The sequence below is a fragment of the Rhopilema esculentum genome, chromosome 7 (genome assembly GCF_057945365.1).
Source record: "Rhopilema esculentum isolate cy_ngs chromosome 7, ASM5794536v1, whole genome shotgun sequence".
Classification (NCBI taxonomy): domain Eukaryota; kingdom Metazoa; phylum Cnidaria; class Scyphozoa; order Rhizostomeae; family Rhizostomatidae; genus Rhopilema; species Rhopilema esculentum.
Genome location: NC_142821.1, coordinates 9,370,782 through 9,574,104, shown reverse-complemented (window position 1 = coordinate 9,574,104; position 203,323 = coordinate 9,370,782). Strand labels below are relative to the sequence as shown.

The following is a 203,323-nucleotide window of genomic DNA, read 5'->3' as shown; positions in this document are numbered from 1 at the left end:
TTGGCCCCATTGATTTTGTCATATATCAGCAAAACGACATCATCTCACTGAAGCTTATTCGACAATCATCCCACAAAGATTCGTTGCTATCCTCAGAGGCGTAGGAGCGTACCACAAGGGGGGGGGGGGGGCACTACAATAAAAGGGGCAATTTAGAAGCATGCCCACTGAGAAATTAAAACTCATTAGCCATTGAGCGATCAAGCTTGGCATGTCTGCTACTAATGTTTATTTTGGACTAGGTGATAGCACTTCTTAAGGCAGGTAAAGCAGATAAAACAAGCCTTGAGTATGCTCTTTTTGAATAGAGAAGTCTCATTGTTAACTAGTTTTTCTAAGACAGCATTGGATAAGGCCTGAATAAAGAAACTTCTTACTTAAAATTTACGAAAATATTGTTTGCGACTATCGTTGCGCTGTACAAAGTCTTTTGCAACCTTTTTCAATACTTTATCAGCTTTTTTCTGATGAGAACAAAGCATCATCAAATATCTACTTTCTATCATACTACTTGGCAGGTACCGTAATGCCTCGAATAAGCGCCCGGGCGCTTATTTAATTTTTGAGGCTCCAGGGTGGGCGCTTATTCGAGGGGGCGCTTATTTGAAAAATAGATTTGGAAGTGATTAAAAGAATGAATGTGTTTTCAATTGAAGCATGCTATTATGATGGAAAGGCAAAAAAATGAGAATGAAAACTATAACAAATTGTGTTGGTCATTCAATCTTTCTTGGTGAATTGCCTTCCAATTATGTTGTCGTCGAAAATTCGAATAAGCACCCGTTTCTGAAGGTTGAAAGATGGGCGCTTATTCGAGGAATAGGCGCTTATTCGAGGGGGCACTTATTCAATAATTTCACCTCTAGGGTGGGCGATTCGAGGGGGCGCATATTCGAGGAGGGCGCTTTTTGAGGGGGCGCTTGTTCGAGACATTACGGTAACTTTTAATTCTCCGTCGAGCTGAGAATGATCTTTCTGCGGAAGCAGAAGATAATGAAGCAAAAGATGGGTTATAGGCACAATGAAAACTTCCGAGAGACATCGTTGTTGCTTTTTGTTATAACACACAATTTCTAAAATCTTGTCCAATGATGTTACATCTTTTTCTTCACCAGCAAAGTATTCTAATAATTCTGGAAGAAGTTTCAACTGTGATGTCAGCTGAAAAGGAAAAAAATCCCAAAAATCCTCCACATTATGTCTGTTTTGTATCCATCCCTCACTTGCTTGTTAATTTTAAACTCTCGAAAATTTGGAGCATGCAGAAAAACTTTTCTACTTTTGCTAAAGGTGCATACGCTATATCATCAAATATTCTACCCATTTCTACAAGGCCTACATCAACCTGCATTCGACATCCACGAATGAAAAGATGAAAATAAAATGAGTGTCATAATTTTAGTAAGAAAATGATTATTCAGGATATATAAAGAGGCTATTAAATAAAAATTGAGCAATGATGTTTCTGATGCTTCAAGCTTAGCAGAAAAGTGGGGGACTCTTGCCCCCTAGGCCTTCCGGTTCTTACGCCACTGGCTACCCCCAGTCACTATTACACCAAAGATTAAATTCATAGCCACAAACAAACAAAAAAAGAAACTAAATCAAGGTAAGTTAATGGCCAAAAGTAAGACGGCAGCCAAAAAATGAGTATTTGAAATAATACATTGTTTTCGAGGGACCCATTAAACCTCAAAGATACAATACGCTTTTTGTAGTAAAACGATATTGCCTACAGTGTATTATGCATATTCCCAAAATATTCTTGTTCTTGAATCCCGGAATCGGATTTCATGTCCTGTTAATCATAATCAGAACTCAACTATGAATAAAGATTGTTTTGGCAAACGAAAGGCGTGCCACTTTATTTTGTGTCATGCAGTTGTCGTTAAACCAAAGCCTGATACCGTGAAGTTTGCAAACAGATAGCCATCAAAGAGAATATTGTTTGTTTAAAAGTTGATTTATCTGTGCTTGAAAGACACACCTGTTGGTTGTCTAAAAAGGCCTAGCTATGTGGTTAGATCTTTCATGAACGTTTCATCCACTGTGGATTTCGCTAAGCTAACTTTCTCTATTGAAGCTGAGATAAAGCTAACATCCTCTGTCGCATCGATGATTAATCCTAGCATTGTTTGAGAAAGATCCAAATTAAAAATAGCTCATTGCATCCAAGAGCCCTGGTCATGATCTGCTTATGCTTGGTTGCTGATCCTGGCAATAAGCTAGAGCTCTTCTGTGTATCTTATGCGGAAAGAGTAGACAGATCATCCATGTAAATGAACAATGGTTTCTATTACATGGTTCTATCGCCTCTTGTGCAGCAAATCTGCTCTGAGTTTTAGCGCTTTCAAATTGCCAGCATGAAACATGAAGCCTCCTGCTCGTCTTCGTAATGGTTTTCTTTCAAAGCCCTTTCTTCTATATTTGATTTCGTCGAGAAGGATGTTTCTATGCAAACTCTTTTCAGAAATTGCCTTCTTTATGGCTACTGTTTTTTTCTGATAAGCTACCACAACATGTTTAGCAAGATGCAGCCGAATACAGTCGACTCCCCGTATATTCACTCCGCTTATAGTCACTCCACTGAAAGTCACACTACCCGCTACAGAAACGTAAAATATAGACCCAAATATGCAGAACTAACTAATTTAGCTCCACTTACAGTCACACTCCGTTTACATTCGCAAATTTTAAAGCAACATTTGATGTGACAACAACCGGAGTCAACCTTATATTTATTGCAGCTTACTTGTGATGCCGACGGCAGTGGCGGATTTAAGGGGGGGGGGGCATCTAGGGGCAGTTGCCCCTCCCTCACTGAATTGAAGGAAGTCTGGCGACCCTTTTTTGGAAATTGTTGTATACAGCGTATACTAATTGTTGCATATCACCAATTTCTGAAATTTTTCAGCGCCCTCATTACCAACTGCCCCTACTTCAAATTTGCTCTGGATCCGCCCCTGGCCGAGGGGAATTTGCACTAATTTGTTATAAGAATAGGCACTCAGTTTTCAACTTTCTGTGACTGCAGTGCCTAAAGTTTTTCAAAAATTTCTTGAAACGTATCACGAAATAGATCTCTAAATATGTCACAATGAGCGAACACATACACACTTTTGTCGAAAGATGGTCTACATATTTCGTGCAAAAACGTATTAAAAGCACCAGGTACAAGTAGATCATAATTCCTAAGGAATTTAAAACTGAAACAAAGCACTGAAACGAGGCAAAGGGAGCGTGGTCTCACTGGCCAGGCCCTACCTGCTTGAGGCTCGGTTTCTTATAGAGGATATTTTATAAAAATGAACGTCCTCCCATCAAAACTATCCAGGATTCATAATTTTTTACGTGATTACGTATTTTCAATTTTCCTCAACATTGTATTGAAATGTTGATCCTTTTTATTAGTCTTAAGCTTTTATCGTGTTTTGATTATTATTGTCAGTTTGTGAATGCCTTTATTATTTTATGATTGATTTTCTATTATTTTCTGAAAATTTTTCATCGTTTTAAAAGTGTTTGTAATTGCATCGGTAGATGCTTTCTCGGATGGCAGCAGTTTGTTTCAGTTTGGCCTGAGACGCGCAATGCAAAGACCAACGCTGTTGTCGAACGTTCGAAATGTTTAGCATGATTTTGAGTCTAATCTATGCTCTTTGCATGTATAGATACTTCATCGGAATATTAGATTATCTATATATATCTTGGTCACCTTTATTGCATACTGCCTTCTGTTACCTTAAATTTTGTATTTATGAACAAAATTAGAAGCAAAGAATCCGGCTTTATGAAAGAACAATACTTCTTTTAAAGATGGTGATGGTTGCCCATTTAAAGAATGAAACCCGCCTTTTTCCTCGCATCATGCCAATTGCAACCATTCAAGAAAAAACCCGTCTTGTTTCCCAGCACGCGACTATAAAGCCCGTTCATCTCTAATCGTTTAGAATTCCCACCATAGAAATATGAAGACTACAATGCCAAAAGAGTGCTTGTTTTCACGATCAAGGGGTTTGATTCAAAGTACAAAGATACTCGAACTACATCCCAAACTTAATCTTGCTCTAATAGGATTATTACTAGATTTGGTGATCTGAAAAATGAATCGATTTATTCATTAACTACTGTTTGATTTAGCTAGGATATGGGTCAGAAGGTTCTGTGTCAAATAAATTTTTAAGTAATTGCTCCCTCGTGCCATAGATTAAAACGAGTAAAATGTCAACGAAGTATTGTCTGATAGAAAAATGAATAAAGATTTATCTCAGAATAGTGATTTAGGGTGCAAGATAGCGACTTTGTTCAACCATTTAGGCCCTCCATAACTTAACATTGCTACAGTGTTAACTACTTGTGTCATTATTTATCTTAATTTTTTAACTTAAGTTATTAATGATTTGATTTTATCAATGAATAGTTATCTTGGTTATCTTGATTGGTTACCTGGTTATCTTGATTGAAAAGAAAAACATAGCCAAGTTACAGAGACTGCGGGGTCGAGTCTGCACAATATGTTTTGGCGATGTGGTGTTTAGTTGAAGTCAGTGATGTGCCTAGACAATTTTGTTTGGGGGGGGGGGGCGTTCAGAAAAAAAGTGACCAACTTTTCTTGTTTGACCGACTATTTCTCCGAGGGGCAAATGACTCTAAGAAAATCTTGTACACCTTTTGTGAAAATTCTATTGTTTTATCTGAATATCCCCATAAATTCTTCTGTTTTAGGCAAAATCTCGTACGCTATTTGCAAGAGTGAATCGCCCCTTATATTTCTCCATAGAAAATTCATTAACAGTGAAATAGATGATCATTTACACACTTAATGATAACAAGTAAGAGCAAATGATGTCATGAAAGTATAAGGAAATCCAGTCTGCGAAAACTAATATTCCTGGAGTTTGCGTTTTTGGGTGAATCCATGAGCATCTTTTTGCGAAAAGCAAATTTTAGGATGCAAAAATGAACTACAGCTTCTTTTGGGCTCCTCATAACAATAGTTTCAGCTTATAAGTTTTCTCTAATCTATAGAATTTTATAAGAATTGAAGGGCAAATATGGCTGGAAACTTTTTGCGACAACACCCTTCAGATTAGCTTAAATTACATCTCAGAAAACTTTTTGCAGTTATTTCTTGCAGTCATCTCTTATAGTCGCTAGCTTGCTCCTTAAAGCAAGTTATTTGCAATACACTTTTTTTGTACAAACCAGTGTATTCGAGTTCAGGCTGACTGTTTTTTCGAAATCTGAGGGTGGGTTGTTCTTAATTTGTTCTTAAATTGTTCTTAAATGAGGCCCCCCACGCCCCCCCCCCATCGGCATATCCCTGGTTGAAGTAAATTCACATCTACAAACCAAAAATGTAAACGAATATCCTTCCTAATCGTGTTTGTTTCTCCAAAGTTTGACGTAAGCGTGGGACTCACCCTTGGTGTTATCTTTCCAAATTTTAGAAGGGTGCTAGAAAAGAACTTGAGTCATTTGATAGCATAACACATTTCTGACGCAGTTTTTATAAAAGTTGAATGAATCAAGAAGAAAAACCTATTTTGCTGTAGTATTGAGGAAATGAATTCATGTTTCTTTACTTTGAATTCAAGATTTTTAATGTGTGGTTTATCTTATATCTATTCATTCTCACAAATCTGTTTAAATTTGATATTTATTCACTCTCCTCATTCATTACAAATGGCTTGATTCTTTGAGTCTATACCTATCAATTTCTGACATGATCTCTTTCCATTAATCCCTTATTAATCAAACCAGTAAGTCAATTCTGCTGATAGTCTGGATCCGTATTCTCGAACAAACTCCGTCAGAAAAATTATTGTCATTAACATCAATGCGATACTGTTCGTATTTCCCACCACATGCATTGTTGTCAACAATTTCAAAGATAAGATGATAAGATAAATACTGAACCCCTTCGGATGACTATAATGTCTTTTTTTGGGAAGTCGCCAATGAAGGAAAATTCTAGAAAACGACGTTCAGAATTGTGATTTATGATACTCTCGATGCATTCTTAAGATATGTTTATTATCGGAGATAATAGCACCGAAGTAAATAAAATTATACTCTTTTTTTATAGGACAACACTTTATAACAACACCAAGACTCTAGTCCATTGAACTAGTTTAGACCACGTGCTTTAAACTAAGCTATATCCCCCTCGAAACATACTCTTTACGGACTGCACTTAGTTGGGCCCCTGAAGACAGTTTTCCTCGTACCTTTAAAACTTTGTCTATGGTATACTAGGAGTGCCGTCCTAAGAAGTTAGGATGAGGAGCTGTGCTGTAGGCAAATTAAAGAGTCCACAAACATGGCTACACCTTATACCTGCATTTGTGTTAAAGACTCTCCGTTGTGTTTGGAATTTATTCAAAATATTCGATACACAAACAGACTGGTAAGAATTTGCTCATTCATGAGAAATCGATAGTAAAAAAAGGGTTGCCAACACAATCTAACTGATTCGTCTAATTCATATTCACATTCATATCAATATTTAAATTCGTCCAACCGAGATAACTAAATATGGATGCAATTGTTAAGGGGACTGAGCCCCCTAAATCTCTCTGAATTTTAGCAAGGGGTGCTGGGCCCCCTGAGCCCCTCTCCATGGCACCGCTTTGAAATACCATTACTATCCTTATATTGGACAGCCAGGTACCCCTGCCCTTTTAACTTTTTGCATTGTGTAAACGTACCTTCATAAGTTTATAGAAACATCAAGATTTTAAAGACCATTAGTGAGAAGTTGAATGAATTTTATTTCCTATCGCAATTGTTTCAAAATCCTTGTCCTAAAAACGAGATTTCTTCATTTTAGGAACAATGCGCTATTATTCATACATGATACACATTAAAACATTGTTTCTTTTAATTATCGCCTTATAAAATTTTCAAACTGTCCAATTTGTCTGCATTTTGTGGAGGCGAACAGAAGCAAAGTGTTGTTTCTCGCCTGCATGTTTCCTTTGAAGGAGACGATCGAATCAATAGCCTTTCACATCAAACCTGCAAACACTCGTTTTTTAATGACATTTGATATTATAAATCACTTCGGGTGCTTTCAAAGGCGCCAGAGTTGTTGTTTTTGAACAAGGTACAAAAGATCTCTGTATTGCATGGTTCCTCTGTTTCGTCGAAAGAGCCAAGGAACACACCTTTCCGCTTGAAAGTGGAGGAACTCTCTATGGTCAACTTAACAGGAAATAAGAACACAAATCTAGTATTTGATTGAAACAAAGTAGTAAAATGGGACTGTTTTTTTTCAAGTCAAACCAAACCCTGGTGTTTTGATTTTACGATGGGATGCCAATATGAATGCCCACCTCTTGAATCCGACTTTGAAGAGGTAGAAACGATTCCTTTACAAAAAATCGGATACAAATAACTTTCAGCAATTGCGAATCTAACTGGAACAAAACTTAAAACACTTGCCCACATAAGCCATAAAATTCCAAAAGATTCTGGTGTTTTGATTATTGCGGCGTCTGTACATTGCCGCCTATTTATTTAATTGTTATATTTTCTAAATTAAATCCAAGATTTTCCCATAGTTTTCTCACGCCGTTGTCTTCGGCTGTTTGCGATTTTCGTAAATGGATCTCCTGCATTATATGTTTATCGAGAAAAATTCTTTCAAATCATGCCAGACTGTCTGGCGGCCTAATTGAACTTTCCCATTTTTCCGTTCATGGTCTCTTTAAAACAGCCTTAGTTTTCTAGAAAATATAAAGATCTTTTTGCTTTATTTCAACAACTTCCGATCATATACCAACGACCTAAAACCAGCCAGGGGCAATTGCTCCGCAATAATTTTGTATAGGAGATAAACGATAAAGTTTGGTTCAACCTCCTTCTTTCGTGTCAGAGTACGCTTATTGGTCTCCAGTCTGTTGCATATGAATTTTGAAATGAAAAAGGCCTACGACATTGAACTGCACAAGATTTAAAACTTTAGAAAGCGAAAATATGCTAGTTTAGGAGTTTTACCTTTAGGGGTGTAAAGGGTATGGCAAGAACATTTTGGAAGACCTCTGGAAATAAAAATATCGGCTAAGAATTCATTTCAATTCAATTTTATTTGTATTCTACAGAAAAAGATTACTACAATATTACTGTAATATACACGACCCAAGGAAAGATTTTAAGTTTCCTAGCAGATTACTTTTATCATGGCTTTGATAATAAAGCCTATTTTAAAATTATGTTGAATTAAAGACACATTTTCAGAAAATGCATTGGGATGATAGTTAATGTAAAACGAATATTGTTAAGAGCCCTCTCGCAGTTTATTGAGTCTTCCACGTCATCTTGGCTCCAATCCTAGCTTAGCTGTATGCAAAATCATCAAAACTTCATTTATTAACCCTTCGTTTTTATAAGAAAACAAAGAAGTTTCCCATTTTTGATATTATCAAGAAACTTTTTTTGGGCATGAATATTTATTGAATATATTCCTATTTCATCAAATCAGAATATAAAGTTCCTTCTCCAAAATTTGATGTTATTTTACGCTTTGCGAAATAAAGTTGGATGATGACGTCAAGAAGGGCTATTGGGGAACATAGCAAAAACAAATTTCATGTCATTACGAGGAAATTGCTAAAAGAAAAAATTGAGCAATTACAGCCATAAGCATGATCCTGAACAAAATGTCTTAAATTTACGAAGAAATATCCTTATGATTATCTTATGTTAGAGATTATCTTATGTTATCGTGCTGCAGGTTATACACTCTTTTTTTATAAGAACAATTTTATAAGAACACGAGCCTCAAAATTGGTCTAAAGTTAAGAACAAATTAAGAACAAGCTGAGGCTGAACTTCTGCAAATTGCAATTTTGAACAACGTTTTTTCTCAAAATCGAGGATTTTTAGCGATGTCTTGGTGATTTTTCGGTGAGTATTCAAATTTGGCAGCAAATTAAGGCTGTCTCCCTGACTTTGTTGGCAAATGAGGCCTGAACACCTTCTTAGAGCGAAAAAGCTAGCAATAGCACTGCTTACACCCTCTTACTTTAAGAACAAATTAAGAGCAATCCAGCCTTAGATCTTCGAAAAAATTAAGAACAGTCAGCCTGAACTTAAATTTACTGGTTCTTATAAAAAAAGAGTGTACCCTGGTGCTAAATGTACAGGCAAACTGTACCTATAACAATCTGAATTCATTTCTCTGCGAAAGGTTCAGTACCTCCCGGATTTGTGATAACAAAATGATGTGGTAAGGGTTTTGTTGTTTCATGGGTTTCATTTTTGACCCCAACCAGTTTCTCTGTAGATACAACAAGCACCAACCAAATTCTTTGACCATGAGTGAAAATTCTTTTACAGAAATTCAACATTTTTTATCAATGAAAAAAACTCAATTTCTTAGTGCGCACAACAAGGGCTATCTCCAGGGTCCAGTTTCTCGTTTTATTTGACTAATTACTCAAAAGAAGGTGCACTCCGTGATCTCACTGCTTGATTCTCACACATTAGGCCCGAGTCTTACGTTAACCAATAAACGTCAATAAACCTATTGATTCCCTTGATTATTTCATAGATGATTCCCTTTGTCATTCATGATCACATCATCTTCAACTTGGATAGGAATTACCCCCGTGTAGGAAATGAGCTGCGTGATTTGTAATTGGCGATTCCCTTTGAAAAACAATTGGAATTTGATACAAGAACTACGTACAAAGTCGCTCGATAAAATTTTCGTGTAGCACGGAAATTGAGCACGGAAATAGTGAATAATAATTGTAGCCGCTTCGAATCAACATTCATTAGCACAAGTAATGTCTTTTGTTGTGGCACACTCATAAGATCTTGCCCAGAGCTCTAATGAAACAGCCGGGGGGAACAACTTGTTAAGAAGATAAGTCATTGCAAATTGAAAGTTCAGTAGCCGGCAGATGCTCTTGAAAGCAGGACAAGCATTTATCGCTGCCACAAATAACTCTTAATGCTAGGCGGCTGGTGAGACTTTGTAACATCAAGGGTGAATTAACTAAACAAAATTGGTATTTATCAGAAAATCTTTTAGTCGCTAGGATTTAGGAAGGATCGACCTGGCGTCGGATTTTCGATCGACATCAAGTTACAAGCTGTATTAGCCACAAGACACAAGGGGATTTCTCAAAATTGAAGTTGGAAGAAAATGGAGATGCAAAATATTTTATATTTGGTTGCTTTTCTCTGTATAAAGACTGTTTTAGTGTCTTGTCAATGCGACCAAAGGCCCTTTGGTGGTTCGATGATGTGCTGCGCCGGAAGAAATGGCCAATGTTTTGTGAAAATTCGTAATGCAACGAAAAACTACACAAGAAAGGTTTGCTATTGCGACGAATATTGCAAACTTACTAAAGACTGCTGTTCTGATTTTGACAAAATTAAAGAATCGTGCAGAGGTTTGTTTCAAATTGTTGATTTTTAATGTTCATATTTGTTTTAGAAATGAATACATTTTTTCTGTTATAGCTCTCTTGAATGGCTGACCGACAAGGTCAGCAGTTTTAATGATCTTTTGTTCAACAACCATTCTGCACCAATTCACATGGTCACTTTTTTTTAAGAAAAAACCACATATCTCGCTAAGAAACTTAACACCAAATGTTTTTACGTTGGCGCAGAAAATGCGAAAATCTTTTTATAAGTGATTTTTTTGCCTGCCCGTGATAGAACTTTACCTGCTTGGGTTTTTTCTTACATTAAAGTTTCTACACGTGTACTCGCTCGAGTAACCCGAAAGTTAAACATATTTCAAAACATATTTGGGTGGGGTTCTTTTCATCAACTGAATTTCGGTAGGAGAACTAAGCAAGGCAACGAGATTTGGTTCTGCACTTTTTCATACAATTATACACCTACGTACGATACCAAAATTTTTAAATCATCTGTAATGTCAATAAACTTAAAAACAGTTTGACATTTATTAAAGACGAAATTAAATGATTTTATTAAAAAATTAGGCATACTTTTCTTGTTAATTGACATAGCAAAATGAAGAGAAGAACCCCTTGCAGCAAGTATTTGGCATTTAGAAAACCTCAAACTTTTAAATCTAAAATCAATAAAAATTAAGAAACTGAGCGGAAATTCCGAGCTTACGTTTTGTGAAAAATACTCATATTGTATGGCAAAGGAGAGAGAAAATTTTTTGTGTTGAGGAATTAGGGTATTGAAACGATTTATACGGAAACAGATATGCTGTCTAGGTATTTTTTTCTGCTCAAGGGCAGGTTTCTTTAGTCTATAATATATTTAGTTTATATCCATGCCGTTGCCAGTGGAGACAAGCGAGTCTTGACAGCGAACCATACCCCCCCCCCCCACTTTCGGGTCGAGCTACATTTATAAGCGGGTCTTGCATTATCTTTAGAAAATTAAAAACAAGTCACCTTTTGCGTAGAGAGAAAGTGAATCCTGAAGCAAAATTTCTCAGGACTGTATTTTTATGTTTTAAGACCAAAATTGTAGGCACTTGCCGAGGAACGATGACAATAGTATGTAACCCCCGGGTATTTATTGGTTATTTTTTACTTGTTTTCCACCACACATAAATTCAAGCGGAAAGAAGGCCTATGAAAAATCATTTCGCAAAAATACAGCTGACAGTATAGGTAGAAGTTAAAGGGCGAAATACGCCTCAGAGGTTTAGCGCATCTTTTGTTCCCATAACTCAAATTCGACTCTATCAGATTAAATAGGGTGTATGTGTCTTAACAATGGAGGGTGTAGTGTTGCGGTTTCACGGGAGCCCCAGGGCTTCAAGAAACTGGGAAGGAGCACTACAGTATGCGATTCTCACCCGCCTATGACCCTATATATACGAACTGCAAATAATTCGATTTCGAGATGGTTCTGTACTTAAAATAGTTCCATAATAGTTAAGTGGTTTGCCTTAATTGTAACCGCGTGTTTTAATTGTCACTAAAAATTCCTCATGGTTTTATTAGTTTCTTCAGGATTTACCTAAAATGTTGTTAATTTTAAAGCATTTCTCAGCTGTAGGTTGCTTATAATCGTATAATGAATTTTCGAAACGATATAATGGGTTTCTTAAAAAATTCTCATTGGTGGGTCTGAACGATCCCTGTCTAGCTAAATCCACACTTCTTTCATACGAATATGAAAAAATGTACAACAATCGGAGTGAAAAAGCCCTAGAACCTAGAAGTGGTTAATTTGGATGAATATTGTCAAAATTTCCTCCTCGTAATTAACGTTATAGTCAATTCTTTTATTAAGTCCTTTTTGCGTGACTAAAATTACTATCCTGACCATCATCTTGATGGGGCTGTCACGAGAAACTTGTATGTTTTCATAAACGTTGTAAGCCAAAATCGGCTCTTCAACAAGCTTAATACTTTCATCGGTATAACTTCAAATTTGGCGATGAATTAGTGTTGATCAAGGAGATGGCGGCCAGCCAAGAGCTCTGTATTCACTGGCAAAGGTGTTACCGCATCCCCCTGCTGGTCTACCCCCATTCATAAATTTAAAACATGAGTAAACTTGTATCGTGGTGTTGACTTTTGATCGATTTTTTTAGAAAGAATGAATTTTTGAACTCGTGCCAGTTTTTAACATGCACCGAAAGGATCAACACAAAATGATATGAATCATTCACCTTCGAAGTTTGGCATCAGACTTCCGATTTACCGGAATTAATCTTCTTTTTCTTATGATATGATTAGGCGCATGACATCGTCGATAAATCATAGACCAACGCGGTCTGTTCATTGTATATATCGGGTCAGACGGCAAATATATTGAATATGTTCAGAAAATAAAAAGGAGGGAATTAAAGGCAACTTTTAGTCCAAGGTGTTTAATTAGATCTAAGAAAATCATCTTTCTTTTGCCATTAATAAGTTCTCTCTGAAGGTTGAAAGAGCGGGGGAGGGAAATTGCGAAGGAGAACGGTAAAGGAAAAGAATCTAGATAGTCAAAAATTTCAAAAACTGGGAAATAAAAATGCGAAGCAGAACGATAAGGGAGTGGAGAAACGAATATGGTTCCCCGCGTGCCACACCTCTACGTCCCAGGGCAGCCTACCCCTCTACAATGGCTGCCCTTCTCCTCCATTGCTGGCTATGATAAAGAATCTAGATAGTCAACAATTTCAAAAGCTGGGAAATAAAAATGCGAAGCAGAACGATAAGGGAGTGGAGAAACGAATCTGGTTCCCCGCGTGCCACACCTTTAGGTCCCAGGGCAGCCTACCCCTCTACAATCGCTGCCCTTCTCCTCCATTGCTGGCTATGATAAAGAATCTAGATAGTCAACAATTTCAAAAGCTGGGAAAAAAAATGCGAAGCAGAACGATAAGGGAGTGGAGAAACGAATCTGGTTCCCCGCGTGCCACACCTCTACGTCCCAGGGCAGCCTACCCCTCTACAATCGCTGCCCTTCTCCTCCATTGCTGGCTATGATAAAGAATCTAGATAGTCAACAATTTCAAAAGCTGGGAAATAAAAATGCGAAGCAGAACGATAAGGGACTGGAGAAACGAATCTGGTTCCTCGCGTGCCACACCTTTAGGTCCCAGGGCAGCCTACCCCTCTACAATCGCTGCCCTTCTCCTCCATTGCTGGCTATGATAAAGAATCTAGATAGTCAACAATTTCAAAAGCTGGGAAATAAAAATGCGAAGCAGAACGATAAGGGACTGGAGAAACGAATCTGGTTCCTCGCGTGCCACACCTTTAGGTCCCAGGGCAGCCTACCCCTCTACAATCGCTGCCCTTCTCCTCCATTGCTGGCTATGATAAAGAATCTAGATAGTCAACAATTTCAAAAGCTGGGAAATAAAAATGCGAAGCAGAATGATAAGGGAGTGGAGAAACGAATCTGATTCCCCGCGTGCCACACCTCTATGTCCCAGGGCAGCCTACCCCTCTATAATCGCTGCCTTTCTCCTCCATTGCTGGCCATTAACTTTTGTTGTAGCCAAGGCCATTGCAATCAAGTCATCTTGAATTAGTGCTTAGTGACATTTCGAAATGATTTCAATTTTTGCAGAGAAATCTTTAGGACAACATGTTTCAACTTGACTTCTCAATGCTATGATAGTCTTGCGGTAACGTCGCCATACTGGGAGGGGGTGGGGGGTGGGGGGGTTGGAGAGGCTCCCATCTCCTTATCAAAAACAGATTTTATCTAGAAAAAAACAGAAATTAGTTGGGAGTGTGTAAGGAGATCTACTTGATTTTGGCGCAATTTAAGGATTGATATTTAAAAAAAGGGTTTGGTTCCAATACATCCCCAAGGATATTCCCCATTTTCGGGTGTATAAAGATCATAGCTGCACTCATTTTGGGCCAACATACCCATGCATATCAGCTGGTTGTTAAAGAGATTGCACATCAGATAATCAGAAGAATCTGCCTGCTGACTTTGCCAAGACTGTTATGAAATGATTATTATGTTGATTTCATCCTTTTCCCATACAGCCCGCACATGAAACGAATCAAAAGTATACATTCAATCTGTTGTTTTTCTCAATTTCCATTACATGTTTACCAAGTTGAACCAATAAAACTTCCAAAAATAAGCTTTATCATAATCTGAATTCCATAACCTTGGTTGGCACGGCGACGATTATTGTCTAAGCGTATTTGTGGCATGACCTCCAACTTATTTACGAAACTCGCTTTTGTTCTAAACAGGACCACTTCTGAGTTGAAAATTGGATACAATTGGGGCGTGTCATTGATTTCTAAAACATATAGGTTCAGTGGGAGTCCGTTACACAAAACAGAGAGATTTCCTTAGAAATCGTATCAAAGGAGTTACATAAAATTTTAAACATGCCAGCTCCAGTGTTCTTCGTGATGATCAAACTATTATGTATTGTAAAACGATATGATAAAAATCGTGCTGATTTTCCTGGTGACCGTTTTGATTATCACGACTGTTAATTACTATATTCAAAGGAACTTTAGTTTACTTCGAAAGACTGTAACCGAATGTGGATGATGGGCTCAAACAAAACATAAATACACTACTGAGTCACGTGACTACTGAAGGACAGGAATACAGCAGAGGGTTACCTACACGACGAAAATCGTTAAAAAGTTTATGTTTATGATTGTGATGTTTTTGAGGATGCTTATGGTCAGAGTGCACTCTTTTTTCTATAGGCTTTACTAGGCCCTGGGTATCCATAGATTTTTCTTTCACATTACAGCATTTGCAAAACAGTAGAGGATGCGTTTCTCTAAACTTTTTGCTGGGAAATTAGCTATTTATCTCCTCTTCGAGCCTCTTAATTGCCATGCTTTCCATCTTTTTTTCAAAAAACTTCAGTACCAAACCTTTTTCGCGAGTCGGTAACTTGAAAATGGGCTTGTCAAAACCCTAATTTTTAAATTTGCATTATAACATACTAAAGACCGTTTAACGTTTCATTTTAGGAGCTCTAGACTGCAGGGTAAGCCAGTGGACAAGCTGGACTGCTTGTTCCAATGACTGCGGTCTTGGAGTCATGAAAAGAAAGAGATTCAGAATACAGGCACCGCGAAATGGAGGGAAAGCCTGTCCACCTTTATGGCAAAAGAGAGGGTGTGCCTTGTATCAGTGTAAACGAAGAGCACGTAAGTTTTCAAATAATGATTCTACTTCTATGTTTTATAGTTTCAAAATAGCGTTTGAACACTTGTAACAAAATATGGCTCACGCATTATCCTTTGCCTTGCTGTTATCTATCGAAAGTCTTCCCGAATAAGACTTGGATATATCAATAAAGACCGTTGTATATATAAGGCAAGATTCAGGATGATATGAAACAAAAGCAAGCGATTACGTTGGCTAAGTTTGGCACCAGTCCGGTGAAGTAAGAAGAGTACCAAATAGAAAGGTATTAGCAAGGGTTCTTGGTACTTAGTGGAAGCTCCGCGGCGTTGCCTGATATTTTGTTAACGTAACCCCGTCGAAAGATCAAATTGTAAGTTGCTTGCTGTGTTTGCAAGTCCCGGGATTCGTCTCTGTTTTGAATCCGCAAATTACGTGTGGTAAACAGAAACAAAGAGAAACATTCGGTGGAGGAAGATAAAAAACGTCAAAATGACCATTTGTTATCTCCGTTTATAATGCATAGAAGTCTGTTTTGTCAAAGTCTAGACGATATCTTTATTTAATTCCCCTTGAGCATTCCTTCTCTGTCTATGCCAACTGCAAACATTGACAAAAATATTGTCGTCTTATCGATTAAGTGACCTTATTCTCTGATACAATTTTCTGTTATCTGTTTGTCCTTTTAGAACAGTAGCTCTCTTAAATTCTAAAATAGGGGCCTAAGAAAGTAAAGCATTGACCCCTGAGAGAGGGGCGCAATTTCTCATAACTCTATTTGACGTACAAGAAGTCGGTTTCTTTTCAACCCCCTAGTTTCTCTACAGCTGATTCCTCGAGATTAACTGCTCTTTTAGATAACATCTATTTGTATATGTCTCAAGGGCATGCAGTTTCACTCCATGGTTTTGTTCTTTCAGTTAAAGAAATTCTCTGAGATTTTAGTAACAATGTTTTCCTTGTGGGAAGAGTTTTTTCTTTTCAAAAGCTTTTCTCCAGAGTGGTTTAATTCACAATGTGCCAAAGCTTTAAAAACAAATGTCACAACTTCAATGGAGGGCAGAAACCCAAACACTTGAATCTAGAGCTTCTTCGTGTAAATCTAGAGTTTGTGAACTTTTCTAGTCCTTAGCACCTAAAAATCGAAAGACCTTGATAGTATACAAACAATCGTTCTCAAAACTTACAAAGTATTGCAGAGCTCCTACTCCCTTTGCATACACTCATTTTTTTTACAAGAAACTGGCTATAAGAAATGAGTACTGGACAGTCAGAAAAAAGAGAGAAACTTCAGTACTCCGAGCAAAAAATTAAAAAAATTTTAAATCGTGATAAAACTGAGAACAATGAAAATTTGTAAAATCCAAGAACATGATTGCCCTGTTGGCTTAGAACTTGAGACACAAGCGATAAAATACACTTCCCACATCTAAATACAGCATCAGAACGGAAGCGATCTCTTGACGTGATAAAAAAAGGTCACGAAAATTTCATAAGATCATTCATGACATCATAATTAAGAAACTCTTAAGAAACAATGAGTATTGAAATTTCCAGAACATTAAGAAAATTGAGTACTCAACATCGACCTTTGTTTCTTATAAAAAAATGAGTGCATTTCTTTTGTCGTAGAATCTCGCTCGCAGTTACCCTATTCCTTATAAAGTCTGTTGAGCAAACCGATATTTTTCAAAATCTCCAAAGCATTTTATCATGTCCGGTACAAAAATCTTCTCTTCAAGCTTCTAGCGTATTGTCTGCACAACCTCTTTATCAATACAAGTACATCAGCACTTTTGCCTCAGATCAGGTCCATTGTGAACGGAGCTAACGGCTACCATGCCTGCCAAAAGTACTTGGAATACCCGGCTATTTACGCTGCATATGATGTCTTTCATTCCTTTGATGAAAAAAATGTACTACTTCCGCTCCCTTCCCTCTAAAACAATGTTGATCATTTAGAGAAGTATCAAACAAGAAGCGCAAAAAGTGCTAACCCGTTTGATATTAAACCAACATTGTTCTGTAGGGTAGAGGGGGATGATTGATTTTGACCTTGGAAATTGACGTCAGTGTCCCAAGACTTTTGGCAGGCAGTGTACCTCGCAAGTCCTCACTCATTAAATGTTAGCGTTCCATAAGGCCCTGTCATTCCTCCTGTTTTATTAGCCCGAATTATTCCTCGATTTCACCTGTAAACATTGACTTTACAGAATTTTGGGACCGTGACAGAAAGACCTTTAAAATCACATAATGCTTTGGCGTTGTATTTTTAGAAACTGCATTCGTTCTTCCTGCTGATCCTTATCGACGTGTCCCACTTGGGTCTTATGGCTTTGAGGATATTCTCCCTGCTCCAAAAAAGAATCAGCAAGTGAAAGTCAAAGTAGACAAGTAAGTTCTATTATCTGCATATTTGTTCCTTGCTCTTTTATTAGTTCGCTAGAAATCTGACATTAGAATTAAAAGTCAGTTTCAGCATTCTTAGCGTTTCTTTTATATTATACCGTATTGTATTTTATTTTATTTATTTTATTTTATTATTTATATTATATTTTATTGTATTGTATTATGTCATATCATATCATATCATATCATATCATATCATACCATATCATATCATATCATATCATATCATATCATATCATATCATATCATATCATATCATATCATATCATATCAAAATTATATCAAATCATATTATATCATATTATGTTGTATCATATCATATTATATCTTATTATATTTCACGGTACTTTATATGATGATATATTGTAGGTGAAGACTTTTACTTAAAGCTACAATAAATTTTGGACTTCGAAAATATGACATAAATAACTATTGACCTAGATTTTTTCAAGCCCAGGTTTTAAGAGGTACCTTTATTTTGGCACATTTTCTAGATGAATATTGTCATTTTAGCTACTGTATCAATTACAAGTTGATGGTAAAAAGATCACAGTGCCGCTTTACATGGGCCGATAAGCTGGTGACCAAAATACCAATCTGTGTGGAATGTCAGCCACGTGTCATGGGTTCTACTGGACATTGCCGCGGTGAAGGAGCCCCTGGCGTGCGCAGTCACTGGAAAGCTTTCATGATACCAAGATGCCACGGAGAATGGATAAGATTAGGACCAGCTATCCCCCACTGTACGTGCACGAAGAAATATTTTACTAATTTCGTTTTTGTTTAATCCTGAAGACTCGTTCGCAATTGTAAAATTAGGCTATTCTTTGACTTCTGTGTATATGGAACGATGAGGAAATTGTTTGTTGCATTGAAAAAAATGAACAACGAAGACAAAATACTCTTGATGTAAGAGTTGAGATATTTGTAATTAAGGATTTGTGTCCTAGAGCCATTTGTCTGTATTGAGTTTTTTAATGATTTGCCAGCCATAGATATAACAATTTTTGCACCAAGCCAGCCTGGCTTTCTCAAAAACCATTTATTGCTCTTAAATTCACATTGATGTATACTGCAGCGTTGACCTGGCAAGCCAACATCTTTAAGGTGTAGTCGAGGCATCCTTTTTAGTATAAGTCCCCTCATGCACCTGATATTCTAGATACAAGTGTGTGTCTTCGACCCAGATGTGTCAGGGACTTTTTACGAAAGCAAATTTTTACACCATTTTCCTTTTGTCTATTCGCATTAATAAATTTCATAGAATGCTCTCCTTTCTTTTTTCATCCCTTAGTCAAAAAGTAGACACTTAAGCATTGAGCTTCATTGTGGAACACCGTAGACAAACCTGTGATCGCAATGTGGAATTTTTGTCATAAATTGAGTCATGAATTACAAGCACAACCCATAACTAATCCTCCCCGAGTGTAGCACTTCCTACTAAGCGGCAAAATAGAGCTTTAAAAGCAAAAGCTAAATTCTCTTGAGTTTACTATCATTACTCAATTTCTCTGTAAAGGCTAGGACATAACATACTCCCGTGGTAAAGCCCGATTTCAAAACATAGAATGTAGTCTACTGTGAAAAACCAAACAAAACCTTGCCGGGACGAAAAATCGGGTCCGGTGTTGGCTCTCATAAAGAACCTAACAACCGAATGATATTCAAACTAGGACACCGCTAAAATGAAACTTTTATCTTTGGTAGATGGCAGGTAATTTGAATTCTTAAGTTTACTCTTTATCAATGGTATTGCATTTGGCTGTACCATTGCATTGTAACCGTCTTATCTTTACTGTTATAAATAATCTTTGTATGTTCAGCTTTTAATGTTACATATAGGATGTTTTACGATATTTAGGGTAGTGCATTGTTAACCATTTTCTATTTTACAGAGATATATTCTTGGCATAGATTTGAGTTTGTATAAACATCAACATTTTTATTATTATTCAATAAAAATACTTTGCACAAAACTGGGTTTTACGCTTTTAAATAGGAAATGATAATTTTCCTTTCTTGTTTTATTTAAGTTGTATTTTTCTGTCTCGCTCATGTTTTTAGTTCCTATTAATATGATCCAGTGACAGATCTGTAAACTTTTTAAACCTACCAATTTTCAGTAGGTGTATTTTGTGGGTGAATTATGGCACAACACAAAGTTGTTCGTTGTCTGAGTTAAATTTTTCTTGTTATCTTTAATATGGTAATTAAAGATGAACAGATGAACTGAATATCACTAACTTGACATTCTGTTGAAATTCGAATTCAGGATCGGGCTAAAAATTACAAAAATAAATTCCGTACTTTTCCCTCCTGGGTAAATTGTGAGCACTGACTGTCAAATAAAATCATTTGATATGACGAATTTTTTACTTATATCAAATTTTGAAAAAACCTATTTTGAAAGCTATCATACAAGCAGACTGAAGGTTATTTAAGGAAGACCTATTAAGCGGAATTTGAGCAAAGAGACAACTTAGGTGGTTAAAGGTGAACTGACACGCAAAACTATTTTTTGATATAATGCAGAAAACGATGCATGGAATCTTAATTTCAAGTTTTCGGTTAATTATTATTGTCCGTTTTGACGCATTTCCGCTCTAAATGTCATGAAATTATCGTCGAGTGCTCGACCATTGTCGGCATTTCATGTGACCCAGTGCGTGTGACGTCACAAACACCATGTTTTGATTCCTTGAATGGAAATCACGCATGGACTGGACAGTTCAGTTCATCTTGTTCAGTTACTATTCGAGGAGATATACGTAGCCTTTGATCCAAGATTCATGAAAATTCGAGGCAAATGAAATGTACGAAGGATATGTGCTGGCTGGTACTGCGTTATATTAGGAGGGAATTTATCTTTGGAAGGAATAGGCACTTTTAGCTGCTCGAAGAAATTCTCAATTCTGAAGTCAATCATGCGGACGAATGTAAGAATCTTTTCATTTTATCATGAATCTAGCTTCTTTTTCGAATAAATTCAATATATTATTACTTCGATATACATCCATATAAATCATGAACGTTATTTTATTTTGGGTTTGCAAACTCATCGGTTCACTCGAGTGACAGGAGGGCAGCGGCCTGGAAGATGAAAATTTTACTAAGTTGTTATCCTGCAAATAGCGAAGCGATCGTACCAGGTGCTTAACCCCTGAAAATCTTTCATGTGATTGAATAAAAAATATGCCGAAAATGAGTGACGTTAATTCGAAACCTTTACTGCGTATATTGAAGTTAACCAGGATCAAAGACCGAGATTAACTTTTGGGGGGAGGAGGGAAGCCCTGATAAATAAGTCAAACAGCAGCCGTATTTAACAAAATATAAGTATTTTACTTAGGTTTCCAGAAAATAAAAAATCCTGCCAATATTTTCATCGCTACCATTATTCGATATGTTGGCCCGCCACACACTGGGTCCTGCAAGATGGAGGAAGGGCCTCAAAGGCGTTGAATAATACGATATTCTTGCAAATCTTATTATGAACGGTTTGTAAAGGAGTCATGATCTGTTTTCCTATCAGATTGTCGAAATGGAGCCAAAACATACTGAATTAATGTATCGATGCTCATCCGCAAAGTCATGAAAGTACCACCCTCCAGACTGCCGTGTTGTTCAAGTGATGTGAACATGGTGTTTGTGACGTCACGATTATGCGGAAGGCTCGGGCAAACTCGTCCGTGCTCGGGAAATGTTCGGTGGCTAACTTTGACGCTCAATAACTCGAAAACTGTGTTGAATATTAAAAAAATAATAATTTACCAGGTATTTTTGCTCGATATGCTTTCATTTGAGGTCAAGTTAATTTTGCGTGTCAGTTCACCTTTAAAGAAAATATTCTTAAAGAATTATCATTATGTTATAAACAGTTGGATACAGAACAATTTTGTCTGCGCAAGTGTCAATCACGTTCAGGATTAGAAATAACCACAGGTATTAAAAAACAGAGTACTAAAGACGTAGCCTTGTTGAACTCATATTGTTGCTGTATTTCCAGGTAAGCAGAATAATTAAACTTTAATAATGGGATGAATGTTATCATTTAGCATTCTAGATATGCACCTTTGGGAAGTGCAGTTCCAAGTAATAGCATGGCGTGGTATTGCCTGCTAAGCTGTATCGAATAAAAATATCAATAATGTAAATGCAATGTTTTAGTTTGTATGGTTGCTGCCAGCTAGCTCTTTACTTGAGACAACCTTCGGAGGTCTCTAAACCTATCTGACAGTTACAAAACAATATATGGCACAAATGTTAGCTATTTAGGCAGGTGCACAAGGAAAAGTTTCCAGATGATTCAAAATTAATGATGATGCAAAATTAACCAAGTACATGAGAAAAGGGAGAGGAATTGAGAGCAATAGATTCATAATATTTTTTCAGCAGGTATGATAAGAAATGTTCCCGTGAACTTTATTTACTTTTATAGAGCTGTTTCCGTGTTTCCGTTATTACCTTATATGGCATAATGACCTAGTCCTATGACCTATCACGTGTATGTATTGTTTCCTATACGTGGCCGGCCTGTGACATTTGCACTTAAACATGAGCCTTGGGGAATCACACACTCTATTTTTATAATACCAGATACTTGACCATCAATGGGAAAGTACTGGCTTCTATTAGTTGAATAGGACCTACACCATTTTTTCTCATTACCTTTTATTCGAATTTTCAAATTTACTCATCAGTATCTCATCATCTACGGTACCGAATGACTTTTTCAGGTCGAGAAAAGGAGCAAAGCTACCTTTTATTGCACTCAACATTCGAGTTACAATGATATTTAGCGTCAAAGCATCAAGGATAATTAGCATCTGAAAATCTATGCTTAAGATATTTTACACATTCTACATAAAATGAGTAAAATCTATACGATATTTTGATCTGATTCACGCTCTGTATTATAAGACTGATCAAAGAAATGACACAAATGTTTGTTAATTAAGGGTCTTACTATTTAGCTAAAATAATTTACACATCCTTGGCATCAGGTGAGTACAGCGTAACTTGCATTTTTTACTAACACGTTTTGGACTATTGATCATATTATGGAGACCAACGTACTCCAACAGGAGATTCCAAGGCCTTCCGGTCCTGGCCTAGCACCATCCTCTGATTAAGTGCCCCTTCTGGACGAATAACAAAATAAATCCCAAAATTGTAGCGACAAGTTTCCCTTTCCTGTCAAGGGGACCTAATACAACAGGAGCAGGTAAAAAAGCGAGTCACAAAATAAAATCGTGTTGCGAATTCTCATACTCCCTCTAAAAACTGAGAAACAGTGGTAAGTGGCCCCAAAGGACTACATGTGACTGTGGAAAGAATTGCGATAGAATTACTCTTCAACAGCAATAGTTTAGCCTGCTTGTGGCATAGGCTACAAACGTTTCAATGGCCTATTTGGCAGTAAAAGACGTGCTGTCGCATCAAGTGGTTTGGCTGACCGTTCAGAATCTAGAATCAATCAAATTGCTTGAAAGATATCGCACCACGTCGAAACGCCCAACTGCGAACGAAACGGCTTCAGATATCGAAATGGCTTCAGTTATCGAAGCGGCTTCATAGGCAACTACAGTAAGTGCAGTCTCGTCAACTTTTTTGGTAATAAAAAGTAGAATATGTCAATGCAAAGTAAAGGTTAAACATGTCAATGCAAAGTTATTGTTTTTCCATAAACAAATCTACGCGGACAAGAAAACTTGAGTCCAGAAAACACCTGGGTCACACAGCCAATGAAAACATGATAAACTAAAATGCCTTGTTTTTCGCTATTCTTTTTTCTAAGTTCCAATAGTTGTCAAAGATTCTGGCTTTTGAGAAATGTCCCAAGTCACGTGTCTAATACTCCACAAGATAGTTTTCAAAAATATTTGTATGTCAAAGCAGGATATCTTTTACCATACAAACTGGTGGAGAAATTTGCCCCATTTTTCCTTAATTTTTCCTAGTAAGCTATAAACATTTTATAAAAATCAATTTCGTGACAAACATAACACTGTTCTTGTCCAAACTGTTCATATATAATAAATATATTTTTAACGAGTGCTTCACCCTTAGATATAGAATAAAGGTTCATCGCAACTGGAACCGGAAGATCTTGTTGGTTAACGAGAGCGAAGACACCTGAAATTTTGTGTACAACAACTTCTACAAAGCTTGAACATGGACCGAATTCTCAGGTATTTCATTTACTTTTGTACTTCAATCTGGGTCCTTAAACACACTTATCTGGGAAAAAAGCTTAACCGATTCAAAACAAAAGAAGTTCTAACACTTTGAGCCTCTTTCTATGTACTTTTTTATGGATGGGCAAGTAGAAGAAACTTTTTGATGATATTCTGCACATGTCTTTAATATGTGACTTATAATCTAAACTATTAGCTAGAACTGACCTTAAGTGTGACAATTCAACAGAGCAATTCAAGTTGGGGGTTTCACGCCCCCTTAAATCCTCCCGCTCCTGAATTTTGATTTAAGTGTGATAAGTTTGAATATTTTTTATAGAAAAACTGCGTTTAAATGAACAAAACAGATTTCTTTTTTGGTCATAGGCAAGGATGGTTTAAGAAATAAATGTCATGGTCGTGATGTTTCAAGTAGATATGTGTCTAGACTTCTAGCTCTCTTATCTTGTAAGTTACAATACAAGAACTTGCTAATGGTATTTTTCATAAAGGCATCTCTTTCACGTAATTGCCTAATCACATACAAGATGCTACCCTTACTTGAATTGCGAGAAATGCACTCTTTTTTGTTTTAGGCAGATAATTTCTAATGGTTATATTTCTTAGATGATATAAGGCTTAGGTGTTTTCAATTTTTTTCTTTTTTCAAGATTTAGTTTTTTACATTTACAAGCAATTATTTTCAAAAGCACCCATTTACATGAAATAATTGCACAAAACATTAATTTCTATCTAATTCTCCTAAGGCTGGAGGCGTTCTTACATCGTTCTTATTATTTTGACAAATCGAGACTTGCTGTTCTTATAATGTACGTTCTCACCAAAAAATGTTGTAAAAAGTATATGATTTATCATTTGCATTACCTCCTGTTAAGTTCTTTTATGTTATTTTGCTTGCATTAATGTAATTGTATGAAAAAAAGAAAACATCATTACAAAAATAGAAAGTGTGAAATTCACCAAGTACCGGTGTGCAGGCTTTGCAATCACAAGACTCTAATCGCCGTACGTAATGCTATGTTATTGGGTAATTTAAATTTGAAAAGAAAGATGAATCGATCATTGGAAAATGGATAGATAATACTGAGCGTTTAAGGCGCATAAACGAAAGCAGAGTTCTCTTTTAAAAGATACAAACATTCTTTTTGCTTGAATTTTATTTCATATTACTTCATTTGATTTTTAATTGATCATTAATTTCTCTTTTTCATTTCTTCATGATCTTTTGTAGTACTGGTTCCTGAAAGTAAAATTAGATATTTAGAAATAATTCTTTCCCCAACCTGAAATGCATTAATGAATTAGACATTCAAGAACAAAGCCATATGCTGCCATTCATAACCTGCAATGCATCTATTGGTTAGGAATTGTGCAGTCCAAGAAGAAAGCCATATCCCATCATTGATATTTGTCATGGCAGTGGTGGCGATTTAGCTAATTGTAAGATGGAGCAAATGCAATGGAAGTTTCGACCTTTTTATCTGGGTGGACTCTTTTTACAATTTCCTATACTAAAATGTTTCATATCAAGGTAAACTGAACTCAGTTGCTAGCTATGTTGATCTGAGGGGGGGGGGGGGGGGCAAGCTCCCATCATATCATCACTTCACATGTCATTAGAAGATCGCAACAGAGTGGTGGAGTGACGTTATCAAGATGATGTCATCAAAAATCTATTTTATAATTTTAAAATTCTGACCCCATAACCCGAAAGAAGACAAAATAATATGAGAAATCTATTCAATCTGTTGCAAATCGACTGAGATATTGCCCCTTAGGCACTGTCTCATCCCTTCAAATCACTGTAATTTGGTCCTGATTCAAAGAACCAGGCCAAACAAGTAATCCGTTAGCAAATCTCGTGTCTTTAACTGACTATATCTCAATCAATTTTGAACAGATTCAACTGATTTTGTATTTTTAGAGGTATTTCGTGATGTTCTTTTAGGATATGGAGTGATAATTCGAAAATTCTAGAAATATATTTTTGATGACGAACAACCCTGTATTTTTCTACAAGGAAAATGGTATCTATTCGCAGAGAGAGTCTAAAATAATTAAATTAAACAAATTTGTGTTACGATTGTGAATACTAACAGAAGGGCTGTTATTATTTCTTTATTTGCATCTGAATTCTAATGGAAATGTATACGTGGCATTACGTTCTATTTAGATGTGTAGCCTAACTTACTTTCTGGCCTTCTTTTTCTTCATAACTGGTCTACAGCAATTGTGTCTAATGTCGTTCAATGCTGTATCATCGCCACCAGGGCTTTCAACTCTTGTGCTAATTCCACAAATAAACTCTCCTCGTGGACACTCCTCAAACCTACTCCATCTTCCCCACTCCTCAGCTGGAGTCTTGATTGTCTCTGTCTCCTCCCAGGTGTCCTTGTCTCTGCATTTGTATTCTACATTATCTAAGGCACTGTCATCTTTCAGCAAGCCCCATCCGCGTGGATCCTCGACATTTTGTCTCCAACCGCTAATGAAGCTTCCATCTGGACACTTTCTAAGTTCCGACCAGTCACCCCACGGGCCTTTGGTTGAACAGACTTCATCATCCCCACAATGTAAACAAACAGCATTGGCTCCAGTGTCATCTCCAGAATTTTGATTTTTTTCAGCCTTTAATAAAAATCCACTTGCAAATCTCCCATCTTTACAATAGTCCATTGCTCCCCATGTTCCATAAGGACCTTTGTTTTCCTGCTGCTCAATTTGTTCGGTTGGGGTCCATTTGAGTCCTGTGTGAATCATTTAAAATTGCTAGAGTGTAAACTCAGTTACTTAACCTTATCAAAAATATATGAGAATGACTGTTTTACCGATTTATCATAAAATGCTCGGATAGGTAGAGCTATACACGCTATGGTGTAAAGAACAGAACGGTTCAAAATTGCGACTTCGAGTCTCATGCTTGATGCAACTGTAATTAAACATCATCAGTAAATAATAATTGAAAATCCATGTAAAATTGAAGCAAATCTCTGCCAGAGGGGAGAGGGGCCTAAAGATTTTGACTAACTCAACGTCTGATAGATATCGAAATTCATCATTTAAAGTAAATTTGTTACTAAAATCGACAAGGAAAAACTTTAAGGAGCATGGTGTGAAAAAGAAATGAGAGTCATTATAACAAAGGTGACATGAGCAGAAGCTTCTGTTCCTCAATAAAGCCCAAAAGGTACTTTTAATTGATTACGGAATATTTTTCTCCTGAGTACATCGAAAAATACAAATTCTTCCTCAAAACGTTTTTGATCCCTGCTTGACAGCCATTTTGAGTCTCTGTTTAGAGTTGGCACTGCGACGCTACCTTTTAAACTTGGGACAGCTTTAAAGTGCAAAATGATAATGAAAAAAGAATATACGAAAACAACGCCAGGGAAAAGCAAAGCCAGATTGTTTTTTAATGTTATTTGCCCTTCAATCACTTTTGCCACTGAAAGTAAATTCTAGTAAGCTATTGACCATACTTCTCTCGCAGATCTTGCCATCTCCCTGATATCCTGCCTTACATTTGCAGTTATACAAATGGTCTTCATCTCCACTGTTTTCATTATCTGTACAGACTGAATTGACACTGCATTGGGTGCCTCCGCTGCATCCTTTCGAGGGACCTTCACACTCAACGCCGGGAAGGCGTGATGACTTTAATTTCTTACAATATCCCTAGAGGATAAGAATTGCAGTTCTATTCAATCAAATGTTTCCTTTTGTAAAGCAATGTTTCTTTGGCTAGAGTTACACTATACCGGATTGCTATCGGAGCGGAGCAGAGCGGAGCAGAGCGGAGTAACTTTTACTCCCGAGTTATATTTAGGGTAGCAGTTACACTACGACGCTCCGCTAGCTCTTAAGATTGTATTCCTTGGCATTTCTGGTGCACAAAATCCCCTAGATTAAATTTTTTGATGATATTTTCGAATCTATGTGCTGTTGTGAATTCGTTTTCAATAGCTATGCATAGAATGACGAAAACAACCATGAAACTGAGAGATAAATGATGGGGTTCGTAGGACGGATAGCGAAACACTCTCCTGAAATATTTACCAAACACCATCTCTGGTCAGACTTTTCCTGTTGCACATGTCTAAACTATTCTCTTGACATTGCTAGTTTTGTTTTGTCCTCAACATACTGACAAATTTCCTACGTATCGGAACTCTCAGCTAACCTTATAGATAGATAGTTAGATCTGGAGTCTTGAACTAGTAGCAATTTTGCAAAGATAACCCGTTAAGTTTTGTTTTTCGAGTAAAAGAATATGCAAGTCGTTCTTGGATCCATTCATTCGCTAGGCTTTTCATTTCTTTGGCTCCTTATCTCTACCGATGTGATTAGATAAAACAAAGATTACTTCGAAGTTATTTTAGGTTTATTGGTAGAATGCTGAAAGCATTATCAGTGTAACAGATAAATTTTGTAGATTGTGCAATTTTTTAGAAATCCATTTTGAAAGAAGTGGTAATGATATTGATGCAAATAAGTACAAAATATAAAACATAGTAACCTGCAAATACTGAGAAAGCTCCGTTCTTATCTTTCTGAAGTCAACAGAATCGTCTTTGAAGAAGGCTGGTCGAAAAATGTCGACGATGCTTTTCAGCCGGTAGAAGATTGGAAGTGGCTTTTGCACTGATTGTTGTATCCATGCTTGAGGATCTCCTAGAAAAAGGTATCTCCTGTTAAAGGCAATCGACATCTACCACAATGGCTTGAACGATCTGCCATTCAACGATCAGCCAATCAATGAAAGTCTGGATGTTATTGTAGTATTATTACGTTTTTTCGTTGGCCAATTGTCGATTGACAGATGGCTTAATGGATATCTAATGTTTTGCAAGAAATCAGTCGCTTCATGCCATAATTAACTGTCTTCTCTTGTCTCAAGGAACTGTTGTTGCTGGCATAAAATTTAGCTTTTTCCGAAATTTTAGACGTGCCTTTAAAACTGGACGTGCCCAAAAGTTTACTTTTTTGCAACTTTTATCCAACCAAGGGTAAAAATGTGAAAAAATCCAGTGCTTGAGTGAACAATTTATACAATCACAAACGCAACATAACATATATATAATAACAAAAAAAACAGAAATTGTTTGCGGTTATGCCCCTTAAATTAGCTTGAAACACATCTCAGAATTTTTTCCACCGTCGTTTATCATGTTTAACAATATTTTAGGCCTACTTTGTTGCGTTTCGCTAAAAGTCAGTTCTCGAGGCCCTGGGGCAGTTTGCCCCTTCCTTGTCCCCCTCTCGGCGGCCCTGTTCATATTTCACGCATCCCTTTAACAGGGGCCTGTTTGTATATGCTGACCTCCTCGAATTCCGAACCGTAATCGTACGTCTACATGTAAATAAGGCGTTTTCTCGACACGGATTTTGTTAATATCAAATATTTTCCTGGGTATTACAAACTCACTTGAAAGGGGCCAACGTGAAATTTCCTGGTGTCCCGCCTAGCCACAACACTCCTGATCTACCGTAATACTACTCCAACCCCCTTTTAAGAGGAAACCAAACGTTGACACTGTTTTCAGAATAATGAACTTTACATATATTCAGAATTTCGGCTTTCCAAGAAAAGTTAATGAATGAATTACCATTTGCTGGAGGCTTTGATCCAATAGAAACAAGCTTTGTCATTTCTACTGATTGCTCGAATTTCTGTTTGTCTTCCATGCTCATTTTAAATTGCCGATCAGTTTTCAATGAACCGATTCCCACAGCAGACGCTTCTGCAGCAAATCTGACATCAATGCCATTCTTTTTTAGCTTTTCTTGTTTATCTTTAGAGATTGTTTGCAATTTTGCAAATCTAAAGAAAAATTACTCTTTTAAAGACTTTTTACTAATAGATTTTTAGATGTTTCAAAATAGAGAATTGCTAGGTAAAATCAAGAAGAAAACTTGAATGCAGGAATGTTAAAAATTTAGGTCTGTTGTCTTGAATGCACCTTATAATCTATTGCAACAACGGGAACCACTATTTACCTGAAACATAAGCCATTATAACCATGTAAGTAAAAAGCAAGGTACAGGTTACATCCTTTATGTAAATCGCCACAAAAAAGACATTTGAAAAAACAATTTTAGCCACCGAGGCCATACGAGGCTTACGTTGCTTTTTGAGAACTGCACAATGACGTTAGAGAACCTCATGTGGTCTATAGCACATTTATACTGGACATCAGAAAATACTTGCTGGGCAGAAATTTCAATTGAAAATAGACTGTTTGCAAATTATCCTATCAAAAGCTTGCTTGAATGAAAACTAATTGGCAGCTTTTTTATTTATGTTTGCAAAGCATAATTCTGTGCAAGGGCATTATCAAGCTGGAAAAAACAAACATGATAGTTGAATCCATCTTGATTGAAATTTCATGTTAGGTCTGTGCTTAATGTTTGTTAAGAATTAAAAAAAGGAAAGCATTAAGCTTAAGGTTAAAGATGTCATTATCTCAGGCTTTCCATTCTTATATGAGCAGAAAAAGGACACAGCATTACCTTGCACCCATGTCGACCGACTCGATGAAATGTGTTCCGAATGAGTCCAGAAACCTGCCATAATCTTCTGGGTCGCGTCCCAAACGTTTAACAGTCTCAAGGAAGTTTGCAGTGAAAGCAGGTGGTGTTCCAGTTTGGATCCTTGCCTCGTATACACCGCATGTTGCCTCTGTTTTTATCACAGACTTTGTGTTCGATTTCAACAATTGTGATGTTCTCGTGTATTCAGCACTTGCGGAAAATGAAGCCTTGACCACCTTTATCTGTCCGGATCCAGACACTGAAGCTTTGGCGGACAAACTTCTCTGGTAATCCGACTCAGTCATAACCGTCTCAGCGCTGTACGTAGAACTGCATGCCTCTTTCTCATCAAGATCAATATTGTCCGGGATCTTGTATCTTTGATCGTCCGTGCGTCTGTTCTTCTCGTATGTAGCCTGGAAAATTTTCAATTTGAATCCGGGATCGAATCTTTCAGGATCCATGGGGTTTCCTTCTAAAATACTGTACCCTTTGAATAGGTATCCAATATTTGCCATTGTCTGGTCACCTAAAAAACACGTTAAGCCAAAATTCTCATCATGGCATCATTTGGAGGCGATGGAATCTATAGGCTAGGAAAAGATTTCTCAAAAAGTTCCCTGAAGAAAATTGGCTGCTGTAAAAACAAAATAGAAATAGATTGCCTCAGACCCAAGTTCGTTGGATAATTGGTCAATTTTGTATGAATTCATTTTTGCAAAGGTAAGCAAGGTGACTGCATTCTAATAATGACTGAGTTCATTTAAAATATGTTTATTCAGTATTTTGATACAGCAGTTGAATCCCGTTAGGTCGTACCCAGATTAACCACGACGATTGCTTAGACTGATTTTCAGTTCCAATTGAATTTTTCTACCTTTTTCTAGTCAAAAGTCGTACACGGGATAAGTTTGATATTCGCTCAGACTTAACGGGCAGTGGCAGAAATTCAGGCTTTCATTTGGGGGGGCCAGGCCTACAAAATTTGGCAATTACACCCCTTAGATTAGCTTAAAATTCCTTTTCTGAAAGATTTCTTGGAGCAATTTCGACACATTAAACGGTTGTCAATTATCCGGATATTCCGACGACATCGCTGATTGGGGGGGCCCGAGCCACTGTTAACGGGACTCAACTGAACACTTTTAAACCATGTTTTTCTCAATGATGAGTAAATATAAAGTTCAACTGAAAAGTTTTTATGAATTGCATAAGCTCTAAATGAATTATAAAACTTAAGATAAAACTTTCGATATTCCTATAATAAAGGTATTGATTGCTGTACTTAGATGACTTCTTAAAAGGAATTCAGCGAAAAACGTTTTCATTCACGACGCGATTCTTTAAATCGGTCACACATTCTTAATGTAGCTGTAATTATATTATGGCGTGAAAAATGTTTATGGTTGAAATCGTATTTTTTTCATTCATAGAAAGATTGGTTTAGCGGAGATATAAAATTTAGAAGAATTAATTTGACAGTGGGCAACTTATCCAGTGGAACATACCTCTCTTATCCAGGACATCACCAGATGCCTCGCTCTCTTCTTCAGCAACTGCGTTAGTCTCGTTATTCTGTACATCATTAGCTGCTGTAAAAAATGAAATCGCTTCAGTCTAATAACATTATCAGCAAAATTTTTAAGAGCCCTGTGCAATTGAAAGTTATAGGTTAGAAATCTTTGTCGAAAAAAAGTTCCAGGCTAATAAAAAATATTCGAATACTGTGAGATGATCTGTATGAACTGTCAAATGTTCTGAAATGCTTTACACAACAATACTGTGAAGAAAGAATTAGTTTATGATAGCACATAATAAAAATACCTTGTCCGTTGACAAATATCACTACTGACAGGCAGAGGAGTAATGGTATGAAACGTGTCATCTTGATTGATTGATGTAGCTCCGATGCCTATGAACCAATATGGTTCTATGAAAATGCTCTTGGTTTAAGCAACCTATAAGTAGTGATTACATGTGCCATGTAATCAGAGTAAATTTTTTGGATTTTTGACCTAAAGGATGTGCTCAGCAGTTACCCGGATAAGCAAAATTATGGTAAACCTGTAATGTTTGTTGGTGTGAGTTACAAATTTTATTGTGCTAGTTGAAATTGACCTGTAAATGTTTGGAAGAAAGCAACTGCCATTGAAAATCGAGTATATGCTTGACAGGAAAAAGGGTAAGCATGTTTGTCGCTTTTCATAGTAACTTCAAAAGCTCAACAAATAACACGAAAAGGTTGGGACCAGTTCAAGGGTGGAAATACGGTCACCTGCCAAAATGGGTAATTTCATGGCAAGCTAATGAAGATCAAAATAAGGTATTTTTTATCAATTTTCCAGTACGGCATTACTTTGGAAACGAATTTCTAAAAAACTTCTTCAGCCTTTGAGAACAACCCACGCCATTGCTTATCTAAAAGAAATTAGCAATCACTGAGAGTCGATATAAATGCAATGAAAAAGTCAACAAAATCCTTTTACATTCCTTAATATTTGTTCCAGGTTACCAAACCAAAACCGTTAGCAAATAAGGGTAAGATGGTCCTCAGAATACTTTACCAATTATCAATCATAAAACTGAAGGTGGCGTTCTCTCATCATTTGGAACATTTTTTGGGCTGTCGGTGCGCCAATCGCACAGACGGCCATATGTAAAAACCCAACCGTTTTTAGGGGGTTGAGAAGAAGAACAATGGCCTTCTTCCGCCGACTAGCAGCACCTTGTTCATGCAAAAATTGCAAACCATACGGCCATTAACTAATGCACGAAGAAAAGAAAGATAAATTTAATATTCCTGCAAACACCTGAAAATACATATAGGTAGGGTGGGCAGGGTCGCAAAGGCCTTTCCTCTCTACGTCTAACTTCAGGTTATCTTGTAGTGTGTGAGAATAAAACTATACCAAGACAAAGTTTATATACCCAAGGCCAATACCCACTTGCACGCTTGTTGCTTTAGCCGTATAAAAGACACAATGCAATGCTTACTCGAGCACTGTTTCAATAAACACAAACTCCCCAAACCAAAGGGCCCCTAAACGGCGTACCCTGTCACATATTAAACGTAACTAAATTTCATTTAATCTAGCTAAAAACCTTGTTTATGATTTTGTGTAGCTTAATTTGGATTAACAAGTATTCCATCTTACGACGTTCTTAGTCCTCATTTTTTCCCTCAAGACAGTGAACATCTAGCAGCATTTTTTACAAGAAACCTTTTAAGATACCGAGACATTGTTCAAAGAAAGCTTAAACACGGCATTCGATTTCTACTAGGTTGCTTCTTAGTCAAACTGCAAGGTTATGCTTTGGACTTATCAATCAATTTAGTGCCTTTCTGAAACAGAAAATAACTGTTTGGTTGATGAGTCAAGAAGATAATGATTTGATTCAAATTCTTGCGTCAACAGTAAGGCGGGCATTCCAAAAGCATGAAATTTATCTGAGCTTTTGAAAAGTTGTGATGATCATTTTGCTGTTGTATATTTAAGATTTTATAATTTTTGTAGCCATTTGTATTAATATTTTAGATGTAGCAATTTTAATTTACCATTTACATTTACGATGTCTTGTTTTGCTGTAGTAGATTAAAGACCATTTCGGCCTATACGTCTATTATTAATAAAGGTCGAAAACGGTGAAAATGGTGTTTCTGCATTGAATATACATCCATCCAAGGCATTTTTCCATTTTAAATAGCATAAAGGAAATGGCTACTGCCTCTCGTGACGGTTTTGTTTTTTTGATAAAAATCTTGACGTGATGAATTTCAAAATGATAAGCAGCAACCCAGCAACAAAAATCGAATACATAAGGCTGAAGAGAAAGAAGATACAAATACTGGTTGAAGAGTTGTAGCTTACATTAAATGGTTGGTTTGAAAAGGTGTGTGATTAAATTGGAAATTATTTTTGAATCAGAGTTTGAAAACAATATATCAACATCTGGTTTGGATTCCATTTTTTGAAAGCTATTTCAGCAACAGCAGATCAAATAAGGCAAATCTGTTTGGTTTTTTAACAAAATTACAGTTTTCATGGTAAATCATATCACAAAAAGAAAGCTTCTAGCGCAAGCAAATTTGTGCATATCCTTGAAAGGGTCACCTGAAAACATAATTGATGCTACAATAACTTGCAGGGCAACGTGAAAGACACGTCACCAAGAAACATTTCATGACGTGAATGTGTTGACGTCAATAATTGTTTGCGTATTGCTTTCTGACCTGCAGGTTTATGGCAACAACAATCATGGTGTCGATTAAACTTTCATGCATGCACTTGCATCATTTTGGGATGATCTTAAAATAGAAGCTTTTTGGTTGCTTTATTATTGATATTTGTAATTTCTACCAATAAACAACGCAGGTCTTTCTCAATTAGCAATTTTGGGGAAGCTTTTGAGATTATATCTCAGGTTAGAAATTGCACAAAAGGACACAAGTTAGAAGTTTGCAAACAGCAATTAAGGATCTCGAGAAAGTTATTTCACCGTCTCCTAAAAAATCATCGATAATAAGCTTCAAGGTTGAATTTACGAAAACGTGAAGTTCCTAGGTTTTTAACAGAGGATTAATCTACTGTATGAACATAATATATGACAGTTAATTCAATGACTTTAATTTTTGATGATTAACAGCCCCAATCAATTTCTTATAAGAAATAAATTGCCCAAAGAAAGACCAAAGGAGTAACAGAGGTAGACAGTTGTGCATATTTTTCCCTTCCTTGACATTAGCCATTCAATTTGACAGTCAGGGCCTGTTCTAACATACTTACTAGAAGGCAATTGCCCCTCCAGCCTCAGTGACTATCATTGTTTTAAACAATCATTGTTTTAAACAATAGGTTATCTCCCTTGTCTTTATATAAACAAAGACTTGCCCCCGCAGCTAAGTATCTATTGGTTTTCAGAAAGTGGTTGAATTGGTAGCTTGATTACCCCAGCAATGATTCAGGCGTTTCTTTATTTGCTCAGATTTTCTTATTTTCATATACCCGATTAAAATTGTTAGCTTTTATTTTAGTTTAGATTTTTTCTATGCTTTTTATTACACTTTTATTGCAAATGAAGCATATAAAAAGTATCTATGCCCAAGTGAATAAATATGCGTGCTTATATGGCTCTTGACGAAGGCTTAGAAAGCCGAATAAAAGAAACAACTGCCTTGGCTACGATGAGATCTCAAGGGATGGCCTACATATATATATATATATATATATATATATATATATATATATATATAATAATAAAATAGAATATATACTAGAAATGAGACATGTTCTCCGTTACTCCGAGTTTCGTGCTTGCGCACTCATCAGACAGACTATAATGAAGAATATTCCTGTTACCGCGGTATAAATATACAAAAGGTGTGATAAAGTTAGACAAAAGAAATTTTATTTTATACAGGTTAATTAGTTAGGTGGAGTTCTATTGTTCATGAGATAAAACTTGTTTTCGTGTCGGCATTTGGAGATTAATTCGGATCGTTTGTTTAGAAGGGTGTTGTTATTTGCTCAGAATAGACAACGCAATCTGGAATATATATATATATATATATATATATATATATATATATATATATATATATATATATCATAGATTGAAGAAAGTAAAACTACATGGTTTATCTCTACAAGCCTGTTTCGTGAGTAACTCACTCTTCAGGAGATATGATATATCACGCTCTACGTGCTAACGTATTGAGCACTGTGCTACAGAAGTATCAAAAGACAAATTTCTATATACATATAGAAATTTGTCTTTTGATACTTCCGTAGCACAGTGCTCAATACGTTAGCACGTAGAGCGTGAGATCTCCTGAAGAGTGAGTTACTCACGAAACAGGCTTCTAGAGATAAACCATGTAGTTTTACTTTCTTCAATCTATGATATAAATATATATATATATATACATATATAAAATAAGTAGTGAAACTCTAAACTCTAACACGAAAGTTGGCGAAGGAAAAGTGGCTGGAAACAAAAATTTTTGTGTAGTTTGCCAATAGATAGTAACATTATTTTAGCGATGGTAGCGTTGTAGCAAGACCTGGATCACATCTCAATGATTTCAATGAAGGTTGCGGCAAAAGGGTCAAAACTCGATATATTCTTTTATCATTGATTGAAAAATCTAACCTAATGTGCATGAGCTAAATGTATTGGAGAAGCTCTTAAGCCAAACAACGAAATCTTTGGTTTCAAATTCCCTTCTTAAGTTGAGTCTTTATGTTAGTCGATAGAAAGTTCTAGATAAATTTTTTTAAGCAAACCAGAGTTATAGGAGGTCAACGACAAAAATTAACACGTGCTTGCATCATTTTTCGTATCCTAAGCAAAATCAGGTCTAGGATAGAAGGCAATGGTAGGATCCCTCAGGGTTCCTTATTTTGCCCCTTTCTGATCCTTGGCATGGTTCTGTACTTTTATCATAAAATGTCATAGTTATACAACAGCTACAAGATTTAATACTTGGAAAATACAGTCAATTTATCCAAGGAAAATAACTGCACAACAAAGTTACAAAAAAATGATTCTCTGGTAGTTCTAGGTAAAAACTTAGTCGAAAGAAGAATTTCAAAATATCGTCTAGCGTGGAGTTCAACACTGATGTATAGACTTGCAGTTTGACTTGAAAATCGTTAAATAGAAATTAAATTTCATCATCTAGGCTTTTTCAAAAAGTCCGTGTTTTTAAAGGTAGAACAGTAAATGTCACACAGTTATGGTGGGAAAAATAGAAGTAATGATATCGAAATTGTAAGGCCACGAGAGAGTTGTAATGATTGTAGTGTATCTTCACAAATTAAGACGCAGCAGTTAAATTCTTCGTCAAAATTCAACTATAAAAAATTATGACGTTAGAGGCAAGGGGTTATAACAAGCTTAAAGGATTTTGTTGACTTCTTTTATTGCATTTCTATCGTCCCTCGGAGGCTGTTAATTAGCTCTAGATAAACAAAACTTTCAATTTCTAATAAAGCTCAAGAAATTTTCTTTTATTTAAAAGACGTTTTCTTTTAAATTATGGTATACCAGGAAATTGATCAAGGCTATCTCTAATTGGTCCTAATTGTCATGAAGCAAGTTACCCTTTTTGGCAGGTGACCTTATTTCAACCCTTGAACTGGTCCCAACCTTTCGTGATATTTGTTGAGCTTTTGAAGTTACTATGAAAAGCGACAAACATGCTTACCCTTTTTCCTGTCAAGCATTAACTCAAATTTCAATGGCTGTTGCGTTCTTTCAAGCGCTTACAGGTCAATTTCAACTAGCACAATAAAATTTGTAACTCACACCAACAAACAATACAGGTTTACTCTGATCACGTAGTACGTGTAATCCCTAATCAAGGTTACTTAAACCAAAAGCACTTTTATAGAGCCTTATTTGCTCACAGGCGTTGGAACTAGAGATAAGAGAAGATGGCAAAGTTTATTCCTTTGATTTTCTGCTTGTCAGCAATGATATTTGCCAATGGGCATGGTATGTTGATTTCTGATTTAGATTAAATTTTGTTGATCATGTAGTCCTTTTTCTTTGTAAGATTAATTTTTGTCAAAAAGCTTATTCAATTTTTTTACTGACTAATACAGCGGGCTTTAAACCATTTGCAAGCATTGCTATTAGACCAAAACAACCTTATTTTTATCAACAGTGTATAAAGGAGAGAAAACATATGACAATAATGAAGTTGACGAAGAAGAGAATGAGGCATCTGGTGATGCAATGGCAAAAAGAGGTAGCTTGCTTTATGCCAAAGATTTGCAATCCTTTATCTTTATGAAAAGCAAAAGCACATCTTGCTTTGAACTATCGTTCTGATTTTTCATTATTTAAAGTTATATGTCGAAATAGAATCGCAGTGTTTTTGGAAGGTGTGAATGATTTTGCAAACTGCGACATGAAAATATTTCTTTGACATAAAAGCACACAGGCGCTCTCAAATAACTCAATGATTTAGTAACAGAAATTTCAAAGGTAACTTCGATTGAGCTGCTGTTGTGGTCAAATTGCAAGATAAATTCATAATTATGATTACTAGCCATGATAATTGATTTGACCCACAAAATGTAAAATGAAATAAAAAAGGCACTGCCCGTAGTTTTGGCTAAAGCATTGACCAAGAAACAGATTAGAAAAACTGCAAGGTAATAGCAAAAAGAACCAATTACGCTGTCGGTAATTTTGCCTGACACAGAAATATCGCCTTTATTTAGGTTTTTATCAAAACGAAAATATTTTGTCTTTGCAGCGCAACTCCTTTTTTAAAATTGACTTCAACTTCTTCAATTAAGCACAACAAGGCCATTTTTCTGCCTAAAAAGCTGTTCAAAATTAGCATAAACTTGCCAGCGTCCAAATTAAGTTTATTTCACAACATCAATTTGACAACACTAGAATCAGTAGGTAAGAAACTAGATTATTTATAAGGGTTATTCACGATCTGTTTGGCTTTATCATGTTGTCAGATAATTGAAGAACATCTTGCCATTTATACGTCATTCAGAATATCAATAGAAGATTTAGATGTGAAGCTATGACGTCAGCAAAAACTGAAAAATTTACATTCTAATAATGTGCTAAAGCTCTGCTTCGACTTAAGAAAAGAATTGAAGCATAAAGAAACTTAATATCACAATCTATCAACTCTCATTTGATTTTTAAAATAACAGCACTCAAATGGACTGTAACTCAAGAAATCCAGCATGAAGACATGAAAGGTCCTTGGGGAGTATGGGGAGAAATGGATTATTGCAATGATGGGAAATTTGCAACTGGGTTCTTCTTGAAGGCGGAAAAGGATCAAAAGGCCGGGGACGATACTGGAGCTAACGCAGTTTGTCTGCAGTGTGGGGATAAGAAAGTGTGCTCCAAAAAAGCCAAATGGGGTGAATGGTCAGAAGGAATTAGTTGTCCAACAGGAAGTTTCATTAGTGGTTGGAGACAAAATGTCGAGGATAAACAAGGATGGGGATTGATAAAGGATGACACTGCGCTAAACAATGTAGAATACAGATGCAGAGACAAGAACACCTGGGAGAAGACAGATGACATAAAGACCAAAGCAGAAGAGTGGGGAAAATGGAGTTTGTTTGTAGAATGTCCAAGAGGCCAGTTTATTTGTGGAATTAAAACAAGAGTTGAAAAACCAGGCGGCGATGATACAGCACTTAATGATATCAAACACAATTGCTGTAAACCACTGCTGAAGAAAAAAAAGGCCTAAATGTGAGTAGGATTACTTATATACTGCCAAGCAGTTAATTTCTCGTTTAAATTACCAGGGATAGTTTGACTGTGTATTACATTGACTAGAGGAGCAAAGTTGCTGCGGACCCAGTGTTAATGCCACACTTCAATTACCCGTTTTTGTGATGCATTTTTAAAGGTTGCTTCTATGCTGGAATATTTTAAAAATTGTATTATTTCACCAAAAATCTAACGTTTTCCATGGAACTAATTTGTTGGCACTAACCATTATTCTTACATCATCCAGGCTCTCTAAGGACAATCGAACTTGAAGTGATGAAAAGTTTATAAAAACCATTTTTCTATAACCATTCATAATTACATATCTTTTTTCATGATTATTTATATATTTTAGTCTCTTGATGGGGGCATTTTAAGTTTACTCCAAGCCTTTTAGCAGTTTAGGGGCTTTGCCAATTTTAGGGAACAAAGTTTAGGGGTTTGCCTTCACTTTAATTTTTCACAAGTTGCAGTTTACACACATGCATTTTCGAGCTGTAAATTCTACCTTTGAAAATATTTTATTTTCATTTTAGAAACCAATGAAGACACGATAAAGAAAACTATTGATTAATTTTAAATGAAATGAAATGAAATAAAATCAAGCAAAATGTCAATTGTTTCTTTTTAGAAAAATCCTTTGGCTTAATTTAGTAGAGTAGTGATTGACATTTTTTAAGGCAATGCAACTTTTGAGACTTTCTCATTCACACAAATTCACAACTTTAAGATAGTATAATATCATGAAGAAAGTTGAAACAGTAAAAAATTCCACAAAGAGGAATTTATAAGCCAATTTTTTTAATGAGGTTGAATTTTTTCGCGATGCATCAGTTTAATTTGCAATTATCATAAAGGCACAATGTGATGGCTGAGCTTTGTGTTCTTCCCCCTAAAATTCTGTCTAAAGCTCCATTTATCGGCAAGTAAATATCTCCAATTGACATTTTCTTTAGGATACTGGCCAATGCAGAGAGAGGATACTGCATATAGAATTTTAAAAACGATTGTTTGACCATAGAAACATGTAACTAGGGGCCAAAATGCTGAAAAAAACAAAGAGAGGATGGCAAATTGTTCCCAGTTATCTTGTTATCGTAAGTTACTACAGAAAGCCACACCGTGTAACAAAGAGGGTTTTTTTAATTATCAAATATGACGCAACACGAAGCGTAACGCAATACATAACGCAATACAGTTAGCATTTCCTTAAATGAATTCAGTAAATAGCAGGTTTTTATCAATTGCATAAAATTTGAAAAAGGCGTAAATTTACAATAAAAATCAAACTTAGTAACCTAAAGTCATTATTAACCTATGCATAAACAATTTTTAAACCGAACAATTTTACAAAAACTACAGTTGAAGGTAAAATTTCGAACTTCATCTTGATATTTTTAATTTAAACGACAATTTTCAACAGAGTTTTGGCCGAAATTAATTTGAATCTTCTTGCACATTATGATTGAAATGAAAATTTTTCTAACACTTAAATTAAAACATATTTCTCTCTTACAATGAAGATTTCTCTCATAGGCCAATGCTTTAGATATATCTTTATTCAGTGTACTTCAATGCCTAGCAGCTGCAGGCTTTTTGATGAATAAAGACGGATTAATCTCTGATTAAAATCACATCAAAACCCAAAATGCTTTCTGGATATGCTATTTCGTGAATATGATTATCTAAACTATCATGCATTATCCTGACTGTCACGAAATCCATATGAATGGGCAACAACAATAACACAAGGTGTACGAGTTGTCAAAAAAACATAGCTCACCTTGATTTAAGATTTTTCAGGAAATGATTTCATTTGAATTAATTTGACGCATACACGGACAGATTTACCAGGGCCTGTGGAGGGTCTTTCGGTAAACTTTGCTTCGATCCAGTAATAAGCCTGTTTTGGTGGTTGGTAGGAAAATAAAATGCAAAAAGATTCTTTTTTCAACATTAAGTCTGACTAAACTTTCGGATTTTTATACATTTTTGTTTATCTTTGGACTATGGAAAGGATTTTAGAGGATTTTGTGGATTCTTCGTAGAGTGTACGAGGATTTTGGAATGACACACCCTATTTTATGTCGCATCATCTGCACAATAACATATTTTAGTAAATCCGCATAGTGACATATTTCATTCGATAAAAGTGAAATGCCATAAATAAGTACTTCAAACAGGATAGGGCCTAGGACTGACCCCTGGGGTACACCTATTTTCGTTTCTTTCTATAAACTGAATGTGCCGCTCAATTTAGCAAGTTAAACATTATAATCGAGAAAAATATTGATAGACCCATCGAGACTGCTTGGACAAAATCTTACCATCTAAGGTCTTCTTTCAGGTCTCTACAACTTTTCGAAAAGAATGTTGTGTAGGTAAGATAAACTTGTTTACAAAGGGTAGTAATTAGCTGATTTCTAAAAAATCTTTCAATGGCTTTTGTGTCACGTAGTAATATGATTATTTGTCTTAAGATGTCCTTCAGAAACGAGTCACCACTTGCACTAACAACATCACCGTCTTTTAGTTCATGTGGAAACTATTATCTCCTTTATCTTCATAGAATAATTAGAATAATCAACCGCTCAGAGTTCAAGAATTTGATAACATTTTGCATAATAACCGATTAATGACAAGCAAATTTTCAATTTCTTTCATCATATAAAGAATATCGTTGATCTAAATATAAAATAAGAAGGGACCTAATATGGAATCTTGTAGAACGCTCAGATGGAGCCTTTTTCTGAGATCTGAATAAAGTATTTACTTCAGCTCTTTGTCGTCTTTTCTTGCAAAGAGATGTTTATTAAGTTAGGGAACCTAGGCTGAGATCAAATGCTTAGAGCTTGGTCCTATAAAAATTCATGATTGAGGCAGTCAAAGGCTTTGGAAAACCCAAAAAATGATTCACTGATCAGTTCTAAGCGAAAACTCAGCCAATGGAAGTATCTTCAAATACAATCTACACTGGAGTAGAAGCACTGATTCAAAAAATAGGGCACTGAAATGATTGATAGCAAACCCTTGTAGTTTGACTTGACAACAGTTGAGTGGAAACCGATTGCAGTATTCAAGCTTTTTTAAAAATCTTCCTGTATCTTAAAAAGTGTTCTGTGAAAAAGGGAAATTGTTAAATGTTCACATTCTTAAGTCCATCAGAGGGTTATATCTGTGTTTGGTTTATCTTCACAAACTTAGACCTAGCATTAAAAGTAATGCTTTTTCACCAAAATGCAACTAACTATACTAGAAGGCAAGGCAATTAGAAGCTCAAAGGAATTCATCGACCCCTAGAGATTGTTAATGGCTTTCAGATAAGGATATCATTGTGGCAGTGAAAAGCTCAAGAAATGTTGGCAGTTCTTTTTCAAATTATTGCATACCGTGGAATTGATCGATATCATCTCTAATTGATCCTAATTCGCTTGTCAGGAGGTAAGGTACCCTTTTTGGCAGGTGACCTTATTTCCACCCCTGAACTAGTTCCAATCTTTCGTGTTATTTGTTGAACTTTTGAAGTTAATATGAAAAAGCGACAAACATGCTTACCCTTTTTCCTGTCAAGCATTAACTCAAATTTCAATGGCTGTTGCTTTTATTCAAGCGTTTACAGGTCAATTTAAACTAGCACAATAAAATTTGTAACTCACACCAACAAACAATACAGGTTTACTCTGATCACGTAGTACGTGTAATCCCTAATCAAGGTTACTTAAACCAAAGGCACTTTTATAGAACCATATTTGTTCACAGGCGTTGAAACTAGATATCAGGAAAGATGGCAAAGTTTATTCCTTTGATTTTCTGCTTGTCAGCAATGATATTTGCCAATGGGCATGGTATGTTGATTTCTGATTTAGATTAAATTTTGTTGATCATGTAGCCCTTTTTTCTTTGTAAGATTAATTTTTGACAAAAAGCTCATTCAATTTTTTTACTGACTTATACAGCGGGCTTCAAACCATTTGCAAGCATTGCTATTAGACCTAAACAACCTTATTTTTATCAACAGTGTATAAAGGAGAGAAAATAGATGACAATAATGAAGTTGACGAAGAAGAAAATGAGGCATCTGGTGATGCAATGGCAAAAAGAGGTATTTTCAGTAGCTTGCTTCATGCTAAAGTTTTGCAAACGCTCATCTCTAAGCAAAGCACACCTTTCTTCAAACTATCGATGTAATCGTATATCATTTAAATTTGCATGTCGAAATATCGTCGCACTGTTTTTTGAAGATCAGAATCAATGGCGGACTGGCTACCATTCAACAAACCGTGAAAAGCAACCAAAAGGGTGCCAATTGGTGCTAAAGTTGCTGAAATTGCAAAACCGGTCCTGTAAAACTATGTGTAGCGGAGAATCAGTTTACTACAGATTGTCACTTAGGGTTTACCCAATCCATTTTATCATGACTCTATGCCTTTAATTGAGCTGTTGTTGTGGTCAAAATGCGAGCTAATACATGCTTATAATAATGACCTTTTCATTGCTAGCTATGCTAAGTTTTTTTAACCAGAAAATGTAAATGAAAACGAGAAAGCACTGCCCATCGGTTTGGCTAAAGTATTGACCAAGTTAGAATATCTACATTACCGCAAAAAGCGCCAATAAGGCCATAGGTTATTTTGTCTGACACAGAAATATCGTCCCTTATCTCTTTTGGTTATTTATTAAGGCCAAAATATTTTGTCTTTGCAGCTCCATCTATCTCCTTAAAAACGACTTCGGTTTTTATAATTGAGCTCAACAATGTTGTTCTTCTGCCTTCAAAGTCTAATCAAAATTATCTTAACCTTGCCTGCGTTCAAACTTTGTTTATTTCACAACATATATTCAGCTATATCAGTTATCGTGAACTCGATTCTAAAGCTATCAGTAGTTACAAAAGTAGAATATTTATAAGGGTTTTGTAAGATCTGTTTGGCTTTATCATCTAATCAGATATTTGAAGAATATCTAGCCATTTCAGGCCCATAGACAGCTAGAAAATAATGGACAGAAAATAAGCTTTTTCTATACCTGCCTTACGAAATACTGTCAGATCAAGCTGCACCTATAAGATCCTCAAACACAATTTTCGTAAATTTTTTTAGGGGGGGCATTGCCCCCTGCCCCCAATATCTACGGGCCTGAGCTATTTAGACGTCATTTAGAATAGAATTGATGTATAAAGAAACTTAATACTCGATGGATCAACTCATGATTTTCAAATAACAGCACTCAGATGGACTGTAACTGAAGAAATCCAGCATGAAGACATGAAAGGTCCTTGGGGAGTATGGGGACCAATGGACTTTTGCAATGATGGGAAATTTGCAACTGGATTTTTTCTGAGGGCGGAAAAAGAGCAAGGGGCTGGGGACGATACTGGAGCTAACGCAGTTTGTCTGCAGTGTGGGGATAAGGAAGTTTGCTCTAAAGAAGGAAAATGGGGTGAATGGTCAGACGAAATTAGTTGTCCAACAGGAAGCTTCATTAGCGGTTGGAGACAAAATGTCGAGGATAAACAAGGACGGGGAGTCCAAAAGGATGACACTGCGCTAAACAATGTAGAATACAGATGCAGAGACAAGAACACCTGGGAGGGGACAGGAAATATAAAGACCAATGCAAAAGAGTGGGGAAGATGGAGTAGGTTTGAGGAGTGTCCACGGGGAGAGTTTATTTGTGGAATTAGCACAAGAGTTGAAAATCCAGGCGGCGACGATACTGCACTAAACGACATCAAACACAATTGCTGTAAACCACTGCTGAAGAAGAAAAAAGCAAAAATGTGAATATATATGTATATATTGTTGAATCGTGCTATCATGAACTTGATTATCTCGAAAAACTCTATCTCGAACAGATTCCCATTTTCCCTTGTTTTCCTAAAGGCCTTATAGAGCATAGAATTATTTTCTCGAACCCGCGTATCTCGAACTATTCGCTATCTCAAACGAAGTTGTTTACCTTTGAAAGAGAAAATCCGGGTATTTCGAACAAAATGTGACAAAAAATTTTAAGCCGGGACTCAACTGTACTTCATTGAAGAAATTTCTCATTTAAATTACCACGGATGGTTTAACTGGATATTTCATTTTCTGGAAGGGCATAGTTGCTGCGGCCCCGATGTTAGTGTCACACTTCAATTACCCACTTTTGTGATGCATTTTTGAATGTTGTTTCTATGCTGGGATATTTTAAAAAGCTGTATATTAACTCTCTTTTTTAAACTTTCATCATTACGACATATTTGATTATGATTACTCTATTTGAATATTTAAGTTTCTTGACAAAGCAATTACCATTTCTTTGCAGAAAGTTAAAGGCTAAGGGACATCTAAGTTATATTAACAATAACAGAAATTCAGGGGGTTGCCTTCACCCTGACTTTTCATAACTTGCAATTCACACATGCATTTTCGAACAGGAAATTTTAGTTTTAATAATATCTATTTTAATTTTAGAAACAACTAGTTCCAAAGAGCGCGAAGACACTACAAAGAAGACTATTGGTCAATTTTAAATAAAATGAAATAAAATCAAGAAAAAATGTCAATTGTGGCTTTCTGACAGAAACTTTTGGCTTGATTCAGTACAGCAACGACCAACTTTTTTTGAAGCAATGCAGCCTTTCTCATTCACCCGAATTCATGAATTCAAAATAGTATATAATCATACAAAATGTTCAAATTGTAAAAAATCTCGTAATACCGTCCAAATTTATAGCTCTTTATGTGATTCAATGCTGATATTATTGGAGTTTGGCCTTTTTTAGATTTGGTATTTGATTTATCAAACATTACTTAGTCTGCCTGAACTTTCGAATTTCTATACAATTTTGTGGACCTCTGGATTTTTGAAAGGATTTTTATATACACCCTTTGGCCGCATTATCCACATAATAAGATAATCTAGTCTCATCCAACAAAAAAGAATTGTCATAAATAATAATTTCAAACAGGATAGGGCCTAGGAATGACCCCTGGAGGACACCTATTACCATTTCTTTCTAGAAACTGAATGTGCCATTCATTTGCACTATTTGTCTTCCTCCTGAAAGAGAGTCGTGCTATATTTTTATAGCGTGTGAACTTGACTAGCATATATTGAATTTAGCAAGTAAAAAATTATGATCGAGACAAATATTGATAGGCCTATCAAGACTGCTTGAAAAAATCCTTACTATCTAAGGTCTTTTTAAGGTCTCTTCCACCCTTTACAAAGAATTGGAGTGTATTTTAGTGAAAGAAGTGTATTTTACATGTATCAGCATGAGAGAGTTTAGAGGAGAGGAATGCGTTTACAAACGGTAGTTATGAGCTGATTTCTTAAAAATCTCTCAAAAGCTTTTTTATCAGATAGTAAAACGATTGTCGGTCTTAAGTTGTGGTTCAGAAACAAGTCACCATTTGCACTAACATCACCGTCTTTTATTTCACATGGAAAATATCTGCGTCTTTATTTTTGTAGTATACATTTGTTTCAAATCATTGATTGGCTTATTAAGGACAGAATTAAATCTCACCTTTCTTTATTGACTGCCCAAAGTCCAAGGATTTGGTGACTGTTTGCCTAATGACCGATGATCCACTCGAATAGAATTTCAATCACTCTACTATTCGCATTACCAGTGAATCTTCTGATATCAGTTTTTGACCGAGCCCTATCCTTTAAATCTGGGAGGGTTTAAAGATTGTTCCCTAGATTTAGGCTTTAGTACAAAAAATTCTTCCATTCTTGCTGCATTGACCGTTTTGTATATTTTAATCAATGGTAGCATTAAACAGAGCGACCAAAGGAACACTGCTGAATGAATAATTGATAAAGTTGGATGCTGCAGTATTAACACATGATTCAAAAGGCCTGTTCGTGGATCTTGCTTAAGCCAGTTGGGTTGCATCAATGTTGACATGCGATTCAAAACATGAAATTTTTGACTGGCTTTTTTCCAGAAGTGATCAACATGGGATTGAGAACTTGATTTTTTGTCTATTCTTAAAGAAGTGCCACTTTGGTTGCAATTTTGACAAACAGGAACGTTCACGTTAAACTATTGAGACATTATGTTCAAGATTATCGTTAATTTAAATATCAAATAGCAAGGAACCTAGTACGGCATCATGTGAAACGCCGAACGGGAGCCTTTTTCCTAGTAATGAATAAGGCATTTACTTCAGCTCTTTGTTGCACTTTTCTCAAAGAGATGTGTACTAAGTTACGGGCACCTAGGCTGAGTTCGAATGCTTAGAAAAAGTTTATGATAGTCATGGTAAAAAGCTTTTGAAAAATTGAAATTGTACCAGCATACTTCTTTTTATCAAGCCTCGTTTGGGAGACGGGTCTAAATTCCTATTGGCCATTATTCTATTTGTCTGTTGTAATAGGAAAGTGCATCATATGGGAATGCGCATTCGAGCGAAGGCGGAATTTACCTCTAATGGCACTTTACGTTATTTAATCAAAACTTATCACGGTTGCATAAATAAAAGAGAGTTTCTTTCTCACATGACACAATTTTATCTGTCATCGCAACAAAGAGAACACTTTGGTGATTGGCTAATGCCAATTAACACTAATTATAAGTCGCGACATATAATCGAATAAATACGGTATCATCCTCTGTGGTGTTTTGTCTTGTGTTGCGTTCGTCGGTTGGGTTGTGCTGTGTCGTGCTTTGTTGTATTGTATTTTGCTGTTCTGTGTTGTGTTCCGTTGTGTTGCGATACGTGTTGTGATGCGTGATGTGATATGTTGTTTTCTGTTGTGTTGTGTTGTGTTATGTTGTGTTGTGTTGTGTTGTGTTGTGCTTTGTTTTGTTTTATCTTGTTTTGTTTTGTTTTGTGCTTTGTGGTGCGTTGAGTTGCGTTGAGTTGCGTTGAGTTGCGTTGTGTTATGTTGTGTTGCGTTGCGCTGCGTTGTGCTGAGTTGTATTCGGTTGTAATATGTTGTCTCCTTTAAGCTATTACCAAACACAGGCTATAACCACTGTCATTAATTCAAGAAAAGCTGACATGCTCCACACCAAATGCCAACAATTCGACCTCCTAACTAAATCAGTCAGAGGCCTAACCGAACTGACGAGTGAGGATGGCTTACGTAAATATACTTGGTCGATTGTAAAGATTTTTACCCTTGGCAAATTGAACTAGTCGCGTTCCTCGCTTGTTTCTTGTTCCTAATCCATATTTTCCAACCGTTTTCTCTTCATTTTGCTCTTGCTCTCCTACTTTTGCATTGAAGTCTCCCATCACTATTTTGTATAGCGTCCTACTTCGCTCTATTATATTTGACAATGCTTCGTAGAATTCTTCAACTTCTTCGTCGTCGTGGTCTGTTGTTGGTGCATATACCTATGTGACTTGCACTCGATACCTTTCATTGATTCTCACTGTCATTGTTGCAATTCTTTCACATTTTCATTTGTACTCTTGAACTCTGTCGGCTTATGTTCTCGTTCACCAGAAATCCTACTCCTCCCACAAGTTTTTGAGTGACATTGTTACATACAATTTGCTAAACGGGCAGTTTTTATTCAGTTGTTTTGAAATGTCACAACATGTCTGGGCCTTTTTCGTGAGTTCTCGAACAAGAAAAAACGCTTTCTTTTTATTTATTCTTGATTTTTCAAACGTTTACCGCACTACAGCAACTCCAACTGAAACAAAAAGGGACCCTTTAGGCTATTCAGAAAAAACCAATCTCCCATATGATCTATTATTGAAAACCTTCCTCCTTGCAACTCAATCACATCACGCCAGATTCCTCTCTTCTGTACATAATTGTCGCTTTTTGCCTTCTGATTGATTCTATCAACATAATATCTATTGCATTTTTGCGATACTCCAACCGAAAATTTCTAAAGACTTTTACAGGAAACTTTTTCCAGGAGATAGCGATAATGAAAAGTCTTTGTAAAAATAACTCTATGTTAAAAGATCGCTGTTTTAGAAAAGCATTGGTGTAGATCAAACATGTCATCCCCAGCTTTGTCTCCCTGCAATGCCATTCTTATCCTATAACTGTTACTTGTATAAGCGTTCCCTCATCTTTTCAAGTTTGTCTTCACTTACTGGTTTCTGCTTCAATACTCTTCAGAAAGGAATAAAATTTAAACGTTTTGCCCTTTTTTGATAACTTGAAATAGATTTGCCCCTTTGCAAATGTATCTTTTAACCATTCACTTCTTTCGAGAAAGCCTTAACTTTGTTATTCCCTTTTCACTGAGAAATTTTTTGATTCTTGGAAATTATACGTAATTTATTCCTCAATCTATTTTTAATAAAATTTCAGCAACTCGAATCGTTAAACCTCATGTTAAGATTATCTAATCGCTTAGATTAGATATAAAGACGCGCATTTCGTGTTCTCTGATAATGCTTTACTGAGATTTTCAGCGTAAAAATGCTTCTAAAAACTCTTTCTTGTCTTCTGTTGGATTGAGATAAAACTTTTTTTAGAATTGTATTTTACATTGTATTTTCATTGGCAATTCAGGGGCTATCATTTATAAAGCAACCATTTTTACATGAAGTTTCAATTTAAAGGCACAAGCCAAAGACTTTTTGATTAAAGACTTTAAGTACTAGCTTTACATTAAACTCCAAGTAACAATTCCTTTGCGATAAACTATTTTTGATTGTAGAACCGCTCTAGTCAACAGTTGATTCCAAGTTCCAATGTTTTGAATAAAAGAAGGAAAAAATGGTTAATTTAGCAGCAGTTTGAAAGATACATTCACCAAAATATGTCTACATATAGATCTAGTTGTATTTCACATCTAGTAGGTTGATGTTCTGGTGAAAAGTTTCATTGCGTCTTGATTTATCGGGCCCGGGGGTCGGAAGTTGTCACATTGATCCATTATTGCTTTTTTCTACTAGGATAAAACATACATTTAGCCAAATTTTTCCGTTTTTGCAATTTCCGTTATTATTCAAGCACTTGGAGCCAAATTTTATTTTCGTTATTGATCAAGCAACCTACCCTGGATACCAGAGAGACATAAATTCGAGTGCGGAAATATAGGATAGGAACGGAAAGCGGAGGAGGGTCAATGTTTTTGCAGGTAGCTCGAGAAAAGTTACTGAAGAAGATTGAGAAGCACAGATGCAAATAAATTGCTAAAGCTCATTATTCTCAAAGCCATATCAACATTATTCAAATTAATCTTCTTGGCTTCCCTTTCTTGCATTCTTCTGCTTTGCTGGAAACTAGAATAAAGGCATCGCATTTTAGAATTATTAAGCTTTCCTTTCTTTTCATCTTTGATTTGCAGTTAGCACTATTATACAATTCGACAATTTACGTCAATGCCATGGTGTCTATAAAATATAGAAACACACTTTATTTCAGTGCTTCTGCTGAAAGAAGAAAATTGTTTTTTTTTCAGATTTTTAGCGTTCAAGATATAATTTTTATCTCAGATCATCAAACTGATTAGCAAAGAGTTACGTAATTTAATACCCCCTCTTCCTGTCTAGAATTGGTCTACAGCATTGGTGTATAATGTCATTAAGAGCAGCGTATTTTGATAAAGAGAAAGTTAGCTTTAATTATTATGAAAAATAGTAATAAAATAATTAGACCATTAAGGTAATCTCATATTTATGCTTGTTTTGCAAGGAAAGTTGGTAAGAATCTTTGTGTGTCATTATTTTACATATCAGAACCATTATTGCCATCTCTGACGACAGTAGTGTAAGAGACTAAAACGATATTATAAACCCTATTCAATATTATAGTACTATTTAACCTTGTTTCCGTCTTGTTGGTCACAAGAAGCCGCCTTGTGCTTTGTGTTGAGTGTATTGAAAATGGAAGTTGTTTAATTCTGTTTCCTCGTTATCGACAAAGTAGCCGAAAAATGTCTTTGTAGTCTAATAATAGTGTTTAGGAAAATCAGCACTTTTTTTAACATGAAATTTACTACTAATTGCTTGTTGTAAAAGGCTCTTATGCGACCGGCACGCTTTGCAACTATAATTAAAAAAACCGGCATAATATCGTACTGCGTGAAAACACAAAACACAGTCAATTTCTTCAAGGCAATTGCCGCTTAGCATGCTGGTTGCGCAAGAGTCGTTAATAGAAAGAAATTAATTTTAGATTTTTAGAATTTAATAAAATAAAGCTTGTTCTAAGAAAAATTCAAAAATGAAAAAATCTACCCAACGGTTAACCAAAATTTCTGTTTTGGATTGCTGAACAACCTTTTAATAATTTCAATTGCAACTTTAGGTTACTTATCAATTATTGAATTTTCTTCTTAATAATCTCAAATCTGAAAACAAATCGGTGCAAAAATGGTACTACATCTGAGATGCACATCAACTATTGTTGGCTGAGTCATTCAATCGAACCAACATATTACCAAAGATTCATTTAACACCCAACACGTTTGACCTAGAGCAAACTTCACGGAAATCCCAATGTTTGGTGACACAACAAGGTGCTCAAACAACCGAACAATTCGCCCAAAATTTATGTTGGCTAGGTGTTGGGTGAAGTTATGGATCGTCTTAGAAACGTAAAAGAAACAATGCGAAATAGCCCATAATTACCTTCAAGAAACAAGATAGTATGCAAATCATACTTCTCTCGCAAAGCTTTCCATCTCCTTCATACCCAGCCTTACATTTGCAATTGTATAAATGATTTTCGTCTCCACTATTTGTATTATCTGTACAAATTGCATTGACGCTGCATTGGGTGCCGCCCGCACATCCTTTTGGGGGGCATTCGCACGTAACATATGGGGATCGTGTTTTCTTCAATCTTTTACAATAACACTTTTGAGAAATATATTGGTTAAAGATCCTTTGCTCTTGAAGGAATAAGAAAGCATTTGTGACAACAAGAAGTGAAAAATGGTACAAAATAAGTCAAAAAGATACGGCTAATCTTAATAGTAATAAAAATCAACCTAGTGGTTCATACATGCGCGGTTTCAGGTCACTAGTGGTTACTCGCTGACAGGGAAGGACTTAAGAGACAAGGATTTAAGTTGCGAGACAATGACTTGATTTTGTGCCACACCTTTCAGGTGACTGGAAACTGATGGAAACGCCCAATTTTAAAATTCAGTTTTCAACTTGATAAAAAATAAGAAAATAAAGAAAGCAACTTTGATGCACTAATTTGTTACTACTAATAATCAAAAGATCTTTTTACCAGAAAGCAAACTTTACCGAAGAACACAAAAATATTGGTGGGTGTTGAAACCAACAACCCCTTCTGTTAAATCTGTCCCTTCACACTAATCTGACCTGTCAATATTCCTCGTATAATTTTCGAAAATTTTGGAATTTAGCCCGCAGTTGCATTTCTTTAAGAATGCTTAATGAGCTTGGTCAGGCATTACAGCAAACCATAGTTGAAAACATTGCGAAAAAAAACGGTGTGGTTTGATGAAGATTTTTTCTATACCTAAAGCAAAACGACGTGGAAATTATACGAGCGACACGCAGCATTCGACCTGATTCAAAGACATACCAGTGGAGCCTGCCAGTCCTGAAAATAAATACCAGAAAAAAGGGGAAAATACATGATTACTGTGTTTGGGTGGGGGTATAGGTCATCTATTTTAGGTATTGAAAATAATGTACATGAAAGTACCCCAAGGTTTGCTTAATTTTTCAAATATTTTCCATAGCTAGAACAAAACTTCCTTACGAAACTTCAAAAGGACTAGTAATGTTTTGGTCAAGAAACAATGAAACAAGAAATGATCGACAGTACGTTTCAGGTTTTAAATTAAAACAACCTATTTTTCGGTATCATTCATGCTGGGCGAATCAGATTGCCCTATGAATGATTTGCTGTGGCATCTAAGTTATTTTAAATAACTTGAACCCAAAATCCTTTCAGTAGTTTTACGAGCAACGTGCAGCGCTCAACCTTCAACCTGTTGGTGTTTGAATCTGAGTAGTGGAGCCATGTGTTTGAAAAATTCGGTATTTTACTTTTATTCTTCTGTATTTATCGTATTTCACTTTTATTTTAAGTTTTAACTAATGAAAGGATTTACACTAGTATCTTGAAACCTTTTAGTTATGAATAACAAGAATAATTTATTCGAAATGTGCTCTATTGCTATCAGTGACTTTCGATCTTTGACCTAACATGTGCAAGGTTCAGGAGTTGAAGTCGATGCTGGGTCTTCTATTGAAACCCAACCAGGTTTCCTTCATTTGCATACGTCGTTAGATTTATTTAACCTTATAATGAGATTTAAATGATATGATTTGATTTGTAATGATCCATTGCCATTGTCCTATTTGTATGTGTCAACATCCCATATCATCAACATCATTACATGCTACATTAACCAGCGATATTTCAGTAAGGATTAGAGTACTGGAAATCAGTTCACGATTAGAATCATTGTTACAAAGTACAAGTGTCTTGATCATTCTACGTCTCTCTCTGCTCGGATCCACAAACGTAACATTGGTGACAGAGGTACAGAGCTGAGCAATCAATATAACTGATCATGACCTCGTCAGTTGTACCTGAGAAGTTCGATTCCGGTGATATCGTCTCCTGGCTTCGCCAATTTGAATGTTGTGCCTCGGCAAACTCTTGGAATGATACAAAGAAATTTGCTGTCCTTCCGGCATTTCTACCGGGCCCGGCTGCAACATACTACCATTCCTTGGCTGCTGATCAGAAGAACTCGTGTGCCAACCTTACGAACCATCTACGAGAAGCTTTATGTCCCGCCGTGGATCGTGAGCGCTATTTTGCTGATTTGGAGCAGCGTGTTTTACGCCCTCAGGGGGACCCTTCACCTTTTCTCTGGGAGCTGAAGGACATTCTCTCAAAAGCAAATCCAGAGTTACAAGATGAAGCTAGAGAGGCCCTTCTCTCTCGACAGTTTATGCGCGGTTTTCCTTCACATATCCGTCTTAAACTCCTGGAAAACAACCCCACCGCAACCTTTGACAGCGTTGGTTCAACGCTTTCGTGCTGTTCATCTCCATGACGACGATTCTTCATTGGTGCAGGCCATGCAAACCTGAACGCCGGTCAGCCTGTCCGCCTGTCCGCCCGTCTGCCGAGGACCCCTTGGCCACAACCATTGCCCTACTGACGCAATCAACTAGAGTATTTCAATGTTCGCCGAGGAGGATGAAGACGATCAAGAAATCAGAGTCACCAGCGTTGTTTTAACTGCAACATGGTTGGTCACTTTGGAAGAGACTGTCCTTGGGACTCTCAATGGAGGTGGGCCATTGTTCATAAAAATGGCGCAAGTCAGTCAGGCACGCGTCCTTTAAACTTCAAAGGGGTGGCTCAATAGGTAGCTGGGTTGAAGGTCACCCCCGTGTTTTTTTCTGTTTATCCAGCCTCGTTGCCATATTTACCCAGCCAGCCTCTCATTTGTTGTTCCCTGGGTGGGGTCAAAGTCCAAGCGTTAGTCGATACAGGTTCTATGAAGTCTTTCATTACTTGCCAAATTTTTGACCAGCTTAGCTTAGGCAAAAACAAGTTTTACAAGCCACTCAGCAGCGATGTTATGGTGTCATTGGTCAGCCCCTTTCTGTCCAAGGGACAGTGCAAGCTCCTCTTTCTTTTCCTGAGAATGATTCGTTTTCGTACCCAGGTAACTTTCTAGTGTCTGACCATCTTCTACAACCTTTGCCATGCACTTTAATGATGATTTAATAAAATTTAATCAGATTTAATTTCACGAGGGGCTTTTGCATTGGCTGTTACTCTTTAGTTGATTATTGACTGTTATTCATATTTTTGGTCTCATGTGCCACGCCTTCTCGTTGTTCTCTTGCATTTGCGTTACTCGTTTATTGGTATTGCGAAGTAGTCTTGGCCTCCGGGGGATATGTTTAGTAATGCTAGGGTAAGATTTATGGCTTATGGCGATTCATATTCCCTAGGTTATTCTTGGGGTATTTAAGGCTTTTTGGCATAGTGTTGCTTTAACTTTGCTTGCTGAAAGGCGACAAATTGAGTGTGCCTCCCTTTCTTTGCTTTTTGTTTTCTTTTGATGACTTCAATAAAACTTCTCGTACCTTTAGGCATTCTTTTAGGTTTTTAGCATTTACTTGGATGGTTTTAGGTAGGACTGGTGCATCGGCTGTTAGTGAAGAAAAGAGACTTTTCTTGTCCATTCCCTCCCCTTTATCAATTAAATTTGGGGGTCATTATGGAAAATCCCTAAGTAACCACTTCCTCTTTAGATTAGTGGTAGGTTTAGCGATTTGCGCCGTTGCACCAACGGCCCAACTCGCTCTCGATGATGTGGGAACGTAGCCTCACGACTGATTTTCTGATGTCGAGGGCATGATTTCTGAGGGAGCTTTTTGCCCGTCACTTTGTTGGTAATTTATTCACGAGTTAGAAAATTAAGGTTCGGTTTTTTTAACTTGTAATAGCCTAAATCTTTCCTATAAAGGTCCGGGGGGCTACTTTCTTGTTGGTGCTCATGGGGACACTCCCCTTCACCCCAATAGCCCTGATATACTTGTTTGTTCTCATGAAGGCCAGCCTTTAGATGACCATACTTGCGATAAACATAGTTCTTGCCTGTTAATGCAGTCTTGTTCCAGAGGGCCTATCCCTATTACCTTAAGCACAAGTATTTGTATCCCAGGACGTACTGAAGTCATAGTAGACGCACAGATACCTAAGAGTTGCTCAAATCAGTTAGGCATGTTCATACCAGTCTCGGATATTGAAGCCTTTCCTAGTAAGATTTTTCTAGCTTATTCAGTCAGTCAGGCCAATAGTAGACATATTCCAGTGAGGAATACTGCCAGCTTTGATATAGAGTTACAGTAAGGCCAGAAAGTGGGTGAATTCTGCCCACTTGTTGCATCTCCAGGTTCCACAGAGGATATTATATGATGCACAGTTACTAGTAATTCTACTTCTTCTACTAGTAGTACAATTCAGCATGAGTTGGAAAAGTCTCTCAGTCCCTCTCTACTCCCTTATGAACGTAAAGCTTTATTGCAAACTTTGTTACAATATTCTCATGTTTTTGATAACACCTTAGGTCATACCGATGTCATTACCCGAAAGATTGAAACAGGTAATGCTGCCCCTATCAGGCAATATACTAAGCTAAAACTGAGATACTCTTAAGGTCCTTTAAAACTTGAGCTACTGCCTTTCTGCTAGGGTTTTTCCTCGATTTTTAAGGCCAGCTTATCAGAGACCAGACCATTGCTTTACTTACCTAAATCTCCCACAGACAGTTCATTTTCAACAAGTCCAAGACTTCTTCCTCTGTATTTCGATGTGGAACAGATCTCTCCGAATTTACTATAGGAGGCACGTGAAGCAACGAGTTAATATCAACTCGATTTGAATGTTTAGATGAGAAAACATCGTTATTTGCAACGGATGAAAAATTTTCCGATGAAAAATATACCGAAATATAAGTTGCTTTGATTTAGAACCTAAAATGACGGCTTATTGGAAAGTTTAGCTCTTAGAGTTCTTATATGCAAAAAATGTAAAAAGACCACCTGTAGGTATTGCGAAAGCTCTATTCTTATCTTTCTGTCGTCTACAGAATCATCCTTGAAGAACGCAGGTCGGAAAACGTTCAGAATGCTTTTCAGTCGATAGTATGTAGGCATTGGATTTTCCACTGATGCCTGCATCCATGATTCGTGGTCACCTGCAAATATGTTACGCTCATGTATATCAGTTATTTTTTATCCCTGCTTTATTGGTGAAATACCGCATGGTTACCTGGAAATAATTATATCTCATACAAATCGAATGCAAAATTTGTTCACATTTTCGCCATTAATTTAATCAAAAACTCACTGGCTTTTGGATGGTGACACATTTTTTTCCAAAGGAGATAGCTAAATCAAATCTTGGTTGCAAAAATTTCAAGGTGACTAAAAGACAGCATCTAGAAATGCAGAGGCTGGACGTCTATTTGATTAAACATTGAGGGCCTGCTTATGCCTCTAAGCAACTTTTACTGCCAAGTTTTTAAGGAAATTTGAGCATTCTTAGAAAGTCTCAAACATTTGCTGATAATTCTATAGACACTTAATAACAAAACATTTCACAATTACTTCAGCCAGCCAAACTTTTAGAAAGCTAACCATTTTAGAGACATACTCTTCCTTTTCTAACAATTCAAACTAAAATTAAGAAATGTTACCATTTGCTGGCGGCCTTGATCCAATCGTCACGGTCTTGGTCGTCTCTACTGACTTCTCAAATTTCTTCTTTTGCTCCTCATTAGCCTTTATTTGGTTTTCTGACCTTGCAGACCCGATACCCGGAGCAGAGGCTTCAGCTGCGAATTTCACGTCAATGCCATTTTTCCTCAGCTTCTCTTGATTTCTTTTCGAGATTATTTGTAACCTTGAAGAGCTGATATAAATTTGCACAAATAATCATGCAAAAACTGCATTTGAAATTTTTCGCAAAAAATGGAAGAAAGTGTTCACGAAACCCTTGGGAATCATAATGATACATCAAGAGTTTTTTTGCAGTGTTCTTAACTATAAAAGATTTGATCAATTGTACACATATTTAGACCACTTGTACACGTATAAAAATGGAAATATGCCTACAAAGTTTCCCCCTCCTTTGTAGTCAGGCATTTCTTTTTGTGTTAACAAATATGATAATATTAATGACAGCAATTTCTTGACAATGTGAAGAAAAATTTTCTCTTGTAAACAGTGAGTAAGAAGAAGAAGGTATTTTACCTTGCTCCCATGTCAACTGTTTCCGCAAAATGTGTTCCAATATGTCCAGAAAACGTCCATAATCCACTGGGTCCTGACCAAGACGTTTTACTGTCGCGAGAAAGTTGGCAGTGAATTTTGGTGGTGTTCCTGTCTGCACCCTGGCTTCATAGACGATACAAGTTGCTTCAGTTTTTATCACAGACTTCTTATTGGACTTCAATGATTTTGACATTTGGGTATACTCAGTACTTGCTGAGAACGAGGCTTTTACCACGCCTAACTGCCCTGAGCCAGATACTGCTGCCTTTGCCATCAAGCTATTTTGGTAATCCGATTCAGTCATTACTGACTCAGCAGAAAATGATGAACTACATGCCTCTTTTTCATCCAGGTCCACATTGTCCGGGATTTTGAATTGTCTATCGTCAGTAAATCTGTCCTGCTGGTACGTGGCCTGGAAAACTTTTGCTCTGAAACCGGGATCAAACCTTTCTGGATCCATAGGGCTTCCTTCTAAAATATTGTATCCTCTGAATAGATATCCAATATTTGGCATTGTTTTGTCATCTAAAAAAGTTTAATATATTAGTATACGTATTTTTAATGTGTCAACAGACAAAATTAGCTATAAGAAATCATTAAAATGGTTTAAGTAAATCAAATTATTTCCAATAGACTTTCACTCTGATTTGCAATCCCATATCTGATGAAGATTCTGATACAGATAGCTCATAATGCAAAATGCAGAATCTTCAACATAAAGTACTTAGAATAAGGAATCTTCTGTCTCATCAGAAAATTTAAGCTTTCTAATAACAGTTTTCTACCTTTATTAACGTACAAATCCTAAAAATAGCCTTTACAGTTTTCCTTAAAAATTCCGCAAATAGTGCAAGAGATTAGTGCTGAAAAACAGCAGAATTGTGCAAATTGTGATACAAGCACCACAATTTCAGAAAACAGGAAGTTTGACACGCTGAAAAGGCTGTGATATAGACCCAAATCATGCCTTGCCTCTGAGTTTTATTTACTTGTCTTGGGTCACTTTTTTAACAAGCTCAAAATGTACCATTAGCCATAAACAGAGAACGCCAGGTCAAAGAAAGTTAAAATTTACAATATAAAGGCATTTTGACACGCTGTAAAAGATGTGATATAGACCAAAATAATGCCTTGCCCCAAAGTTCAGACCATAATTTTTAGTCTAGGGTTTAATTTTAACCTATTCACCTGCATGAAATTCATGTGCGGTAAGGTGCTCATTGAAGATTGCTAATCTGCCATGCACTGAAATGTGTACCTTCAATCGATAATGTCTGAACGTAGTCAACTGACCCCTATAAAACGGAGGTAAAGGTACTTCTTCCATAAACCTAAAACTTTATTATCATACAATTTGTTGAGTTAAGGAACAACATGTTTTGTTTTCAAACTATGCTGTGTGTTTTTTACAACCTTTACGAGAAAAGCTGTTAATTTATTCTTTGTCTTTAGTAATCGTGGCAAGATATGAATTGGAACTATCTAACATCTTTGTCAGCGTATCAATCTGCCTTCATATTGTAAATTTTTATCGTTCAGGGTATCAAGTTGGCTTTATACTCTGATTTTCAACTTTCAATGACCTGGCATTTTCATTAATGGCCAATGGTGCATTTAAGGCTTTTTTAAAAGAGTACCCTGTCTAAAAATAGAACTAAGGGAAAAGATATGATTTGGGTCAATATCACAAGATGTTCAGCGGATCAAACTGTCTTCATCAGGGACGCCGGAATGATCAAGGGGCAAGGAGGGCGGGCGTGAGAAAAAAGGACATTTGAAAAATAATTTCTAGCTACCAACAGTTCTTTCGTAACTGTCATTTTGTTTCGATCTTCTGTCGGTATCTTAATAATCGGCTTAATTTAATTACAAGTAATTTAATCATAAGAAATTTATTTACAACGTTTGAGAAATTTCGTCATAAATAAGGCACTACAGTCAAGGTTTCATATGAATCTCTTTGATTTCCAACAAAAGGCCGGCGTCAAAGGCACTTCTATGAAAACTGCACTTTAGCCCCCCTTGCCCCTTCTATCACAAGTCAACAGGGGCAGTTGACCCCCCGCGCTCCCCCTCTCCGGCGTCCCTGGTTTTTATACTGTAAATTTCATCTTTCTATTATCTGGCTTTCTCTGTTTATGGCCAATGGTACATTTAGGGGTCTGTTCCAGAGCACCCTAGTCTTAAAATAGAACTTAGGGGCAAGATATGACTTGGATCTATGTCATATCTTTGTCAGTGTGTCAAACTGACTTTATATTGTGAATTTCAACTTTCTATAACCTAGTTTTCTCTGTTTATGGCCAATGGTACATTTCGAGGTCTGTACCAGAGTACCCCAGTCTAAAAATATAACTTAAGGGCAAGATATGATTTGGGTCTATATCACATGTTGTTTAGCATATCAAACTTGGTGTTTTCTGAAATTTTGGTGCTTGTATCACAATTTGCACAATTCTTCTACTTTTCTCTCTCTCCAGAAGCTTTGAATCCTGATCTTTTTAAAGATATTCTGATGCTAAAAATATTGATTTATCATGTAACATGCAATACCTTGACAACTTTAAAATGTCGAAATTGTCAATGCATATAATTCAAAATAAACCATTGGACTTTCAAAGTTTATACGAGAGTCTGAAATCTCTCCTAAGAATCTCTGAAATCTCTGAAATCTCTGAAATCTCTGAAATCTTTGAAATCTCTGAAATCTCTGCGAAACTTCCATTCCAAATAATTTCTGCTGATTTGACTTAAACCTCCAACAAGTGAGATGATTGTAAAAAAAATTTAGGAAGCAATCCTGGAGTTTGATCTCTCTTTGAAAAATAATATATCGAAAGACATTAATTATTTGATAACAGAACTGAAATTTCTCTATTGACTAGTTCATCCTTACAGAAAATTATACCTTTATATTATTTTTTTTGTCATTAATCTTTCTATAAAGCAATATCTAGAAGCGTTATTTTATAAGCATATCTCGCTTTTCTAGCTGGTCGCCAGATCCTTCAGAGTTCTCTTCAGGAACTTTGTTGCTATCTTTTAGCATTTTTACTTCATTTTCTATTGTAGAAGAGTATGAAATTAATTTGAAGATTTATTCATAAAAATTATTTTAAAGATAGTGGCTGGAAGTCGTTGAAAGAAAAAATACCCTTCTTAGAGTATAGAATAGTGGCTGTTTCTCCTGGTAGATAAATGCAAGATTAAACCAAATAAGATGGAGAATAGAAGATCCGTTTAGAAAACGATTCATTAATATTAAAAGAACTCTTTAAGGAGGGTTTGAAAGGACTTCGAAAAATGATCTGTCATTTTGAAAACATTATATGCAATGTTTGGATTTTTTTAGCATTTCTAATATTTACTCTACACCTACCTCCTTTAATAGAACAGCTACAAGGCAGAGAATCAGAGGCAAAGATGGCATAGTGAGAGTCCTGGTCCAGTGCATGAAAACCAATAAGGTATTTATGGCATTCGAGGCCTTTTAGTCACAGATGCAGGTATAATAAAATTGGCAGTACGGGGATTAACGTAATGACTATTAGAAAAAGGTGCCCAAAAGCAAAAATACCTTTTAGACATAACCTTCAAACCTGCATTGTCTCTTTGTACAAAATGCAGGTTTTCTGATGCAAGGGTTAACTTATACAAAGAAATTACAAATCAGAAGCGTAAGCTATTGAAGTGCTTGTTCTTGCTTGACAGGACGAGCAGTAACCAAAATGTTTGTCTTCAGACAGTGCAGGTATCGCAAAATGAATAAACACTCGTGCGATCTTGTTACAGGTCTGTATGGGGCAACAATGATGCCTGAGTACCTCTCTACAATTTATCAGGTATATTTGCCAGGTATGAGTTCTAGATATGACTACAAGGTATGTTTAACAGCGTTGCTGTTTTACAAACTGCTTTGATGTAGATCAAACATGAAATTTGTAGCATAATTCCCTTGCAGTGTCATTCTAATCCTTTTTAGGTACAAATTTGCTCGACCAACAAAGAAAATATCAATACATTCTCGCAATTTTTCTCGAAAGGTGCATTCATATTTTTAAAACATTTTTGAGAGTAATTCTTTGTACGCTCTGAGTCTGTACTAACTTCTTAACATCAGCCATCACGTAGCACTTCATTTTATGATGTAATTACTCATAATCCAGTTATCGATATATTAAGAGACGATGAACAAATCCATTCTCAACTAGTCTGCACATTGGTCACGGCACCAAAAGACATGGGAGCATCGTCAGATTTATAAGGAAAATAACACTTTCTGCCAGAATGGATAAACAGGGCAGTTATTCCATATGCTAGTTTAATCCGGATAAACAAGATATGATGAACAAGCTCTTTTATGATTCAGTATTGAATCCATCAATCAATAGTCCAGATTCAAACAAACGATTACATAAAATTCATTAAATCGGCCTCAGATCTCGGATTCAAAAGAACCATATCCATTCAAAACTAAATACGGTTGATCGCGATGAAACCAGTACCCCACCAAGACAATACTTACCAAAGCAAATACGGATTAATAATACAGAATCCTCCGCATAGTGCTAAAGTTTTCTACTACCGGGATCTTACAGTAAGGACCCGCAAGAAACTGCTTTTTTAAACTAGGGCCACAGGAAGTTTCTTTTCAATTGAAGCCTTTCATTATGTTTCTTTTCAAAAGGTAATATCAAATCAAGTTTCTATGCCAGTACTCTCCATGGATGTGTATTCAGTATTACTGGTGGGTGTGTATTATGCACAATCTAAAGTATAATCTTTCATATCAATAGAATAAAAATATGGCGACCATCCTAGAGCATAAACAGAAAATGTAAATGACGATGGTTCATATTTGAAAAAAAGAAACATTCTAATTTCAGGCCCAGAATTCTTTCTTATAAAAGAGCCTCTTTGTGAAATGTGAGGCATGTTTCTCATACAAAGGGTTTCTTTTATGCGTGCATTTACTGTATCGGCAATTATCGACAAATTAATTAATACCTCTGTTAAAAATCCTGCTTATCAAAAACTTTCATCCATTTCGAACTGAAAAGCTGAAAAATTTTCAAACTTTTCTTCACAAAAAACTTTGGAAATGTGCCCCTTTTGCTGTTAAACAGTGGCCTCCCTACCCGTGCCCTTCTAACTTGAAAATGCTTTCCACGTCCCTACAGAGTGTAAGCCTCAAGGGGGCGTTTTTGTCTTTGGAAGATTGTAAGCATGTATTTGTGGCCTCTTTATGATTTGCTTTATTCTTTTCTTACTTTTATATGCAGATGAGAAAACATTTGCAAGAGCCCTAGCTAACAACGTGAAGTTTTCAATTTAACGGGAAGATGACGAATTAATTCTGTCGTGGAAATATTTACTGCGCGATTTTAAGATACATTTCTTCCAATTCCTCTTGTATTTATCATTTTACCCAAACCTGGTAAAGTTGAAAGTATGTCAGTTTTTTTAAATGTATTTGGGATCTCGTCGTGTGGAACAGAATTACCTTGTCCCTAGTGTAAAGTAAAATGATTCTTTTAATCAGTTTTGTAATGCTGCAGAAAATTTAAATGTTGACTCTAGTTGACAAACCATTTTTTGAATTCATTCATTTCAAAAGGCGCATATTGAATATTTTTGCAATAAAATTCTTTTGAGTTTTGCTCGCCATAAAACTAAACAAAAATTCTTTTCATTTTTCAATTGGATTCAGATATACTTTTAGGGGACCTTGAATTTTGTGTTTGTTTTTGTCGACAATTCGAGGCTTCCAGCACTGAGGTTTTTTTGACATGAGGTTTTGAAAATATAAAAGGCACCATCCAAATGAAAGTAATGCCTTAAATAACTTAAGATTAATTTCCAATTAACATTCCTTATGCGATAAATATATTTTTATTATACAAACGCCTGGCGCTCAACCAGGTGGCGTTCAAACGTGGCGGGAGCTCAACCTTGCTCTTGTAAACCCTCTTTCATTTTAGATTCTTGAGCTATCTTACAAAACATTGTTTTTGCAAGATAGCTTCAAAAAAGTTGTTTAAGCAGAACAAGAAGCACAGATGCAAATAGATTGATAAGCTATTCATTCTCAAACCCATCTTTATTATCAATTCTCAAATTAATCTTCTTGGCTTGCTTCTCTATTTACGATCTTCTCCCATACTTGAATCTAAAATGAAAATAATTTTTGTTGAAACATAAGTTTTTTCCTTTTATCTTTGACTCTTGGTAAACCTTCTTCTAAAATTTGACAATTTAAGTGAATTCCATTTCATTGACATCTATTATAACTGGAAACCCTCTAGAGAGTAGGGTTTTCAAGTGTGACGTCACAAAAAACTGTTCTTGGAATTTTCGAATTTGGACCACATAACACGAAAGAACATTATACTTCCAAATACCAAAATCAGTTAAAATTTTCAAAAGTTGGGCGAGTTATGATCAATAGAAAGTTTGAAGTTTGCTAACGGATTACCGTAGTAGCTCTATTAAGCCCACAGGGGGCCTATTTATTTTTTCAAGTCCTTGAAGGGGGCTTAAAAGAGAGGGGGCTAATTAGAGAGAAGGGGCCTATTAAAAATTTGAAGTAGAAAATATTATAAAAATATCCTTGTATATTGTTTTGTTAAAGAGATGTCTTACATATGTTCTCAGAAAACTTCGCTGGCAGCTTTGACAGTCTAATAAATCAATTTTAAGGTCCTCATCTTTATCAAAATTACTAGGATCAATTGATCACCCTGGGACAACTTCTAAACAAATTTCGACTGATTATTTAGGCGCACTAGTAAGTCTTTACATGGGCCGCATTTAATGCACACAATTTTATTATCATCACACCCAGTAAATGATCATGTTTTTCATGTTTGACAACAAAGTCTAAACAGGGGGGGGGCTTAATAGAAAGTGGGGGCTTATTTTAAGGTTTGGCTTGATAAGAAGTGACTTAATAGAGAGGAGGGCTTTATAGAGAGGGGGCTTTATAGAGAGGGGGCTTAATAGAGCTTTTACGGTACTGTTATTTTGGCTCAGTTCATAAAGTTATGAACTGAGACCAAATTACAGAGGTTGATGGGGCTTTATAGAGAGGGGGCTTAATAGAGCTTTTACGGTACTGTTATTTTGGCTCAGTTCATAAAGTTATGAACTGAGACCAAATTACAGAGGTTTGATGGGGCGAGAGCTTGTGCTCATCTGGATATATCTCAGCCAATTCGTAATACCTTTAACTGACTTTGCAGATTTAAAGGTATTTTATGATGCTTTTTCAGGTTATGGGAAAAAATTTCAAAAATTCTCAAAATTGATTTTTGTGACGTCATAACTTGACAACTCTATAATGTCAAACTGAAAAGCAAAAAGTTTCTTACTTCATGTTCCTCTTCTTGTTAAGAACTGGTTTACAGCATTGGTGTATAATGTCATTAAGAGCAGTGTCATCACCACCAGGACTCTCTACTCTGGTTTTGATTCCACATATAAATTCTCCCTTTCTACATTCTTGAAACCTGCTCCATCTTCCCCATTCTGCTGCTTTCGTTTTTATCTGCTTCGTTTGCTTCCAGGTCTCTATATCTCTGCAGCGATACTCCACATTGTCTAAGGCAGTATCATCTCCATTCCCAATATAGTCCTCTACGTTTTGCCTCCAGCCAGTTAAATAGCTTCCTTCTGGACAACTGATTGTGTCTGACCAATCACCCCATGGCCCCTTATTCGAACACTTTTGCCTGTTACCGCATTGTAAACAAACAGCGTTGGCCCCAGTGTCGTCTCCAGAACCTTGATCTTTCTCCGCCCTCAACAAAAATCCATTGGCAAGAACACCACTTTCACAATAGTCCATGGTTCCCCAAGTTCCCCATCCACCTCTATTTTCTTCTTGCTTTATCTCATCCGTCAGCTTCCATTCCAGTTCTGCATAATAATAACAATGCAAATATTTCGCTGTCAGATTTGAATTTGCTGTGAGAGTTTGAATTTGCTGTGAGAGTTTGAATTTTAAGATTGCAAGCTTTGTTATTCAAAGTATCCTTCCATGTTAAAGTTTAAAAGCCTGATGACCAAAATCAATAGCAAAAAATTCTAGATTAACATTTCAAAATTCATAAGGGAGACATTTAGATCTTTTTTTCTCTAAAAACACGACACTGCCTCTATGATCATTTAGCTTGTTGTTGTAAATAAAAGTTCGATAATGTCACATTTATGAAGTTCAGCTCAGCAAGATATTTAATCTTGATCTTTTGACTTCATTACTCGACTGGGGGATTATTTAATGATGATGTCAATTTGATGATGATTATGACGAAATAAAGAGGAAGGCAGGCTGAAAAATACAAAAAACCTTGGAGAGATCATAGTTGTTTTAAAGGCAGGGTTTGTTTTGAAGGTTGATGGCCAAATACCGTAAACCCTCGAATTGGCCCCCTGGGGGCTCATTTATTTTTGATGTTTTTGGACGAGGGCTTGTTCGGGGGGGGTTTATACGAGGGGGGGCTTATTAAATTATTGTAGACAATATGAAGACGTTATTATAAGACCTTCTTTATTTTAGTAGGAATTTCTTTATGAGCATTTAATTAATTACTACCAAAAGTATGAATTTGTCGTGGTAATTCAATAAAACGCCATAGGCAACCTCAGATGGCAAAAACTGGCAAAATGAGGGGTCCAATTCGAAAATATACGGTAGCAGTGGGGGCTTATTCGAGGTGTGGCTTTTCGAGGGTGGGGGCAATTCGAGGATTTACGGTAATCTATTTCCATGAGGAGTGGTAGAAGTTCTGCTTCATGGTCTTTGTTGTTCATTTAAAAATTAAAATGCCTGACCTGGTATTTAAATAATTCGTCTTTAGTGACGGAAGGAACAGACTCATGATTAACGCAAAGCTTGGGTTGGAAATGCTTTCAACGAGTGGGAAACTTTTTGATTCCCAAGCTAGAACATTTACCCACACTTACAGTCATATGAGCCCATTGAAACCAGCTAATGAAACAGTTTCTCGAATAGTTGAATACCATGATTACATCATTAACGCAAAAGATGTTTGATAGAACTGAAGTGCAATTCATACTTCTCTCGCAAAGCTTTCCATCTCCTTCATACCCAACCTTACATTTGCAATTGTATAAATGATTTTCGTCTCCACTATTTGTATTATCTGTACAAATTGCATTGACGCTGCATTGGGTGCCGCCTGCACATCCTTTTGAGGGGCCTTCGCAAGCAACATTTGGGAATTGTGTTTTCTTCAACCTTTTGCAATAACCCTTTTGAGAGAAGATATTGGTTAAAGATTCTTTGCTTCTAAGCAAAAAAGAAAGCATTTGTAATAATTAGAGTGGGAATATGTTACAAAATAAAATAAAGTTAATTAATATGCCTAAGCTTTGAAAGGAGATTCAAAATCAACTTCCTTTGAAATAATCCAAGCTTTCAGTGATAGTTGATTAGGGTCACATTTTTGAAATAAATTGTATTTTCCCACGTCATCTTGAACGAGTAGTGAATGAGTAATCTTTACTTCTAACCCAATAAATCTTTGGAAGTGAGTCTCGGCAAGTTTATGCGAACAAGATGCTAACTTCCCTTTTGGTGTTTTGAAGTCATTGCGCATGCGTAGTATCAATAAGGAAAAAATGCAAAAAAATTCAACCACCTGGAAAGGAAAAAATGGGACTTGCGCTAGGAAAAAGACATCCAAAATGCGCTAAAAAGTCACTGTGTGACAACCATTTTCTCTCTAAGAGATTCCTTCGTAAAATTGTTATTTTGTTCTACACGAAATATCGAGAAAAATTATTGATGATATTGGCTAGGTCACTAAGCGATTACTATTTTTTCCATTAGATGATCATTTGTAACTTAATGTCCTCACATCATACACGAATAATCGAGTATAGTTATTGATGATTTTGATTAGATCACTATACTATTACCATTTTCTCCATGAGAGAATCCATTGTTATTTCATGTTATGTTATCCTACACGTATAATTGAGATTTTTGTCTCTAACAATAGGAAGGATTTTATCTCTCCAAAACATACAAGACTTCATCGGATATTGAACATAAAAATGACAACCTGGAGGTATTGTGAAAGCTCTGTTCTTATCTTTCTGTAGTCTACGGAATTATCCTCGAAGAAGGCCGGTCGGAATACTTCTAGAATGCTTTTCAGTCGATAGTATGTAGGCATTGGATTTTCCACTGATGCCTGCATCCATGCTTCATGGTCACCTGCAAATATTTATGTTCTCATGTATACCAGTAATGTTAATATTACACATCCTGAGCAAGTACAGTAACCACTGTCTAAGTCGAACAAAGCTTTCAGGTCCCTTGAAATTCCCTTCGCAACCCTTAATAAAAGCTCCGTATTTCGATTAGATTCCCCTGAGGACAACCACCTTTTTGGTTCGAGCTTTCTGCAAATATTAAGAATTAAACTGGTGACGTAGGAACTTCATGTTATTGTAAATTTTGGCTGTTATTTTGATCATTTTCTTAAATATTTGTTGGGGAAATGAGATGACCAAGTTCGAAGGATCTTGGACTTCCCTCGTGCCGCATGGCCAATTGGATGTATACAAGCCACGTAATTTACAACTGCTGCGCAGGTGGCGATTATATTGGTAAAGGGTGTATTTAGGGATGATTGAGGCAACTTCGAGAATCTTTTTAGAAAAACTTGTAGAAATCGAAAATTTTGTAATTCAAACAGATTTGAGTGTTTCTTGTATGGCTGCTGTAACAGTGAAATAATGAGAAAGTAATTAAATGTAAAGCAATTATTTGAATTATTTTGATAGGCGCTTTTTATCCGAAATGACCTGTGTGCTAGATGATATCCATAGCCTACATATCACTTTTTACCCTTGCTTCACAGGAATATGTACCTTCAAAGGAAGATAATAACAACCATTCGGGTAATATCTTCTTTATTACGATAGTAATAAGCCAATCAATGCCAAATACATTCCAAAAATACTAGCTAATGCAATCAGAAACCTAAATTTACATAAAACTTTTAGCTGCAATCCCACATTGATTGTTTAAGTATATATTTTGAAAACAATGCCAAATAGATTGAAAAGGGTACTAACTAGTGTTTCTTAAAGTCTTAAAAGATATTCGAAAACTTTCCCTGCTTTTCGCTTTCTGTCAGTTTCCACGACATGAGAATGAGGCCTTCATTGTTGCTCCTTCGCATAATACTTGAAAAAGTTTGTTTTTGTTTTGTTCATGTTCTTGAGCGTGAAATTGCAGATTTTCGAACGTGCTCATAAAATATTTGAAAGCGAAATTCACATTACCTCATTTTCTATAATATAGCTGATTAAAGTGGTCAAAGATTCAAAAATTTGAGATTAATGGAACGGCTGACAAAATTCATTTAGTTTGAATTTTTTAGGCAAGCTTTTAAAATTATGTGATTGACAAGACTTCTCTGGAAATGTCTTGAAAGTATACCTTCCCTAAATATGAACATGAGTTTCATAATTACTTCATAATTATTTCTAAAAATAAACCCTCCCTTTTTCCAAGAGTACATACGAAAAGCATAAAATGTTACCATTTGCTGGTGGCTTTGATCCAATCGTCACGGTCTTGGTCGTCTCTACTGACTTCTCAAATTTCTTCTTTTGCTCTTCATCAACTTTGAATTGGAATTCTGCCTTTGCAGACCCGACGCCGGCAGCAGAGGCTTCAGCTGCAAATTTCACGTCAATGCCACTTTTGCTCAACTTCTCTTGATTACTTTTTGAGATTACTTGCAACCTTGCGTATCTAACAAAAGAGAAACAAAAATCTTTATGCTGCTGAAATATTCTAAATGTTTCTTCAAAAGCTGTGGAAACTTTTTCAAGAATTCAGATCATTCAGCAAGCTGAGCTGGTTTAAGATCGGCATTTTTGATGATGATAAAAAGGTAAGCGAGTACGTGACAGCATTTACCTTGCTCCCATGTCAACTGTTTCCACAAAATGTGTTCCAAATGTGTCCAGAAAACGTCCATAGCCCTCTGGGTCCTGACCAAGACGTTTGACTGTCTCAAGAAAGTTGGCAGTGAATTCTGGTGGTGTCCCTGTCTGCACCCTGGCTTCATAGACGATACAAGTTGCTTCAGTTTTTATCACAGATTTCTTATTCGACTTCAATGATTTTGACATTTCGGTGTACTCAGTACTTGCCGAGAACGAGGCTTCTACCACGCCTACCTGCCCGGACCCAGATACTGCTGCCTTTGCCATCAAGCTTTTCTGGTAATCCGATTCAGTCATTACTGACTCGGCAGAAAATGATGAACTACATGCCTCCTTTTCATCCAGATCCACATTGTCCGGGATTTTGAATTGTCTATCGTCAGTTAATCTGTCCTGCTGGTACGAGGCCTGGAAAATTTTTGCTCTGAAACCGGGATCAAACTTTTCTGGATCCATAGGATTTCCTTCTAAAACATTATATCCTTTGAATAGGTATCCAATGTTTGGCATCGTTTTGTCACCTAGAAAAGTTTTATCTATCACAAAAAAAACAATACTGCTTTTCTAGGTTGCTAAAAGATAGAAGTATTTTTATGAATTAAGCGTTTACACGTCAGTATAGTACATGTAATATGCTTCAACTCTTAATAGTTAACACCCTTTTTAATGCCTGATGTTTTGATTGCAGGTAGATAGTTGTGGATCCAAAGGAAATTGGAAGGAGGAGCAGTTGGTAGTGGGGGCACTGAAAAATTTTAAGGAATTGATGACGAAAGTACGCTGTATAGAACAATTTCTGGCAATAACTACTGATAGAAGGCTCTCTGTTCACGTTCAAAAGGAAATTTTCACCATAATGATGTTTTGAGAAAGGAATAAGAACTACTGGGGTTGGAATTTTTAAAAATATTTATTAGTAGAGGAAAACTTATTGCTTTGCTATTTGCTTGAATTTTTTATTCAAGCAGTCATTTTTCCTAAGTTCCTTTAATGTGACTTATCTATCCTAGAAACTTACCTCTCTTTTCAAGCTCATTACCAATTGCTCCAGAGCTCTCTTCACCAACATCACTGTTGTCTTTTTTCCTTTCTACTTCATTTTCTGGTTGCAATATAGACAAAGTTAACTCGAGATCAATATCAATTCATAATCAATCAGTGCTTAAATTGCATCTTACTATAAAATGATGTGATTGCAAGGAAAACATTCTAGCTAGAAAAAAACGGTATCTGCCAGATACAATGTATTATGAAGACATAATGAAATAAATATGAAAGAGAAATCTATCTAAGAACATTATTTGCAATACCTTGATTTTATTTTTCTTATTGATATTCATTTCATACTAACCTCCTTCAACAGCAAATGCAACAGCCAAGAGACCGAGAATGAGAAACAGAAGTCGTATCATGACTGTCCTGGTTCAATGGATGAAGACCAATGGTGTGTGTGTGGCATTTTATGCTTGTTACTCAAAGCTGCAGGTATGATGAGCTCGTGGTACTCGAAAACAACCCGGTATGAATTTAGGTAAGCTTGCAGTATTTGTTGGTACAAGTTATAAATTTTATGGTGCTAGAATAGCAAACAAGAACGTGACGGGAATTTTGAGATCATTTAGCAAGCAAGGTCGTCTTTTCACTGCACCCAACGTTGGCTACGTGTTTTCACTGCATGCTTCCTTGCCCATGTTTGTGTCACCTGTGTCTGGCTTCTTTTATCTTGTCTGATATACTTATGATGTGGAGTACAGAAATATTCAGGCTTTATCAAAGTCCAATTAAATTCTAATCAAAGCAATTTAAAGGGCTTAATAAAACAAGCTTTGTTTTAGAAGCAATGCTGCGCATAACGAACCAGTTGGTACGGGATGACGCAACGCTAAAAACACGAATTTCGGTTTCGGCACGGCAGACAGAGTTGAACTGAACTTATATGGGTCAAGTGGTGCGACCAATGGTCATGCCGCACTGTGCCCATTCATTTTAACCCCACTGTTGGAGAAAAACTATTCTATAAAGGGCCATGCATTAGAACACAACATGAGCTAAACTAAGGAAAATAATTGCAATGTAACACAGTATGATTAGTATAGATAAGATTAATAGAAACTGCATGCGAAAAAAATCTGCGACCAATGCAATACAACATTTTATCAGCCCTTCTTTAAATCTCTAGAGTTAGTTGAATTTTGTGTCATCACTCAACCCGTTGCAGAGACTTATCCCTCTGAATGAGAAACATCTTCAACCAACCGATTAAAATGGAAACTTTTCATTTCAATTCAGTTAAACTGCAATTACAAATCTTCCTATTACATAGGTAGTTTGCAACTGACTAGCCTGGGTTTACAAGATAAGACTATATAAATCGTAAGGTAAAAGGGAAAACTGAGAAAAAACAACCAAAGTTAAAAAATAATAAAGTTCCGAGTTTCTCCATGATTTCTTTTTGCAAAAAGTATGTAGTATATAGCTACAAGGTTCTGTAACGTTTGAACCTTAAGCAGACTCGATATAATGAGCTTAAAGGGATTTTTAAAGCTATAGGCAGTGATAATTCTAGCATTTTTAATGTTTTGCCATCTCAGGGTTTCATTGTGGCAGTTTTTTCAGAACACTCTTGTTTTGACTTGAATTTTGTCAACATGTCAGTAATGTTTTAAACCTTGTTTAATAGCGAAATTCCTCATGGTTACCTGCAAATTAGTACATTGCATACAGACCGCGAGATTTGTTCGCATTTTCGCCATTAAGTTAATTGGAATATCCATGTTTTAGGATGGTGTTCCCCTTTTAAAAAAGCTTTTCTGCAAAATCAAATCTCGGTTCCAAAAACTTCTAGGCAACTGCCAGACTGCAACTAGGTTTTCAGAGGCTCAACGTCTATTAGATTGAAAATCGTAAGTAACTCAGCGTCACTCCTAGTGCCTCTAAACAACTATTTATGTCTATAAATTATTTATGAAGTTTGAAATTCTTATTAAGCCTTAGACATTGTTTTATACTCCTATAGATACTCAAGAACAGAAATTTTGACAATTACTTCAATTGGTCACATTGTTAGAAAGATTGCCTTTTTAGAAGTAAATTCGCTCCATTTTGAATCAAAATTAAAAAATCTAGAAAAATAGCCTACAACTGCCAAATACTTCAATAATTCCTGCTGATTAAACCTGAGCCTCAAAGAAGTGATAATTGTAAAAAGAAATTCATGAAATTTAGAGAGCAAAACTGGATTTTGACTGCAGTTAAACTATTAAGCAGAAAAACATTTATTTCTTTGCTAACACAACTAAAATTTCTCTTTGAATAATCTATCCATCTAGATACTTCAGAGTTCTCTTCAGAAACTTCGTTGCTATCTTTTAGCCTCTCTACTTCATTTTCTGTTGGTAAAGAGTTTAAAATCAATTCAAAGACTTATTCATAAAAATTGATTAACCCTTGAACTTAAGCCTAGAATTAATTTTGGAGGAAACCTATTTGTATTCAATTTCTCACTTTAATGGCGGTTTGAAAATGAAAAGATTTCGAAAAATTGTCTGTCATTATGAAAACATCATCTGCATTGCTTGTAGTTTATTGTGTTACAGAAATCACCCTCGTTTTACAGAAAGCATCACAATCAAAAGGCCAAGAGTTAGAGGCAGAAATTCATTCAAGAATTAGAGGCTGATTACGAATGTCCTAGTCCAATGCTTGAAGATTAATTGTGGCATTTCGCTTATAAAAAGTGTGCCTTTATCTAAACTTGTAAAATTTCATTTCATAGGCAGTTTAAGTCAGGGATAAAAGTATAATAAAATTGGCAGTGCGTGGATTAAGTAAATGACTACAGAGATAAGGTTCCTAAATGATGCCTCGAACCTGCATTTTTGTTATTACAAAATACAGGTTTTCTGATGCAAGGGTTAATCTATACAAAGAAATTACAAATCAAGAGCGTAAGCTATGGAAATGTTCGTTCTTGCTTGACAGAATGTGAAGAAATTAGAAATTTTGTTTTCAGAATATGTGCAGGTATTGAAAATGTGTCGTATTAAACAGTCACGCGATCTGGGCAACAGTCCTGCATGAGTACCTATTCTATTTACCAGATATGCTGACATGACTACAAGAAATGTTCAACAGCGTGGCTGTTTTCAAACTGCTTTGATGTACATCAAACATGAAATTTGTAGCATGATCCCTTTGCAGTGCCATTCTAATTCTTTTCGGGTACGAGTTTACTCGATAAACAAAGAAAATATCAATACATTTTCGCATTTTTTTCGAAAGGAGGATTCATACTCTTAAAAACTTTTTTCAGAGTAACTTTTTGTCTGTTAAGAGTCTGTACAAACTTCCTAAAATCAGCCATCACGAAGTAATTCAATTTATAATATACTTATTATTATTATATACATACGAAGGGCTCCAGCAGCTGATTTTTTCAGGCAAGATTGGGTATATGGGACCCTATTGCAGAAAGTGGGACAATGAGAAATAGACTGGGTGTTGCTCAAGGTCTCTACAATTCATTGAGACCAGCCCAAAAAGAAATAGAATTTCCGAGAAGAAAATTGAACATGATTCGTCATAGGTAAAAGAAACAAAGCGCAAGGCGTTGGGCTTGCCGATGGAAGTCAATAAAGGCACTAGACAGGACATTAATTTTTCTTTGCAAAGATAAAGACCCCAAAACCCATCGAGAAAAGCATGTATGCATAAGTATGTATGTATGTTTGTATGTATGTATGTATGTTTGTATGTATGTATGTATGTAGCTAGCATATCTCATCTGAGCCGAGTGGTGCGTCCAATAGTCGTGCCGCACGGCGTCCATCCATTGTAGCCTCTTGTGTATAATGTGTTGAATGAAATGAAAAATAATGAAATATTCATGAGCTGCTTTTCCATAATGAATTTCAACATCAACTGCAAAAACACATCAGTGTCTAATTTGTCATTTTCATCCAAATCGACGAGAACATGTTTGGGGGATGAGAAGTGTTGGTTTTACTTCGCTTCTGATAATCAATAATCACCTCCGAGCCTCGACGTCTGAAAAAAGACTAAACATTTTTGCAAAATTTGTACACAACGGGATATGGCGAAGAGAGCTTGATAGTTTTATAAATAAATCTAAAAGTACCGGCTATCGACAGAGTTTATTTGAAATGCCTTTCATCAATACAAATATTCAAAATTTTCGGGTGTTGTTTTTGGATGATTTTATGCCCGACCAATTTAGCTTGATAACTGTAGTGTGCGACTTTTTCATCTGTGAAATTGTCGAATTACGCCACCTCTCACCCAAACTTTCTGATAGGTGCTGAAATGTTTTTAGAGAGATTTAAAAAGTAAAGTTATTGTCGCTGTTATGTTCTCTTTATCCATTTTGAATGATCTTATAGAAACTTTTTGTGTCTACAGGTAGTTGTTGCAATCTTTAATTTTCAATAACAAATCTCTCAATTGCAGCTTAATCACTGCACAAAATTTGAGTTTATCAGTGCACAGTTATAATTTATCACTGCGCAAATTGCTCATCACTGTACGTTTATGTAAACATTGATAGTATCATAGATAAGTCTGAAAGTTCTGGTTGTCCCTACCTGTTAAGCATAGAAAGAACATGTCTGGTTGGTATGCTCTATATATTTTTAATAATCTTTTATTACCTAATCCCTTTCCAATTATTTCAAAAATGGGCGTTCCAATTATCAAGATGGGTGGCCACCTAAAAAATTTTTTGGAGAACCCCTGGATTTTTTTAAAGCCGAATGCACACGAGCAAGTTTTCCTTGACAATTTTTCTTTGAGAAGTTATTTTGCTCGTATAGATTGGGGTGTATTGAGGAAAAATGACAATCTTTTACTTGACAAGTATAAAAAGCTGGCGTGCCCGTTTTCAGCAAGTTTACTTGTCAAGTAGAAAAATGCCATTTGCAAAACTTGTCCGTGTAGATGACTTGACAAGTGAACTTGACAAATTTGACTCAATTCCAGATCTTTTCTTTTCTCGCAATTGTTTGTTCTTGGCCGATCAAGGAACGTCAATGCTTTTAATACTCTGCAAAGCCGTGAAAGCCTTCGGAATACAAAGGCACAAAGTTGTAAAATTAGAACACAAAGAAGAACGAGTATGTGTAGTATGAGTATGGGTATACAGATATTAAAGGAAGAAATTCCAGGGATTTCCCATTCACGAATAAAAGTATCTTCTTCGTTAAAGGAGTTATTTTTTGCAAGAAAATTTGACCCGTAAAATGTGCCCCGTCACAAAAACCGAGGCTAACCTATAAACTTCGCTGGCCAAAAAGATTGTCAGAGCGAAAAGATATTGTGAACGAGACTTGTTGTCTTTCTACACGAGCAATTAAAAATTGTCACATAAAAAATGTCAAACAAAACTTGTTGTTAATCTACAAGGGCAAGGAAACTTGTCAAGGAAAATTACCAAGAAAAAATTGGATTTGTAGATGCAGCTTAAAAGCTGCATTGTTTTGGATAAAGTTGCCATTTGTTCAAAGGGAGTATGAATTAAAACTGAACTTGGCTGCACAAATGATCGATATTCCAAACAATGAACGCCTATTCTTATTTTGAAACGGGCAAGTAGCCAGTTAGAAGCATCAATACATTAGCAACTTTGCAAAAATGTTCAAAATACAGAAAGAAAGTACTTCAAATGCAGACGGCGGCAATAAGAGTTTTAGAGAAAAAAGGGATTTTTGAGAAGGAACAAGCCGAGAATGAGAAACAGACGTCGTATTATGACTGTCTTGGTGCAATGCATGAACAAACCGATAGCATTCAATGGCATTCAATGCTTTTAATTCAAAAATGTAGGTATGATACAATTGGTAGTTTTATGTCAACAACCACCCGGTATGAATTTAGGTGATGCATTATTTGTTGGCACAAGTAACAAATTTTATGGTGGTGCAAAAGCAAATTAGAATGTGACGGGAACTTTAAAATCATTGAGTAAGCAAGGTCGTCTGTTCGCTGCATCCAACGTTGGCTGTGTCTTTTCGCTTCATGATTCCTAGACCATGTTTGTGTCACCGGTGTGATGGTTCTTTGATCTTGTCTAATATACCTGTCTTATGTCTGATAATAATTACAACAAAATACAATATGATTAGTATAAAAAAGGTCAGGGTTTATTCTAATTTACATTTTATTTGAGGTGCTATATTGCACGCCTGGGAAAGTGAGTATTGAACAAAATGAAATTCTTGAGTTGCTGAACAACATAAAGGTAAAAAACTTGAATATCAAGGTAAAGCAACCTAAATTACGACCATCAGTTTTTGAATTCCACGTGCTTGAAAACTGCAGAACTGCCATTTTGATGACGCCATGCAAACTTTAAATAGCAATAACTCGTTATCTGCAAGTCTGATAGAGTTTATTCTTTAAAACTTTTTGCTCCTATTACAATGCCAAACAAGATGATTGGAACGATTTTTCAAGAAAGAGAAGTAAGAATTTTAATGACCGGGGAATGACATCATCGATCACGTGATTTTTATTGTGTTACAAAAATGCATCCAAGGCTTGAAAAATTCAGCAAGGCTTAAAGTGACATGATTTTTTTATTCTCTTAATTGAAGCGTTGCACTGCTCTTATAGTAGATCTGAACTTTTTTTGAAATAAAAGCGTTTTGATATTGAAATTAACCAAAATAGTGCGGCCTAGACAAGTCGCTTTATCATCATTCGCCGTTCTCTTGTGACGTCATGGGAGGAACTCGTTATTGTAACAATGTAAGCGCTACTTTAAAAAATCTCATCCTCGCTGCCACTACTTTCTCTGGAAATATCGCTCATCTTGGACCTGTTAGATTTCCCTCATTGACTACGATACAAGAACTCGAAGAAGGAGGCGATCGGGTCCCTCCCGTGACGTCACTGTCTACACATTCTGAAAACCAAGATGGTGAATTTTGGCGTAGAAGATCGCCAATTATTCCTTCATTAATCACGAAACGTAAAAACTAACCTCAGAAATGAAAATAACAGGCCTTTTCACATAAGAATAGATATATAAACACAAAAGTACGAAAATCATGTCTAGGTATACAAATCAAGAGATAAAACTAATGTTATGCACTTTGCTCGATTGTTGTAGGAAATTCCCTGTCTAAAAAGAGAGCGTCTTTTTATGGCGCTCCTTACTAGCCAACACATGAATTGGGTAGCTGCGCTTCATGATAATTTGTTAATCTTGTTTGAATTTTTTATCAGATTTTGCTTATAGACATTGTAGATTTTGCTTTATCAAGTTCCCCCTCTTTTAGGCCCCCATTTCAAGCAAAATTTTAAAACAAGCTCCCTCTCTATGAAGCCCCTATCTTTAACCCTTGATGCCAAACAAAGAAAACATGCGCGTTGAGTTAGTCTCTTGACCAATGTCGGCGCCATCCACTAGGCTCTGAGACAGACGAAACCAAATCTATTAGACCACGCCCTTTTTTACACCAAGAAATGCTCTTTTATCAGCATTTATCAGAAACGTCTATTTTACCCGAAGTGAATGCCCATGATTAATTTTTGGCTACGTACAGGCAATTTGAAAAACATAGGATTACATCACAAAACGTACGTTGCCAAAATATTACCCCTCCCTCAAAATTTTCTCATGGAATTTAGACGAAATACAAAATCGATCCTGTCAAGAACTGGGAGGGGGTGTGTTCAAGTACATGTAAGATCAGGTACACTAAATACAGAAAAATTGAAGATTTACTGGTGCGCCTTAGAAGTCAAGGGGATGCGGATGTTTTATATGTCGAAGAAGTCCAAGAGGACTAAAATTGTTTAGAAGATGAGCTAGCGTTATCAATTGATCCTGGTGACTCTAGTGGAAAAAAGAACACAATTGATTATTTTTAATAAACTTTCAAAGCCGCTAGGAAAATTTTTTGGAGACGTTGGTATGACATTTTTATAACAAAAATGCACAATAGCATTTTCATGACATTTTTTACCTTGAACTATTTATAAGCCCCTTCTCTTATAAGCCTCTTTCCTTTTGAGCTCCTCCTTAGGGCTAAAAAATGAATAAGCCCATCTCCCTAGAATTTTTACTTTAAGGTACATTTTGCAGAAACTTTATTCAGTTTTTGCTGTCACAGGTTTTCCTGTGGAAGTAAAGTAACCCTTTTAACTGTTACAGAAGCTATGATTTTCTATCAGCAAGAACGTTTTGCTTTCAGCCATGTCAAGTGTTTTTACAAGGAGTTTAATTAATCAATCAACTTGTTTATTTGATGTTGTTATCAGTATATTTTATAGTCAACAGGTCTCGTGTATCTCTTTCAACTTTAACTGTTTCTATGATTACGTCATGTCTATTGTTGAGGTAATGATTTTTCATTTGCAAAATTGCTAGTGGAGGTTTTTATTTCAGGAAATTTACAATTAGTTACCGGAAAAATTCCCATCACTCCCCAAAAAAGTGACCAACACTTCAAAGTTTTGAAAATCTCTTATCTTCAATCCTAAAGGAGTTTTATAAAGATCATGTAGCTTTGTGTATTGGTACAGGTACAATGTCTGTGTACGTATTTTTACTTCGTGCCTAATCATTTCCAAAAGGAGATTCGTATTTGAAAAATTTATGCCAGAAAAATTAAGTTGATTTTCGCCTAAGATCCCTAAGATAGCAATCCCCACAGTTGGCAGAAATTCAGAATACTTCTGTATGTATCGCAAGCAATTTTAGCAAATAGGTGTCATGATACGAAGAAGATAGACCAAATCTTTTGCCGTTTTTGCAAAACCGTTGCGACACATGTGCCCCATGCAAAGCCCCTGATAATAGCATCAATAAAGAAAAATGTTTTCATAAATTTGATGTTAATCCATGTTAATCAAAATTTGATGTTTTCATTTCTTTTTATGATCAAATATCAAAACAAAAACCTGTCTATCTACTGCAGAGAATAAGCAGGTTCTTCAAAAGGTAATTATGTTTCATAGAAGACATATTTCCCGATATGTTTAATACTCGTTTCACATTTCTTAACGTCTTCTTCATTTTCTGATAATGTATCTGGTCCTGAAATAAGAAGAGATTCCATAAGTTTTGCCTTTCACTTTATTATGGTAATATCTGAAAAATATAGAGTGTGAAAGGTTACGCAAAAAATTCATGGGCTGGCGGAAATCTACTGTTAATATAATGTGATTCAATCAGCTACAATACGTTAGCTGCTAGCAAAAGAAGCCTTAATAAGCAAGAGCAGCGAGAATCAGAGGTGGCGCCAGAAGTCTTCCGACAGAGAGGCTGGAGCTTCCGACAGGGAGGCTAAAATGACTAAAATAAGCAGTTTTCGTATGTTATTTTGTCAATTTTGCTCCGACAATAATCTAAAATTTCCTCCGATGGGGGGCTAGATGCTTTCGACGGAGGGGCAGTAGTCCCCCCCCTAGCCCTCCCCTGGCGCCACCACTGGCGAGAATCTTGAAATAGCAGGGCATTCAAAAATCTTGCCAATATGCGAAGAGTCCCTTTAAGATTAACATTTTTTGGATTTGTTTGATTTTCAAATATCGGAAGGTGCCAGTAAGATAGCAGCAGTATTATTTACAAGTTTAAGAACACTATTCTTTCTTCAGGAATGATAAAGCTGAGAGAGTTGAAAACCCAAGCTTTGATCGGCAGTTGTAGGCATTCTGGCAACATCTCGATTTAGAATTTGATCAGTGAATGATTTATTCTGGCTTGATTTGCTCACAGATTATTCTATGAAGCTTTTTGTATAAATTGAAATCTGGATCTTCTTCAAGCCAAACACTATTTTGATTAATTAACAGGCAAGTCGTTTGAGAGCAAATTTAATTTCCCTATTATTGCTGTCGATCAAAGTCAGGCAGGCAATGTAAAGCATTCGACTTTGTTGTGAAATAAATGACAAATGATGGCAAATTTAAAATGGCGGCTAAGAAATCAGCAGTAAAGACAAAGAATAGGAGGAAGAAGAAGACGAAGAAGAGGAAGGATAGGAAGAGAAAGAATGGGAAGAGGATGTGAAAGAGATATTAGAGATTAACGAGAAGAAGTAAAAGAAGAAAACACGAAGACAAAGAAGAAAAGGAAGAACAACAAAAGAAGAAGAAGACGAAGAAGACCAAGAAGAAGAAGGAGAAAAGGAAGAATGAGAAGAAAAGGAAAAAGAAGGAGAAGAAAAGGAAGAAGGAGAAGAAGAAAGGAAGAAGAAAAAGACCAAGAAGAAAAACATAAAAAGGAAGTCAAAGAGAAAGAAGAAGAAGAGGAAAAAGAAGAAGAAGAGAAAAAGAAGAAAAAGAAGAAGGGAAAGAAGAAGAAGATGAAAAAGAAAAATAAATTAAAGAAAAAGGAGAAGGGATAGAGAGAAAAGAAGAGGAATGGAAGAAGGCAAACAAATAAGAAAGCAAGCAAATGTGCAAGTATGAGCTGTTAGTGTTACAAGGATTCTGAAAATTGCTTACTTTTTTGCTTTCTTCTTTTTCATAATTGGCTTACAGCAATTGTGTTTGATATCATTAAGTGCTGTATCATCGCCTCCAGGACTTTCAACTCTTGTTTTTATACCACAGATAAACTGCCCTCTTGGACATTCTGTAAACCTACTCCATCTTCCCCTCTCAATTCCTTGGCCTTTCATTCTTTCTGTCTCCTTCCACGTTATCAAATCTCTGCATTTATATTCAACATTATCCAATGCAGTGTCATCTTTAAGAAGGCCCCAGCGTCTTGGATCCTCAACGTTCTGCCTCCAACCGCTCAAAAAGCTGCCTCTAGGACATCTGTACATGTCGGACCAAACACCTCTTGGACCTTTGTTTGAACAAACTTGCTGCTCATCACATGCTAAACAGACGGCATTCGCACCAGAGTCGTCTTTGATTCCTCTTTTTTGCTCTGCTTTCAAAAGGTACCCGTTTGCAAAAATGCCATCTTTACAGTAGTCCATTGTACCCCATGTTCCCCAGATACCTTTATTCTCATCTTGCTCGATTTCTTCTGTTGGAGTCCATTCAAGGCCTTGGTGAATTAGAAAAGAGGTAGAATTACACAGTGAAATGAAAAAAGAACAATATTTTTCTGGCATCTAAGTGTAAAATACATAGTTTGGCATAACTTAGATCTTTTAAAGTTAAATTTCATAATTATCTTTGGTTGAAAATCATATTATTAATAGATATAAAAACGTTTCGCCGTTTTTCCTAGCGTATGATTTGTGTACCATTATTTGCTCGAAATTTTACACTTGATGTTGCTAACATGACTGGTCTAAGAAAAAGGGTTCATTTCCTTAGATGGCACAGGTAATGGCGCAGAAGGCTCATCTCCTTAGGTGGTACAGAAACTGGGGCAGAAGGCTCATCCACTTTGGTGGCACGGATAATGGTGCAAAATGGCTCATTTCCTTAGGTGGCACGGATAATGGTGCAAAAAGGCTCATTCCCATAGGTGGCACGGATAATGGTGCAGAAGGCACTTCCCCTTAGGTGGCACAGATGATGGTGCAGAAAGCTCATCCCTTTAGAATGCCGTGGTTAATGTTGCTCGATTACAAAGTAACTGATAAGAGATACTTTCGATGTGCTCCTCAAGTAGCACAGGTGTAACATTTTAAGTTTTTTAAGTTGAACTTTTAGTATTAGTTGTCAGGAATAGTTTTGAGTTTGTTTTGATTTTTCCTTTGCAAGTTAGCCTTATAAAAGTTCACCTCTTCGCCTCTGAAAGGTCCTTCTCTTTTTCAACTTTTATCTTTTACTCAAAATATGTCATTTGGTCAAAATTTCTTGCAATATTATACTTAGGAGGTAACAAAGGCTATGCTAGGAAAATATAAACATTTTGTACAATGCCAATAAATACTGTGTTAAGCAACCTTCTTAAAGGAGAGCGCAAGGGAAATCATATATGTGGTCCAAAGTTGTCTGCTTATCGCATTCAGCATTAAAGCAGGAGCTTATAACACTCCTGTTCCAGCAAAGTGTTGGCAGCTCTGCCCATACGCCATCGTTCACCTTACGATTGATTGGCAAAACAGTAATTTAAATTGGATTTTGACTCGTACTTCGTTGACAAATCTTTCCATCTCCTTTGTATCCTGACTTGCATTTGCAATCGTACAGTTGCTCCTCGTCATCACCATTGTTATCATCTGTACATATTGCATTGACGCTACACTGGCTGCCCCCTCTGCATCCTTTTGGAGGTCCATTGCATTCAGCGTCTGGTAAACGATTCATCTTCAATTGGTCGCAGTAACCCTGTCAATAGAACCACAGTGTTATGCCCTATTTATACGATTGTTTCCTTCTCTTTCCCAAGAATATCCCCTTCCATTTACATCGATCAGGTGAACAGCATACAACTTGCTGTGCAAACTTGGATTGCAATCAATGTAAACTTTTGTTCCTAACATGCAGAGACTGCATGATTTTATGCGAATGCATGACGTTGTTCAACTAGAAGTGATGATCATGTAGTGGATACTGGGCTTCGCTATTTTTTGTGTTAAAGTGATTTAAGCAAGTTGCAGTTTAATGCAGTTGCATTATGCAAAATCTCGAAGACAAAACTGAGAGCACAAAGTCAGTCTTAAACAACCAGCTTGGTCATGGTGCAATCCTCGCTTAAGTAGGTTGCACCTCAGAATAAATTGGCTCTTGAAGTCAAGGATTAAGGTGCACCGAAACAACTGAAATGCATTGATACACGAATAAAGTAATTTCAAATAGATAGCTATAGATATATCTAGTAATACAGCTTTTTCTTGGACTGGTAGCTCCCTTGAAAGAGGTTCAGTTGTATTGGTAGTTCCCTGCATATGAAGCCAAGGGCATTGAAAACGCGGTAAATAGAATGAAACTCCAAGGGAAGGCTAAAGGAGCCCGTGAACATATCACACCATCGTATTCGTAGGACAATTCTTGTCAGGAGCATATCTCAATTTTAACCCCGTAACCCCAAGCTAGCTCTGAATGTCACTCTATGTTGCAGTTGTAATGTTGATTTGAAAGTTCTTATCTTAATGAAGATTTTGTATTGCTGGTTTGAAGCAATGCAACAGAAAATTGGTAGAAATATATTACGCTTACCTGCATGAACTGTGACAGCTCTCTGTTTATCTTTGCGTAGTCCACAGAAGCATCTTTGAAGTAAGCTGAACTGAATATATCAACTATGCTTCTTAGCTGATAAAAGATTGGCAAAGGGCTTCGTACAGATTCTGCTATCCATGTTTCTTGCTTTCCTACGAGCAAATAAAATTGTTAGTGCGTTCAAAATACATTATTATTTGAAAAATTAAGAATTTTCTTGTAACGATCTTGTGTTTCAGTACCTGTCATTTAAGAGCAGTTTTGACCAGATACCTCTGGCAATACCTATCATCATGAAACATTCACGAGAGATTTCTGCAAACTCAATCAATATTTCGGACGAGATTCGAATATACACAAAACGCACATTAGCAATAACTTCTCCCTTAAAAGTGCATCTTCTAACTCTAACCGGTGGGGGGGGGGGGGGGAGTGTTGCAATCAAACGTAAAACTGACAACGATTGAAATGTTAATATGGCGTAAAACCTAAGAAGTATCGTTTCTTGTTATTCCAACTTGCAAACTTGGCAATTTCTCAAATGCACACTTTTTTCCTTTCATGAGCCACTGATATTTTGCTGCAACTTTTTGAAAGGTGTAATGTTTTGATATACTCCCTTCTTTCTTAATTTATTATATAAATCACCATACCATCACTTGGAGGCTTTGATCCGATCGTCACAGTTTCTGTTTTCTCTACTGAATTCTCAAACGTCTCTGAATTCTTTTTACTTGTTTTGAATTGATTGTCAGTTTTTACTGAGCCGATTCCAGCAGCTGATGCCTCAGCAGCTAATTTTATATCAATGCCATTCTCGTGTAGCTTCTCTTGAGTTTCTTTGGAAATGACTTGAAGTTTTGCGTACCTAGATAAAAGATAAAAAGGCATTCAAATTTAATGCTTGCAAAATAGCTAAAATCAGATATTTTTTTCTTTGGGTTATGTCTGGAGTTTGCACCCTTCTATCCCACACAATATAATTGTTGCTGTTGTTAAAGTTAAAAAACATACACATTTTTTGCTAACATTCAGCAGAACTGTCATATTCCGAGCATCGAAACTCATTAATTAAAAAGGTGTTTCAAATCTATTGATTATTCATAAATTTATCGACTTGATGAGCCATGTCAACAAAAATTTTGTTTTAAAGTAAGCTTCCTTGTTGGGAAGACTAGTATAAATTCCTATTGTTATGGTCATTATTCTATGAACCAATGAGAACCTGCACCATATGGGCATGCGCATTAGTGCGAAGGCGAAATTTACATCAAATGGCGCTTCACAGCATTCAATCAATTTTCTAAATCATTGCTGCATATGTAAACCCAAAGTTTCGTTCTTACTCTTCACATGACACCCTTTTCTCTAAATTTCCTTCGTCTTTTGATTCGATTCAGGCTAATTCCCTTAAGAGCCGCGAATGTTCATACCACAGAATATATTTTGCGATGTCAAAATGGCGACAGTGACTTTGTGCATGTGCATATGATGCGAAATTTTGAAAGCCTAATGGTACTTCAGACAAATGCTGGCTCATCTTCCCAACAACTTCACGTCTAATTCACAATGCAACAAAAACTTAAAAGTCACGTGTGTTGAATATACAAATCGCGAAAGTGGAAATTTACTTTGCTTTTGGGACTGTACTCGTGCACTTTTTACATTCCCTGTCAGCTATGATGTAAAACGTATGAGCTCGCATTTCTGATTTTCCATTTTCAATCCACAACTGGGTACATAGATTTTCTAACTTAACGTTTCTGAGCGTTAGTCTGACCCTTTAAAACTCTTAAAGATTGTCAGTCTAATAGCTTTAGCACACTTTAAGAAATTTTGTTTAAAGCAATTTTTAGATTATTAGGCTTTTTGCCATTAAACTATAGCTTGAAAAAGAACAGGATCTCACCTTGCACCCATGTCTACTGATTCTACAAAATGTGTTCCAAACGTGTCAAGAAATCTTCCATAGTCGTTTTGGCCACGACCCAATAGCTTTACAGTCTCAAGGAAGTTAGAAGTGAACTTCGGGGGTGTTCCAGTCTGCACCCTGGCTTCATAAACAATACAGGTTGCTTCAGTTTTTATGATAGACTTGTCGTTTGATTGCAAAATCTTAGATGTCTTGCTGTATTCAGCGCTGGCGGAAAATGAAGCTTTGACCACTTTTATTTGTGCGGATCCAGAAGCCGATGCTTTAGCTAACAAACTTCTCTGATAATCAGATTTTGTCATAACTGTTTCAGCTGAAAACGATGACGAGCAAGACTCTTTTTCATCAAGATCGACATTATCTGGAATTTTGTATTGTTGATCGTCCGTGCGTCTGTCCTTCTCGTATGTAGCCTCAAATATTTTGGCTTTAAACCCTGGATCAAATCTGGTGGGGTCCATAGGGTTACCTTCTATGATGTTGTACCCTTTGAAAAGGTATCCAATATTTGACATCGTTTGGTCACCTGGAAAGAAAAGTTTAGCAGTGACCAGGCAATGAAATCTATGCAATGACATCATGAATAAATTATATAGTTACTTACGTATGTTTTCTGAATATTATCAATGTATCTACGTTGCCAATTAAGCTGTGATTTGATCTGGATTATAGGGAATTTTGCTTGTTCTTATGGAACCTTTCATCGAATTAAGAGGACAAATTTCTGCAATTTTAGTGTTTATTTTGACTTGTCTAATGCCATGCGGTGTAATTCTTCATATCTATCTGAATTATTCATACATTTCATTTCTCAAAAATCAAATAGGTTTTTAAAACAATCTTCTGTACCGATGACTTTACAATAGAACCTTTCATTTATATTCGATAGACACATTTTTTTATAAGAAACTTGCTATATGAAACGAGTACTGGACAGTCAGAAAAAATTAAGAAACTTCAGTACTCGAAGCAAAAAAATTAAGAAACTATTAAATCGTGATAAAACTGAGAACAACGAAATTTTGTAAAATCTAAGAACATGATTGCCCTGATGGCCTAGAAATTAAGACACAAGGGATAAAAATATACTTCCCGCGTCTAAATACAGCGTCAGAACGTAAGCGAATCGCTTGACGTGAAAAAAAGGTCACGAACAATTCATAACATCATTCATGACATCATAATTAAGGAACTCTTAAGAAAAAGTGAGTATTGAAATTTTCAGAATATTAAGAAACTGGAGTACTCAACATCGACCTTTGTTTCTTACAAAAAAAATGAATGTAGTTTGAATAGTATAAATCGTGTCTCACGTTAAAAATACTAGATTCTCTTATTTGCTACGTTTTTTGATCGGATGCCTAGTGTCTGTGTCTAGATGCTTCCCTTTCGTTTGTGTGAACGGGGCAGCAACTTCAATTACCGTCTCAGCCAAAACAAAATAATATGTTTTTCGCCTCACCTCTTTTTTCCAGTTCATCACCAGAAACTTCAACGTTTTCTTCATCATCATCATTGCTATCTTCAGTTGTCTTAATTTTGATATCTGTTAATAACGAACAACCAATAAGATATTTAGAAAAAATGATAAAGTCTTTTCTGAAGAAAATCATTACGGCATTGGGAGATGTATTTCAAACAGAATGTTTTGAATCTAGAACTCATATCTATTAATTTATTGTCCCATTTTTTCATATTGATCTTCTGCTGAACGAAAATGATAGACATGATATAACAAAATCAAACATATCTACGTAGGATATAATCAAGTAAAAAAAAAACCTATTAGATTTAATTCATTCTAAAATTTTGCCGCATTACATTGAATTCTCGTCGTTGTCTTGCATTGTTCCTGACAATTTTTTCATATCCTCATTCCTGACTCATTGCAATATTTACAGAATCCAGTGGACAGCCTATCCTGCGTTTGTTCCTTCTTACGCGTATGATTAAAGAGGCCTGTTTGAATTATTGCTATAGTTGACTGTAATTCAAAAAATTCTAAGCTCTATTAGCAATTATAAAAGCTAGAGAATTTATCAAAAACTTAAATTTTTCTAAAAAATTATAAAAATCCAAGAGAATCATGGTGTCATAAAAAAAGCTACAAAAACGGAACTGCTGCCTCCATTCTTTGTATTTTCAAATGACAACAGGGCTTTACTGGAAACGTAAAATATTTGCTAAAGTCAAAGTAGATTCTAAAGTTACTACAGTTGCAGATAAACCTTGTGATAAAGGGAATAAAGAATAGAACAGACAGCTCTCATGAAAATTCTCAACATCTTGAGACATTAATATATAAAACATTTAAGGGATAAATTTCACCTTTTCATTCAAGGAATTTATCCATGAATAAATTTCGATAGAACTCATAAAAAGCTAAATTTTAAAAAGTGCAGAGGCTCATTTAAAAGACATATCGTGTCATATAGATGTAGCCAAGTATGAAACACAGTTCCAAACAAATATTCGAGAAAAGAAGTTCAGAAATTTATCATTCAGTAATACTTGAAATCTTTGTAAGATCTCTATCGTTTGATGACATTTATATTGGGCAAAGGCGAATTAAATTAGTTGGTTTTAATAAGCTTTGTAACTTGATAATGTACATCCATTCAACAAAGAAAGAAAAAAGAATAATACCTTCTGCAAAAACAAACGAAGCAGCGACCAGGCAAAGAAGGAGAACAATGCAGCGCCCCATTTTCTTTTAGCTCTGATACTTGTGGAATGGCTTATTAAATGACAGCCTTTTCCTTTTAAATCTAATTAAGTTCTTTCAATTATACCTGTCATACAATCAACATTGCTTTGATGATTTTGACCTTTACTTGAGTTCAAGAATTATTCAGGTAGCCCAATTACTCTTGTGTGATAAACCAGTTTTATTTGTCGGTGCAAATTACAAATTTTTTGGTGCAAAAACAAAGACTTGAAAAAAGTTCGAGAAAAAAGCATGGTTAACTTAAACAAAATTACCCGTTTGGCAAGTAAAGAAAAAACATGTCTGCAACAAACATAATTTACAACAAAGGAAAAACAGGTGAAGGAATGCCTTGTGTACATTGAGTTGGCAATTTTCTTGCCTCATTACTTCAAAGAAAAAATTTAAAAAAATTAAATTTAAAATAAAAGCTTTAGGGATCATTAGTTCGCTTCATGCTTAATTTCGTGTCCACTGTCAATAAAATCATTTTTTTGCATAGATTCTATATTAATCGTTGCTTTATAGTACAATTTAGTGTTATGTTGCAACTCGAAGGTTCACCTGAAATACACCCTATATATCAGTTAGCTTGTTGGCAATAAACTGTTCCAGTCAAGGTCTACTCTTTGTTCCACTCAAGAGTATGGAAGGATTTCATAGATCTTTCATTTGAAACTCCAGCGAAATATTTTGGCATTTTATTTTCCACTACCTGATATCGTATTTTTATGAATGCTCAGCGAATTGAAATATTGCAGTTGTTGTCTGACGCTGCAGGGCTCTATAGTATGTATTTCATCAAATGCTAGCTTTTCATGTTTTCTTATAAAGCATGTCATTGTCTTTGTGATCGTCTATGCTATTGTTTATTCCATAAGTACTTTATGTAAGAGAGCCACATAGATTCAAGCGCGATAATAGAAGATAAAAGTAGATGTAAGTTTTCTTTCTTCTCGGCTAGACGCTCCTGCGCCTTTCTACTCGGTTTTTTATTCACACGTTGAAAATTTTGTAGCTTTGGCACCCAGGGCACCAAGGCTCCTACATTCAAATTTCAATCTTACTCGCATGATCTTATTCTAAGCAATCTAGATACCATGTTATACAAAGGCAATATCCAATATCTTGTTTTAGATGCAAACTGCTATATTTGTGCACTCAATTCAGTAGTTTCCATACGTATAAGCAAATTGATTTGTAACCCAAACATATCTTTCTTCTTCTAATAGGCATCAGATAAAACGTTGGCATTTTACATTAAGATTACATAAACCTATTTCAAAAATGGACTGATGAGAAGTTGGTTTTCAGCTAGGATTTAAGGTTACGGTAAACGTTTTCTGGATGAAAACATCAATTTTTCGATTATCTCACATTCAAGTAGCCGAACTTTCAAGGCACACAATTATTTCAAAATTGAAACTAAGAGAAATCTTAAAAAGGAAAAAATGCCATGTAAACGAAGTTTTCCATAATTTCTTTATCAGAACTTTTAGTTGAGGCCTGAAAATCTCTTGCCCTGTTAAGCAGATTAGGTATCGTTGCTTGGCGGTTGTGGTCGCATGTCTCATTTACAATATCGCATGGCACATGTATCCCATGTATGGCCGTGTCAATTTAAACAGGTTTATTGATCTTAAAGCTTCAAGTGTCTTGACCCGGATTACACTGTGGTCATTACCTTGCAAGCGAGATCAGTAAAATACCGTTTTCTCCGGACTCACGAATCCTCTACATACAGGTACGAAAAAGCTATTTTGTACCCAAGGAGCCAATCGAATGGCTCAAAAATTTGCACACGGCCAGGACATATGTCGGGTAAGCAAAGCGTGTCTCAAAATTTTGTATTTGCTCTGGTCAGTCTTTTATAGTCAAATACAGCTATGAGAGGGAAGAAAAATTATTTGCCAATTTTTGACAGGGTACAGTTTCAAGGGGAGGAGGAATTTGAAAAATCTGAGACACAGCTTGGTAGCTCAGGATCTGCGCTTTTTGCTGATATAAGTCAAATTTGATACTTCAAACGCAAGGGTACAAAATAGCTTTTGAAGGTGGTACACTCATTTATGCAATAATTTTGCCTGGAAAGTATCATTTTACCATTTTTGCCAATTATTTTGATATGGTTGGAATTGCCATGTTCTTGTTTATCGAATGATGTATAGTTTAGTCTGATTCCGTTAACAGTTTGGTTTTTAGGGAGGGAAAACCAAATATCGTGTCAAAAACGTTTACCGTAACCTTAAGATAAGATTTAATGTGTTCTAAAATTAGAAAATAGCTTTGATAAATTCAATTTTTTTCAAAAATAACGATCTCACAACTCTGCTTTGATGGCAGCAAACAAAGTTCTACATACAGTAAAAACCCGCGTGTAAAAACCTAAGGATTTAAAAACCTTCTACCTGAAAATTGCTTTTCTAATACTCCAAATTATACAAACCTGTTTAGCCAAACCATTTCCCAACGGGTTCTTTTATGTGAGGTTTACCCATTTAATTTATATACTTTATTACCAAAACAGAAAAAGGTGACAGAAAATTGATTTTTCAAAATAAAACTGAAAATACACAATGTATGTTAAATATGAACTGTTATTATGAAATATTGCTAATATTTCATTTACAGTGCTGTATCATTGATAAATTATCGTTGTTGGGCAACATTGACACACTAGAATTCTGAATATATGTTATTCAGTATGAAGAGCAGACCATATTTTTTCTGATAATCAACAAGAATGTATAATCTATAGAAATCAAGAACCTAATTAAGGCCTGGTTCAAACGTCGCGCTTCTCATGTGCCGAATCTAAATTGAGAATTAAGTGCATGAGGGGCGCGACGTTTGAATCAATTTGGTACGGCAGATTTAGTTAGGAGCGGCAGACTAGTTTGGATGGGCAGAGCTTGCCGAGCTGCACGGCTCCAGCACGGCACGGTTTCAAGCGTCGAACTTGTCATGTACCGAACTCAATGCATAATTATATTTAATTTATTTTCCTTCCCAGAATTCATTTCCTTTTTGGAGGGCGCATGCGTTTCAAACAAATATTTGAGATTTTGCGCCTTAACCAAGATACTTCATGTAACAATCCTAAACCCATTTGGCGCTACATGATTAAGTTCAACGTTTGAAACGGGAGTCGCGCTAAACATGCTCAAATGTCGCTCCAAACAGAGTTAGGTTCGGCACATGAGAAGTGCGACGTTTGAACTAGGCCTAAGAATCTATTTAGCCTAAAATATCAATAAGTTCCACATAAAACAAGAACCTGTTTTGTCAAATCCTGAAAAAAGTAGGTTTTTACACGCTGGTTTTTACTGTATAACAACGAGGCTGATTTCGATCAATTCGTCTCGATCACCGATTGTATTAAACATTTCAGATTCAGCTCAATCGTCTTGATTTCTCTTTCAATTTCAAATACTCTATAATCATTGAGTCAACATTTGGTGCTATTTATAAACCGAAAAACGGCCGATTCATGATTCATCGTCTTAAATTGCCAGGACAATAGAATGCTCTATTTCAAGGCTGTCGGGACAATCCGGGTGATTTTTTTCTCTACATCTGTATACAAAGAAATGATAGCGAGATCCTCATCGATTAAGGAAGCAAAAGATTAACAAGTATATAATTATAACTTTTTACCTAAACAAATATTTGTAACGATAAAAATTTATTGCCCCGCTTAAATTTGATCTTTGATAACCAGAACCACTGAACTGAATTGAATTGACATGCAGCAACAACAACAAAAACCAACATGGTTTTCAATGTAACAAAGATTCAGGGCAACATCGTGTAAAGAAGTAATAGATATTATTCGTAGAGGAATTCTACATTGATAAAAGTAAGTCAAAGGTTGTACATGAATTCCTTTCAGGACTGACATTACTTTAATATTATAAGAATTTTTCATTAGGTATAAAGATCTTAAAAGACCAATCATCATCACACTTTTGAGTTATGGCCTGCCTTCCAACTTCTGGGTTTTTGAAAAATTTGAATTATGAATATAACTAGCACCAAAACTAACATTGTTCAGCCTAAAGTCTCTGCTTTAATTTAGAACAATCAAGAAAACCTATTGCAGAATTTTGAAAAAAATATATCATTCAAATCACCACCCCAGATACCATCGAGCGATGTTGGGCCGGAGCCGTCGCTCTCATGCAAATGGTACCCCTCATGTCAAATATGTACCTGACGTGTCGAATTTTCAAACACGAAAAAAAATATAAAGATACCAATAAAACCAACAGATGATTATATTCATGAATTCGGCAACTCTTCTTTATCCGTTTTCACTTAATATCGGGGTTATTGCCGATCGTTTTCTGTCAATATTCAGTAAAGTAAACCAACCACTATAGGCCCGGTGAACACAAAACAAAGCTCCCACGACTAAGTGTCGAGTCTTGTTCAGAAAGGCAGGGGATTCCCTGTGTATCAGCAATGATTACTGGGGGGTACGGGCAAAAATAAATCGAATTTATCTTCAAACACGTAATTCGAAGAAACGAAAACACTCAATGAAACGACATGTGCTACAAAGAATACAAAGTATCATCAAATACGTGTGTAATCAGATTGGTACCACATAATAAATCAGAATCTAGCTTTTTTCGCTCCGCCACCAAGAGACGGTAGAGACTTAGTCTCTGGAAGGGTCGGCTCCGTGTACCCCTCCTGTCGAATTTTGAAAAACTTACCAAAATGCGCCGCTTCTCATGTTTAGATGAAATTTAATGTCAAATACCTGTGTAATAAGATTGGTACCACATGATCTTGATCAAAATAAATCAGAATCTAGCTTTTTTCGCTCCGCCACCAAGGGACGCTAGAGACTTAGTCTCTGGAAGGGTCGGCTCCGTGTACCCCTCCTGTCGAATTTTGAAAAACTTACCAAAATGCGCCGCTTCTCAAGTTTAGATGAAATTTAATGTCAAATACGTGTGTAATAAGATTGGTACCACATTATCTTGATCAAAATAAATCAGAATCTAGCTTTTTTCGCTCCGCCACCAAGGGACGCTAGAGACTTAGTCTCTGGAAGGGTCGGCTCCGTGTACCCCTCCTGTCGAATTTTGAAAAACTTACCAAAATGCGCCGCTTCTCAAGTTTAGATGAAATTTAATGTCAAATACGTGTGTAATAAGATGTCGTCACGGAATAATTTACGCACTTAAATTCTTGTTTCGCTCTGAAAGTCTAAGAGACTATATAGATATTTGGGGGGACTGAAACACAGGCCAAATATATTTATAAATGACATGGCCCGCATTGTTGCTACATTTAGCAAGATAAATTTTGACGGTTTCTTTTCACCAAACGAAGGCCGTGCTGCAGAGGCTACTGAGGAGAACGTTCAAATGGCGAATGAAGGAGCCCTGCAGCTATCCTTTCCTTGGATTAATTCATCAGCAAAGCAAGGAAATGATGCAGATGCTAACTGTCATCCAATCACCGGTAGTGCGCACCATTTGGCCCTTTTTGACCGACTTCATGAGAGAAACAGCTCTAATGAAGTTGAGGCACTGGCACTGCGAAGAATAGCTTGTATTAATGAGCTCTGTGGTCAAATTAATAGTCAAGTTGCAGAACAAATTCACGGCTCATTCAACCTAAACAGATACTTTCTCAATAAAATATCTCCATCTAATCATATATTTATGTTCCGTTCAATCATTGATTTGACAAACGAAGCCAGGAACCGGCAAGTTATTTCTGAAATGGAAAAAAGAACGAGACTTGTTGCTAAATACGACAAATTTGGTAGTGCAATTCTTGCCCATTCGAGAAAAGAGGACCAATTTGATGACGATCATAGCTCAGAAGAATCCGTTGACAGATCCTTCGTTGGGATCCATCTACAGATCCAATCCCATGCTTTGACGAAGTTTCATTTTCTAAGGCAGACCAAACATCAAAACCCGATTATGAAGAATTTGTCAACGGATTTGTCCAGGACGGCATACGCCGGAATCTTTCTTCATCTCCAAACAAAAGTTTTGAAAACCAGCTAAAAAATAGGTGTCCGCAAAATATCAATATCTCTATAACAAGTGATATCGAGCCTGAAGATACAGAGGGGCCTATTGATGATCTCTTCCCATTAGACGTCGAGGAACCCCTTGATTTTGACAATGCTATTGTAATATCTGATGATGACCTTGACTGCGGTAAAGTTATTGATAGTCATAACGTGGTTCTAGATTCGGCAGCGAATATTCGCTCGTTTGATACCTCCCCAAGTATCAATAATATTGAAGAACCAGGGGCTAATAGTGCAAAAGTTGACGAATGTGAAATAAATCTAAATGAAATTGAATCGGGTTTAACCCTGACTTGCTCTGTCATTAATGCTGCAATGGATATCTTGCGCCATCAGTTTCCTAGTCTAGACGGATTGAACCCCATTTGTAATCTTAATAATGTGTGGGGCAGCGGCAGAAGTTTCGTCCAAATTATTCCCTTCAATGATTTAGGGGATGGATGCATTGAATGGGGCACCCTGTCAAATGTCTTGTCGTGTAGAACTATTTTATTGTATGACAGTCTTGTAAGAAATCATTTGTCCAAAAAAAAAGAGAATGTAAATACTCTTAATGCACTCAGTCTTTGCAGGAAACTTGACCCACAGGTAATCTATTACAACTACAAAACTTTAAGACAGGAACTCTTCAAAGCGCTAAACAGAAACAGTTTCGAAGAGGTACAGTTTGCAGGCTCGCCCTGGGAACCCTCTGGTACGAAGTTTGTCATAAAACCAGTTCTGTACTGTCATTGTAACTTACCTCACTTGAAGACGAAGATGATATGCTGTGAAAAATGCAAAGCCTGGTATCACAATGATTGTGAGTCAGAAATTAATTCTTCGCCGTGCCTTTGCAAGAAATGCAAGCATGGTCCAAAAATAATCACAGTGCATGATAGCGACGAAAATGACAATTTGTCCTTACAAGAACGGTCTCGCGGTAAAATGAAGATCCGCAGGGGAGTCAAGGGTGGGATTAAGAAGAAAAAGGAAGGAAAAATAAAAAAAGGCTTCATTCAAAGAACTTCTTGCCAAGGTTCAGTTACGCTCCTTAGATGAAAGCTCTCAATCAAGTGATAGCAATTTTTAAAAAGAAGAACCGATTTTTCTTCTAGATAGGCGGATGAAAGTTAGTTTAAATCTATATCAAGCGTAAAATGTACACATCCTACAAACCTTCGTTACTAGAATGTCAAGACGCACAGAGGCCTGTTTCCGTTGCACATTAGCGCGCATAGATTTGAACTAAACAATATATATCGAATCTCAGATTATCTTACCTAGTAGAAACATTTGATGTCCCTAAGAAATAAGCTGGCTTATATCAATAGCCCGTATACAAACGCTTCTATCGTTACAAGAATTTATAAATGCGACTATGAATCAGATATTCTAAGCTTAATTAGGATTATTATGTATAATTTATACCCAATCTTAACGACTCTTGATTAAAGATACTGCAAAATTCTTACTGTAAATAACGTTTTCGACATACGTGTAAGTGGTCTTTAGTAGTCGCTGAAATTCCTGTATGCTAACAAAACATTAGAACATTGGGAAAATCAATCTTTCTGCCTATAACCTCTCCTCGTGAAAATTGTCTTACAATTCCGATAACACACGTATTTGACATTAAATTTCATCCAAACTTGAGAAGCGGCGCATTTTGGTAAGTTTTTCAAAATTCGACAGGAGGGGTACACGGAGCCGACCCTTCCAGAGACTAAGTCTCTAGCGTCCCTTGGTGGCGGAGCGAAAAAAGCTAGATTCTGATTTATTTTGATCAAGATCATGTGGTACCAATCTTATTACACACGTATTTGACATTAAATTTCATCTAAACTTGAGAAGCGGCGCATTTGGGTAAGTTTTTCAAAATTCGACAGGAGGGGTACACGGAGCCGACCCTTCCAGAGACTAAGTCTCTAGCGTCCCTTGGTGGCGGAGCGAAAAAAGCTAGATTCTGATTTATTTTGATCAAGATAATGTGGTACCAATCTTATTACACACGTATTTGACATTAAATTTCATCTAAACTTGAGAAGCGGCGCATTTTGGTAAGTTTTTCAAAATTCGACAGGAGGGGTACACGGAGCCGACCCTTCCAGAGACTAAGTCTCTAGCGTCCCTTGGTGGCGGAGCGAAAAAAGCTAGATTCTGATTTATTTTGATCAAGATCATGTGGTACCAATCTTATTACACAGGTATTTGACATTAAATTTCATCTAAACATGAGAAGCGGCGCATTTTGGTAAGTTTTTCAAAATTCGACAGGAGGGGTACACGGAGCCGACCCTTCCAGAGACTAAGTCTCTACCGTCTCTTGGTGGCGGAGCGAAAAAAGCTAGATTCTGATTTATTATGTGGTACCAATCTGATTACACACGTATTTGATGATACTTTGTATTCTTTGTAGCACATGTCGTTTCATTGAGTGTTTTCGTTTCTTCGAATTACGTGTTTGAAGATAAATTCGATTTATTTTTGCCCGTACCCCCCAGTAATCATTGCTGATACACAGGGAATCCCCTGCCTTTCTGAACAAGACTCGACACTTAGTCGTGGGAGCTTTGTTTTGTGTTCACCGGGCCTATAGTGGTTGGTTTACTTTACTGAATATTGACAGAAAACGATCGGCAATAACCCCGATATTAAGTGAAAACGGATAAAGAAGAGTTGCCGAATTCATGAATATAATCATCTGTTGGTTTTATTGGTATCTTTATATTTTTTTTCGTGTTTGAAAATTCGACACGTCAGGTACATATTTGACATGAGGGGTACCATTTGCATGAGAGCGACGGCTCCGGCCCACTATGGCTGATACCATCACTCTTTAGCTTAAGTATTATTTCCAATGGTTGGCAACTATGTTGCAAGTCTTAATTGTCGAAATAAGTTTTAAAGTTTACTTCAAATGACTATCTGCACTGAAGGCAGGGATGAGAGTTTTGGTTTGCCTATAAAGATCACCTTGTTTTTGCGTGGCAGTATAATAACCAGATTGAAAACTGTGTTTCTTGCACAGAAAATTTGCGACTGCACGCCTGAAATCACACACTTTAAAAAATATTTGTACTTTTAAAAATGTAGAATTTTGTTAAATAGGGACTGTACGGCCAATAAGCAAAAGTGCAGAAATGGAAAATTTGAGTGCACAGGCAATATATTGCAGACGTGTGCGACAAAGTTTTCAATCTGGTATAATAGCTCTTATTAGGTCTAGAATATGTGGGGTAAAAGTGATTGCAAGACCATTTTGAATTTCAAAATTTTTTCAAACATTTTTATAGATGATGCTTGTTTTTTTAAATCATTCCATTTCCATTTCAAACCATTTCCAAAAATACTGGAGGTGGTTTGATATTTTATTTTAGACCTCAGAGTAGATCGCATTTTTTTGATATTTTAAACACAATAGTTGCTCCCAATCTATAACCTATAACTAAGGGAGGTACATGCCCCCAATCTGAAATTTTGAAATATTTCTATAATAGAAATGGAGCAAAAAGTAGATGAATCTTCAGAAATGGAAGAGTTGAAAGATGCCAGCAGTACTGCTTCCATTTCTACAGAGACTAAAGATCAATCAGATTGTTATCATTATACAAAAAATGGAGAATTTACTTCTGAAATCTTCAAAATATGTGTGGACAATTTGCCTCATTATGTTGGCTATCAGGTTTGTAGTCTAGAATCAGTAAACCTAGATAGATTAAACACTGTAACTTAAAAAATTAAATTATGGTGACAACCTTTTAAATCTACAATCTTGGACAGAGCTGTTGAGACAAAACCCTTAACACTTACTGTGATAGCATGCATGTAAGCTTACCTGGTAATACATTCATGGTCACTTTTTCTGTGCAAGCCATGCTAAAAGCCTGGAAGGAATGACTTGTTAAATCTTTTACTTTTGGCTAACTTCTCTTGAAAATTTATTCTCATCTCTAACACATATCATACCTAGAATTTTATTTTTCAGCAAATGAGAAAGACATTTTCAAAACTGAATGTTACACCAAGGAAACTAAAATTCGATCCAAATTGCAAGCTTGCTTTCATGACTTTCAGGTAATCATTCTGATGTTAATGATGCCTCTTTTTTTCAAAACTAGAATAGATACATCATTATAGTGGTCATGAATGTGGATGCCTATTCAACACTTTCTATGCCTTTCTTCATTTAAACTTCTAGATTATATTAAAGATGCTTGTTCTTTTAATTCAAATCATTCTAAATCAAGGCACATTAATTTTAATTAAATTAATCTTAAAGACTGTTTTGAAGTTATTGAAAATTCTTCTACATACTTTGCTGTTTATTTCTATGCATTTAAATTATCTAAAGAAAGAACTGATGCACTTAAACAAGTTTCATTAAAATTGTTATTTGAAGCAAGAAAAATATGGCAAGAAAAAGGTTTTTGTTCAACACTTTGAAATACAGGTACCTGTTGTTGAGAAACAACAAAATTTGAAATACATATGTTTAGTTTAGCAGTTAACTACTGAAGGATAATTGTATTTGGTCTTATCCTTTATCTTTAACAGCATCAGTTTACTAATTGATTACTTTTCATCAAGGCTGTTTGCTACAAAGGGCTACAAAAAAGACTCAAACCAACATTTTGCAGCCAAGCGCATTTGATCATTTTAAAATGATCAAATGCGCTTGGCTGCAAAATGTTGGTTTGAGTCTTTTTTGTAGCCCTTTGTAGCAAACAGCCTTGATGAAAAGTAATCAATTAGTAAACTGATGCTGTTAAAGATAAAGGATAAGACCAAATACAATTATCCTTCAGTAGTTAACTGCTAAACTAAACATATGTTCTGACAACTGAATGAGGCATAAATTGTCTCTAGTAGGCTATCATCTGTGATATCACAAGTTACACATGCTCAGCAAATATTGTGGTACTCTTATAGAAACCTTTAAGGAAAGTGATGCAGAAAAATCTTTGTTTGTAATGATTTAAATCCATAATGTTTCAATTTCTATGTATCTGAAAGTTCAAAATGACCAATTCTTTATTTCCTTCAAACTTAGGTTTTATTGTAGCAAAAACTTTCAATCAAGTTTCCACTTTTGGGGACAGCTTTTTTGACATTTTACTTGGAATTTTATTTACCCTTTGCAATGACTTGTTTACACTTTGAAGAATAAGCTAGATTTTGTTGTGATGTAATTGACAAATGAAAGTACAAAAAACTAGGAGGACGACTTGATGTCTAAACTTTATCAGATTTGAAGCCAAAAAAATTTGTAAGATATTACAGCAGCTGAACTTGATGTGATTTTTGCTTTTTCTCCTAGGTCAGAAGAAGAGAGAGAGGTAAACCATTATTTTTTAAATGTTATGAATTTGTTCTGTTTAAGCAATAAGCTTTTTTCAGAGCCATTTAACCATCAACGGCATATAGTAACAATTCAATGAGAGAGAAACTTTTTTACCAGTATCAAGGTTATATTAGGAATGCACTATGTTTTTTGATTGATTAGAGAATTGTGCAATTATTGTTACATATTAATCTCAGACATGAACTACTTTCTAGGCTGCAATCAAGGCTATCGATGGTTTTAAGTTCAAAAAACATATCCTCAGCGCAAAGGTATGCATCAACGTTTTTGTATTAGATGTACTTGTTACCTTTAAGATGTCAAGAAATTTTGTTGTATCCGTTAAAACTTCATATGAATTTCTCAGCTTGTTATTTCTTTTATTTTGGCCACTTTTATTTTTATTTTTGCAGATAACTTTTTATTATCACATTTTGCATTTCCTAGGATTTTTTAATGCTGCATTTTATTCAACTTTTTCCCTTATCAAATAAACTGAGTGTATACAACTTCAATTTGACTGTTGGTTGCAGTTTCCTATGACTGTTTGTTGCAGGTTACCATGGCTGTAAGTTGCAGTTCTGCACGAGCATGCTACCGGAGCTTGTAGACCCTAGAGTTTATGCTCTGAATTTCTGCAGGCACTTATGAAACAATCATTTATCTTCATTATTGTAAAATCATGCCAGAATAACAGAATATCTAAATTTAACCCAAGTTTGCTTCTCAATAGCCTGTTTGTCTCTTTCTCTTTCTATTGAGTTTATTTATCTCTATATTCTCTTCATTTACCTACCTTTTCTCTCTTTCTCTCTATTTATCTCCATTTGTTTTCTCTGATCACTCACAGTTATTCGATTGTTCTCTTCTCTGAGCATTATGTAATGATTTGCTCATGCATAGTAGGCTGAAGAAAACATGCTCCTTTGGCAAATATCCTTCTGTTTTCGAGAAAAATCCCCGAAAAATCCTTAAAAATCCATTTTGTATGCTGTTTGGAAAGACTTATGTACCTCGCTCCTTTAGGCTTTCGAGTATTGAGTCTGGTAACTATCGCGTTAGTGCAAGTAGGAGAAATCAAATAAAAAGGCAGAGTATGCAAGTCTGACGTATTGGAGCAAAATTACAAGGTACATCATAGGCATAGCGCATGCTTACTGTTTAGGAAGATTTTGTATGGATTTTTTCGGAAAATTATTGCTTCGTCGAGATAGAATTGCTTAAATTGAGCCTGAAATTTCGCCTGATTAAGGGGGCTCCAGTCCTTCTAGCCACTATGTCTCCTATGCTTATTAGATACACCCCAAAATAATTCAGCCAGAAGGAAATTCCGACTATTTGAAACAATCAAAACAAGCCTTAATTTCTATAATTTTTTAGAATTATAACATTTCCACATTGAAATAATCGAATCTTACAAGATTGATCAACTCAAAGCTACAGAACGAAGTATCTAGTTCCTTATAAGTCACTATGTTGACTAAGAAAATTTGAACGGGAACAGAAAATTTGAACTGGGGATAGAATGTTTCACATCAAAGATTTATAACTCTGGAAAAAGAAAACCCCAGTGTTATGTTGAAATATTTACAATTCCTGTTACGAAAACTGAAAAAGAAAATCAAATTCCAAAGTCGCTAACTTCGACAACGGGACTGTTTGACACCCAAAAACACTGATGAAAACTGGATCACTTCATTTCTTTCCCTACGAAACATATTATTATATATCGCTCTCAGCAATCAGCATCTGTTCAGTTTTTCATTCGATTGTACTTCATGGTAATATTGATGTTGTATCTACCTTTCACAAACGTAAGTTGGTGTAACAGTACTGAGCGTAACAAGTTTTATGGCAGATTAGCAATTGATCAGTATCTAACCATGAGTTGCAACCTGCTTGATTTGCAGAAACATATTTACTTGGCTTTTCGCCTGGAGACACAAACTATTTTTGATGGGCCCTGCCCATGCCACTGGTTGCTATCTCAAAATAAAATTGTTATTATGAATCATTTCTTGGCACATAATGCTCTTACAAAAACCACCACCGTAGCCACATCCTTATGTATTGTGTGAGGCCCTGTTTGGGAGATTTTCCAAGGCAAGTGAAGACAAAACATAACTTCACAAGTGTCACCTTGCTTCTTAATATTTATTTAGGAAAGGCAATTTTTTACATGCCTATCATTTTTCTTACAGCACAGGTCTTGAGAGCTAGCAAGATCTTGAAACTGTCAGGTTATTGATTAAAGTTTTCAAGGATTCAATTTTCACAAGCTGTTTCTTGTTTTCATGCGGAAGTGTATTAACCATACACTCGATTTTTAATTATAATTTATTTTGTACAATTTTGGCATTATTTTTTGGGCTCATCTTTCCTTTATCTGTTTTTCTAGAAAGCAATGCCAAAGCCTGACCCTCAACTCCGTAAAAGACAAATCAAAAGTTCAGGTGACACGTGTGCTCCTATTTGCAATTGCACCAATATTTTACTAAATGAACTTAAGTGACTGTTTCTTGTCAACCTTAATGTTGCCTTGGCTTATCATATTATTTTTAAAGGATTCATTTTTAATTTTATTTCGGAGTTGCGTTTGGTCTAAGCACCATGTCTTAAATGGCATATTATTATTTCTCACAGATAATTTTGAAGGAAAAAGAAAGAAACAAGAGGGGGATGAACATGAAGGGCAGCCAACGGACGATCTTTCTCCAGAGATCAGGTATTGTCACTATTTTGGCTTTCTTTTTCTCCACGCCATTGCTTATAGCTTGAATACTTCAGAGGTATATGAAAGAACTAAATATTTCCAAGCTGTATTTTATACCCATTTAATCAAATTTTCTTAAAACATTCTTCAGATAACGCATTGTTTCTTTGATTGACAAAGGGAAACTTTACCTCGACACCAATAGGCTTTGTTTTCACTATTACATAGCACTTGGTTTTCAAATTATTTTAAGACCATATTAGTTGTAAGGCGCCACTGACAAATGGAAAACTGCTTACTTCTTTGGCTGAAAGATCAAATGATTTAACAGAAGTTAGGATTTTCTTCCACATTGATTGAATATTGGTGATATTTTGATATGACAACGAACTTCCTGCTTTTTGGTTCTTATTTTATGGAGAAACATTTATTGTGGGAAGAAGAGTTTCAGAATTTTGTATGAACGACTGTCAAAATATTTTCGCTGTTCATCTCTATCGAAAATTTAATATCGATCATTGTCTCTAACTTGAGTTTGTTTTTGTTTAGGTTAAAATATGTTGTGACGAAACTCTGTGACATGCCTTATTCTGAACAGTTAAAAGTAAGCTGGTTTTCATAGACTTTTTTGTAGTATTGCAATTACCAGTACCGATAGTGTCATTTTATTTAAAGACTGTTCTTTAACATGTGACTGTTCTCAAAAGTGTGAAACAATATATTGTGTTTTACTAGTTAGTTACCGGGTACAGACCTTAGCTTGGGTTTTGAACTTGCTGCTTTTTATGTAAGGTGTTGCTTTTGTATGCGTGTTAAAGGAAGTTAAGGGTAGACTTGATAATTTGATGCTTCATTTTTCCAGCAATCATTTCTGGTCTACATACTACCAATAACCAATACTTTTATCAGCATACTTAGTGCCAAAACGCTGTTAAGAAGTATTTAATCTATTACTGACAAGCCAAAGTTTTTTTGCAAAAATATTTCATTCGTTCTCAACTATATCTATATATTTATTTCAAGTGAACACAAGATTATCCGTCGTTTTTTTATATTTTAGGTTAAATTCAATTCTGTTGCTGACGTGTTGAGAAACCTAGATGAAGATCTTGCTGCTGCTAGGCCGGTATGTTTCCTTGTGTCCCCTTTGAATCCTTTGAAAAGAACAACGCTTCATAAACGATGGTATCTCTTAGCATGAAAATAAATGTTTTTGATTAATTCTCGAAACTTGCTTTTTGTAGAAAACATCGGATTCAGATGAAAGGTATTTACTTACTGAAGCCTTTTTGCTGTCTATGCGGTGTAGTAATTCAGAAAACCTCTTTAATCATAATTTTTTTACCACCGTTCATAGCATGCAGGATATTCTTCTATTAAATTTGCAAATTTTTCTTGCTTCATATGAAATACAAACATGATCGCGATTCTCTATAGTTCATTCCTATTAAAATTGAATCCAACTGATTTCTTTAACCTTATCTCTTAATTTTCACAAAGAAGCAGGATTAATTTATACTAAAATGTTTTTATCGTTTACCATTATGAAGTGGGCAAGTAAACGCATCAATCATGTCATTATCCGCTGTTTGATACTCTTGAGGAGTGTAACACAGAAGTACTTTATGTAACAAGTAATTTGTTCGTTTCAGTTATAGCATTTTACAGTACCATAGGCTTTGATCTGAATTTCACGTTTAATTGCTTTTCATATTCTTAAAAAAAGTATTCAAGAATTTTTTTAATCTTGTTTGTTTTTATTAATGTTTTTGAGCAAACTAGTTTCACATTCTGATTCATTTTGTTTATACAAACAGCTCATACAAATTAGAAGACATTATTCAATCGGTAATTTTTTTAAACATTATTAATCAGTTTCTTTGTACTTCATGCAAACCATTACCATTTTATTCAATATCTTATAAATTACCTGCTTTGATTATCAGCATAAAAACTAGAATAAAAATCATTATTATCGGTTACTAAGCAAGAGCCAGATTTTTAAAGATTGTTTGACATTTTAATTGACATGAAGGATGAACTTTTCTTTTGCTATTTCTGATCTTTGCATTTTATCGTCATGCACCTTACAGGAGTTTCTGTTTGAAAATAGGCTATTATAATTCAGATGAAATTCTGTTTCAGCCAGTCCTAGAGAAGTATCGAAACAAAGTTGAGTTTAATATTGGCCCTAATACCGAAGGAAATGGTAAGTGATATTTGGTTAGATATCAATGAAATTTCCAGATAAGATTTTAGTGATGTAAAGGAAGCTGAGTTTGAATTAGTTTTTTTAATTACTAATATCGTATATACCTAGTGAATTTCTATTTGCTTTTCCATCTGCTAGCTGAGGAGCTCTTTTGTTAAGATTTCTGTAAGTCGAAATTAGTTTGAAGGTCCGTGTCTGCTTCCTTTTATCAAATCAAGTATTGGCATTTGGTTTGCCATATATTGTACCCTTGTTGGTTTTTTCCATGAACTCGTCTCGAGATTTTCAATTTTGATGAAGTAATGTTTATTTACGAGTTAGTTTTTCAGTATTTTGCATAATATTGAATGAGCCTCTATAAGCGTTTTATAAAAGACGTTTTCTAGTTTTATTTTTTCATGACTAAGGCATCATTTGAGAAGTATATTGCAGTGCACATTCATACTGGAAAGATTATTGATTTTTAACCAGTAACTTGACTGTTCAGCCCAAAATGAGACTTGTTCGAAATTCTTTTGAAGTTTCATTGTACTTTAAATAGGTATTACTACTTGCTGAAACCCAATAGGATAAGAAAAAGAGCATTTAACGTTTGGTTCCCTCAGTGAAATTTTTCGAATCGTCACCTCCAAACATGATATAATTTTTATTATGGCAGTTAACCCTTCATATTTATCCATAATGAGGCTGCTCAATTGAACAAAATGGGAGATTTTGAATACCAGCAGAACTTTTCGAAACGAGTTTAAAGATTAAAATTTTGCGTACTCTATGATCTGATTGTTACATTTTCAACATAGTCACCCGTTCTCCTTTACAGTCACTGTTGGCTTTAGACTTGGTACATATAAAGGTAATCGACGTATTCGTATTTGATCTATAGTTAAGGCTATAAGTTGTTGATCATGTTTTGATAATACTAGTACCCTTATTGATTTAAAAGAGCCAATTGCATTTGTTAAAAATGCGACCTAGAGGCCTCTTATCAGAAGTAACCGAATGGTAACAAAGTTTTACATCCAAATTGTGTTCAAAGTGAACCGGCAGCAAACACTACATGGCTGCATTTAAATATTTTGTGTACTGCAATCAAGTTTGGATACTAAAGTATACTCTACATAAAGAAGACACGTGATATTGATCTAGACAGGGACGGACACTTGGTCAAATATTGGGGGGCAAGGCTGTTTTTGTAACAAGATGATGTCACATTCTCCCGTTGTTTTAAAACAAAAGACCATTGTCCTCCAAAGTATTAGGGACCGGCCGCCCCTCCCCCTCGCCCTCCCCCTCGCCCTCCCCCCAGGTGTCTGCCACTGCATTTAGATGCTCTTTTGGCTATGCCAACTAGCTCTCAGTCAATTTGTAGTCTGAAATGTAGCATTTTTGTTATTGCTGTAGTTGAGCATTACGATCTTTTCTCGAATACGAATACCTTTTGCTATCACCATTCAAAGCATTATTTGAAAATTCATTTTTTTGTAGCGGTAATCGTGATTGTCCTTTTGCGATAGAACGTTTTTTAATAATTTTTCGTTGTGACAAATTTGCAGTTTTTGTAATGCATCTAATTGTGTAAAGTAATGAAGGTACGACCATAGTGCTATTTTTCGTTGATCGTCAATAAAGCTATTTTTAATATGCATAATATTTCGTTCCTTTGTAGACGATAATTTTGCCGTTGTTGAGCCTACAGAATGCATAAATGTTAGCGACGAGGCCACAAAAATCGCAAAGGTGGGAAATTCGATTGTTTTGTGACATAGTTACTTGTAAAAGTAATATCCTCATTTATCATTTTTTTCTGTTATACAATTTCCAATACCGATTTTCTGGGCATCAGTTTTGCTTCAATCAAGGTAATTTATTTTGTAGATATTTCAGGACTTCATCCAAGGCTCAAGTCTTGCACACTACGATCCTGGAATACATACAGGGTATGACGGTTGACATTGCGATGCCCTTCATTGTAGGTTCATCTGTAGCAATTGACGTGATAATTAAGTGAATTTAAACCACAACTGGATATATATTTTCTACATACACGTTTGTTACGACGTCTTATACTTTTAAGAGTATCAGGTGAAATACATTAATATAACAAAGAATGTTTATTTTTTCCAAAAACATTTAATCTTCTCAGCAGTGTAAAGATATTGTATAAAGATATTGGCCGATTTATATTCTTCAATAATCGCTGTCTCATGAAAATATACGGCTGTTTGATTGGAGGCCTGTGGCTTTCGGATAACCAATCAAAGTGACGGAAACTGTGATAGCATTGTGTAATCGTTTTTTCGTAGCCTTGATATCAAAATTGTTAATTTGTATGTATGGCCGTGTTTTAGAAAAATTTAAAAAAACTGTTTGAAATTCTAAGGGCCATTTTGAGAAAAGTATACTAACATTGTAGTACACAATTAGACTTAACAAGTTGCTTTGATGATCTTCACGCACTATGCATTCGACAGATATTTGATACAAGACTCTGTCATCGTCCTTTTTTTTGCTGTTTCTTGTTTTAATGCTTTTTTCTGTTGATAATCAATGCCTAACTGTTTACATAGGTACTGGCGACAGTTGACTGTGAGAAATTGTATATCAGGCGAAATCATGGTAATAGTTCAAGTGCACCCTCAAAACATGAATCAGGTAATGCGCTGTCTGCCCTGTTATATGCTTTTAGGGCCTGTTCATATGAGAAGAGTTGTCCCACTGAGGTGGGATAGCCCACTGAGGCGAGATCCAATCGATAAACTGATTTGTATGAAGAAATAACATTACGTTCATATGAGAGGTGAATTATCCCACTTGAGTGAGATCTCGCTGTCGTGCCAGTGGGATCTCACTGAGGTGGGATAAAAATCTCCCATATGAACACGTTCCTAGGTTAGGTGGGACGAATCTGTCAGTATTGCGCAAGCGCAAATTAACAGGATATCCAATTCAACATAGCCTGCCTGCAGACTCTTTAATTGAATTGCAAATGTTTATAAACATTTGCAATATTTTATGATGAAAGAACACACATTTTCACAACGAGACTGGCCCACCTCGGCGGGATAAAATGTCCACATGAACGTAACCTGAAAATCGGCTTGCCTCGGTGGAATATCCCACTTCCATGGGATAACCCACCTCATATGAACAGGCTCTTTATTTGAAAAAGGTCTTTTCAGAAGCGTGCTTTCGACTGATTGCGTGCTAGCGGAATGGTGCTTGTGGAATCGAGCTAGCGAGTTCGCCTTAGCGAAACTTAATTCGGTAGTAGGAATTGTGATCACCAGGTAGTAGTAGGAATTTTCGCTGTTTACGATTATAGTTTTATGAGTTTTTTGGTTGATTTTTTTCAGTTGGCTCAACTCTGTGCCTCTGATTACAGTTGGTTTATGTGATTTTTTGATTTCATGTGATAATGGAAGCTATTAATAGTCAGGCCTCCAGTCGTAGTGTCCATGTTTAAATTATATGAAGACAGTGAGTTCTTGCTATATAGTTGATCCTGTGTCTCATAACCGTATCCTGATGATGACAACGATTTCTGTTCTGTAAGAATTAGCGATCATCTTTTTTTTGTATAGGATGACGTCGATAATATGAAGAAAACACTAATTGAGTTGTTCAATGGTCAAAATGAGATACACGTTACTTCACTGTATCTTCAACTGAAGGGCCAAGGGTAAGTAGAATGAGAACTGATACCACTCTCAAAGTAGAATCTGATGCTCTTATCTATGTAGAGATTCATTATCAGTATTTCCCTTCTTTAAAGTTGCACTTCGCCCTTGTCTAACTGAACTGACTCCCTGGTTCTTCAGGCTTCTTCTAAATGCTAAATGTTTTTGCCCTCCCTATTTGACCCTGAATCGTTTTCAAATAGAATGCTATCTTTCAAATATTAATCCTTCTTCTTTAGGCAAATTGGTCAAAACAACTCTCAAAGCTACATCCATTTAAGTGGCAAAGAGGTTTGTTAGGAGATGCTCGTAATGTTTTCATTGAGTTTTTATCGCATAAAGGCTGTGGTAGACAAAATGTTACAACCCACATGATCACATGATTTTTCACATGATCAAGATAAAGTTTTCAACAGACTTTTGACCTTGATTGGCAATCATTGTTTTAGTTTATTATTGTTTAATTGTTTGTTGCCTATTTATTTCTAAGATAATGGTGAAAATACCATCTGCAAGAAAATACCGTAATTCTAAATCCATTTCCGTTCACACTGTTGAGGCAAGATCCCCTTTTCTTTAAAAATTTGTAGAGTATACAACTGCTTGATAATTTTTTTCATTAGCTGAAAGTGAGCATGTCTGTTATTTTTGCCCTGCTCAATCTAAGATAGGGCTCTACCGGACATTGCCTTGAAAATTTCTGTAACTGAATTCATCTTCGAAATGAGATTAGCTATGTGTTACACTTTATATATTTCAATAGCCGCCATCATTTTCCAGGTAATCTATGAAAATATGTTGGATCTTCAGTTTCAAATATCGCCAGATGCATTTTTTCAAGGTATTTAATTATCTATAAAAAACTAAAGCATTGCTGCATTTTATATTCTACAAGAATTGAAGAAATTTGTAGTAGCTAAGTAATTGTAAAGAAAATTACGGAAAGGTAATTAGGGCATAGTTGATTGTTTATCCAAAACTTTTAACATCAAATGTAACATCAAGGTAAATATCTGGTGAATGATTGAATAGTAAAAAAAAGAGTTGCTTTTACTTTGCAAAGTCATAGTTGCTTAGGACTCCCTAGGACTCCTTATTAATATGAATATCTTTAAAGATGAATTCGATATGTTTCATATTTGGATAATCGCAAATCTTGCAAGAATGATATCCTTTTAACAGAAAACTTCATTTATAACTTCCTTCCTTTAGTCAATACTCCAGCTGCTGAAAAACTGTATTCCAAAATAAGAGAATGGTGTGATATAACAGAGGATACAACCGTTCTGGGTACATTTTTCTTTGTTATTTGTGAGATTATATTTTTCTTTGTTATTTGTGAGATTAAATTTTTCTTTGTGAGATTATACTTTTCTTTGTTATTTGTGAGATTAAATTTTTCTTTGTTCTTTGTGAGATTTTCCTTTATTTATTATTTGTGAGATTAAAGTACTGTCTAAACCTGCTGTTGTTAAGAAAAAAATGAACTCTGTTGCAAGCCCTCCGTTTACTTATTTCTGCTATAGAAATCATCAGTTAAGTATTGCGATTGATTTTTTTATTTTCATATGAGAAGATGATATTGTCTTATTTTGTTTTGCATTAAGAGCGAAATTAGACACCATTGTTACTGCTTTAATTCAGAAATAATAATTTCAGCTTAAGTTTCAAAAACACATTAAAAGAAAATATATTTTGTTAGGAATGGAAAATCTTAAGGAAATTCTAGCAGGATTGGTTGTTATAAAAAACAAGGCTGTATTGATATTTGTATTTAAAAATGATCTTTATAGAGCCCCCATCTGTGGTTATGCTAAGTGCTTAAACCATAGTCAATTATTATTAATTGCATTAGTCTCCACATGCTTATTCCCCTTCTCAAAAATCTTTTAATCACTAAATTATGCCTATGATTACCTTTAGAGGTTTGAAGCAGTGTGAAAATCTTCCCAGACATATGTCATCGTTTTAAACGCTTTGGAAAAACTATTCACAGTGTTATAGGGTCAATTTCATTATTTTGTGAAGTAAATTAGTTTTACGATAGTAATTTATCCATAAGGATTTTTCTTCTTTTGTAGACATTTGTTGTGGAACTGGAACCATTGGGCTATTTCTCGCAAAAGTACGTCCTTTTGATGATTTTAAATATGGCACTGAAGCAGTCATGATTTAGGCGTAGATCGCTAGTTGATTATGTTCTAGAAATACTTTGGTTTCCATATAAAATATTGAATTCGCCTTTGTAATTTTTTTACCTTCTCTATAATGTGTTTTTAACCTTCTTCTTATTTTGTGAAGGAAAAGAATAAAGCACGTTGCATACGTACTGTGCTGAATTCTTATGAATAAGCTTTTGAAGTGATATTCCACATTTTCAATACGCTTTCTCTTGAGCATTGTTGTCAGTTATTTAGTCCTATGCTTGAATTCGCTTAGTAGAATTTTAAAATGGCCCTCGATTTTATCACTGCATTCTAAAGCAATAATTTTGTTTCCCCAATTTCTACAATCCTGAATTGTTAAGGTGCTTCTAATATATTTAGTTCAAAAGATTGATTTAACGAATTTGGCTTCATTACTAATGTCATCATTGCCATATAGGGGTCCCACTTTCTTGCTTTTGCTGCTACAAAGTTAGCTCAAAGCTTTGAAAGTAACTCTGTGATCTGTAAATAGCAATCTGTGTGGTAATGGAAGTCCGAAGGCAATTCGGTTTAAATAATAGTCCATAGGCATCAGTTTTGCAGATGATTAAAAATTCCAACGATATGAGTTTTGATTTGGTAACAGTATCAAGTTGAAAAATTAGCTATATGAAATATATGCATAATAGATTAAGTAACAACTTTTACCTAGGCTGGTGCCAAGAAAGTAATTGGAATTGAGCTTTGTCAACAAGCTATAGAAGATGCAAAGAAAAATGCTGCTTTGAATGGTAAGCTTGCTTGATTGGTGTTTTTTATTTTTTGTGGTTTGATTGATTTTTGTTATAGTAAAATGCCACTAAATTAACCCCTTTCTCCTGTCAAATATCGCCTTTATATGGCAAATAATTTCGACCCACATATTTCGAATCTTTGCAAAAAAGCTGTAACACAATTGAATGTTCTTAAAAGATTAAAGACGTTTATTGGTTTCCAGGAGAGAAGGTCCAGAGCTTCGTATATTCTAATTTCAGCTATTGTCCCTTGGTCTGGTATTTTTCATCGTCTAAATCATTACAGAAAATTGAACAGATACAAGAACGTGCCCTAAGATTTCTCTATAATGATCATACAAGTTCGTATAACGATCTGCTTGTGAAGGCAGACAAATGCACGATGCTTGTCGCTCGTCAAAGAATTCTATGTATTGAATATCCAAAACAGTAAAACAGCTAAACCCACCTTTTATGCAGAGTATTTTTAAATTACGTTTGTCAAATTATTCATTAAGAAATTCGAATAACTTAGCCCATGTTAGACCTAATCAAACAACATTTGGATCCAAAAGTCTTATGTCAATCGGGCCACAGATTTGGAATGGCCTACCCAACGAGTTGAAATCCGCAGAAAATTTGAAGAGTTTTAAGAATCTAATAAAACAATGGGACGGACCGAATTGCAAATGCAGTGCCTGTCAGTTTCTGCCAAAAAATGCAATGTAATCCTTAATTTTGCATCCATAATTCCTTTTTATGTAGTAACTGGTAGCTTTATTCGATTTTGATTAGTTAACATTGATTATTTTTGTATATATAGTTAGCTATTGTTTCTTATATCGATTTAAAATAAATTTACAACAACAACAACAACAACAACAAATAATCACCATTATTAAAGGTGATTATTTGTCGAATGCAAGTTGCATAATCACAGACAGTAATACATCGTGAAGGAACATTTTAAGGAGCAAGAGGAGACAAATTTGCAAACTGTGAAGATTTTATATACGTGTTCTACTAGTTTCAACTGCAGATACTTTTGTAGTAGAAAACGTTTTTACTCAAACGAATACGTGCCTACCTCACTAACTACCATGCCTACCCAGTCAATATATGAAATTGCTTTTTGTGAAGTAAATCTGGAGTGTGATCTCTAAAATTTTACTCAGCTTGAGACTACGCCCGCATTTTAGGGATAACAAATACTGAATTTATTTGCGGAAAAGCAGAAGACGCTTTGCCAAGGATTGTTCACAGACTTCAGTCTCAAAAGGTGGTTGCTGTTGTTGATCCACCAAGAGCTGGTCTACGTAAGTCCCTTTCTTTCATGTTTTTATCTAATCTAAAGATTTGATTTAGGTGTTCAACTTTGCATGTTGTAGTTGTTGTTATCGCTGTTGTTATTGTTTTGTTGCTTTTGCTGTTGCTGTTGCCGTTGCTTTTGCTGTTGCTGTTGCCAAAAGCTTGTTAAAGGAAAAGAGTTCTTATGTGATTGCATGATAGCAATCCATTTCAAGAAAGTTTGAATTTAAAATCACCAAATGTTTCAAGCTATTTATCTGATTTTGTACTTTAAGAAGTATTTCATTGTGGTTATGTGGCCAGAATTCCTGTTATGTGGCCAAAATTCAAAAATTCTTAAGATCACTGTAGCCTCTTGTAATCTTGGCAGCCATTATACCTTCATGTTATCAGTCACAGATCTACAAATAGCGTCGCAACACGCAACCGGTCCATAAATATATGAAAGATTTGCCTTTCGGAAACCTAAAAGAAGATTATTTTCCTTTATAGACAAAAAGGTTATTTTAGCTTTACGATCCTGTCTTCAAATTAAAAGACTGGTTTTCGTAGCTTGCGATGCTAAAAAGGCATCTACAAACTTTTTGGAGTAAGTATACGTGGCATTACGTACGGCTATTGTTTATTGTTTGCTTGTTAGAATGTATTGGTTGGCTTCCCTGTGATTACTTTGACAAGTGCCAGTTTTCTAGAGTTTACCTTGCACCTTTGAACACGCACCGGTAAATGCAAAAGATAGCATTGCTCCACTATTTAAATGACTTTATTTTATTCGCTACGCCTCAGCATGGTGATTTTGTGAATTGACACCAAGCTTGCAGCCCTCATTCACTGCTTTACACTGGCTGCTGATTTAAAATGAAAACGGAGGAAACTTTTTCAAAAGGACATTCAACTCGTAACATTTTTTCAAACTTTCTGTCAGTAGCTTAATTTACTGTCTTGTGCTATGTCAGAATATGTGCTATTGTGCGTTGAAGTTCTTCTGTTCCAACTTATGCAACTCCTCTAATCTTACTTCCCCTCCAAGACGCACGTGTCTAGTCAGCCATTAATGGGCTACCAAATTACATTTTGGATACCAAATTATGCTATATTGTATTTCGTATTTACAACGAACTCAGACAATTTTCTTTATCTCAAGCCTCTGCAGACCGACGACGAACAGAAATAAAGGAGATCCTTACAACTTGCTACGTGCTGTTCCAGTTGACCTCTTTCCCCACACGGCGCATTGTGAATCGATTTTGTTAATGGAGCGGTTTTCAAAAGACAGTAGTGTGTCTGCCTCTATTGCTAGCAGTAGCAATATTGGATCCAGTAATACTCAGTCAAGTTCAGCTGAAGACAGTAATGCGATTGTAGAAGAACATGTGGCATAGAACCTGTATTATAAACAAGAACTGTAAAATCGTTATTATTTTAAGACCCATACACCAGGTATCTCGCCAATGTTGCTATGAAAAATTATATGCCTTGTCTTAGCCGTAAGCAGTTCAATTTGAAGTTACCTTTCTTGTGCACTTCTTTTTTGGCAGGTTGCAAGTTATCTGGTAGAAAGCCCTATTTGCCAAAAAAAATCTGTCATTAACTAATCAGCTCTTGATTGACTGTTTTTGGTTTATACGTTTCAGTTTGACACAAAAGTTCATTCGTTATCTGGTTCTTAATATGTGCCACGTGCTAAAGCAAGCAATCTTACTGTAGTAGTGCCCCCCCCCCCCCCCCCCTCCGTCAGTCAACTCTGTACAACGCTTGCATGCTGTACCTTATATCTGTCACCGTTGTATATTGCTTTTATTCTCAGATAGTCGTTGTAACGAAAATTCAATACCAGTCTCGCCTGTTTGTAGTATCTTACATTACAGATACCCACAAGAGATCATTTTGGATTTTTCTCAGTTTATGATAGCTATCATTGGCCTAAATATACACCGTTGTGGAATTTTCGTCCAAAGTTGTGAGTGGATTTCATTAGACAAGCAGATACATTTTCCGTACGCACGATGTTGAATTTGTTATTTTTATCTGACGATCTTTTACTCTAGTTATTTATTCCGAGCTTCAGCTGAAGATTGCATCAAGGTTACTTGGAATATGCCTAAAATATTGCTCGATATTAACATTTTCCTTTTTAATCAACCACATGTGTAAAATTACACTTATATGCTTATGCATGAAGATATCCTTCCAAAGTATTTGGTTTCTAGATCCTACCCTCTATAACAGTCCTGGCAGTAGCAAAATCTACCCCAATTAGATAGTGGAAAGTTGTGAGACGTAGGGTACAAAGTGGAAGGTTATGAGACGCTTGTAAATGCGCTTTTGACACAAAGCGAGGCATTATGACAATGAGGCTACCTGCGGTGTTACGAATCAGAAGAACTAAGCTGGTTTTAGTAAACTGTCGGAGGTGAAAATGCTTTCTCCTGTCTGTGCTTTGTGATTTTTAAGAGTGTATACAAGTTCTCCCGCTGCCTGGTGGTCGCTGCGCGGAGATCGGTTCTATTCTTGCATCGTTGCTCAGAATTCCAGGATTACATTCAAAGCAAATTGAGGATTTGAATGCACTTCAAAAACTGACTATTATTGAATATTGTGTTGTTGGTATATTCTACTGATGAGCAATATCCCGTTGCATGGTTAATGGTTCACTATTTTTGGCGAAATTTGATAGCAAGCTTTTTAAAAACTAAACCCCATTTAGATCGGGAATTTTCCGCATATTTGGAATGACTTTGGCTTTACCCATCAGTTGTATCTAAGGTTTTTAATCGCTGCCACGTTGTATGTGGCTTAAATTTTTTGGTAGCATTGTAAAATTTCTATTAATACTTGTCTTTTGCATTTGATTACTCACACGAGCTCAGTGCTAACAATTTTCTCGTGACATTGCTCTTTTTCGATCAAAGAGACTGTGCCAAGAGGAAAAGCTCCCACCAAAGTTTTTAAAGTTTGCTCCCATTCAGGGCTTTTCTGATATCCCAAGTTCAATTTGAAGGCCGTGAAGCGTTGGCACTAAACCCTCTGATGTAAAAGCTGCGCAATTAGATTCGAGTGTCCACTTTGAAACATCAGTTGCAGACTTTGTGTTTGACGTCTTTTTTCCTGCTTCAAATTGAATCAAAATGATTTTGAATACCGTAAAAGTTCCATTAAGCCCCAGGGGCTCATTTATTGTTTCAGTCCTTGAGGAGGCTTAAAAGAGAGGGGGGCTTATTCAAGAGCGGGATATTAAAACTTTCAAGTAAAAAATGTTTTAGAAATGACCTTGTCCATTTTTTTGTTATAAAAATGTCATGCAAATGATCTCAAAAAACTTCATCTTAATCAGCATCGCCAGGATCAATTGCTAACCCTGGAACATTTTCTAAACAAATTTCGAGTGACTTCTAAGGTGCACAAGTAAGTCTTTACATGGGCCATATTTAATGCACACGATCTTACAATCATCACAAACATCCAGAGACCAACTAAAGACGCATGTTTCCATTGTTTGACTTCAAAGGCTAAAGAGGAGGGGTTAAAAGAAAGGGGGGCTTATTTTAATTTGTTATTTGATAAGGGTGCTTAATAGAGAAAGGGGCTAAAACGTGAGGTGGATAAATAGAGATTTTATGGTTTATCTTCTTAAAGATTACATATAAAAACAGTATGGTAACAGTAATAACATGGGCTGGTGTTGTTAAAAACAGTTAGGATATATTATGTATTGATGTTAGCATCATCAGTTAGTATGCAAGTCTAGCTAGCAGTGATGTTGTAAGTTGCATTTTGAAGCCAGCGCATATTGATTAGTTCGGATCGAACACGTTGAAACTTTGTAGCAGATCACTTAGATTTTGTCCCATTACTGTCCCTTATCTGTAAACGGTGAGTACAAAGACAAATAGGAAATGTTGCTCGTTTCCCCCTAATTCTTTCAGATTTATCATCTTCATTGTCTTATCTCTTGCTGCTGATACAAAGCAAAACATTGTTCGATTGGGCATCAAAATGACGTAATAGATCGACTCATAGGTATGTCTTTACAGATAAACACTTTCCTTTACAGATGAATACTATTCTTTCGTCTTATCTTAAACACAAGTTTCCGTTCCCAAGTTTCTTACTCAAGGTCCTCAGTGCACGTTTATGGTTGCAGGAAGTATGATTTCATAATCAGTGTATAACTCATTTTAGTAAGAAACCGCTGAATTTGTTTCAGTAAACAAAGTACAATCAAGTGCATTTGTGGAGTTCCAAGGGAAAAATATGACTCGAGAAACAAAGTTAACTTCTAGCTATAACTGCCACGTTGTTTAAGTGATCTTTTTTCTAGATTTCTCATGCTACTGGCAATGAAAATTCGAAGCCTTGCCAGTGGCGTAACAAAGTCACCTGGGAACCGTAGAATAAAACCGAAATGGGCCTCTGTCAACGGACTGCAAGAAGGTCCCATCCAATGCTGTATAGCATGTTAAACAGAATAACAAGATTTGAGAAAACTATATGCTTCTCGTTGTTATAGAACGCTTTTCATGGGGGAGCAAAGTTGTATGCTTCGTTGAAAAAAATTTCAGAGTTCAAATATCTTTTAGGCGTTACACAACTGAGCCTTGCCTTAATCATAATGTTTCCTTTTATTTGTGTCCTTTTCAAGTTTTAGCGTGGCTGGTGTTGTTATTTTGCTCCTTTCCTGTATTTCTACGTAGTAAATCGCAGCCTCCTGTTTCTCATAAATGGTTTCAAAAGCTCGAATCTTTTCAAGTAATTAGTCTTCCCATGCGAAATTGGATGATATACTTTCAAACAAGCAAACTTTTCCCTATTCTGAATTTTGGACTAAACACATTTCTCAGAGATAAAATAGGTTTGTTCTCGTCATAGACATAATGGCTTCTATCCGGAAATGCAGAATCTTTGTAAAAACATTTCAATTTATTACTCCAGTTGATCTTGACTGATAAATTCTTTACCGATACTTTTATGTGCTGTAAACCCACCTTTCAACCTTTTTTATTCTTTGACCTATTCAGCTCGAACCCAGGGCGCGGTCATGGCTGTTAAAAAGATATTTTCACTTGAGCATAAATTCTCTTTTAGGCCTGTGAACTCCTTACCTGGTGGATAAAATAGAGACGCAGATGTCGCTCCTAATGGCTAAGAGGAAAGCATGGGGGCATCACTGAAGCGCTATTTGGATTTAATTTGGGGGCAAACGATTCTGGAATAATTACGTAAGACAATAAAGAATTGGAAAAGATAAAGGTAAATTTGTTTGGCTATCAAAACCACTTTTTCAAGCAACGTTTATCCTATCTACACCCTCAAAACCTCCGCTCCTTTGCCCCCCTCTTCTTTTTCAGTCCTCGATTTTATGTGGTTCTTATACCCAGGGTACCTCAGAACCTCAAAACAGGGGTCCTCATAAGCTCAAAGTAGAGGAATGGAAGGTAAATACATTTTTCATCTGCTATATCGACTGCCAGCTACCTCGATTGATCTCGATTGCCAACTTTCAAAACATTTTTATACTATATGGAAAAATCATTCGTTATCTCGAATGATCGTTACCTCGAACGTTCTTACCCTGGAAAAAACATTGACCGTTTTCTCGAACTTGACCAGTTCTCAGCTGAACTGGATAGAGAAACGCACACAAATACATTTCACATAACTTTTTCTTAACAATTGAACAGAAAATAAAAACCCCTTCAAACATACCATGGGAGATATTTTGAACGACCCCCAAGAAAAGACTTGAGTGGGAACTTTCGTCGATATTTTGCAGATCTTAGAACCTTGGCCAATAAAACTCAGCTGTATGGGTGGCACATATCTAAGCCAGTATTTGTACCAGCTTCCCCCCCCCCCCCTTCCCACGAAAACTGGATCAAGTTAGTGGAAAAACTATCGATTTGCCCCCAGAACCAACACTGCCCTTTCTGCGTTCACCTCGTGCAGGCCTCCCTGCTGACATCAAATGTACTTCTGATATCTAACAATACTTTTACTGTAAAATTAGGACGTTACAAAGCAGCGTTTTGTTTCTCCTTGTCAAAAATACCATTATTTTTACCTCGTGTATGGACTGTCACTGTTAGATGAATGAATTCGACGGACGTAGGCTTTTGCAAGTGTTATTTTTCAAAGCTGGAAGTTTGCGTTGACATGTCTGTGAATCAGAGGCCCAAAATTGACTTTTAACACCAAATATGGCTTATATTATTATGGTGGTAATGTTGACGTCATGGGCAAGGTTCTCGTCAGATCGTGGTAGAATATCTTTAGGCCATAATAAAGTTGATTAAAAAACAATGTAACCACATGAATTCGATATTGAAATAAGCTGGTTCAAGTCTGAAAGCCTCATCTTTGTTGACAAATATTTGTGACGTCAGAAAAGGAAACTCCTCCCATTTGCAACCCTGTTTGTAGAGAACTTCGGTCCAATGAAAACTGCAGCACAATGCAGAGACGCAAACTGCGGCTCTAGCCCATAGCCACTAGCCTCTTTTCTATTCACTCTTGAGGGTGGAAGAAAATAACCCCCTGTTTGTTTTTTCCGGGTTTTTTAAGACCCCCCTACTCTTTATTCTAGCATCCACTCTTTAATCGATAGAATATTTGACAAAAATTTAGAGAATCAATAGGTCTTTGCAATCACTTTAATAATACTTTGCTTCAGAAAATTTAAGAAACATGACAACACATTTTCTCCTCATCGGATTTTTTTTCAATTGCTTCATTATTCTCATACTGGGTTTCCAAAAAAGACCCTCAATAGGTACACTCCAAAAAATTATTCTTGTGCCTTGACCAAAGGTATGAATTTGTCTTAGACCCGGAACTTTGAAAGTAGTTTTCAAGCAGACCCGAATACTTTCGTAAAACATCCACACTATTTAATTAGATTTCTTAAAAAAACGTAGGCCCAAATCAGACTCAGTTCAGTTCAGTTCAGTTTCATATTTTAAATTCTCCACATACAATTTATCATAACAAAACTTATTAATACAAACAAATTACTAAACTACAATGATAACAATAATGCACCTAAAATTAATACAACATACAAATACCGAACAAAGAACAAGATAAATTTAGCATTAGACTGAAAGCATTGGGTCTTTCTTGGAACAACCGTTTCAGAAAGTGTAGTTTTTATAATTTACCAGCAATTTCGACAATAATTTTATTTTTATTTTAGAAATTTTATTGTCGAATTAACATGCACTTAAGACTTTATTGTATTCCAACATTTAAAGGTGAACTGACACGCAAAACTATTTTTTGATATAATGCAGAAAACGATGCATGGAATCTTAATTTCAAGTTTTCGGTTAATTATTATTGTCCGTTTTGACGCATTTCCGCTCTAAATGTCATGAAATTATCGTCGAGTGCTCGACCATTGTCGGCATTTCATGTGACCCAGTGCGTGTGACGTCACAAACACCATGTTTTGATTCCTTGAATGGAAATCACGCATGGACTGGACAGTTCAGTTCATCTTGTTCAGTTACTATTCGAGGAGATATACGTAGCCTTTGATCCAAGATTCATGAAAATTCGAGGCTAATGAAATGTACGAAGGATATGTGCTGGCTGGTACTGCGTTATATTAGGAGGGAATTTATCTTTGGAAGGAATAGGCACTTTTAGCTGCTCGAAGAAATTCTCAATTCTGAAGTCAATCATGCGGACGAATGTAAGAATCTTTTCATTTTATCATGAATCTAGCTTCTTTTTCGAATAAATTCAATATATTATTACTTCGATATACATCCATATAAATCATGAACGTTATTTTATTTTGGGTTTGCAAACTCATCGGTTCACTCGAGTTACAGGAGGGCAGCGGCCTGGGAGATGAAAATTTTACTAAGTTGTTATCCTGCAAATAGCGAAGCGATCGTACCAGGTGCTTAACCCCTGAAAATCTTTCATGTGATTGAATAAATAATATGCCGAAAATGAGTGACGTTAATTCGAAACCTTTACTTCGTATATTGAAGTTAACCAGGATCAAAGACCGAGATTAACTTTTGGGGGGAGGAGGGAAGCCCTGATAAATAAGTCAAACAGCAGCCGTATTTAACAAAATATAAGTATTTTACTTTGGTTTCCAGAAAATAAAAAATCCTGCCAATATTTTCATCGCTACCATTATTCGATATGTTGGCCCGCCACACACTGGGTCCTGCAAGATGGAGGAAGGGCCTCAAAGGCGTTGAATAATGCGATATTCTTGCAAATCTTATTATGAACGGTTTGTAAAGGAGTCATGATCTGTTTTCCTATCAGATTGTCGAAATGGAGCCAAAACATACTGAATTAATGTATCGATGCTCATCCGCAAAGTCATGAAAGTACCACCCTCCAGACTGCCGTGTTGTTCAAGTGATGTGAACATGGTGTTTGTGACGTCGCGATTATGCGGAAGGCTCGGGCAAACTCGTCCGTGCTCGGGAAATGTTCGGTGGCTAACTTTGACGCGCAATAACTCGAAAACTGTGTTGAATATTAAAAAAATAATAATTTACCAGGTATTTTTGCTCGATGTGCTTTCATTTGAGGTCAAGTTAATTTTGCGTGTCAGTTCACCTTTAAGCAAATATTTCTGATTGAGGTCAAAACGTCGGCATCGTGTGGAGTGGAATTTTAATCTTTTGCAAGAATAATCCTTTTTGCAGCAATTATCCATCATTCATAGTTTCAAGCACTTGTACTTTATTTCATATTTTGCAGCTTTAATGTGAATGATAAAAACTTTTTTTATTTCTCTTGGATGTATTTTCTTAGGTACAAATTTTGACAAAAGTAAGGAAGTTTTGAAAGGTGGGTACGAGGGGCAATTCACTCTTGCAAATAGCGTACGAGATTTTCCCTAAAACAAAAGGATTTCTGGGGATTTTCAGATAAAACAATAGGATTTTCACAAAAGGTGTACAAGATTTTCTTGGAGTGATTTGCTCCTCGGGTGGGTATACATATCGCATATTTGTAGATGCATATTTGCCTGAAAGTAGGACTTTCTAAAGTCTTGAATAACTTATTCTAGATGCTGAAAATACCTCATTTTTGTTCATTATTACAAAGCTGTTTGATTTTGATTCTATGCAGACAAAATGCAAGCAAAAGTTGCATTTCTCGAAACTATATCCTGAGACTATCTGTTGGCGGTCAAAGGCTCACGGCCCTCACTGAAGGAGAGCCATTCCAGGCATTAGCACAATTGTAATCACCCTGGGTAGTCATATTTTTGAAAAGCAACCCAGGTTTCACGTCGTTTGTTAATACTTTCGCATACTTTTAGTATATACGATTTTGAAAAGAGGAGGACGAAAAGTTGTACAGCAGAATCTGGTCATTGCAATTTTCAGTGCCATTTCAGGAGAGCAAGATGGGTTCTTTGGATGCCGTCGAGGCTCAGCTGAAGAAAAAGGTAAACTTTTCCACGGTTTGTCTGCCCTTTCCGCTTGCAACTGCGTGTAAACAGATCCTATATTCAGCAATAAATTAGCCGGATTGTCTTCTCAGTCGTAAGATTTCTTCATAATCTGCCTTAATGTAGGGTTGTTGTCTAGGAAAGAATATCTATCGTGATTAAGTTGACTTTTGCTCTGTCCGTTTGACTAGGCCCATCACGCGAGCGGTGTGGTTTGCATCACCGTGCATTTTATAAAATGGTATATTTCCCAGTTTTGGATGATTTTGAAATTTTGGAACCACAAACTTGTTTTTATTTACCCTTCCCTACATCCATCTGCAAATCCTTGGTATAAAAATTAAAGTGATAGAAGGTGTCATTTCATTTAATTACAACGTACATGCCTGTTCAATTTTTTGCCACTTTTAAATCACTTTGTCTAGATTGCAACAATTACGTGTGTCTAAGAGTTTATTAGGTAGCCAAACTGGAAATTCAACAGTTTTTGTAATATCTCGAAGGAGCATTGTTTACTATTAAGGCTGTGGTGGACTAGCCACACCGATCGTTGTGAAATTTGTTCGAGATGAGCAGGATTGGGGTGCTTATTCAAACTTCATTGAGAAGTAATCCAGTTTTGTTGTTAAGAAAATATTAAGCACTTGTTGATATTATAATTTTGATGTTTCAAGTAGAATTCTGATTTTATTGTGGAAATATATAAGAAAAGGTACATTTTTGAGCCTCGTCAATATTGTTTTATGGGTGGGTGCTGCTGAGGCAGCCTACCACAGGGATGCATAAACCAGACAATTGATATTGCACTGGTGCGTGTAGAGCCACAATCTTACAATTTGAGTATTGTCCTTCCATCCCAGTTTGTTTTTAGGATCATTGACGATTTTAGATTACTTAGCATTGAAAAACCATTGTTAAGAGCTAAACCTCCAAAGCAAGTTTTAACTGACTTGAGACACTGGATAATTACTATTCACGATCTTTGAATCCGATTCCAAATTCCATTTAAAGAGAATTCCAAAGTTTGCATTCAAGAAGCTTAGTTTTGAAAAGAAAAATGTAGGGATTGATTGTTGCTGTTTACTTTATAGGGCTTGCAAGATCTTAGCTGGTAAAGAATTCACAATGTGTTAATTAAAGTTGTTGATTTAGACATTAAGGCTTATCCTGAAGCACTATTAAATGCCCTGTTTTGTTTTTTCAAAACTTGCTTTATAACTGAATTTGTAGAATGGGCAAAGTGTTTAATTTTTTTTAGTAGAAGTCCAAAGTATTTGAAAATAAATAGCTTTTGTGAACTTTTATAATTTTCAAAAACTTTTACTTGAATTTTTTTACTGAATAAGCAGCCATCATGATAGTGGGTGCTATATATTTCAATTTAATTGATTATATTTTAAAGAAGGGGCTTCTTGAAAACCAGCACTTCTGATGAAGGCCAGACCCTCCCTGTTGATTAATATATTTTGAAAGAATTGGAACAAATTGATATAAATTCTCAGCAGTAGATTAATTTTGATTTCATTCCAAAGCAAAATAGTTTGTCTTAATTCATTTGGTCCAGTTACTTTCTAAGTATCCTTTGCCTGAAATGCAAAAAATTTGAAATTTTTTTTTATCACTTAAGATAAAATTATCACATTACCATAGTTGCTAGTGCTATTATATTAAAAACTGTTTCCAGATATGTATCTTGATCAAATAAAAGATCTTTAAAACACTTCTTGTTCGGCAGAACTTTGATCTGTTTGATTTACTCAGTTTTCTTGGGAACAGTCATACAGACTTACTTGTAGCTGAAGAATATGGGAGAGTTCTCAATTTTACATCATTAAATATTTATGGTTTTAGTGAGACTGATAAAAGCAATAAAAATTATCCTATCTACTATTGAAATTATCCATACCAATATGGGCTTTAAGAACTTTTCAAAATCCCAAAGTTTGCTGTTAGATTCTTTTTGTAAACATAAAAGCCACAGAAAATGTATTCTACCAGTGATGATTTTTATATTTTTTTGAAATACAGTCAACTTTGTTACAGTCACTTTGCTTAAAGTCACACATCTACTGGTTAGAGCCAAATAAATTTTAGACTGTAATACACAAAAACTGTTAATTAAGCTGTGCTTTCAGTTGTAACTTTTCAGGCAACTTTTTTGTGACTCTAATTCAGGTACTTACTGCAATTTTTTTTAAAAAGTTATTGAGTTTGCTTCATGAAATATATTGATAAAGGTAAGCAGCAGTAACAGAAATAGCATTTAAAGAATGGTATATATATAGCTAAATAAAATTAATAATCTAATTTCAACTTCACCTTGTGATGACAGTGTTAATAAAATTATTTTAAGGAGTGCAGTATATTTTGTTAGATAAACTGAATATTCAAAGTTCATTTAGTCTAATTTTTCTTTTTAATACTTGGCTATATTTGAGACTTATTCAAGAATGAAGCCTCTGCCTCCTTTAATACTTAATATTGAACATTAAACATAATGCTGATTTCACTTATTTCACTTATTTAACTTATTAAAATATTTTAGACAATGCTGTTGAAAGATCTAGTTTCTTATACAACAGTTTTAAAGAGTCACAATTCTTTTGTAGATAATTATTTTCAAAAGTCAGGAGTAACTTATTTTAATTGTGTATATTGAACAGCAAGTATTTGTAGCAAAAAGGGGACAAGCAATTCTTCCAAGCTGTTTTGGCATGTTGCTTTGGCATTTTGCCAAAGTTGGCCCACCACAAATCGCACTGGTGTTGCTTAGATGCAATTGTTAAAGAGGAATCCTTATACATACTGTACAAATGGATTATGACTACCTAGTGTAATTTACAAAGGAATTATGGGGATAGACCTATTATAAGGAGATGTCTCATGTGTGACTCCACCTAATATAGATATTTAGAACTTACAGGAATTATATTCTTGAAAATTATCCTATCTACTATTGAAATTATCCATACCAATATGGGCTTTAAGAACTTTTCAAAATCCCAAAGTTTGCTGTTAGATTCTTTTTGTAAACATAAAAGCCACAGAAAATGTATTCTACCAGTGATGATTTTTATATTTTTTTGAAATACAGTCAACTTTGTTACAGTCACTTTGCTTAAAGTCACACATCTACTGGTTAGAGCCAAATAAATTTTAGACTGTAATACACAAAAACTGTTAATTAAGCTGTGCTTTCAGTTGTAACTTTTCAGGCAACTTTTTTGTGACTCTAATTCAGGTACTTACTGCAATTTTTTTTAAAAAGTTATTGAGTTTGCTTCATGAAATATATTGATAAAGGTAAGCAGCAGTAACAGAAATAGCATTTAAAGAATGGTATATATATAGCTAAATAAAATTAATAATCTAATTTCAACTTCACCTTGTGATGACAGTGTTAATAAAATTATTTTAAGGAGTGCAGTATATTTTGTTAGATAAACTGAATATTCAAAGTTCATTTAGTCTAATTTTTCTTTTTAATACTTGGCTATATTTGAGACTTATTCAAGAATGAAGCCTCTGCCTCCTTTAATACTTAATATTGAACATTAAACATAATGCTGATTTCACTTATTTCACTTATTTAACTTATTAAAATATTTTAGACAATGCTGTTGAAAGATCTAGTTTCTTATACAACAGTTTTAAAGAGTCACAATTCTTTTGTAGATAATTATTTTCAAAAGTCAGGAGTAACTTATTTTAATTGTGTATATTGAACAGCAAGTATTTGTAGCAAAAAGGGGACAAGCAATTCTTCCAAGCTGTTTTGGCATGTTGCTTTGGCATTTTGCCAAAGTTGGCCCACCACAAATCGCACTGGTGTTGCTTAGATGCAATTGTTAAAGAGGAATCCTTATACATACTGTACAAATGGATTATGACTACCTAGTGTAATTTACAAAGGAATTATGGGGATAGACCTATTATAAGGAGATGTCTCATGTGTGACTCCACCTAATATAGATATTTAGAACTTACAGGAATTATATTCTTGAAACTGTGAACCTGATAGCCTTGAAACTTCAGAGCCTTTGAAATGTGATATCAACCTAGGTGTTCCAGTCTTGCTAAAGTTTTCTTGTCACTGAAAAGATGATGAGTAAATGAAATTGCTGAACTGGAACAATCAATAGGCCTTTTTAGAATTAAGTTGGCCTAGAAAAGGATTGTTATTTCCCTCACTGTGAAAAACATAGGAATACAACAAACATTGATTAAATTGATCAGGATTTATTATACTTGAGCCTAAAGTGTCTGTAGGATATGTCATTTCCCATTTAGAAGTCATGAATGGGGAGAATAAAAACACAAAGTTATCCTGTGACACAATGCTTAGCTCTCTTCTTTGAAACACCCAGACTCGTATGATGATTACCCTTTGAATAACCACAAAGTATGCGAGTAATTTAGGATCTAGACGCAATAATTGTTTCTAGTTGAGTAAAGGAATTAAAGAAAGCTGAGTTACTGAGACAAACATAAGCTCAATTAAATTTTTGCCCGCGAGGCTATGTCTGTAAGCAACAATGTGGCGTGTAATAATGATACTTCCACTATTTACTACGTAAATATAAGGATAAATATTTCCGCTGTTTTTAATAAACTAATCTTTTCTTCTTTGATATCTTTTTTGTCGCTGTTAGCATACAAACAAACGATAATACTCATGTCTTTAAAAACTTTATGTGGAGGGTCTGTGGTAAATTTCCATTTAAAGTTTGCTCTTTCATCGGCTGTTTTATGAAGAAATTTCCAAGGTACTAATTTTGAAGGATGTAAATTATGCATTTGGCTTGAATTTAAAGGAAGAGGGAGATTTAAGGTCATATAATATATTTATCAAGTTGATAGTAATAGCCACGAATGGAGATTGGTTTCGATTAGGTTTATAGCAGTTGCGTTGTATTGTATTTTGAAAACATTATTTCTTTCTGCAAACAGTTCTTTTTTGCAGTTGTGTTTTTCGATATTAAGTCCTCGTATGAAAACATAGTAACCCTGTGTTTCCCTGCTTTGCACTTTGTTGTGCTTCGGTGAATGATGCATTCGAACATGCAAATGAACGCCAAAAACGGGGACATTTGAATGTGCTGACAACAGCAAGAAATCGCGTGCTTTCTGGCACGCAAAATTTCAAACATTTCAAAATGGAGAATCCAAAATAGACTGATGCTAAGGAAGAAATTTTATTCACTGTCGGATTTCACTGATTTTTTATTTTGGCGCCAATTTGGTGAAGCTTTTTGAAGACCTCTTTTTAAAAGCGAGGCTACCAGCAGCATTTTTTGGAACATTGCGAATGGCTCGCCTTCTTAATAATCAGGGGATCTTCCAACATGCAAACTTGTGGGGAAATCACCCACTAGGTCCTATGACTTACGCTTTATTTGTCTGGCAATTAAAATAGCGAATTAAATTTTATTAAATCTGTTTACCGTTCGTTTCTGTTGTTTTGCTTGTTAAGCCCCGGTCAAACTATCTAAACATCGCACTGAGCAACACACAACATCTGCAAATCTTGCTCAGCTCTGCACAGTGCGTTGCCCAGTACAGGGTGGTCAAACGATCTGAGCATCGCTCAACAACACCTCGAACAAAAGAAATGTGTAATGACTCTCTCCATATTTTTTATCGCCGTCAAACATCGTTGAGCAGGACGGAGCAAAGCTGAGCAAGTGGTCAAATGAACTTGAAATTTTGCTATCAGTTGCGTCACAACAAGAAAATACAATTATCCCTTAAATTCTCACTAATAGAAAGACCTCTGACTCATAATGTATTGAATATAATACGGATCTTTGTGAAGAGGTGGCGTTTGAACTTCAAGAAAGTGTGCTTTTTGTGCTTTATGATTTGACTGATCAAGATGCATTCATTTTGCCTTTTTGCAAATTTGCACATCATGAAATTGTTAACAGCTTTTTGCACACTTGAGAAGATAAATAATTGCTAAGATTCAACGAAGTTTTCATACACCAAATTTTCATTGTGCAATGAGTTCTATGCTGCATCGCTATCTCAATAACCTCAGGGTTTCACAAAGCTTTTGGCACGAAAGGCTTGGTGCCCAGCCCCCATGCATATTTCAACTCACTGTCCCTTGATTAAGGTGGTAGTTGATGACCGATATGATGGACGGGTATCATTAGTATGGCGGACAGTTATCATTGACGTGGTATCATGTGCGAATGTATTTTTTATTACGATTCCATTAATGGCTTTGGATAAAATGCAAACCCTCGAACAATGTTAAGAATCTTGTGGTTATGCTGATACACCCATGGCTTCCTTGTGTTGAATCGAAGCATTGTCCATGCGCAATAATGCATTTATTACCTATACGTGGATGATAATGCCATCAACGATGAGATATGGTTCTGATATCATTGGAGAGAGGTTTTTGTCAGCATCGATACATTTTCTATCCCCTGGCAAGTTAAATAATACTGGTTTTAATTGATAAGTGGGAGATCCTACCTTGATCGTTTTACTGAAGCGGGTACCATAGAAAAATGTTTCTCGAAATTGGAGGCCTGAAGGCAGTTAGATGTGTAAAAACTATCGATAGATCTTTAACACGTTACAACTTAATAGATTTACCAACAGTATGATGAAAACTTCATAGTATGATATATTCGGTTACATCTACGTAGATAGTCATTTAGGCCATCCAGTAAAAAGCAGGTTTTAATGTACCTATTAATAATAGCTTTTTGGGTTATTCAATCTACTTATGTTGCTTCGTCGTTGTCAATTCACAGGGATTTCATTGGCTGTTGAGTATTATTCGTATTCACATAATCAAACTCTTCTTAAGAATTTTTAGCTGATGAACATGAAACGGTTATTTCGAAGCCGATAGACTTTTCCCAGTACCCTGCCGGGTGCCCATAAAGTTTTTAGTTGTTTTTCTTATTTCAGTCAGTATCAAGTAACTGCTTAAACACAGTAACGAGCCACCTCAATAGACTGCGTGTTTATTTGTTTGCGCTGTTGGATTTCAACACTCCAACCGTGTAATGTTTATCAAACTAACATTAAATTTCGTTTCCTTAATTTTTGCTGCTATCTGTAGCTATATTAAAACTGTGTTCTGTTTTTACAGGAAAATAACCACTTTTGCCTCTTTTGTTGTACTACTGGCAGTTTAGTGGTGTATTAACAGTCACTTTTCGCTCATTTTTATCCTTTTTCTTCCCGCCTTCCCCTAACTCCAGAAATGTTCGTCTGTCGGCCTATCACGTCCAGGAGTTTTGTTGTGAAGTGTTGTATCTATTGTTGATTTCCTGCACAGTCACCTTAAAAATCTTTCTCTAAGTAATTGAATCCCGAATGACGCCTTTTGAAGTTTGTTTTGTGTGTCAAAAACATTGTTGTTAAAAGGCAATAGACAAACACTAAAAGGGCTTAAGCTATCTTTCAATCAAAAATTGACCAATCAGTGAGCATGATTCCTCTCACACCTTCATTGATTGGTTAATATTTATTGACAGATGGCTTAAGCCAATCAAATAACTGTCTATTGCCTTTAAAAGTTTCAATATTGTAGAGAGAAATTGCAATCTTACAAGTCAATTAAATTTTGCTGCTGAAATCTGAATCGAACTTTGAAATAACTCATTGCCTGGAACTTCTAATAATACTTGCAGAACTTCAAAGTTTTTGTTAAAAAAATATTTTTTATTCATTTTAAGCACATCTACATACATACTTATAGCAGAAGATAATGCTCATCGCTTTCAAAAGTGTTATAAACTTTTAAGGCTTGGAAACTTTTAAAAGTTTATCGTGTCCCTTGTAAACTGATTTCTATGGCATATCAGATTTAAAATGATTATTTTTTAGCTTGAGGATACGGAAAATATTGAAGAGAGAAGAGAAATCCGAAAGCAGCTGCGAGAACTGCGGAACAAAAAATTCGAAGAGGAAATTAAGAAGGTTACTGCAACCGACTACCGTCCTGGTAGAGACAAAACTGCGTTATCGAATGGTGTTGATACATCGATAGGAAACATTGGAAAGAAAGAAAGTGTGAATAAAAATGACGACGATGAAGACGCTTATGGGATATATCATATTGAGACGGAAGAGGAACTACAAGCTTTGGTGAGTCTTCAGACTTTGCTTCTAATCGACAAGCCTATTTGTCTTACCTGTCTATTGCAGCGGAACATTGTCACGTGATATAACATCTATTCGCCACTGGGGAGCTATTCTAAAGCTCTTCTAGCCTCGGGCTCCAGCTTGTATGCACAATGAAACTTTAAAGGCTCTTGCCCAACCGGCATGCTTAGCGGCAGTTGTCTTCAGAAATTGACTGTGTTTTTTATTCGAATGCACCAGGATATTAGGCCGGTTCTTTGAATTTTCGTCGCAAAGCGTGCCGGTTGCGCAAGAGAATGAAGTCACATACGATCTGAATTAAATTTAGCTCATATGCTAGTGGCAAAAATGTTTTTTGTAGAATACTTCACTCTTTTTTCTGTAAAAACACACTTTTTAAGAACGCCGAGGCTTAGTTCAAGAAAAATACGAATCACATAAAAGTGCATGGCCGGCCTCAGGCGAAAATTATCAAAAATCGATCTAATGTTAACAAAACATAATTGTTAAAATATCATTCGCAACAATTACTCGCTGGTCCAGCAAACAATTTCAAAATAAGGACAGCGTTAGATGTGGCAAAAGTTATCTGGTTTTTAAAGAAGAGAACGTAGACCTGTAGAGGTAGGATTGACATTTTCAAGCAACGTTGTAGTAATGACAGACATTTGATTGTTGTTAAGAGATTACTTAGGGGTTTTTAGCATCTGAATTTCAGTATTGTATTGAGCGCCATATGGTTTTGGTTTGTCCCTCGTATCTCTATAGGCGTTATTGTCAGTGAATTCTGTATTATAAGCAGTAAACGAGAAGTTAATGTTAAATAAAAATACACTACCTAGTTGATTGTTTTGTAGAATGTCCGCTGTAAAGAATCCGGAGATCTGTGAAAGGAAAATTGCTTTTTTGGAAATCTCAAGGATAGCAATAGAATGGCAAATACTTTGAGGATAATTGTAAATGCATCAAGGATAGATTCTCGAAGTCATAATGCAGTATAAACATCTAGATGGGGTATAAAGATATAGATGGGGTGCCAGTAGATATTAAGAACGAATTAATGGTTTAAATGCACCTCGCCAACTAAGACCCCATTCATTAATGTCCAGAACTATAATAGTATACAGCAAACTTTTGTATTTTGTACATATCAGATGAATAACAGGACTGCTCGACCACCTGGTCGTTATCGTTAGCGTCTTAGCAATTATCTCCTCTTTGCATCTTCTATTCCAGGGCAGGCTGCGGCTTTTCTCAATCTGCTCCTTACACGCGTCCGTGTTTTGAAGGAATTTGAGAATTACCTGAAAGAGACAGAATGATCTAATAACTTAATCAACTGTCGTTCATATAAAGCTAAAGTGGCAAGGATTGTTGATCCTGTCAATGGCTTCCTTTGTGCCAAGCTGTAACTTTACCCGTGTTGAATTATTAAGTGAATCTTGGAAATGTAATATCTGTAAGGTAGCTTCGGGGGCAGGAGTCGTGGCCTATTCAGTAATTACTTCTAGACTTAATTGGGATTACCCAGGAATGTATCAGCTTTGAAGGTAAACTGCAGAAAATTTCCGGATTTTGGAGTTGAGATGAGAATGTGCGCCCCGATATTAATGCCACACACTCTATTTACAGGTGCACACTCTTAGCCACGTCTTTGCTCTGTCCTTTGTGTAAAGGAGTGTCTTTTTCTCCAGTTGTGGAATCAGTGAGTTACCTGGTGCCATTGACAAGTATACCTAGGTTCTCGTAGATTCTGGTAGCTTTTGGAACTCTTTCTATGTCGTGAATACCCAATGAGAAAATTCTTTTTACAATATATCTTTCAATATATATTAGATATGAGTCGGTGTATGTATTTGCATTGGTTATCTTACTAAACTCTTTCTTTATTAAGCGTGTTCACAACCCAATTCTATCTTTTAGGAAAAGGTTGGGCTGTTTCTTTTACTTGCTCTTTTAACAGATAAACTCCTTGGATATAAGCAGTCTTATAAGCTCTCCAAGGCTTTCAATAAAAGTTATTAACAGTACCACTCCCGTCTCGCGCTCGTTTTACAATTTCCTTCCATCCAGTTTCATTTATGTTTTTAATCCACTCCTTCAACTTCCCTTAACTGCCAACGACTTTTTAAACGTACGCTTAAATATTTTATAACGCTCGCGGCTTTAATTGAAATTATGACTGCTACTCACGTAGAAAATTGTTCTTCACCAACCATAATAATGACGTCACAGACGCTGAAACACAGGAGTAACAAAGTTTTTTAGCGAGAAAGCAACTGTGGAGGAGCATTTTCCCTGCGGCATGTTTTGCTGGATCATGTTTTGATCCCTTAAAATTTGAGTTGGTGGAACAATTATGTTTTCAGTATCTCACAGGAAGCGATGAAGTCTAGGAGTTAAGCTGCTTGAAGTTACAGGATTTTGTCACTACGGTGCTGTCCTCCTCCTATATTTACTTTGAGAGAATTGGTCGTGGGTCGTTAACTTTCAGAAATCCCTCTGTTAAACTAAGACCATTACGTTGGTTAATTTCTTTTAATCCTGTGTAGTTAATTACATCTAGGATTGATCGCGACTCGTGGACGACACTTGTTGTTTTGCTTCGTTGCATTGCTGTATCCGACACACTATGTTTTCAGATCCAATCAAAGCTGTCGTAGATTATCTCAGCTCAGACAGTGCTCCCTTCATTCGTGCAAGACAGTCGTTCAAAGCCCTTTGGAATTTGCGTGGTTATCTCAACTGCATTAACATGGCAATATAGGTTTTATTCTTTTCTATGGTTTTAAGATTTGTCTTGCTTCTATTTCATTCTGAGATTTTGATAAAAAGGCCATAACCGAAAGGCTGGTTTAAAGATTTTTGTGGCACTCCTTGCATTGACTTTGCATCACAATTGTGGCCTAGGTAAGGTGTATACTCTTCTTTAAACAATCCATAACGGATATTAATCGAAGATAAAAAGCTCGGTTGGAAAAACAATCGTAGTCCTGAAGTTTTAATATTAAAAAACTTGCAATTGCTTAATATTAGATTGTACTAATACTAATTTCTGGGTACTGCCAGGTCCATCAAATCCTAGAAATACTTAAATGCTTTCCAGGTTTATGTGTTACTCTTAATATAAATTTTCAAAATGGCGGTTTTTACTCGCTGTTTTGCTTCCTGTTGTCGACATAGCTTTTGGGGAAAAAATGCCATGAACAATTATTAAGAGATTTTAATTTATAGACTATAGTTGTAGAGCAATCGATGCTGAAATGTTAACAACATTTTGAACACTGATGCCTCAAATTATTGAAAAAAATTAAGAACATCTAACTTTGGCAAAATTATCTTGTTCTTGAAAAACGAAAATGTAGCTCAATGTAATTACGTTATAGCCCGCTTTTCTAATCGCTGCATTTTATACTTATGGAATCAAGATCAATATAAGTTTAGATGCTTCCACAAATTATTTCCTTTTTTTGATTTTTTTTTCATTTTTATAACACTACTTTATACTTCTCGGTATTTCGTTGTACATTTTTCTTTGCTGACCCCTATGCTCTTAGAAAATACACTAACGCTTTTTTATAGCTTTGTTAAGCCTCTGTCTGTTAACTATATCTTGCATGTTAGTTTAATACTTAACGATATTGTGGTTTCGTATCTTTGTTGTCAACTATTTTATCTGCAAAAATTATTTTCTTATCATTCCCGGTTTTCTGCTGCTTAATCAGTTCCTTTGGACTGTGGTGCGTGTTTATCTTCGTTTGAACCTTGCATTGTTTTTGTTTCTTGCTAAGTGACTGCCTTTGTAGATTTGTCTTTGCATGTTCTCGCAACTTCCATTATACGCGTAAACAGATTCTTGAGCTGCAAGGAATGCGATGCGAATGAATGTCGATTGCATATTGACGCAATAAAGTTATTTTGTTTGCAAGAACAATCACATTGTTTCAGTTACTCCATTAATCTGCTTTTCATTTCTCATGTCTAAACATTCAGTATTTTACATTTAACCCTTGTTTGTGCAGTTCATTATTGAATCGATGCCGTCGTGATTGACTTAGAGTTGAGTCAATCATTTAGCCAGCAATGGAGGGAGTTAAGTATTGAATAATGCTTGGGAGCTCACTTTGACCCCCCCCCCCCCCACAGCAATTGGCTGTCTTCTGAAAGTAAGATGCATTTCTGTAATGTTTACTTTTCGGTCTATAGGAGTTTTGCCTATTCAGGGTTTTTCTTTTTGACGTGGAAGCCGTCTTGATCCATATCTAGTCCCACCGAATAAATTCGAAGATCGCATCCAGATTAGCATCCCGATTCTATCGTCTCCATCATTTACCAAATCTTCCTCCTCCTCTTCATCACTATTTTCCTTGGCAATGCCCCAAACCTCTTTCTTTTTAACCTCTTTTTCGACACGACTTGCATCATCCGTGACATTGCTGACAAGCTGCACCATCTGATCATCATTTTCTATTTCTTCTTGATCAACCATCTCATTACTTCGGCTGCTTTGTCTTCGTACTAAATCTAGAAACGTTTGAACGATTTAGCTAACTGGTTTAGCACATAATCTGTCTAGGCAGACTTTGCAGTACATCTGTTTTGACTTGCTATGCTCTTATTCTTGCATTTAAAAGTCTTCTATTATATTTCTGTAAATTGCTTACCTATTGACATTAAAATTTAAAGATGGTTAGCCATATTATGTAGTAGTCCAAGGCACACAAAAATTTCCCAAAACTACCACCCTTTCACCGAAAAATTATTTTGTATATGGCTTAGATGAAATTCACTAATCAAGAAAAAAAGTTTTGCCCTTTTATGTATTTAATTGTACCATAACTTTAAAAGAGAGAGGGGAGAGATTGCTAGTTTCAACCAGTAAATTTTCGTATTATGTGTTCCAAGTTTTTTTGCAATGGTCGTATGTTGCTTAAGGTACACCTGTAAGATGTAAAATAACTGCATTTTCAATTTCATTAACGTTTATTGTTAATATGTTTGTTTTTGTAGCTTAATGAGACGCCATTCACAGAAACAGACAAACGGAAAAAGATTCGTGCTCGCATCCGGGAAATCAGAAATCACAGGCTGGGTAAATGATGCTTTGGAATTTTCTTTTTCTACACCACTTTCACGTTTTAAACTCTACATGCCTTATTTTACCCCGTTTGTAGAGACCTTAAACTTGAAATGGCATGATTAGATCTCTAACCCCGCCACTTAAGCGTGTTGATTTTTGAGAGCTTTCATTGAAAATGGATCTCCTTGGTTTTTTCGTCTTGCCAGTTTGCAGACATTGTAACCCACATGGTCGATGCTAGCAGGTTTTTTGAAAGATCCCAAAAGCATCTAGAATGCTACGGATCCCCACGTTCTGTCTCTTAATTTAGTATAAGTCATGTTGAAATTTTCTATAAAATTTCTTTACTGTTTCCTTGAAAATATTTATTCTAAAAATGCCTCTTTTATCATTTGTCGGTCACCCAAATGCAATAAACTCTTTCAGATTTTTGAGAACCATCACGGTTTAATCAGTCATCAATTGCTTGATTGGGTTTTAATTCAGTTGGATACATCCCGAAGTGATGCTTTTATTGAAGTATTTTCAATACTGTTGCATTAATCTTTAAACTGCGTTTTTAGCCTGATGTTTTATTTGTGTGTGCTTTGTCTTTCGCAAACGAATGATGTCATACCTATTTACTGGTAAATAAAGCTGACTTCTGGAGTTTATATCACCTGACTGCATATCTTTATTTAGATTTTTAGGCTCATCAACAGAAGAGCCATATCCAAACTGCCGATAACCTATTTATTTTCTTTCTGTCAATCTTAAGGTCTTGGAGATCCTGTCGTAATCAAGCGAGCACCAAGGGAGGAGAGAACCAATTCATTTGAAACAAAGAAAAACGAAGCCCCTGATGTTTTGCCCACTGAACGTGAAAGAAAAGTCTCTCTTTCAAAGGAGACAGAAAAAACTACGGCTTATTCACGCTCTTCTTTTAAAAGCAAGTACGCCAATAGCGAAAACTCAGATGATACTGGTAAGTCAGAGATTAATCGCGAATCAAATGATGGAGAACGTTCGTATCGATCAAGCAGGGGAAGAAGAAACGAAGAGGAATCAGATATTAAAAAATCTTCGCGCCTTGTGAGTGAAGTCGAGGGCACCAAAATAACCAAGAAAGATGAAAACAGCGGAAGTAATGAGGCTCTTGATTATAAAAAAGAAGAAAATGATGTTCAGGTGGTACAACTTGAAAGTAATGTAACAGATGATACAAATGATGTTGAAAAGGAGGAAAGCGCCGAAGAAGATAATAATTTGGTCGAGGAAGATGATGTAGATGAGCCGGGAGATGATGTAGATGAGCCGGAAGATGATGTAGATGAGCCAGAAAATGTTGTCGAAGATGAATTGGCAAACGATGAAGACGATAGTAAGATAAATGGATATACAGATGATGTGGATGTAGATGTTGACAAAAATGTTCAGGAAAGCATCGAGGATTCTTATAGTGAACGAGAAAGGAAATACTCCAGCAATGCTGAGAGTGTTGATGAAAGGGAAGATGTATTAGACAAATCTTCAGATCAAGGTGTTGATAATAATGAAAAGGAAGAGGAGCGTGAAAATTACACTGATGAAGAAGATTATGAAGATCAGGCTGATGAGGATATAGATGACAATCGAAATAATAACATAGATGAACAAAATGTTAAAAGAGACAGGGGACATTCAGGTGAAGATGAAGAGCAGTATTCAGACGAGGAAGTAAGAAAGGATGCAGAAGATGAGAAAGAAGATTACAGCGATAAAGAAGATAATGCATACCAAGAGGAAGACATGGTAGCGGAATCACCAGCAAAAGGTTCCTCAACTCGGCAAGATTTTTCTGATGATTACTCTGAGGAATACTCGGATCAAACACAGACAGATGAAGGGAGCAGTGTGAGTGGCAGGCGGTTTGATGAAGATCAGAATCTGGATGATTATGAGCTGGATAGGTCGTCTGCTAGTCGCCATCGATCCGGGTCTTCAGGGTACGCTAGAAAGGTGGAAGAAGCATTCAAGCAGAAGGAGCCGGCGCTGGCAGAGGGAAAGAGTTTCAAGGAACTACTTAAGAAGTCTGATAAACAGCAGGATAAGAATCAAGGCAATGGCAAAAAGGGGGCAGAACAAGTGGACTTCCGAACAGTTTTACGATCGACAGACAAGCCAAAGAAACCTGGAGATAAATCTGTATCTTCTGCCGAGCAGGTTGATTTTAGAAATTTGTTGCAGAGAAAAGTTCAAACGAAGACGTTAGCAGATAAAGATAATAATGTTGAGCAAGTTGATTTCAGAACAGTTCTAAAGGCAGGTGCACCAGAGAAGAAGGATACACCAGGAAGAAAGGTTAGTAATGCTGAACAGCTTGACTTTAGAAACGTTCTTAAAAAACAGCCAAGTGTCAAGTCACGAAAGTTAAGTGTCGAAGATAAAAATGCGTTGATCAAGACTATCAGATCAGGCAGACAGGTGTCCACTGACACAGCTGAGAGTGGGTCTGTAAAGCCAGGCAGACCAAGTTTGGATTCCTTACGTGAAGGTGGAGCTGTGACAAAAGCGAAAGGAGAACTGGGTAAAAGTCACAAAGAAAGTGACGACGGAGAGTTTGAAAATAAAGAAAGTCGCAAGACTAGCAGGCCTAGCTTAGATGCTTTGAAGGAGAGTGGAGAACTTGGCAAAACCGATTTGAAAAAAGAGAAATTTGAGCAAAAAGCCAAAAAAGCTCCAGCCCCAGTACCCCCAAAACCAGCTGGCAAAAAGGTTGCAAAGAAAGATGTTGAAGATGTAATCGAAGAGCCGACAAGAATTGAAGAGGTTGAAAAAGAACCTGAAATAGAAACGACGGAAGTTATTAAAGATTCACAGAAAGAAGATAAAATTGCGACGTCTATCAATGCAACAGAAAAGAAATTCGATTCCCAAACCGAAGTATCTGAGCGCCCCCGCAGCAGGCGACGAAGAGAGGAAGATGGTGCGAAGGAGAAATCACGATCTGACAGAATATCTTCTCAGGAAGGGGATGACAGAAAGAGCTCGTTGAAATCAAATGACAAACGAGCGAGGCATAGGAGGCTTCGTCAGGATCAAAACGAGGTTGCTAATGATGTTAATAAAAAGAGTGATGACGTTGAAGAGAAAAAAGAAACTGATGTTGTTGAAGCTAAATCGAAGACATCGAGTATGGAAAGGTTGGTAATCCAATTTAATCTTTCTAAACACTTTTATTACCGAAATTGGATTGAATTCAGAAGTAAGGAATTTCCGTTTGGGTGACACTATGGCGTAAATTTGTGATGTGTACTTTTCCTTCGCTTGCAAAGTCATGCATTAAATTTGCAAAATAGACGACTTCTATCATAGCTGTAGCACACAGTCTGTGATTCTGAAGCTGTCAGTTTTACACTGGTGCCTTAAATAAAGGAACAAAAACGTCCATCAGTTTAAACTAGAGTACTAGAGATGATTTGCTTTCAATTCCCTTTTTGCTAGTTTCACACTGGAATAACTGAAATAACCACGGTGGCTTTGCATTTATGTGTTAGCGTTTCTCAAGGGCAGGGCTTTGATTTAGTGTATCAAACTGCAACATGCCTCTTGGCCTCGCACATTTTTAAACCTTTTTCATTTAAGATATCCTGTATTATGAATTTCTTAGGGTCGCGGTTGTGCAAAACACGGCGTCTAGGCCAACTGTGCAAGTTATATTGAGCACCAAGAGCAGTGCCGAAAAGGGAAAGGAGGAAGACAGTGACGAAGAAAGCATCGGCACTAGGCGAAACAGACGTAGGATCCTCCGAAAGGGATCCGTGGATGAGAAAGAAACCTCACGTGCTGAAGTGAAAAGGACTTCAACCAGAGGCACAGATGAAGGCGTCAAAGAGAGAAGAGGATCTTCTACAGGTAGCAGCATCGGAGATGAAGTGGATGGGAAACCTAAATCATCGCAGGCTTTGAAGAAAGATACTGACCGGACATCGAACCATGCAGAAAAGTCGACTGAAAATGCAGAAGATCCAGCGAAAGCTAGAAAAGGTATGACTAAAGCTTTTGTGTTTCAAATGATCTTTTAATCGACTTATCTTCATGTTAATCGAATTTCTTAAATTTGCCGAGTAAAATTTTTTTCTAAATATAGTGAGTTTTGAATATTGAAAGTTCATTTTGAACTTCAAGCAACTTTGAAGACGGTTTCTGGCCATTTTTCAAAGTATTTCCAGTTCTGAGACAGGTCTGTTGGCGGTAGTCTATAGTGGTAATGTTGCTGAATTGTCCAAATGGTCCTTGCTTCAGGTTGTTGCTGAATCCATTATGAGTTGATTGCAAGTATAGCTATCATTTGATGACTTGAACTGCCAGATCAATTTTGATATTCATCAGCCCAAGCTTATTTCCTTTTTTACTTGTTTGGTATCGTGTAGGGACTTCATCCGGGTTTTATATGTATACAAGGTATTACTATGATATGTATGGAATTTTTTGGATTTTTTTATTTGTCGCATTTGAAGAGTAAGAATTGAGAATAGTTTCTTTTGGCAAAGATCATATTTGTCTCGACAATTTCTTCAAACGTGTTCTTCAATGTTTCATGGACACTATTCGATTAAATTTTAGAGCATTTCCTCAGAGCCTTTTCACAGTGTGTTATAGAAATCGCCTAAATTGAGAACTCAATGTTTGAATTTCGTCCAGTTATGAAATAAAGCTTCCTTGCAGGAACTGCAAATTGTTGATGCTGATAACTTTTAACCCCGAAGCGCTTTTTTCTTTTGCGCAGCTAAAATGGCAAGCTTAGATGCGAAACTGGCGGACAGACGCCGCCAAAGGGCATTGGAAAGCAAAGAAAGACAGCAGAAGATAAGGAACAGTCGGAAGGCTTTTAGGGATCAGCTTGATTCAAATGCACCAACGTACGTACCAATGCTTCCTTATCTAAAACGCGATCATCTGCCTAATGTGTCTTTAGTTCAGGAACAACACGGGCTGGTGTAATATATCAAGCAGTGAGACGAATTTTGGTTTGAGTAAAGCTTATTATACTTTGTTGATATTGTGTTGCATTTTGCTTAAAATCTCCAAATGTCAGTTAAAGCTTAGACCAATAAGATAAATATCCTCATTTATCGTACATTTATTAATAAAGATACCCACACGTTACGTCAACAAAAACAAATTGCATAAGGTGCCTTTCTATGGATGTTTTTTCTTTGCTAAATTTGCTGGCAAGGCATATCGTTTTTGTTCCATCTTTTTTGTCAAATTGCGAAAACAATTGCTGACTGCAGTAAAAAAAGAGCTAGGTTGATAGCCGAATAACTTGAAACCATTAAAATGTGTGCAAAATTCATTGCATTTGTTGAACGAGCAAGAAAGCTCTCGGCAAGCATTTTCCAAAATATATCTGTTTAAACGAAAAACTTAAATAGACAAAACTTTAAACTATGCTACACATCAAGTTTTGAGGATTAAATTTCTTATCACTGTAGAACATTTCTGGTTATATATATAATGCTATGTACGGTAATTTTTATATTAGCTGTTCTCGAAACTAAAACTTGGTGGATAAATTTGTATTGTATTATACAAGGAGCAGTGTTAAGTTGAAAATGATGTTCTTCGTAGGACGAATGGCAGCGCATCTCCGTCTGTCCAAAGAGCCAACTCCAATATGACAAAGCTTCTGCACTGGTGCCAAAGAGTGACAGATGGTTATCCAGTAAGCTTCTATCTCTCTTACTTGTACAATATTGTTGTTTGTTACAATCTATGATACACGTTGTAAGAAGGGAAGGTCTATCTACTAAAGATCCACCCACTAAAGGTCTATCTACTGAAGGTCTACCTACCAATTATCTGTCTAGTGGAGGTCAATTTGATCGAGGTCTATCTACTGAAGGTCCTCCCACTAAGGGTCTATCGTCTATCTACTGAAGGTCCATCTACTGAAGGTCTGTCTGCTGAAGGTCTATTCAATAGAGGTCTATCTACTGAAGGTCCACCTACTAAAGGTCTTGCTACTGAAGGTCCACCTACTGAAGGTCTGTCTGCTGGAGGTCTATTTAATAGAGGTCTGTCTACTGAGAGTCCACCTACTAAAGGTCTATCTACTGAAGGTCCACCTACTGAAGGTCTGTCTGCTGGAGGTCTATTTAATAGAGGTCTATCTACTGAAGGTCCACCTACTAAAGGTCTTTCTACTGAAGGTCCACCTACTGAAGGTCTGTCTGCTGGAGGTCTATTTAATAGAGGTCTGTCTACTGAGAGTCCACCTACTAAAGGTCTATCTACTGAAGGTCCACCTACTAAATGTCTGTCTACTGGAGGTGTATTTAATAGATGTCTTTCTACTGAAAGTCCACCTACTAAAGGTCTATCTATTGAAGGTCCACCTACTAAAGGTCTGTCTACTGGAGGTCTATTTGATAGAGGTCTATCTACTGAAAGTCCACCTACTAAAGGTCTTTTTACTGAAGGTCCACCTACTGAAGGTCTGTCTGCTGGAGGTCTATTTAATAGAGGTCAATCTACTGAAGGTCCACCTACTGAAGGTCTATCTACTGAAGGTCCACCTACTGAAGGTCTGTCTGCTGGAGGTCTATTTAATAGAGGTCTATCTACTGAAAGTCCACCTACTAAAGGTCTTTCTACTGAAGGTCCACCTACTGAAGGTCTGTCTACTGGAGGTCTATTTAATAGAGGTCTGTCTACTGAAAGTCCACCTACTGAAGGTCTTTTTACTGGAGATCTATTTAATAGAGGTCTATCTACTGAAGGTCCACCTACTAAAGGTCTGTCTACTGGAGTTCTATTTAATAGAGGTCTATCTACTGAAAGTCCACCTACTAAAGGTCTTTCTACTGAAGGTCCACCCATTGAAGGTCTGTCGTCTGGAGATCTATTTGATAGAGGTCTATCTACTGAAAGTCCACCTACTAAAGGTCTTTCTACTGAAGGTCCACCTACTGAAGGTCTGTCTGCTGGAGGTCTATTTAATAGAGGTCTATCTACTAAAAGTCCACCTACTAAAGGTCTTTCTACTGAAGGTCCACCCATTGAAGGTCTGTCGTCTGGAGTTCTATTTAATAGAGGTCTATCTACTGAAAGTCCACCTACTAAAGGTCTTTCTACTGAAGGTCCACCTACTGAAGGTCTGTCTGCTGGAGGTCTATTTAATAGAGGTCTATCTACTGAGAGTCCACCTACTAAAGATCTGCTGAAGGTCTGTCTATTGGAGGTCTATTTAATTGAGGCCAATCTACTAGAGGTCTGTCTACTAAAGGTCTATTAATATGCATCTATTTCCTCTTTATGTTGTGCATGTGTTAAATTGTGCATAACTCAGGACGTGTTTGATTTTCTACTACTGAAGATTGTCCTTGTCTGATTTCACTCCTAAATTTTCAATTTATTTAAACTTGACTCGTAGTAGCTGATTTTTGTCCAAAAGTTTCCAAAAGGTAGAAGTGATTTCTTAAGTCTGTTTAGGAGAAGTTAAATTGTCATTGCAACCCATCAAACAACACTATTTTCAATATTTATCTGTTATGATTATTGAATTTGCCATTATTTTGTTTTTTAGTCAGTGTTGACCTAATTTCATATCGTCATCTGCTGCCAAAGTAATTTTCGAATAAGGATTATCTGCTTTACAAACTTTAACAGCTTTTTTCCAGTTAACTTCATGAGCTGGTGACTTTATGATGAAATTGTTATCAGATATTCCAAGGCATTTGTATATAACTTACGGTATTTTCAATTTCAGAATGTTGAAGTCAAAAACTTCACAACCAGTTGGAACGATGGCCTAGCATTTTGCGCGTTATTGCATAACTTTGTGCCGGATAAAATTCCCTTTGGTGATTTGACACGAAAAGGAAAACGAGAAAACTTTGAATTAGCCTTTGGTGTTGCAAGGTAAATTTTTCACAGATTTGCTGACGTAATTTTTATTTAAACTTTTTTGTTTAAATTTACAGTTAACACCCGTAGAATTCGCCAAGCTATCATCAGTTTTAGAAAAATTACCAAACCACGTAGGGAGATTGCCTAGAGGTTAATTACCCAAAAACTATGCTCGCGTTCTCTAGCAATGAGAATTCATCATGAAAGGGATATAGAAAGTAATTATGTCGACAGAAAAGCCAAGAGGCCCAGCACTTCACAGCTGTTCATTCAGATGTAGAAACAACAAGTAGAAACAACAAGATTTCTAACCCGGAAATTGATTTTGCACTATTTCAGTCTGATTATATAATTGAAATCATCACAACTAGTATTGTTACATCGATAAGCCTATATTCTTCTAGTCTGCTACACAGGAATGAACAATATACTAACCAAAATCGACGGAAAAAATTATTGAATTGAAAAAGAAGTTTATGTGAAAATTTAAATCAAGCTTACTTCAAAAAGGCCCAGGCATAACCAAAAGATAGCCATTTTCCATGTTAAAAGACCAAAGCTCTTAAATCTGTCGAAACCGATTCTCAGCCACAAGGAAATTTGAAGTTTTTTTCAGTTCCTGAACAGCCCCAGTTCTTAGTATATTTCTCCATTTACTCCTGCAAATGTTGCGAGCTATAAGTAGGAAGCGCCAGCCACTCCTCAGTTGTCCAGGTTGTCCAGTAAACAAATGAAAACGAGGTTACTCTTAACCTATTGTTCCTTCATGGGCTGGGGCCAATTCTTTGATCTTTGTCCCTGTCAATAAAGATGATTTTGGGACATTTCCTGACAGTTGGTGAATTGTAGATCTCGAAACCTTTAAAGATTAATCGTTTGCCTAACACAAAGTTGAGAATAATATGAGTACTTGTTAGCTTGTATACATTTATTCATACGCTTCATATGACATCCCTAGCCTTGAGGAAATATTTTTACTACAAGCCTAAAAAGTGGTGAGAAACCTAGCAGTTCAGTGCAATTACACCAATAAATAACCAATTAATGTTCTGCTTGATCTTTCCACAGTGAAGAGGGTGTACCAGAACTGCTAGAGGTTGAAGACATGTTGCAAATGGAATGTCCAGATGCAAAGTCGGTAATTACCTACCTACATTCGATATATCAGGTGTTTGTTTCAGACAGGCGGTGAGAGAGCCTCTCGTGAATTCGATATGCAATTAACAATAAATGTTGATCCATAAACACAAGAACTCGATAGTAATCGCTACTGATAGCCTATGCGTATAATACATCTCATTGTTATAAGTAGTCAACAATACTAATACTGTATGATTTCTCCGGGAAATCTTATAGATAGACGACAGCCTCTGATTTTGATCAGCTAAGCTTGTCCACAGCGAAGGAGCACACATCCTTCCCTGTGATAAGAACGCAGTTTAATAGCTGATTCACTGATATGCTAATAATGCTATTTATGTGCTGTTTCCTTCCGTTATCGTTTGATAAGTGTATTGCTTGTATAGATGATACATTGGTGTTAGTTATATTCGTCTGTTTCTAGATGATTTTTAGCAATTTGCTATTTTAATTAACTCAGTTCTCCCGCTGCATAGTTTTTCACATTGATTGTGTGGTAACGATCAGGAGATTTATCGATTTCATACAAACGCGAGTGTTGCCTTGGGCGAATGTTTTATGCAAGAAATACCAGATTTTCAAGTAACCATAAGGGTCTGGTGTTGGTAATAGTGCGAATAAATCATCTGATAGAGTTGGTTGTTCTTATGGTCACTAATAATAAATCCTTGTGGGGTCTTCCAGCCGCCTGGCTCCAATGGGGAAAATACCTTGAAACTTCAGGTTTTTATTCGTTAAAAACACAGGAAACATTGGAATCGGGAGAAATCTTCAATTTTCAGATTTTCAGTGAATTTACCGAAGAACTTGACCCTTCGGCAAGATTCTGTTAACTGCTAAATATTCTTGAGATTTTTTAATTTATGATGTTTCCCCGAATCATTTAGTCGAGTTTAATCTAATTTCGGAGTTGGATAGAAGTTAGAAATCTAAAGTTTAAAGACGCCTACCTTGAACAGCAAAGAAAAAATGTACAGACCAAGATCCTTTACTGCACTGACGGAAATAAGATGGACAAAGTTGACAAGTGTCTAAGATACTTGGTTTGTATGCAGTTTGTTTATACTTTTGTAATTCTACTTAGTAGCAATAGTTCGTATATAATTTCATACCATTCATCATAAAAGATATTAAATGTTGTGACGTTGCCTCCTGTATATTTAAGCAAACAGTTTTTAAAGTTGTGTCGTATTGTATCCGTGACCCTTCAATGGGAAATGTTTGTGGTCCAAGTGCTTGATTTTTCCTACCCCTTTGTGCTACAGGTTATAGGTAACCCCCTACCGCCTCCTGTTAATTAAAAAGCTTGACCATAATTGGAACACTCTCAATTTGTTGTTATTCAGAGTGTTATCAATTCGATCACAACAAAGTTTGAGTCAGCCTAGCAACACCAAAGCAAGGCATTCAATGTCTGGTATTCATTTCAATTGCGAGTATTTTCTGTGTAAGTGCAGTGCAGTAAAAAGCTTTGGTTTCCTATTATATGTTCACGTATTTCCCGTGATATGTTATGACATGGCTATGTCATTTGTGTACAAAACTTCTGTATTGTGCAAGAAACTTCCTCGACTGATTCGATCCTCGATGCGGCCATGGAACTTCCTTCGACACTTTTGATTACCATATGACATTTTTGTTGTTGTCCTTCTTGCCTGTTTTTGTATTTCTAGAAATTTCATAATTGCCGTCAATTCAATCAGTTTAAATTTTCTTTAATGTTTTCCTAATCGAGCATTTCTTATGGAGTTTAAATAATAGTCGACTACCGTGATTGTAGTTTAATTTTGTACAAATCATATTTTTTTGAAATGTTTAAACTACCATTCAATATGTCTACTTTTCTCTCACCTCCATCATGAAGGCAAAAGCAAATAATAATTCAGCTTTGCGTACAAGACTCTGAGCCTAATTACTTTTTTATGATATAGGTACATAGGCCGAGATGGCCCATGACCTAATTACAATCTGTTTCTATCAATGAATCTATAAAAATTGTATACAAAACTTGACAAAACTGGAAATTATATACAAACCTTATTACAAAACAATTCCGAGTTTCAACGCTCACTTTATTTGTAAATTCTTTAGGGAGGGTGGCAATTCAGTGAAGAAGCTGATTTTGAAGAGGCTGATATAAACTAATCAACGTTTTCTATTAACAGAGACGTAAAGCAGACCCTGCAATCAGCCATTTGCAAACAAAACCTGCAGGCTAAAAACCCAGCAGATTGCTAACATATCATTTTTATGTAGAAATAAAAAGCTGCAGTGTTTGCCCAATCAAGGTCTCCATTTGATCTTCGATATGATGTCAAAGGTCTTCGAGGTATCGTTCTCTTCTTATAAAGAAATGCCTTTACTGATTTACGTGTTTTTATTGTTGTTTATTCTCGGCGTATTGCGGTGTTTCATACTTGCTACATTTTTATCGACTTTTCGCCGCAAGAACTCATTGGAGCCCGTCGAGCAGCCTGCTACAGTGGCCCTTTCTTTATTCACACTTATACAGAAATGCCAGGCTATAACTTCAAATAGTGTTAAAAATACCAGGCCCAAAACGTCGTCAAAGTCGTTTTTCAGAATCCTTTTATATAAAATACTCTTGAATCTCCTCTTTTAAAAGCAAAAAGTGTATTCTCTTACAAACATAGAATTTTGGACTATCCTGGGTTTTTCAAAGGCTGTTAGCCCAGTTAAAAGTTAAAAAGTTTACAGCATCTCTTTTTTTGGCTAGCTAATGGGTAATGGCAAAACATCGTGAAGTATTTGTAAACTAACAGTGGATTCCAATAGAACAAAATACAATTCGGACAAAATGTCAAAAATTTCACTTGTTTACCTGTTAAGAATGCAAATTTTCTATTTAAATTAATAAACTGAATTGACATGTAATGACTACGTTGGAATTATCCCAGCATAAACCAAAGTCTATTAAAGACATAGTCTTGGTTTCTAATGGAAGAAAATTGGGGTTCTTGAAGCTGTCAAAAATCACAAATTTTAAACATATAATTTTCAGGTACATTTAATTATGTGAAATTACCAACAGATTATTCTGGTTATCAACAATATCAACGAATACATGGCTTTTACAAGGCTATAGTTTTGGTTTTTAAACAAAGATAATCAAAATCTGTAAATCGTCAAAAACATTTATAAATTCGCTTTGTCCAAATCATTTTCAACTTTCTGATTTACAAGTTAAATTTTTCAGTTACGACTAGAGTTACTAAAATACTTAAGCAAAAAAATTGGTTTTCTCAAAGGCTATAACCTTCGTTCCTAATGTAAGAAAAACAGTTTTATAAGTTGTCAGAAAACACAAATTTTTTGCTAACCCTGGCTATATATATATATATGTCTTTGATTCCAGTGTTCTTAAAACCATGCCCCAAAAATGTTATAAAGTCTTGGATTCCAGAGTTTTAAAAACCATGTCCCAAAAATGTGGAGGATATCTCATATACTTGTAAATATCATCTCTTTCCCTGATTACCTATATTTTTTTGTTAGTTTTGTTTCTATTGTACAATTTGACCTGTTTAGATTATGAATTGTAAAATGTGTGAGAATGCCTAAAAGGGTTAGGGTCACGGATTGCAGACCAAAAGGTCTGTTGTTTGAGCCACTGACATGGCTAGACATTTACTCAAAGCAAGGGGAGTTGCTATCTCTCTGTATTTCCAGGTGTATGGATCAGGAGGTGTACTCAACAACAGACAAAAGACCAGAACACTGCTCGATAAGCACAGCTTCTCAATGTCCTAAAATATATTTTCGAAGCTAGGTAGTTAAAATGTGGATTGATTGACATATACCATTTTTCGATAAGTAATTAATGGAGACGTGTATTTGGGGCTTACAATGCATTTAGACTGTGACTGATGATCTGGTTTTTGCAACGAGCTCTGATCATTATATAAGAAAATAAGATTAAAAAACCTTCGGAAAATACTTTATTAAATCCTCTCATAAAATTTGTTGGTATAAAAATATTTTATAACCTATTATGCCATACAAAATCATATTCCACAACAGGCTTTTTATTGATCTGGTTCAGAAAATACCGATATCGTTAATTCATTATTCTAAAGTTGCGATTTTGAACTTAGGCCATTAATCTCTTGCAAGCTTTCTTTCACCAATTCCAATACATTCTGTGCGCAACCCCAGTGCAATGTGATGCCACACGGACCATGTCCATAGTTATGAACAATCTGGAACAGAAGACCGTTTCTATAAGAAAATTATCTTTACAAGATTCAGCCCTATCCCCTTCCCCACTATATTGGCTGCATCTTTAGTTTGAGCAGACTGTTGCTTAAATGTAAGAGCATTTCTTCCTTGCTATCTAGAAAATATTTTCTCCCCATCGCGAAATACATTTATACTCTAGCTATGAAGCGTGTTCACTGGGTACCAGACTCACTAGCGAGTCTGGTACCCAGGTTATGAAGCAAGAGACCATGCTCCCTGCGACATCGTCCTTGTAACCTCCATATGTTTCATGTTAAATTTTATGGAAATAAACACAGAGTAAGATTTAACTGAAATTTGGTACAAATTCAGCTAAGTTTTCACAAAACTCTAAAATTCCATGTCAATTACCTTAACTTTTTTGGTAGCCTTTCCATCAGCTGCCTTCAAACACACTTCCTCTTTCTCAAGTCGAACTGATGACAGTCGGGATGGCCTAAGGCCAACCCATTCGTTTACTATCTCTGCTTTCTGTAAATTTTTAGAGAGAAATATGCCAAAATTGAAGAGCAACATTATATAAAAGAGCAAATGTTTTTGAAAGGTAATTTTGATTGACTGAAAGGGGCGTAACTAGCGGGGGTGTAGGTGTTGTGACACCCTCAAAACCTTGACTTGTTGGTCGGTAAATTTTCAGTTGATACACAAAATTCTTAGTTGGTTGGTAAAACCGCCATCTTTGCCTTGGTCGGTTCCTGATTCGTAGAATATCACCTATAATCTTATACTTTGTCCCATCAAAGGGAATAAAATTGTTTTTTTACGAAGCAGGCTCGTCGGAACCGGGGGGAGGGGGTTATAAATTATTCCTTTATAACACTGTTATAAATTATGGGGGTTAAAAAAAATGGGGGTTATAAATTATAGATAATTTCCTTTATAACACTTTTATAAAGGAAACTGTAGTATGTTTCCTTTATAACAGTGTACTGAATGAGTAGGAATTCAGTGGGCAGCACCCCTCCCCAAAAATGAATTTCGCTCCGACGGCACTGCGAAGAATAATAAAAGTTGGCAGAAATGGATATTTTTTTGCTTTCGTGCAATGGTATGAGGATGAGAAGCAGAAGTATTTACAAAACTAATAAACTAATCATCAAAAGAGACGTAGATCAAATAAGTAGAAATAAGTAGATGACATGTACCTTCAACGATGGTATGCATCTACCTGCCCTATTGAGAATAGATTTGCTGTCCTTTTCAGAAATGTTATAATCCGTGGACTGCTGACTCACGGTGCCCAATACAACATTATCAATGCTGCAAAAAATCAATATTATTGATCGACTAACCGATTAAAAGATAGAAAGCGCGTATTTTTAAGTATGTCAAGTTGTCAGCATAAGTTTCTGACCTAATTTTAGTACTGAAAGTTTTCAAAAATTTTGTTAATTGCTTAAAGAGAAAACAAAGCTTGAAATCGTTTGGAACACAATTATTTGTAATATAACTGACATGTAAGTGAAAGTAGAGTTCATCATTAAAATTAGGGTTGTGCCTACTCCGTTAATGTTACGACGCCCGAAATAGTCTTCACTTTGTTCTTTGGTATTCTACATATTTTATGTAGACACTTTCTACATCCGTTTCGAAAGTTGGAAGGTTGCTATAGTAACTGGCAATGTTTCTTAGCTATTTCGTTGTAGTACTGTGATCTTTTATATTTCAGGGGGGTCTGGTACAAGATTTCTTCTAAGAGCATGCAAGCTTCAAAACGGATTTTATACAATAATGTGCATTGTTTATAACGAAAAATGTTGGTTTGATAGAATCATAAAGTGCGAGCTAACACTGTAGAATAGCTTGAGCAAAGGCTATTTCGCAAAACACATGCAAAACAAATGGGCCAAAAGGGACGATTACAAAGTATTGTGTCGGCTAAGAAAAGCATGACACGACTTATCTAGGGGCTCTGCAAAGGACCGATTTGGTGAATGTGTACCTTTATGAGTAAACAAAAGTCCTGAAATTCAGTAAAATATGATTTATAATCATGATAATATCACTGACATATGAACATTACTGTTTACCGGTCGGTGTCATACATACAAATACACATCTATATATATATTGCAAACATCACTTACTTTGGGTATATGTACGTGGTATATGGATCAGTTCCCTTGTAAATCGAAACATGATAAAAATGCCGAATCCAAGGCGCTTTCACCTACGAGCATGAGAAAAGAGGAAGGGCTTCTAAAAAGCCTAAATAACGAAATATCTCAAAACATTCCATTCAACAATCATAGATTTTCTAGTTTGCAAAGAATGAAATTGGCTACAAATGATTGTTTCGAAAAGCATTCTTGATACAAGAAAGAAGCTGATAAACTAAGCCCCCAGCAACACGTAAAATGATATTTTCTAGTCTTCAAATAGAAGGAGATGTAAATGAATAGAGTACGAGAAAGATCAGCAATATAATATCCCTTATGAGGAAGACACGCTTTAAGTTTATTGAACATTGACAATGATGATGATGTTTTCGTGATAATATCATTTCATTGACTTATGTCTGTTAGGGAAGCACAAACGAAAATCTGGCGGGAAAGGTTTTCCAACGAAAATCGAGTCACATACCCTTACTAGTTGGCCTCGCAGTGGCACAAGTTCCTTATCTCCAGTGAGATCACGTGCTCCAACTCCACTGCAGTTGACGATGATATCAAAGTCGATAAGCTATAAACAAATCTATCAAAAGTTCATCATTTTGTTAAATCAAGAGAAATCATAGAGTTTTTTATGTATTTCACATACTCAGGGCCCGCGCCATGAATTTGAAAGTGGGGAGAGGGGGCCAAGGCTAAAAATGTATATTTTCAAAATTGTAGGGGGCCAAAATTGTAAAATGTAGGGGGCCAAGGACCCCTATTAACCAGCTTTAAAACTACTTGCTTCGCGCAAAAAAGTGGGGGGGGCTTGGCGACTCCGGCCCCCGGTGGCACGGGCCCTGATACAGTACTCTAACAATCCTATATTCAACCATTTAAAAGGGACTGAGCAGCATAGAACCGTTGCGCTCGTACGTATAATAAAAAACAAAAATGTCAACCATTTTTGGCGGTACAAAATTTGAAAATGGCTTTGAAAAACATACTCAAATAAACAACATACTTTGCTTTTTCAGCTTTTTCCTTTGACACTCCTTGGAGTATAGAACGTCATAATGAGGTTCCGAAAGAACAAGTTGGAATATTTCAAAGTTATTTTACTGTTGATCAAGATTTAGGAACGACCGACCACGGCGGAAGGTTTTCTGGTCATGCCATAGGCCGAGACAAAAAATTTACTAACAGTTAATTTGCCGCGGGTTACATCGAAAGGAAAATCATTCCAAGAAAATCTCGCACGCATTCGGTGGGAATCCTATTGTTTTGTATAAAAATCCCTGGAAATCCTTTTGTTTTCGTGAAAATCTCGTACGCCATTTACTGGAGCGACTAACTCGGGTGGAATGGCTGGCTGAGGTCGAGGTTTGAATGACATTGGTTTTCCCTTTGCAAAGAAGTCTACAAACAAAGAAAGAACGTCAACTACAGGCCAGGGTTGCCAGATGATTGGAATGGTTGGCGGCCAAATACTTTACGGTTGACGGCCAAATTCGGCCAGCCAAACAAAATATACAAAAAGCTACATTTTTGCTAATCCTGTGGAGTAATAGTGTAATCAAAATTTGCTTTGTTTGTTACAAAAGCCTCCACTTGCTTTCAATTTCAATTTTTTGCTATCTTTTCTTTTGTTTCTTGCTTCATTATTTGCAATTTTGAGAGCATTTTAACAAAAAGTTGAATATTGTCTGTACTTAAGTTGCCGTTTTCTTTGTATTCTTGTGGCTTTCGACATGCGGCCAAAATTCGGCCAACTTTCGCTTTTTCGGCCAAATCAATTTTCGACGGCCAACAGCTTTGAAAAACGGCCAGAATGGAGGAATTTGGCCATCAAAACGGCCAAATTGCAAACCTGCTACAGGCCAGTAAAGGGTTTCCATGTTGCTCAGGCTCTTTTAACTTAAAATGCTTTTTAATGCACAGTCTTATAAGACACAAGGAACTTGCGATGACAATAAATGAAATAACTAAATTTTCACTATTTATTTCAAAGATTTATAAAATGCTATATTTAGAAACAAAAATTATGCCTAAACCTCATCAAATGAATTGATTCTTTTCTCGATCACCTTTCCATTCTTCTCTTTGAATCTGTTGACATAAAACGCAGAAGAGTCTTGGGTTGAAACCATCCCATTAATTGCTTTTGGACGAGAGGGGAAAGTAGGATTTTTGAGCTTTTTGCTTAATAATGTCAACATGAGCACTGTATGAACCATTAGATTAAAAAGTGACACCAAGGTATTTGTATTGATATCATTATTTGATCTCTTTATCACCGAATTCCCATACCTTGGACTTGTTCTCATTTTTCTGACAACCATTAATTTATCTAACTGTTGAACTGCAACTTTAAATTTATCTTGCTTCGATTTATCTCACTTTGATTAAATTGATGTATTCAAATAGTTTGATAAAAATAATAGTTCAGAAGTATTAGGGATAAGAATTACCTTTTAAGAAGCCAAGGAAGGTATTTGCTGCTTTCGCAGATTACACTTGATATGAAGTAGCCAGATCTAACCAAAAAATGATAATTCTATTCAACTTTCATTAGAAAAGTCTGAAGGGAAGTAGGATTTGCAAAAAAATTAACAGGCTTTAATCGATATGTTACTTGACTTGTTAATCAATAGCTCCTTTTAGTTATTTGAAACCAAAACGGTTTGGTTACTGATACTCTAAGTGGTGGCAAACATAATTATTCACTGGAAAAGCAACGTTGCAGAAAAAGATAACGTCAAAATTGGCGGGCGTTGAATGACGCAGTGCAAAACAAGGGATAGTAATAGATAAGAGCATAATAGACCAATATCACAACAGAAAGATGTTAGGATCATTAAGATCTTATAGGTATTTGGACTGCTGCACCAAATAGATGACAGAGGGGGAGGGGGGCTACACAAAAAGGATACCTGAAACATTCTTAGGTAAAGATAATTATTGTTTGATACTTCTCTGAACTTTTGTTTCAACGTGTTTTCAACTCGCATGCAAAAGAACAACAAATCTAGGTAACAATCATGGGTAACAAGGGATCTCAAATTTCAATTCAAATTTTCGCTAAAATTTTCCATTCAAATTCTTCAAATCCAAGATTAAACAAAGGTCCAGAAATCTTACTTCTTACATCCAGGCCTAAGCTTGAAACCTGCTGTTCGGCTTAGTGATGTAACAGACTAAAGTCGTTTTAGTTCAAAAATTAAGGGCCCCAACCTATATGGCCCCCAAGCAAAAATGTTTCTATGTTATTTTACTTTGACGATGGTAATCTTGAAATGATGAACGAGTTCATAAGAGACTCAAGCCTATATGATAAATCAATGTAAATGAATGAATATTCTATTCATTAGCATTTATGTTTTGCCTTTACTATTTTACTAACGCTTATTTTAGGTGGCCAAAACTGGAAAATACCAAGAGCTACGGCGGCCTCCGTAATGCCTCCGGCTCAGCTACCGAATTTAAATAGGCAACTTCCCTTGGTAAGTTAACTATTGAATTTATAATATACCTTATTTCCTCGCCAAACTCTGCCAGTTGTTCTTCTGTCAATTTAACAAGATTGTCTAGATTCTTCGACCAGGAACCCATCTACAACCGTAATGCAGATTAGATTAGTTTTGTAATCGCACGGCAGCTCCACCTTGGTTATCGCAAAGCAAGCAAGGCCTCTGCTATTCAACATGAAAAATTCGAATTGAAATGAAATCTTCTGTACCTCCAATGTTTCTTTATCGCTAATGAAGTAACCAGAGATATTGCTAATTCCAATCTTTGGTGCGAAATCTGTCTTTAGGATTTGTTTGTACCACTTGCAAGTTCCAGTTGCCCATTTGCTAAAAACAGAGAAATGGGGTACAAATGGCAAAGGTGAAATAAAACACACATGGAACGCATTTATATTTTATTTGTTTCTAATTGTAAACATATGGAAATGACCATATAGCTGATGATGATATGGGGACGTGTGCGCTTATTCGAACGTAATTTCACGGGGAACCCAAAACAGTCAGTGCCGAAGCCTAAAGCCGAAAACCCACTCCGGAAAATGATCCGCGGATCGGATCAGATCGTGTTGTTCTTTCGATCTTTTGAGAGACAGGGTGACTAGAATGAAATTTCGAGTATTCCTTCGTAAGTTGGTATCGTCGAAAATTTAGCCCTGTGGCCAGTCCTGCCCAATACTCGTAGAGACAGGACTAAACCCTATGTTTGGTCCTGCCCAGCAATGGGCAAATGCCTCGTAGCCCTGTTTTTGGTCCTGCCTCACAATAGAAGAAAACAATAGCACTCCTGTCCTTTAGAAATGGCACTTTTGGAGCCCTATGTTCCGGCATAATTTGTTGACTTTCTGCGCTGTGCGTGGTCACAAAGAAAATTCACTCAGGCCATAGTCAGGCTTTTCTTCGGAAAAATAACTGTTTTGATATCATGGACCAAACTAACTGTAACGAAGACATCATGATTCTGCTGCTGAAGAGGTTTTTGCTGTTAGAGGCTTCGGGCAGGAAAGGCCTACACTGCCAGGGTGCATTCCATGTACTAACGTTCGGCGTACACCCAGGTTTTTTTTCGGCGTTCGGCGTGCAAACCAATTAAAGAAATTGTTTGGCGTACTTAAAATTGTCGTTAGTTGGCATGCTAAACCAGGGACGGAATTAGCGGGGGGGTATGGGGTACGACACCCCCCTAATAATTCAGTGTCCTTCGGTAAATTTTGCTTCATTCGGTAAAAATCATTTGTTGGTAGTCAATAGTAACAAAGTAACGCCAAGATTTTACTTCATTTATTTTTTATCAGTATTTATCTTCTTATCAGTAGCGTAGCGGGGGGGGGATATTCTCAAATGTATTTTAAGCTAATTTCAAGGGCGTCGTCGCTCGCTTGGCTCGCAGGAGATTCTCTTCTATATCTCTTCAGAATGTCCAACACTTTCCCCTCGTTTGGGGATTTGTTTAGAAAAGTCTTCACGTTCTTGAGCATTCCACGCAAAAATGCTTGGAAATTGCCACGTAAAAATTCCATGGTCTTTTCAAACACATTAACAAAATGGGTGTTTTCCCGAATTCTTAAGGGTGTGATCAGCAAAATTATTTCCCTCTTTGGCCCACCAATCTTCCAAACCTGGCTACGCCACAGTTAAAATCAAATTCTCTGGACCTAAAAAGAATATAATACTTGTTGTCTCGTACACGACCTTCTAAAGCGCCTCCATAATTCAAGAAAAAATGGCAAAAGCGATTTTTCAGCAAAAAGTTTCCAAGCAAAAAAATATTTTTCAGAGGCCCTAGTGTAGTTCATGCCGCATGAACGCTCATTGTTTGGAAACTGATTAGGTCAAAGATTTGAAATTTAGTGTTTTGGGGCGAAAATTAAAGGGAGCGAACTTGTGCACAAAAGGGGGCGAAAATTCAAGGGGCGTAAATTAAAGGGAGCCAAATTTGAAGGTAGACTAAATTTGAAGGGACTAAGGTAACCTATTTCTTATAAAAAATGAGTGTACTATATATTCTGCTGTAGAAACAAAACTTGGACTAATCCAGAGCTACTCCCCTTATAACATTTTTTTCTTTTCTCATTGCTACGATTGTAATAGTTTTATTTTGTAAAAACAGGCTAGCCAGTGACAAATTACCTTGTAATAGTGAGATTTGTAGTTTCAACTTGAATTAAAAGTGAAAAGTTTCCATTATCATCATTATAATCTTATCAAAGTGTCATATACGTATCTTTAGCAATGATACTAATTGGGGACATTTTTTTAGCCTATTTACTATAAGATTTATACAAGGCTATCATATTATCACAATGTACTATCAGTTATAAAATTGAAAGTTATTGTTGAACATACCTTTTCTTCTTTACCTTTAATTTCTTTGTTAAATTCTGCATCCAAAACGGTATAAATCGAGAGCATCCCAAGTCAATAATCCACGTGCGTACATGATGTCCCGGATTTTCTTTTGCATACTTTCGATCGCGTGACATTCTGTTTACGCGGGTTCATTTTGCAAACATAGAACTCAAACAAAAGGCACCATTGTTTAAGGGCCTTTGAGATCAATAGGAAAAGCGATTATTTATTGGACACAACAATGTTTGCTAGGGGGCCTACAATAGTAGTTACATCCAAAAAGTTTGTATATTGTGTATAAAGTTATACTACATACCTTATCAATTCTTCCGACGTATTCATTAATCCCTCATCACTTTCATCAATTTTGAAAATCCCTGCTGCACCATCACTTGTTGTGTTTGGACTGAATTTCTCTGCGAACAATGTAACGTCTAGATGATCATTAAACGTTTTCAGGACGTATGCTGAAGAAAGGCCGATAATGCCAGCACCGATAACTGCAATTTTCACCATTTTGACTGAGCAATGTGTCTGAGGTCTGACTGGCCTGAGCGAGGTCTGACTGGCCTGAGCTAGGTCTGACCAACGAATTGGGTCTGACAGAGCACAGAAATAATAATCGAAGTTGGGTCTGACCTGTACTTCTCGCGAAAAACTGCCAAGAAACAAATGAGAGTGGAATACTTTTTCACTTTGTATCCAGTAGCTCTTTATGGATCGACTCGCATCATATCAAGTTTCTCACTGAAACAAAAACACTGCCAAACAAACGCAACCCAGCTGTGATGAGCCGATGCAAGGGGGTTGGCTTGGGATTGGGGTTGGCAAGGGGGTTCCTTCTTGGCTTGGGAGACGTAGCCTGTGCTCCAGACCCCTAACGAAAGTAGTCTGCGTAACCAAAAGCTAAATCACGTGAAACCGATTCCCAGGACCTCTGGGAAAACTAATTATACAAGAAAATGATTCATAAATAACTGGCACGTAAATTCATAAATAACGGAACTTTTTTGGTTGGTAGGAACGGAATCCTTTTGAATGGATGAAAGGGCTCTCCTAGTGCTGTAAATAATACGAGGAGTGACAGCAAAGAAACATTTTGTTATGGCTTGCCTAATCTGACTCTTGAATCGCAAGGAAGTGTTACCAATCCATGGTAGTTTCAAATAAACTGGTCACTTTTGCGGACCAAACTTTTGAACAGCCGAAAATCTTTTCCTTAGTATAAGATAAAATGATATCTCCTGGATAGCCGTTTTTTTGTATAAACGATTGATTTCGTAAATTATATCCAAGTTCATTCAACTGACAAGCTTTAGGACTACCATTGCAGGGCCGCCGGAGCCAGGGGGGCCACGGGGGCACAGGCCCCCCCTGTTTGCAAAAAGTATAAATAAGTGCCCCTTTTTGAAATAAATTGCGTGTATTTTTTCAATGCCAGATATTCTGCCTTTATAAACTAAGTAAAATAACAACTCTGGACGTTGTTGGAGGACCATTCATTGAAAATTCCTTACATTTTTACTTGGTCTTGATGCAAAAAGCGCAAGCTCCAGTGATGAACAATATCAACTGCGAAGGAGACTGCCAGATCCGCGAGAAAATTTCGTTAGTATGTCTTCAGCAACAAACGCGTTAGTGACAGGTCCGGTCAAGTCCCCGGCGGGCACAGTCAGTTGGTCCAATGTATATCGCGTGTGTTCTCGAAAGTAGAAACTGGAGCCCTATCTCTGATTCTGGGATGCGTAAAATGTACCCTATTCAGTGACTTTGCCAAAATTTCTGATACCAATTCATGCTAGAACCATTATTTTTCTTGAACTTATGAATAGGCAACTTAAAAAGCAGAGTTCACTAAATTTGATTTCAACAATAATCCCTTGTGGTTCTTGACATATATATTAACAAAATCATAACTATAACTGCAACATATTGCTTGCTTCACAACATTATGTTCAATGTTTTTATGAAGAAATGAAAAAGTTGTGTCCTTGCAATGAATACATGCTAACAAAGACTTAAATTTCTTATCTAGGATTAGAACAATATACAAGACTAGACGTATTGCAAAATTTGTTGTACTTCAATATGCCATTGATTTATCTAAAAAGTTATCTGCAACATCATATCAGTAAATTCCTGCTCTTTTTTTGTTTCCTCTGACTGATTAAGAATGCAACCCAATTTTCAAGATTCTATGTCCCAGAATTCTAGCTTTTTTCGAGTTTCTCGGAACTCACGTGTAATACGTTTTACCAACAGACTGAGTCCCCCCTCCCGGGATCAAGTCTAAGGAAAGTTACAAACCTATTTCATTCATAAGACTGACGAGATAAACCTAATCAATGTTGCAAATTAAATTTTCTATGAGAGTAAAGAATGTGCCCGTACCTTCAGCCGATTGTGTGAAGATGACTTAACCATAAATCTTTTTAGCTTTTCTAAAAAATTCCATGGAGGCGAACAAATTTGTGTTTAAGTGGGGATGGTGCGAATTCCAAGGTGGACGAAATTGTTTAAATATGAAAGTAAGAAAATTAATATCATTATTATGTCTAACGTGTGTCATAACTTTTATAATTGTCTAAATCTGTACCATTTTTGGCACCTACTAATTTTTCGGAATAAATTATTTGTGCCCTTTTTATTCGTTTTGGCCCCCCCTGTTCAAACCTGCGTCCGGCGGCCCTGCATTGTGAAGCCAAGCATGAACAAATTTAACTACACGATGCAGTTTTAAACATAAAACAGTGCCGTCGGAATGAAATTCATATTAGGGGGGGGGGCTGCCCATTGTTTTCCTTCTCGTTCAGTACACTGTTATAAAGGAAACATACTACGGCTTGACAATTATTGTGGGGCTGGAGCCCCCCCAGCCCCCCCGGTTCTGACGGGCCTGCAAAATAAAACATTTCTTTGTTTTTTGGATAAATTAGTAAATTAAATGACACAATGAAAGACTCAAGAACACATTTCCATAATTCTTTTTACAAGACGACAGCTCATTTTACATTAATCCTGCACTTTGACCAAAATAATCGTCTATTATAAAAATCGTCTATTGAAACAATGAAGGTGCACAAACTCAACATTAAAAAACCAGGAACGGGTGTAACAACGTCTTTTAAAGGATGGACAGAAATGTTTCTTTCGATGATAATTCACCTATCTTTGGTTTAATTGATTCAGACAATTAGACAGAAGAGCTCTAGTAATCAAAATACGATTAATGTGCCTAAAAGACGGAAATTTTTTATAGGCTTTGCAAAAAAGGTACTGATTCAAGGCTTTGACTTCTCTAGCTTAAACTATTGCCCTTTAGATTGGTTTTTTTCTTCGGCTAGATCAACGAAGAAGATCGAAAAAATACACAAATAAACCCAACGTTTTCTTTACGATGACCATGATTCATCTTGCGGAGATTTGCTTTGCAAATCACTAAAAAACACAATGCACGTGTGCCCGTTAAGGAATTTCTGTATTGAAATTTTCAAAACTGTTAAAAGTTTGAGTTCATGCAAAATATTTCGAAATAAGAACCTCTGATCGGCCTTCACGTCGTCCACGTGACTTGCAGCATAGCAGGCCCATAATGAGCAGGCCCCACCGAGAGTAGTGTCTCGTGAACACAAGGTGGAATACAAAAACGCCTGGCAAAAGTATTATTTGCCTCATAGGAAGTAACTTTTACCAAAAGGATAAAAACTTGCCTTTTGATTTCCAACTGTTATATAGGCATAATACTTCCTCTGTTAAGGATCTGCTTTAATTTCCCCCTTTGTAATGTATTAATTAATTTGTATTGCGTTTGTCGCCTAATTTGAAACCATCTTTAACATCAGCTTCTTCTACGCACAAAAGAGCGATCGAGATAAAAGATCATATCATAATTAATATAAAATATCATAAATGTTTTACATTATCACAATTTATCACCACCTTACACAATACAATTATATTGATATATACTGCAAGCACAAAATATAAGCTACAGACCAAATGACTCGGCCTATACGCTTTATCAATAAAAATATAGTCTATAGGAAAATTAATGCTTAGAATCACTGAAATTTAAGAATAATTTGAAAATAATGCAATGCTCAAGCTTCATCAGAAAATCAACTTTTTGTTTATTTTAAGCTTTTTAGAAAGCAAAAAAATTCCAGTTTCAAGCAAGTATCGACTAAAATGGGACTCAGTTGCTCATCGGAGAGTGTCCATTGCCTGTCGATGGCACTAAGAACTTTATGTTCAATTCTTGTTTGGTTTTTGTGTTGACATAATATACCTTGGGTCGCTTAAGAATAATTCAAGAAAAATCTTAGGTTCAGAACAAAAAAATTAAGAATATTGAGGTATGGTTGGTTATCGGCAAATATTAGGTATGGTTATAAAAAAGTGTGTACTTCCTAATCATAGTTTCGATTTTGAACTTAGGCCATTAATCTCTTCCAAGCTTTGCTTTACCAAATCCAATGCATTCTGTGCGCATCCCCAATGCAATGTGATGCCACACGGACCATGTCCATAGTTATGAACAACCTGGGCAAAAAATTAAAACTAAATACAGCACAAGGCTAAAATCTTGATAGGCTGAAGGCTTCAACTAAATCATGTGGCCTCTCTCGCCAATTTACTGAAGACTTTTTGAAAAACCATGCCAAATATGGACATACAATAAAGTAACAATTTGACCCGGTTCGACAATAACAGCCAGGTTCGTTGATGTGAACTATCGTTCTCGGAGGAGCAAAGCCGTAGCGAAGGGAGGGAGTGGTTCCGACACCCCCTTAAAAAACATTACATTTAAAAAACGAGGGGTTTTTTGCAATCTAGGGGTGCTTTGCGTGAATAAAGAAAAGGTCACGGTAGCAGTGTGCTCGACGGGCTTCAAGGAGTTATTGCGGAAACATTGCAAAGCGACGAGAATAAACAACAATAAATACACGTAAATTAGTGAAAGTTAATATTTCGCCCCGGCATACGGGGCTTGTTGGCTAATTTTCAAGTTGTCAGCTAAGAAGGATGGTACACCCACCTAATCAGCAAATGGAATCAGGACACACCACGTGAACACAAGAGCTAGCAACTTTAAATTCTTGAATTTTGAATTTATAACTTATTCTAAATCTTTAGACGCAGCTCTATTCTATATTATTGGGCTGAAGGTACATACCCTGACTTTCTTGGTTGTCATTCCATCAGCTGTTTTCAACCACATGTCCTCCTTCTCTAACCGGACTGACGTCAACCGTGATGGTCTGAGGCCTACCCATTTCTTTATTATTTCTGCATTCTAACGATTAAACAAAAATTGATGAAGAATCTTTACTCCACATTTTGATAACTAAGCAGATGCTAGCGCAGGCGTCATTTTCATAACTAGCTATGTATTCGAACTTCCAGGGGCGTACGTACCTTCTAGGGGGTGTGTGGGTGTCACACCCCGTCCCCAAATATTTCCAAACAGTGGCAACATTCGGGCAAATACTCGGGAACAAAAAATTCAGGCATGGGGAAGTTTTTTTAATTTCTTAATAATAATATACATTTAACTTTTTATTTCTCTATTTCTTCCAATATTTCAGTATATCTTGGTGTTACTCAAGAACATATGTGAAGAACATAAAAATAGATAATTACTTTATTTATTCATAATTAATTAAGATAAAATATATCAAATCAACTAATTGATATTTTTCATTGAAATCCTTGACAATTAAATTTTCAAGAAATTCCCAATACTTGAGGTATCAATACGTTCCAGTAAACTTATATCAAATCCGCGCCATCTGCGCCATATATCAAATCGTTGCTAGACAAACCTTATTTTGCATAATCAAGACTAGCAGGATCACTAAGCTATGCGCATACAGGATGCACTGTATTTCTGGTTCCTTTATTCTATACGAAAAGACACTTTACCTTGAGAGATGGCATAAAAGCGTAAGCTCCATCCATGATTCTTTTGTGGTCTTCTTCAGAAAGGTCGGTCTTCCAAGATGACTGCAATACGCCTCCCACTACAACATTGTCGATGCTTCGAAAACAATACAGTTACTAAAAACATGTCGAAAGCAACGGGAAAAAAATTCTTTGCGATCTTGGAAAGCATTCTAGTATGCAAAACACAAATCAACCTATTTTTCTCCGATAAAAGTTTGTAGCAGTTAACAATACAACTATTGTTTAAGGTGAATACCACTTGTAAACGTCAGGGTCTTACAGAAAGGAAAAACAATTTTCTATGTATAACGTGAATCCTCGAATTAACCCTCTGGGGGCTTATTTATTTTTGATACCTTTGGATGGGGGCTTATTCAAGGGGGGCTTAAATGAGAAGGGGGCTTATAAAATTATTATAGACATTAAGAAGACAATATTAAAAGACTTCGCTTATTTTAGTAGGAATTTCTTTATGAGCATTAAATTGATTACTACCAAAAGTATGAATTTGTTGTGATAATGCAATAAAATGCCATAGGCAACCTCAGATGGCAAAAACCATCAATTGGTGGGGTCCAATTCTAGAATTTACGGTAGCAGTGGGGGCTCATTCGAGGGGGGCTTATTGACAATTTGTAGTTCTAGGGTGAGGGCGTATTCAAGGTGGGGGGCTAATTCGAGGATTTACAGTATGTTTCCGTCAAGAAAATCTAATGCTCAATGGGGAATACGATAACGGATGCAGATCTAAATAAAGCAATCAGAAAACGACGACATTACCGATCAAATACTGTTCTCCAACCTTTAGTCAAAATGTTGCCTATAAAGTGTTTTGCGACGGTGAAAGATGCGATAAAAAATAACAAATCTTTGAGATATACACAATATGGAGCGTTTGAAAAAGTCCTACAAAAAAAATCACGAGGAAAAAATCAAATTTTTCGTTAAAAAATATTTCGTTTCCATTAGCCTGTGCTCCAGAACTGTTCTGTCAGGTAAGGGTCCTGGGGCACAAGCTACGCTTCAATAGGCTTAGGTTTGAGCTTTAACTTATTTTATCAAAGATGCAAACTTGCTCACTTTGGGAATAGGTATGTAGAATGACTTCCGCTAGAGTAGCAAACGTGATAGAAATGTCGGATCCATGGTGCCTTTACCTGAAAAACATACCAAGAATAATTAGTAAAATGGTCTGCTAAAAGATGTACCATGAAAATGTGTAAAGTTTCCGATATGTCATCAGGTTTCTGATATTTCAGTATAGCTTGCTGTTATTTTCCCTCAAAACCAAATTGAAATGTAAAGTATAAATCAAAAACGTTTCTCTTTCCAAAACTGACTTTCTTTGGCATAACAAAAATGTCATTGACATAATTTTGGACGCTTAAGGACCCCGAAAAACGGAAAAAAGTACAAGCTAATGTCTATTGACGGACTTTTCCCAAAAACTGACCTCTCTAAATGAAAAAAAAACATTTTACTGGAATTTTCTTTTCATCTTCAGACAAAAGGCACTACAATCTACCATTAAGAGATAATATTTATCATGTGTAGGATAGGTTCGGGTTTTAAGGGTAAGGAAATTGAATCTTTTTAATAAATAAAGAAAAAGTTAGCCAACAATCTTTTTCTCGTACAGAATTTGAAAATGTCACTTTTTCATCTGACACTCTTCAGAGTAGGAAACGAGAGAAAGTAGATCGAAAATTCTAGGCTAGGAAATATATATACCCAGTTGTCGATCGAAACACGCCAATCAGAAACGTAAGCACAGGACTCTTGAGGTTGCCCAATCAGTGTCGCTTGCCTATTGAAAATGTTACCGATGGAGTCCTAAGGTGGAAACTAACTCCTTCTGTCTACACAATAGCGGCTTTTTCGTGCTCAGAGGAGTGGCAGACGAAAAGCCGAGGTATATTGCGAAATTTTTTTTCAGAAGACAATTTACTGCATTCATATGAGACATTATTGGTGCCATAAAGAAGGGACTTGGTCGATTTTACCCCCAGAGATTGCAAAATAACATGATATAATTTCTACGTCTTTATCAAAAGAAGTTCATTGAAATTGTATGTTATGCTACAAACTCAACAATCTAGTTCTCTATCTCGAACATTTTGTTCCATGTTTCAGCTAGAATCACTATCCCTCCTTGGTTCCTGGTTGGTACCCAAATACCAATTAATACCATCTTATTTATATGCTTAAAAGATGAAAAAATTGGCTGATTGATATACAAATAAACTTACTCTTGCAACCTGGCCTCTTAATGGTACAACGTCGCTGTCTTTGCAAAGGTCCCGTGCTCCGATTCCAGTGCAATTAACTATGACGTCATAATCAGACAGCTAATGAGAAAAATGGATACTTTTGGTTGAGAAGATTGTAGCATTCTGCACGTAACTAAGAGTAACATCTTGATCCATCGTTTGCTACACGTGTACAATTCCCATGAGTAAATATTTCAAAGAACGTTAATCTGCTCATCCAAGGACTTTTATAAAACTTTGTGCAAACAACTTCATAACATAATCAGTAGTTGCCAGCTATTCAAAAAGACAAATTACTTTTTTTAATCTGTTTCCTTTATTAAAAAAATAAATTAAAAGTAAAAGTACTTGAAAATAATGTGTTACAGGTACCTCGCTGAAGGAATTTATCCTTTTTTCCACAATTTTTCCATTTTTCTCCTTAAATCTATGAGAAAAATAGCCTTTATAAGACAAAATACTAAGCAATGTTTGCTGGAGAAGGACGCACAATTCAAAGATAGGAAATATGTACCTAAAAACAACAATTTTCTGAGATCTCTGAAAAATGGGTAGAAGGAAGAAACTGGAGTTAAAGTTTCATGATGTATCAACAAACTATAACCAGAACGTTACGGAACCAGAATACCGGAACGTTTTGATTCACAGGCGACGTTTCCATCGTGTAACAGAATTCAATGGTTTACTAGCAAACTGACACACTGAGGCATGTTTTATCAAAATATCTCACGAGCTGGCACGTGGACAGCTCTTGTGTTCCGAACCTGGTACTTCGTTGTAACATGTTTTTACCACCATCTTCAATAAAAATCTGAAAACAAATGTCCTGAAAAACATTTGAAATACGGCTACGGGCGATTGGACAAGTTGAAATGATATTTATTGCCCGTGTAAAACCATTTGCATGTGTGTTGAGCCGTTTGAATTTCATTTCTTTATGTTGATTACGATGACCATTTTCTATTTCATTTCATTTAATCATATTCATTCCATTAATTTGATCATATTTATCCACGATATCCATTCAATTCATCTATAAAAGTAAATTATAATAAACAGTTACAGTTTCTAACTGATAAAATAAAAATACTTTGCCCTAAAAATATCAATAGAATTGCCCTAAAATCTTCCATGGGTTCGGGCATTGTAGTGTCTGTTAGCTATCAAATTTATTCTCGTGATGTAAACTGAGAATTTGGTTTTGAATTAAGTTGATGTTTATTTGCAGTTTCAAACATGATAAAAAAATTGTGGCTAGGCCTATCTGAAAGCTTTGAAGATGCAAAGATGGCAAAATTATAAGGCAGTGCAGATTTGCTGAGGGGATTGAAGTTATGATCAATTTTTTTCAGAAAATCAACGAGAATCAATGGAGTTTGGCTTGGTGGTTGATAATTATCTCTCCGTCTCACTTTAGATTGATAATTATTGCTGATTCGGTACCATTTTCTCTTCAGATTTCAATTGTCTTTGACGCTATACCATTGGCTTGTTGAAAATGTAAACAAACAGTCTGATTGGCTCAAAACATTTTTTATCCTTGTCAGTCTTAGTAGCTACAAAACTTTCACGGTGACACTGAAAAAGACCACGATCGTCCATTACAATTAAATGGCATCATTCACTGATAAAATTTCTTTGCCTCATTCATAATATTAGTCTAAATCCATAATTAAAAACTGCATAACAACAATGATCTAACATCGTTTGATTTATGATGACTTTTCCTTACTGCGTTATCCTGCAGCGATCAAGTTAATTTTGCTGCATAATTGGAACCTAAATTTTATAATTTAATGAATTTTATATGCTGTATAATTAGAATCTTTTAAATTTATCATATATCCAAAAATCTATAAAGCTGCTTTTAGCTTGTATGTTAAATGCAACCTCGTTAGCTTGTTAGCTGTTGTTTACCCCCAAGAAGTGTTACTGAATTTTCAATCCATAAATCCTCGAATCGCCCTTCCTCGATTAGTTGATCTTTGCCATCCGAGGTTGCATTTGGCGTTTTATTGCATTACCAAAAAAATTAATACTTTTGGATTCATACAAAAATTCATACATAATACGAAAGAATTACTACAAATTCATTCGTCCATTCATACTAACTTTTATACTTAGATTCTTCTTTCTTATTAAGAAAAGAAAGAAATGACTTTTTATGTAGCATATTTCAGATAATTCTATAAGCCCCCCTCTTTCAACCCCCCCCCCCTGAATAGCCACTAATCCAAAAATATCAAAAATAAATAAGTCCCCAGGAAGCTTTTTTATTGCTTACGGCATCCACACTCTGTGACTAGTACAACATGAAATATGTATGGGTACACAATCTTTCTCACAACAAGAATAAATTTGCAACTGGAACTGGGCCTGATTCAAGGTAATAACAACATTTAAGGTCTGTATCCTATTAAGGGAGACAAAACTTCACCCTTAGCACATTAAAACAAGATATGCAGGTAAAATGCTATGAAAGCAGAGAAAAATGTTATGAAAATTCAATAATTTGTGAAGTTAAGTACAACAAAATCTAATTTGATGTTTTCAACCAAATTGTAGGTAGCAAAGAAATTTCTGAGGCAATATCCCCATTTCCTTGGGTTGCTTCCCTAACCCCCAATAGATTTGAACATTAATGGGGACTCCAAATTTTTCTGGATTGAAAAGTGTGAAATTTTAAACTCAAAAAGCATTGTGTTCAATTTTTTAATTATAACGTGTCATAATATTGCAAATACTTGTGAAAATTCTTTATGGATGCATTATGTGTGATGTTGAAACCATAAAACAAGGTTACCAATTACAATCTGCCTTACAAAATAAACATAGGCTTACATCATTACAATAAATCATTACCCAAACAGACAAATTCAAAACTAAAATCATGGCAACAGAACTTTCACAGAAATACAGACAAACAGGCAAAATTGAGCAAATAAACTTCTGAAATCTAAAATTCCCCTGCTATAAAGGGGACAATTACCTTTCAAGGAGCCATGGAAGGTATTTACTGCTTTCACAGATTACACTTGTCATAAAATAGCCAGATCTAAAAAAAAATAAGAGTCAAGGATCAACTTAAAAGTTTTTACTAAGAAATGAAAATATTCAAACACTTACACACTAAAAACAATTATCAAAATTCCATCAGATTTAAAAAATCAAATTCAAGAGATTTTGTACCATTTTGTAAGATATTTTCAAGTCCCAAGATTCAGGTATGCTCATCCAAGGAATGCAAGAAAATGACAAAGCTAAAAGGAAAGATAGCATCAGAACTAATTGCATAGGAGACATGACATTTGTCTCATTGACTCTTTATTTTCACCAAAAAGGATCCACCATACCACAACATGATTGAAGAAAAGGCATTTTGCTTGTTATTATCTTATTCCAAAACAACAAATTGAAACCACCAAGGCAACTTTTGTTGCCAAGTGATTGCTACCTATTTTACTTTTCCAGCTTTTTACTATCGTCACATTACATACCAAAAGTTGGACCAAAAATTGTGCCAGAGAATCAGCTGTTTTCTAGCAAAAGTTTCAGAACTACCTTATTTCTTCACCAAAACTAGCCAGCTGCTCCTTTGACAATTTGACAAGATTATCAAGAACTTTTGACCATGGGCCAACCTACAGTGGTACGCAACAATTGAATAAATATCTAACTAAAAACAAACACTTTCAAAGGTACCAGGTATAAACAAACAATTTATGATATATGCGAATAAAGGAGAATCCACGATAGCAGGCTGCTCGATGGACTCCGGGGGGAAATCTTGCAGTAAAAAATTGATAAAATAGTAGTGTATAAGGAACACCCCAACACGATGAGAATAAACAACAACAAACACACAAATCAGTGATGGCTAATATTTTGCCCCCAGCATACAGGGATTCATATTTAGCCCAAAGAAGTCCCGTATGCCAGGGCAAAATATTACATGATACTTAAATGCCAGGGCTTAAATGATACAGCACTGATCAGTCTACAGATCTGTAATATTATGTCTTAGATGGTTTTACTTAACCTAAAAAATGATAGGGCAATTAAGTGATCAATTGTATTCTTTTGGAAAACTGTGCATACTAGAAAATAAAGGATACTCTTTTGCACAGGGCTGATATGAGACACTAACTTGTGTCACTAGCAATTTCCAACTTTCCATTCAGGGGTGTAGCTAGCTGTGGGGTGTAGGGGGTAGCAATTTCCAACTTTCCATTCAGGGGTGTAGCTAGCTGTGGGGTGTAGGGGGTGTAACCCCTCCCCCCATACTTCACAAATTAGTCTTAAATCTTTAGTTTGTCTACAAAATCTTTAGCTTGTTGGTAAAATAGTCTATCAGCAGGTGAAATAGCACCTAAATTCTTTTTCAGCTATGTCTTCATTGGTTAGTTTTTCTATTGATGACCCTTCACCCCCTAGTCTGGAAGGTCAAGTGATGCCACTTCTTCCACTATCAAGATTTTCACATCACAGAAATTGACATTTTATGGTATCAAACTTTTGAGTGATCATCTCATTTTTAAAGTTGCAAAACACAAAAGCAACGGTAAACCTGTACTCTGTAGTAATGTTTATTGCAAACTATGAGTTAAATTATCTCTGTTTAACTGTTTAGTGTCCTCGGCTCCCCCAGGTTAAACTAATTAACTTTAAAAAGATGGTTTTGCCCTGGGCTAGTATGTGAAAACTTTAGTTTGCAGGTGAATGCCTAAAACCAACATGGAACAAATATGGCTTAGTTTTGAAAGTGTCAATACAGCTTGATTAAAAACTACCCTGATATCATCACATCAATAGTACAAAACGTGAACATTAACAATAATATACCTCTAAGGTGTCCTTGTCGCTTAATAGGTAGCCAGATATGTTGCATATGCCAAGTTTTGGGGCTGAATCTGACTTTAGAATTTCTTTGTACCATTTGTATGTGTCTGCTGCCCATTTCCTAGACAGACAAAGAGATATCTTTCACATATAAGGAATTTACTTATCAATAAAGATTTCAGTGAACAATGGGGGCAATGCTAACAACCAGTTCAAAACAAAATATTTTTTTTCTAAGTTATTATGTTTTCAAAAATTCTAGGACTAAGTCCCTGGCCCTCACATACTCCCTTCCATGACCATTGGATGGCCTGTTGTAATTCCATCCTGAAAGAAAATCTGAATTGTATCTACTTCTGGTCTTCGTAATGATCCTCTTTTTGGTACATGAAATTTGTTAAGACATCAAAAAACTTTGTGCCAATATTGTGTCTCTTTAATCATATCCTCTAAAATCATTCTTTGTAAATAAGAAATTGTGGTAAATCATTGATTTGACACCTTAGGCAAACTCAAACTAAACTCAAAATCTTTTTCAGCCAGCAAACAAATTAATTACAATATACTGATTTAAAATACAATTTCTAGAATTTTTAGAATTAGAAGAGAAGTGAAATCAGAAAATTGATTGGTTTTTTATGTTGCTGAAGGGCACATGAAAAAACGGTGAGCTATTTGTTGATTGTAGATTTTTTGATGATTTTTTTCGATTTCTCAGATTTTTTAAGATGTTTTTAGATTGTTCTGAAGATCCACTTAATAACATTTTGTATAGATTTCAGTATGAATTGAACATAACAGAAAAGTAAAGGTAATTGATAAAAGAAGAATACAAAAAAGGTCATAAGAAACAAGTAAAGGGGTAGGCAATAATAAAATTTTTGTCCACCCTGAAAAAGACGAATATATATAAAGGGCCCCTCTTAATTTGTTATCCGTCTCAAATCAAATATACCATCTTTCAATTATAGAAAAGTAGCCTTGCCATGCCCCTTGTGAAAAGCAGTCCTCGGGAACTGGTGGGGCTACCATGCTCAAATAATTAAAAATGAATGTATGAATGTATGAATGTATGAACGAATGAATGAATGAATGAATGAATTAATGAATGAATTAATGAATTAATGAATGAATTAATTAATGAATGAATGAATTAATGAATGAATTAATTAATGAATGAATTAATGAATGAATGAATGAATGAGCACCTGTGCGTCTGCAAGCGATGGAATTTGTTTCCATATAGCAGAGTACAAAAACTTTGTAACAAAAACATTTCCTGTCTACTCTTTCAAAAACGCCCATTCATCTTAAAATTTCACATTTCTTTTGGGGTATAATACTTGCTTTTTTATTCATTGTCAAAAGCAAAGTCAAGAGCATGAACAGATTGTTCAAGAAATTCTGCTGTATATTTACAGCCAAACAGCTCAACAAGATTTACTGTCACAGGCAACGTGGAGCTAAAACTGAATAAACAGAGGATTAAGAGTGGTCCATTTCCATATTCTATTTGTTTTTGGCTAAAGCCCCAAGTGCCCCAAGTCCCCCTGGATTTCTAGGGTTTTTTCTCGAAAATTAATGGATTTGTGCGAAAGCCATACGAGATAACTGTGGAGTGATATGCCCGTTGGAACTAGGTTTTTAATTTGAGCCTGGATTGTTCTTAATTTGTTCTTAAATTAATAGGGTGTAAGCAGTAGGATTGTTAGCTTTTTCGATCTAGGGATGTATTCAGGTCTCATTTGCCAACAAAGTGAGTGAAACACCCTTCATTTGCTGACAGGTTTTTGTTTATTCACCGAAAAAGCACCCACACATGGCAAAAATTCCTGTGTTTTTAGGGTAAAACGTTATTCAAAATGGCATATTACAGTAGCTCAGCCTCAGCTTGTTCTTAATTTGTTCTCAACTTTTGGCCAATTCTAAAGCTCGTGTTATGACAAAATTGCATTAATAAAATATAGATACATATATGTGTGTGTATAAACATTTTTAAGTTTGGTTCAACTTGTCTTTGCCCCCCCCCCCCCAATCCTTCCATTACCATCTTGGCTATGCTACTGTCGATTGTTTTCATAAAAGTAAGTACCTCAACCCTGAATGTCTCACAAATGTCTAGATGTCTAAAATATGTCACATGCTAAATATCGAGTTGTCACCTTCAAGTTGCGAGGAGAATACTTTGGAAATTTCCTGCAGGCGCCAAGGATGATATCTGAAAGTGAGTGTGGATACTTGAACTTGCGTTGATTGAACTTCGAGTGATTTGAAGATTTCTGCCTTGCTTTAATTCCAAAAAGATTTAGTCATTCAGGCAATCCTTGCTAGAATGACTAACACACAGAAATAAAGACACCGTGGCACACCGCAATACAAAAATGTCATTGTCATATCTCTTTCACTAAAATCTAGGCTCTAATCTCCAGACGGAAAATCAGGCTTTCATTTGAGTGGGGGGGGCACAGGCCCAGGATTTTCCGACAAGATAACATCTTGGAACATGTCTAATTCTAAAGGAAACTTGTTACTGCACATTTTGTTGAAAATAGACGATAATTGGGCGGGACCCTTTGCTTACCACGCCCTTTTATAAAGTGGCTAGAAGAGCAGCCATTAATGATTTTTGATATTACGATCACGATCGATATCTAATCTAAGGCGATTGATGATACATGAGGTTGACCGATTACACTACATTGACAAGTCATTCATGATAACTACACAACTGTAAATACATTCATTTTTTATAAGAAACTGGACAGTCAGAAAAAATTAAAAAAACAATCAAGAGTATTCTACATGCATACATATTTTTTATATATCAATTAAGAACAACTAAAGCTACTAGAACGACAACTACATTAAGCTGTGCACTTCCATGGCGAGGAAAGACACAAGGTCACCGAGTCCTCACCATAAATGCCACATACAATTCAACAACAAGTTACATCATCTATGAAAAAAAGAAAGAGAAAATAAGAAAAAATAAAAGTTAGAGAAAGAAAAGAAAGGGGTGCTGCTGCTGTATTTCGGCATTAACTTAACCTTGCAGAGGCCTCAACGAAGGACATTGTTGCTTGTAATTGTACTGTTTGCAACTGTACCCAAATTCTGATCTCCAAACAAGAGTAAATGACAAAGGTCTTTCATATTTACATCGGCAACATTGAATCCATTGATACCTGAGAGCTGGTCAAAGAGAACCTGGCGCTGCATACATATACAAATACACATATGTGAAGTCAATAGTTTTCTCTGACTTAGTCGTACGGCCACCAAAGAGAGGGCATGAACAATAACTACATCTCATGAATGACGTCATCAAACATTTAACTCCCAAATTACTTGCGATTTCCAACGGTGACATAGTGTACATATATTTTTGACAAACCCTCGTTTTTTGACATGCAGAATTCAAATATTTGATCAGAAAAACATGAGAAATTTCAGTCCGGTTTGAAACTCACACCAGCCTCAGTTCAGTTGGATGTTGGTCGAACCCCTTTGAGTGTTCACGTGAGTAGGGCGAATTGAAACTCGGGCCAACCGGAGATTAATTTCGGTTTTTCAGGCCTGTTTGAATTTTCAAGCCGGTGTCATATGCGTTTCGGTAACCTTATGCATTTTGGTCCGGGTACTCAAAGGCATGAAAATTTTGGTTATGCAAAATCGTACCCAAGCACTTAAACAATAGAGTACCAAAACTAATGGTGGAATTTAGCATGCAAAACGGTCCGGGTACACAAACGCATGGCAATTTTGTTAATACAAAAACGTACCCAAGCACTTAAACAATAGAGTACCAAAACTAATGGTGGAATTTAGCATGCAAAACGGTCCGGGTACACAAACGCATGGCAATTTTGTTTATACAAAAACGTACCCAAGCACTTAAACAATAGAGTACCAAAACTAATGGTGGAATTTAGCATGCAAAACGGTCCGGGTACACAAACGCATGGCAATTTTGTTTATACAAAAACGTACCCAAGCACTTAAACAATAGAGTACCAAAACTAATGGTGGAATTTAGCATGCAAAACGGTCCGGGTACACAAACGCATGGCAATTTTGTTTATACAAAAACGTACCCAAGCACTTAAACAATAGAGTACCAAAACTAATGGTGGAATTTAGCATGCAAAACGGTCCGGGTACACAAACGCATGACAATTTCGCTTATACAAAAACGTACCCAAGCTTTAAAAAAACAGGGAACCGAAACGAATGGTGGAATTTAGCATGCGAACCGGTCTGGGAACACAAATTTTCTAGTTCAAATTCAAAATGTAAAGAACAATCGAACTATCTCTAACACGAAGCGGTGCTGTGCCTTGTTAAGTTTATATGCAAAAAGTACAACATTAATGGCGACTCCAAATTTGTCTGGATTGAAAAGTGTGAAATTTTAAACTCAAAATATCGCACTACGATGTAATCACATGATTTGAAACACATTGCGTTTCACGTTACACTTTTGCATAGGATACCAAAACGCATATTACACCAGCGTGAAAAATTCATGCGAACACGATTTTTCAAATTGGGGGAAACTGAACTTGCATAATCAAAACTATACGGTATCAAGATTTGTGCTAGGCTCACGAACCCCACGAAGTCTTCCGTTGACATACTAAAGTTCGCCATCATTACACCATTCCACACGAGGGCAAATCACTGCAAGAAAATCTCGTACACTTTAATCCCTAGAAATCCTTTTGTTTTAGGGAAAATCTCGTACGCTATTTGCAAGAGTGAATTGCCCCTCGATCCCACATGTGTGTGTATGTGTATATGTCTATCATTTCTCTGTTTTCCAGTGTTCTTCAAATGTCGTCACTTCTTTATAACCCTAATCCTGAGTTGCCTGAGTCGTCATCCTCCCTTATAGGGCCTCATTCATAAATTTATTCCAACCGATTTGAAATATCCATGTGAACGCGAAGGAAATTGGCACACCCGAATTGAACTCATGAAATTTCACCTGTGAAGGGCCTCTAACCAAACTGGATAGTATGAACCTGCAGACCCGTCGGAACCGGGGGGGCTGAGGGGGGCTGGAGCCCCCCCCAATAAGTGTCAAACTGTAGTATGTTTCCTCTAGAACAGTGTACTGAATGAGAAGGAAAACAATGGGCAGCCCCCCCCCCCCCCCCATGTGAATATCGTTCCGACGGCACTGACCTGGTACGCCACATAGATAATCCATCATGCGCCAAGTAGCGCCGGTACTCCACTCCGTCCACTCCGCCAATTGTTGACTTTACGCAAACAGATATTGTTATGAGGCATAATCTTTGCTTCTTGGACTTTAAAAAATTAATCAATGAGTCGAACAAATACACTTTTACCGTGTGTACGAAAAATAAGAATTTATTTGCTTGACATTTTATGCTTAATAAATATGCGTCCTTTATCATAAAAAAGGTCTCGATATTTATACTACCCATGGTTGCCGTAGAAGGGTAAGAAAGTTTTCGTATATGAGTGATTCCAGGGTATATGAGGTTGTCGGAGGCCCTTGATATAACTCTGAATCAGATCTGTGGCGCAACGTACGCGAATGCCAGCCCTCTAAGCCTTTTGCTTATAAAATAGCCATCTAGAGGACAAGTTCTCCCAATCGGGAGAAAAAATTTAAGCTGCCGAAGATTTGAATTCTCCCAAACGGGAGAAACCTATCCCTTTCGGGAGACAAAATGCTAGCAGTATGGACTGACCTGATTTTTTCTTCCGATGTATTTGTCAATCCCTTGTCAACCTCGTTGACTTTGAAAATACCGGCAGCTCCATCACTTGTCGTGTTTGGGCTGAATTTCTCTGCAAACAGTGTTATGTCTAAATGATCATCAAACGTTTTTAGGACGTATGCTGAAGAAAGGCCGATAATGCCAGCACCAATTACGGCGATTTTCACCATCTTCCTATGCAAGAAATTGCAGTCCTAGGCAAGCGGCAAGAGGCAAGCACCTTACGTGCCTCTCTGCTTTTGTTGTTGTTGTTGCACCTGTGAAAACTCTGGTATGGAGTCCTTTGTTTTGTCCTTTTGTTTCGCGTTTTCGCGCTCCGATTGATATTAACGTTTGACAAGTTGTTGTAGAGGTAATTCTATTAACTTTTATTGTTATTTTTATGTTGTAAATAGGTTAGAGGCCATCTTGGCCTAGATACCTTTTTAATAAAAAAAAAAATAAAAAACAATCTATTTTAATCTCAATTCTGTGATCACATGATCAAAACGAGTCCACAAACAAATTTTGATGCTGGTGTTTATGTACGCGGACAAACCTCAAACTCAAACTCAAAATCTTTTAACAGCATCAGCAGGTTAATCACATTATACTGAAATATAAAAAGGAAAAAAATTAGGTAAAGTATTTCGAAATTGTCGAATGTTCAGGTGTCAAGAAAATTGGACCGACTAACACACAAAATTGACCGAGTTTTCAAAACCAATCTTTGCAGCTACAAATAATGAAAGTGTATAAAGAAAAGATGCATAAAAAATCAAACGAATTCCGTACTTGGGTGAAAATATAGAATTCATTCTCTTTGAAATGTAGAATCGTTTGGTACTTTAAAGGGAAATCTAAGAACACTGGATGAAATATTTATCTTTGTTTTGCTCAACTTATTTTTTGGGAACAACTAAAAAAGAAACTCGAAAAACACACATTTACCAAAACTAATAGTCTCGAGTCTTTTGCGTGGAAGGTACAACCTGAAGTGGCCAGTTTTCTACACATGCCTGGAAAAGACAATGAACTTGGAGGATTTTGAACTTTGAATTTTAGGACATCTTCTTTGGCTCTACTAACCACCAAGAGCCCTAACAACCAGTAAATTCAGTTGTTTAATGGATTTTTCATACTACAGTCATGCTGTTATTTCTAATCACTTACAGTCTTAGGTTCATTTCAATAGAAAGAAATAATGCTAAAATAATGTTAATGCGAAGCTAAAGCTAAGTGAAATGAACTCTTATGAAAATTGAAGAACGAACAATATCTTTCTGAATATTATTATAAGCAAATCAATCCTGCATCTTAAATGGCTTACAAAACAGTGGTTTAGTGGTCTTAGGAAGAATTCCTGTTAAGTACATGTGGAACAAACAATGTAGATAAAAACATATTTATGATGTTATTTGATGTTCTCGTCTATTTCGTTGAGATAATATAAGCCAAAAGTATTTGCGGTAGACTGACATTAAATGACATTAAAGGGCCTCTCCAGCCAAATTTTGCACTTGCAGCCAAATTGGTTAATCTAAAGGAGTTGAACCTGCTGATCACGAATTCATTATTTGTTTTTCGATATTTTTTACAGTTTGTGAGATATAAGCTCTTGCATTTCGATAATTGAATTGAATTAATCGACAAAAAGTTTTCGGTTTGGTGACACTGTGACGCAATTTTGACGTCACAGTGTATTTCGTTAGGCTCGCCTCAAACCGAATCGAACGACGGCGATTCGCAAATTGAACACTGCAAGTGATGGTACTGTTCTGTTCCACCGGCTTTTAGTTTGAGCATTCCAGATATCAATTCTGAAGCCTTTAGATGTTCATCGTTTCTGGAGAACAACATGAGTATCAATTTCGATTAACTATACGCCAGGGAAGAGCTGGAACAGGAAGCCATAGCTTTGTGGGCCTACACAGGTGATCAAAACAAAGTCGTGACACAGCATGGACACATTCCAACCCGCAGACTTAGAATGATTGTAAACATTTAATGTTTTTCGAGCCTAAAAAGGTCCTGCTGTAGATTTAGATGCAGTTATCGACGCGTGACCATGACTCCTTCACGATTCGGTGGAAGAAATACGAAATGCATGGCGAACGCGAGCCGCACATTGTGACGTCAGAATGTCACAAAACTGATTCGGCTTTTGTCGTTTTTTTCTCGGAAAGGTGCAACTTTAAAGCCTTATAACTTCTAAACTAATTGGAATTTTGCAAAAACAACGACTTTGCCATAATACACGCACCAGATGCTAACTTTTTAGTCAATAAAAAAAAATTTTTTTTGGCTGGAGAGGCCCTTTAAGATCGAATTCGGCGAGGTCATTGTTGAAGAAAGATCTGAAGAAAAACTGCTAGGGGTGATAATTGATAAAAATCTTAATTTCAAAAGTCGCGTCTCAAATTCATGCAAAAGAACCAGCCAAAAACTGGATGCCCTTGCTAGAGTATCGCCATTTATGGGTTCTGAAAAACTGCGTCTCCTAATGAACAGCTTCATAAAAGCTCAGTTTAGCTACTGCCCCCTAATTTGGATCTGAATGCTAAAGTGAATAAAATCCACGAAAGAGCACTCAGAATTGTTTATAAAGACAGTCATGCTGACTATTGGATAATGCATTGCTGACATTGGATAATGCAGTATCGATTCACCAACACAATCTACAGTACTTGATGATAGAAATATACAAAACCAAACATAACCTGAACCCTAGTTTCATGAGTAAGATTTTTGAAACAAGAAATGTACATTATGATTTGCGAACTAAAAATAATCTTTGCACTCCAAAAGCCAGGACAACTTCTTATGGTATAGAAACTGTGAGATATTTAGGTCAAAAACTGTGGCAAACAGTACCTCACAGCAAAAGAGGGTCCCAATCATTAGCAACATTTAAAAAAAATTAAGAGCACACCCTGTAGAATGTGAATGTATTATTATTTAATTTTATGCTATTGGTATTTTTCCTATACGTAAAGTATGAAAAGCCTTTTAAACCCCTAGAAAGATTAAAAGAACAACCCAGGTGTAATATGGTTGGTATCTTAACAGGCCTACAGATCAATAGTCGATTGAGTCAAGGCTTGAGATCAATAGTCTCTTATATATTCAAGTATTTGTAATAACAAACTTGCATTTTCTCTCTCTATGTTATGGCCCCGGGGTAGACAGAGTTAATGCTCCCCGGGGTATCGTCTTTGTACTGTATGTAAAGAACCGTGTAGTTGAGGAATTACAGTAACGACGTTGCTAAAACAAGGAACAAGCGGAACAACCTAGTAAAAAGCGGAACAACCTAGTAAAAAGCGGAACAACCTAGTAAAAAGCGGAACAACCTAGTAACAAGCGGAACAACCTAGTAACAAGCGGAACAATCTAGTAACAAGCGGAACAACCAGGAATGAAACATCCCTAATTTTTGTACTTATCCACCCAACTAAAACCTTGTTTAAACAAAAAGCCCAATCAATATGAGGCCACTTCTGTAGCCTGATGTAGTAGGCCTAGTAGTGAAGTGAGGACAATGATTCAATCCCTACTTGCAACATTGTTTTCTCGATCTCGCAGATGGAATGTTCGGATGAAAACATTGTTTCTCAGCTTGGTTCTCAGTATTCTGCTGTATTTTCTTTGTCAGTGGTAGCTCAGTCGAAAGTCTCTACTATCGAAGGTTCTGGTTCTGCAACTTTTGCATCTTTGGGGAGGGGAAAAGTGTGATATCTCAATTTGAAGCATTGCCCATGCACTTAGGTGACAAAATTATTAGGACGATCGCCTCAAAGCAAATGTGGTCAATCCTATGCTCAAAGAACAACATAGAAAATCGGTGGAACATAACGAGATTGCTGGTTTAGATTTTCGATTGCAATTTTACCCAATTGTAAAAATAAACATGAATTTAATAAATTGTAAAAAGGTAAATTTTAGACAAGTAATTTGTACTTTGACAGGCTTATTGAAAGACCATTATGTTATTGTTTAATGTCTACTAGGTTTAATGTCTTGCTTGAAAAAAGGTTTTTGCAAAGAATCATTAGTTGTTTCTGTACTTGCGTGGGGGCTTTCCACAAAAAATTGGACAAAATTTTCAGCTTTGATTGACTTCGCCTACAACACCAGCTCGCCGCCATCATTAGGCCCAACCAATAGTCTGCCTGCCCAGGCCTACCATTTTTTGAATTTCAATCAGCATTGTTAACTTATTGTCCTTGTAAATAACATGCGTTGTAGACTTACTGCAACCAAACTTTCTTGCAGTTTCAGCAAAAAAATAAAACGCTAGACCCAAATTTTTATTGCTTTTCGTTCTCTTTCTGGTCCTTTTTGTGTTTTCGGTATTGAAGCTAAAACATTAATATTTTCCATTTCCCTTGAAAATTTGTTACCTTTATATCATAGAAAGGTAGAAAATAAATTGAAGTGCTAGGTTTTGGATTTTCGTTGATGTCTTGTAAGTGTATATAGCACCTAAAAAAATGAAAAAATGGCCGAAGAAAAATTGATAAGAAAGCTGAATGTTCATTGGAACCTATGGTTCACACTGTCACCAAAATGCTCCGGAAATTTTTTTCTTTTCTCCAAGCAAAACGCCCTGTTGCTTGCAATTGCATATGGTGGTCATAGGTATGGTGGCCCAGCATTCTCATTCAAAAAACAGAAACATATTTTATGAAATATAAAAAAATCACAGATATTTGTGGTAAATTTGACATTAAATTCAAATTATTTTCTTGAAGTTTAAAATAACATGTCAAAAAGCAGAATAAACATAATAAAAAAATTAAAGAAACATTTCCATTTCCAAGTTTCAAATAGAATATTTTCTTTTTGTTTCTGAAAATCACATTGAAAGTTGTCAAAAGAAACATTTTCGTTTTCATTTTCAAAATGAAATGTCACGATCGGCCCAGCGTTCTCATAGACCACAATGCTTTGCAAGAATAAGCGCCTCATTTCCATGCAGCTTTTCGCGCCCTTTTTGCTTTGCCTTGCCACTTAACAGCGAAGAACGCATACCTCGTGGTAGCCTATTTGATTTGAATTAATCATGAAGAGGCATGATACTTGGGAAAAACTTTATAAGGTTTATGTAGCCAAGAAAGGGAGATTTTGCTCCATATGGCTGCAGAATATAAAAGAAATAACGAATGGACAGAGGATAACGAACTCCAAAAATTTATTCGCTGTATGGTTGCCAGAAACTTGCGAAGAGCTGAAATTCTTGACTTTCTGCAAAGGGATTCTTCTCAGTACGCTTGGAGCCCTGGTACATTAAGTAGGCGCATGAAACATTTTGGAATAAAATTCGTCGACTACGATACAACTGTAGATCAAGTGGGTGAGGCATTTAATGCAGAAAAAGATGGTCCAGATCAGTTATTCGGCTACCGTGCTATGCACAAGAGAATCAGAGAGCAGTATGGCCTTCATGATCCCAGAGGACTCGTTTACGATGTAATGACCTTTGATGACAACGAAGGAATAGTTCAACGGAGAACGATTGAGAACAATAGAAGAGGGGGTTAAGTTGGAACATTCACGTCATTGGTGCAAGGTTAACTTGTTATTGAATTCATAGGGCTGGCGAAATAGAAGACCATGTCCTCATTTTTTACAAAGCTCTAAAGAACTTTTCAGTTAAAAATAAAAAATATGAGTGTACATTTTATAAGAAATTAGGATATTTTTCACTACTCAAAGTTTCTTTATTTTTGGCTAATTGGGGTAGAGTTTGGAAATTAAGTAGTTTGGGAGGGAAGGCAATTAGATCCACTATTATTGGATCTGAATAGGTACCCAGTACCCTTGCTACCCAAGCTTAACCCTTGCCCTAATCCTACCCCACAGCCTGCACCTAACCGAACCTTACCCCACCTCGAGTGCACTTCCTGCATCTAGGTGCAGAGGTATTCTGGTGCAATGTCTGGCGTAGACTTTAGATAGAATGCATCCTGGCGGAAATTATGGAAGGCTTGGAGGGCTGAAGCCCCTTAAATTAAAACCTGAATTTTAGTTTCAACTCTAACACCCTTACTTAATCTATAAAGCTCCGACAGTGAACCCAATCCAAGTAAAGTGAAGAAGCTTGAACCGCAAACCTCAAACTAATTGATATTAGATTTATTAAAAAAAGAAGAAAAAAATTCCTATCTTTCCAATGTGGTATCTGTTGAATATTTGTGCACAAGTGACCTTTGTTTGAGACAAGCACGTCACACGTACTGACAGGGAAGCCAAAATGAGCAGCATAAGCACTCTTCAAGTGAGTTATCTCATCAAACTCAAATGATACAAATTCGCGTGTCTGAATTGGACGATAGGTTTGCTTGCTGTTGGGTCTGAAGAAAGCTTCTGGACGACAATCTCGTGTGGGGCAGGTCGGAGTTTTTTATTTTTATTTGATGCCTCGTTTTGTTTTGTTCTTTTGTTACTCATTACCTTATAAAGTTTTTCCCAAGTATCATGCCTCTTCATGATTAATTCAAATCAAATAGGCTACCACGAGGTATGCGTTCTTCGCTGTTAAGTGGCAAGGCAAAGCAAAAAGGGCGCGAAAAGCTGCATGGAAATGAGGCGCTTATTCTTGCAAAGCATTTTGGTCTATGAGAACGCTGGACCGATCGTGACATTTCATTTTGAAAATGAAAACGAAATTGTTTCTTTTGACAACTTTCAATGTGATTTTCAGAAACAAAAAGAAAATATTCTATTTGAAACTTGGAAATGGAAATGTTTCTTTAATTTTTTTATTATGTTTATTCTGCTTTTTGACATGTTATTTTAAACTTCAAGAAAATAATTTGAATTTAATGTCAAATTTACCACAAATATCTGTGATTTTTTTTTATTTCATAAAATATGTTTCTGTTTTTTGAATGAGAATGCTGGGCCACCATACATAGGGGCCAAAAACCCTGTAAAGCTAAGAGTGTGGTCAAAAAGTATTTATGGAGATAGACAATTTTCCAAAAAATCTAGCAAAGTAATCAATGGCCCATCCTAGATTCCATATTTTATCTTGTGGTCCAATAGCAAAATCTGGATATTTTTCATGACATTTCATTGTATATTTGATATAAACATGAACAAATTTAACTACACGATGCAGTTTTAGACACAAAATAAAACATTTCTTTGTTTTTTGGATAAATTGTTAAATTAAATGACACAATGAAAGACTCTCAAGAAGACATTTCCATAATTCTTTTTACAAGACGACATCTCATTTTACATTAATCCTGCACTTTGACCAAAATAATCGTCTTTTATAAAAATCGTCTATTGAAACAATGAAAAGCCAAAGGTGCACAAACTTAACATTAAAAAACCGGGAACGGGTGTAACAAGGTCTTTTAAAGGATTGACGGGAATTCTTTCGATGATAATTCACCTATTTTTGGTTTAATTGACACAGACAAATAGAAAGAAGAGCTCTAGTAATCAAAATACGATTAATGTGCCTAAAAGACGTAAGTTTTTTATAGGTTTTGAAAAACCATATCATAATTAGTATAATTTATCATAAATGTTTTACATTATCACAATCTATCACTACCATACACAATACAATTATATTTATATACACTGCAAACACAAAATATAAGCTACAGACCAAATGACTCGGTCTATACGCTTTATCAATAAGAATATAGTCTATACGAAAATTAATGCGTAGAATCACTGAAATTTAAGAATAATTTGAAAATAATGCAATGCTCAAGTTTCATCAGAGAAAATTGAGGCTCGGCAAATATTAGGTATGGTTATAAAAAAGTGTGTACTTCCTAATCATAGTTTCGATTTTGAACTTAGGCCATTAATCTCTTCCAAGCTTTGCTTTACCAATTCCAATGCATTCTGCGCGCATCCCCAATGCAATGTGATGCCACACGGACCATGTCCATAGTTATGAACAACCTGGGCAAAAAATTAAAACTAAATACAGCATAAGGCTAAAATCTTGATAGGCTGAGGGCTTCAACTAAATCACGTGGCCTCTCTCGCCAATTTACCGAAGACTATCTGAAAGACCATGCCAAATATGGACATACAATAAAGTAACAATTTGACCCGGTTCGACAATAACAGCCAGGTTCGTCGATGTGAACTATCGTTCTCGGAGGAGCAAAGCCGTAGCGAAGGGAGAGAGTGGTTCCGACACCCCCTTAAAAACATTACATTTAAAAAACAAGGGGTTTTTTGCAATCTAGGGGTGCTTTGCGCGAATAAAGAAAAGGTCATGGTAGCAGTGTGCTCGACGGGCTTCAAGGAGTTATTGCGGAAACATTGCAAAGCGACGAGAATAAACAACAATAAATACACGTAAATTAGTGAAGGTTAATATTTTGTCCCGGCATACGGGGCTTGTTGGCTAATTTTCAAGTTGTCAGCTAAGAAGGATGGTACACCCACCTAATCAGCAAATGGAATCAGGACACACCACGTGAACACAAGAGCTAGCAACTTTAAATTCTTGAATTTTGAATTAATAACATATTCTAAATCTTTAGACGCAGCTTTATTCTATATTTTTGGGCTGAAGGTACATACCCTGACTTTCTTGGTTGTCATTCCATCAGCTGTTTTTAACCACATGTCCTCCTTCTCTAACCGGACTGACGTCAGCCGTGATGGTCTCAGGCCTACCCATTTCTTTATTATTTCTGCTTTCTAATGATTAAACAAAAATTGATGAAAAATCTTTACTCCACATTTTGATAACTAAGCAGATGCTAGAGCAGGCGTCATTTTCATATCTAGCTATGTATTCACTTCCAGGGGCGCACGTACCTACTAGGGGGTGTGTGGGTGTCACACCCCCTCCCCAAATATTTCCAAACAGTGGCAACATTCGGGCAAATACTCGGGAACAAAAAAATCAGGCATGGGGAAGTTTTTCTAACTTCTTGATATACATTTTACTTTTTATTTCTTTATTTCTTCCAATTTTTCAGTATATCTTGGTGTTACTTAAGAACATATGTGAATAACATAAACATAGATAATTACTTTATTTATTCATAATTAATTAAGATAAAATATATCAAATCAACTAATTGATATTTTTCATTGAAATCCTTATCAATTAAATTTTCAAGAAATTCCCAATACTTGAGGTATCAATACGCTCCAGTAAACTTATATCAAATCCGCGCCATCTGCGCCATATATCAAATCGTTGCTAGACAAACCTTATTTTGCATAATCAAGACTAGCAGGATCTCTAAGCTATGCGCATACAGGATGCACTGTATTTCTGGTTCCTTTATTCTATACGAAAAGACACTTTACCTTGAGAGATGGCATGAAAGCGTAAGCTCCATCCATGATTCTTTTGTGGTCTTCTTCAGAAAGGTCGGTCTTCCAAGATGACTGCAATACGCCTCCCACTACAACATTGTCGATGCTTCGAAAACAATACAGTTACTAAAAACATGTCGAAAGCAACGGAAAAAAAATTCTTTGCAATCTTGGAAAGCATTCTAGTATGCAAAACACAAATCAACCTATTTTTCTTCGATAAAAGTTTGTAGCAGTTAACAATACAACTATTGTTTAAGGTGAATACCTCTTGTACTCGCAAAACGTCAGGGTACTACAGAAAGGAAAAACAATTTTTTATGTATAACGTGAATCCTCGAATTAACCCTCTGGGGGCTTATTTATTTTTGATACCTTTGGATGGGGGCTTATTCAAGGGGGGGGGCTTATATGAGAAGGGGGCTTATAAAATTATTATAGACATTAAGAAGATAATATTAAAAGACTTCGCTTATTTTAGTAGGAATTTCTTTATGAGCATTAAATTGATTACTACCAAAAGTATGAATTTGTTGTGGTAATGCAATAAAACGCCATAGGCAACATCAGATGTCAAAAATCATCAATTGGTGGGGTCCAATTCTAGAATTTACGGTAGCAGTGGGGGCTCATTCGAGGGGGGGCTTATTGAAAATTTGTAGTTCTAGGGTGGTGGCGTTTTCGAGGGGGGGGGGGCTTTTTCAAGGGGGGGCTAATTCGAGGATTTACAGTATGTTTCCGTCAAGAAAATCTATTGCTCAATGGGGAATACGATAACGGATGCAGATCTAAATAAAGCAATCAGAAACGACGACATTACCGATCAAATACTGTTCTCCAACCTTTAGTCAAAATGTTGCCTATAAAGTGTTTTGCGACAGTAAAAGAGGCGATAAAAAAATAACAAATCTTTGGGATATACACAATATGGAGCATTTCAAAAAGTCCCACAAAAAAAATCACGAGGGAAAAATCAAATTTTTCGTTAAAAAATATTTCGTTTCCATTAGCCTGTGTTTCAGAACTGTTCTGTCAGGTAAGGGTCCTGGGGCTCAAGCTACGCTTCAATAGGCTTAGGTTTGAGCTTTAACTTATTTTATCAAAGATGCAAACTTGCTCACTTTGGGTATAGGTATGTAGCTCGTGACTGACTTCCGCTAGAGTAGGAAACGTAATAGAAATGTCGCATCCATGGTGCCTTTACCTGAAAACATACCAAGAATAATTAGTAAAATGGTCTGCTAAAAGATGTACCATGAAAATGTGTAAAGTTTCCGATATGTCATCAGGTTTCTGATATTTCAGTATAGCTTGATGTTATTTTCCCTCAAAACCAAATTTAAATGTAAAGTATAAATCAAAAACGATTCTCTTTCCAAAACTGACTTTATTTGGCATAACAAAAATATCATTGACATAATTTTGGACGCTTAAGGACACCGAAAAAGGGAAAAAAGTACAAGCTAATGTCTATTGACGGACTTCTCCCAAAAACTGACCTCTCTAATAAAGAATAAACATTTTACTAGAATTTCCTTTTGATCTTCAGACAAAAGGCACTACAATGTACCATTAAAAAATAATATTTATCATGTGTAGGATAGGTTCGGGTTTTAAGGGTCAGGAAATTGAATCTTTTTTATAAATAAAGAAAAAGTTAGTCAACAAAGTTAGAAAAAGTTAGTCAACAATCTTTTTCTCGTAAAGAATTTAAAAATGTCACTTTTTCATCTGACACTCTTCAGAGTAGGAAATGAGAGAAAATAGATCGAAAATTCTACGCTAGGAAATATAAATACCCAGTTGTCGATCGAAATACGCCAATCAGAAACGTGAGCATACGACTCTAGAGGTTGCCCAATCAGTGTCGCTTGCCTATTGAAAATGTTACCGATGGAGTAAGGTGGAAACGAACTCCTTCTGTCAACACACTTTCTGCTATGATAAATTATTTGTGCCATAGATGAGGGACTTGGTCGATTGTGAACCTTGATATAATGTCTACTTCTTTATCAAAAGAAGTTAATTGAAATTGTATGTTATGCTACAAACTCAACAATCTAGTTCTCTATCTCGAACATTTTGTTCCATGTTTCAGTTAGAATCCCTATCCTTCCTTGGTTCCTGATTGGTATCCAAATACCAATCAATACCATCCTATTTATATGCTTAAAGGATGAAAAATTTGGCTGATTGATATACAAAAAAACTTACTCGTGCAACCTGGCCTCTTAATGGTACAACGTCGCTGTCTTTGCAAAGGTCCCGTGCTCCGATTCCAGTGCAATTAACTATGACGTCATAATCAGACAGCTAATGAGAAAAATGAATACTTTTGGTTGAGAAGATTGTAGCATTCTGCACGTAACTAAGAGTAACATCTTGATCCATCGTTTGCTACACGTGTACAATTCCCATGAGTAAATATTTCAAAGAACGTTAATCTGCTCATCCAAGGACTTTTATAAAACTTTTTGCAAACAACTTCATAACATAATCAAAAGTTGCCAGCTAATCAAAAAGATAAATTACTTTTTCTAACCTGTTTCCTTTATTAGAAAAATAAATTAAAAATAAAATTACTTTGAAATAATGTGTTACAGGTACCTCGCTGAAAGAATTTATCCTTTTTCTCACAATTTTTCCATTTTTCTCCTTAAATCTATGAGAAAAATAGTCTTTATAAGACAAAATACTAAGCAATGTTTGCTGGAGGACGCACAATTCAAAGATAGGAAATATATACCTAAAAACAAGAATTTTCTGAGATCTCTGAAAAATGGGTAGAAGGAAGAAACTGGTGTTAAAGTTTAATGGTGTATTAACAAACCATAACCGGACATTACGGAACCAGAATGGTTCACAGACGACTTTTCGCTCGTGTAACATAATTCAATGGTTTACTAGCAAACTGACACACTGAGGCATGTTTCATCAAAATATCTCACGAGCTGGCATTCTTGTGTTCCGAAATTACAATGGCAGTGCAGATTTGCTGAGGGGATTGAAGTTATGATCAATTTTTCTTCAGAAAATCTACGAAAATCAATGAAGCTTGGCTTGGTGGTTGATAATTATCTCTCCGTCTTACTTTAAAATATACGATGTACCTACTTTGTAAGTGAAAAATGACCTGTTTTTCAATAAAATGACATGATGCCGTTTTCTTGGAGTACAACCAACCATAACCAACGTAAGCAGATTCAATCAGGGCAATAATGGGCTAAACGTTTCATCGCTTATCTCTGGTTAACGACCGAATTTTAAAAATGGGGACGACAAGGTTTTAGATATACTCCTTTGCTATGCATAATTGTATGAAGCACTTCAATAATGACAATTTTCGCGTTCAGCGTTAACTTTTGTGGCGCCGGTTTTCCCCCACAGCTTTGGATAGGGGTGCGAGCGTTACTGTTGCGGCTGATTCGGTACTATTTTCTCTTCAGATTTCAATTGTCTTTGACGCTATACCATTGGCTGGTTGAAAATGAAAACAAACAGTCTGATTGGCTCAAAACATTTTTCATCCTTGTCAGTCTTAGTAGCTACAAAACTTTCACGGCGACACTGAAAAAGACCATGATCGTCCATTACAATTAAATGGCATCATTCACTGATAAAATTTCTTTGCCTCATTCATAATATTAGTCTAAATCCATAATTAAAAACTGCATAACAACAATGATCTAACATCGTTTGATTTATGATGACTTTTTCTTATTGCGTTAACCTGCAGCGATCGAGTTAATTCTGTTATATAATTAGAACCTAAATTTTCAAACCTAAATTAATATACAAGTTTGACGCTGTACAAGATCTCTCAAGAAAAAAAAATAAAAAAAATCTTTGACGCTGTACAAGAACTCTCACACCCTTTGATTTTTCAAAGATTGTTTCAGCAAACTTTTGAAAGTAGCTAGTGAAGGGACATTTTTTATTTCAGTGCTATGGCAACATTTGATTCTGGTTCCAGGTTTGGGAATGAATTTGAAAAAGCCATCGTCTGCATAGATAGAGTTGCATGCAGTGACGTTTTGGACAATGAGCCCCCTTTGCCCTTGATCATAGGGGCAGAAAGAGAAACAGTGGCAGTGCCAACATCTTCCAACATCTCATGCAATCCCATGCATGTCTGTCAGAGCTTTAAAGGCATTAAGTCATGGTAAATAGGCTTTCTCTATAGGGGGTCATTTGGTTTCGGCGTGATCGCTGCTGTTTCATGTGATATTGGCATCCGTTGTTGACAACTTGCTATTGATGGAAACTGTTATGTTAATCAGTACGAGGTGAGTTCATGTGACCAGTTCAAGGTCAACCAATAGCATCGCAGTCATGGAAATCATGAATCAGCGGATTTTGGCACTTAGGGTATACCCAGTCTATTTATCATGACTCAATGCCTTTAAATACCATGACATTATTACTGGGCGAACAATCTTTCTCACAACAAGACTAAATTTGCTACTGGAAATGGGCCTGATTCAAGGTAATAACAACATTTAAGGTCTGTATCCTAATAAGGGAGACAAAACTTCACCCTTAGCACATTAAAACAAGATATGCAGGTAACAAAAGTGCATGTTGGAGGATCAGCATTATTCTCCTCTCCTCAGTCCTGAAAGTACTTTTTAAAGAATAAACAGTCAAAACAGACAAAATCTAATTTGATGTTTTCAGCCAAATTGTAGGTAGCAAGAAATTTCTGAGGCAATATCCCCATTTCCTCAGCTTGCTTCCCTAACCCCCAATAGTATTCATGGCTGATGTAAAAGTCTGTCCCCCTTTGCCCTGTCACACTTCCGGAATCCCTAGCTGCTTGATAGTTTCTAAATAATATCAAGCAAATACATAGGTTACCAATCACAATCTGCGTTCTAAAATAAACATAGGCGTTCTCATCCTGAAAATCATTTCTGAAAACTGATAATGAAAATCATTACCCAGAACAAACAAATTCAAAACCAAAATCATGGCAACAGAATTTTCACAGAAATACAGACCAACAGGCAAAATTGAGCAAATAAACTTCTGAAATCTAAAATTCCCCTGCTATAAAGGGGACAATTACCTTTCAAGGAGCCATGGGAGGTATTTACTGCTTTCACAGATTACACTTGTCAGAAAATAGCCAGATCTAAAAAACAAAAAAGGGTCAAGGATCAACTTTAAAGTTTCTACTAAGAAATGAAAATATTCAAACACTTTCACACTGAAAACAATAATCAAAATTCCATCAGATTTAAAAAGTACTATTTGCAAAATTCTATCAAATTCAAGAGATTTTGTACCATTTTGTAAGATATTTTTAAGTCTCAAGATTCAGGTATGCTCATCTAAGGAATGCGAGAAAATGACAAAGCTAAAAGGAAAGATAGCATCAAAACTGATTACATTTATCGATAAAACTGATTACAGTTGGACCAAAAATTGTGCCAGAGAATCAGCTGTTTTCTAGCAAAAGTTTCAGAACTACCTTATTTCTTCACCAAAACTAGCCAGCTGCTCCTTTGACAATTTGACAAGATTATCAAGAACTTTTGACCATGAGCCAACCTACGGTGGTACGCAACAATTGAATAAATATCTAACTAAAAACATACACTTTCAAAGTTAGGGGAAAATACTTGGTTGGGAAAGAGGGTTCAGTTTATCTCAATATTTTGAATGAGGGGAAAAAGTAAAAATTTGATATCAGACTCTCTTACCCCTCAGACTCAAAATGACATTGTTCACTGAAAAATCTAAAGATTTTACAAATGTCTTGAGTTTAAAGTAAATTATCTGAGCTAAAAAGCCATTGCTTAAAATAATTGGCAGTTCAATTCCATTTAAGCATGTACTTAAAGGCTGTGGTGATAAGAGTAAGAGTTATTTTGCATGTAATACAGATATTGCATACTTTCCCAACATTTCTAAAAGATCTTTAAGTTTCCATTTTCTACTTGCCACACTAAGAAAAATACATTAAATACTAAACAAAAAGTTTAAAATTCTTGAAATCTTAAGGTACCAGGTATAAACAAACAATTTATGATATACTTGATATGAAGCAAACAATTCTTATTTTCAGTGGCATAACCTAACCACACTTTTCTAGTAATTCATTCAAACCCTATTCACACAAAATTTCTTGATACTAGAGTCTTTAATATTCTAAATAACCAAAAAAATGCATCATTCTTGATTTTTAATAATTTTGGACACCTCTGAAAACCTCATGTGGGGGATTCTTTAAATTTTTTTTCATTTTCATCAATCTATTTTATATACAATCTAATACATAATGCCATTTATATACAATCATATACAATTTAAATGCCAGACAGAAAGAATTATGAAAAGATTGAAATTCAAGGGATGAGGAAGGTTTGAATGATACAGCACTGTTCAGTCTTGGGATCTGAAATATTAGTATTCTTTGTATTCTTTTGGAGAACAGTGCATACTAGAAAATAAAGATCATTATTGAATGATCAGCTCATTTTTAAAGTTGCAAAATACAAAAGCAACAAGGTAGGTGAACCTGTACTCTGTAGTAATGTTTATTGCAAACTATGGGTTAAAACTATCTCTGTTTAGGTGTTTAGTGTCCTTGGCTCCCCCCAGGTTAAACTAATTAACTTTAAAAAGATGGTTTTCCCCTGGGCTGGTATATGAAAACTTTAGTTTGCAGGTGAATGCTTATACCAACATGGAACAAATATGGGTTAGTTTTTAAAGTGTAAATACAGCTTGTGAACATTAACAACAATATACCTCTAAGGTGTCCTTGTCGCTTAATAGGTAGCCAGATATGTTGCATATGCCAAGTTTTGGGGCTGAATCTGTCCTTAGAATTTTTTTGTACCATTTGTATGTGTCTGCTGCCCATTTCCTAGACAGACAAAGAGATATCTTTCACATATAAGGAATTCACTTATCAATTAAGATTTCAGTGAACAATGGGGGCAATGCTAATAACCAGTTCAAAACAAAATACTTTGTTTCTTAGTTATTCTGTTTTCAAAAATTCTAGGACTGAGTCCCTGGGCCTCACATACTCCTTTCCACCACCACTGGATGGCCTGTTGAAATTCCATCCTCAAAGAAAATTTGAATTGTATCTACTCCAGGTCTTCGTAATGATCCTCTATTTGGTACATGAAATTCGTTAAGACATCAAAACATTTGTGCCAATATTGTGTCTCTTTAACCATATCCTCTAAAATCATTCTTTGTCCACAACTAATTGTGGTAAATCATTGATTTGACACCCTAGGCAAACTCAAACTCAAACTCGAAATCTTTTTCAGCCAGCAAACAAATTAATTACAATATACTAATTTAAAATACAATTTCTTGAAATTTTAGAAATAGAACAAAAAGTAAGATTAAAAAATCGATTTGTTTTTTATTATGCTGAAGGGCAAATGAAAAAAACTAACAATGAGCTATTGAGTCATGTGGCCTGTTTGATGCAATTAATAACATTTTGTATAGATTTTAGTATGAATTGAACATAACAGAAAAGTAAAGATAATTGATAAAAGAAGAATACAAAAAAGGTCATAAGAAACAAGTAAAGGGGTAGACATTAATAAAATTTTTGTCCACCCTGAAAAAGACGAATATATACAAAGGGCCCCTCTTAATTTGTTATCCGTATCTAATCAAATGTACCATCTTTCAATTTTAGAATAGTAGCCTTGCCATGCCCCTTGTGAAAAGCAGTTCTCAGGAACTGATGGGGCTCCCATGCTCAAATAATCAAAAATGAATGTATGAATGTATGAATGTATGAATGTATGAATGTATGAATGAATGAATGAATGAATGTATGAATGTATGAATGTATGAATGAATGAATGAATGAATGAATGAATGAATTGATGAATGAATGAATGAATGAATGAATGAATGAATGAATGAATGAATGAATGAATGAATGAATGAATGAATGAATGAATGAATGAGTGAGTGAATGAATGAATGAATGAATGAAAGAATGAATGAAAGGAATGATCCAAACATATAAATATCGGAGAGTGAAGGATTGTTTTTGACATTTTTGCAAAGATTTTGAGATTTTTTGAAGACTTGGAATTTTTGCAGTAAAGATATTTCGAAGATTGTTGTACGTAATTGTAGTTTTTTTGATGATTTTTTAGATTTAAAAGATTTTTTAAGATGTTTTTGGATTTTTCTGAAGATTTTTACAGATTTTTCTGCCACGTAAATGAGATTGTTTCAATGATTGGCTCCTGGGATTTTTTTCGTGCACCTGCAAGCGATGTGCGCCTGCAAGCGATGTGCGCCTGCAAGCGATGTGCGCCTGCAAGCGATGTGCGCCTGCAAGCGATGTGCGCCTGCAAGCGATGTGCGCCTGCAAGCGATGTGCGCCTGCAAGCGATGTGCGCCTGCAAGCGATGTGCGCCTGCAAGCGATGTGCGCCTGCAAGCGATGTGCGCCTGCAAGCGATGTGCGCCTGCAAGCGATGTCTGAGAAAAGTACAAATCTGCAATAGAATTAGTACCTTAAAGGGGGACTTTATATTTCAGACAATATTAAAACGTTTTTAAAGACTGCAAACAACTGTAAGAAATATTCTGAAATGTATTTCAAGCTATCTGAAGGGCGTCGTCGCAAAAATTTTCTGCTCGCTCCGCTCGCACAGGAACCCTCCTTTATAACTCTGCAAAATGTTCAACAATTTATCCCACATTATAGGATTTAAATAGAAAGTCTTTCACGTTCTTTAGACAATCCCGATAAAATAGAAACTAAAATGCTAAAGCGCTTCAATCCTTAAAAAAAATTGGATTCTGAAATTCTTGTCGGGGATTTTGCTCCAAGGAGAACAGAATTAGTTTAAAACATTTGAATCCTGTTTGTTATTTTTATATATTTGATTAAAACTGTGGAGAATCAGTTTTTACAAGTAGTGCTTCCTCGCCTTACACAATTCAGAATGTAAACGTTTGTTGAATTGTCAAGGAAATAGGCAGTTCTAGAATGGGGTCAGCTACAAAAAGCCAGATATGACGTTGTATAAAGCAAAATTTCCAAGTAAAAAAGCGATAGCTTCTCCAAACGCTTTTGCAAAATGGGGTGTTTTCCTAAATTCTTAAGGGTGTGGTCAGCAAAAATTTTCTCCTCTTTGCCCCTCCAATCTTCCAAACTTGGCTACGGCACTGCTTCTTATCGTCTTTACCTTGAAAGTTAAAACGGAATTTTAAAAATGGGCGTTTCCATAATTTACTAGTGATCTGAAGGGTGTGGCACCAAAATTAGTGTCTAACACCCCCCCCCCCCTAATCATTGTTGCTTAGATCCGCCCCTGTCAGTGAGAGCTATTAAATTCGAGTATTCATCCAAAGTAGGGATGTAATTTTTTATAAATTACATGTTATGGTTTCCTGCCTTTGATCAGTTTGACCTTTAAAACACCTTTCGATTTCCGCAATAGACAAGTTAAAATATCAACAGATGACGTAGGAGACAGAAAGCTTAGACTAAATTTTTTACAAGGGATTTATTTGATTCAAATTATTCTTTAACAATAGATAAATTTCACATTTTTGAGACTTAGAATATACATATACCTTCGTTCAGCTGTTCTGCGCTGAATTTTCGGCTAAGTGGCGGATTTCAAACGAAATTCCCAGAGGGGCTGAGCACCCCCCCCCCCCATAGCAATTCTTAGGGGGGCTCGAGCCCCCGATCCCCCACGTAGTCGGCGCCAAGGATGATATCTGAAAGTGAGTTTGGATACTTGACCTTGCGTTGATTGAACTTCGAGTGATTTAAAGATTTCTGCCTTGCTTTAATTCCAAAAAGATTTAGTCATTCAGGCAATCCTTGCTAGAATGACTAACACACAGAAATAAAGACACCGTGGCACACCGCAATACAATAATGTAATTGTCATATCTCTTTCACTAAAATCCAGGCTCTAATCTCCAGACGGAAAATCAGGCTTCCATTTAAGAGGGGGGGGGGGGGGGGGACTCAGGCCCAGGATTTTCCGACAAGATAACATCTTGGATCATGTCTAATTCTTAAGGAAACTTGATACTGCACATTTTGTTGAAAATAGACGATTATTCGGCGGGACCCTTAAGAATCTTTGCTTACCATGCCCTTTTATAAAGTGGCTAGTAAAGCAACCATTAATGATTTTTGATATCACGGTCGATATCTAATCTAAGGCGATTGATGATACATGAGGTTGACCGATTACGCTACATTGACAAGTCGTTCATGATAACTACACAACTGTAAATACATTCCCTTTTTTATAAGAAACTGGCTATATAAAACGGGTACTGGACAATCAGAAAAAATTAAGAAACATTCAAGAGTGTTCTACATGCATACATATTTTTTATACATCAACTAAAGCTACTAGAACGACAATTACATTGAGCTGTGACATTCATGGCGAGGAAAGACACAAGGTCATCGAGTCCTCACCATAAATGCCACATACAATTCTACAACATGTTACATCATCTAAGAAAAAAAGAAAGAGAAAATAAGAAAAAATAAAAGTTAGAGAAAGAAAAGAAAGGGGTGCTGCTGCTGTATTTCAGCATTAACTTAACCTTGCCGAGGCCTCAACGAAGGAAATTGTTGCTTCTAATATAATTCTGTTTGCAACTGTACCTAAAATTGAAAAAATTTTTTGCGGTACAGAATTTGAAAATGGCTTTGAAAAAAGCAAACATTTTACGACATACTAAAAGCTTTTTCGTCTGACACTCCTCAGAGCAAAAACGTCAGAATAAGGTTCCGAAAGAACAAGGTTCCAGTATAAGGTTCCAGATTGTGCAAAACTCTATAATGACGACATGTTTCGGATAATTGGCAGAGCCCGGTCGTCCTTCCATCTAGCAGTTTTGGAGTCAATCTACATAAAAACGAAAAAGCCGCCATTGTGTAGACAAAAGGAGTTCGTTTTCTCTCTTGGACTCCATTGGTAATTTTTCTTTAGGCTCGCGGCACTGATTGGTCAACTATACCGGTCTTGTGCTTGCGTTTTTCTGATTGGCCTATTTCGATCCACAACTGGGTATATATTTTCCATCGTGTTCTTTCGGAACCTTATTCTGACGTTTTTGCTCTGAGGAGTGTCAGACGAAAAAGCTTTTAGTATGTCGTAAAATGTTTGCTTTTTTCAATGCCATTTTCATGTACCTAAATTTTGATCTCCAAACAAGAGTAAATGGGAGTAAATGACAAAGGTCTTTCATATTTACATCGGCAACATTGAATCCATTGATACCTGAGAGCTGGTCAAAGAGAACCTGGCGCTGCATACATATACAAATACAGATATGTTAAATAGTAAAGTCAATAGTTTTCTCTGACTTAGTCGTACGGCCACCAAAGAGAGGGCATGAACAATAACTACATCTCATGAATGACGTCATCAAACATTTAACTCCCAAATTACTTGCGATTTCCAACGGTGACATAGTGTACATATATTTTTGACAAACCCTCGTTTTTTGACATGCAGAATTCAAATATTTGATCAGAAAAACATGAGAAATTTCAGTCCGGTTTGAAACTCACACCAGCCTCAGTTCAGTTGGATGTTTGGTCGAACCCCTTTGAGTATTCACATGAGTAGGGCGAATTGAAACTCGGGCCAACCGGAGATTAATTTCGGTTTTTCAGGCCTGTTTGAATTTTCAAGCCGGTGTCATATGCGTTTCGGTAACCTTATGCATTTTGGTCCGGGTACTCAAAGGCATGAAAATTTTGGTTATGCAAAATCGTACCCAAGCACCTAAACAATAGAGTACCAAAACGAATGGTGGAATTTAGCATGCAAAACGGTCCGGGTACACAAACGCATGGCAATTTTGTTAATACAAAAACGTACCCAAGCACTTAAACAATAGAGTACCAAAACTAATGGTGGAATTTAGCATGCAAAACGGTCCGGGTACACAAACGCATGGCAATTTTGTTTATACAAAAACGTACCCAAGCACTTAAACAATAGAGTACCAAAACTAATGGTGGAATTTAGCATGCAAAACGGTCCGGGTACACAAACGCATGGCAATTTTGTTTATACAAAAACGTACCCAAGCACTTAAACAATAGAGTACCAAAACTAATGGTGGAATTTAGCATGCAAAACGGTCAGGGTACACAAACGCATGGCAATTTTGTTTATACAAAAACGTACCCAAGCACTTAAACAATAGAGTACCAAAACTAATGGTGGAATTTAGCATGCAAAACGGTCTGGGTACACAAACGCATGGCAATTTTGTTTATACAAAAACGTACCCAAGCACTTAAACAATAGAGTACCAAAACTAATGGTGGAATTTAGCATGCAAAACGGTCCGGGTACACAAACGCATGGCAATTTTGTTTATACAAAAACGTACCCAAGCACTTAAACAATAGAGTACCAAAACTAATGGTGGAATTTAGCATGCAAAACGGTCCGGGTACACAAACGCATGGCAATTTTGTTTATACAAAAACGTACCCAAGCACTTAAACAATAGAGTACCAAAACTAATGGTGGAATTTAGCATGCAAAACGGTCCGGGTACACAAACGCATGGCAATTTTGTTTATACAAAAACGTACCCAAGCACTTAAACAATAGAGTACCAAAACTAATGGTGGAATTTAGCATGCAAAACGGTCCGGGTACACAAACGCATGGCAATTTTGTTTATACAAAAACGTACCCAAGCACTTAAACAATAGAGTACCAAAACTAATGGTGGAATTCAGCATGCAAAACGGTCCGGGTACACAAACGCATGACAATTTCGCTTATACAAAAACGTACCCAAGCTTTAAAAAAACAGGGAACCGAAACGAATGGTGGAATTTAGCATGCGAACCGGTCTGGGAACACAAATTTTCTAGTTCAAATTCAGAATGTAAAGAACAATCGAACCATCTCTAACAAGGGGCTACTAACAAGAAGCGGTGCTGTGATTTCCCTTGTTAAGTTTATATGCAAAAAGTACAACAATAATGGTAACTCCAAGGTTTTCTTGATCGAAAAGTGTGAAATTTTAAACTCAAAAAGCATTGTTTCCAATTTGTTAATTACAACACGTCATAATATCGCACTACGATGAAATCACATGATTTGAAACACATTGCGTTTCACGTTACACTTTTGTATAGGGTACCAAAACGCATATTACACCAGCGTGAAAAATTTATGCGAACACGATTTTTCAAATTGGGGGAAACTGAACTTGCATAATCAAAACTATACGGTATCAAGATTTGTGCTAGGCTCACGAACCCCACGAAGTCTTCCGTTGACATACTAAAGTTCGCCATCATTACACCATCCCACAGGAGGGCAAATCGCTCCAAGAAAAGCTCGTACACTTTACGCGAAAATTCTATTGTTTCGTTCGAAAATCCCTAGAAATCCTTTTGTTTTAGGGAAAATCTCGTAGGCTATTTGCAAGAGTGAATTGCCCCTCGATCCCACATGTGTGTGTATGTGCATATGTCTATCATTTCTCGGTTTTCCAGTGTTCTTCAAATGTCGTCACTTCTTTATAACCCTAATCCTGAGTTGCCTATACTTTATTTTTTACCTTAAATTGCTTGAGCAACTTCCTGTTACAGCGCCTGATCTTTGAATGTTTGAAAACGCAGTATTCGTAAATTTATTCCAATCGATTTGAAATATCCATGTGAACGCGAAGGAAATTGGCACACCCGAATTGAACTCATGAAATTTCACATGTGAAGGGCCTCTAACCATACTGGATAGTATGAACCTGCAGACCCGTCGGAACCGGGGGGGCTGAGGGGGGCTGGAGCACCCCCCCTCCCCCCAATAATTGTCAAACTGTGGTATGTTTCCTCTAGAACAGTGTACTGAATGAGAAGTAAAACAATGGGCAGCCACCCCCATGTGAATATCGTTCCGACGGCACTGACCTGGTACGCCACATAGATAATCCATCATGCGCCAAGTAGCGCCGGTACTCCACTCCATCCACTCCGCCAATTGTTGACTTTACGCAAACAGATATTGTTATGAGGCATAAGCTTTGCCTCTTGGACTTTAAAAAATTAATCAATGAGTCGAACAAATACATTTTTACCGTGTGTACGAAAAATTAGAATTTATTTGCTTGACATTTTATGCTTAATAAATATGCGTCCTTTATCATAAAAAACGTCTCGATATTCTTACTACCCATGGTTGCCGTAGAAGGGTAAGAAAGTTTTCGTATATGAGTGATTCCAGTTCACTGGAAAATGCACCCTTGCTCTACTACCGTACACGCAGTGGCGGCCTGGCCCTTTTTGCCTAGGGGGGCCAGCATCAGAATGGCGCCCTCCATAACTAACACTATTGTCTTTTTCCTGAAAATATTGGCAGTCCAGGGGCGGTGCCAAGAAATTTAAAGTGGGGGGGGGGGGCTCGAGTTAATAGCTTTATTTGACTAAAAAACCAACATTGGGAAGGGTCGGCGAGAGGTTGTCGGAGGCCCTTGATATAACTCTGAATCAGATCTGTGGCGCAACGTACGCGGATGCCAGCCCTCTAAGCCTTTTGCTTATAAAATAGCCATCTAAAAGACAAGTTCTCCCGATCGGGAGAAACAATTTAAGCTGCCGTAGATTTGAATTCTCCCAAACGGAAGAAATCTATCCCGTTCGGGAGACAAAATGCTAGCAGTATGGACTGACCTGATTTTTTCCTCCGATGTATTTGTCAATCCCTTGTCAACCTCGTTGACTTTGAAAATACCGGCAGCTCCATCACTTGTCGTGTTTGGGCTGAATTTCTCTGCAAACAGTGTTATGTCTAAATGATCATCAAACGTTTTTAGGACGTATGCTGAAGAAAGGCCGATAATGCCAGCACCAATTACGGCGATTTTCACCATCTTCCTATGCAAGAAATTGCAGTCCTAGGCAAGCGGCAAGAGGCAAGCACCTTACGTGCCTCTCTGCTTTTGTTGTTGTTGTTGCACCTGTGAAAACTCTGGTATGGAGACCTTTGTTTTGTCCTTTTGTTTCGCGTTTTCGCGCTCCGATTGATATTAACGTTTGACAAGTTGTTGTAGAGGTAATTCTATTAACTTTTATTGTTATTTTTATGTTGTAAATAGGTTAGAGGCCATCTTGGCCTAGATACCTTTTTAATAAAAAAAAAATAAAAAAACAATCTATTTTAATCTCAATTCTGTGATCACATGATCAAAACGAGTCCACAAACAAATTTTGATGCTGGTGTTGTGTTTATGTGCGCGGACAAACCTCAAACTCAAACATGAAATCTTTTAACAGCATCAGCAGGTTAATCACATTATACTGAAATATAAAAAGGAAAAAAATTAGGTAAAGTATTTCGAAATTGTCGAATGTTCAGGTGTCAAGAAAATTGGACCGACTAACACACAAAATTGACCGAGATTTCAAAACCAATCTTTGCAGCTACAAATAATGAAAGTTTATAAAGAAAGGATGCATAAAGAATCAAACAAATTCCGTACTTGGGTAAAAATATAGAATTCATTCTCTTTGAAATGTGGAATCATTTGGTAATTTTAAGGGAAATCTAAGGACACTGGATGAAATATTTATCTTTGTTTTGCTCAACTTATTTTTTGGGAACAACTAAAAAAGAAACTCGAAAAACATACATCTACCAAAGCTGAAAGTCTTAAGTCTTTTGCGTGGAGGGTACAACCTGAAGTTGGAAGAAGCAGTTTTCTACACATGCCTGGAAGAGGCAATGAACTTGGAGGATTTTTGAATTTTGAATTTTAGGACATCTTCTTTGGCTCTACTAGCCTCCAAGAGCCCTAACAACCAGTAAATCCAGTTGTTTAATTAATTTTTCATACTACAGTCATACTGTTATTTCTAGTCACTCACAGTCTTACGTGCATTCAAAGGAAAGAAATAATGCTAAAATAATGTTAATGCGAAGCTAAAGTGAAATGAGCTCTTACGAAAATTGAAGAACGAACAATATCTTTCTGAATATTATTATAAGCAAATCAATCCTGCATCTTAAATGGCCTACAAAACAGTGGTTTAGTGGTCTTAGGAAGAATTCCTGGTATGGAACAAGCATTGTAGATAGAAACATATTTATGATGTTATTTGATGTTCTCGTCTGTTTCGTTGAGATAATATAAGCCAAATAATATAAGATAATATAAGACTAAACTAAGATGACATTAAAGGGCCTCTCCAGCCAAATTTTGCACTTGCATTTTATTGGTTAATCTAAAGGAGTTTAACGTCTCAAATTTATGCAAAAGAACCAGCCAAAAACTGCATGCCCTTGCTAGAGTATCGCCATTTATGGGTTCTGACAAACTGCGTCTCCTAATTAACAGCTTCATTAAAGCTCAGTTTAGCTACTGCCCCCTAATTTGGATCTGAATGCTAAAGTGAATAAAATCCACGAAAGAGCACTCAGAATTGTTTATAAAGACAGTCATGCTGACTACAAAGCATTGCTGACATTGGATAATGCAGTATCGATTCACCAACACAATCTACAAAACTTGATAATAGAAATATACAAAACCAAACATAACCTGAACCCTAGTTTCATGAGTAAGATTTTTGAAACAAGAGATGTACATTATGATTTGCGAACTAAAAATAATCTTTGCACTCCAAAAGCCAGGACAACTTCTTATGGTATAGAAACTGTGAGGTATTTAGGTCAAAAACTGTGACAAACAGTACCTCACAGCATAAGACAGTCCCAATCATTGGCAACATTTAAGAAAAATTAAGAGCACGCCCTGTAGAATGCGAATGTATTATTATTTCATTTTATGTTATTGGTATTTCTCCTATAAGTAAAGTATGAAAAGCCTTTTAAACCCCTAGAAAGATTAATAGAACAACCCAGGTGTAATATGGTTGGTATCTTAACAGGTCTACAGATCAATAGTCAATTGAGTCAAGGCTTGGGATCAATAGTCTCTTATATATTCAAGTATTTGTAATTACAAACTTGCATTTTTCTCTCTCTATGTTATGGCCCCGGGGTAGACAGAGTTAATGCTCCACGGGGTATCCTCTTTGTACTGTATGTGAAGAAGCGTGTAGTTAAGGTATTACAGTAACGACGTTGCTAAAACGAGGAACAGGCGGAACAACCTAGTAAAAAGCGGAACAACCTAGTAACAAGCGGAACAAACTAGTAACAAGCGGAACAACCTAGTAACAAGCGGAACAACCTAGTAACAAGCGGAACAACTTACTAACAAGTGGAACAATCTAGTAACAAGCGGAACAACCAGGAATGAAACATCCCTAATTTTTGTACTTATCCACCCAACTGAAACCTCGTTTAAACAAAAAGCCCAATCAATATGAAGCCCCTTTTGTAGCCTGATGTAGTAGGCCTAGTAGTGAAGTGAGGACAATGATTCAATCCCTACTTGCAACATTGTTTTCTCGATCTCGCTAATGGAATGTTCAGATGAAAACATTAGAAATATTACTAGTAGGCCAGAGCTTGGCTCTCAGTATTCTGCTGCATTTTCTTTGTCAGTGGTAGCTCAGTCGAAAGTCTCTACTATCGAAGGTTCTGGTTCTGCAACTTTTGCATCTTCGGGGAGGGTAAACGTGTGATATCTCAATTTGAAGCATTGCCCATGCACTTACGTGACAAAATTATTAGGGCGATCGCCTCAAAGCAAATGTGGTCAATCCTATGCTCAAAGAACAACATAGAAAAT

At 36.2% G+C, this 203,323-nt stretch overlaps 13 protein-coding genes and 1 long non-coding RNA gene across 18 annotated transcripts; 7 read left to right on the top strand and 7 right to left on the bottom strand.

The window, feature by feature from the left end:
* The first annotated feature begins 9,708 nt into the window (after window positions 1–9,708).
* On the top strand, window positions 9,709–20,009 carry LOC135684008 (somatomedin-B and thrombospondin type-1 domain-containing protein). Its single transcript, XM_065199449.2, has 4 exons — window positions 9,709–10,406; window positions 15,417–15,596; window positions 17,850–17,967; window positions 18,496–20,009. The coding sequence occupies exons 1-4, from the start codon at window positions 10,157–10,159 to the stop codon at window positions 18,767–18,769; spliced, it is 822 nt and encodes a 273-aa protein (XP_065055521.1). The 5' UTR covers window positions 9,709–10,156; the 3' UTR covers window positions 18,770–20,009.
* Window positions 20,010–25,318: 5,309 nt separating this feature from the next.
* Window positions 25,319–32,693, bottom strand: LOC135684006 (uncharacterized). 2 transcript variants are annotated; one of them, XM_065199444.2, is made up of 8 exons: window positions 32,535–32,693; window positions 32,219–32,302; window positions 30,690–31,239; window positions 29,786–30,000; window positions 28,696–28,850; window positions 27,659–27,854; window positions 26,371–26,926; window positions 25,319–25,419 (listed from the first exon to the last, which is right to left on the bottom strand). In XM_065199444.2, exons 1-8 carry the CDS (start codon window positions 32,593–32,595, stop codon window positions 25,395–25,397), a joined length of 1,842 nt encoding a protein of 613 aa, XP_065055516.2. In that variant the 5' UTR covers window positions 32,596–32,693; the 3' UTR covers window positions 25,319–25,394. The 2 variants fall into 2 exon arrangements, with proteins under 2 accessions (XP_065055516.2, XP_065055518.2); XM_065199446.2 differs by having other exon boundaries at window positions 32,219–32,299; window positions 32,535–32,671.
* A 5,422-nt stretch (window positions 32,694–38,115) lies between these two features.
* On the top strand, window positions 38,116–40,692 carry LOC135684005 (vitelline membrane outer layer protein 1). The gene is made up of 4 exons (XM_065199443.2): window positions 38,116–38,207; window positions 38,380–38,463; window positions 39,398–39,953; window positions 40,511–40,692. Exons 1-3 carry the CDS (start codon window positions 38,147–38,149, stop codon window positions 39,949–39,951), a joined length of 699 nt encoding a protein of 232 aa, XP_065055515.2. The 5' UTR covers window positions 38,116–38,146; the 3' UTR covers window positions 39,952–39,953; window positions 40,511–40,692.
* Window positions 40,693–42,842: 2,150 nt separating this feature from the next.
* On the top strand, window positions 42,843–47,804 carry LOC135684004 (vitelline membrane outer layer protein 1-like). The gene is made up of 4 exons (XM_065199442.2): window positions 42,843–43,819; window positions 43,993–44,076; window positions 45,198–45,753; window positions 46,430–47,804. Exons 1-4 carry the CDS (start codon window positions 43,759–43,761, stop codon window positions 46,437–46,439), a joined length of 711 nt encoding a protein of 236 aa, XP_065055514.2. The 5' UTR covers window positions 42,843–43,758; the 3' UTR covers window positions 46,440–47,804.
* A 7,289-nt stretch (window positions 47,805–55,093) lies between these two features.
* Window positions 55,094–75,566, top strand: LOC148959959 (uncharacterized). 2 transcript variants are annotated; one of them, XR_016143869.1, is made up of 4 exons: window positions 55,094–55,569; window positions 62,085–62,160; window positions 62,486–62,548; window positions 68,719–75,566. It is a non-coding gene; the product is annotated as an uncharacterized LOC148959959 (long non-coding RNA). The 2 variants fall into 2 exon arrangements; XR_016143870.1 differs by having other exon boundaries at window positions 55,429–55,569; window positions 62,486–69,625; window positions 71,373–75,566.
* LOC148959960 (perforin-like protein 1) lies at window positions 57,389–59,846 on the bottom strand. The gene is given in 4 exon segments (XM_089109259.1): window positions 57,389–57,612; window positions 58,114–58,328; window positions 58,670–58,712; window positions 58,715–59,846. Coding segments are annotated over 4 exon segments (975 nt in total). The 5' UTR covers window positions 59,208–59,846.
* Window positions 64,764–72,192, bottom strand: LOC135683418 (perforin-like protein 1). Its single transcript, XM_089109215.1, has 8 exons — window positions 72,036–72,192; window positions 71,703–71,786; window positions 70,656–71,205; window positions 70,273–70,487; window positions 68,782–68,936; window positions 67,771–67,966; window positions 66,064–66,610; window positions 64,764–64,862 (listed from the first exon to the last, which is right to left on the bottom strand). Exons 1-8 carry the CDS (start codon window positions 72,094–72,096, stop codon window positions 64,838–64,840), a joined length of 1,833 nt encoding a protein of 610 aa, XP_088965341.1. The 5' UTR covers window positions 72,097–72,192; the 3' UTR covers window positions 64,764–64,837.
* Window positions 75,567–80,543: 4,977 nt separating the features above from the next.
* LOC135683417 (uncharacterized) lies at window positions 80,544–89,520 on the bottom strand. The gene is made up of 8 exons (XM_065198662.2): window positions 89,361–89,520; window positions 88,177–88,260; window positions 86,691–87,240; window positions 85,435–85,649; window positions 84,779–84,933; window positions 83,752–83,947; window positions 82,154–82,709; window positions 80,544–80,741 (listed from the first exon to the last, which is right to left on the bottom strand). Exons 1-8 carry the CDS (start codon window positions 89,419–89,421, stop codon window positions 80,717–80,719), a joined length of 1,842 nt encoding a protein of 613 aa, XP_065054734.1. The 5' UTR covers window positions 89,422–89,520; the 3' UTR covers window positions 80,544–80,716.
* Window positions 89,521–93,122: 3,602 nt separating this feature from the next.
* LOC135683802 (tRNA (uracil-5-)-methyltransferase homolog A) lies at window positions 93,123–120,535 on the top strand. Its single transcript, XM_065199150.2, has 25 exons — window positions 93,123–93,280; window positions 98,965–99,149; window positions 99,453–99,541; window positions 100,785–100,803; window positions 101,024–101,080; window positions 103,207–103,261; window positions 103,452–103,533; window positions 104,071–104,125; window positions 104,582–104,647; window positions 104,766–104,788; window positions 105,339–105,369; window positions 105,667–105,730; window positions 106,554–106,586; window positions 107,400–107,470; window positions 107,609–107,670; window positions 108,301–108,385; window positions 109,315–109,412; window positions 109,650–109,701; window positions 110,191–110,251; window positions 110,623–110,700; window positions 111,492–111,535; window positions 112,270–112,348; window positions 113,530–113,646; window positions 114,131–114,227; window positions 114,783–120,535. The coding sequence occupies exons 2-25, from the start codon at window positions 98,967–98,969 to the stop codon at window positions 115,018–115,020; spliced, it is 1,839 nt and encodes a 612-aa protein (XP_065055222.2). The 5' UTR covers window positions 93,123–93,280; window positions 98,965–98,966; the 3' UTR covers window positions 115,021–120,535.
* A 2,298-nt stretch (window positions 120,536–122,833) lies between these two features.
* On the top strand, window positions 122,834–147,101 carry LOC135683801 (uncharacterized). The gene is made up of 9 exons (XM_065199149.2): window positions 122,834–123,068; window positions 130,926–131,186; window positions 136,194–136,275; window positions 137,021–139,424; window positions 139,892–140,268; window positions 141,011–141,143; window positions 141,856–141,949; window positions 143,996–144,147; window positions 145,204–147,101. The coding sequence occupies exons 1-9, from the start codon at window positions 123,027–123,029 to the stop codon at window positions 145,325–145,327; spliced, it is 3,669 nt and encodes a 1,222-aa protein (XP_065055221.2). The 5' UTR covers window positions 122,834–123,026; the 3' UTR covers window positions 145,328–147,101.
* On the top strand, window positions 141,956–143,989 carry LOC148959958 (uncharacterized). Its single transcript, XM_089109216.1, has 2 exons — window positions 141,956–142,144; window positions 142,212–143,989. Exons 1-2 carry the CDS (start codon window positions 142,000–142,002, stop codon window positions 143,519–143,521), a joined length of 1,455 nt encoding a protein of 484 aa, XP_088965342.1. The 5' UTR covers window positions 141,956–141,999; the 3' UTR covers window positions 143,522–143,989.
* Window positions 145,779–158,315, bottom strand: LOC135683803 (D-aspartate oxidase). Of its 2 annotated transcripts, none has more exons than XM_065199151.2 (10): window positions 157,821–158,315; window positions 155,368–155,485; window positions 155,161–155,240; window positions 154,100–154,165; window positions 153,683–153,737; window positions 152,119–152,217; window positions 151,623–151,705; window positions 150,681–150,795; window positions 149,887–150,006; window positions 145,779–149,495 (listed from the first exon to the last, which is right to left on the bottom strand). In XM_065199151.2, the coding sequence occupies exons 1-10, from the start codon at window positions 158,018–158,020 to the stop codon at window positions 149,367–149,369; spliced, it is 1,065 nt and encodes a 354-aa protein (XP_065055223.2). In that variant the 5' UTR covers window positions 158,021–158,315; the 3' UTR covers window positions 145,779–149,366. The 2 variants fall into 2 exon arrangements, with proteins under 2 accessions (XP_065055223.2, XP_088965345.1); XM_089109219.1 differs by lacking the exon at window positions 157,821–158,315 and adding an exon at window positions 157,502–157,814.
* Window positions 158,316–161,376: 3,061 nt separating this feature from the next.
* Window positions 161,377–176,606, bottom strand: LOC135683805 (D-aspartate oxidase). The gene is made up of 10 exons (XM_089109220.1): window positions 176,283–176,606; window positions 170,563–170,680; window positions 169,282–169,361; window positions 168,710–168,775; window positions 166,093–166,147; window positions 165,700–165,798; window positions 164,531–164,607; window positions 163,430–163,544; window positions 162,681–162,800; window positions 161,377–162,046 (listed from the first exon to the last, which is right to left on the bottom strand). The coding sequence occupies exons 1-10, from the start codon at window positions 176,480–176,482 to the stop codon at window positions 161,918–161,920; spliced, it is 1,059 nt and encodes a 352-aa protein (XP_088965346.1). The 5' UTR covers window positions 176,483–176,606; the 3' UTR covers window positions 161,377–161,917.
* LOC135683804 (D-aspartate oxidase) lies at window positions 161,377–200,587 on the bottom strand. 2 transcript variants are annotated; one of them, XM_089109218.1, is made up of 11 exons: window positions 200,298–200,587; window positions 192,366–192,483; window positions 191,083–191,162; window positions 190,678–190,743; window positions 188,217–188,271; window positions 187,824–187,922; window positions 186,731–186,813; window positions 185,601–185,715; window positions 184,860–184,979; window positions 184,051–184,226; window positions 161,377–161,859 (listed from the first exon to the last, which is right to left on the bottom strand). In XM_089109218.1, exons 1-10 carry the CDS (start codon window positions 200,495–200,497, stop codon window positions 184,098–184,100), a joined length of 1,065 nt encoding a protein of 354 aa, XP_088965344.1. In that variant the 5' UTR covers window positions 200,498–200,587; the 3' UTR covers window positions 161,377–161,859; window positions 184,051–184,097. The 2 variants fall into 2 exon arrangements, with proteins under 2 accessions (XP_088965344.1, XP_088965343.1); XM_089109217.1 differs by lacking the exon at window positions 161,377–161,859 and having other exon boundaries at window positions 183,747–184,226; window positions 200,298–200,586.
* Between the last annotated feature and the right edge of the window lie 2,736 nt (window positions 200,588–203,323).

Bases quoted from the DNA above. Each gene is read 5' to 3' on its own strand.
- LOC135684008 (XM_065199449.2), top strand. From the start codon at position 10,157: ATGGAGATGCAAAATATTTTATATTTGGTTGCTTTTCTCTGTATAAAG. The intron at 10,407-15,416 runs GTTTGTTTCAAA...GTTTCATTTTAG, and splicing joins AATTAAAGAATCGTGCAGAG to GAGCTCTAGACTGCAGGGTA. The intron at 15,597-17,849 runs GTAAGTTTTCAA...TTGTATTTTTAG, and splicing joins TCAGTGTAAACGAAGAGCAC to AAACTGCATTCGTTCTTCCT.
- LOC135684006 (XM_065199444.2), bottom strand. From the start codon at position 32,595: ATGACACGTTTCATACCATTACTCCTCTGCCTGTCAGTAGTGATATTT. The intron at 31,240-32,218 runs GTATGTTCCACT...CGTGTTTTTTAG, and splicing joins TGATGTCCTGGATAAGAGAG to GTGACCAGACAATGGCAAAT. The intron at 25,420-26,370 runs GTAAGTTAGGCT...TTTTACTTTCAG, and splicing joins AAGAAAAAGAAGGCCAGAAA to GAACCAGTACTACAAAAGAT.
- LOC135684005 (XM_065199443.2), top strand. From the start codon at position 38,147: ATGGCAAAGTTTATTCCTTTGATTTTCTGCTTGTCAGCAATGATATTT. The intron at 38,208-38,379 runs GTATGTTGATTT...TTTTATCAACAG, and splicing joins GATATTTGCCAATGGGCATG to TGTATAAAGGAGAGAAAACA. The intron at 38,464-39,397 runs GTAGCTTGCTTT...TTAAAATAACAG, and splicing joins TGATGCAATGGCAAAAAGAG to CACTCAAATGGACTGTAACT.
- LOC135684004 (XM_065199442.2), top strand. From the start codon at position 43,759: ATGGCAAAGTTTATTCCTTTGATTTTCTGCTTGTCAGCAATGATATTT. The intron at 43,820-43,992 runs GTATGTTGATTT...TTTTATCAACAG, and splicing joins GATATTTGCCAATGGGCATG to TGTATAAAGGAGAGAAAATA. The intron at 44,077-45,197 runs GTATTTTCAGTA...TTCAAATAACAG, and splicing joins TGATGCAATGGCAAAAAGAG to CACTCAGATGGACTGTAACT.
- LOC135683418 (XM_089109215.1), bottom strand. From the start codon at position 72,096: ATGATACGACTTCTGTTTCTCATTCTCGGTCTCTTGGCTGTTGCATTT. The intron at 68,937-70,272 runs GTAACATTTTAT...AAATATTTGCAG, and splicing joins ATCAAAGCCACCAGCAAATG to GTGACCATGAAGCATGGATG. The intron at 66,611-67,770 runs GTATGAATTGCA...ATTATTATGCAG, and splicing joins TGGAAAGCTTTGCGAGAGAA to AACTGGAATGGAAGCTGACG.
- LOC135683417 (XM_065198662.2), bottom strand. From the start codon at position 89,421: ATGGGGCGCTGCATTGTTCTCCTTCTTTGCCTGGTCGCTGCTTCGTTT. The intron at 84,934-85,434 runs GTATGGTGATTT...ATTTGCTCGTAG, and splicing joins ATCAAAGCCTCCAAGTGATG to GAAAGCAAGAAACATGGATA. The intron at 80,742-82,153 runs GTAAGCAATTTT...TTCTTATTTCAG, and splicing joins AAAAAGAAGAAAGCAAAAAA to GACCAGATACATTATCAGAA.
- LOC135683802 (XM_065199150.2), top strand. From the start codon at position 98,967: ATGGAGCAAAAAGTAGATGAATCTTCAGAAATGGAAGAGTTGAAAGAT. The intron at 104,789-105,338 runs GTATTTACTTAC...TTATACAAACAG, and splicing joins ACATCGGATTCAGATGAAAG to CTCATACAAATTAGAAGACA. The intron at 110,252-110,622 runs GTATTTAATTAT...TCCTTCCTTTAG, and splicing joins GCCAGATGCATTTTTTCAAG to TCAATACTCCAGCTGCTGAA.
- LOC135683801 (XM_065199149.2), top strand. From the start codon at position 123,027: ATGGGTTCTTTGGATGCCGTCGAGGCTCAGCTGAAGAAAAAG. The intron at 141,144-141,855 runs GTACGTACCAAT...TGTTCTTCGTAG, and splicing joins CTTGATTCAAATGCACCAAC to GACGAATGGCAGCGCATCTC. The intron at 144,148-145,203 runs GTAAATTTTTCA...ATCTTTCCACAG, and splicing joins TTAGCCTTTGGTGTTGCAAG to TGAAGAGGGTGTACCAGAAC.
- LOC148959958 (XM_089109216.1), top strand. From the start codon at position 142,000: ATGATACACGTTGTAAGAAGGGAAGGTCTATCTACTAAAGATCCACCC. The intron at 142,145-142,211 runs GTCTATCGTCTA...TATTCAATAGAG, and splicing joins TGAAGGTCCTCCCACTAAGG to GTCTATCTACTGAAGGTCCA.
- LOC135683803 (XM_065199151.2), bottom strand. From the start codon at position 158,020: ATGGTGAAAATTGCAGTTATCGGTGCTGGCATTATCGGCCTTTCTTCA. The intron at 155,241-155,367 runs GTACAGAAGATT...TTACGGTTGTAG, and splicing joins GCGATAAAGAAACATTGGAG to ATGGGTTCCTGGTCGAAGAA. The intron at 152,218-153,682 runs GTTTAGGCATAA...ATTTGTTTATAG, and splicing joins GAATCAATTCATTTGATGAG to CTTATCGACTTTGATATCAT.
- LOC135683805 (XM_089109220.1), bottom strand. From the start codon at position 176,482: ATGGTGAAAATCGCCGTAATTGGTGCTGGCATTATCGGCCTTTCTTCA. The intron at 169,362-170,562 runs GTATATTATTGT...GTACCACTGTAG, and splicing joins GCGACAAGGACACCTTAGAG to GTTGGCCCATGGTCAAAAGT. The intron at 165,799-166,092 runs GTACCTGTAACA...TTTTCTCATTAG, and splicing joins GGATAAATTCCTTCAGCGAG to CTGTCTGATTATGACGTCAT.
- LOC135683804 (XM_089109218.1), bottom strand. From the start codon at position 200,497: ATGGTGAAAATCGCCGTAATTGGTGCTGGCATTATCGGCCTTTCTTCA. The intron at 191,163-192,365 runs GTATATTGTTGT...GTACCACCGTAG, and splicing joins GCGACAAGGACACCTTAGAG to GTTGGCTCATGGTCAAAAGT. The intron at 184,980-185,600 runs GTAAAGTGTCTT...TTTAATCATTAG, and splicing joins CTTTCATGCCATCTCTCAAG to AAAGCAGAAATAATAAAGAA.